The 288,358-nt window shown below is 42.9% G+C and overlaps 12 protein-coding genes across 13 annotated transcripts; 6 read left to right on the forward strand and 6 right to left on the reverse strand.

The window, feature by feature from the left end:
• Positions 1-7,274: 7,274 nt before the first annotated feature.
• kmt2a (lysine (K)-specific methyltransferase 2A) lies at positions 7,275-78,125 on the forward strand (the record flags this gene model as incomplete). Its single annotated transcript, XM_080731936.1, has 35 exons — positions 7,275-7,616; positions 25,917-25,989; positions 26,427-29,896; positions 30,660-30,837; positions 31,896-32,124; positions 32,734-33,401; positions 34,194-34,270; positions 36,958-37,206; positions 37,784-37,930; positions 40,087-40,185; positions 41,802-41,922; positions 42,511-42,624; positions 44,340-44,524; positions 45,609-45,785; positions 51,036-51,146; positions 52,561-52,634; positions 54,378-54,601; positions 55,018-55,112; positions 55,322-55,459; positions 56,007-56,171; positions 56,447-56,558; positions 56,788-56,866; positions 57,782-57,942; positions 58,485-58,631; positions 58,966-61,272; positions 61,761-62,094; positions 63,369-66,011; positions 66,606-66,680; positions 66,783-67,021; positions 67,970-68,044; positions 68,903-69,077; positions 69,624-69,731; positions 70,145-70,225; positions 70,648-70,777; positions 74,613-78,125. 35 exons carry the CDS (start codon positions 7,275-7,277, stop codon positions 74,886-74,888), a joined length of 13,878 nt encoding a protein of 4,625 aa, XP_080588062.1. The 3' UTR covers positions 74,889-78,125.
• A 5,222-nt stretch (positions 78,126-83,347) lies between these two features.
• Positions 83,348-84,001, reverse strand: LOC308290162 (eukaryotic translation initiation factor 4E-like; the record flags this gene model as incomplete). Its single annotated transcript, XM_080731937.1, has 1 exon — positions 83,348-84,001. The coding sequence occupies one exon, from the start codon at positions 83,999-84,001 to the stop codon at positions 83,348-83,350; it is 654 nt and encodes a 217-aa protein (XP_080588063.1).
• Positions 84,002-85,629: 1,628 nt separating this feature from the next.
• LOC308290326 (uncharacterized protein) lies at positions 85,630-89,979 on the forward strand. 2 transcript variants are annotated; one of them, XR_013962280.1, is made up of 6 exons: positions 85,630-85,810; positions 86,787-86,990; positions 87,554-87,596; positions 88,060-88,329; positions 88,859-88,989; positions 89,094-89,979. XR_013962280.1 is itself a non-coding variant. In XM_080732123.1 (6 exons), the coding sequence occupies exons 1-6, from the start codon at positions 85,745-85,747 to the stop codon at positions 89,501-89,503; spliced, it is 1,212 nt and encodes a 403-aa protein (XP_080588249.1). In that variant the 5' UTR covers positions 85,630-85,744; the 3' UTR covers positions 89,504-89,979. The 2 variants fall into 2 exon arrangements, 1 of the variants encoding a protein (XP_080588249.1); XM_080732123.1 differs by having other exon boundaries at positions 87,554-87,684.
• A 1,932-nt stretch (positions 89,980-91,911) lies between these two features.
• LOC308289661 (protein FAM98A) lies at positions 91,912-105,599 on the forward strand. The gene is made up of 8 exons (XM_080731406.1): positions 91,912-92,084; positions 101,314-101,420; positions 101,710-101,832; positions 102,358-102,614; positions 103,187-103,267; positions 103,761-103,883; positions 104,295-104,441; positions 105,151-105,599. Exons 1-8 carry the CDS (start codon positions 91,972-91,974, stop codon positions 105,331-105,333), a joined length of 1,134 nt encoding a protein of 377 aa, XP_080587532.1. The 5' UTR covers positions 91,912-91,971; the 3' UTR covers positions 105,334-105,599.
• A 439-nt stretch (positions 105,600-106,038) lies between these two features.
• chchd2 (coiled-coil-helix-coiled-coil-helix domain containing 2) lies at positions 106,039-114,730 on the forward strand. The gene is made up of 4 exons (XM_080730955.1): positions 106,039-106,184; positions 107,260-107,536; positions 113,275-113,500; positions 114,073-114,730. Exons 1-4 carry the CDS (start codon positions 106,141-106,143, stop codon positions 114,081-114,083), a joined length of 558 nt encoding a protein of 185 aa, XP_080587081.1. The 5' UTR covers positions 106,039-106,140; the 3' UTR covers positions 114,084-114,730.
• Positions 114,731-117,736: 3,006 nt separating this feature from the next.
• phkg1a (phosphorylase kinase, gamma 1a (muscle)) lies at positions 117,737-128,309 on the forward strand (the record flags this gene model as incomplete). Its single annotated transcript, XM_080730905.1, has 9 exons — positions 117,737-117,819; positions 120,424-120,602; positions 121,604-121,658; positions 121,767-121,832; positions 123,085-123,248; positions 126,189-126,279; positions 126,607-126,760; positions 127,436-127,561; positions 128,043-128,309. The coding sequence occupies 9 exons, from the start codon at positions 117,737-117,739 to the stop codon at positions 128,307-128,309; spliced, it is 1,185 nt and encodes a 394-aa protein (XP_080587031.1).
• A 12,152-nt stretch (positions 128,310-140,461) lies between these two features.
• Positions 140,462-145,979, forward strand: psph (phosphoserine phosphatase; the record flags this gene model as incomplete). The annotated part of the gene is made up of 5 exons (XM_080731541.1): positions 140,462-140,601; positions 140,992-141,126; positions 142,773-142,918; positions 143,895-144,043; positions 145,869-145,979. The coding sequence occupies 5 exons, from the start codon at positions 140,462-140,464 to the stop codon at positions 145,977-145,979; spliced, it is 681 nt and encodes a 226-aa protein (XP_080587667.1).
• Positions 145,980-146,557: 578 nt separating this feature from the next.
• Positions 146,558-159,814, reverse strand: LOC308289644 (protein NipSnap homolog 2-like). Its single transcript, XM_080731385.1, has 10 exons — positions 159,708-159,814; positions 156,632-156,771; positions 156,470-156,515; positions 154,655-154,749; positions 154,175-154,245; positions 153,635-153,775; positions 150,589-150,620; positions 149,903-149,997; positions 148,780-148,863; positions 146,558-148,311 (listed from the first exon to the last, which is right to left on the reverse strand). Exons 1-10 carry the CDS (start codon positions 159,800-159,802, stop codon positions 148,247-148,249), a joined length of 864 nt encoding a protein of 287 aa, XP_080587511.1. The 5' UTR covers positions 159,803-159,814; the 3' UTR covers positions 146,558-148,246.
• A 69,455-nt stretch (positions 159,815-229,269) lies between these two features.
• LOC308289676 (gamma-crystallin M2-like) lies at positions 229,270-229,824 on the reverse strand (the record flags this gene model as incomplete). Its single annotated transcript, XM_080731416.1, has 1 exon — positions 229,270-229,824. One exon carries the CDS (start codon positions 229,822-229,824, stop codon positions 229,270-229,272), a length of 555 nt encoding a protein of 184 aa, XP_080587542.1.
• A 3,286-nt stretch (positions 229,825-233,110) lies between these two features.
• Positions 233,111-233,665, reverse strand: LOC308289675 (gamma-crystallin M2-like; the record flags this gene model as incomplete). Its single annotated transcript, XM_080731415.1, has 1 exon — positions 233,111-233,665. The coding sequence occupies one exon, from the start codon at positions 233,663-233,665 to the stop codon at positions 233,111-233,113; it is 555 nt and encodes a 184-aa protein (XP_080587541.1).
• Positions 233,666-239,939: 6,274 nt separating this feature from the next.
• LOC308289677 (gamma-crystallin M2-like) lies at positions 239,940-240,494 on the reverse strand (the record flags this gene model as incomplete). The annotated part of the gene is made up of 1 exon (XM_080731417.1): positions 239,940-240,494. One exon carries the CDS (start codon positions 240,492-240,494, stop codon positions 239,940-239,942), a length of 555 nt encoding a protein of 184 aa, XP_080587543.1.
• Positions 240,495-244,328: 3,834 nt separating this feature from the next.
• LOC308290423 (gamma-crystallin M2-like) lies at positions 244,329-244,883 on the reverse strand (the record flags this gene model as incomplete). The annotated part of the gene is made up of 1 exon (XM_080732251.1): positions 244,329-244,883. One exon carries the CDS (start codon positions 244,881-244,883, stop codon positions 244,329-244,331), a length of 555 nt encoding a protein of 184 aa, XP_080588377.1.
• Between the last annotated feature and the right edge of the window lie 43,475 nt (positions 244,884-288,358).

Raw genomic sequence — 288,358 nt, forward strand, 5'->3', positions numbered from 1 at the left:
TCTGGATGGACAACATCGAGAATGGACCGGCTGCAGCTTCCAAACCCTGCTTCACACAGCAGAAGAAGATCGAGAGTGCTAGAGAACCCTGACTACAGTGCCCAAGCATCCACCATGGCCCAGTGCTCCGGGGACCACCAGTGGTCCCCAGCTAAATGATGGAGAGTTGGTAACCGAATGGACCCTTAGGCGGCTTATATAATTATCTTTAACTCTTGAGAGTGTAAAATGAAACCAAAGGGACCATTACGGGTCCAGTTGGTTTCGTTTTGCCTCAATACAGCATGGAATTGTGGACAAAATCGTATCCAACCCGACAACAAAATCTCGTTTTGGGTCTGAGAGGCTAAATCTCATCAAATGGTGGTCTGTGGCTCAAATGCTGAATAGATAATGGACCCTGATATGAAAAGGGTTGAGAACCACTGCCCTAGACTATGGGACGAGTGAGTGAGTGAGTGAGTGAGTGAGTGAGTGAGTGAGTGAAGTACAACCTCCGAGAGTTGCTCTCTCCGTAGGTAGAACATTTTAAAATAAATGTGTCCTCACTTCCAGTTATTTTGGGAAAACTATTGGGAATGCCAGGGGGACAACCTTTTCCAAATTGGGCCCCTCAGATATAGGCCTACCCACTACTACACCACCACACCCACTCAACCTTATATTGTAGCTCTAATACCAAAATGGGCAATTTCAAATAAGCTCTTGGCCATTAACCTTACAGTGGCACAGATAGGAGTCCATAACTGCTATTTCCAAATCCAATCCATGATGCTGTTTTGCATACTTATACACCCAATATGATTATAAAGCACAAAAAGGTCAAGTTATTTCAAAACAGAGAAACAGTTTATTTCAAATTAAACTGTGACAGTCTGATTGATTTTCTGAGACCCTGATTTTTGGTCGAGGCATTTTGTCTTGGATAGTCAAGAAGCAGTTGCCGTTTAGCTGTGTGTGTGTGTGTGTGTGTGTGTGTGTGTGTGTGTGTGTGTGTGTGTGTGTGTGTGTGTGTGTGTGTGTGTGTGTGTGTGTGTGTGTGTGTGTGTGTGTGTGTGTGTGTGTGTGTGTGTGTGTGTGTGTGTGTGTGTGTGTGTGTGTGTGTGTGTGTGTGTGTGTGTGTGTGTGTGTCTGTGTGTGTGTGTCTGTGTGTCTGTGTCTGTGTGTTCTGTGACTGGCCAAGTGTTTCCATCGCACCTATTTCATAACAGCAACGGGAGTGGAGTATCACATGCCTGTACCTACTAACCCTCAAGCTACTTAAAAAGAGCGAGAAAGGCCCACGAGCACAACACTAGAGGGAGCGCGCTGACCTCATTCTCCCCAGATTCGGCACAAACATGGGGATGAATTCATTCCATATCTATATCAACGTGTACATTTTATGTTTTCATAAAAAGCAAGATCGTGCCTTCTGATTAGATTTGTATTAGCTGCAAATGTTTAGTCAAAGCGGAAACAGAAGGGTCTAATTAAATTATATTATTAGAATGTTATGTTAATGTTATGTTTACTTTACCTTATTTTGTAGAGGAAAATATGAACTGGCTATATGAACTGAGCTATGTCATTCCTATGCCCTAGAACGGTTTGATCAGGGTTTGTTTGTTAATGTTAACATCTCTCATCTAAAATTAGAAATGTGCCTGAAGCTCATTTGTAGAGATATTAAATTATGAATAGACAATGGTTGTGCTTTGTGGATCCATAAAATACAGTTTGATGTTTTATGGCCAGAAGAGATTTGTAATGATGGCAATTACTGAAAATGTACTGGCAACGCAGCTTTAGTGTTCCAAATCCAAAGTCACCTTTTCCACCCTTATGAAGGACATGCAGTGGTGTAAAGTAACCAAGTACTTTTACTTTACTGGAGTATTTCCAATTTTCAGTCATTTTACGAACTACTCCTCTACATCTCAGTGGAAAATGTTATACTCCACTACTATTGGAAACCTTTAGTTACTAGTTAATTTGTAGATTTTAATTTTTACAAAACATAACCACGTCAGCCTTATATACATTTCGGCCATTTGAAAATAGTAGATCTACAACCTCACATTGCGTCACATCGCGACGCATTGTGAGGTTGTAGATCTGCTATTTTCAAAGGATTTCTTCATTGTCTCCACCAGCCGAAGGCATGGGGGAGAGTATGTTTTCGTCTCCGTCCGTCCGTCCGTCCGTCCGTCCGTCCGTCCGTCCGTCCGTGTGTCCGTGCGTCCGTGTGTGCGTCCTTGCAGTTTGTTACCACCTAATCTCAGTCGCCGTTGGCCCGGTCACTGCCAAAATGAGCACACACACTCCCTGGATGCCAATTCAGGGATTTTTCAAATGGGCCTGTTCTAGCACCACCATGAGGCCGATGTTTGCAAAACACTTCTGTACACTACTCTTACAGATTTTGTCCAAAAAGCCTACAAATCGGCATGTGATTGACATGGATCTGTCCGATTTTGCATATTCCATCCTGATTGGCTAAGATTGGCTTCCAAAGTTTGTAGGATTGAGCCGTTTTGAACAAAATGCCTCAAATCCCAAACACAAAGTGCAATTATTTGAAATCACACACACGTTCCCACTAGGCCGAGGAAGAAATGCCACTTCAATTTTTTTAAATCAGCCTCATGGTGGCGCTATAACAGGCCAATTTGTGGTTTTACCTATAACTCCACTGATCAGTTTCAAACTTTGTAAGCGCACTCCCTAGAGGCCAAGGAAAAACCTTTGCCCTGCAATTTTCATATCTGCCTTTTATAGCGCCACCAGGAGTCCGACTTATGTAAAACAAGATTTTTCCTATTATGCCTTGAGATTTTATCCAAAAATCATGCAAATCAGTACACAGTATCTCTATGGTCATGTGATCAAGTCCGATCCGTCTGATATTTCATATTCCATCCTAATTGGCTAATATTGCCTTCCAAAGTTTGCAGGATTGCTCCATTTTTGAACAAAATGCCTCAAATCATCAACGCAGCTTGCGATTAGCATGAAATTTACCACACATATTCCCACTAGGTCAAGGAACAAATGCTACCTTTTTCACATTGGCCTGTTATAGCGCCACCAGCAGGTAGACTTTAGCAAAACACATTTTGGAACACAATGCCTCATATCATCCATGCAGCGTCCGACTGCCATGAAAGGTCTAAGATTGGCGAAGAACACATGCCACCCTTTTTACATTGGCCTATTATAACACCAGAACGCCTGGCCTGGTGGAGACCTCTGCTCTAGTTTCATTTGAAACCTTGTGAAATGGGACAGTAGGCCTACCTTGTGCTTTTGGACATTTTGATTACCGGACTTTACTCGTTACAGAGTGATTTTACATTTCCGTATTGATATGATACTTTTACTTAAATAAAATAAATGCAGTACTTTTTCCACCATTGAGGACTTTTTTTTTAAAGATGTTTTGGGGATTTTATGCCTTTATTGATAGGACTGACAGGAAATGGGGAGAAAGATGGGAAGTGACACTCAGCAAAGGTCATCAGGAACGGGATTCGAACCCGCGACATGCTATCGGGCATCAGAGCCTAACTCCGATGTTGAAAGTAAAGACTGAGACACAGAAACACTGCTACCAGTGCCTGCTACATGCTCACATCATGTTGCATCTTGGCTCATTGTGAGCTCAGCTTGGAGATCTGCTATTCTTGGTGCGCAACACAGCGTGCAACCAAGCAAGTAGGCCTACTAATCTGGTATTAGGTTATTTAAATGCATCCCAGATGTTACTTGCTGGCTAGCTTTTCAGTATTTTCAGATAATTTGTGAGTTAAAATATGTTTCAAAACATTTGGATAAGTTACTAAACTTTTAGGCATGGACATACTTTTCCTCTGAAATATTGCTTCTAGTAGCCTACCACAAGGCAAGACCAATAAGAGTCAGCAACAGGATAGTAGCCTACCATAAGGTAGTAGCCTACCACAAGGCAAGACCAATAAGAGTCAGCAACAGGATAGTAGCCTACCACAAGGTAGTAGCCTACCACAAGGTAGTAGCCTACCACAAGGCAAGACCAATAAGAGTCAGCAACAGGATAGTAGCCTACCACAAAGGTAGTAGCCTACCACAAGGCAAGACCAATAAGAGTCAGCAACAGGATAGTAGCCTACCACAAGGTAGTAGCCTACCACAAGGCAAGACCAATAAGAGTCAGCAACAGCAATCATGTTAAATTCAAATTCAAGTAGCAATGCAGCCTCCTGTGGTGTTTTACACATTATGTTCTTCCACAATAATACACTGAAAGTATTTTACACAGCAATTAAAAACGAGTGCTTTACAGAAAAAGAAAATAATTTAACAACAAAGCAAAAAAGAAAAGCTAAACCACAAAATTAAAATAATAGGGAAAAAAAGGTAGTGCAAAACAGTGAAGACATAATTATGAATAACAACATAGAGTTGGAACGTGTCTAGGCAGGCAATCAAAGAGGTAGGAAGGTGCCAGACCATTGAGTACTTTATAAGCAAGTAGAAGGTCAGAGGGATAGAGGTCAGAGGTGAAGCTGACAAACTGCAGCTTGCCTCCCTTTGCACTGGCTAAAGTTCTCCTCAGAACAGGGATGCAAGGGTTCAAGTGGTTAATGTAAAATAATTATCCTATCACACAAAGATTTGGTGGCCCCCCTGTAGTAACTGTGAGGACCCCCTAGGGGTCCCACACCCCCTGTTGAACCATCAGCTCAGCTGGTCAGAGACAACTGACAGGCTACATGTGTGCAGTGGTGAAAAAACATATTTTACTTAATGAAGTCAAAGTTTCAATACTGCAATACTGCGTTTTCACAAGTTTCACAATGGGTAATGAATGTTTTGTAATAATAATCAAAATCTACAAAGTAACTAATGTATAGTGAATTGTTGTGGAGTAAAGGTATAATATTTGCCTCTGAGATGTAGTGGAGTAGAAGTAAAAGAATACTGAAAATTGGAAATACTCCGGTAAAGTAGGCTACAAATACCTCAAAATGCTACTAAATGTACTTAGTTACTTTACACTACTCCATGTTTGTTTGTTTGTTTGACCCCTGTTCTACAGAATCTGAGTGATTTCATCAGTTGCAGGGGTGTCATTCAATGTGCGTGCAGAGAAAGGACACATCCTGTCCTTGTACTGCCGTTTGATTTCTTCCGGTCACCTTGATGCCCTCGTCTGTGTTTTTCGACATCAACAGCTACAGCAACGTAATGTTGTTCCAAGACGACATGGCTGTTCTGTCCCTTCTAAGATGTTTTTAATCTCACAGTTCACTCAGGATTATGTGCAGATAAAAGAAATGGGATACACAAATGTAAATGTTGCATCAATATATAATATCACACAAAGCTTAAGTTGAGGGACATCTTTCAGCACCACATATATAGAGGACTAAGTATGCAAATCTAAAGCAATACTATGAGGGGCTGTGTAGGACTTAACCCCTTAAACCCCGGCATCTGTATTCTGGGAAAACCTTCACAGGAAATAGCCGATCGACAAGCTCACACCGCTTCGTGAGTTCATCATTCGGCTATTTTCAGCGAAGAAACATAAAGCTTGTATAGAGCCCTGAAGGAATCTGCTCAACAATGTGATTAAATGATGAGAAACTCATACACTACAAAGAGAAAAAGCACTGAAAGTAGTACTTGCACGCTCTGCTGGCACACAAAGTAGGCCATATATGGCCACGAGTGCACATGGCGCAAGTTGGCATTCCGTAAAACAAAGATATTATATTTTTTTCCTGTTTTTGTCTCTGGGGGCACCACCTTTTTTTGGGTAGAAATAGGGAAATTGGTTTGGCTCCTCCCCTTTCTTAGTCCTCTTCCTCCCGGTGCTTCTGTGTTTAATTCCTACTAAACAACAATGCTACATGTTTAGGGCAGTGGTGCTGTCTTGAGAGATATTTCTCCACCACATCTCAGAGGCAAATATTGTATTTTGACTCCACTGCAATTAATTACAAACCTTTATAGTTACTTTGTATATTTTGATTATTATTACAAAACATACACCTATATACATTTCGATCATTTGAAAATAGCTGATCTACAAGCTCACACAATGCCTTGCGGTGCGACACATTGCTTGAAAATATCTACAAGATCTGCTATTTTCAAACGATTTATTTGGAAAAAACTTGTGAAAACGGACATTCTGTATAATAATAAAAGTAGGCCTACTTGCCTACTTTTTAAGTACATTTTGATGCCAATACTTTTACTCAAGTAAACTTTTAATTCCGGAATTTTACTTGTAACAGTGTTTCCGCATTGCATGTATTGATACTTTTTTACTTTAATTACAAAAGTAAAAAAAATATATGAGTAGCCTACTTTTCCCACCACTGACTGCTGCTATTATAGGGAGCTTCTGATAGGACTTCTGCCTGATTGACAACTTCACTTGTGTGGACAGCGACATGGTGCTGAAAGTAATTGGGAATTCAATTCTGAATTGCTGGATAGTCCTGCTGAATGTGGACAGCAACGGGTGCTGAAAACAAGCTTCATCATGATTCATTTGAGTGGGGGGGGGGGGGGGGGGGGGCTAAATCAGTTTAACCGTTTGCCTTTAACCCCCCTTCTGTATGCATCGGCTATTTGAAGATATCCGCTCTACAAGCCCACGTTGATAATAAAGTAGTAATAACAATGATGCCTAGTGTAATATAGTGTTGCTTGGTGACAACAACTGATTTATAAGCTAACAATGTGTCGCATAATGTATAAATTGGAGTAGAAATAATAATAATAATAATAGTGATAATAATCTACATCATAAATAGATTATATATTTAAAAATAAATGAATAAACAAATCAATCAATCAATCAATCAATCCAATCAACAAATACATACTACACAACATAAATAAATTATTCATTAAATGGAGTACGGTATATAAATGAGCCTTTAACAGCCTCTGCCCTTGCCACATTTCAACCGTGCAGCTCTTTCCCGGGCTAAAAGCCCCGGAACGTGTGTAGCGCTGGGGCGCGTACAGGAGCCTGAATGGAAGCGCTCGGCCTCAATGCATTGTCGGGGCCGCTCCGTCTCCGCGGTCCCGGGAACATGCATAACGCCACACGCGCCCAGGCTCCGGCGGAGCTTGTTTATGTGTAGTGCTGGTTTGGGGGTTCCGCCCACACCGAGGAGGGAGGGGAGCGGAGGGGAGGGACGGAGGAGGAACAGAACAGCACGCACAGACAGACGACAGACAGACAGACAGACAGACAGAGAGACAGACAGCCAGCCAGGCAGAGTGTTAAAATGGCGCACAGCTGTCGGTGGCGGTTCCCCGCTCGGCCCGGAGGGAGCAGCAACTCCGGTACCGGGCGGAGAGCGGGCCGGATCAGGGTCACCGCCTCTCTCCGGAGCGGTGGCGGTGCTGCTGGAGGAGCGAGCAGCCACCCCAGTAATAATAATAATAATAATGCTACTACTAACGGCAGCGCGACCACCGGAGGTACCACCACCACCAGCAGCAGCAGCAACGGCAGCGCTCTCGGACCCGGGTTCGACGCTGCACTACAGGTCTCCTCCGCCATCGGTTGCAACCTGCGGAGATTCCGGGACGTTTTGGGGGCATCGAGTGACTCGAGCAGCGGGGAGGTAAGACAAGAAGCTCTCGGTCAGGAGGAGTCGGGACTCGGGACAGCACAGGACCCCGCCGGGGGATGATGTTGACTGTTGAGCAAGGGAAAGGATGATATGAGGAGAGGAGGAGGTGATGATGGTGGCTGGTGATGATGTTGTGCTGCCGGAGGTCCGGAGCATGCAGGATGGAGATGAAGGTGGAGGTGGACTAGATTTAGGAGTCCGAGGACCCCATGCAGGGTCTGCTTGTCTCGGACCCTGCACCGGGGACCACCACAGCAAGCAGAGAGTGCTGGGTAGTGCATGTGAAACTTGTCATTGACGAGATGCTCGGTGGAACTTTTAAGCTTCGTTTTTTTGGTGGCTCGATCTTGTCCTTTCTTGATCCTCCCCAACTCAACAGCCTCCCCAAAAAGTACAGATCTACAAGTTATCTTGTAGAACTGTTATTTTTTGGTGGGTGGGAGGCAAGTACCACCACCATCACTGCTGCTGCTGCTGCTGCTACTACTACTACTACTACTACTACTACTACGGAGTAGTATCTAGGCTATGAGTTGGTGGTTCCTCCGAGACCCCCCTAGCTGGCCTTATTCCTTTCTGTTCCCAATCTGGACCTCAAAGCATTTTTAAAAATCCCGTATTTTGGGGTTTACTAATGTAGTAGACATTAAAAGTTATCCACAAATAGTGTTCAGCTTTTTGAAGGGACTGCTAGTATGTATAGCACCTCTCCTCTATAGTCTAGACTCCAGTCTGGTGATGGTTGTTATACCTACTCTATAGCCTTTCTGTGGCCACTTCGTAATGAAGCTGTCATATCAATCAATTAAGGCTTTAATTACATTCAATAACAACTGTTCAGTTGAAAATAAGACGTCATAACTAACTCACTCACTGTCCAAAACCAAAAGGGTCATAGTACTGTAGTTTATAGATGCAGCATAGGTGTATTTCGTTGCTGTATCTATTTTAATGATTGTAATTATTAAATTACACTATTTTAAATGATTATTATTTTATATTATGTATTCTGGCCAGTTCTGTAAGGGAGAACTGTAATGTTGTGGTTCTTCTGAACGTTGAAGCTAACTGGCGTTAGCCTGGGAGCAGACAGTTGCCTGTTCAGAGTCTAGATTGTGTACTTCTTCCTTTTAACACATAAACACACCCACTGTCCTTTTATATAATGCTATTATTGGATCACAGTTGATTAGATTAGTGATCGATATGATTGATTTGGCGTGTAAATAAATAACGTTAACAGAAAGAGAAGACAGAGGAGCTTTATATGCTTCCCAGTTTGAAAACAAACCATGTCAACTCGAAGGGGACATTCAGACGTCATTGTGTTGTGTTGTGTTCTAGACAGCTAACTGCCACATTAACCTGGGACAACATGAACCCGCGTTGTTGTCAGCTAACGGGCTAATGAATCATTTATTTCATCTTATGTTCTCCCCTCAGACGAGGTGTCTGTCAACCTTTGAGCTATGGCTAACGCCAAGCTACTAGCATGCTATTAGCTGCGATGCTAGCTGTGTGTGTACTGTACTGAGTCTCCAGCAGCCACTAGCCAGGCAGCCACCAGGGCTTTATGTTTTGCCTCAAAGTGGACCGTTCTGCTTCGTATGGTTGCTGTGTTTACACCCGGCCCGAGCCGTGGAGCTTTTTTACCGGGGGAAACCACGAACCATTCCCCCAGTTTTGTTTTAGGCTAAAGGATGCTAGTCAATGCTAACGCACTACGCACCACGCTAGCCACATTTGATGCTAATGCTGATGCATAGGAAAATGGGAGGACATGTTTTCACCCCTCTCCAGTACCCACACACACGCACACACACACACACACACACACACACACACACACACACGGTGCGTAGCTAGGTAGGACCAAAAATAATGGTAGTGGTTGCAAAAAAAACACAATTTATATAATCCCCAGGCCAATATGTGAATATCGGGGATTGAGTTGGGTTGATCTCTTGTGTTCATAAAGCCGTAGATGCCGTTGCCGTATATTATTGCTCAGTCAGTGACTCTCAGTCGATGCTACAATAACAAGCCCTGGCTTATTGCTTCTCATGGACCTTGTGATGTTGGGGGGTGTGTTCCCTGTAGCGAACTACCATCTTCCTCCTTCATGATGAGCAGCATGCTGCCGCACATTGCAGTGGGAGGAGAGGAGAGGATGGTGGATTACTGGATATTTATCACTATAGTAGTTGTTGTACTGCTCCAGTTTTAAATATAGACTATAGTATAGTGGCAATTCACCACTAGTTGTGAATCAGAATACAGAATGTGCTGCTCCAATTTGAAATGTAGGCTATAGTTAAGTATACTGTAATAGTGGGTATTTTATTTGCCACTAGTTTTACTACTCCTAGTGCCTAGAGATAGTGCCAGTCTTCTCCAAAAGATGGTGCCCGTAGATTTCCCTAGTGCCCACCTGTCCTGTATTCGTAGAGCTGTGGCTATTGTATATTTACCTTTATAGTTTTACTACTCCAGTTTGAAGAATAGGATATTTGAGTATACAGCCTGACTGATGCCATATTCCTTGGGTCCGATCCCAATTTCTTTGCAGTCTCCTAGCTCCCTGATTAGTATTACCCATGTTTTGACTGATATTTTGTCTGATATAAATGCAACATTTTCTTATAACGTTTATCTTTGAGAACATTTAACGCAAACATTTATTCGCATGAACTGAACTTTATTCTGTAACAGTTACCACTAGTTGTATTACTCCAATCTGAAATATTCCAAGGTGCTACTGCTGGCTTCAGTAAATAGATTTGTCTCTTAACCAGATGAGCCCTCCCCATCGTCCAATCACATGAGAGGCTACTTGTTCTTCAGTCACTCTTGAAACAGCTTCATACATATCTATGGACATAATCTGTAGTCTACTGAAAAGTGAAAATGTCACACTCCTTTTCTATATTCCAGAAAAAACACGAAAACAATGAACTCCATTAAGTACTAATACATAGCGCAGTTATAGAAAATACTGTGGGCTAACAGTTTCTGTAATGTTGAAGGGACTATAGAATCACCCCCCCCCCCCCCCCCCCTCTCCCCCCCAGGCAAAAAGAGACACAAAGGGTGAACATTTAGCAGTATCTGGGATGCAAAGAGACAGACGGGATCATTAGATAAATCCCTATGGAACTTGAAGCTCCATGGATGTTGCGGACACAGCATGATGATTTCATTGATAAAAGGATGTAGTAGTGCCCGCCTGGCCAGACCGGGGCAGGATTGTTCTGGCTCACTGCAGCCTGCTGAGCCCACAGGGCAGTCCCAATGAACAGAGTGCCAGCTTGGACACTTGGACCCCCCCTCCACACACACACACACACACACACACACACACACACACACACACACACACACACACACACACACACAGACGGGGCCGGCATACTCAAATCCACTTCAACACACAGGGCTCCCGTCTGAGACAGGCGAGCAGAGCAACTTTTCTTCTGACAGCTGCCACTTCGGAATAGATTACTAAGCCCTATTGGTCTGGTCTCTCTCAAAGGGAGGCTTGTAGTCTGTTGTTGTTGTCCAAATGGAGGCATTTGTTAGCTTTTGTGTGGCGTGCGTTGAAAATTCATTTTCCTGCTTCGTCCCACAACCAAATTGGGAGTGCTTGTTTTAGTGCTAAGCAGTGTCAGAGTTGACGTTTGTTTTGGGATAGGTGTGACCATCCAAGTCAACCTCTGTTCACTGAACCACTTAAGGCCTTTTTTGTACTTCTTTGTACAATGGTCGCTCTACAAGCTCACTATGCCTTGCGATGTGACACATTGTGTGCTTGTAGATCTGCTAGTTTCTAAGATTTGTTTTTAAAATGTTTCGCCTACAATGACATGCCCAAAATAGGGACACCAAGTTGGAAAATGTTTAATCAGACTTTGAATCCCCCTATTTCTTGCATCTGTCAAATGTCTGGTGGTGCTGTGCTGTGTGTCCATTCCACTTGCAGACTAAGAAGACCAAAATGTTTAATCACTCGTTACAAAAAGTGCAACTGAGCAGACATTGACAAACCAACCGAACGTCTCCTTCTTGGCCCACTGGTTCTACAGAACTGGTGTGTTTGAGCGGAAGGCGGGCGCTTCAGTCCAGCAGGTGTTTGCCCTATTTAAATGGCAGAAGCCCTCCCAACCACCCCCCAATCCAGAGACAACGTGTGGATTGGAGCAGGAAGCTTTGTGTCTGCTTGCTTTTTTATTCTACAGCCCCTCACAAAGTGCACGGCGGCTGAGAAAGCCCAGGCAGAGGGATATCAAAGGGTGCGGGGCGACCCCCTCCTCCCCACGGGACGACACTGGGAGGGGAATTAGTCACAGGCCCTCCCATCCATGGCTTTATTCTGCTGCAGCAGGCGGCCGAGGGGCTTTCACCTCTACTTTAGGAGTTGCCCCGACTGAGAGAAAGGCAGCAATTGTGTCTTTCTTTTCTTTTCTTCACTGTGTGTGTGTGTGTGTGTGTGTGTGTGTGTGTGTGTGTGTGTGTGTTGTGTGTCTGTGTTTTGGCGGGTATTTGTCCCACAAACTTTATGTGCCATATTGCACTTTGAGGGAGGGGTGTTGTAGCCTATTCTGTCATTGTTTTGATTAGAGCTCCAATTCACACCGCTCCTGCCTGCCTGCCTGCTGGCAACATGTGTTTGTTTGTTTGTTTGTTTTTGCGCCTGCCTGCCTGTGTTCCTGATCCTGACGATCCCAGGCTCTTGACACATGATCTTACACATTTCCCGAAAGGCGTTTGTTTAGTGTCTATTCTTCATCAATAGCAAATTGGACGGGGAGAAACAAATACCAGCCTTTTGTTGTAGCACTGGTGAGCGTTAACTTTACAGAGCCTGCAAAAGCCAAGGAGAGATCAACGTGCACACTCACAATGGTTGTTGTGGTGGTGGGGAGTAAATCCCCTTAGGTAAGGACTTTTAACCACTTAAACTCTAAAACCACTTAAACTAAAAGTCGGAGTCCCGGCTGGGACCCCCAGGGGTCTACACACTAGTCCTCCTCCCTTTTTTCCTCTACTCTAAATATCTTGGCTTAACCCATTTAGACCTGAGGCCGATTCTACAAATGCCTTCTAAATCAGTAGTTCTCACACTTTTTTTCCTTTTTATTGTTATTCATCATTTTTGAGCGTGCTGAGTAGGGATGCACCGATATGGAAATTCGTGGCCGATACCGATATTTAAAATAACAATTTAGCCGATAGCCGATATTGATACAGGTATTAGTTTATTTAGTTTTTAGTGTTATTAAGTCCCCTTTTGGGCCAGGGAAACAAATAAATCAACATTATTAGAAATAACGGTTCGCAATGTATGCTTATCAAGAACGGATAAATATCGGCTACAGCCATCGGTTAATGTCAGCTTTATTAGCCGATACCGATATTGACCGATAACGGCCGATACCGATGTGTGGCCGATATATCAGTGCATCCCTAGTGCTGACCGCTCCTACATCTGGCTTTGTGTGTATGTATGTCCCTTCCGCACAGCTTGGTATTGTACAATGCCAAGCTGTGCGGAAAGGACACTTGCGGAAGACACCCATATTGGCCGAGCTTCGCAGGACGTTTTGAGAATGTATATAAAGGCACTGAGTGTGATTTTTTCAAACACTTTCAAGATTTTGTGTAACTTCAAAAGTAGCAGATGTACAAGCATGCAGTGTGGCACGAAGTCACGCGCTGTGAGCTTTTATATCTATTTTTGAATAGCCAATGCTGAAATCTAAAGTGACGCAGATGCTTTCACAGTTTTAACGTTTTAAAATAGACAATCTACTATCTCACAACGCATCACATTTGTTGTGTCTGTGAGCTTGTAGATCGGCAATTCTTTGCAGAATGTTAGCCCCAGAATAGGGATGCTAAGGTTCATGTGGTTAAAATAAACAATAAATATAATCCTGTAACTCCAGTCTCCCACGCACACTTTCCTCTGCTTTATTTGTCAACATCTTTGGTCAGACAAGGACCTTCATCAGCATCTAAGTGAAATACCAAGAGTATATACTTTACACCCAAACCAAATCAACTCTCTTTTTTTTCTGCTCGAGATTCAAAACACTTGACTTTTAATCCGAGAGGGACGTTGAACTTTCATCACCTCTAGTGCTGCCTGGGCTCCTCCTCGGCAAGCTGTAAATGTCTTGTCATTGACCGCCACCAGAGTAATTCCTGGAATTCTTCTGTGGCCTCTTGGAAGGAATGTGTCATTCAGAAGGGCATATAGTAAGCACATGAGCTCATCGCCAATTGAAATTCCAGGAAGGGATGAGGCACTGTGTCCATATAGTAAATCATGAGAGGAGAGCTTCCTAGAATGCGTCTAGGAAGTGTTTGTCTAGGCAGGGGGGAAGGAAGGACTGGCTGCTTACATGAGTGGATAACTACTCCTTGTTGTTGTTTTGTTATACCCACCGCTTTCTTCTTGAGTGCCTGCCTTGTGCTTTTTAACCACATGTACCCTAGCGTCCCTATTCTGGACCTGTTTTAAGGCCTGTCCATACTGTTTCCGACCACCAAACCTTTTGTCGGAAAAGGTCAGACTTCGTTGTAATGCTTTTCAGAAGTTGCGAGTGACGTCATTTAGTTGTTGAACCGGACCTTTCTGATGAAAAGTTTGGTGGTCGGAGACAGTATGGACAGGCATTCACCGAAATTTAGTGAGCAGATGAACAAGCTCAAGCGGGAAGAGGGAAATGCTGCTTTGCACGTCTTTTCTCGCAGAACGTAGCCACCGGCTAAACACCCTCATTTTCTTCTTACTTTACTGTTCAGTCTCTATATAAGTTCCTCTTTTCACCTGTGTCTCTCTCAAAGAGCCACTGAACAATAGTTCCAAGTTGTCAAGCTCAGTGGCTGGTTCTCTCAAACAGGATCCACCGCAGAGCGTTCCGTAGATATCAAGTAAGACGTTGCAAGTGATTGATTCCACTGTTGATTCCGATGAAGCACTTATTAGTCGGTTTATAACAAGTGAAAGAATATTGTTTGTTTATATTTTATTTGGACCCCCACATTAGCCACTACCGTCCCAGCAGCAGCTGCTCTTCCTTGTGGTCGACACATATCATTTCAAAGATCTAGCACTATTTTCAGTTTGGGCTCGTAGACACAAGTCGTTGTTGCGACGCCTTATATCCGCTTCTTATTGTGAGAAGTCCACATCATCCCGTTATGGAGACTCCATAGTACCTATATGCCCATGTACTGTACAATGTGTATATCAGAATCAACTTTATTGTTGTATATCAGAATCAACTTTATTGCCATGTCACATTGTGTAGAAGAAGTGGGTGAAATTTGTTCATAGTTTTTTGTTTGTTTTCAGGAAAAGAAAAGGGGGACAGGGGGAGAAAAGAGATAAGGTTATAAGGAATACAGGCTATTAAATATATAGGGTTTTAGTATAGAAAGTATTAGAGATGTAAAAGGTGTCCAAAATGAAAATCGATTACCATAATTGTATTATTAACGATTATTCGAATAGTCGATTAAAAAAATATTGTGTAATTACATTTTGATAACCGACTTTGATCTCATAAACGACTATTCGACTATTAGAATATTCGTTTACATTCCTACAAAGTATAAGGCATTTTAAGTTGTTAATTTTAATGTTCATGTGTGGTTCTTAACTCATTCTGTGCCAATCACGCGTATACACGTGATATATTAGCGCATCCCACAGTGCCAATCACGTATATACACGTGATTCAAAAAAAAAAAAAATCTTTTTTTTTGGACCCCATCAAAACTAGTGAACATGATTTCAATCGCGATTTTGCATGTTTAACCCCCATACAACCCCCATACAACTCAGGTAGCAGACCTCCAAGCTCACAACAGTGTAAAACATAATGGCTATTATCTCAAGAATGCCTGAACGGATTTCCAATCGGATTTTTTTGTTTGAAAGCTGTGAACAAACTGCACAAACCCACAACAATGCAATCCAGGATTGCATTGGATTTTTTAGAGCTCATTCTTCTCTGTTTTTTTCCCATGCATGAGGTGTGCAAGGTTTAATCATGGCTAAGTTGACGAAAATAAGGCTTTTAAAATGCTTGGTAGCCAATAGCTAACTTCAAGCTAACTTCATCCTCTTCCTGTACATGCACAAAGGAAAGTGTTTAGGCAAGTCATGGCTGCAGGGCTTCTGCATATACCAGCATATCTCTATGGGATTGTCTGTGGCACACTTGGCCCCCTCTAGTGGTGAAAGGGTGGCATTAAATGAGTTAATAAGTGTCATTCTGCATGAGGAAAAAACATCACGGCACATTTATGAATAGTTCTGTCAGTGCAAAAAAAAAGGGCCAACACATTTTTGGCCGTTGCTGAACTGGCTGTGTGTAGCGCAGGTTTATTTCAGGAAGAGTGGAGGATTACGTCAGAGCTGTCTGAGCGTTGTGTCTCTATTTGTAATTACAGGGAACGCTGAGTCTCTCTAGACATATGGATTCACTGGATGTTTGAAATGAATTAAGTCCTCTTCTACAGTATCAACTATCCCAGGGGCTCAGAGAGTTAATGATCAGTTGCTCCACTTGATGTGGCGGAGAACTCTGAGTGTGTGTGTGTGTGTGTGTGTGTGTGTGTGTGTGTGTGTGTGTGTGTGTGTGTGTGTGTGTGTGTGTGTGTGTGTGTGTGTGTGTGTGTGTGTGTGAAAGCATGTAGGCCTTTTGGTAGGTCTGCGTTAGGGATGGGACGATAAGCGATATTATCGTTTATCGTGATAAAAATCATTGTGATATCGTTCTCCGTCATGCACTGGGGATCAATTCACCTTTTAATGGCCGAGTTGCATATCCAGTACCTTTTCTTCCCACTCTCTATCAAATGTCTGCCAAAAAATAGTCGATCTACAAGCTCACAACGCGTTGCGTTGCGACACGTTGTGAGCTTGTATATCTGCTATTTTTTGGCAAATGTTCCGCCACAGGATAATGGCTTTTGATTATCGCGATAATATCGTAAATCGCGGTTTCTTTTGTCACAATAATCATGATATGAAATGTTCATATCGTCCCATCCCTAGTCTGCGTCTGCATTCAGTGCTTGAGTGTGTGTGGGACGTATAAGGGGGGCAAGTATAGCTAACTGGTGGAGTTGATTTCACTCATTCGTTCTTCCCCCACCGTTTTGGACTTTGAGTGCTGCTGCTTGATGGTTAGCAAGGAAGTCCCCTTTGAGGTCTGCAGCCTGTCTGTCACGTTAGCGTTCTAATGCCACCCACGCACTCTTCACAGTGATGCAGAACGGAACACCTCAAACCAATTCCGCATCCTTTTGATGCTATAGCTTTGGGACAGGCCCCACACACACACGCCACAGCAGAAACTACTGCTGCCGTTTTCCACAATGAATCACATTGGTCTCTCTTTGCTCAGCAGCCCTAGTTATATCTTTTGGGTTTCGGCATGTGTCTCATGCACAGATCAGCTTGGTAAAGCCTCAGTTATACTTAGTTGTGTGCCAGTGCCGTGCTCAGTAAATGGCAGATCTACAAGCTCACAACCGGTCACGAATGTGACGCGCTGTGAGCTTGTAGATCTGCTATTTACTGTAGTATAAAGGTATCGGGCATTAAGAAGTCACAGTACTGTAGCAGGGAAAGGAACTACCATAGAGTTTGCCTAATATGTCGATTCGGCTCATATACTGTAGGTCTACATCTACTTACTGTATTTATATATTTTTCAAAAGTAGCCTGCCAGTCTTCATGCTACAGCTTGCGTGTAGCCCCGACCCCGACAGGGTTACTTGTGACCATGTTCTTTTGAACTTTTTAATAGGTCTTAAGTGGTTAAATCTTTGTTTATTTGATTATTTATGTAATTTATTTGCCTCTATTCTATTCTATTCTCAAATAGAAATTGTAATCAAATCAGCACTTTTCAAATTGATTTGAAAAGTGTGCATATGACAAAATATTCTGTCAAAATATTGTGGTCTCTAGGCATATGCCGCCGACCACGTGACCTAGACTCTAGGACTCTTCAAAATCGAAATCAACATTGTACCCAAATAGTCGTTTAGGAACAACACCCAGGTTCGTACAGCACAAGTGACGCTTATGGGTACAGTTTGATAGCAGCCAGCAGCAAGCTTTTATCTATTATACAGTATGTGGCGAGCACACAACCGCTAACATCCTCCAAGTCTACTACAACTACAGCAGCAGCAGCAGCAGCAGCGTTTGTTTACTTCTTGCAGTTGCTTCCCCCCCAGCAGCCTGGCCTACTATTGAGCTCATGGTGTGCTCGGCAGCCAGTGGGCGGGGAGGGAGGGAGGGGTTGCGTGTGTTTCAGCGCATGGCTACACTAGGAGCAATGGGGGGGGGAGTGAGAGCCTTGTAGTGTGTGGGAGGCCTGTTTAGATGGGGATTTAGCTAGCTTCTGTGCGAGCGTGTTCAAACCCAAGCCCCCTTTCATCCTTAGTGCTCCCAGGGGATGCTAGTAGCTCCAGCTCCCTCTGTTGCTGATGCGAGCATGTGGTCAAGATGCTACTTGCTTTTAGTTGCTTGTCTCCCTCTTGCTCTCTTTCTCTTGCTCCTGTCCTCCTCACCCCTCCTCCTCCTGATCCTGCTGCTCTTTTCCTTCTCGGCTCACAAACTAGCGAGCCCCTCCCCCACATTCTGCTGTATGTTTGCTTGTTTACATCTTTCGCTGTGCCGTTTCAACGCACGGGGAGGGGGGTGTGTTTGTGTGTCACACTGGGGAAAAAAGGGTGTGCGTGTGTAGCTGACGCAGGAAGGGGGAGGTGCGTCTGTGTGCGCGTATGTGCCTGCCTCGGGCGTGTTGGTATGACACACGTGCATGCGTGTGTGCATGTGACGTGTGTGTGTGTGTGTGTGTGTGTGTGTGTGTGTGTGTGTGTTAGTGTCATGATGTCATTGAGCACGGCGAGTCAGAAGTGTCCGTTGGCACTCCACCCCCTCAGCTCTGCAACAACACCTAGCAGCAGCCTGTGAGGAGGGGAGAGGAACAGAGGAGAGGAGAGAATAGAAACCAGGGGAGAGAGAAACGGAGGGGAGGAGAGAAGGGAAGAGGAGAGAAACGAGAGGAGAGGAGAGAAACAGAAGAAGAGGAGAGAGGAGTTTGAGGAGAGGATGCTGTGAATGAGCAGAGAAGGCAAAGAAATGGGAGAGTTAGGCAGAGAGCAGGAGAGGAGGCTGAGGTGAAATACCCAGAGACAGGGAGAGAGGATGAAGCTGAGAATAATTTTGACCGGCAAGATAAAACCACCGCACTCACTCACTGCCTGATATCTTGACATCTCTATATAGGACACATGGTGACAGAAAACAGAAACATGGAAAAATGAATTTAATTTTTGCAATGTTGTTGAAATATAAGGTGTACTTTACACGAGAAACACGACTTACAGACCTTTTTGTTTTTTTGTTGTTTTGTTTTACTGCTTTGAACCTGGCGTCCCTATTTGACAAAATCTTTCAAAAATAGACCTACAAGCTCAGCTTGGAGATCGGCTATTATAGCTATTTCTTTAAACATTATAGATAGGATAGTTGAGACTAGACGGGAAACTCAAAGCAGAGCGACACAGGGAAGGACATGCAACAACACATCATGTCTCCGCCCGGAAATTGAACCTGGGACGTTTTTTACTATGTGGTCTAGGGTCAGGAGGCACTGACTATCCGCCCGGTCACCTTCCGGACAACAGGACAAGCCCCCACATTTAAATTCTTTACACAGCAGCAAAGTTAACCCCAGTTTATCACAGGATGACTTTTCATAATCCCCCTAACACTCTGCAAATGGTGGCAATGTGCCGGGAGGTGGCCATCAGTTTTGTCTTTTGTGTGAGAGAGTGTGTAGTAGTAGTGTACACGTACTCGACTGTACGCCCGCGTGTCTGTCTACGTGTGTGTGTGTGTGCTGTGTGTGTGTGTGTGTGTGTGTGCGTCGCCGCCGCCGCGCATGCGTTCGCACTTGTGTGAAACAGCTCTTGGATAGCAGCTGCTCTGGTACAAACTGGGCCGAAGAAGACATCTCCACTGCAGCGCCACATACTGCTATAAATACACATGATGAAACGACTATAGGCCACCTCCTCTCTCAAGCACACACACATGCACATATAGCACACACACACACACACACACATGTCACACACACACACACACACACAAGCACACACGCACGCGCTATGCTCAACTGACACAAAAGATTGTCAGACTAGGATCTTGGACATGTTAATCGCGGTGTCGTTGGGGTCCCCTCTTGTGCTACAGAGGTACTGGAACACTGGTCTAGCCCCAAGGCTTACTGTCTAGCCCAGGGGTCTTCAACAGGGGGTCCAGGACCACCAGGGGATGTCCTCAGAGTTAACTACATGGGGGCCAACAAATCTTTGTGTGATAGGATACCTTTTTTTTCCCTTTTTTTCTTATTACATTAACCACTTGAACCCTATTCTGAGGGAAACTTAAAACAACAATAGCAGATCTACAAGCTCACACCGGCTATTTTTTGGCAAAGAGGTTTGGTGTAGAGGGTAAAAGAGCAGACCAAGTACAGAGTGAAAGGTCAAGTATTGACGGTTTAAGTGGTTAAATTCAATCCAGCACTGATGATAGTGCTGTCAAACAAGTCTATGCTATCAGTGTAATCTATGAAAAAGTTTAATCTGCAACACAATTGTATACAATATATGCAGTGGGGGGTCCCTGCTTCATCTCTCTCTCAGCTAGGGGGTCCTTGGCATGAAAAACATTGCCCCAAGGCTTACTGTGGCTTGATGCTAAGTGTTTGTCAATGCAAGTGGTTTTCAAACCTTTTTGTGCCTAAAGTTATACACCAATGGGCAAATCACAAGGCACACATGAAATGTGTGGGACCTTGTGCCCTTGATGACATGCCCAAAATAGTGATGCTAGGACAGGTTGAAATTTGTTAAAATGTACAGTATTTTCTCGCGTGTAATATATTGGGGGAATGAGTGCACACAAAGTCAAGTACTGGTGTAGCAAAAAGAAAAAAAGAAACTTTAGCCATAGTTACTGTATATTAGTAATTAGTAATCTCGGCACTCCTGAAAAAGAGGGCACCAGCCCTCAGTGTGTTACCGAGAACTAAATAAAGGTTGAAATGAAATGAAATGAAAATATACAGTATATTACAATATGCGTTTAGCAACCACTGGTCTATCTATGGACATTCGATTGAGCTATGCAGCTTACTGCACTTGTCACATCAGATCAGCATGATGATGGTCCGAGTGACTGAAACGTACCAATAAAATTGTTCTTATGCTATTCAGGTCCTCCAAATGTAAAAGTTTGTATAGCAGACGTGAAGTCCACATCACCAGCTCTGACAGTGTGATAAAACAGGGTTCCGGTCTCCGGAAACTGTTCCAAATGTGATGGAACCGGTCCTGGTTCAGGTTCCTCAACGTTGGATCCAGTTGCTCCGGTTCTGAAATCCCAACCCTAGCTGTAAGGGGGGCGTATAGTCTATACCACTGGTTCTCAAAGTGGGGTCCAGGGACCCCCAGGGGTCCTTGAGGTTGTTCCAAGGGGGTCCCCAGCTAAATGATAGCTAGGAACCAAATGGACTCAAGAGAGAGTAACTCAGAGAGTGTACAAATGGACCCTAGCAGGTCCGTTTGGTTCCATTCAGAGTTAAATTAACATTGATTTTACTATATAAATTGGAGTCCCAGAGATATAAATTAAATTGGGGGGTCCGTAGCCTAATGAATGTCAAACTCGTCCTTGAATTTAAAATGCTTGGGAATCACTGCTAGAGCTGTGAAAATGTTCTCTTATGGGGTCCCTGGCATCTCTTTTCAAATGGGGGGTCCACGGGCTAATAAGTGTCAATCTGGGGGACCTTGACATGAAAAGGTTTGAGAACCACTGGTCTATACAGCTCAGTCCTGCCCCAGCCCATCAGTCTGGGCTCATTCAGTTTGCCGTTGACCATGTGCACACAGTGATTACTGGAGCTAGCAAACAAAACAAGATTAAATGTGATCCCATCAAGGCTGAACTGTCAAAAGGGTTTTTCTCAATTGAAGTGCTGCTGCTCAGTCCTGGACTAGACTTAATCTTTGTTTGGTTAAGCGGCTTCAAGCGAGTGAGAAAGCAAAATGGACAGCGGCAGTCTTAACTTCTTATCCCCGTAGAAGTTCAGACAACGGCAGCCCCATCGTAGTCCCCTGCACCTGCCTCTCCTCCCAGTCAGCAGCACATGGTGGCCTGGAGTGGAGGAGAGCTGCCTGGGCTGTTGTGTCGGATAGGGTAGCCCCGCCATCTCTGCTGCCTTGACTACCCCTGACTTGTGTGGCTGGCAACTAATAGTTGTGTGCTGGTGTCGTGCAACGAAAATAACTGATCTACAAGGATAACTCATGCTTTAGAGCAGGGGTCTTCAACGTTTTCAGGCCAAGGACCCCTTAGCCGAGAGAGAGATGAAGCAGGGACCCCCCACAACCTTTTCATAGATTCCATATACCGTAGTTTCATTGTTTGACAGCACGATCAAAAGTGTATTTTGGATTGATGACAATTTGTGTTTTCAGATATTTAACCACTTATACCACTTAATACGTAATAAACTTGACCTTTCACTCTGTACTTAGTCTGCTCTTTTTCCCCTCTACACCAAACCTCTTTCCCGAAAATAGCCGATCTACAAGCTCACTACGCCTCGCAGTGCGAGGCATTGTGAGCTTGTAGATCTGCTTGTAGATCTTGGCTAAAGTTCTAAGAATATGGACGGTAGGGTTCAAATGGTTAATATAAAAAAGGAGAAAAAAAGTTTCTGTCACACAAAGATTTGGAGGACCCCCTGTAGTAACTCTGAGGACCCTCTAGGGGTCCCGGACCCCCTGTTGAAGACCCCTGCTTTAGAGGGCCGGCCTGGCATGCCATCATGGGCTGGCTGTACTCACCACCTACAGGCTGCAGAATAGCATTGTTCAACTCAGCAGTTTTGCCACAGTAAAACTACCTTATTGTATTTGAAAGTCTAGTCTGCATCTCTTTGATTTACTAGAAATTGTTCATTCATGCACATGTTTTCTTTGTTTTTGTTAAATGGCATCCAGGAAATGTACTTTCCTGAAGGCCTTGCAGACCAGATGCTCCTATAGTGACCCTGGCAAGGACCTGGGTTTGAATCGGCCTGTCTTGTTTGCTCTACTCTGGCTGTCCTTGCTTTCCTGTCCCTCTATGACTGACCTATCTGAAATAAAGCATAGAAATGGCAAAAATAAGTATTTTAAAAGAACAACAAAAAAGGTTCGTACTATCCTGATTATTATGTTAAGTTAAGCAGTGGGTTAGCCATCCTAACTATTAGGAGCAGTTGATAGCCATTAGCCACTAAGCAGCACCCTGTTTTGTGTGGGGAGAAACCCACGTGAACGTGGTGAGAACATGCAAACTCCTCACAGAAAGGCCCCGATTGGGGTTTAGAACCCCAATGCTGTCAGGCAAACAGTGCTAACGGTAACTGGAATGCTCGCCCTAATATTTTTCCGACGACCTCACGCCGGCCACTCGGTGGGACGGTTCTAGTATTCTTGTATTTCTTTTTACTGAATATAGTGTTAGAAATAACTTTAGGGTTAGAGTTCCTTTCCCCTCCATCAAGCGCCCCGGCTGGCCAGGGGGAGGCATTATTGAGACCAGGGTTACTGCATGTTTTTGTGAGGGTATCAACCCTAGGAGACACGGGGAGAACATGCAAACTCCACACAAAAAGGCCCTATCGCCGACCCCACCTAGGGTGTGGGCGCTGATGACGCGGAGGGAGAAACACGCCCCCAGCACCCACAGCGTCCCCCGGCGGGAATCGAACCCAGGACTTTCTAGCTGTGAGGCGAAGCGCTAACCACTGAGCCACCGTGCCCCTAGGTTCAACAGTTTATGCATAGTTTACAGTGGTTACGTTTAAGAATACCAGGGGCAACTGTGTTTTAGGGCGAGCTTTCTGTATTCGTTGCTAACCACTGAGTCATCTGATTATGCACAAATTACCAGATTAGCATATCATCTCCTGGGGCTTTTGTGGCCAATTCCTTGTGTGAGAGGTTCATAATCTAAATCTAAATTGTGCGAGCCGAGAGTTTCATAATCAAAATGACTGTTGTAACGGTCGAAACCTTTTGTAGCGTATTCCCGAAAGCAAGAGCAGCGTAGGGTCTCTACAGTGGATCAGCGAAGCGAATGTGAGTGCATCGTTGTCAAGCAGCCTTGGTCCTCATCTGAGTCATTCGGTTTGCAGGAGATGACTCAAGTTGTAACGATTTGTGTGGTGACTAAAGTTGCAATGATTTATTCAACATACACCCTAGTCAGTCACACAGTGTACACCATCCCATAAGAAATACACAGGAAACCAGTTATGTGGTCAGACAATGCACTCACGGTCACTTAATTTCAACTCATCATAAACGTTCCTTTCCATAATCATCACTACAAGGTACACATGTAACCAGGGCTGGACTGGGACAAAAATCCATCATTTCATTCATTAAATTCAACTTGTTTAATGCATTGAAGAACAGCCCACTTCTGACGTTGAAAAGTGGCTCACCTACTGTAACGTTATTTTCATTGGTCCTCTGCTCATCAGCATCACATTTCATTTCAGCACCAGTTCATTCATTAACAGGGTTAACAGACTCTCTAATGCATAAATTGCACAACGCAGCCTCTCGTCGTCACACAGCCGATGCTGTCCAAGCCAAGGTCATCACAGCTTGCCTGTCAAATCAAGTAGAAGCAAAGTAGCGTGAACCACAATGTAGTGGCTTCAGTGATTGTATCGTCTAATGGTCAAGGCTGCCCGCAGGACTGGCTAGGCCCCTGAAAAGCTTAGGTCATACATGGGCAACTGGCGGCCCTCACCTTCACTTAATGCGGCCCGCAGGTTAATATCAGAATACCGAGATGTTATTCATTTCTACTGTTACAATTCCAAACATACAGTGTAGTTTACAGTTTAGGCATTTAGCAGACGCGTTTAATCCAAACATTGATTACTATAAAAGTAGCTTAAGTAGTCCTTTTTATGCACAATGTATTTAAGTTCATAAAGTTAACATAAGAACATATAATTGCATTGGAAATTAATAAAAATGTTACTTTTCAGGATTCCAATTCAAAAATAGCAAAACTGCGACGTGTTTTGAGCTTGCAGATCGGCTATTTTTTGCTATTTTTGACTGTATATGCATTGTGGCCCGCTGGAGTGAATGTGAAAATATAGTGGCCCTCAGCTCTCCATTATCAAAGTTACCCACCCCTGTTGTCTGTTTAGTCAGTTCACACTCAATGGCAAACTATGGAAGGTTATTGAGCCTCTGCTGCATTGTGGAGCTCTGTGACTGTGAGCTGAATGAAAACAAGTTAATCAAACAGGCCTTGACATTTAACAGTTTTGAGGCACTTGGTTTCTCGCGTTGATCCATTCGCACGATCCCTTTCACAGAGTAATAATCAATCATCCTACGTTAGATCCACCAAAATCCGAGTAATCCACAGAGACATCTGAATAGAAACACAAATTGGTCGTCATCCTGGTGAAAAGGAGACAGTTATTTTCCTCATTGCAGACAGGCAGACCTACATGTACGCACACTGTACCAGGAGCCAATGAAACAATAAAACGGGGGTCTTCAACAGGGGGTCCAGGACCCCTAGGGGGTCCTCAGAGTTATTACAGGGGGTCCAGGACCCCTAGGGGGTCCTCAGTTATTACAGGGGGTCCTCCAAATCTTTGTGAAACTTGAAACTTTTTTTCTCCTTTTTCATATTAACCACTTGAACCCGAGTCAGTGTCCATATTCTGAGAACTTTAGCCAAAAATAGAGGGGGAAAAAAAGAGTGAAAGCTAAAGTTTATTAAGTATTGACGGTTCAAGTGGTTATCTGAAAACACAAATTGACATGAATCCAAAATACACTGACGATTGTGCTGTCAAACAATAAAACTATATGGAATCTATGATAAGGTAGTGGGGGTCCCTGCTTCATCTCTCTCTCAACTAAGCGGTCCTTGGCCTGAAAACGGTGAAGACCCCTGCAATAAAACATAAATGGAGGGCGTGAAAGTGCACTGCCACGCAAATCATCATTAAGTGTTGCCCACTGCACCACCAAATGTCAACAATGTGACACGGTGGTACTTTCAATTTGACCTGTTGACCTTTGCTTTGCTCTTGTACTTTTGTGTTAAAACTAATTTCAGACCCTTTTCTCTTATCTTTCCTATTGCAGGATGAAGTATTTACAGGATTTGGACCCATCACTGAGCACAAAAGAATACAGAGCCCAACAAGGACCTCTGCAGGTTATTATTATTACTCTATTGTACCTTGTTTTAATGTGATTGTTTGTATTGTGGTACATTGTACAACACCCTCTGACATTGTTTTGAAAGGTGCTTTATAAATACTTTAAAAGTAATTTACTTACTTACTACTTACTTGTCAAACTACTGTAATCACAGAAGGAAAACTTTTACCAACTTCCTTCTCTCATGCAGAGATGAGACTCATTGATGTTAGGTTGCAACGTCCACCAAAGCATAGGTTATTCCCACTGCATTCTCTGAAGATTTCTAGAAGCCTTTCCCGTGTAGATAAATGTACGTTTTCACAGTATGCAGCAGGGAGCTTGTTTGAGGCTTCACCTGCTTAGAGATCCTATGAGATCTTATGAGGTATTTGTAATGACATCTCATCTACAAACTGTCTCGCTGACTGTGTTCCATGTGGTTCCTGGCAGGTCCCCACACACAGGAGAAGAAGCCCCGTGGCCGGCCCCCGCGGGCCCTCACTGCCCAGAAAGCCACCGCCGGTCTCCTCCCTCCCTCCTCCCCCGCCTCCCCCTCCCAGGGGAAACCAGAGGTCGCCGAGCGGCCGGCTGAAAAAGTAAAGCGACTGCCTGGGAGACCGCCCGGCTCCGGCGAGAAGAGGAGAGGTCGCCCCCCGGCCTCGAGCAGCCAGAGAGCCTGGCAAGCGGGCAACCATGCGGCGGCGGGGGAGGACGGCAGGCAGGCGGCGGCGCCCGAGTCGGGCATGGACACGGAGGAGGAGAGGGACAGGAAGGGCGCCAAGAGGACGTCGCCGGGCTCCGCTCAGCAGCAGCAGGACACTGAGGCCAAGCCTCCCAAGGGCGGGCGGGGGGATTCCAAAGTTACCAAGCTGAAACGGCTGAGGGAAGTCAAGCTCAGCCCGCTCAAGTCGCGCCTCAAGGCCTTGCCCGGTGTGCCCCGACGCAGACGCGGCCGACCGCCGTCTGCCGAGCGGCTCAAAGCGGAGGCCGCCGCTGCGGCGGCTGCGGCCGCCGCCCAGCTGAACGCCTCTTGTGAGTCTGGGGATGGGAAACACAAGGCCTTCAGGGCCAGAGGAGACAGAGACACAGACCTACACGCTTCCCAGCAACCCAAGCTTAGGGACGCGGACGGCTCTGACCTCCAGGACTCGTCCAGTCCCCCAGCCTCCCCGCCCCCTTCCAAGCTAAACAGGCCTCTGGGTCTACGGCAGAGCCCCCGCCACGTAAAACCCACCAGGATGGTTCCCCCTGCCAAACGCACTGACGCCGCCATCGCCAAGCAGCTGCTGCAGCGCGCAAAGAAGGGAGCCCAGAAGAAGAAGCTCCTGGAGAAGGAGGCGGTGGCCATCGGGGGTCCCGGCGTGGCGGGGGGCATGGAGGCCGGCAGCAGGAGGAGGAGACGGACGCAGCTGAAGAACATCAGGCAGTTCATCATGCCCGTGGTCAGCACCGTCTCCCTGCGCATCATCAAAACCCCCAAGCGCTTCATCGAAGACGAGACCAGCTTCGGGGTCCCGCCACCCCACATGAAGATTGCTCGCATAGAGTCGGCCCCTTCGTCCGTCCCTGCGCCAGCCCAGTCCGCCTCCTCCGCCTCCTCCGCCTCTCCCTCGCCCGCCCTGGCGTCCTCCACAGCCTCCACTACCGGCACAGGAGGGGCCACTGCTCCCGCGGACCCCGCTCCTCCTCCTAAGCCCCTGGCCCCCAGCCCCAGCACACCCTCTGCGGCGGCTGCCAGCCTGCTCAACAACAGCACCAGTAACGCGGCCACCAGCGCCACCAACGGGCGGTTCAGCAGCAGCGCGGCCTCCTGCGGCTCCAGTGCCCTGTCGCAGCACTCCTCGCAGCTCTCGTCCGCCGAGTCCTCCAGATCCAGCAGCCCGAGCCTGGACGATTCCTCGTGCGACTCCCAGGCTTCGGAGGGCACCCAGGCCCTGTCGGAGCCGGAGGACCACTCGCCCTCCTCCCCGGGGGAGAGAGAGGCCAATCTGTTGCACGACTCGCGTCCGCCCTCCCCGCCATCGGAGCCCGAACCGGAGCACGTGGTGTTGGTGGAGAGGGGCAGACGGGGGCGGAGAGGGCAGGGCGTGGGGAGGGGAAGCCTGGGCCAGAGAGGACGAGGCACGCTGACCACGGCGTCCAAGAAACCCATCATCAGCCCGGCCACAGGCGTGCTGATGTCCTCGTCCGCCCTCGGGGGCACTCAGCAGGCGTCCTCCACGGCCTCGTCCTCTTCCTCTCCCCCGCCTCCCCCTCTCCTCACTCCCCCGCAGCCCGCCCAGTCGGCTTCCACCAGCGCAGCTCCGATCAGCGAACACCACTCGCAGTCGCCTTGGATCATGCCTCACCCCATCGCCCCCTTCCTCTCCGGGCCCTCTGTGCTTTCCAGCTTGCAGGACAAACGGAGCCGCTCCATCCTGAGGGAGCCCACCTTCCGCTGGACGTCCCTGTCCCGTGCCGAGCATCAGTGCTTTTCCAACGCTAAATACGCCAAGGAAGGCCTTATTCGCAAGCCTATATTTGACAACTTCCGTCCTCCCCCCCTCACGGCCGAAGACGTGGGGCTGATGCCCCAAGGTGCCGGCGGGGCCGGGGGAGCTGCTCCCGGTGTGTTTCCGGCCCCGGGCAGCGGAGCAGGGACAGGCACCCGCCTGTTCTCCCCTCTGCACCACCACCATCACCAGCACCCCGCCACGTCCCGCTTTGAGTCGCCGTTACAGAAGCGCAGCCCGCTGCTGCGCGCCCCGCGCTTCACGCCCAGCGAGGCCCACTCCCGGATCTTCGAGTCCGTCACGCTGCATTCGTCGTCCGGGAGCAGCCCCGGCTCGCTCTCCCCTCTCCAGTCGTCCTCCGGCTCCGGCAGGGCGTCCTCCCGGTACGGGAAGGGGGGGAGGTCCATGGGCTCCCTGCGCCACCCGCGGTCGCCCTCGCACTCCATGACAAGGCGCAGTAGCCAAATGGGAGGCCCGATGTCCGTGGGGAAAGGCTCCTCTGAACTGTCCGTGCTGACGGGCTCCGTCTCGAGCAGCAACCCCAGCACCTTGCCCGGGGTGTCAGCCAGTCCGCTCGCCACTAGTGCCTTAATCCCTGCGTCTTTCAGCACCTTCTCTACTGGCCCGCCGGACATGGCCTCACACGGGGCTCCTGACAGCAGAAGAGCGGCGGCCAGCAACACGGCCTCCCCTTCCACATCCACGTCCTCCTCCACCTCCCAGCTGTTTCCCCTCTTCCCTTCCAGCACTCAGGAGACGGGGCGGGGCGCCGGGAAGGGAGGGAGGGAGAGAGGTGCGTCTGCGGCCGCCCAGGAATCTGCACCCAAGGAGAAGGAGAGGGACTCGGAGAAAAGCAGAGAGAGGGAGAAAGAGAACAAGAGAGAAGGGAGGAAAGAGTGGGAGAAGAGGGGGAAGGCTTCCACGCCGGACACCTCTCCGAACACGGCCTCCGGCCTCTTTGCCGTGGACGGGAGGGACGCGGACGACCATCCGGTGCCCCTCGCGCCTCCGAAAAAGACTCCTGGGAGAAAGAAGCAGGCGCCGGTCGACTCCCTGTCGGAAGCTCCTCCTCTTCCTCCTCCTCCTCCCACCGACAGGGGTGGGACTCCGCACTCCGCTGCCCCCCTCTCCTTCGCTAAGGGCCGCCTGCAGAAGAAGTGCAGACCCTCGGAGAAGGAGTCGGAGGACGGCGAGAAGGAGAGAGAGAAACCAAGTGCCCCCCAGCAGAGCCAGCAGCAGCCGAGCCTTCCAGGGCAGCCCTGCCGGCAGCAGCCCCCCGCCCCCTCTCTGGGCTCCATGCTGGCCCACGCCGAGAAGCAGCCGGTCACAGACAAGCGCGTCGTGGGCCTGCTGAAGAAGGCCAAAGCCCAGCTGTTCAAGATAGAGAAGAGCAAGTCGCTGAAGTCTCCGGACCAGCCCAAAGTCCAGGTTCACTTCTGTTTTTACAATTATTATTAAAACAATAAAAAAGGTCCCGCACACACTGTCACACACTGACTAGCACTTAGGGCTGTCACAATTATTACATAATCGTCTAATCGCAATTATATGACATAATCGCGATTATTTTTCATAATCGTCATAATTGTTTCCATGCTGAACATTTTTCATATATATTTTTAAAGTAAGTAAGTAAGTAAAAAATAGTGGAAATAGCCTCACAACGCGTCGCGATGCGCTTGTAGATCGGCTATTTCCACTATCATTGTCCTTTTTTAAGTATAAAGTTGACAAATATGCCTGTCGTTTCTTTGTATATTTAGGTTATGTGTCGTATCTGCCATGTGCAACTTCAAAGCCTACAAGCCAAACAGAAATGTAATTGTCAACGACAAAAACACAATTAAATCGCGAATTGCAATTATTTGAGCGACAATTAATCGTCATGTAAAATGTCATATCGTGACAGCCCTACTAGCACTATGTTTCGTTAGATATTAGACCTTCATCCGGACAAACATGATTGTCCTGAATGATGAAGGTCTAAAGACCGGAATGTTGTTTGGTAAAACCTTTTCATTTTTTGCATTCACATGAAAATGTCTGAAAACTATTCTAGTCTAGTCTAATGCACATCTTGACCGTGTGTGTGTGTGTGTGTGTGTGTGTGTGTGTGTGTGTGTGTGTGTGTGTGTGTGTGTGTGTGTGTGTGTGTGTGTGTGTGTGTGTGTGTGTGTGTGTGTGAGAGCAGGGTCAGGAGAGTGACTCGTCTGAGACATCGGTTCGTGGCCCACGCATCAAGCATGTTTGTCGGCGCGCCGCTGTGGCCCTGGGCCGCAACCGGGCAGTGTTCCCCGACGACATGCCCACACTCAGTGCCTTGCCCTGGGAGGAGAGAGAGAAGATCCTGTCTTCCATGGGGAACGATGGTGAGTGGTCCTCCACTTATTGGTCTAAGGAATGACTTGTTGACTGTTATGTTATGTGTTGTCTTCCCCTTATACACGTAAAAGCAAAATGCAGTGCAGTAAGGCTGCAACTATATATATTTTTTCTTATTCTTATTATTCTATCAATTATGTTTTTTTTAATAATCAAGATGCACGAAAAAATTCGACCTAATTATTTTTCGATTAGTCTGATCAACCACTTTGTTCTCCATCATACAACAATCAGTGTTTCCCCTACTAGGTGTACTGCTTCAACCTATGTCATCTTTGCCTAACATCTAAAAATGATATTGTTCCCATAACACTAATATGCTTTATATAGTTAGTTTAGGAACAGAATCTGTGTCTTTGTTTTTGACAGTCTTGGGAAGATTCAAATGGATTCACAAATTAAATTGAATAAAACACTGGCTGGTAATTGAGTGGTCTGAAAGCACATAAGCGTAAACATATTTTGTTTATTTAATTAAAGAGAAGTATGGTCTAGACCTGCTCTGTGAAAAGTTCCTTTAGCTAACTTATATTTTGATTTGGTAATAATAAATGAAATGGACTTGACTTTCACGTGGCTGTGGAGTATTGCCTAGTTGGGAGCAGATTGGTTCTATTTGTTGAAAATGTTGTTGCCTATGATAACGACACAGATTTGTTTTATTCCCCTCCTGAAAAAAAATAAAAAAGTAAAATAAAAGTGATTAAATTGATTAAATTGAGCCACGAGAGGCAACGCCGAGCGAGCTAAAGCGAGCAAGTCTCCGTGCCGAACGTTGTGAAGGTTGCCTGAGCCGAATCTGCGCCGTTCGAGTTGCGTCCTTGTAGCGACAGAATAGTAAATAATGTTTTGGCGAGAGCGTGGCTACTGGCCAGTCACAGCGCATCCTCGCACAAGCATGCTAGCCAATCACAACACATCCTTGCAGAAGTGGTAGGGGTTTTGGGATGACGTGTCTGATCATTACAGGCTGCTGTTGTGTCTGTATTGATGTACATTTTTACAGAGCTGTTCCAAGATCAGTGTTCTTCTGCTTCCTCCGCAGACAAATCATCAGTGGCGGGTTCTGAGGAGGCGGAGCCACAGTCCCCTCCCCTAAAGCCCCGGGAGACACGGCACAAGACCCTCCAGGAAGCCCCTCCCAAGAAGGGCCGCCGGTCGCGGCGCTGCGGCCAGTGCTCGGGCTGCCAGGTTCCAGAGGACTGCGGGGTCTGCACCAACTGTCTGGACAAGCCCAAGTTTGGGGGACGTAACATCAAGAAGCAGTGCTGCAAGTCAGTACTTCCTTCAGAGCCTTATTTGTAGTGCATAGAGTTGCAGAGTTACAAAGCGCTTCACAAAGCATTAAGATAAACTACACAAAAGTGTAGTGCGAGATGTATAATATTTAGAAGAGCATAAAAGGATACGAGTGTGCGAGAACATAAAAAAGCATAAACACATAATCAAGCATCATAAGGAAGGATACAAGTGTGCGAGAAACAAAACAGACTAATCAGGTTGTAAAATAAAGTCTTTAGAAGTGTGTTTTAAGAAGTGATTTAAAGAGAACTTGCTACTTGGCTAATCTCCTCAGGCAGGTCATTCCAAAGTCTAGGGGCCCTGGTGGCAAAGGTCACCTTTTGTCGGGCTCTGCCCCAGGATCTCAGGCCACTTTCCTGCTCATATGGGGTTAAAAGGTCTGTGATGTAGGAAGTGTCTTGGCCGAACCGTGGCTTAAAAGTACATGATCAATGACATCAATTCTAAAACAAATAGGTAACCAATAAATTGAACTTTCTGTCTTTCTCTTTCAAATTTCAGTTTACTTAAAGATATTTTAACAGGTTCAGGATTGGAAAAAGGTTGACCCATGCTGATTTTCGTCAACGTTTGTTTTTCAGGGTCCGCAAGTGTCAGAACCTGCAGTGGATGCCCTCGAAGATGATCCTTCAGAAGCAGGGCAAAGGCAAGAAGGACAAGAAGAAGAACAAGGTGTCAGAGAAGAAGGAGGGCCTTCATCTGGTCAAGACCCCCGGCTCCGATCCCGCCGTCAAACCTGCCCCTGCGGCCCCCGTGAAGGAGGAGGCTCCTCGCAAGAAGAGCGAAACTCCCCCTCCCCCAAAGCTCGGCGACGAGAAGTCGAGATCGTCTCAGCAGTCCTCTCCGGCCCTTACGCCCTCCCCTTCCCCAAAAGATGACCTCACGCAGACCCACGGCGCAGTGCCAGTCCAGCCCCAGTCTCCGGCCTCCACACCGGACCCCAAACAGCCCTCTGCCCCTAGTGGTGTGAGCAGGAAGGGACACAAGCCTACCGCGTCCTCTTCCTCCTCCTCTTCCTCCTCTTCGTCCTCTTCGGGCTCCTCTTCTTCTGCGTCCTCCTCTTCGTCCAACTCCTCCTCAGCCCAGAACTCCCCCGCCCCGGCTACACAGACCCAGCAGCCTCCGCCACAGCATCAGCAGCAGACGCCACCGGCTGGTCCGCCACCTCCCAAAAGAGACGCCATTCCTCCATGTGACCCCAAGAAGAAGCCTCAGCCGCAGCTGTCGCAACAGCAGGGCCAGGTCACAGGTACGTGCATCTGCTCTGATTACAGGTTAATGCCTTAATTATGGGCTGTCCATACTTCGACCGAAACCGAAGGTCCTTTTCGACCATAAAATGATGTCCCTTGCGACTTCTGAAAAGCAATAGACTGAATGAGAGTTAGGAAATTTGCACGTCGGAAAACACAACCGAACATGTCGATGTCGGAGAAAGTATAGACGCTCCTTCGCACCACTGTGTCGCTTGCCAACAAAAAGAGACAATGTCCTGTGACGGAGCAATTCAATTGAGCTTTATTTAACCACATGAACCCTAGCGTCCCTATTCTGAAGCGGGCAACTAAGTATTATAGGGTTTAAGTGGTCACGTTTCTGTCTCTAAATAGTTTACCGTTATCGTCATTGCAAGTAATATCTTTCTTTTTTTTCTTTTTTTTGCAATTTTTTATTTAGGGAAAAGTATGTACATCCTGTCACAAAATTCCATCTATATATACACATGTATAACATTGGTAGAGGATGATTTTGATTCAGAATTAAACTTCCTAAATTACCATCCATTTTCTTTTTTTAAACCAAATACACACAAACATAAAAGGAAAAGAAAAGTAAAAGAAATATGAACTATTTACATTGAGGTCAGGGAAGCAGACATGAAAATGAAATATCAGAAAAACCAAAGAGAGAACCTTGTGGCTTTTTACCAGCTATCATGTCTTTGTGTTAGGGGGAAAGAAATCTCATACAAGAGACCTACGTTTGAGAGTAAATACCTGCACAAGTAATATCTTTCTATGTATACTTTTTGATTTCCCAGCACTTGAATTAAAACAGCAGAAGAAGCTCACTCCACGCTCTCTTCCACCAACTCCTAAACAGAGACCAAAAGACAAGGTAAGAACTAAGAAGTCTCATCATCTCATTATCATTGCTGTACCTTCATTAAAATCCTTCCAGTCTGTTGATATGATTGTAAATAGCCTATCTCCCGTTTCTGTAGCATGAAGCAGAGATTGATGTACAAGTACACTCTCTGAACATGATGCTAGTATGTCACAGGGACTTGCGTCCAAATCCAACCCTTAATACTAAGTGCCAAGCAGAGGGTACCAGGGGGAAACTCTAGACTAGAGCGTCTAGACTCTATATTTTAAAATATATATTTATGAAATGACAAACAAATGACAGCTTCCTTGCGCAGGTGTAGTTCCAGACATAGAGATAGTGGAGATTGCGTGGAATAGTAGGCCGGCCACTCGAGACTACTTTGCCCATAAAGTTGTACAGTATATACTGTATATCATGTTTAGTGTGGGTTATTGACAACTGTAGTGGTCACTCATCAGGCTCTGTAATATGCCCTGGTGGAATGGCCTCCATGTCCAATCTTTACCAATCAATAATAAGTAAGTTACTACTGTATGTGGGCAGTTTGTGAATGAAGTCACTCAATAGTAAGTTACTAAATACTATGTGGGAGTTTATGAATGAAGTCAATAGTAATCACTATGTGAATGAAGTCTATAATAATCACTATGTGAATGAAGTCTATAGTAATCGCAAAGTATGTGGGCAGTTTATGAATGAAGTCACTAAATAGTAAGTTACTATGTGGGCAATTTATGAATGAACTTAAGTCACTCAATAGTAAGTTACTACTGTATGTGGGCAGTTTATGAAAGAAGTCACTCAATAGTAAGTTATATGTGGGCAGTTTATGAAAGAAGTCACTCAATAATAAGTTAATATGTGGGCAATTTATGAATGAAGTCACTCAATAGTAAGTTACTATGTGGGCAGTTTATGAATGAACCATGGCACCAGTAACAATGTGATGTTCAGTGGCAAAGCCGTGTGGATGAGATAAGACTTTTACTGATCCCGCCGGGGAGATTCAGGCGCCAAAGACGTTACAGCAGTTAAAAAAGAGATTACAAGGCAAGGAAAACAAGTACAGCATGATGGAGACACATAAAAGTCTCTGGCAAGCCATAGACTTGGGGGTAAGCTAGGCAAGTGCTACGGTAAGTGCTATGGGTCGAGGTGGAGTCTGAAGAGGTGAGTCTTCAGACCACGGCGGAAGCTAGGGAGTGAGTCTGCCGTTCTAAGTGTAACAGGGAGTTTATTCCACAGTTTAGGGGCCAGGAGGGCGAAGAGTCTAGGTCGGAGTGGATCGTTGCCCTGGGGTTTTTAGTGAGGGTTCTGTCTTGCCTGGTTAATAAACCAGACCGAACACAACACCACCCCCTGGCGGTAGTGGTGTTGTAGTACGGTCTGGCACCGATCCATTGAGATTATTTTTCCTCAACCAGCTTCAAGGGTTGGCCAATCAGGGTTGTATGCTTGGGGCACGTGGTTTCTGTAGGCTTGGGGCACGTGGGTTGGGGCAATGACGTAGAAATGAAATCTCTTCCTGAAATCCAAGACTCTCTTCCCAAAACGAAGTGTGGGATAGAGGCTGGCAACGCCAGGCAAGGTCCTGTCAGCATCCCTGTGTCAGCTGATCTGAGTGAACAGTGGGGTTGTATACTAGGGATCGATCAAGCTTTGGAGGTATGGAGGTGCCATACCTTTAGCTGCTTTGAAGGCCAGCGGGGGCTGTATATTCAACACTATTCATCCTCAGCTGTGCTAGCATAGTGCAAGAGAACACACAGAAGCGTACCATACTGAACTGCTTCTCTCCAAGCAATTAGTCTGCTGAGTGAGATGAGCGACCAACACGTGCCTTGTTATACATCTTCATTGCTAATGGCGCAAAGCACTGTCTAAGAAGCCTATTGGTTGTCCCTGGGGGATGAATCTGTCAATCTCCCTGCTGCTGAAACCTTCCCACAAGTGAAGGGGGATTAGAGTGGTTGTCTGTGTTTATCCTGCCTGGCTGCTTGCAGGCATGTAGATGGTAAATGGTGTGTTTATATGGGGCCTTCTATCCAAAGCGCTTTGCATTCATTCACACATTCACACACGACAGCAGGAGAAAGCCACGCAACAGGCAACAACATCCTGGCTGCTCATCAGAAGCAGTTAATGTTTTGGTGTCTTGCTCAAGGACACTTTGACACTAACCCAGAGGGAGCAGGGGGCTGTGACCATTATGACATTTTACATGATGATTAATTGTTACTCAAATAATTGCGATCTATGATTTAATTGTGTTTTTGTCATTGACAATTACATTTCTGTTTGGCTTGGAGGCTTTGAAGTTGCACATGGCAGATTTGACCGATAACCTAAATATACTAACTATAGTGAAATTAGATGAATATTTGACAATTTTATACTTAAAAAAGAACATTGATAGTGGAAACGCGCTTATAATATTGCACTGGTATAATTGATGGACTACTTTCATCATGTAATTCATTTTCAAATGCGGGGTGGCTCGGAAAACAACGGGAAGTGTTGATCAAATAGAATCTATTTGGTTATTGCTTTGTCTATTTCTCACTTCAATAGTGTACTTGTAGTACTGTTTAGCTGTAAATGAATGGATGTTCACACGGCGTCCACACTATGTGACTCATCGTCTCTTCCTCTCCTTTCCATCTGTCCGCTCTCTTTTCCTCTTTGTGCTGAAGCAGGAGAAGCCGCTGGCCACTAAAAACCCTGGCAGCAGTACTTTAAACTGGCTGAGCACTCCCTCGACTGGGGGCCAGCAGGCCAAGCCCAGAGCGCCCTGCGACGGAGTGCATCGTATCCGAGTGGATTTCAAGAGGGACCATGACGTGGAGAAGGTGTGGGAGGCGGGCGGCCTCAGCCTGCTCACATCAGTGCCTGTCACACCCAGGGTGCTGTGCTTCCTGTGCGCCAGCAGCGGAAACGTGGAGGTGAGAAAGGACAACAACAACAACAACACAGATTCAGTGGAGGAGCGACAAGGCCACAAGTCACTCCTTGTCCTCTCCCATTGCTGTCCTTCTGTTTGTTTAAGAGCTGGAGAGACATTTGGATCACGTCATCTATAGCAATGCTTACTATCACAATATAGAGCTTTAACCTTTTAAATTATGTGTTATTATCTAATTGATTAAATTGACTCGTTCGATTAACTGTTGTAACCCTAGTAGGGATTTCTCTTCTGCGTTGTTGTTTTTTTTTCCACTCACGCCGTTTGTTGCTTTTGTTCCTTCTCTTCCTCCCGTCCTTTCTCTCTAGATTTAGAGAATACTAAGTGAGGAATGCATACTAAGTGAAGCCAGGGTAAACAAACTGCCCATCTGCATTGACACTAAATGCCTTCAAGCCGCGCGCTAAACCCCTCAAGTTCCCATTTAACCAGCCAATTAGTGTTAAGCACTCCGGAGATCTATGGTAATGTAGTTAAGTGTACACTGAGCTCTCGTAAAAAAAACCCCGAAAAAAACAGACCCTAATTGTTTTTTTCTCTCCTTCTGTCTTGTCTAGTTTGTCTTCTGCCAGGTGTGCTGCGAGCCATTCCATCTCTTCTGCTTGGGGGAGACAGAGCGCCCCCTACAGGAGCAGTGGGAGAACTGGTGCTGCCGACGATGCCGCTTCTGCCAGGCATGTGGGCGCCAGCACCAGAAAACCAAAGTAAGCACCATCATCAATGCTCCCTACTTAACCCTTAACCCTTTTAGACCTTTAGAAGAAGCATTATTGAATGCTTTAACTATTGAAAAATAGCAGATATACAAGCTCACAGCACGGCACCGAGTGCCGCGCTGCGAGCTTGTAGATCTGCTGTTTTTGAAAGATCTAGATTTTTTTTTGCAAGTCTTTGAATATATCTATTTAAAAGCGAACATTTGTAACTCAAATATTTGCTTCTGGGGGTCCCTGGAACAACATATTTTGAGATGGGAGTCCGTGGCCAAATACCTGCAATTTTGGGGGTCCTTGACAAGAAAAGGTTTGAGAACCACTAATTTAGAGGAAGGATTTGGAAGTCGGGTCAAAGATCGGGTCAAAGATGTTCAAAGACTTGCACACATGTTCACGTTTTTTTTTTTTTTTTTTTTTTTAAATAGCAGATCTACAAGCTCGCAGCGTGGCACTCGGTGCCGCGCTGTGAGCTTGTATATATGCTATTTTTCAATGGTTAAGGCATAAAATAGTGGTTAAAGTGGTTAAAATCTAACACGACTCGGGCGCGTTCCAGGTATTTGAGTGTCGAAGACCTTAGGCAGAGTCTACAAATGCCTCCTAAATCAGTAGTTCTCAAACGTTCTAAATTGTAATTCAAAACTATTCAATCTTTTTCAAACACTTTTCAATATCTGTCCTAAGGGAATCGGATATTTATCTCAAGCTTTCCTCTTTCCCCATCTGAACGGGGACAGGTTTACATATTTACGTACCGTAAAATGACATAAATGTAAGCTGCTGTAAATTAACAATGTAATTCATGGTTGCCGTGGATTTCTTTACAGGGGTGCCCTGAGCCAAAAAAAAAAAAAGAAGGTTTGAGAAGCACTAACTTAAGTACGTGGAGCCATAAAGACTTGTGTTTGCCAGACCCATGAAATGGGTAGGCCTACATAAGCAAATGTCGGTCTGTCCGGGTTTTCTATATAAAGGGTATATATGATGATGACATGATGATGACATGCCTACAAAAGGCATGATGTCATAAATGATGATGACAGACAGGGGGTCTGGCACAACCAGGTTGACCTGGTCTAGTTTATTTCTCATGTGGCTTTCGTTTGAGGATAATTGTTCACATAAAACCTAAGGACAGATCATTAGTGGCCAAGACCACTGGATTGTCTTCATTGATCATAACTTCTATTGATTTGTTCCCTCTCTCTGGAACACACAGTAGAAGCAGTCCAGTCAAATCTGTAAAACAAACCCTTAATTTCACACATTCAGTGGACAGGAAACGATGATTCATTTCTTAACATAGTTGAGAGAAGTCTAGCATGAACCGCGTTTGAACTGCTTGTTCGTAGCTCCTACTTTTGAGCTTATCTGACACTGTTGTTTGACAAAGTATACAGTACACTGATTAAAGTATTTTGAAGTGGTCAAACTAGCAAATATGCTCAGATGCAGCCTCTATACAATCTTAATAGTCTCTGATATTTCATATGAAAGCAATCGTTAATTGTCTCCACCAGCCGAAGGCTGAGGGAGAGTATGTTTTCCCCTCCGTCCGTCCGTGTGTCCGTCCGTCCGTCCGTCCGTCCGTCCGTCCGTCCGTCCGTGCGTCCGTCCGTGTGTGCGTCCTCGCAGTTTGTGAGCACCTAATCTCAGTCGCCGTTGGCCCGGACGCTGCCAAAGTGAGCACACACACTCCCTGGATGGCAATCTAGAACCTCTGCCCCACATTTTTCAAATCAGCCTCATGGTGGCGCTATAACAGGCCGATTTGTGTGGCCTGGTTGTTACCAGCTAATCTCCGGCGCCGCTGGCCCGATCGCTGCCAAACTGAGCACACACACTCCCTGGATACCAAATCAGAACCTCTGCCCCACATTTTTCAAATCAGCCTCATGGTGGCGCTATAACAGGCCGATTTGTGTGGCCTGGTGGAGACCTGTGCTCGGAAGAGCACTGCTTCTAGTTTATTTTTGCTTTTTGCTTTATTTAATATATAAAAATATGAAATATGGAGACTCAAGGTTTCTGCTCGACAGCAAAGGTAATGACTCCAGCATCCACGTGTCTGCCGCTGCCACTGAACTAACTGGACTTTTTTTAAAGGATCTAACTTAACCTCACACCTTGTCTCTTCCCTGTAGCAGCAGCTGCTAGAGTGTGATAAGTGCCGTAACAGCTATCACCCAGAGTGCCTGGGTCCCAACCATCCCACCAGACCCACCAAGAAGAAGAGAGTCTGGGTATGGATGCCTCCTCCTCCTTCTCCTCCTCCACTCCACAACCTTCTCCCATTCACCACACATACTATATCACAGGACAAAGTAAAGCACTGGTTCTCAAACTTTCATGTCAAGGACCCCCAAAATGATGTGTATTTTCTTGCGGACCCCATTTTTTGCCTGGGGCAAAGACTTGCATTAAGACTTGTATTAGAAAAAAAACAACTAAAAAAACAACAACAAGCAACAACAAAGCAGTCCGATTGAAAAAAGAGTGCTCGTTTTCTTGGAGTTTACCTCCTGCGCTTCCCCGTGGCAGGGCTACTGCCAGGGCCAATCAAATATATTCAAAGATTCGAAAAAAAACGATTTTTTAAAAATAGAATATCTACAAGCTTATAGTGCGGCACGAAGTGACCCACTAGCCTCCCAAGGACCTTAACCGATGCCCTCCAAGGTCCTTAAATGATGTTGAAATCTAGTAGCATCCTCACAAACAACAGGAAATTATCTTAAACGTGGACACACTTAAAACAATGAGGCATTACACACTTCAGGATTCTATTCAGATTCTCTGGGCTGACCTAACGCAGCGCCTCGTGTCGTTTCGTCTCTTGTCATCACGTGCGGACGCCGCAGCAGTAGCTGACTGGCAGATGGTAAACAATGAATGGAGCTGGTTTATTTGCAGTGGTGTTATAAATTATGTCTGAGAAGACACGTTTATAGACAGTGTTCTTCCCACATATCTGTAAGCATGAGCTGTCCCAACTCACCACAGGTTGTTTGAACAGCTCTCCGTGCCAAAAGTCAACTCATTCACCTCACGTCTGTCTTCTTGTAGACTTGAATGAATCATGAATCATATGACTTGTGGAGGGATACTTGTAGCGGCCGTCGGTCCTACCTGCCGGTCTGTGCGACGGCCGCCGGTCCAACCTGCCGGACCTGCCGGTCCGTGCGGCGGCTGCCGGTCCGTGCGGCGGCTGCCGGTCCTACCTGCCGGTCTGTGCGGCGGCCGCCGGTCCTAACTGCCGGTCCGTGCGGCGGCTGCCGGTCAGACCTGCCGGTCCTGTTCTGTGCCTGCCGCGGCAATTCCGCGGCAGGTGCCGCTGCCGGTGATTGTATTAGCTCCTTCTGGACTTGTGTGATATGTCACTGTCAGTCACTCTGTTATAGTGTGATAATACAGTATATTACTAGTCTTTCTCTCTGTGGTGAGCGACTGTGGCTCTCGCTATGCTGTTCACTCTGTCCACTCAGACAGTAGCGATCCAGATAAATATCAAACATGTTTGAACATTCTCTTGGACGGCCCTGACCGTCCTGTAAGATTGAATCTTTGAACCGTAGATTCGCTCCTGATCTAGGCTGGGGTGAGCTTGTAGATCAGCTATTTTCAAACTAAGTCAAACTAAATGTAATACCTCAACTCCTACATTTCAAATGCTTGTCAAGGTGGTTGGGTCCCCAGTTCAAATATGATTCTTTTGGGGGGGTCGTGGCCTCGAAAGTTTGTGAACCTTTGTTTTGGATTGTCACTTTCACACCAGTGTCACTATGTACGTACAGCTGTCTGCAAGTGTCGCAGTTCCTGCCATTTAGTCACTGGCTATGTTTTCTTTCTCACTGTCCAGGTCTGCACCAAGTGTGTGCGCTGTAAGAGTTGCGGAGCCACCAAACCAGGGAAGTCCTGGGACGCCCAGTGGTCACATGACTTCTCCATGTGTCATGACTGTGCCAAACTCTTTGCTAAAGGTGAGCTGAAGGTCAACATCTGGAGTCTGGTGGAGCTGTGATGAAGTCTTGGAATAGATTACTGGATGGCCACACTCACTCGTCTTTCCTGAAAACTGAACAGAATATCAGAGAAAGATATTCTAGGACACATGGATCATTGCAAGTTAATTTAATGAAAGCCATGCTTTCAGTCAGTCGACCTTCATCCGGGGCAAAACAGGAATAACACAATGAAACTAGTCCCTGTAAAAAGCACTACAGTTACAATCATGGATTAGGCCTACACCTGTGTTCATTCACACCGAGCACTATAACTGAGCATTATAATATATAAAAGTATAGTTTTAAGAATAGTTTAGCAGGCATTTACTTTACAGTCCTAGATGCACACAGAAATGGCTAAATAGATGGAACACAAAAGTATGGAAAATCCATATCACAAGTGTGAATAGATTTCTTAACAGCTAAATGTACCTGTTTTAAGTTGGCAGGTTCAGCAACCACTATTTATTTGGTGTGGCAAAAGTACAGAGCAAATAAAATCATTGTAGTAGCACTATTATTGTTGTTTATTGGATCTAAGCGTTGTGGTGTTAAATCTCTCAGGGAACTTCTGCCCACTGTGTGATAAGTGCTATGACGATGACGACTACGACAGCAAGATGATGCAGTGTGGCCGCTGTGACCACTGGGTCCACGCCAGGTGTGAGAACCTCACAGGTCAGTAGCATCCATCCATCCAACCCAGTGGTGGTGCTTAGACACTGAAGGATGTGGGACCTGACAGCGTCTGGGATAATGACTTCCACTGACTGCCAGTACGGTTTAGAATACATTTTACGACTCCTTTTTGTTTACAAAGCCCTTAAAGGTGATACACCATGCATTTAAAAAGTATTTATGTCATATTGTTTATGTCCCAAAAACGTTTTTCAAAAGGTTTGAGGCTAAATTACCACTCCTGAATAGAGAGCCTCTAATTTTTTAATGGCTCTCAGAGCATTTTCAGCTGCAGTACCACAATTTTTTTTTTTTGATTTTCTTTCTTTTTTCTTCAAAAACTGCCGTTTATGACGTCACAAACGGCAGCAAATCTGGACAGCCTGTTTTGAGAACCTGTGGGATGCTTTTAACCTCCACCTTCCCAAAACCAGAGAAAGACACAACGGTCTGAAATGGGACTTTGTGAGGATAGGTGCTAAAAAAAGGTTTTAAAATAGGAAAAGTGAATTTTCATGGTGTATCACCTTTAATGGACTGGCCTTGTAAATTACCCCCCCACCACTAGCTGGCACCTCAGGTCAACCCACTTGGGGATATTAGCCGTCCCGACGTCCGTTCCGCGCCTTCTCTTTCGAAGCCCCTCTGCTGTTAGAGCATTCCATTCTCTGTTAGATCTGCCCCTCCATTGAATCTTTTAAATACAGGCTCAAAACCGTTTTTTACTCGCAAGCATTCAAATCCTCCTGATCATGTTCTCCTCGCTCTTAGCTCATCGTTTCCACTTCAACATGTTCTCAATGATTTTAAATTTCTAGCATGCTTCTGTATGCTTTTTACTACTGTTTGTATTTGTTGTGCTGATGAAATGTCTGTATAAAGGGTATGCACATGAATAAAGTGAATGGCAAATAGAGTAGCAAATCAAGTGGCAAAGTGAGTTTAACGTTGTTTAACGTCATATAATGCATGAATCAGATAGGACTTTTCTTTTTTGCCACTCAGTAGGCGTTCGTTCCCGCAATAACTTCTGAGTATGATGATGATGATGTCACGTGCATGCCCTCTATAGCAACAAAAGTAGTTTTTTAAACCCATTTAGGCCTAGAATTATTGAATGCTTTAACCAGTGAAAAATAGCAGATATACAAGCTCACAGCTCACTGCAAGCTTGTAGATCCGCTATTTTTGAAAAAGTCGTGAAAATGTGTGCAAATCTTTGAATATATGTATTTTCAAAGCGAACGTTTGTAACTCAAATTTTGCTTCTGGGTTGTCCCTGGAACTAGATATTTTGAAATGGGGGTCCATGGCCAAATAAATATCATTTTGGGGGTCCGTTTGAGAACCACTGACATAGTAGTCTCTCAATAACAGACTAACTGAGCTCCAGTTAAGTGAAAAGGACCTTTTCTTTGACGATGGCTGGCCAGATTGCTGACATATAGAAACATAGGTTTTTTCCAAAAATCTTAGAATGATTCAAAAGACACTTATAGAATCGGGTAAAAAATTCTAATTTTCACGATTTTTCAAAAATAGCAGATCTACAAGCTTGCAGCGCGGCACTCGGTGCCGCGCTGTGAGCTTGTATATCTGCTATTTGTTTTATATTTAAAGCATAAAATATTGCGTCATAATGTGTTCAGGCCTAAGATAAAAAATGGTTTATAAATAAACTTGATTTGATGTCTTGATTCCTCGATTCCTTCCAGACGAGATGTACGAGCTGCTGTCCAAGCTGCCAGAGAGCGTGGCCTACACCTGCACCAACTGCACGGAGCAGCAGCCGGCCGAGTGGAGGACGGCCCTGGAGAAGGAGCTGCAGGGCTGCGTCCGCCACATCCTCACCGCCCTGCTCAACTCGCGCACCTCCACACACCTGCTGCGCTACAGACAGGTGAGGGGACCCCTGACTGGTGGGGGTGAATGAACGTCCCCTCCCCAAGATCCTCAACCTAACCTTAGCACTCTGACGTCCCTGTTCTCTAAAGCAGTGTTTCTCAACCTTTTTTCTGCATGGGAACACCTTTCATGTCCCAAGAATCCATGGGCACACCAACATAATACAGGGGTGTAAATATCGTCACTGTCGGGAAGAAAGAAACCTTGTATCTCCCAAGTTTCAAATGTGTATGTTTCTTCGCAAAGTAAAGCCCTGCTTCATCATACAAGGCTGTCACACAACAGTAGTGAAAACAGCAGATCTACAAGCACACAACGCCTCGCACCGCGAGGCGTTGTGTGCTTGTAGATTGAACTTGTAGATCTGAACTTGTAGATTGAACGCTTTCACTAGTTTAAATCATTTTTAAAATGATAAATACAATACTGGCTTTCAAACAGTTTCAAGGGGCACACTTGACCCTTCTCAGGGGCACACCAAAGGTCCCCAGGCACAGTGGTTGAGCAACACTGCTCTAAAGCAGGGGTTCTCAACCTTTTCAGGCTGCGACCCCTCACTATTCGACGTTGTTCACCGAAGTCGAATATTCCCTTTTTTCTTTTAATTTTTTTTCTCTTTAAAAAATATATAATTTATAAAGCTTGGCTAGATAGGAAGTCATAAGAATGAGTTGTCAATGGTTCTCAAACCTTTTTAGGCCGTGACCCCCAAAATAAATATATTTTAACTGGGGACCCCCACCCTGACAAGCACTTGGAATTGTAGTTTTTACATTTAATGTGACTCGGTTCCGCAGATAAATATTGTGAAAATAGCAGATCTACATGCTCACAACGCCTCGCAACGCGAGGCGTTGTGAGCGTTGTTCGCCTCTTGCTTACTTAATATTTGACAGTTTGGCCAGTCCTGTTGAATATTCGACTATTCGAATACTTTGAGGTCGAATAATTCGAATACTAAAAATCACTATTCGTGAATGCCCTAACACACACACACACACACACACATACACACACACACACACACAAACCCTCTCGCCACTTGAGTGTGAACTGACCGCGTGTGTCTGTGTCGGCAGGCGGTGAAGCCTCCGGAACTGAACCCAGAGACGGAGGAGAGCCTGCCGTCCCGTCGCTCTCCAGAAGGACCCGACCCTCCCGTCCTGACCGAGGTCAACCCCCCATCGGCCAGCGACGCCCCGCCCGACCTGGAGTCTGTGGAGAAGAAGATGGATCAGGGCCACTATAAATCAGTGGTGAGTTTTGGGCTGCTTTTCTTTTTTCTGCTGCCTTTGGCTCACCTGAGGAGTCGTATGTAAGCTGAACTACTGTATGTAACTCTCCACTTCTACCTCGGATTTGAACGCGGTTTCTATTTTTCGTTGAGCTAATCAGGCCAAAATTCTTGTCAGATCCTGTGTCTAGGTGAGACATGACCTTTGACACGATCTAAATATGGGCATAGCAGTGGGCATGGTTTTCTGGTGCCACTCAAAAATTTACAAAAGAAAGAAAAATATATATATATATATATATTTATTATTTCATTTAATATTTGATTTATTATCAGTTATTTTGAGGCTAGAATCAAGCCATCGTGGATCCTGGTGACCATAAAACCTTTGATTCTGTGGGGAAAAAAAGTAAACAAATGGTATTTATTAAATGTATATGTATCATATAATTGTCTCCACCAGCCGAAGGCAGGGGGAGAGTATGTTTTCGCCCCTGTCCGTGCGTCCGTGCGTCCTCCAAGTTTGTGTACAGCTAATCTCCGGCGCCGTTGGCCCGGTCGCTGCCAAAATGAGCACACACACTCCCTGGATGCCAATTCAGAACCTCTGCCCCACATTTTTCGAATGGCCCTGTTCTAGCGCCACCATGAGGCCGATGTTTGCAAAACACATTTCTGTACACTACTCCTACAGATTTTGTCCAAAAATCACGCAAATCGGTAGACAGTGTCTCTACAGTCATGTGATCGACACAGATCTGTCTGATTGTCCATATTCCATCCTGATTGGCTGAGATTGGCTTTCAAAGTTTGTAAGATTGGTCCGTTTTGGACAAAATGCCTCAAATCACAAACGCAGAGTGCAATTAACATGAAATCGCGCACACATGTTCCCACTAGGCCGAGGAAGAAATGTCACTTCAAATTTTTGAAATCAGCCTCATGGTGGCACTATAACTATTCGTGTTTTTTTCACCGATCAGTTTCAAACTTTGTAAGCGCACTCCCTATAGGCCAAGGAAAATCCCTTTCCTTGTATTTTTCACATCAGCCTTTTATAGCGCCACCAGGAGGCCGACTTATGTAAGACACATTTTTGGATATTATTCCTTCAGATTTTACCCAAAATTAACACAAATCAGTACACAGTATCTCTACAGTCATATGATCAAGACGGATCTGTCCCGTATTAAATATTCAATCCTGATTGGCTAAGATTGGCCTCCAAACTTTGCAGGATTGATCAGTTTCGAACAAAATGCCTCAAATCAAACACAGTGTGCAATTGTAATGAAATTGTGCACACACAATCGCAAAAGGCCAAGGAAGAAATTACACTACAAAATGTTCAAATCAGCCTCATGGTGGCGCCATGAAAGGTCTAAGATTGGTGAAGAACACATGCCACCATTTTTACATTGGCCTATTATAGCACCACCAGGACGCGTGGCTGGTGGAGACCTGTGCTCGGAAGAGCACTTCTTCTAGTTAAATATGATTCTTTTTTTTCTTTTTTATACTGTGCTGAAATGAACCGAATGCATTTCCCAAACAAACCACGGTGCTGTATGTTCTGAAAAGCTGGTTCAGCACCATGGACAGGGTCAGCAGTCAGTGAACTTCAGCACAGCAATGGAGAAGCCTGCAAACATCATCATTCTGACTGCTTTATTGTCTGCTCCCCACAATCTACATTTTAGGCATTTAGCAGACACTCTTATCCAGAGTGACTTGCCATAAGCAAGGTAAACACATGCAGAGAGATGGTGTAGTGCAGGGTTCCCCAATAGGCGGTAGGTCTGCATGGGGTCAGCAACCTTTTGGACATGTAGAGCCATGTTTTTGAGTGGTGGTCACAACGCTCCTATACGTGGCCGTGTGTGTGGGTCTGTCTGTCTGTCTGTCTGTCTGTCTCCGTGTCCGTAGCCTGCAGTAACCTTTTCTGACCACACATGTTAAGGGAGGGGCGCTGTTGCACACACACACACACACACACACACACACACACACACACACACACACACACACACACACACACACACACACACACACCACCGCTCAGTTCACACAAGTGTGATTTTATTTTCTTGATAGTCAGTGTACCACACTGATATGTGCCACACCACATTGCTTTAATTATACCACCACCACATCAAAAGAAAATATGTCCAACATATTTTGATTGTCCATATGCATAACAACCTTTAGTTCAAATAAATCAAGGGTCTTCAACAGGGGGTCCGGGACCCCTAGGGGGTCCCCAGAGTTACTACTGGGGTCCTCCAAATATTTGTGTGACTTTTTTCCCCTTTTTTATATTAACCAATTGAACCCTAGCTTCCATATTCTGAGGACTTAATCCAAAAATAGCAGATCTACAAGCTCACAACGCCTCGCAGATCGGCTATTTTTGGCAAAGAGCTTTGGTGTAGAGGAGAAAAAGAGCAGACTAAGTACAGTGTGAAAGGTCAAGTTTACTAAGTGTTGACCGTTCAAGTGGTTAAATATCTGAAAACACAAATTGTCATGAATCCAAAATACACAGATGATTGTGCTGTCAAACGATGAAACTACTGTATATGGAATCTATGAAAAGGTTGTGGGGGTCCCTGCTTCATCTCTCGCTCAACTAAGAGGTCCTTGGCCTGAAAACGTTGAAGACCCCTCATTTTCTAATGAGGGAGGGGGCATCGCCGTTAATGGCATCACAATCATTTTAGCCACTTTAACCATATTTTACACTTTGGCTATTCAAAAACGGCAGCATCTGAATCTGGGCAGGAGGCCCGTGGAGATGTTGTCCCCAGGGTCCATTTTCACTTTAATCCGTCCATGGGTTGCGTCACTGCATGCCACGTGGCGAACCGAAAATAGACACTTGTCTGTGGGCACAACTAAGTATATCACTCTTAAGATTTTGCGATAAGAAATTGCACATGAGAGTGTCAAGATATAGCACGTTGTGCTACCAAGATAACAAGCGTTACTTAGATGCATCACATTTGTCTTCAGAAAAGAAGAGGAGTTGTAGTTGTAGATAATGTCTTAATAATCTTCTCCGTCAGGTGGAACCTCACATGTGCAAAACTGTTACTTTTCAGAATCCAAATTCAGAAATATCGCCACGTTTCAAGCTTGTAGATCTGCTACTTTTGATGCTTTTGTGTGACGCTGTAGTATGATCGAGTAGGGAATTCTTTAACGGAAAATATTGGAACACAAAAGGTTAGAATATGGAGATAAGAGGGATCTGCCCCACAGCAACGGTGTCTTTAGATGTAATTCCTTTGTGGCGTCCTTACAGCCTTCCTTCAGTACCATTGCCTCCGTATTGCGTGATCAAGGGTGTAGATTTTCAAACACCTGGGCCTAGACATGCCTGGGGGCAGACTGAGGACTTACCATAAAAGTTCAGCAGAAGTTCACTTTAGCAGAAGGGCAGAAGAGAGGGGCTGAGAAAATCATGGTGCAGACAGAGACACAAGGGCTTTCTGACACCAGAGAGAATGTTGAGCAGTGGAAGCAGTGGTGTAAACTTTACTACCTACATTTACTCAAGTACTGAACTTAAGTCAAATGTTTAGGTATTTTTTACTTTACTGCAGTGTTTCCAATTTTCAGTACTCTGCTACATCTCGGAGGCAAATATTGTACTTTTTTCTCCACTATTATTTGACAGCTTTTGTTAATAGTTACTTTGCAGATTTAGATTATTATCACAAATCATACAGTAACCACTTCAGGCCTATATACATTTCTATCTACAAGCTTACAGAGCATCGCGACGCATAGAGTTTGTAGATCACAAATGCTATTTTCAAAAGATTTGTATACATTTTGAACTTGTGAAATGGGACATAGTGCACAATGAGTACTTTCTACTTTTGGTACTTTTAAGTATATCTTGATACCAAAACCTTTGTACCTTTACTTGTAACAGAGCTTCTATACTGCTGTATTGATACTTTTACTCAAGTAAACTATGTGAGTACTTTTTTACACTACTGGAAAGGGGGAGAGAGAGACCGAGACACAGGGAGAATGTTGTGTAATGTTCACAGAGAGAGTAGTGTGATACTCGCACATCAGCGAGGGGCGGGGGGGGGGGGGGGGGGGGGGGGGGGGGGGGGGGGGGGTGTATGAGAACCAGGGCACTGTGTCAAACTAATTATGTGTGTGTTCTTGTGTTGCTATACTTGTGAGGGCCAAGCGTCCCCACAAATATAGTAGTATTTGGTTTACACGTTAATTTAAACTGCAGTTTTTTTTAATCAAGAGTACATCACATTACATAGCATTGCTTTGTGCCACCACGTTTCAAGCTTGTAGATCTGCTACATTTGCTACTTTTGAATTTGAATCCTGAAATCCACCCGACAGAGACGACTATTATTAGCTCAGTGGTAAAAATGTTAGGACTTGCGCAGGAAACCGGGCTCAAATCCAGGGTCGAAGAGGAAAGCAGCTCTACAAGTTCAGACACTGAGTCTGAGTCTGTAGGGTTGGGGTTAGTCTCGTGTGGCCAGACTGCAACGGAAGTCTTATGATGAGTATGGGATAAAGCGGATGTGACCCTTGGTGCAGTAGTCCTACTGGACTTCTTTCAATATATTTTGGGGCGTTATTTTGTCTTTCTCTGGTGTTGTTGGTGTTACTAATGTTTTCTTAAACTATACACACATACAGTAACAAGAATATGCCGCTCGAATGACTCTGCCTGTGCTAGTGTGCTTCTGTTATGTTTCCAATGGGTCTACAGTTCCGTGCAGCAGTGACTACTTCCGATACTCGCCGTTCGGGAGCTGTCGTTCCAGACTCTATATAGCATTCGGAGATTGTGGAATAGTTGTCTGGCTATGTGAGACTAGGTTGGGGTTGAAAATGACAACAACAAAAAAACATTGCATTCTAAAATGTTTATGTCCTCATAAGTATAGACCTTTTTCCAGAGCGCTGCCGTGTAGATGCCAAAGCTGCGGTGTGGCTATGTGCCGCTTGACACCGCAGTTATGGTCTACAGTCTACAGCAGTGTTTCTCAAAGTGGTTTCTAGGGACTTTTTGGGTTCCTTTATGGGGGTCTAAATTGACCCATACAAGTCTGTAACTCTGACAGTGTACAAATGGAACCAAATGGTCCATTTGGTTCCATTTGTATACTGTTAACGGGAGACCTTGAAATGTAAAAGTTTGAGAAACACTGGTCTATAGTAATAGAAACTAACTGTCTGTCTGTGTGTGTGTGTGTGTGTGTGTGTGCGTGCGTGTGCGCAGCTGGAGTTCAGCGATGACATCGTGCGCATCGTCCAGACGGCCATGAACAGCGACGGAGGACAGCCGGAGAGCCGCAAGGCCAACAGCATGGTCAAGAACTTCTTTATCCGGGTGAGAGAGACTGACCTGCTGGTTCTCATACTGGAACCCTTATATGAGTGGACCCCCAGGGCTCCTTGAAGGGCTTCCATGGCGGTCCCATACGGGTTGGAAAGTGAAGTCTGGATTTTATTGACCATTTCGTTTCTCTCTTGTTAGTTTTGCATGATATGACAATGAATTATTTTTAGAAATGAATTTTAAAGGGTTTTAAACATTAGGAAATAACACCTGGGGCAAACCAATAAATAAATAAAACAATCTAAACCTAAACTTACTTTAAACACCAATTATGCTAACATGAAATAAAAGTAACACGAGAAATCTAATCTAACTACTCTAACTTAACCTGAATTAGTCGGGGGCCTAAGGGAGATGACATGGTAATCTCGCGCTAATTAGTCTAAAAGTGCGAAATTTTGCACAGATGTAGCCCAGGGCTTGCTCTAATGATTTAGCTAGGGCGCCCGAGTCGCCGACCTTCGGGGTCGCCACAGCGGCCAAATCAAGTTGGGCTCCCATCGACTTTCTATACAGGAGGAAAATATCCAGAAAAACACTTTTTTCTGGGTATTTAAGTTGGATTTGAGGGGTCTAACTAGGGGTTTGTAATGATGCTGAATCCATTGCAAGCATTTGTTTTGCACAAAAAACATTCCTTGGGCTACAAATGGCCCAAGAAAACGATGGTTTAGTGATGAAAAGTGATGAGTCATCACTTTTCAGAGTTTTTGGGGTGTTTTCTGGAGCTGTGGCGACCCCGAAAGTCGCCGACTCGGGCGCCCTAGCTAAATCATTAGAGCATGCCTTGGGCTACTTTTAGACTGGTTAGCGCGAGATATCCTTAAGTCCCCCGACTAAATGAAAAGTTGGCATTTACAAAAAGCAGGCGCCACAATACTAGTTTCTCAAAACTGCTTTAGCAATAGCAACCACACAGCCAGCCAAGTGTAAAATGAAACCTAATGGACCCTTACGGGTCCATTTGGTTTAGTTTTACGCTCTCAAGAGTTACATTATTGTTAAACACCTGCATTACTTAATTCACAAGAAGTCTACATAAGTAAATGTAGAAGAATTGTTACAGTATTTTGATCAATGTGTGCCTATTATCTCTCCTACCAACATCAATACTGCATGGAATTTGGGGCAAAGTCTTATCCAACAATAACAAAATATTCTACCTTTTGGGTCTGAGAGGCAAAATCTCATCAATGTTGGTCCTTGGCTCAAATGCAGAATAAATGGACCTTGATGATATGAAAAGGGTTGAAAACCACTGCTGTAGGGCATTCATTTAGAAAAAAACACAAAAAGTTAAGGAAAGATGTTTCTGCCCGACAGTGACGATATACTGGCATTATGTTTGTGTGCTGACGTCCCTGAAGCTCATCTCATCTCATGTGGTTGTTTGTGTTTTTCACAGCAAATGGAGCGGCTCTTCCCATGGTTCAAAGTCAAAGAGTCCAGGTTCTGGGAAGCACAGAAAGTCTCTGCCAAGTAAGCATCAACAGTCACAAAGTTATTACCAAGTGATCGTACATACCAGGTGCACAATGAAGCTGTTATGCAGAGAGTGTACGGGAGCCAACTATTGTGTAACGCTGGGAATCTGTTTTAAAGCAAGCGTCCCGGCCTTTACAAGATCCCTTGATTATTCTAGTGTTTCTGGTGTTCCTCAACATGTGGGCCCCCAAATAATTGGGCAAATCCCTCAACAACTCCATGCAGTAACTTAACCCCTTGTTTGTGCTACGGTCATCCTAAAGTTGTGAACATAATAGTGGTTAATTTTCTTTAAGCTGTGTAACTTTACTGTTTATTAAGGATCCACCATTTCAGTCATTTGGATTCCATATAATTTTTTAAAGATTAGAGCATTTGAAGTGGTCAAACTAGCAATATGTTCATAAGCTTCTTTCATAACATCTTAATAATCTCAGATATTTCATAAATGCAAAGGTTAATGGAGTAGTTTCCTCAAATTAAAGCCTGAATCTGTGATTCTGTGATAGTGTAGCGCTATTCCGAGGTCCTGTTGTTTCGCTGTCCCAGTAGTCCAAGGCTAACCTGCCGACACTGGTGAATGCTAACCTGCCGACGCTGGTGAATGCTAAACTGCCGACGCTGGTGAATGCTAACCTGCCGAATGCTAACGCTAAGCCTAAACCCTAAACAACGGGTCCTCGGAAGTCGGAATATCGAGATTTTGCCGATATCTTCAGCTGGTTGGCAGTACTTGGCCATACACATTTTTTCAGTGGTGAGATTTTGTTTTGCTTTAATCCATGAGCATAGCAGCAGCTATTCTTCCTGAGGCCCACAAACAACTTTTCATTATGACACTCCAGGGACAGTTACATAACAACTTATCTAATATACAGTATGCCAAGACATCATAATGCTTAAGACAAGTTCCTTACTGTGTCTCATAGTTTATTTATATCTCATAGTTCGCTGCGTCCCCGTAATGGGAGAAAGACTTCCACAATGAACAGGTCAGCTCTGTATTTAGAAGACAAGAGCAATGTCCCGGTAACCCTGGTCACCACAGCAGTTAAAAGGCCTCATTAACATCAAAGGCAGCTTGGAGCAAAACCCTATCCCTGAGTAGAGGACCTCAATTAAGCACCAGGGTTTTTTACACTGACGCCCTGGGGATCTGGTCGCAAACTATATGACCACAGCTAAAACAGAAACAGGGGTGCACGGTAGCCTCACAGCTAGAAGGTCCTGGGTTCGATTCCCGCCATGGGACGATGTGGGTGTGTTCTCTTCGCCACGTCATCAGTTGGTGGGGTTGGCGAAAGGGCCTTTCTGTGTGGAGTTTGCATGTTCAAAAACATGCAGTAATCCTGTTCTCTATACTGCCTCCCCCTGGCCAGCCGGGGTGCCTGATGGAGGGGAAAGGAACTGGTTGGAATAACGTGTTCCTTCCATACGCTACGTGGGAAGCTCCCCCATGTCAAGTGATAAGAAGTGGCCTCCTCACTCCTCATGCACTGAAGGAAGCATGAGCTCAGTTTGTGGCCCTCCCCAGGGTGAAGCTGTAGCACCCAGGATTACAGCTTAGGCAATTGGCACTGGGTGAAAAATGGGTTACAAAGGTTTTTTCGTAAATGTAATGCCCTACTTGATCATAGAACAGTGTCACACAAAAGTAGCAGATCCACAAGCTCGAAATGCTTGAATTCAATTTGAAACAACAGAAACATGATTTAAAGTTTGTATGTTTGTCTCCAGCAGTGGTCTGCTCCCCAACGCAGTGCTACCTCCATCGCTGGACCACAACTACGCCCAGTGGCAGGAGAGGGAGGAGCAGTCCCGCTCGGAGCAGCCTCACCTCATGAAGAAGATCATCCCGGCCCCCCGGCCCAAGACCCCCGGAGAACCCGACTCCCCAACGTCGTCCCCAGCACCGCCCGCGCTCCCTCCGTCCCTCCCCCCACCGCCCCCGCTGCTGCCCGGTAACCATCAGCATTACCTTTTGATTGATTGATTGAATACTTTATTAGTCAGAAATGTAAACGGCACGTGGTACAGTGAGACATTAATGCTAAAAGGATGTTTACATGCACATTGGGAGAAAGAAATCACTGGCAAGAGGAGACTAAATGACGTTTTAAAGAGTGAGTGAGATTCCAGGGTTCCATTGCTTGAATGGATGGAGCCTTCTGATTGTTTGAGACGATGTTTCAGACTTAAACTTCTAAATAAAAACCCATTTCACAGCGTCTTCAAGTACTCTGGTGCCAAGCCCTACCTCTTTGAGAAACTTCTTCAGAGAGTCATTGTGTATATTGGCAAGAATGTGAAGCACACAGTGGGCTGCGCCTTTCCCTTGAAAGGAAGTCCTAACTCTTCTTACTGACGTTGTCCTCAGATCGTGAAGACAGTCCAGAGCTTCCCCCACCACCTGGAGTGAGTGACAACAGACAGTGTGTTCTGTGCCTGAAGTACGGAGACGAGAACACAAACGTAAGTCTAAAGGGTTTCCACCGCGCCTCAAGCCAAAATAAATGTGGGCAATAGCTAACTCTTTATATTTTCTAGGCTCATACTGTCGATAAGGCTTAGTACTTACTTTACTGATATTCCCTGTGTGTGTGTGTGTGTGTGTGTGTGTGTGTGTGTGTGTGTGTGTGTGTGTGTGTGTGTGTGTGTGTGTGTGCGTGTGCGCGCTACAGGAGGGCGGCAGGCTTCTCTACATGGGTCAGAACGAGTGGACCCATGTGAACTGTGCCCTGTGGTCAGCGGAGGTGTTTGAGGACGACGACGGCGCTCTGAAGAACGTCCACATGGCCGTTCAGAGGGGGAAACGCCTGGTAAGATAATCGTGTGACTCTTCTTTACACACTAGTCGTGGAATTCTGGATCAATCAGTAATTGATGAGGCGATAGGAGTCGGAAACAATATTCTAGGTGGTGATTGTTATGCTTTTAATGTACATGATTATCATGGGGAGAAGTACGTTAGGCACACACAGTCTGACATAGATCATTGGTAAGGTAGCTCTAACAACTAGACTGCACTCTGTCCAAGTGCCAACTTGCGTCTTGTGCACTCGTAGCCAAAATATGGCCTGCTTGTGCACCAGCAGAGCGCGCAAGTAGGGTGATGAGTGCTGTCTGTATTGGCACCAATTAGGTGGTGACGTCTCCCGAGAACGCTGCTCCCTCATTGGCTAAAGGGCGGTCCTGCTCCCCTCATTGGCTAATTGGTGCCAAAGCTGCTCCCACACACACACACACACACACACACACACACACACACACACACACACACACATAGAACGTTTCCTGTACACCTTTAAAGTGTGTTTATGAAAGCCATAATGTGTTTGTGTCTTTCTCTCGCTCTCTCTCTCTCAGCGCTGTGAGAAGTGCCAAAGGCCCGGGGCCACGGTGGGCTGCGGGCTGACCTCCTGCACCAGCAGCTACCACTTCATGTGTGCCCGCCAGTGCCACTGTGTCTTCCTGGAGGACAAGAAGGTGTACTGTCCCCGGCACAGGGACCTCATCAAGGGAGAGGTCAGAGTCCTCACCTCAACCACAGTTTGCAGTAGAAACCTTTCTTCTTTTAGCGGCGTTACCGCTTAACAAACAACTGTAGAATATAAAGAGCAATTGTTATTCAAGGTCAAGGAACCACTTTCATGTGATGATCCATGTGTAAGCTATGGTCCATAGAAAACAGGCCGTTTTGACCAAACAAGCGATAGCCTGTTGGCTAGTAGTTGGAAAGTATTGACCTGTCCTGAAGTCTTTTCTGTAGAGTCCATGGCTAAGATGTTTTCCGGTGTGTGTTGTAGGTGGTGTCTGGGTTCGAGGTGACGCGCAGGATTCTGGTGGACCTGGAGGGGATCAGTCTGAAGAGGAAGTGGCTGATTGGACTGGAGGCTGAGAACGTCCACATGAAGATAGGTAGGTCTGATGCAGTGCTCATTTCGTCGACTAAAAATATGACAAAAAATGTTCGGCGTCTACCTACTTTCACTGACAAAAACTAAATAAAAACTATGCTAGATGATGACTAAAACTAATACTAAATCCGCCCCTTAGAAATGGAGTGATGTTAGTCTGGCCATGCCAGGCTAATAACGTTTGTCTTTCCTTGGATTTAAACACCCTCACACACACTCTGTTGTTTCAGGCTCCATGTCTATCGACTGCTTGGGCATACTGACAGAGCTGTCCGACTGCAAGCGAAAACTCTTCCCCATTGGTTACCAGTGAGTATCACTTCATGTTATTCTGTTAACCCATTCAGAACGGGTACACATTATTGTGTATTATTATTTTATGCTTTAACTAGTGCCGCGCTGCAAGCTTGTAGATCTGCTATTTTTGAAAAATCGTGAAAATTTGAATTTTGACCCGATTCTATAAGTGTCTTTTGAAGATTTTTTGATAAACCTATGTTTCTATGTCAGCAATCTGGCCAGCCATCGTCAAAGAAAAGGTCCTTTTCACTTAACTGGAGCTCAGTTAGTCTGTTCTTGAGAGACTACTATGTCAGTGGTTCTCAAACCTTTTCATGTGAAGGACCCTCAAAATGATATGTATTTGGCCACGGACCCCCATCTCAAAATATTTAGTTCCAGGGACCCCCCAGAAGCAAAATTTGAGTTACAAACATTCGCTTTGAAAATACATATATTCAAAGATTTGCACACATTTTCACGACTTTTTCAAAAATAGCAGATCTACAAGCTCAGAGTGCCGCGCTGTGAGCTTGTATATCTGCTATTTTTCACTGGTTAAAGCATTCAATAATTCTAGGCCTAGTTAAGCAGATTGCAGGTGTGAATCTCAATGTCTCCAACAACACATTGACCTTCAGGAGATAGAGATAGTGATTCATAAAGATGATAATGAATAAACCGCATGCAGTGGTGTAAAGTAACTAAGTACATTTACTCAAGTACTGTACAGTTTTGAGGTATTTGTACGTTACTGAGTATTTCCAATTTCCAATACTTTTACCTCTACTCCACTACATCTTGAATCAAATATTGTACGTTTACTCCTCTACATTTATTTGAGAACTTTAGTCACTAGTTACTTTGCTTTACTTTTTTCCCACCACTGACTGCATGTGTCTGTCTTGTTTATCTCTCTCTCTCTCCCTCCCTCCCTCTCCCCAGGTGTTCCAGGGTGTACTGGAGTACCCTTGATGCCCGTAAGCGCTGCGTGTACACCTGCAGGATCCTTGTTTGTCGCCCCCCAGTGTTGGAGTCCGACCTGAAGAGCATGATGGCTCCTGAGGAGAATCGCACCATCGCACACAGCCCCCCTCCTGTAACAGGTACAGTACAGCTTTGAGCAGAACAGGCACTTTTGGGGGGGGGGGGGACGGTGGCCCTGGCGCAGTCGGTAGCACTGTCGCCTCACAGCTAGAAGGTCCTGGGTACAATTCCTACCGGGGGACGCTGTGGTTGCTGGTGTTCTTTCCTCCGCGTCATCAGCGCCCACACCCCAGGTGGGGTTGGCAAAAGGGCATTTCTGTGTGGAGTTGGCATGTTCTCCCCGTGTCTCCTAGGGTAGGTACCCTCACAAAAACATGCAGTAATCCTGGTCTCTATAATGCCTCCCCCTGGCCAGCCGGGGCGCCTGATGGAAGGGAAAGGAACTGGTTGGAAGCTCCCCCTGTCAGGTGATGAGAAGCGGCGTGCTCACCAGGTTGGCAGAGGGAGAGCAGCGCCCAGGATTTACAGCTTTGGCAATTGGCACTGGGTGAAAAATGGGTTACAAAATAGTGGGATATTCCGTTCCGTACATACAGTATAATTGGCACAAGAGCGAAACTTGTGATGATGAACTAAATTCCAAACCGTTTTGTTTTTCTAGATAAAGACTTTCCAGATCCGTTCGACTCGCCGAGGCGCTCCGACGCCCTCTCCCCTGCCAACACCCCCAAGCTGAGGGTCTATACCAGGAATCGGCACCCCAGCTACCCCCCTTGTTCACCAGGCCCCAGACCCATGCCTTCTCCAGGTACAAACACATACACGCATGCACACATTTGGGCGGCAGTGGCGCTTTGGAATAAACACATTTTCACATTAACAATCACTTTTGACCACAACAAATATTGTAAAAGCGATAGGCTTATGGGCTCCACTCTATGCTATGAGGGGTGCTGGGTTCTGCTGGGGAAACTGGACAACAGGGGCATTTCTGCCTAATAGACCCCATGGACAGTCATTTGGGATCAATAAAGTAAAATGAGCTTAGATGTTATGTTATGTTAGTGCAGAGTTGTCCTTTAAGTGCATTCACAGTGGAATAGAAAAACCTAAATTGTCTGACCTGATCTTGTCTCTCCCAGGAGGCTCTGCCCAGCCCCAAAGCCATGAAATAGTGACGGTGGGAGACCCCCTGCTGAACCCGGGCATGAGGAGCATCGGCGCGCGGCGCCACAGCACCCCCTCCCTCTCCTCCCCTCCCCACCAGACCAACAGACAGAGAGGCATGACCTCCCCGCCTCACTGCCCTCCGTCGCGACCGCTCACCTCGCCACCACCCCTCATCCCCTCGCCCGCCAGGGACCCGGAGAAAGCTCGGCACCCGAGCCGAGACGCGGGCCAGAGGGAGGGTCGCCAGGCCTCGTCGGACCGGGGGCGGGCAGTGGCGCACAGGGAACAGGGGGGCGCCAGGGACACGGACAAGGGAAGAACGTTCAGCAGGGACCAGTCCTCCAAGGACACGGAGAAGAACAGAACGCCACGAGAGGTTGGTCAGAAGGACTCGGACAAGGGGAGGCAGCCTTCCAAAGAGACAGAAAAGGACAGACCACTGAGTAGAGACCCGGGGCTGAAAGAGACTGAGAGGGGAAGAGCGCCCAGTAGAGAGTCCAACTTTAGGGACTCAGAGAAGGGGAGACAGGCAAGCAGAGACAGGGACAGGGGCAGGCTCTCCTCCAGAGAGCCAAACCCTGAGAAAGGGATCAGAGAGTCTGATAAGCACAGACAGTACAGCAGGGATGCGGACAGAGCGAAGGACGCAGGTCCAGACAAAGGCAGGCCTTCTAGCCGGGAGTCGGAGCGGGTCAGACCGCCCTCTAGAGACTCCGGCATCAGAAGCACAGAGAGGAGCAGAGACTCTGGCTCGGGGAAAGACGGCAGCGCCATCTCTGTCTCCTCCAAGCAGGCCGGAGGAGAGAGCAAGAGCTCCAGACTGGCACCCGCGGGCTCGGGACAGTCCTCCCCTCTCATGGGCACCGCCGTCCTCGCCGGGCACCAGCGAGGCGGCTGCTCCAAAGCGGACAAGCAGGGTGGCAAACAGGGCGGCAGAGATGCGGACGCCTCGGCTGGGCTCACTCTGTTGCCTCGCCACCGATCCAGCTCCACTTCCAACACCACCCACCCTAAGGACAAAGCCAACCCAGGGATGGAGAGCGGAGGCGGGGCTGGGACTTCTACACCTCTCCATAAGGACTCTGTCGTTGGGAAAGCTGGCTCCCCGCAGCCTTCGTTCCAGAGGGCTGGTACGAGGAAGTCACATGACTACTCGTCGGGGCCTGCCCCCGCCGCGGCCATGAAACCACTCTGGTCATCATCTAGGGCGCCGTCTGAAGATGACAACGTCAAGCGAGGCTCCGCCCACAAAGCCACCCCGGCTGTTGCCCCAGCTCCCAAAGACAAGCACTCCAAAGTCAAAACAGCAGGCAGCAGAGACGTGTCCAAAGACAGAGGGAAGACCCTTCACAACAGCAGCAGCAGCAAGCCCGCCCAGCTCAACAACAACACTAAAGCTACCGGTGGGTCCAACGCTTACGCCCACATCTCCTCCTCCACTCACAACAGCAGCAACAGCAAAGCCCCCACGCTGGGGAACAGCACCAAAGTCCACGCAAAGTCTGAGGTGGAGAAGCCAGAGAACCAGGGAGGGGACAAGTCCTCCTCCAAAGCCAGGGAGAGCTTCTCCCCCGGCCCTGACAGGAAGAACAGCTCCAGTCTGGAGAACGTAGCAGCACCAGAACGGGGTGTGAAGACCTCCTCCACTAAACCAACAGCCAACCAGCTCCTGCCGTCCTCCAGGGACAAGAAGAGACAAACCACCAAACCGCCCGCTTTGACTCCCATCAAGACGGAGATCAAGACGGACCCCAACGGGACCAGCACCGTCAGCAGCTCCTCGCCGTGCTCCTCCACCACCACAACCACCACCACCAACGCCACCTCCACAGTCTCTCCTGCGGGCCACCAAGGGACCCGCCGCTCCACACGCTCCACCCTCTTCTCCTCCCCGTCCGCCAGCAGCAGCGACAGCTCCGAGTCCGACACGGCCGCAATCCGGGCCGGCAAGGAGCACTCGCGCTCCGCTGACCATCTCTGCCGCGACCACCACCACCCCTCGGGCGCCGCCGGCCTCCTCCACGCTCACTCCACCGACGAGGACGAGCGCGAGCGGGGCATGATGGGGGACGACAAGCACCACCACCAGGAGGACGACAGCGACGGCTCGGGCTCGGCCAAGCGGCGCTACCCGCGGCGCAGCGCCCGCGCGCGCTCCAACATGTTCTTCGGCCTCACGCCGTTCTACGCCGTGCGCTCGTACGGCGAGGAGGACCTGCCGTTCTACGGGAGCGGGGACGCCGCGGCCGGGGGAGGAGGAGCAGGAGGCGGAGGAGGAGGTAGGGATGGGACCATTATGAAAATCTCATGTCATGGTTATTGTGACCAAAGAATTTGCTATTTATGATAATCAAAATGTCCCCAACATCCATTATCCTGGGGTGGAACATTTGCAAAAAAGAAAAAACGTGACGCGTTTTGAGCTTGTAGATTGGCTATTTGGTAGAGAGTGAAACAAAAACTGTATCAAGTACATTATTTCCAGGTCTGTTTTACCAATTATAGAGGGTTTAAGTGGTACCGGATAATTATGCAGCTCAGCAAATAAAAGGTGAATTGATCCCAGTGCGTGACAGAAGATAATTTCACGATAAATCTGAATCTCCACAATACGATGATTGCGAGTGTTTTTTCATCACGATAAACAATATCAACGATTTATAATCCTGATAAATTTGAATCTCCACAATACGATGATTGTGAGTGTTTTTTTATTTTTTTTATTTATCACGATAAACAATATCAACGATTATCATCCCATCCCTAGGAGGAGGAGGGGTGACCAAGAAGAGAGCGGGCGGCGGCAGCAGGAGGTCTGCCGAGGGCCAGGTGGACGGAGCGGACGACATGAGCACCTCCTCGTCGTCTGGGGACAGCGGCGAGGACGAGGAGGGCGGGGCAACCAAGCACAGGGACAAGGACCCGTACTACTACAACTTCACCCGGACCATCATCAACAACCCCGGCGGGGGGCTGCCCTCCATCGAGGGCATCGACCAGTGTCTGGGGAGGGGCTCCCAGCTGCAGCGCTTCCTCAAAGACGAAGAGGAGCAGCAGCAGCAGCAGCAAGGGACTGACGGAGACGAGCTGCTGACTAGCATGTAAGTCCCAATTTGAAATGTCACTGAAAATGTATTATGCTCATAGTACCGTAATAGTATTTCTAGGGATTCAATTGTCCAAAGTAGTTGTTACTTAATATTTTTATATAATGTTTTATATTTTTTGAAATATTTATCTTTCATTCATTTTGTAATGGAAGTCAATAGCGATCGGATCGGGCTGAAACATATGGAGTTATACATTATAGAAGTATGCACTCCACTGATTTGAACCTCTCACAAGGTTTAGTGCAGGCGTTTCGGGCAGTATTTTGATGGAATCGTGCACTTTATGAAAGAAGCATGAAATTTGGCACACAGTTAGAACATGCCATATGGAACATTTTTGGCTATAGGGGCATCGCAGATTTGTCTTGGGAAACTTGTGGGAGCCAATCAAAGTTGGGCTCTCATAGACTTTACTATAGAGTAAAATAATACAAAAAATAAATATGCTTTAAGTAGCATGTGAGGGGTCAAACTAGGTGTTTTTCGGGATTCTGAATCCAATGCAAACATTTATTTAGCAGGAAAACCATTCCTTGGGCTAGAAACGGACCCCATATAAGTGATAAAAGTATGGTTTAGTGATGAGTCATCACTTTTCAACAGTTTTGTGGTGGCCGTTTCTCGCAAAGGAATGTTTTTCGTGCAAAACAAATGCTTGCATTGAATTCAGAATCCCGAAAAACACCTACTTTGACCCCTCACATGCTACTTAAAGCATATTTATTTTTTGTATTATTTTACTCTATAGTAAAGTCTATGAGAGCCCAACTTTGATTGGCTCCCACAAGTTTCCCAAGACAAATCTGCGATGCCCCTATAGCCAAAAATGTTCCATATGGCATGTTCTAACTGTGTGCCAAATTTCATGCTTCTTTCATAAAGTGCACGATTTTTGCCTGAAACGCTCCCACTAGTTTGGATGTTGTTTTAGACATTGATTTATTGATTGAAGTATTTATTGGAAGTTTGCATAGGAAAATGTTTCATGACAGTACAGTTCACTGGTACAAGGTCAACTAAAAGGATAAGCTCAGGAAAGCCGAGTCTTGTTTACATTGAAATCCTGTAAAAAATAACTCATATAACATTGAATGACAGAACACTATGCAGAAGATATCATGATTAAAACAGAAACAGACACGACTCACTTATTTGTGTCCTATTACTTTCAATTCCTGATGAGTATTGAAACGTTGGATAGCACTAACCATGGAGCTGAGAACCAGCGTTGCTGACTTTGATGTAACATTTTGTTAACATTACAGGAACTTGGGCAAGCAACAGATCGGCCAGTTGGACGGAGTTGACGACGGCTCAGAAAGCGACGCCAGCATCTGCACCACCAGCACAGCCACCACCACCACCACCACGACCACCTCCTCCTCCTCCACCTCCACCTCCTCCCACAAGAACACAGGCAAGCGGAGGGCCAGAGAGAGGCACGCCGCCACGGAGAAACTGGAGTCCCAGCAGCACGACTCTTCTGGGAAGGAGGCTGACAGCGGAGGAGGAGCTTCAGGAGCCGTGGGCTCTGGCGGAACAAGCAGCAGCAGCAACAGAGAGAGCAGGAAGAACCAGAAAGATAACTGCCTCCCTCTATCTGGAGGAGGAGGCAGCAGCAGCGGGGTGAAGTCTCAGGACCCTCTCGCCCAGCTGTCACTGAGCACCGACCTGCTCAAGTCCGACTCGGACAACAACAACAGCGACGACTGTGGCAACATCCTCCCGTCCGACATCATGGAGTTCGTCCTCAACACCCCCTCCATGCAGGCTCTGGGACAGCAGCCCGAGCCGTCCTCCTCGGAGCTCCTGCTGGAAGAGGGCTACGTCGGGGTGGACGTGAACCGGCGCAAAGACATCCTTTTTGAGGACTTCCCCCAGCCACTGGCCAGCACAGAAAGCTCGGGGGTCGGGGAGAGCGGCGTGAGCAGCACCATAGAGCAGCCGTACGGGCTTCCTTTGGAGCTGCCCTCTGACCTCTCCGTGCTGACCACGCGCAGCCCCTCCGTCAGCAGCGGTCAGAGCCAGAGCCAGAACCACACAGCCGGGAGTCTCATCTCTGACACCTCGGAGCGCACAATGCTGGGTTTAACCTCTGATCCCGAAACCATCAGCGGGGAGAAAGCTGGAGACCAGAAGAGGACGGGGCCGGGGGTGTCGCCGTCCGAAAGCCAGCATGAGGGGACAGCTGGTTCAGAAGGTCACATGACTCCTGAACAGTTCATCCCCAGCCCTGCCATCGGACAGGGGGTGGAGCCTGCCAGTAACCAGGATGCAACAAGGAACGCTGGGACACCTGGCCTGCCCAACTCCCCCTCTCTGCCCCATCAGGGCCAGAAGTACCTTCCTGCCTCGGCTTCCGCTTCGGGCAGCCCTGGCCCAGTCCCTGGTCCGGGGCCATCCCAGGCACAGGTTGCCAGCCCTGCAGTTCAAATCAAAACCGGCCCTGAGAAGCTTATCGTGGTCAACCAGCAGTTCCAGCCTCTCTACGTCCTCCAGACCCTCCCCAACGGAGTGACCCAGAAGATCAGTGCCACGGGAGTGATGGACGCCAGTTCTCCAGCGGTGCTGAGCTCCATGACTCTCACCACGGGGATTAATACCGGTCTTTCCACAGCACAGCCCATCTTCCCCGCTGGAGGCAAGGTCCTGGGCACCATGTCCCACCATCCTCAGATCCACACATTCACAGGAACCACCCAGACAGGCTTCCAGACTGGCATCCCCAGCACCTCCTCGGGGCTCCTCATCGGGGTGCCCCACGACCAGTCTCAGATCCTGGTGTCAGAAGCCGGTCGGCCCCATAGCGTGGCCATCGTCTCGAGCCCCTCCACCATGGGCTCTTCACCGGCCGTGCTGGCCTCCGCTCACGGCAAGAAGAGGCCCATTTCTCGCCTCCAGCCGAGGAAGACCAAAAAGCTAGCACGCTCTCGTAGCCAGCCCACTCTGGCCCCTTCCGAGGTGGGACCCCCTCCCAACATGACCCTCATCAACCTGTCGTCCCCTCAGATTACCGCCGGCATCCCTGGTCAGACGGGCGGACTGGTTGAGTTGAGCACCCTCACCACCTCGCAACGCAAGGTCCCAAACATCATCAAGAGACCTAAATCGGGCAGCGTGATGTACTTTGAGCCGGTCCTACAGCCGAGGATGCCCATGGCCGCCGCCAGCCAGCCGGGCATCCTGAGCCACGACTCCTCTGCTCACCTCCTCCCCTGCACGGTCTCTGGCCTCAACCCCAGTCAGTCGGTGTTGAACGTGGTCTCCATGGCCCCCCATGGCGGCGCCGCGGGCCTCCTCGCTCCGGGGACCGTCTCACTGTCCACGCCCGTCCTTGGCTCCGCAGAGATCACCGGGCCGATCGGCAACCTCCTCTTCAAGGCCGGCCCACGCGGCCTGGGCCTGTCCGATCAGCCCGTGGTGCTTCAGTCGGCGGCCGGGGGTCCCATGATGTCCCAGCTCGTCTCCCCTGTCCAGACATCTATCGCCGGCGGCATCTGTGTCCTGCCCTCGCAGCAGACCATCAGCGTGGCCGTCAGCCAGCAGGGCGACGCAGAAGGCGCCGGCGTCCACCTCCAGTCCGTTCACAGAGCCCACTCCCTGGACTCCGGCGTGACGTTGGCTCCCAGCCCGGCCACAACGCTGAGCTCCACCAAGACGCACGTGGTCGGGGTCTTCACCCAGACCCAGAGCTCCAGAACCACCCCTGTGTCCCGGGCCTCGGCGGAACACAAGCAGTCCACAATCTCCTCCTCCTCTGCTGCGGGAAGCGTCTCGGGGACGGAGAAAGGCAAGCAGAAAGCCAAGAGGAACCGGCAGAGTCCAGACAAGACCAACGGCAAGAAGCTGAAGGCCTGGCAGCAGGGAGAGGAGCCTCACAGAGGAAGAAGCTCCTCTTCAAACCCCGGGTGAGCTTCATACACATGCTTAAATTATGAGATGAGATGAGATATACAGCTATAAATAAGATAGTGTCCACCAGTACCTGAGACGAATAACAGTATAAGTCCTTATTTGAATTTTTTTGAATATATATATTTTTGGATTTACCTGACTGTGAACCACAAACTAGTCATTTTTAATTGGTTAAATTGTTAATGCAATCCCCCCTCATTTTGTTTAATTGTCGGTTTTAATGTTATCTGCTCCCTTTGTCTGATGAATATTGCTTGTACGGACTTGGGGTTAGTGGAGCTATTTTGGTGGAGCTATTTTTTTCTTTTTTAAAAAAAAATTAATTAAAAACAAAATGATATTCGTTTTTCAGTTATTTCAAGAAGAAATCGAAGAAAATCTAAGGAATTCCATACATTAGAACACAAATGTTTTAGAAGTAGTGAAAATAACCATAGATCTGCTATTTTCACTAGTTCGGGTCTCGGGCAAACATCTAATTCCTCTTTAGGGTCTCAAACTAAAAGGTTTGGGAAGCACTGCTCTAGATTCTCAGATGGCCTCAAATTAATTCCTGTTTGTTAATGTGTGTGTGTTTTTGTGTGCAGGTCCAGAGAGCTGTGCTCTCCAGAGCCCATGGACACTGGCAGACCACCCACCCACGACAAGGGAGCCAACAAGAGGTGGGCATCTCGTCGAACATCTCTGTGCCAACGTACCGAATGAAGATCAATTCATTTCTAATAATGCTTAGGTCTCACCATCTTGTCTTTCTATTTTTCCAGTGTCTTTGGTACCAAGGCTGCCGAGTCGCCCATTCCAACGGGTAAAGTGGTGTTGGAGAAGGCCATGGACTGCAGTGGGCCAGGGGGGGACCACCCCACCGGGTCGCTCCTTGTAGCCTCTGCCCCAGACCAGGACGGCGGCGGTAGGGACTTGGTCCTGGACGCTAAGCCCAAGAAGGGCCTCATCTTTGAGATCTGCAGCGAGGATGGGTTCCATATCCGCTGTGAGAGCATTGAAGGTGAGGGAAATAATGACCCCCCCCCCCCATTCTGTGCAATGCTTCTCCTTTGCTATGTAATAACAATTGAAAAGTATTGTTCCATGTGTGTTATAACTTGAACATCATACATCACACATCCAGACGTCCGTCCTGCGATGCTCCAAAGGAAGCTTGAGGTTCTGGTGGAGTGACGGCCTACTAGGTGTGGGCGATATGGTGATAATTATCGTTGAGACGATACAATGTGTCCACGATATGCCTTTTCAGAGGTATCGTATATATGGTGATACAATTGAGGGAGCCTTGTGAATACAGAGATTCATTGCAGAATTCAATTTAAACCAATTTAAACCATTTTGGTCAAAATCATCAGTTCTCAAACTTTAAAATGTCAAGGTCTCCACTTAACTCTGACAGTATACAAATGAAACCAAATGGACCCGTAAGGGTCCATTTGGTTTCATTTGTATACTGTCAGAGTTACATACTTGTAAAGTTCAATTTAGACCTCCCAAAAGGAACCCAGAGAGTCTAGTTTTTGTCAAGTAACTTGAAAAAATAACCATAAAAACCAATGTGAAAAAGAATCGTGATAAGATTGTGTATCGTGATATAGCTTGGAAAACTATTGTGATATTGTATTTTTCCATATCGCCCACCCCTACGGCATACTGGAGAACGTTAACTGTTGTGCTTTACTATTAGTCACATTCTTTTTGACTTTGTGTAAAGGGTTATTGATCACAAAAGAGCCATTGATTTTTCTGCTGTTTTTTTTTTTGTTCCAAAAGACAATTTCCTTCTTCTTGGCTTATTATAATATCTATTGCTATAGAAAAAAAAGACGTGTATTTTTTGGGTGTCAACTATTTTAGTGTTTTTGAATCTGTCTTTCTTATTACGGACAGGGACGTATAGGATATTATGTGTGTGAAATGCTCACCCGGTCTTCTTGTTCTTCTACAGAGGCTTGGAAATCTTTGACAGACAAGGTGCAGGAGGCTCGTTCCAACGCTAGGCTCAAAGAGCTCTCCTTTGAAGGTGAGGCACCAGCAGGCACATGAACAAGACTTTCAGAACATTGTAGATGTTACTATCAATCTTGGAAATGGGTCATTTAACCCAAGCAAGTATCTTTTAGGGCAGGGACGCACTATCTGGCAGTATGTGACTCATGTCCGTTCTACTTCCTATCACAGCTGTTGTTTACATATCACCATGGCAGCGTGCAGGCTCCACGGCTGGGGCTTTGCCATGACATCACACAATTTGCGGATTCCCTGTAACTTTTCCGTTTAGATGGAAACCCGAGGAGGAGCGTTTTCAAACTTTAATTCCACCCTGGGAGGAGGTTTCACTTTGTTGGGTTTTCAACCCCCGAAAACGCCGCTCTCGTCTAAACGGACGGCATATGTGACATTTAACACATTGGATGCCATTATTAAATGCATTCAACTTACCGGCGCTCGTGCGTGTGCGTTGTGCTCGCAAACATGATGGGTGCTCATGTGATCTTTAGCGTGGTGCACGTGATTTGAATCAGGAAATCCGCTAAGCATGATGGGAAATGTAGTGTTTTTGCTCACCTGGCGCCAAAACAGCCCCTGTTTTGCACCCGTTTACCTGGTGACCATGGCAACCAGGTTAGACGTTCCCAGACGTCTTAAGGATTTTTTGGCAACCTATGTTTTAATTGAGGCGTTTTCTCGTGAAAACGGCGGCGTGTGCACGGGCCCTTAATTTCGTGTGTGTGTGTGTGTGTGTGTGTGTGTGTGTGTGTGTGTGTGTGTGTGTGTGTGTGTGTGTGTGTGTGTGTGTGTGTGTGTGTGTGTGTGTGTGTGTGTGTGTGTGTGTGTGTGTGTGTGTGTGTGTGTGTGTGTGTGTGTGTTTTCCCTCCAGGTGTGAACGCGCTGAGGATGCTGGGCGTGGTCCACGAGGCGGTGGTGTTCCTGTTGGAGCAGCTGTACGGCTCCAGACACTGTCGGAGCTACCGCTTCTGTTTCCACAAGCCTGAGGAGACGGACGAACTCCCTGTCAACCCCCACGGCTCGGCCCGCGCTGAGATGCACCACAGGTAGGGAGGGAGCCTCACATACAGTATCATCTCCTATTCTATGAAGCAGTGGTTCCCAAATTATTTTGGTCGAGACCCAAAACAAATTACAATTTTCAATTTAGGCGGTGCATCATGGTAATGGGCTTTTTGTGTCTAAAAATAAATATTTAGCCACTTGTACGCATGCCCCCACCCACTGAAATCTAAATCGCTAAAATGGCTAAAACGATAGAAAGCAGTAAATGAAAACATTTTAACATTTCTTTTCTCTAATTAGCCAGTAGCTATGCCCCTCCCCTAAAAGCTTTTGTCCAATGCTAGCTTAGCAACCGGCAGCTTGCCAAGGCTGTTGCCAAGGCAAACCTGGGCAAGCAGGAAGTTATTCTAAGCTAGCATTGGACAAAAGCTTTTTGGGAGGGGCATAGCTACTGGCTAATTACAATCTGTACAAAAAACCTGCCCTTTAAGCCCAGGCAAGACCTAGCTGTTCTTAGCCACTACAGGTGTGTATGCACTTTTTTCTGAGTGTTGCTTCTCTTGGTGTTTTTCTTGGCCCCCCTTCAGGAGGTCTGCGTTTGACATGTTCAACTTCCTGGCTTCCAAACACCGTCAGCCTCCAGAGTACCGTCCTCAGGAGGATGACGAGGAGGAGGGGCAGCTCAGGACCGCCAGGTCAGACAACGTGCTCTTCATTGATTGATTGATTGAGTGATTGATTGATTGAATACGTTATTAGTAGTGGTGTAACTCAAGGTTCATTCAAGGCGATACGATACAACACGATTCGACTCAATGATTTAAAATTGATATAGTAAATATTTAGCAACACCTCTAGTGTTGTGGCTGTCACTCACTTTGGATAAGTAATTATTGGTATGAGGGCGCTGAGGGAGAACTGGGAATTGGCATAATGTATCTCAATTATGAGAAAAAGGTGGCAAAAACAAGTACCGTATACTGCCACTTTACTGTGCAGCTTAATCGTCAAGCCAGGGTGTTGTTTTAACGCTTGGCATAACATTTCTCATGCCAGGGTGTTGTTTGAATTCATGGCATAACATTTCTCATTCATGTTACTATTTCAGGCGAGCCTCCATGGAGCTTCCTTTGGCTGTGAGATTCAAACAGCTGAAAACCACCTCAAAGGAGACTGTAGGAGTCTACAGGTTAGTAAGGATATGTCTAGGATTTACTGCATAGAGGTCGTCTTCGTGACAATTTGCTAGGACCAGTATTGTAGTTTGCATTTAAAAATAGGTCTTGTTTACATGCTCACAATGTGTGTGGTAGATCTCGAGCTTGTAGATCGGCTATTTTCAGATGGACGAAATGTATACAGTATATAGGGCTGAAGTGGTTAATGTATGTTAATCAATCTACAAAGTAACTAGCAACTAAAGTTTTCAAATAAATGTAGTGGAGTAAAAGTACAATATTTCGATCCGAGATGTAGTGGAGTAGAAGTGAAAGTATTGGAAATTGGAAATACTCAAGTAAAGTACAAATACAGTACCTCCAAGTGTTACTTAAGTACAGTTCTTAGTTACTTTACACCACTGCTAATGTCTGTCTGTCTGCCCAACTGCAGATCTCCAATCCACGGCCGAGGCCTGTTCTGCAAGAGAGTCATGGATGCAGGGGAGATGGTGATCGAGTATTCTGGCAACGTCATTCGCTCGGTGCTCACTGACAAGCGGGAGAAGTATTACGATGGCAAGGTGAGCTTCTGCATGCCGGGTGAAATTCAAGATAATTAAAACGTAAAACTTAACCACTTAAACCCCAGCATCGTTATTGTGGGGAAAGCTTTTGCTGAAAATAGCATATCGACAAAGCTCACAACGCGCCATTGTATGAATGATGCTAAAGAAAAGTACCTGCACATTTGGTGTTTGCTCTGTTTTAGATATTTAATTAACAGCTTGATGATTATTTGTTTTCATCAATCTTGACCCCATGGAGAAATGTTATTGTTGAGATATAATGCCAATGTGCCGATGTTTAATTACACTAAAGCCCCGTTTTCATTGAGCAAAACTTCTGGAAGTTTTGTCAAAAATGACGGCAATTTTGAAATTCACGCCATGTGAAAACGGCCACTTATTTTGTGTTCTGGGAGTTTTGAAGTCCTAAATTTGACGGCAAAATACCTAGTAATTTTTGCTGAAAGTACCGGGAGAATAGAAATTTCCCCACAGTGAAAACGTATACCGTTATTTTTGACGTTTTCTTTTACAAGCAGGTGCATGAAAGGAGCCAATAATAACAGTTAAAACATTGTATCTGGCCTATTTTTAGTATGATTGGGACACAATGCGCTCATTATGCTGTGGTGAAAGTTGGAAGCTTTACCAACTCAAAAAGCTCCGTCATTGTTATTAGTTTCTCGTCGTTGTGATGACTGATGAATCATGATTAAAAGTGTTTTACAGAGCAGCGCATCGAGTCTGGTCATCCGTATGGTGACGCGTGAAAAAGAAAAGGAAAAAAAAAACACAGCTAATCTACAAGCCCACAAGTGCAACACGTTGCATAACGCATAAGCGATCCTTTCTGAACCTTATGTGTTGCATGAAGAATAAGTCTTGAAACTTGTTAAATCCATTTGTAGGGTTTAGGGTGAGACTGAGAGAGAAAGAATGAGAGACATATAACGAACCGCAGCACTCGACTCACTCCAGCAAGCAAGCTGCCAGTGTTGCCATGTCTGCTAATTATAAGCGACTCTGGACTTGATTTCCGTAAAGTTACTTGTATATTTGATAGTTGCTGGTTTCGTTTTATTTGTTGTGAGCTTGTAGATCGGTAATTTTCAATTAGCTGATGTGGCGATGCGTATAGTTTTAAAGTGCTTGTGTGGCCTGGATAATATCACTTTTTGGGGATTATTTTCGTACACCTGGTTGCTTATTTCTCTCGCAAAATCTGGCAACACTGGTTTTCATGCCGCTTCAATGGTTTAGCGAAAACGAGCGCTACCAGCATTTTTGCTGCCGATGAGGGCATGTGAAAACACCCAAAAAACGAAACTCCCGGCAAGTTATGCTAATTATAATTATCTATTTTGCCGAAAAAATTCCGGAACTGCAATGAAAACATGCCTTATGTGGCATAGTGTCCTTAACCCCAGACAATGGCCCCTACTGGACCCCATGGCCTTTCCTCTAGCACCACCCTCAGGCTAAACTTTCCACTTTGAATGGGCAGTATTTCCATGAAACTTCCTACATGCTGGACGCCTGATTTGGAATCGCACAAGAGTTCTGGTGCTCACCAGCGTTAGTTTTACTGAGGTTTAGGTGGTCGCTCCTCCGCACGGTCCAAGCGAACAAAAAGCTGCGCTCCCTAGCTCCGGTTCAGCCAATCAGAAGCTTCCATGGTTTGCCCAGAACTCATGTGTGTTTCCAAATAACGTACCCTGGACAATATTACAATCTGAGCACCATGTCCGGCTGTATCTTCTAGTTCTAGCACCACCGTCAGGCCAAAACATGGTTTCACACAGCTTATCTCCAAATAGTAGAATAAACATAGATTAGGTAGCATTGTCTTGGTAGCCAGTGTTACATGGAGTGCAGGCATACACCAATTACATTGCACCACCGATAACACCGTTGTAATTGTTATTTTATTTTAATAAACTTCTTCTACCCACATTGTTATCGATTCTAATGTTGGATGACAGATGGTTAAATTATAAAGTGGAAGTAACTGCTTTGCCTCAGAGCATAATCTGTACCTACAGTCTGTGTATGAGACAGCAGCCCATTTGAACTGAGAAGAAAGAGAGTGCTTCATTTACCTCACAACAATCTGTAGACATGAATGTTACACAATGTGCTCTCAGCCAGTCTTGCTGGCTTATTTCCCATTTTTGTGTCATCATTGTTGCATAATGTAAGCACTCTTGATTGGATACACTGCTGTCTACTTGTATAACACAGGCATGTCGACTCGAGTAGGACACCTACTGGTTGACGACAGTAATTACATTTGTTAAAGCAGGACAAACAGATGCCACCACATCCATAGATGGTTCACAAAGTGATCGGATAAAATACATAATTTGCCAAAAGGAATATTAACAGTGTTCCAGTGTTAATTTTGTCTACAAAAATGATGAATAAAAATGTTCTTCGGCTAACTTTATTCACTGACAAAAACTAAATAAAGACTAAGCTATGATTAGGGGCACGGTGGCGCAGTCAGTAGTGCTGTCGCCTCACAGCTAGAAGGTCCTGGGTTCGATTCCCGCCAGGGGACGCTGTGGGTGCTGGGGGCGTGTTCCCTCCTCCGCGTCATCAGTGCCCACACCCTAGGTGGGGTTGGCAAAAGGGCCTTTCTGTGTGGAGTTTGCATGTTCTCCCCGTGTCTCCTAGGGTAGATACCCTCACAAAAACATGCAGTAATCCTGGTCTCTATAATGCCTCCCCCTGGCCAGCCGGGGCGCCTGATGGAGGGGACTGGAACTGGTTGGAATAACGTGTTCCTTCCACGCGCTACGTCCAACCGGGGAAGCTCCCCCTGTCAGGTGATAAGAAGCGGCCTGCTCACTCCTCATGCACTGAAGGAAGCATGAGCTCAGTTCAGGGCCCTCCCCAGGTTGGCAGAGGGAGAGCAGAGCCCAAGATTACAGCTTAGGCAATTGGCACCGGGTGAAAAAATGGGTTACAAAAATCGTGGGATAAAAATTTAGGAGAAAAAAAAAAGACTAAGCTATGATGACTAAAACTAACACTAAATATATTGACAATTTCATCAACAAATAAAAACTAGATTAAAACGTTAGGGAGCGATTTAGTGTAGAAGAGATCCAGCAGAACTAAAAGACAAGTAATTTTATGTTTGGTTCAGGTGTTGCGCTCTGAAAATAGCAGATATACAAGCTCGCAACGTACCGCAACGTGTCGCAACGGCTATTTTCAGCATGCAACCAAGTGTAAAACTAAAAACAGCCATCAAGGCCTGCCAACATACATTTTTGACGACAAAATCAACAGTTGTCGACTAAAATCTTATGATAGCTTACTTAGTCGACTAAAACACGACTAAAACTAAAACTTTTCTGATGACAAACAAAATGAAATGTTATTCAATGACTATGACTATGACTAGGCCTGTCACAATTATTACATAATCGTCTGATCGCAATTATTTGACAAAATCGCAAATTATTTTGTCATAATCGTCAATCGTTTCCATTTAGAAACATTTTCATATATTTTCAGTCATTTTCCCAAATAGTGGAAGGAGATCTACAGGCTCACAATGGTTGTGAGCTTGTAGATTGGCTATCCATGTTCTTTTTTAAGTATAAAGTTATTTGTATATTTAGGTTATGTGTCATATCAGCCATGTGCAACTTCAAAGCCTAAAAGCCAAAAAGAAATGTATATTTGTCAATGACAAAAACTGAATTGAGTAACAATTAATCGTCAATGCAAAATGTCATCATCGTGACAGACCTAACTAATATGACTAAACTAAATCAAAGTTTGCTGTCAGAATTAACACCGCAGTCGTTCCCGTTCTTTTTGTCTTCTCCCGACGAAGGGGATCGGCTGCTACATGTTCCGCATCGATGACTACGAGGTGGTGGACGCCACGGTGCACGGCAACGCCGCACGCTTCATCAACCACTCGTGCGAGCCCAACTGCCACTCGCGCGTGGTCACCGTGGACGGCAAGAAGCACATCGTCATCCTGGCGTCGCGCCGCATCTACTGCGGCGAGGAGCTCACCTACGACTACAAGTTCCCCACGGAGGACGCCAGCAACAAGCTGCCCTGCAACTGCAGCGCCAAGAAGTGTCGCAAGTTCCTCAACTAAACTTAAAAGACCCCCCGCACCCGAACGACCATATCGATCGACTGATGAATATGTAGGTTTATCTGTTGTTGTTGTTGGGGAGGGGACGTTCTGTCTTAGTTGTTTTTTTGCTCTGTCACAGGGGCTGTGTGACTATTATCTCTTTGCCTCCTGCCTATATAGGGCCACAAGTGCAGTGGGAAACGCTAGCAAGTAGAGCCCGACTGGACGCCTTATTGTTTGGGTCCGATGAAAATTACCGAATTCTGAAAAGTCTTGAAAAAAACAAAAACTGCAAAATAGCCTTAATTAGAAATTTGATTAAAGTGTCTATTTAGAACATTTAACTTATAAGCAAAGAACATACAATTACAAATATAATAAATATGATTGGAGCATTTATTTTTATTTAACCACTTAAGTCCTATGGAACATTTTCTGAAAACTATTGAAAATGTTCACCTACGGATTATTATGATATGCCCACAAAAATAAGGACACCAGGTTGAAAGTGGGTGTTCAGGACACCGAATTCAGATCAAAAACAGTCAGATGAGCAATATATTTATATACTATATCGGCCAGGCGAATATCTGGTCGGGGCTCTATCTTAACTGGCAGTAATGCTGTCTCTGCTGCTACAGCATGCAGATTGAATGCTGCACAGACAGAGGGAACGCAGTGCACACCAGTAGTGGGTTATACTGAATAATATGCAGGTCTTCTCTTTGGAGGGGCCATTTTCAGAAAGAAAGAAATATTGTGCCTCCTTTAGTTTTGTTTACCTTTTTGGGTGAGGAATAGTTTCTGCTTCAGGTGGGGATGAGCTATGGAAGGGTTTGAAAGAACTTTTAAAGCAGAATTTGAATTTTAACTTAAATCTATATTTGGATTATTATTATTATTATTATTAATAGTTCCATGAATTTTTACATTGGCCAACCCTTCATTTTCTTACGATTTGTCATTCCTTTGAATATATTCTGATCCACCATCTGCTGTTCAGAGTTAACAGAAGAGAGAGAAGAAAAAAAAATAACAGAACTTGTAAACAAGTTCCATTTTACACCAAAGTGCAATTTGCTGAAGGGACTTGGAAAGAGTAATTTTAGCAGAACAAGAAAACAAGAAAATGAGACGCCTCACTCATATGATCAGAGAACCGGGATTACGCAAGTACATTCTGTTTTTTTCCACGGTTATTGAGTGTTCTGATAATACAAGATACCCTTCCCCCTGGGCAGGAAGACCCTGTATATAGGAGGTAGTCCCGGTTAGTCCCGGTTCCACGGTGGCAAACACTAGGGGGAGCTATGGCCTCAGAAAGGAAGAGACGGCAAGGTTCAAGTAAAGAAAATGTAGATTTGTTTAAACAATGACATGTTAGTTTGGTTGTTTTTTGTTAACTTTTAGCCTGACAGCGAGGTAGATAAATATTAGACGTTAACGAGTTTCTGGCCTTGAGGATGCAAAGGCAGCTTGAGGTTCTGGTGGACTGACAGCCAAGGGACTGGAGAACTTTAACTGTTGTGCTTTACTATTAGTCACATTGTTTTATCATTGGTTATCTTTGTGTAAAGGGTTATTGATCACAAAAGAGCCATTGATTTCTCTCCTTTTTTTTTTTTGCAGTAGGAAACTACAGTAAATTACAGACAATACTGCAGGTTTGTGCATGCTGTTATCAAACCTATTTTGGGAAATTAGAATAGCTTGGATTTCTTTTTGACGATGTTCCAAAAGACAACAGCAGTGAGAACCAAACATCACAACACCCTTGAATTGACTTTCCAGAAAGTTAATCTTCTTCTTCTTGACTTATTATAATATCCATTGCTATTGTTTTTGTTTTGTTTTTGTTTTTTTTGTGTGGTATCAACTATTTTAAAGTGTTTGTCTTTTATCTGTCTTTCTTACCATGGACAGGGAATTATGCTTGCTTTTAAAAAGAACTGTAAATAATATTGTATATTTTTTTACACAAAAGACTAAAAAAGCACTCACTAGTGAATAGCACTTAATGATGGTATTTATATTTTTAAGAAATTTGTATTTATTTTATTGGCATTTTTGTAGGAAATAGAGAGGTTTACAAACACTAATGCTTGGTCTCTATGTTTCTTTTTTTTATTCTGCTGCCTTTTCAACATTTTTGTTGTTGTTAATTTTGTATTTTTTTATTTTTATTTTCATTGTAGCCTGAATGTTTTCTTTGATTCCAAAGAATAGACGCTGGGTCTGTGTCTTGGTCCCCCACTGAGTTCAGTCCACCAGTAGCTCTGTAATCCAAGGCCACCACAGGTCAGGACTGATGGCTTTTCAATGTTCCAGTTCTAGCTTAGCAGAAGCATGGGAGTTGTAATTCATTATAATTATTATTATGCACTCAAAAAAGAAAAAGAGAGTTTAGCTGAATAATTAGCACACATTTCCTCTCTACCGCCTTAATGTCCAAACACGTCACATCTAAACTGAGAGTCGAGTCTACTTAGAGCTGCACTCGCTGCACGTTTCATGTCCTGCTACCCGGGATTTGAACCCGTTAATATAGAAAGAAAGCCTCTTGTGGGCAGAGGGTGAACTTGGTTTAGAGCAGTGGTTCTCAAACTGTGGGCCGTGAGGATATCCCAAGTGGGCCCCCTAATGACAAACCACAGAAACAGTCCACACTCACAAGGTGTTTTTTATTTATTATTATTTTTACAGCAGCAGCAGTCATGACAAACAGCCTTCATCAAATGACAAAGACACAAAGATTTGAATGATAATATAACTTTTTTTAAGCTATGTTTTGGGGCTTTGATGCCTTTATTGATAGGACAGTAGACTGACAGGAAATGGGGAGAGACATGCAGCAAAGGTCTTCGGGATCGGGACTCAAACCCACAACACGCTGTCAGGCATCAGAGCCTATTTGGTATGTGCCTGGACCGATAGGCCAGCGGGCACCCCAATAATATAACATTTTAAAATTATGAAATGATGTTTCTTTAAAATGTTGAAATTACGATACTGCAACATACTGTAGGTCCATTGAGCCAAGCCGGAGGCCCGGAACACAATCAATATTATTGATGGAGAATAAACATGCTCTGCAAAAGCATGCAGGCTGACCACCAGTAATAAGTAATAGTAATAAGCTGGCGATTTCTTTACAGTAACACTATACTGGCCCCATAAGTCACATCTGCCTATGAAAGATGGCGGTGCATCTTGGGAATGGGTTTATTCTGTCTAAAAATACATATTTAGCCACTTGTGCGCATGCCCACACCCACTGAAATCAAAATCATTAAAATCACTAAAACAATAGAAAGCGAAAGCAGTACATGAAAACATTTTCATACTAATACATACTCTAATTACAATCTAAAATATGAACCCTTGTTGTAAAAAGTTGTCCTTTAATGCAGTGTTAATTTTTACAGATTTAGTCTTAGTCTTTTGAGTAACACACATTTAGTCCTCTGAAATTGTCTAGTCTAGACTTAGTCTAGTCTAGTCTTAATCAACTAAATATCAAAATATTTTAGTCTTTCTTTAGCCTTAGTCAAAATGAACCCTGCTGACGCAGCAGGTAGATCAAATCCTAATATATATATATATATATATATATATATATATATATATATATATATATATATATATATATATATATATATATATATATATATATCCTAATCATATTTGAACTGGGACTGATTGATTTGATAGTGAATAAAAAAGGATGTAAATAATGGTACTGTAGGCTTTACATTTACAGTAGGTTCAGTTCCACAGATAAATAATGTGAAAATAGTCTTTTCACAATGTTTGCCTCTTTCTTGAGAAATATTTGACAATGTGGCTAATTTGGTATTAAAAAAGTCTTAAAAGTCATTAAATTGTAATCTGCCAATACCTCTATACACTTATACTGTATGTTGGTTTGTTTACTGTTCAGTGAGAAAACAATAATCTAATCATCTGGGGACCCACCCAAAATAATTTGCGGATCCCAAACCCCAGTTCTGGAACCACCAATTAGCTCAACGTGGGGCCCTGGGGCAATCAGGGGTCCTTGAAGGAGTTCCATTGTCCCCAGCTAGATTTTATTTATAGTTCGGAACCAAATGCCAAACAGTATTGAGAATCACTGCTCTACCGTCAAAAATAAATAAATAAAACATTGTTTTCACTTTAAAAAATGTTTATAGATTGCAGCCTTAAGGATTGTGCATATATGTCTAGTCACTGACTAGTGGATGGTTCCATGGCCTAAGAGACAGATTAGATAGTTTAGCTCAACTCAGCAGCTTTTCCCACATCAGTTATTTAGTGTTCCGAATGGATTTGTTGTCTCTACTACAGACTTGGTCTATAAATGAAGAGGTGCCTTCATCTTAATGCCACAAAGAGCATTCATCAGTTCTCCATTAAGCTAATCTGTAGACAATGTTTCTTTTTGAATCGAGATTGTTCTGTTAAAGAGACCATTTTTGTAACCAATGCTCACAGACCACCTGCAAATAAGTCTGCTTTTGTTCGTTTTCCTTAAGAGTTTTCGTAGTTATAATTCAGCACGTATCTTATATTTTGCTAGTTAGTATTTTGTCCTGGTGTTAGAAATACACCGCCTGACTCAACAGAAGGCTTGATCAAGCCACGAGGCCAGTTCATTATTTGTCCCAGTTTAATTTTGCTCATATCTGTATTGTACCATTTTTTTGTTGACCTTGATGTCACCTAAAGGCCATTAGTGGTTGCTCCCACCCTGCCCTTTAATGCCACCGTTGTGAAACAAAACATGATCTACACACTTGATTGCACTTCAACCGTGACACAGGCACTGAACAAAGGTCAGCTCAGCTTAATCTTAATTTTAATCATGTGGAAACTTGGAGCACAGTTAGTTACTCATTCAGAAGACATAGTAGTTTGTTTTAGCCAAGCAAGCAAGCAGGTCTCGTCAACGGAGAGACCCTCCTGTTTTAAATCTAGGGTTTGGTTACGATGACCCATGAAGGTGTTGAGGCCCTTTAGTGAAAGAAGTGCACTTGACTTTTGTGTGTTACCGTGAAGGTAGGGAGCATGCTAGCAGCCCTCCTTCCTCCTCGTGCAGTGCTTTGCAGTGCTGGTGGGTTTTTTGTTGATCGAAATGTTTTGGACCTCAGTCCAGTTTAAGTCTGGTCAGGTAGAAGAGCTCCTCCTCCACACTGACCGACAGGCAGGCCAGTCCTGGTTCAGACGATGCTGTATCTACATTATTGGGCTTTGCTGGGTTCTGCTGCTAAGGTCTACAATGAATGTATCATTCTTCTACACAAACACCTGAATTGTGATGTTTGTTGACGATATTTCAATGCTCTGTCAGCGACATTTATTTTAAGAGTTCTTTTTGTAATTGTTTTTATGTATACAACAAATGATGGACAGGGATGACTCATAGATATATTATATGACCTCATAGAGGAACACAAAAGTTGTTTTTTTGCTTTTTTGGTTCGTTTTAATTTCAGCACTGGGAACAGACTCGAGTTGAACATTGACAGCATTTCAGGCTATATGGTGAAACAAACTGGTCACATCTAGTTAACTGAACTGTTCATAGCATGGCTAAGAACAGGTTTACTGATGCCAAGGGCTCTGTCTAGAGACAGTCTCTTCTTCACATTCACTCTTTGCTGTTTCTGTGTGGGAAGTTTCAGTATAGCCGGTGAACAAGAACTTGCATTTCAGTCGTTTTGGATGGTGGATAGACAGTGAATAATAGCCTCTTGTTTGGAGGGATTTTTGGGCTCATTTGAACCACGCCACACCAGTGGCCCTTCTCCGTACTCATCTGTAATTATCCTATATATACATAAACAATATTATACGGAAAACATGCATAGTAGTTTCTTGTACTTAAGTATCTATACAATATACGGAATGGACAGACAAACTTAGTTACAGTAGCAACTCAGCAGATTTATAATGGTTAATAGCAAATCTTTCAATGTACTCTAATGGTTTTGTGTTACAGTACTACTATCAGCTTAGATGAATAAAAAAAAACTAACGTGCATCTTTTTTTGTATATTGATATCCAGTACCAATTTTTCTGTGCCTGCGATGGCTCCTTTGACAAAAATGGGGCGTTGCAGTTGCTTTTTTCTTTCTTTTCTCTTTTTTTTTCTGGAAAGGAACAGTATTTATGTAATTGAAAAGTGTAATTGTATTAATGTGGTTGTGAACTTCTTGAAGTCAGCCAATTTATTTTGTTTTTGTTTCCTGATTGTTGTAGTGAATGTTTATTTTTTTTAATTTTTGTTTTTTCCTTTGTACATTTTTAACAGGGACTTTTAGACTGCTTACTTGATGTGGTATAAATTGAGTCTGGTTTGTGGAGACTGACCAGGAAATATGTGATCCCACCAAAATGTTGTTTTAATTTTGGATGCTCTCATGTCTCCCTGACCACCTCTTTCCTCCGAAGCTTTGGTTGTACTTATCATGTACTGTTTCTTTTGTAGAAAGTGATAATGATGATGACAAGAACATTTAATTTATTTATTACCTTTTACCAACCTTGACTTTTTAGTCAAGGTCTCGGGAGAAGTTGGATGAGTACTTAACATATATTTTTATTTTCTAACTTCTTGTGTATAGAACTCTATATCAGCCTAAGATGGGATGTGGTGTCACACAGGCAGGGGGCGCTATATGATTCTGAATGGAGATATGGGGATGACGATGGATGATATAAAACAGGCTTTTTTTTCTTATGCCTTGAATAAACCTTTGTCTTATCAACTTCCTCCTGCTCTACATAATAACTCATGATCGTGATGGTCGTATTTTTCTCCTGTTTATCAGTGTTTTCTCGATACACACATCAGATAAATGAAGGACACCACAAACAGTAACGAAAAACAAAAACAAACTGCTTAAGGTTGAATGTATAATTAGGAAACAAAGTTGTACATAGATGTAAAAAGAAAAGTTTCTAATCATGTTTATTTTCTATGCACTTTTTTTATTTAAGTGATAGTTTCAATAATAAACATGTCTCCTTTACTCTTTACTCTGACTTGTGTGGTCTCTTTTAGTTGACTTTGACTTCCTCGTTTGACTTTTAACTTTATTATGGCAAGTGTGAACGTTTGACTGTACAACATATAGCCTACATTTAGGTGTAACACCACAGATGGTAACGAGGCCACAAGGGCCTTGTCCAAAGCCTTAGAAATAGGTCACCAGCGCTTTCGCCTATGTTTTTTTCACCTACATGGATATGGTCTTTTCGCGTGGCACTTTCGCCGTGGAGGAGAGTGTTTTCACCTAACCTGTCTGGCCGTTTCGCCGCCTGTGTCAAACAGGTTAACATCTCTGTCCTTAGGTCGAACACCCTTAAATTGCTTTGGTCCGACCACCAAAACCTAACCTTAACCCTAACCCTAACCTCAAACCTAATAATCCTAACCCTAACCTCAGTAACCGTGAGGCGGGTGATTATCTAACCTGGTGATTATCTAACCCATTTAATTATTTGGACGCACCTGATTCCAATAGCTCTAATCTGTATTAATGTGATTTCTATGGGGTGCTTAGGATAGCCATGTGTAATGGTCACTGTTTGACAGGTGAGGTAACACCACTGTCATGCAAACATGGACAATCTAAGGCAGGCGAAATGGCTCTTCAACTGTGGTGAATGGGCCAGACAGGATAGGTGAAAAGACTCTCCTCCACGGCGAAAGTGCCATGCGAAAGGACCAAATGCATGCAGGCGAAAAAAAACATAGGCGAATACCTTAGAAATACACCATTAACTATTAAGACATGTAACAAAACCGGAGACATCTCTGCCATTATGAAAGACAGATGCCTTTCATATTAAGTGAAGGCAGCGAAAGTAATTATTTTAGCCAAAAGATGGCAGTGCACTCTGGGTGTAGCATCAGACGGCTGGTGTAGTTAGGAACTAGAAAGTTGCAATTCTGGGAGATTGCGAGTGTGGTTACCTATATATTGTGATGTCACATAAAGCTCGACCAATCCTGTCTGATTGGACATTATATTGTCCAGTCAGAACAGGGACAGGAGAAGTCCATTGAACTATTTGGACTTGGAACTTTGGGGTTACAGAAAAGGTCTATTGAACTCAATGGACTTTGGGGTTACAGAAAAAAAGGTTACTCTTGGTGAAATAAAAATGGACAAGAACAATAGCGTGGTTACCCTATAGGTAACCACACTAATTATGCCATCAGTGACTCTGATGACATCACTGAAAGTCACGTGAGCGTGTCATCAGATGAGGTGTTGTTTAGCTCAACCCAGAAAAACTGCTCTCAGCAGGCAATGGCCTAGGTCCGTTTTGGGCATTCCTAGGGCCTAGGAAATGCCCAAAACGGTTTAAGGGAATCTCACAGTTCTTTTTTCAACAAAAAAAAAGTAATTAGCTGACCACAACAACAAAAAAGTATGAATGTGATGCAGGTCAGTGACGGGGTTGTTCAGACAGTGTACATCATCTTGGTGGAGGATCCACTCTTGCTGGAGGTGTCCTCGTGCGACTGGTAGCCGAGCAAGGCTTTGCCAGAGAGGCTCAGACGTTCTTTGTAATGTTGCCCTATGGTCATGATGGCCTCCCTGTTGTTGCAGTTGCTGGTCCAGATGGCGATCTTATCGCCTTTGGGTCGAACGTTGATCACGGCGCCGCACACGTCGTCGCTGGCCGCGTCAAACGACTCTCCGACCAAACACAGGAGCGTCTCCAGCCAGTAGCGGTCCAGGTCGTTTGTCCTCTGCTGCTTGCTGAGGGTCATCAGCCATCGACCTCCCAGCTTGTTCCCGTCGTCCTCCCACATGGGTTTGATCCCGTCCTTAAATAAGCAGTAGTCGCAGCCAAAGCCCAGTTTGCTGGGGAGCTGGGTGTAGTTGTATAATGCCCAGAAGTCCTCCACCGTGTCAAACTTGGAGATGAGACGCAAGTTCTCTGTCCAGCTTTTAGCTTTGTCATTTTTGAAGTACCACAGGGCCCATCTGTTCTGCAAAGGGTGTTTGGCATACTGCTCTGGACCTGCAACCACAGGGGCCGCCGCCACCACCACACAGGTTTCCGTTTGGGGTTCTTCAATGTCGGCTGCCTTCGACTCTAATGTCACCATCTTGACAGCCAAAAAGTCTCTGTGATCTCGTTGACCTCTGTATTCTGGAGGAAGACGTCTATCAGTGTCAAGGAAATGAACCTTTATCTGTAGTCACCTCACGTGCTAGAACGTGTGTCTGGGGACGGGAATATATATATATATCTCCACCTGGGAATCTCTGACATCATCGATATGACATCATTAAATCCAAATATGGAGCACATGGTGGATCTGACATTATGAAAAAACTAGAAGCTCGGTGGCCAAGAGTCTAGTTGCGCATGGGGACCGGCCTACTCAGGAATGATGTAGATAGGGAATGAATACCCCGCCCCTTAATGCAAACCCCATTATACCTGTGGACCCGTTTTGACCATCTGTTTGCCTGTGTCCATTTATGCCCATGTATGATATCTGTATCTGTCTGTCTGCGTCCATTTTATGCCCATATATGGAGATCTCTCCATTAAACCTGTTGTCATAGGACCAGTTTTGACCATCTCTTTGCCTGTGTCCATTTATGCCCATATATGGAGATATATGTAATATCTGTCAGTCTGCGTCCATTGTATGTCCATATACGGAGATCTCTGTATCTGTCTGTCTGTGTCCCTTGGATGCCTGTATGCAGATCTCTGTCTGTATCTGTCTGTCTGTGTCCTTTTATGCCCATTATGGAGATCTCTGTATTTGTCTGTGCCTCATGACTGTGTCCCTTTTGTGATAACTGTTGCAGTGGACTTCAGGATAGACAACATTGCTGAGAAAGTAGCGCTTTTTATTCGTTTTTTCATCTCGAGCAAGAATATGCAGTCTGCTTTCTTTGCCAGCCCTGCTGGCCGACAAACTAGAAATTGCCATGGCTGAAAAAGTCTCCTGGGCAGAAGAACCCAACTTGGTGTAGTGTCTGGTTCTGAGACTTATTCACAGTCATGGCAAAGCAGGGCCTAAATGGAAACCAGCGCTGTGGCAGAGCAGAGTGAATGTGAATATGTTGTCGGATGGGAACAGGGTGATAGCCTACGTGGAATGAGAAGTAAGTGTCCCGCATCTGTCAGTCTGTGTCCCTGTTATGCCCATACTGTATAATATGGTGATTGGTGATCTCTGATCCTGCAATTCCTGGTTTCGTTCTGGTTGACGTGATTCATATTTCTGTGCATGATGTTGTTGTGTGTCACGCCTCGTAGGCTTGTGTTCCTTTAGGCGTGTTATCCTGAACAAAGGTGGTGTGTAATTGACCTATAGTGCAAAGTGAAAGTGTGGAAGAATCGTCAATTTGCACAGGAGTGATGTCAGAATGAGTCAGCGGAATCAGCTCTATAGAGATCGCTATATATGGAGATTTGTACCAGTGATTTATGTGCTGTCATGAAACTATACTTTTTTCTATTGCAAACTGCTAATAAACACTTCAATCAATCAATTCTCCATTACTTGCAGAGTATAATGATAAAATTAGGTTATCTGGCGCCAACTGCTGGCGAAACTGAAAACCAGCAGCTCTCCAAAATACACTCTGCCGAAAACATGCATGCGCGTTCACGTGCCGTCAGGAACGAGCTTGTGCACGCACGCACGCACGCACACACACACACGAGTGGGGGAAAACAATCACTTCCGGGTCCTCACCAAGGAAGATTGGTCCTCACTCTCTTCACAACAATCGCATATCAACAACACAGGTCTGCAAGTCTGCAGCTGCAGCTGCTATATTGCCTTTTTCGCCATACAGGAACTTTATCATTTTGACATATCGGCATGCCACGTTGTCAACGCTGCCAGCAGCCAGGAAGCGGAGATAACATTGAAAGTACACTTTTGGAGGTCAGGATTCTTTTTTTCTTTTTTCCATGATATTAACGTTAAATACGATTACATTGTGAATGTGATAGCTAACTACATGCTCCATTATGGCCTTTACATTTGTTCGGCGTTCCACTTCCATTTGTTCGATGCTGGTGAATGCTAACCTGCCAACGCTGGTGGCGAATGCTAACTTGGTGAATGTTAACCACTATGCCTAAACCTAGCCCAAACCTAAACCCTAACCTCAGTAAAACTATGCCTAAACATGTAACCCTAAAACCTAACCCTAACCCTTAGTCGAACTAATGAAATATATATATATATATTAGTGGTGTCCAACGATTAAATATTTTAATCGCGATTAATCGCATGATTTATGTAGTTAATCGCGCGATTAATCGCAAATAAGTCATCAGCTTTTATCAGGTCACAAAGTAACTTAGAGGGATATCTTTCAAGTCTTTCGTGGCCCTATTAACTTGGGAGTGGAAATATTTGCTGGATTTATGCAAAAGTATGTCAATCTTTTATTCGAAATAAATTAAAAACCTGAATAAATCATAATGGTATTGTATTAAACAGACTGCAGCTGATTGGTATAAGGATCTGCTAAATTGACTTAATATGATTACTGTTGTGTCCACCTTTATGCTTTATTTATACTTTGTATTTTTTGTTACATCAACAGGGATGGACCTTGTAGCCAATATAGCCGATATTGTAGCCAATGTTTGTAAATATGCGATTAATTGCGATTAAAATAATTAATCGCGATTAACATAACGGTGAGTTAATTGCGATTAATTTAGTTAACTCGGACAGCACTAATATATATATATATATATATATATATATATATATTTTTTTTTTGTGTAATATTATTTTGTATTCTGTGCCCATCCCTGCCTATGATTTAAGTTTGTGCGACAGGCTATAAGTTATAATGTTAGGCATTCGCGAAGATTTTCTACCTTTCTTTCTTTCTTTCTTTCAGAAACTGCTACCTGGGGGCTACGACCATTTGGTGTGCACCTATGAGGAGACTGGAGAGGGCCAATTTAAGGCCAAAATTAAATTAAGAATTACCTCCGAAGATGAGGTACACAAATGGCTGAAAGATTTTCAAACATCCTCCAAGGTAACTTGGAGGAAGGGTAGAACGTATCCATACAAACCTGGACAATATAACGCCTACAAAGTAAGTTTGTCAAAAGCTATGACCATGCCTGCATGTATTTCTCTGGTGTATATTATGATTTAGGGCAGTGGCCAATCCCAAGTAAATACATTTATCGTGTATTTATATTTTGTGTATTTATCCAAGTGGCTGTGCACTGAAAATATTGACCCTTCATATTGTCTACTTTATGTTTGATGTCATATGTATGGTGGGTGGGATTGGAGAGCAATACTCAGAGAAAAGACAAAAGAACCAGGGCACACTCAAAATAAATGACCGTACTAGAAACCAGATAATATCTGCACTGTAAACAGAAGAGGGAAATGTATTAATGTTATTGTATTCTCATAAGTAGAACCAGGCAGCAGTATAGCTCTGGTCCATAGTGTTAGAAGGAGTTCTCCTTCTAACGCTATGGACCAGTGCTAACTGAAATGAATATTACAGAGCTGTTTTTGTTATGTCTCCCCCAAGGAGCATAATTGCTGCCAGGATTCCATTGGGATCCGCGTACACAATGTCCCTAGTGTGCAGCCAGTTTGGTTAAATGTGCATTAATTGCAAGTTTGTTTGTGTCTTAGGTGGACTTAAGATGTCAGCACAAAACCCAACCCAGCAAAACAGGTGTGAAATCAACCAAGAACACATCATGTTGTGCCACCATGTGCTTGGTCCTGAAACGGAAATTATTCAGTAAAGATAGGAAGTCGAGGTAATTAAGATAAAACCTCCAGTACACTACAGTAAACCTGTAATATTCACAAATTATTCTGGATCCAGGGTTTATTCTAAGGCTCTCGTCTAGAAATGCATTACTGTCTAACTGACTTAAAAAGAAAAAGATTAGTACACTGAATTAGTATGTCAGTAGAGGTAGAGAATTAGTATGTCTGCAAGATGCTTTACAAGTAACTGTAATGTATTTTTCATAACAGCCCTCAGTTTAATCATCATCATTCTCAGCCACCAAACAAGAATCCAGACTGGTCCCTACAACCATGCTTTCCACGCCAGTTCAGACTTGCACTTCATCATTAGGCACTGAAGGGTTTCTATAACTAATGCATTATTACGTTTTCCCATTTAGGTCTTTGGATCCTCATATCAAGGATGGCTACCTATTCAACATCAATCTCAGACATGAGCACAACCACCGGCTATGGGACACTGAAGCTTTGCGGAGGCGAGATGTCTCACCCGAGACTATTGAGAAACTGATGGTGCTCTTTGAGACTGGCCACTCCCCCTCGTCTGCACTGGCTACAATCAAATATGAACTACAGGATCAAGAAGGCGACAATTACATTGCAGCTGCTGCAGACCGCTCCATTTGTCCAGATCCTCATTTTTGTTACAGGTTAGAAACCTGTTGAAATACAGAAAATAGAAATTCCTTTCTTATGACTAGGTTATTATTACTACTACAGGTAAATAATATTGGGTACTTTATGATATATTGAGTATTTATGATCCTGGTTAATGTTGATTGCTTGTTCGGGAGAGTGTTTTTTGCAGGTCTTTCAGTCAGAGTGTATCAAAAAAGCACCTCGGTTAATCACCTTTGGTCCGACCAGTTTAACATTCACTAGATAAACATTCACCAGCCTCGGCAGGTTAGCATTTCACCAGGTTAGCATTCACCAGCGTCGTCACTCGTCAGGTTAACATTTCACCAGGTTAGCATTCACCAGCGTTAGTTTTACTTTACTGAGGGTAGGTTTATGTTAGGTTTAGGTGTATCTCCGTCCCCAGACTTTCGGCACAACCGTGCAGCCTGAACCGAGTTGCTTTTTTGATACACTTGGACTTGAAAGACCTGCAAAAAACACTCTCCCTGGTTTTTTTCGTCTCTCTCTCTATCTCTCTCTCTCTCTCTCTATCTGCAGGCTTTACTACAAGACGTTTCATAAATCTGTCAGATCTAACGCCTCAGGAGGTTTGAGCAGTGCTCAGGAGGGCTATTCTCAGGAGGAGAGCATGGACGAGGTCCCTTCACCCGGCAGCTTGAACACCTCAGGTCAGTGACAAATGATGTGCCAGTATTTTCTATTGACTGTATTACATTTCTTTTTTTAATAATCACCAACATTATTTGATTATATTTAATTGTTTTTCCTTTAGGCACATCATCTGTAGAGGACCTGGAGGCAGGTTTGCAGTTGTTCTGCAGCAGTATCACAGAGAAGCTCCAAGACAACCCCCAAACCTTCACAGCACCAATTCGCGCCTTTCTGGAAACCTATAGCAAAATGAGTGACAGCTCCATCGTATCCGCTCTGCATTGTTTTGGTAAGGTGCCACAGGTCAAAGCCAAATATCTGCAGTCTTCAAAAATGATTGGTGTAGAACCACCAGCAATTGCCAAAAGAAAGGCAGCACTCGGTGGGAGACATGCTTTGTTGATACCTGGGCGACCCCCAAAGTGCTCAAGAAAGGAGCAACAGCATTCAAAGGAGAATTGCAAGAAAAGTGCACCCCATTCCCTGGCTAAATGTGTAGAGGACAACACATGTCTTGGTGGTCATCACTAGTGTAACTGCTCCTCTCCTCTTGAGCTATTTGTGTACATAGTTGCTTGCCTAATAGCGCAGGGATCTCTTTTGGACTGTTCATTTAGTTCACATTAGTGCTGTGCCACATTTTGATGGTAATGGACAAAGAGTGACCCTAAATTCCAATTAATGATAACAGTTACTGGCAAGTATATCTATTAACTCTGTTATAAAATTCGGTCTAGTATCAGTCCATGCCTTCTAGGCTGCCAAGCAGCTTTGTTTCTCCCCTCTACTTGTCATAGTAGACTGTGTTTTCCCCTCTACCTGTGTCTCCCCTGCCCCCTCTTTCCTCGGGCCTGTGGGAGAAGCTGGCCGACAGACTGAATGAAGAGGTCCATAATGTGTGAGGCGGCTCAGGTGGGAGGCCCTGCGCGGGGCCTTGGTGGGCCTGTCGGGGAGGAAAACGTTGATTAATCTTTTTGTTAATAAACATTTTGATTGTGAAAACTGCATTCTGCTATGTTATTATTGTGGTGGTGGTGATGATGATGATGATGATGATGATGGATCTAGTTCTATCTATTTAAACTGTAACTATAGGCCTACCCATGCAGTGTGCATATTATGTGGTAGTGGTGGTAGTCTACATTCATTAACCTCAAAGACGCTATGTATTAGCCTATTAAATCTAGGTCTATACATTGTTATCTACTCATGAAATGTGCATATTTAAGTATGGTGGTGGTGGTGATCAGGCCCGGGGCTGGGACATCTGACGCTCTGGGCAATGTACCTATGATGCGCCCCCCCCCCCCCCCCCCCCCCCCCCCCACGGACCACACGCCTCCCCCCCCCCCACGGACCACACGCCTCCCCAAGTGTTACCGACAAGGGTTTTCAGCTGGTTAATTATCAGTTGCCTTAATGGTCCACGTCACACTGTTAAAAACCAGCATGCACACGCAGGTAGGCACCGAATGAACCCCACCGCTCATAGGATGCAATGGATGGCACTTGCGTTTAAAAATGCATTCCATCAAACTTTCAGATGCCGTTTTTCTCCCAGTGTGGAGGAAGAATGCTTAGGATTTTTACTGTAAATTCTCACACTTGAAATACATAATCCTTAGTTTCTGTTGATTGTAAACAATAATAGCGATTCAAAACAGTTGTCCTTCAAACCCCACCTCTATTCACCGTCATCAGAACAGAGGGAGCGCTCCTCTTGATCACCCACCCGATCCACTGGATCACCAGAGCGTCTACTGCTCGCCCAGCTGCAGTCCATGAAGCCTAATTATGCTCCGTCCTGCGACGGTGTCGCGCGCAGAGCCGCAGACCTCCAAGCTCAGAAGGGTTGCATTGGTGACGCGATGTGAGTTTGTATATCAGCTACTCTTGACGTGGAACACCGTTGCGCAATGAAGTATATATGTCTCGATAAGGGCGCTCCCATGGGAGCACCTCACTAGCACACAAGAGGAGGTTGAATAACCAGTGCTCCCCAAAACAACAGGTTTGGGGATCTGTTGGGAATTGATTACATGATACAGTCAGCTGTGCATTCAGTCTCAATGTTAGTAAACAAATAATTGGTCTATTATCTTGCATTGCGGCAAGGGGAAGAATGCATGCAGCGCTTCTCTCTCCTCTGGCGCCCCCTGGCGCCCCCTTGTGCCATTGCGCCCCTGGGCACTTGCCCACAATGCCCTGCGTAATCGCCGCTTCTGGTGGTGATGATGGTAATGCCGACGATGCAGTGTACATTAACCTCAAAGACAATATAGGCCTATGTAGCCTATGAAATATAGGGATATATATATATATATATATATATACACATATGATGATGGTGACGATAGCAGCTGTCACTATAACCTAAGCACACATTTCCTCATGATGCAATTGAGTCAAGACCAAATTGACTGGAGGACATTGTTGATAACATCTGGAGAATTATCAAAATGTGTAAACTAGAATTATTATTTTGTGTAGGCCTATATCTGGAGAATTATCAAAATGTTTAAACTGGAATTATTATTTTGGGTAAGCCTATATGATAACGTCTGGAGAATTAGGCGAATTCTTTCCATTGATTGATTGATTGATTGATTGAAGACTTTATTAGAAGTTTGCATACAGTTTCATGATCGGTACCGTTCACTGGTACAAGGTCTACTAAAAGGAGATCCATGAAAAGACTAAGCATATTTCCACAGGCGCAGTGCACAGCTACAATTGCACACATTATCAAAATATTTAAACTAGAATTTGTGTATGGGCTTTTGATTTTTCCTTCAACCACCGAAGTTGGCGTAATCGAGCCGCATGGTGGGCATAAGCGAGAGACTTTGCACTGTTTGCAGCGACCAATCAAATGGTTCGGGGCGTGGTTATACTGGCACGCTTCCGGGTGTACATGTTGTAAACAAAACCTGGTTGGCATTTTGGCAATGGCTGGTGCAACCTTAGTGCAACAAACCATAGATCGATAAATACCTTTTATGTCTATTTATGCAACAACAACAATACACCAGACTGCTGAAGAAGAAACGGGCGTCTCTGCTGCCAGAATGAAGAGAAGTTTAAGGACTGTTCGTGCACTGAAGGCTTTAGGGTAGGTGTCGTTACTGTTGCTGTTGATAGTCTGTTCTACAGTTCATTATGGACCATAACAACTCTCTATGGTTCTCAAACTTTCTCATGTCAAGGACCCCCAAATGTACACTTATTAACCCGCGGACCCCCATTTGAAAAGATATGCCAGGGACCCCAATAAGAGATGTTTAACTGTGATTCTGAACCATTTACATTTCAAGGACCCCCATTTAATGGTATTTCTATCTCTGAAACCCCCATTTATATTGTAAAATCATTGTTAATTTAACTCTGAGAGTGTACAAATTGAACCAAATGGTCTGGGTTCATTTGGTTCCATTCGTACACTCTCTGAGTTACATACCCAGTAAATTTGGTTCCTAACAATCATTTAACAGGGGACCCCCTGAAACTCCCTCAAGGACACCTGGGGGTCCCCGGACCCCTCTTAGAGAACCAATTCTCTATTACAGGGGTCTCAAACGTTTTTCATAGATTTCATAGATACCTTTAGTTCATGACATCCCTATCTGGATATATACAGTATAGCATATTTAGCCACTTAAACCAGTCAATAGGCTACTTAGTCAGTAGACTTGACCTTTCATTCTGTACTCTTGGTCTGCTCTTTTCCCCCCTCCCCAGTCCCCACCAAACATCTTTGCTGAAAATAGCTAATCAGATCTGCTATTTTTGAATAAAGTTCCCTCTAGGGGTCCTCCTAGACCCCCGTTGAAGACCCCTGCTCTATGACATGGAACTGAGGATTGGCTCTGTGGGAATCCATGCCTCTGCTTTTCATATCTATCCACTCTCTGGTCATTCCTTTTGTATGGCCGGTGTATATTGCGGTGCTATTATTATGTTTCTAACCCTTGAATTAAATACATGCACTACAAGCTCACAGTAGGTTGCAATGTATAAATTGAACCCTTAGTTGTGGCTGAGACCCTCATTCACACCTTTGTTACATCCCATCTGGACTGAATATGCCTTGGCTGCCCATCACCCCCAACCGTAAACAACTGCACTGTAGTTACATTGCAAAACAGGGGGTTTCCCCCGAAAATATATGTTTTAATTTGTTTAATCCCAGTGGGACAGAATCACCATTGCAGATTCTTTTATAGTGGAAGTGGATGGGATTTTTTTTTCATAGCCTCATTACAGCTATATAAAGTACCAAAAAAAACACATCTACGTGATATTAATAAAAAGGGAAGAAAAAAGTACAGTAATTACATAGCAAAACAGTAGTTTTCCCCCGAAAATATATGTTTTAATTAGTTTAATCCTCTGGATCAGATAGAGGAGATCAATAGAAAGAGAAAGCGCAGTGCATTTTGGGTAGGAAAATGAAAGCCAGCCTATAGTTCTCCTCACATAATAGGCTGGCTTTAGTAATTCTGCCCATTTAAAATATATGTACCCAATCGAAACTCTTAGTAACATTGATAAGGTCCATGTGAACTAGTTTGTTGAAGCAGCTTATTCATTATAATGAGCGAAATCGCTATCACCTCGCGCGGCCGTACTGCACGAATGCCGTGCCGCGCAGAGCGGACCGTTTACTGTCAATATTCCAGGATGACCTCCCACTTGGGTAATGACGCCCCCTGGCGATCATTCAGAGAAACTACTTCAGCTCCCGTACTAACGTAGGTAGGAAGGGCCTGTCACTCAAACCGGAGTGACCCGCCTCCAGGCTATATAAGCCCCCGGAGGCGGAAGTAACATCCTCTTTTCACTCTCTGCGATATCACATTCAGATAAGTTGAAACTCAGCCTTTGTATTATTATTCTTCGCGCATTAGCCTAAAGCGGTGGCATTGGAGTCGCCCACTGGCGAGTGTTGAATTAACCCGTACTTAAGAATACTTATTCTTGTTCCGTCCTAAATCGACGGTTATTTCCTTTTATAACAAAGGATTATTACTGCTTGTTCAGGCCTTCGCCGAAGCAAGCGTGGCATAGCATTAGCCGTTAGCTTGTTAGCTCGTCTGCTATTGTTAACGTTAGCTACACTGCTTTCCGCTTGTTCAGGCCCTGCCCGAACCAAGCGTGGCCTAGCTTTAGCCGTTAGCTTGTTAGCTCGTCAGCTTCCTTTGTTAACGTTAGCTACAATGCTTCGCTATGAACCCTCTTGTTTTCTGCCGAGGGAATGTATGTTTGTTCTGCTGTTAGCTTGTTAAGGCCTCTGCCTGAACCAAGCGTGGCCTAGCATTAGCCGTTAGCTCGTTGCTCGACAGCTTCCTTGTTAACGTTAGCTACATGTTTCGCTATGGTCCCTCTTGCCTTTCTGCCGAGGGAATGTATGTTCTGCCTGAACCAAGTTTGGCCTAGCATTAGCCGTTAGCTCGTTGCTCGACAGCTTCCTTGTTAACGTTAACTACACTGCTTCGCTATGGTACATCGGTTCCACCTGGCTAGGGCAGGCCTCGGAGCCTGCGCTCCACCAGGAGGGCTCAACGCTCTGGATCCTACAGCCCAGGCTGTCCGCCCCAGGCGGCCCGCACCGATAGTCAAGGTGCGGCGCTGCCGTCCGGGGCACCGCTTGTTCAGCAGCGCGCCTTGGTCAAGATGGCGCCAAGCGACGTGAGACACCGCCTGCCGTGCAGCCGACCGCAGCTAGCTCCACTGTCACTGGAGCTGGCGGGTCTGGCGGAGTTACCGCGAGGAAGGTGACTAAGAAGTCTAACAATATCCCTCCGGTGACCATTTCTCCTACGGGCGCGGTGCCTAAAGAGTAGCTTTGTGATGTGACCGTCGGGGACGTCCCCTTCGACGTGAACTTTAACAAAGCAGTCCGATCCTTCAGGCGCGAATCGGACCTGAGCTCCAGTCAGAGCTAGGGTTCGTACTCAGGATACTCTGAGGACGAGAAGGAGGAGGACATGGCGGAGGAGGATGGCTCACGCCCTGTCTTTACAGTGAAAGGTAAGGCCCCTGCGGCGCCAGCACTTCAACTGCCCCTCCACCCGCCAGTCAGGCGGGTGGAGCGGGTGGAGCGATGGCAGAGGACGTTGGTTTTCTGCAACGGAGATGTTGGATTCACTAAAGCGCTACAATCCTCATGGAAGTTACACAAGCACAATCTTTTCTGGGTTCTGTCAGACCCCAGTATAGAGTGGTGGGCACGACGTTTATTTTCTGTACCCCGCGTCGGGGAAATGAAAATGAGAATGTCGATGTATATGCCTCCTGTGTCCCAGATAGATCTGTTGAAAGAACAAAGTCTGTTTCTGTCCAACTCTATTGCACTAGCACAGATGACTCCATCTTGCATGACTCCTGTAAAAGTGTTGAAAGTCCTGTCAGGATTTTTTAATCAATCACGGGTTTTTATCAGCAACCAGTATTGTTAATGTCAAACATTATATGGTTCCTCTTACACGCGAGGGGAATTTCCCTCGCGTGAACAATGCAATGAATTTAACGATGAGTCACTAATTCTGTCGGCCTACTATGAGCCCTCGTCACGGGACAAGCATGAAGGCCATAGCGCAGGTATTAAACATAAAAGTTCCTCCCCCGTCAGGGGAGAATGCTTTAGTTGCGGACATTGTAGAGGGGTTTGTGTTGGGGCAGGGGTCCGTGGTGTCACCCGGTTCCCCTCCCCCCAAACGAGGACGTTTATTTTCCCCGCGTCGGGGAAATAAAAATGTGAATGTCAATGAATATGCCTCTTGTGTCCCAGATAAATCTGTTGAAAGAACAAAGTCTGTTTCTGTCCAACTCTATTGCGCAGACGACTCCATCTTGCATGCCTCCTGTAAAATTGATGTAGTCCTGTCAGGACTCCTTTGTCAATCACAGGTTTTTGTCAGCAACCAGTAATGTTATGTCAAACATTTAGATGGTTCCCCTTACACGCGAGGAGAATATCCCTCGCGTGGTTAATGCAATGAATTAACAATGAGTCACAAAATTCTGCTGGCCTACTAATGAGCCCTCGTCAAGGGTCAAACATAAAGGCCTTAGGACAGGGGCTAAGATAAATGCATGCCTCCTGTAGTATTGATGAAGTCCTGTCAGGACTCGTTAATCAATCACAAGTTTTATCAGCAACCAGTAATGTTAATGTCAAACAATTATGTGGTTCCTCATGCGCGCGAGTGGAATATCCCTCGCGTCGACAATATGACTCCTTTATGCATGCCTCCTGTAAGAATGATGGAGTCCCGTCAGGACTCCTTAATCAATCACAGGTTTTATCAGAAACCAGTAATGTTAACGTCAAACAATTATGTGGTTCCTCATGCGCGCGAGTGGGCTTTCCCTCGCGTGAGCGATGCTATGAATTTAACTTTGAGTCAGAAATTCTGTCGGCCTACTATGAGCCCGGGTCAAGGGACAAGCATAAAGGCCTTAGAGCAGGTATTAAACGTAAAAGTTCCTCTCCTGTCAGGGGAGAATGCTTTAGTTGTGGGCGAGTCTGTTTATCAGTCTAATCGCTTGGTTCTTCCTGTCTCTCTATCGAGCGAAGTGCGAACGCTTCCGGTGACACCGGATACGGATTCGCTCGCTCCCCGCTTCCGGTCCCGCCGCAAAATAGCTCCGCTAGTCAAGCGGTACAACCAGAAGGTGTTTCCGCCATGCGGCCTATTGAACCCTTGCGCTCCGCATCCGGTCGTTCCGGATACGGATACGCAGGTCTCCCGCTTCCGGTCCAGTCGCCAAATAGCTCCGCCGTCATGGAAGCACAGTGGTGGGGTTTCTCTCTCTCAAAGCACGCTAGCACGCTGCGCGTGCCAGTGGAGGTTATGCGTAAAAGTTCCTCTCCTGTCAGGGGAGAATGCTTTAGTTGTGGGCGAGTCTGTTTATCAGTCGAATCGCTTTGCTCCTCCTGTTGCTCTATCGAGCGAAAACCGAACGCTTCCGGTTTCACCGGATACGGATTCGCTAGCTCCCCGCTTCCGGTCCGGCCGCAAAAAGCTCCGCTAGTCAAGCGGTACAATCAGAAGGTGTTCCCGCCTTGCGGCCTATTGAACCCCTGCGCTCCGCATCCGGGTGTTCCGGATACGGATACGCAGGTTCCCCACTTCCGGTCCGGCCGCCAAAAAGCTCCGCCGTCACGGAAGCACAGTGGTGGGGTTTCTCTCGCTCAAAACACGCTAGCACGCTGCGCGCGCCAGTGGAAGTTATGCAACCCGAGCCATTGGGTATTTCGAACGATAACCAGGGGTTACAGGTTACAGTTCGCAGACATACCCCCGCTTTCGAGCAGGGTTATTCATACCAGGGCGCGTGGTTTAAAAGCAAATCTTTTGAGAGAAGAGATCAGCTCCTTGCTAAGCAAGGGTGCTATAGTGGAGCTGGATAGGACCCAATCCCGCATGGGATTTTGGAGCCGTTATTTCCTGGTGCCCAAAAAGGGGGGGGGGGCTACGTCCCATCCTGGACCTAAAGGCACTAAACGTGTACCTGAAGAAATACGTTTTCAGGATGCTAACTGTACCCACCATGTTACGGTCGGTCAGGCAAGGGGATTTCCACTGTTCAGTGGATCTGAAGGATGCGTATCAGCACGTCCAGATTTATCCCCCACACAGGAAATTCCTACGGTTCGCCTTCGAGGGTCGCCTGTACGAGTACACAGTACTCCCTTTCGGTCTGTCACTGAGCCCGAGGGTTTTCGTGAAAGTGACCGAAGCAGCCATCGCCCCGCTGAGACAGCAGGGCGTCAGGTTGGCGACGTACATCGACGTTTGGATGATTTCAGCGAGCTCCGCCCACGAAGTGGCGCGTCACACACAAGTGGTTTTGGCTCACCTGAAGGCCTTAGGTTTCATAGTCAACCACGGCAAGAGCATGCTGACTCCAGCACGTCGTCTTACATTCATTGGGGTCCTTCTGGACTCGTCCGACATGTCGGCCCGTCTCTCAGAGGAGAGGGTGGACAGGTTTCGGGAATGTCTCGACTCCTTTCAAGTGGGCCAGGTGGTCACTTACAGGAGTTGCATGGTACTGACGGGAATGATGGCTTCCGCAGTATATCTGTTGCGTTTGGGCAGGTTTCATATGAGACCTTTTCAACGATGGATGTTATCCCTCGGGATCCCGCCCTCCTTGGAGTACAAGAAGGTTACGGTTTCCCCTTCCTGCGCGATCGCCCTGTCTCCTTGGCTGGTGGAGGGGTTCCTCACCAGCGGAGTCTCGATTGGCGAGGTGGTTTCCCACAAGTCGATCACGACAGACGCCAGTCTCAGTGGATGGGGAGCCACTTTCGAGGGGCGCACAGCGCAGGGGCTTTGGCCTCTGGAGATGAGGGGTCGTCACATCAGCTATTTGGAGTTGATGGCTATACTCCTGGCGCTTAAGCATTTCGAGCCTTGGATTTTGCATTGTCACGTCCTGGTCAGGACAGACAATACGACGGCCATGTTTTATGTCAACAAACAGGGGGGCCTGTCGTCGTTGCCACTGGACCGTCTGGCTCGAGAATTGACGGTTTGGTGCTTGTCGCGCCTCAAGTCGATCAGGGCCTTACACGTCCCAGGTCTCCTCAACAGCGGAGCAGATCTCCTGTCCAGGGGAGGTTCTCGCTACGAGGATTGGTCTCTCCACCCCAGGGTGGCGAGCCAGATTTTCGCAAGTTCGGTCAGCCAGTGGCGGACCTGTTTGCGTCAGCGGAGAATACGAAGTGTCCGTTGTTCTTCGCGGTGAAGGGCAGTCCTCCCTTTGGGGTTGGACGCCTTAGCGCACACGTGGCCGAGAGGTCTACTGTACGCGTTTCCCCCCTTCGACTTAATCCGACCCACTCTGGAGAGAGTCAGGAGGTTCGGTCTGGAGATGCTCCTGGTGGCTCCCTACAAGGGCACGTGGAGATCAGCGATCGCCCCTCTCCTTTGCGAACCGGGTTGGCAGCTGCCTCAGTGCAGGGATCTGTTGAGTCAGGCCAGGGGGGAGATCTTCCACCAAGACCTGCAGGTCCTAGACCTGTGGGTTTGGCACGTGAAAGGTTAAACCTGCTGGCAGCTGGTTTTTCTTCTGAAGTGGTTGCTACCATTCAGAGTGCTAAGGCGCCTTCTACGAGGGCGTCTTATGATGGAAGGTGGAATGCCTTTGAGGACTGGTGTGAGTCGCGTGTTCCACCGGTGGTGGCCCATGTGGCGTCAGCCCAGGAAATTCTGGAATTTATGCAGGACCGCTTGAGAAGTGGTCTTGCATTTTCTACCCTTAGGGGGTATTTGGCGGCTATTAATGCCTGTCACCTGGGGGTGGCGGGCAAGGCACCTTCTAAAGTCCCGGAGGTCATCAAGTTCATGCAAGGAGTTGAACGTTTGAGGCCGGTGACTAGGTCTTTGTTCCCAGTTTGGGATCTGCAGGTGGTTCTAGGGGGCCTATGTCGGGCTCCCTTTGAGCCGCTTGTAGGGATGCCTTTGAAACTTTTGAGTTTCAAGACGGCTCTTTTGCTGGCTTTGGCCACGGCTAAAAGAGTTGGTGACCTGCAAGCTCTCTCGGTGTCTGCGGAGTGCATGCAGTTTATGAACAATGATCTCAAGGTGTTGCTCAAGCCTCATCTTAAGTTTGTTCCTAAGAACATGGTGGTTCCTAAGGAGCCTGTTGTTCTTCTGGCTTTTCATCCTCCTCCGTTTGTCTCGGTGGAGGATGAACGGCTGAATTGCCTTTGTCCTGTCAGGGCATTGAAGGCCTACTGTGACAGGACTGCTGGTTCTAGAGCTTCTTCTCAGCTCTTCGTGGAAATGGGCAATGTTCTTGTCAGAAAGCCGGTGTCTAGACCCACTCTTTCGAGGTGGATTGTGGATGCTATTAGGCTGGCTTACTCTAGTGCGGGTGTGGAAGTGCCGGCGGCACTTAAAGCCCATAGCACTAGAGGTGTGGCTACTTCGTGGGCACTGGCAAAGGGAGTCTCCGTTCAGGAGATTTGTGTTTCGGCGAATTGGTCTTCGCCTTCTACCTTTGCAGCCTACTATCACCTGGATATCGAATCCTCTTCGCTAGCGCATTCGGTTCTGGGTGCAGTTGCCTCCTCTACGTCATAGAGGAGTCGGATCTTCCCCTCCCACAGGTGGGCATGTAGCCACCTGGGGTATTTTGGGGGGGACCCTGTGTTTTCCTTATATAGTGTGTCTTACTTATAAGGCGGACTTGTCCTTTTCATTTAGTTGAATGAGGCGGACTTCGGTCTATCAGGGTCTCTCCTTATTTTCTCATGCCTTCACACCCAGGTCCGGTGGGCCTGGGACCTTCTGGGTGATGGGTCACGCCCGTTTGGGCTGTGCTCACCCGTATGAGGGGTGTGTGGGGGTATGAGAGTAGGTTGTGGCTTAGAGGGGAGTTTAAGAATCCCAAGTGGGAGGTCATCCTGGAATATTGACAGTAAACGGTAGGTTCCGTACGGAACCATTGTTTACTTAGATATGGAAGGATGACCTCCCACGTAATGCCCCTCTGTTTCACTGAATGTGGCAGAGAGTGGTATTAAGAGGATGTTACTTCCGCCTCCGGGGGCTTATATAGCCTGGAGGCGGGTCACTCCGGTTTGAGTGACAGGCCCTTCCTACCTACGTTAGTACGGGAGCTGAAGTAGTTTCTCTGAATGATCGCCAGGGGGCGTCATTACCCAAGTGGGAGGTCATCCTTCCATATCTAAGTAAACAATGGTTCCGTACGGAACCTACCGTTGTTGAAAGCCTGAAGCAACATTCTCTCACTGCACAACTCCACCCCGCGAGGCTAACTCCACCCCCGATAGCAAAAAGTGAATGTTTTTTTCTGGTTGGCCAGTCAGGGAGTCTCAGGGACCAATCAGAAGGCTGACAAACGGTCTATTACAAACCTGTCCATCTCACCTACAAATGTCAAAACGCCCTGGCTCCACAATACCTCTCAGGCCTCCTGCATGATACCCTGCAGTCCACAGACTTGGACCTCCTCTCTCTCCCCAGTGCAAATAAGCGAACCTTTGGCAACAGAGCCTTTGGTGTGGCAGCCCCCATCCTGTGGGACTTTCTACCAATGGAGATTCACCATGCTCCAACACTGGGCTCTTAAGGCAGCCTTGAAAAGACACCTATTCCCTCAGGCTTATGGCACATAGTTTTTTTGTTTGGTTGTTTGGCCATGGTTTTGTAAAGCGTCCTTGGGTTCATGTAAGGCGCTATATAAATGCTATTATTATTATTAGTTTTTTTCTCGTTTTTGAGGTGTGTCATCTGCTATCACTGAACTATTTAATAATAATAATGATGATAATAATAATAATGTACAGTTTTCTTCTTCAGGTCCCGGAATAGTGATTGTGTCAGAGAATGTCGGTGTGATGAACTGCCATGTCCACTGCTCACCTGGCTGCTGACAGAGTTGTGGAACACCTGTCCTGAACTACCAGGTGAGACAAGGGAACACATTTCATTCAGCATTGGTTCATACAGTGGTTTTCAACCTTTTTCATGGCAAGGTCCATTATTTATTTGGCATTTGAGCCACGGAGCACCATTTGATGAGATGGAGATGAAAATAAGGAGACAAGAGGTTTCTGCCCGACAGCAACGATATCTAAAGTTATAATAAGTCATCTAACTGTCGGTGTAAAATGTATACGTTTTTCACCTTGGGTTTTACGGTTGCTATTGCACATTTACAGCACTGTGATTCTTCTCTGGGCTGTGTCTTTTCAGGCAGGAGGGTTGGTGACGTTGTGCTGATGGCAGAGCTGAGGGATTCGTTAGAGAAGCTGTTCTGTCCCACCAGTCTGCTGAGCGCAGACGTCCCGGGGCCTGTCCTTTTCAACCAAGTCTGTGGTGAGATGATAGATTTTAGTAATCTGAAAAGTATTAGTTTTAGCTCCGGAAACAGACTGACATAATCTCTTATAGACGGCTAGACTCCTGCAACCTTTTTTTATTTTCTTTTTTTTTCCCCCAACAGTGACGTTATACAGTAGCAAATATATTAGCGACTTTAAGCTAGATGATTTTCAGGACGGCAACGCCAGGCGGACTACGGTTGCTATGACGTAATCGCCGTAGCGGTCAAAATGGTTAAGCAAAGCCTCGGCTGCGACGGGTTCCCACCCCTTTCACTGAACGCTTTGGTTCCCATGGCGACGCGTACACGCAGCAGACGGAGTAGGCGCTGCGTGGGAAGGGACCTTCTGCCGTAGTAGAGACGGCTGCGGCGACGGCAGGTTTATCTATCGAGCACGGATCATTTCCGGTTACAGTTGTCATCTACCATTGCCGTAGCATTGCTTAAGGTCGCTATTATCTTTTCACTGATACACAATATAACTGAAATATAATTGCATTATTATATATTTATTTTAGAGTTCCTTGTATCTGAGTTGCAAGCAGCACAAATACTCAGATATAAGGAGTTGCAACCCGAGGATCAGAGCGTTAAAGAAGAAGAGGCTGAGAGAGATCAAAGGGTGGAAGATCCCTATGAGGACAGCGATGAGGGTGATGATGATGAAGTCGCATCTTCTTTTGAAAGGAAGGAGGTGACTCACGCAGAAGTAACACTGTTGATTCAAGACCTCCACCTGGACGCTGCTTCTCAGTTCACAGACATCATCCATGAGGTGAGATTTAGTTTAGTTTACTTTGGTTCAGTGGTTCTCTAACTAGAAAATGCAATTCTGGGAAATTGCAAGTGTGGTTGCGTACAGTATTTATAGTCTGGATAGCCAAAATGTCATTTGAAGCTTGCACCACTCCTCCATTGAACTCAATGGACTTTTGGGGGGTTTTGGGGTTTACTCTATAAAGTGTTACTCCATAAAGTTGGAAGAGAACAATATTGTGTTGCCCTATAGGCAACACAATAGTACATTTGATGTATATTGTTTTATGCAAATGTTTTTATTCTGTACCATAGCACTTTGAGGTTTGTTTCAAAAGTAAAGTGCTATTAAAAAAGAAGAAAAGAAAGAAAAGAAAGCGGCAAAGAAAACCTAGCTAACCGAATGCTTTATTAAAAAGGAAAATATACAAGAGTGCCTTGAATGTATCCCCCCTGCCTAGTATAAAGCCCTGTACCTAATACATTTATAAGAGAGCCGTAACTCATGTAAATAATACATTTCCGCAATATAAAGTGGTAAAACTTATAGCATGGAACTGAGAAACTAATGAAGCCACATTTGAAAACAAGGTGGAGTCCAAGCTGAGTCTTCTACCAGGTGGGGACATGGCAGAGCCTCTTCTGAAAAGCACTCTCAGCTCAACACAGTGGGTATGTACTATATGTATGTATGTATGTATGTATGTATGTATGTATGTATGTATGTACTATATGTATGTATGTACTATATGTATGAATGTACTGTATGTATATATGTATGTATGTATGTATGTATGTATGTATGTATGTATGTATGTATGTATGTATGTATGTATGTATGTATGTATGTATGTATGTACTGTATGTATGTTTGTATGTATGTATGTATGTATGTATGTATGTAGTTGTTAGGAAACCCCTGTTGATTTTTACTGCAAATTTAGATTTAGTTTATAGTCTTTTGAATAAAATGTCATTTTGTTTTATTCATACTTTAGGCATCTGAAATGTTTTAGTCGACCATATATATATATATATATATTAGTCATCATAGCTTAGTTTATATTTAGTTTTCTTTTAGTTTTCATTGAAAAGAGGAAAGTCGTCCTTTGGTTCGCTGTGCACATTTCTAAAACTGTCCGTTTTTCTTGTCTGTTCTCTTTAGAGGCAGATTGAGAAGTTAAACCACGCTCTATTAGAGGATTATCGGTGTCGGCGGCAAATGATGATCAAACGTTTTGAAGTTACTCTGCAGTCCTTTGCATGGGGAGAGAAGGAGAAGGAGAAGGTAGGCCTCTCACTGTGCTTATAGCAGGGGTCTTCAATGTATTCCAGCCCAAGGACCCCTTACCTGAGAGAGAGATTAGACAGGGACCCCCACTACATATTTTATAGAATTGTGTTGCAGAAGAAAACTTGTTTGACAGCACTATCATGTTTGATGGACATTAACCACTTAAACTGTCAATACTTAGTAAACTTGACCTTTCACTCTGTATTTGGTCTGCTCTCATGACGGGTTATACTTTTGTGTGTGCTTGGGTACTCCAGAAAAAAAAGCTATGTTGCTGCTGTTAATGATAATGACTTTATTTGTATAGCGCTGTTGGTTGGTATACATGGAATCCTCAAAAAGTACACAAATTGTGAATGGCATAATTGGTGGTCTGTTCAGCAACACGTTGTTGTGTATCCATAGGAACGCAGTGACGCGCTTGCATCAGTGCCTCCCATTGCATCCCTGCCTCTTGGCTCCCAAGTCTCCCTGCCCCTCCTCCTGGCAGCCAGAGAGGACCAGTCTTGTATTATGCCAGTGAAGGCTGGACCAAGCACTGCAGTCCACAAGGTATAAATAGTCCTAAAAGAGGTGGTGCCATAGTTTTGTTCTTTTTCTGGTTTTCATGTGTCTATGAGGTAGGTTGACACTTGACAGTACTTCATTAGACCCCCTGGTGTGGTTATTATGAGCAATTATGTATTCCCTTTGTATTTTGTATTTCTTCCTGGAGGCTGACACCTTGTGGGTCAAAGTGCCGATCCAAAAACAGTGATTAAATGACATCATACAATCATCCCTTCCCCTTTTACCATTCACCCAACACTCTGGGTGTGGCTAACTTCAGCTGGGTCACCACCCACCTGAACAACCAGGCATACTTAATGAACTGGTGGGTGTGGCCACATAAAAAAACTGATTTTAACTCTTTCTGTACACTCTTTTGGAAAAAATCCTCCTAGTATAATCATAATACCTGATAATCATGTTTTAGGGGGAAATAAATCATGTCACTGACTGCATCTTTAAAGCGCACGCGCGCACACACACACACACACACACACACACACACACACACACACACACACACACACACACACACACACACACACACACACAACTTAAAAAGGCTTACAATACAAGCTTGTAGATCGGCCAATTTTGGTTATTTTAAAGCAGCTCAGCACTATGTTTTTCAGTCATGAGATTTTACTTTTGCTTAGTTTAATCCATGCGTTTGTTGTATGAATTTTGTTGACAAATGTGACCCTGTGTGCAGGTGCAGATGGGCAGTGTCCCGGACAGGGGGGGACGTCCTGGGGAGATCGAGCGACCGATGCCGGTCTGGGAAGGTCGCAAAAAAGGAAACCGGTCGGCACGAGGAGGTGGACGGAATCAGCAGCAACAACGAAAGAAGGAGAGAACGAGGAAAGGGAGAAGAGAGTCTAAATCTCCAGAGTGATTTTGTTCATGACTTTTGAGTTAATTTTACACTTTTTCATTTAGAGTACCGTTTGAAAGCCAAATGGCAATTAAAGCATACAGGGTCATCATTTAATTGTGTAGAATTCTAATTATTGGGGTGTATAATCCTTAGTTCAGATAAATTCAGAAGCAAATGTGCACACTCAGATATGTGTAGATATTTTGCTATACATGCCAATTTGTTTTATTTTTTTATTGAATGACATGAACATGTGAAAATAAAGAATACATAAGAATAAATTCAGTTCAATATCACAAGACTTTAATTGTTGTTATTATTATTATTACCCTTATCATTATTATCATTATTATTTTTTTACTGCTATTTTTGAACATTTGTGAAAAAAATGTAATAAATGAAATATTTAGAAATAATATTACATATCAGAAATTTCAAAAGATTTATGCCCAAAAATGGGGACACGATGAAAAAGTGGTTACTAAACTATATTATGTATAGAATTTGCCTTTATATTGTGAATAAGTCCCACTTAGTAATGGCAACTTACATAAAGAACAAATACCGGTATATAACGTTCTATTTTGTATAATCTGGTCAGGTGAAGGAACGAATGTTCTGAATTTTTAGGACTACAAACACGGTGAGGGGGGAACTACAAACCGCCGTACCGGAAGCTGTGCATGATGCACATGACGCAACGCGCAGAACGTTCCGGATTAAGCGAAGGTCGTAATCAAACGCAAGTTGGTGTGAGCCGAGGACAGAAGACAGGACAGTATTTATCATTTCTGTATTTAGTTTTACCATAAAGTATACGAAAAGATGCCAAGAGGAGGAAGATCATCCAGGATCGCCCCTCCGGCGAGGTAACGTTATCAATTAAGATATTGTCCTCTTTCTTTACTTACTGAATATGTGTGTGGTAGCATTGATGCTAGCTAAAACAAGCACGTTACTTTATAAACTCAAATTAAATAATTATTGTTTTGTGGTTTGGAGGTAATTACTTCCTGTAAAATAACACGAAGGAATATAAACTGAATTGCCAATGGGCCTGAAATGTAGTTGAATTATCACTTGAGTCAAGTCAGTGAATGTTTGTTGTTACTTATCTGCTGATGTAACACAGTTCAAGAAGATCTGACATGAGTCCAAGAGAGTGATAATTAACAGCTAGCCGTTTGAAATCTGCCTGAATAGAAAGTAACTAGCTATCAAAGATAAACTGAATAACTAACGAACTGCCCTACAAAGTCTTAAGTGCACTACCGTTTTATTTTAGACATGTCTCAAGCCTTGATTTGACGTTTGATAAACAATTATCATGAACATGATTGATTGAATACTTTATTAGTCGTAAATGTAAACAGCATGTGGTACAGTAAGACATCAAAAGGATAACACAAAGACTTGTTTTCATTGTGGTCCTATGTATTCAATTAATCAACAGCATACAAAATTAACACAATATAAAACATGTCATCAACAAATACTAAAAAACACTGTACAATCAGTGCAATATTACTCATATTATTTACATACCGATGACCCATGAGTTTTTAGGTGATTGTTTGTAGGGTTGACAGACAGGTGCAGTATGAGTTGCACATTGTCTATTCTTGGCTCTAGTGTGATGGACAGTCTCAATCATATTGTCTTAGTTTACTTGCTAAAAGCAGTCGGTTAGCCCTTGTGTAGAATTATGTACTTAATCTAACTAAAACCCTCTCTTACAGTGGTCCCTTGCACAAAAATACTTTCAAATGGGGGTCAGTGGCCTAATAAGTAGGAATTTGGAGGTCCTTGACATGAACATTTTGAGAACCACCACTGTGTGTGCAATGTAGTCTTGTGTAGCTCATACTTACCTTGTTTTCATCACTAAGATAAAGGACATTCATCACTAAGATAAAACCGTTCGATAAATTGTCTTTATTGTAGCCGGCCTCCACCCATGAGGGCAGCGCCCCCTCCACCCATGGCCAGGGCAGCACCCCCTCCCTCCTATGCCCCTGCTCCAGCCCATGCCCCTCCATCAGCCATGGCTGCTCCGGCTGCAGCACCCAGGCAGCCAGGCATGTTTGCCCAGATGGCGGCTACAGCTGGCGGAGTGGCAATAGGCTCTGCCGTGGGGCACACCATCGGCCACGCCATGACTGGAGGCTTCGGCGGGGGAGGAGGAAGTTCTGAGGCTGCCAAGCCTGACGTCACCTACCAGGTAAATGAAGGCACTTGGAATGGCTTTCGTATGCATGCAGACTTGCTCCCAATTTTATGCCGTCATCTGAAGACTCACCTCTTGAGAGATCCCTGTTATGTTGTTGTCCGTGTTCTTTATAAATGTGTTTACTTTCTCTTAAGAATTTGGTAAGATCTAGCTAACCCAGAGTTACCTTGAATCTTTGTTCAAACTTCAACATGACTGTCTCCTTCGGGAAATAGCTGTGACTTGTTGAATTCTTTTGAAATGTTTTACACGTTTTTGAATTCTTTTGAAATGTTTTACACATTTGAAATGTTTAAGTAAAATTTGTATTTAGGCTTAACCAGGTCATGTCCACTGCAACAATTACGCACCAATGACGTCATCTGTTTTTTGGAGCTGTGTGCAGCTCCCTATACGTGGCTGTGTGGGTCTGTGTGTGTGTCTGTGTGTGTGTGTGTGTGTATGTAGCCTGACTTCGGCGCGCAACTAGTGCCGCACCATTTACGCCACTCGCGCAATATATACATCAAAATGTGCGGCTCGGCCGGGAATTGTGTTCTATTACGTTTCGTTCCGATCCGCCTTACCATGCCGACGTAATCGGCAAAAAAACGAGGCTTAATTGTCCCCATTGACTTATAATGGGACAATGCAAGAAATCACTTTCAAGTATTTTTCTCTCGTAAACCATAGGAGCTACAGTTTCAAACCTCGGAGAGGAGATTCATAATGATTTTAAGAATGAATCGAAAAATAATTACATCACTCGGCCTCATGGTGGCGCTATAACGGCCCACTTTACGTTTTGCCCCGTAACTCTTGAACCGTAGATCGGAAAATTAAAATTCTTTTTTCCCTGGATTCCTTGGGTCAAGACGCATCTCCCCATATAGGCCACGCCCATTTGCGCCAGGATAGATTTTCCGCCATCTTGAATTTTCTCCAAAACACACTTTTTGCTCCTTTTCCTACATATTTTCTTCAAATGTCACAAATATCGGTACACATGATCTACACACACACACACACACACACACACACACACACACACACACACACAGCTCCACTTCACACGGGTGTGATTTTTTTAGAACTGTGTCAGATGTGAAAAGATCAAGGCCACACTGTTTGTCCACAAAGTGTGCATGTCTGTCTAGTGATATGATATTGTCGAGAAAGAGTGAATCATGTATAGTGATAAAATATCACGCCTAAATGTACAGCGGGTGAACTCAAATGGTGTGTCTGTTAGCAAATGGAAACATTAACACTACAATGGTGCCATCTTGTGTAGTGTAGTAGTTGGGTGTACAAAATAACAGATATGATACTTGAACATCATCATCAATGAAAAAAGAAAAAAGGTAATCCAGGCACTCGAGGTTTAAAAGGGAGGAATAAGCCTTTATTACGTTGTATTAACTCATTCTGTGCCAATGACTGCTTATGACGGTTTTTGGAGCTGTGTGAAACACAGGCTCCCTATACGTGGCCGTGTGGGTCTGTGTGTGTGTGTGTGTGTGTGTGTGTGTGTGTGTCTGTCTGTGTGTATGTAGCCTGAACTTCCTAAACTTCGGCACGCCACTAGTCCCACAGTTTTGCCACCACACACTCGCGCCATATGTCAAATCGACCGGCTTACTCAGGAATCGTGGGCTATTACTTTTCTAAGAGAAAGGTTCTATAGTTTAATTGATATTAATTTATTAGTGAATTAATTTTCCCCATTGACTTATAATGGGAATTGCAAAAACTCACATTCAATTATTTGTCTCTCGCAAACCATAGGGGCTAGAGTTTCAAGACTTGGAGAGGAGGTTCATAATGCTTTCAAGGATTAAACAAAAAATAATTGTGTCATTTGGCCGCATGGTGGCGCCATAACACCCCACTTTACGTTTTGGCCTGTAACTCTTGAACCGTAGGTCGGAAAATTAAAAATATTTTTTCCCTGGATTCCTTGGGTCATGACGCATCTCCCCATATAGGCCACGCCCATTTGCGCCATGATAGATTTTCCGCCATCTTGAATTTTCTCCAAAACACACTTTTTGCTCCTTTTCCTACATATTTTCTTCAAATGTCACAAAAATCGGTACACATGATCCACACACACACACACACACACACACACACACACACACACACACAGCTCCACTTCACACGGGTGTGATTTTTTTCCAATAGCCCTGTGTGCCAATGACGGCTTATGACGGTTTTTGTGTTTTTTACATAGAAAAAAAAATTTTTTTCATTTTTTTTTTTCTAAAGATGTCAAAATGACCTGAGATCAGAGAGATGCTTTTCTCTGTTTGTGTGTTCGCTCCCTCGTTTAGCTGATTGAGAAAATGTGTGTTCATGTGTGTCCATTCTAGTGGATGGACACTTTTTGGAGCTGTGTGAAGCACAGGCTCCCTATACGTGGCTGTGTGGGTCTGTGTGTGTGTGTGTCTGTGTGTGTGTGTGTCTGTGTGTATGTAGCCTGAACTTCCTAAACTTCGGCACGCCACTAGTCCCACAGTTTTGCCACCACACACTCGCGCCATATGTCAAATCAACCGGCTTACTCGGGAATCGTGGGCTATTACTTTTCTAAGAGAAAGGTTCTATAGTTTAATTGATATTAATTTATTAGTGAATTAATTTTCCCCATTGACTTATAATGGGAATCGCAAAAACTCACATTCAATTATTTGTCTCTCGCAAACCATAGGGGCTAGAGTTTCAAGACTTGGAGAGGAGGTTCATAATGATTTCAAGGATTAAATAAAAAATAATTGTGTCATTTGGCCGCATGGTGGCGCCATAACACCCCACTTTACGTTTTGGCCTGTAACTCTTGAACCGTAGGTCGGAAAATTAAAAATATTTTTTCCCTGGATTCCTTGGGTCATGACGCATCTCCCCATATAGGCCACGCCCATTTGCGCCATGATAGATTTTCCGCCATCTTGAATTTTCTCCAAAACACACTTTTTGCTCCTTTTCCTACATATTTTCTTCAAATGTCACAAAAATCGGTACACATGATCCACACACACACACACACACACACACACACACACACACACACACACACACACACACACACACACACACACACAGCTCCACTTCACACGGGTGTGATTTTTTTCATTCAAACAGCTCTATCTCTGGAACCATTTGTCCGATTGCCAAAATTCTTTTTGCCACTGAATCACAACAACTGTGTCTGTTTCTGTGGGGGAAAAAAAATAAAAAAAAAAATCTTTTTTTTTCATTGCATAATAAAGAAAAACATACAAAATCTCGGCACAGCTACCTTGGAGCCATTTTGGCATCTGGCACAGAATGAGTTAAAAAGGCAACTGCCGACATGTTTTGACCATGAAGCTTCATGGTCGAAACATGTCGGCATTTCTTTTTTATGCCTTGATCCCGTCGATCTAAGACCTTCTACTATTTTAATCTCTGGTGAGCACCTGGTTTTCTCTCTATCAATGGAGAACAAAGTATTTATTTTTTTAGTTTAGTTTTTTTAGTGTGAAGCAGTGATGTCATTACGTGCGCATCCCGCATCAAAAACTCATTCAAGTCGCCCAGGGACTCATTCATGTCATGGTCCTGGGGTCCCGGGGATGCGCCTCCATTGGAGTCCATGTTAAAATAATTTACCGGGTCGCGGTAAAAGAAAAACATTTTAAAATTCCACAGACACCACCATTGTTCATGGGTGAAAGCATCCTACTTTACCCTACATTAAAGCTATACTGTGTAAGATGCTCAACTAGTGGTCAGTAGCCCTATAGCAAACCGCGGTCGCGTTCGCGTCTTTCGCCCGTTTTTCGTATCTTCACACCCCCGCGTCTGCCTCCACAACGCCGAGAGCTATCTTTAGAGGGGTCCCTGGTTCCTGTGCGTTCAGGCATTCCGGAGAAACGGACTACTTCACCCTGCCTGGTAGGCGAGATTACCTTTTGAGTAAAGAGACACACGGGCGACTACAAATATGGCGACCCCACTTCAAGATGCGCTGTGATTGGCCGGTAGTGTACCATGTGTGCATGATCGGCGATGTGATTGGGCAACGTATACACAACGTATACAGATGATGCAGATTACGTCATTTTGGCGCGAAATCCGGTCCACGGCCAGGATCATAGAAAACATATAAAGAGAAGGCTTCAGAAGCTGAAAATAACGGAGTGGGTGTTCTAAAACTTAAGCGATTTAACAGTTAGGACAATTTTAAGATTTGTTTTATAAAAATAGTTACATGGTACAACTTTAACACAAATAAAATCCACATAGAAAGTCTTAAACAGGCAATAGAAACTTCAATGTTTTGATTCCACCGAAGTCCGACGCCATTTTGCGCCCCCGAATTCATTAGGGGCACATGTTTTAGTAGTTTTAGTAGTTCTAGGTTCAAACATTAGCCAAATTGTAAAATAAATATAAGAAATAGGCAAACATTTTGAAAATAGCCGATCTACAAGCTCACAGCCCTCAAAAACAATGTATTGAGGACTCATAAAACTTTTCTGGGACCCATTTGAATGACCACCTGTGGGTCCCAGGACCCATTACATTGAAAACCTAGTAACATCACTGGTGAAGCTTTGCACATGCTCACTGCAGGTTTCTACCTTGTTGTTAAAGTTATACTATGTAACTTTTTTTATAAAACAAATCTTAAAATTGTCCTAACTGTTAAATCGCTAAGGTTTTAGAACCCCCACTCGGTTATTTTCAGCTTCTGAAGCCTTCTCTTTATATGTTTTCTATGAGTTGTGAGGGGGGGAGAATTTCCCGGCAAAATGATGTCATCTCCCACATGATACACTACCGGCCAATCACAGCACCGATCATACACCACCGGCCAATCACAGCGAGTCTTGCTGTCTCTAAAGGAAGTAGCTTCCCTCAGCAACTGTGTTTACATTGGTGAAGGAATCTTGCTTGCTACTCCCTCAATTCTGGTCTAAAAATGATGGGAGACTGCTCTACGGAATCGTATCGGCAAGGCGGAGGTGCTCGCGACGGCCGCGGTGGTCCGCGGACCCCCGTTCCGGCGGTCCGCGGCGACTCCGGACGAAAAAAGCAATACCGCTACTGACCACTAGTTGAGCAGCTTCCACAGTACAGCTTTAACCAACAGGTTTACTCCTATATGAACTAAATGTCATAGACTTCATATCAGTGCTGTTGACATGAACCGTGAGATTGTGGGGTCCGTTGAGGTAAATCTTTTTTCTTGATCCCGTGGGGGGTTTTACTTTTTCAGCCTTAACCCAGCTGATGGCTGCTGAGATGGTCATGATGAATGCTCAGGGGAAGCTGGTAGGGGTTAAGCATCTGGCTCAGGGACACTTCCACATGTTTACCAGGAGGTGAACCAGTCACCGATTCCAAAGCCACCCTCTCTACTATGTGGGCTCTATATGGTGGAGGTGGTAGTGGTTCAGGAGGTAGACTGGCAATTTGGGATATTGGATCGTTTCCCGTTTGATACATGGTTTAATAATCGCAATGAGCAGTGTTGAGTGAATGTAAAGCACTTTGGAGAATGCAGCATATACCATTTATTTAGCTTTTACGCACTTGGCAAGAGCCTACGCAATCACGTTGTGCTCCATCATGATTCTGATTGTTGCATAAAATATAACTCACTGAAAGACATTTGCATATTTATAGATTGATGTGAATTATTATGTACAAGGAAGGCACTGGACAAACTGATAGAAATGATTCTGTCTTTTGCCTGTTAGGAGGCCCAGCCACAGTACCAGCAGCAGCCCATGTACCAGCCCCAGCCCTCGTACCAGCAGCCCCAGTCCATGTACCCCCAGTCCATGTACCAGCAGGAGCCTGCCCCCCAGCAGGAGGCGTGCTCCTATGAGCTGAAGCAGTTCATTGAGTGTGCCCAGACACAGAGTGACTACAAACTGTGTGAGGGCTTCAGCGAGGTGCTCAAACAGTGCAAGTTTTCAAACGGTAAGTCAGGAGGGTGCCCTCTGGTGGTTCACCCAAACAGACTGCATACTATGGGTGTCACGATAACACAATACACAATATTGGGCTCACACTAATGATACAATATTTTTTATAATTTCTATTATAATTATTTTCCAATTATCATCAACATTGGCCATCATCTTCAGTTTAAAGGTGATTTATCTATGTAGCAATTTTACAAAAATAGGTAAAAAATTACTTTACACAAGCTTAAAGGAAGTAAGTTCTCACAATGCCTAAGGTGCATACCACATAGGCTCTAATGCAGCGAGCCGAGGTTCGATTCCTGAACCTTTGCTGCGTGTCACTCCCCATCTCGCTCAATGTTTACTGTCTCTCTCTACTGTGTACTTTTAATAAAGGCTGAAAAGCCCCCAAAAATAACATTAGGTGGCAGTTGAGTATTTAGTGCTGCATTACAAACACTTACCACTACATGGCACTGTTACAACACTGTTAGACCTCTGAAGCTAAAGTGTATTGATTAAATTAGGCAGTGTGGTGTATAGTGTGTGGAATAACTCTTCTGTTTCATTTTAATCCCTCCACAGGACTGTCATGAGGCGGAGAACCAAGACCCGGACAATGCTGAACGTGACGCACACTGAATCTGCAACACACTGAATCTGCAACAAAGAATAATTGAATTCTAATTCTCAAAAAAGTTCAATAAACTTGCTTTATTGGTTGATGTTATTATAGCGTTAATCATCAAACGACAACAGTACAAATTATTTCCCAGAATGCTGCAGAACCTGTAATAATAGTCGTATACATAATGTTTATATTTTAGTTTGTTTAGTTTGGAATGGCTTTGCTTCAGTGTATTTGATCAGCTTGAGTATTTTAGCTTGATGTCCGTTTATCCCTTTCCCCCATATACTTCCAGTACACCACAAGGTGAAGTGCATTGATGGTATCTGAACATGTACACACAACATCCACTGCAGTGGTTCTCAAGCATTTTTGTCTAAGGACCCCCAGTTTGAAATACATTAGAACACAGAACCCCATTTAATACCTATGTCTGACCGCAATCTATATTATAAAATCCCAACTCGGGAGTGTACAAATGGACCCGTCCTGTAATTCCTGAAGTTTGAGAACCACTGATTCTACTGTATCTCTGCTAAAACATGGTTGCAAAGCCATAATTCACTTGTAACAAAGTATATGGTTCAAATAAAGCACTTGGATTGTTCAAACATACTGTGGACTTCTTTCATGTCTGTCACCACTGACTCGGTCACCAGCCACTGTCTGCTGAGGTAGGAAGTAAGTACAATTTTGAGGTACTTGAGTCTTTTGATGCTTTATACTTTGCATACTTTGTGGAGTAAAACTCCACTGCAATTATCTGAAAAGTTTAGTAACAATTTACTCTGCATATTTAGATTATTATTATTAGCCTACAAAACATACACAAACCTCTACATTATTATATTTTGGCTATTAAAAGCATCCAGGCACATTGTGAGCTAGATTTGATGTAAGTTTGACAAATTGTACATTTTGAGGGGGTAATTGCTAAATGGGAAATTCTATCATTGAGTAGGCCTACTTTTGGGACGCTAAGTGCATTACAGGACTTTTAGCACAGTAGGCCTACTTGTGGTATTGCTAAAAAATGTTTTTCTTACAACCATGAATGGACATGATGTCTGCTTTCCTGGAAAGATCAACCCCTAGAAAGAATGTCTATTTTTAGCCCGTTTCTTTCACTAGAATATAACAGCCTGCGACAGACAAGTAGCCTAGTAAATAACACCAGTCCTGTTCTGCCGCTCTATTCTGCGCATTGCAAATTATTGAATGAAAGGAAAGGTTGCACGTGAAATACGAAATCTATCGGGACAAAACGTGCTAGGCTGGGCTGGTAACCCACAGGAACACGAGCTTCAGGGTGTTATTACATGAATATTATGTAGACAGACACGCTGCTGGTCTGATGTTATTTTTGGGCGTCTGACATTATACTCACCCTGCGCAATGGCAGCGGCCACCGGCAAACACTGAGCACTGTGCATGGTGACAAGTGACAACACACACTGACTGTACACTGGATGGTTCCGTTCCAGCGTTGTTGTAGCTGCTTTATGAAGGTTTTTGAATGATGATAATGGAATATATATTTAATAATAGGGACTATTAATCACACATTCATAAGGTGAGTGCTGCCTTTAACGTTGTTAGTGTTGTGTGTTTGCGTTATCGGTTCGTTTTTCATCAACACTGGCATGCAGCTCGCGAAAGGTCGCATAGTGATAGAGGCTGTAGTATCCTGAAAACATTATACAACCGTATGCAATGTAGGCTGCTAATATCAATGATTAATATTAATTAGTCTATCGGGAGAGTCGGGACTGTATTTGGTCTGAACTCTGGAGCAATGAAATGCATTTTACGGAGATGCTATCGAGAATGATGCTGCATGCGTAAAAGCGAATGTAAAGCTAGGGAAGTTCTATGAACGACCAAATATAGCCGTAGCCTGTTGAGCATCTTATTGCAACAATTACATAATGCTATAGGCCTGTTTGTAATAGTACAAATAATAATAATAGCCTATATATAGGCCTCTATATAACAAATTGAACCTTAATTATTGATAATATCCAAGGCATTGCTCATCAGGTGTCTGTCTGTCTGTCTGTCTGTCTGTCTGTCTGTCTGCTTGCTGAATTTAATCATGTAATTATTATTTAGTTAACGAGTCAACTCTCTGGGGACAGTGGGGAGGTGCTTTCAAATGTCACTTGGGCTGCCTGTCATGAACACCCTGTGCCACTAGGCCATGTGCCAGCATCCATCTTTCATGTCTACTCTAGGGGGAGTAGACTAGTAGTTTAATTCAAACCATTATTTAGTGCAGCCCTCTACAATAGGCTACTACCCCCTATAATGGTTTATAGGAGCATTTCACCTGTTTGTTTTCAATCTTATCTTCATATAATGATCCTCACTAGTCACTAATGCTCATAAGATGGCACTATTTGCATCTACACAGAGTGGGACTGTCTTATTAGTGGGCTGTGGACCGTTCAGAGACCTGCCTGCCTAACAATGACATTATTGATGGGGATTTTAAGCTAATAGAAACTGCAGACTTTCTCTTCCTGGAAAAAGAGTAGCCCACGCAGAAATAGAATCTATTTGCATAAATGAAAATAAAATAATTGACATCTATTTTGAAATGACCAAACCTGCCTATCGATGATGTCACACTGGTAGGCAGGTTCCTGATCTGTCCACAGCTCCTCCTCTGCAACACAGTGTGACTAGACAGAAATACAATGATCAACATTAGTGAGAACTGAGGACCATTTCACAAACATTGACTTAAACCAACTTCAATTGTCAAACACCAACAACAACTATTTGGAAGTAAATCCACGAGTCATGAGTCATGATGACACACTGGCAAAGATTTGTGCACAATATCAGGGTTGGGATCCGGAACCGGAGTAACTGGAGGAAACGGATCCATTCCCTCTTAACGGTTGCTTCCTTAATGGTTCCCTTTAATGATTCCTATCAAAATAATATAATTTTGGCCTGTGCATCGTTGCACATGCACAGTTTGGCCACTACCGGGCCAACAGCGCCAGAGATTAGCTGGTAAAAGACGGACAGACAGGGGCGAATACATACTCTCAAACGTACAAACGGACGGACAGGGGCGAAAAACATACTCTCGGCCCTGCCTTTCTGCCTGGCCGAGACAATAAAAGAAAAATCTGAGAAATTCCTTAAATTAGAACACAAATGTTTAAAGGCCTGATCACCTCTAGGACAACCAGATCTTATTTTATTGTTGTTTGGGACACGATCAACACAATCCTGAGTTATTTCTTGTGTTCAATCTGTGTTTTGAGATATTTTAGTATTTCAGCATGACTAGTGATGCATTTTGCATCCTATGATGCATCATGCTGCATCAATAACTCAGGATTGTGTTGATCTTGTCAAAAACAAAAATATAATAAGATCTGGTTGTCCCAGAGGTGAAGCGGGCCTTAGAAGTAGTGAAACAAGTGATCTACAAGCTCACAGTGAGCTTGTAGATATGCTGTTTGGGTCACGGTTAAACATCTCGTTTCTCTTTTGGGTCACAGCTTGGCTAAAGTTTGGGAGCCACTGATGTTCAGTATGTGTTTTGTCTCCAGCCTGCTGACAGTTGTAGAGTAGCTCCGTTGCCGTGGTAACCCTCTCATCATGACCAAAGAGGAGGACATCCCTGACTGGGTGGGAGCCCAGGAGTTCTACGATAAATACGATGCCAAAGATATCCTGGGAAGGTGCGTTCCAAAACACTCACACCACAGGACCACTTTCACGCTATTTTATACACAGAATGTTTGAAAATAGACGATCTACAAGCTCACAAGGCTTCTATTTTTTAAACATTTTGAAAAATCTAGAAAGATTGAGGAAATGTCTGGAATATTTTGTAAAAATTGCACACAGATCTACTCTTATGGGGGTCCTTGACATGATACTGTTTGAGAACCACTGGTCAAACATACTTAAATTACAGACTATGAATATTCAACATGAAAGATTCAATGGGTTTTATTTGTCTTTCACTCAGGTACAAGCAGTGAAATGTTGGTGTGACATGTTCCACAAGACTGTGTGTGCAACAACAACATTGTGATATAATGACAATGGTGACACTAGCAGTTGAGCAATTGAGAATACTGCAGAATATGGGGCGTAATTTAGTATCTGGTTGATAGAATGTGCAGTAATAAGGTAAAGGTAAATGTACACATACATAAATACACTTTAGTATGTGCATTGTTGCAAGTTAACAGTGTGAGCAAAAACTACAAGGCGTAGGGTTGTTTTATGTCCTTGTTCTTGTTCAGTTCTTGGACAGATTCAGGCACAAACAACTCTTGCGCTTGAGCCTTGAGCCCCACAGCTTAGAGACACCTCTGGCACTCGCTTGTCCATTCAAGATAACCATTTAAACATACCTCAAACGGAAGTGTCCTGGCTATTAGTTCCAGACAGGTTGTAAAAGGCTGCTCATTGTAATTCTCCACCATCCGCCTGCAGAGGGCGGTGCGGTTATGTAAATCAAAGCGGCCAGCAGTCAGTGTGAGTAAGCCTGTTTTGGGAGTTTGGGACAAAAGCTTTAGTGTGGAGGGCCCGTCCCTGATTGGCCAGCCTGTTGATGTGTTATGTAATTTCACACACAAGTTCCCACACAGAGGTCAGGAGGTCGCTGGATGAGGCCATTTTGTTCCCCTGCTGTAGTGTTCCTCACCGGGTCCCATGGGGCCCTGCGCAACCCCACTGAAAACCCCCACTGAGGAAGAAAGCACCCTGTCCACTGTTCATTCACATAGTAAATGACAAACACCAGGCACAAACCATATGTAACTCCAAGTAAACCTATTACTGCCCTATTTAAACCTCATCGTTATGACAGTGGCGCGCAAAAGCGAGAGGTTTCACCTATAATGACATGACCAAAATAGGGACGCTACCACTGGTTGAAAGTGGTTAAGTCTATATCTTGTTTTTTTAATAAATAGTAAAAATGAATTAAAACTGCCCAAAGCTGAACCTTTTCTCCGGCAGCATTGAGAGTAATTTACTCTGTTTTGCAATTGTCACACAGAAGTTGTTATCATAATGATAGTCATTAATGTATTAGCACTCAGGGGTTGACACAGGGGTTAAAGTTCTCAGTCCTGGGGACGGATTTCTGAGTTCAGTGCAGATCCGCAAAAAAAATGATTACATAATATTATGGTCTTTCTTTTGTTCTCACTTGCAACCTTTCCTCTTCTCTGCATTCAAGGTGCATAATGGTTACTGAAGGCTACATGTGTATTATGTGTCTTCCTCTGTGTTTTTAACTTTAACACACTGCTGCTATGCACCATGTGGCCATAAAGTCAATACCTACAGGTACTGTAGGTACAGTAATAATATCAAGATATGAGTATTTGAATTGGCCAGACTAGCAATAGAATACAACAGAACCTCAGAAGACTTTTATAAAATGAAGCATAGATTGGCGCACACATTCAGTGAAGGCAGTTCAGAACTGTTTTGCGTGCACCATGTTTCAAGAATCACTTACTTTTCAGTCTTGGGATTCTTTTTTGGCTTTAACCCCTGGGTTGACACCAAGGTCTCAGAGGCACTTGCCTCATGTTCTAATTGGTCATGTTCTACTTGCCCGAAAAGTCAGTCGTCCATTATAACGTCACTGTCGGGAAGAAACCTTGTATCTCTAAGTTTCAAATTTGTATGTTTTTTCACCAAGTAAAACCCTGCTTCATCATACAAGGCTGTCGCACAAAACAAAAGTAGTGAAAACAGCCGCTTGTAGATCTGCTGTTTCCACTAGTTTCAATCATTTTGAAAATGATAAATACAATACGAACGGTTTTGGACATACAGCACCTGACAACGACGATAACATTTGAATTACTGTTGAATATAACACTTATTTTTTGTACTTTCTGGGGCTGTGTGATGAAAATGTCATACCTAAATTTGTATGCCAAATACCTACAGTACATAGCTATGCCTCCACCTGTCCGAAAGTGTTATTTACCTGTCAGGGGTAGGTGGGCAACCCTTAGTGTCAATGCCTCGCACTACTACGATATTAGCCATTCAACAGCAATCATGTATAAACTGGCTCTTGGTATTAACTCTTGGGGCTGTACTGTACACGTTTGAAGCTTCTCATTTTGTCACTGATATAGTGAATCCAGCTGCTATTATGAATAGATATGGGTTTTGGATTGTACAATTCTTGGTGAAACGTGCATCCTTTGTGTCCAGCTGTTCAAACACCAGCTTCTGAGGAAAGCCAACTAAATGTGAAATGAGAGAACTGATGATTGATGATGTTTTGTGTCCTGTGACATCAGGGGAGTGAGCAGCGTGGTGCGTCGCTGCGTAGACAAGCGGAGCTCACAGGAGTATGCGGTGAAAGTCATCGACATCACCCCATCAGACAAGATGAGCAGCCAGGAGATCGAGGAGATCAGGCTTGCTACGGTGAAGGAGATCGACATCCTCAAGAAAGTCTGTGGAATGGACAACATCAGTAAGCACGCACGCACGCACGCACGCACGCACACACACACACACACACACACACACACACACACACACACACACACACACACACACACACACACACACAGAAACCCAGAATTACTACTGTGATGCAGACTTCAGAGAGAGAGACATCACCTGAAAAGTAGAATCATGTAGATCTCTAGATCCACATGGCCATGGTGTGGCTCCAATGTGGATCTAGGACTTCACGTGGCCAGTCTTTGACATCAGTCATCTATGACACTGTTTCCCAAACAGTGGGTCGGGACCCATTAGGAAGCAAGCCCAAAAAACGCATCCCGCAATTACCGATATTTGCAAGCGACTTTACAGAAAAACAAGCACAATGTCGCTTATAATAAGCAGACATGGCAACACTGGCTGTCAGTAGGCCTAGGAAACAAATCCCCCTATTTAGTTGTGTAGTCTTTTTTATTATAATTTTTTGAGCAGTGCTAAATACTCCTACGTCTGGCTTTGTGTGTCCTTATGAGTGTCCTTATGAGTGTCCGTATGAGCGTCTGTATGATCACGGAACTCCATGTATGGAGATAACTGACATACAAGGAGATACAGTATGCACATGTGTCTTGTTTGATACCAATGCGAAGTGAGCACCGCTCACTTCGCACTGGTTTACACTTTTATTTTATACTGGAAGTCAATGGAGGTCAGATCGTGATGAAACTTTGCCCAAATACGGAGATGACTGACTTGATAGTCAGGATGTCATGGTACTGACACCATAGACTGGTAACATGACGTCAGAGATCCACAGGGATGCCATGCTGATGCTGATATTAAACCGTGGAGACTACAGTATTTTCTTTTCACAAAAATATGAAGGTTGATTGATTGACATAATGTCCCAATCACCTGCTGATGGTGTCAGTCAGTCAGTCAATGGTTTTACAGTACAGTACAGTACTGTAGTGTTGTTATTGAGTTGCTTATCATCTAATCACGTGCCTTGCATTGTGTCTCCAGTACAGCTCAAAGACTGCTATGAGTCCAAAGCCTTCTTCTTCCTGATTTTCGACCTGTAAGTTTAAACGTTTGAATTAGATAGAGATTTCTAGAGGATAAAAACAGTCTGGGACACCTTTTCGGAGAGCACTGGAACACTTAACACTTGGTATTCCTCTGGCAGGATGAAGCGGGGAGAGCTTTTCGACTACCTCACTGAGAAAGTTACTCTGAGCGAGAAAGAGACCAGGTCAGTTATTTCTTCATCTTGTTATGACTGTGACAAACGTGAGTTGAGATCATGTACAGGAATATTAACCAACCGTCAGTCTAACTTAAAAAGGTATTTCACGTTAAAACACTTCTGGAATCTACTCTGACTTTTGTGTGCACCCCAGTAAGTTACTTGATTGAGTATTTATTTAGAAATGTGATATTCAGTTGATCAGACACGCACATTCAACTTCCAACTCCATGGACCAACATGGAACTAAGCACTTTAGCGCTTTATTGTGTTCATCCTTGCTGATGCAACTTGACTGTATGTCAGGAAGTGCTATTGTGCTCTGTTTATGTGTTAACCGCATTTAATAGGACAATATCAGTCACCCAAACTAGGGACGTTTAATGGGCTTATACACAGTAGGAGAGAGCATGTCTGATCTAATGAATATCAAAATCGAACCCTAAAACCCAGCAAAATGAAAATAAAAACTAGAAGCAGTGCTCTTCCGAGCACAGGTCTCCACCAGGTCAGGCATGTAATGTGTTTTACATAAGTCGGCCTCCTGATGGCGCTATAAAAGGCTGATGTAAAAAATGCAGGGAAAAGGTTTTACCTTGGCCTCTAAGGAGTGCGCATACAAAGTTTGACACTAATCGGTGGAGTTATAGGTGAAAACATGAATCGGCCTGTTATAGCGCCACCATGAGGCTGATTTGATTTTTCTTAAGTGGCATTTATTCCTCTGCCTATTGGGAATGTGCATGCACAATTTCACCAAAATCGCACACTGCGTTCAGGATTTCAGGCATTTTATTCAAAACTGACCAATCCTGCAAACTTTGAAAGCCAGTTTTAGCCAATCAGGATGGAATATGGAAAATCTGACACATCCATGTCGATCACATGACTGTAGAGATACTGTCTACTGATTTACGTGATTTTTGGACAAAATCTGTAGGAGTACTGGCAAAAGTTAGTTTTGCAAAAGTCGGCCTCCTGGTGGCGCTATAACAGGCCCATGTGAAATATTTGGGGCAGAGGTTCTGAATTGGTGTCGAGGGAGTGTGTGTGCACAGTTTGGCAGCGACCGGGCCAACGGCGCCGGAGATTAGCTGGTAACGGACAAACGGACGGACGGACGGACGGACGGACGCACGCACGGACGGACGGACGGACGGACGGACGGAGGGGAAAACATACTCTCCCTCAGCCTTCGGCTGGTGGAGACAATGAGTAAAAATGAGTAAAAATAAAAGCTCTTATGACCGCGTTGCAGGAACATCATGCGAGCTCTACTGGAGGTGGTGAAGTTCCTCCACGCTCAGAACATCGTCCACAGAGACCTGAAGCCGGAGAACATCCTGCTGGACGACCACATGAACATCAAGCTCACGGACTTCGGCTTCTCCGTGCAGATCGAACCGGGACAGAAGCTCAACGGTCAGTGGTATACTGTAAATATACGCACATTGAAAATCCCTACATTGTTGAGCAGGCTTGCGTTGTGAGCTTTTAGAATGGCTATTTTCACTACTTTTGTGCTACACTCTTGTATGATGTAGTAGAGCATTCATTTACGACCCCCCCCCCCCCCCCCCACAACCCTAACAGTCGAAATAGGCCTGGGCCACAGGGTAGTGGGCCACGCACCTAGGCTGGTAATCCAGCCCTTGCAGTGTTGCAGGTTTGTGTCCCGATCCTGACGACCTTTGCTGCGTGCCTACTGTACACCTATCAATAAAGGCAGAAAAAAACATAAAGCAGTCGTCATTTACTGTAGGATACATTTCTATAGCAACTCAATATGTCGGTAAAGCAGAATGCCGCGCTGGCCTTTTTGAGCGGTGGTCACAACGCTCCTATACGTGGCCGTGTGTGTGGGTCTGTCTGTCTGTCTGTCTCCGTGTCTGTCTGTCTGTCTGTAGCCTGCAGTAACCTTTTCTGACCACACATGTTAAGGGATGGGCGCTGTTGCACACACACACACACACACACACACACACACACACACACACACACACACACACACACACACACACACACAAACACACACACACACACACACACACACACACACACACACACACACACACACACACACACACACACACCACCGCTCAGTTCACACAAGTGTGATTTTTTTGTACAGCATGTCAGTAAGCAGGCCTGTCTGTCGGTCAGTAAGTCAGACCCAGGATCTGGCTTCAAACAAACCAACAAACACCAGTACAGGAGAAGCAAAACATCAGTGGAATCTAGATAAAATTAAAGTATGGGTAATAAATAACAGAAACATAAAACAAAACAAACTAGAAGCAGTGCTCTTCCGAGCACAGGTCTCCACCAGGTCAGGCATGTAATGTGTTTTACATAAGTCGGCCTCCTGATGGCGCTATAAAAGGCTGATGTAAAAAATGCAGGGAAAAGGTTTTACCTTGGCCTCTAAGGAGTGCGCATACAAAGTTTGACACTAATCGGTGGAGTTATAGGTGAAAACATGAATCGGCCTGTTATAGCGCCACCATGAGGCTGATTTGATTTTTCTGAAGTGGCATTTATTCCTCTGCCTATTGGGAATGTGCATGCACAATTTCACCAAAATCGCACACTGCGTTCAGGATTTCAGGCATTTTATTCAAAACTGACCAATCCTGCAAACTTTGAAAGCCAGTTTTAGCCAATCAGGATGGAATATGGAAAATCTGACACATCCATGTCGATCACATGACTGTAGAGATACTGTCTACTGATTTACGTGATTTTTGGACAAAATCTGTAGGAGTACTGGCAAAAGTTAGTTTTGCAAAAGTCGGCCTCCTGGTGGCGCTAGAACAGGCCCATGTGAAATATTTGGGGCAGAGGTTCTGAATTGGTGTCGAGGGAGTGTGTGTGCACAGTTTGGCAGCGACCGGGCCAACGGCGCCGGAGATTAGCTGGTAACGGACAAACGGACGGACGGACGGACGGACGCACGCACGCACGCACGGACGCACGGACGGACGGACGGAGGGGAAAACATACTCTCCCTCAGCCTTCGGCTGGTGGAGACAATGAACAGCATGCAAGCAAAACAGTGCAAGGAGATTAGATAGATATTACACACAAAAACAACACACATGTTGTCGGGGGGATTGAGAGAGTAATCTCTAGCTATCAGGCTGTGTCAACGAGACTGTCTCACCCCAGGGGTAATATCACAAATAATGGACAAAGGTTCCAAAGGACAGCTGCTGCAAAATGTAAATAATAACAGCGCCAAGATATCCTGCTGAAGAGTTCTGTGTTAAACTTTGACACCCATCTGTGGGATACAGGCGGGCCCACAAGAAGATACTCTTTCTATAGCCTAGATTGAACAGTGAACCCACAGTACAAAATACAAAGATTCAATGACTTTATTTGTCACATATTCATAAACTTATAGTATGTGCAGTGAAACCAGACTCTGATACAAGTTATGTCTGACATGTAGGGTACAAAATATACTGTAATACAAGCAGGTAATAAAAGCAAATCTGTTACTTTTGAGGATTTCGTGTGACGCTGTAGTATGATCAAGTAGGGCATTCATTTAAGAAAAAACACAAACAGGTAGAATATGGACATAAGACAGCAACAATATACATTATACTGTGTATTATATGGTAAATGGCAATACAGCCAGCGTTTTATGTAACTGTGGAGTTTGGTTGCTCAACCATCTTCTCTGACAAATGTTAAGATGCAACTGGACACTCTCTGCTGGTGTCCCTCTCCCGGACACTCTGGGGTACGTTGACCTTTTAGACTGGGACACCTCCTCACTTTTTTAGGAGGTATCGTGCCAGAAGAGCACTGGGACCTGCAGCCATGTTTGAGGAGTAGGACTCTGATGTAATGTAGAAAATGTCACGTGACAATCGTCACTTCAATAAAGTTTGTTAGTATGTGCACCATGTTGGAATTTAATACGAAAAAGCAACTTGAATCATTCCCTTAGTGGGGTATATAGTTGACACACAAATTGACCACACTAAATTAAACAGAAGTGATTTTGTTTCCGTTTAATCAAGATCAGGGTCAAAATAGAAACCAAATTGGCAGATATTCATGATACATGGGAGGGTAACATATTGGTTTAAATGGTCAAATGTCTAATGACGTTATGAGTCATGTCTCAGGACAGGAGAGACAAGATAAAATTACACTTCCACAGCTGAAAACTGGGTCGAAAACCAGGTCCAAAGTTGTAAGATGTTGTGGCATCCCCTGCAAGTACATTATGTACTCCATGCTTTTCTAAACTATAACAAATAAATGGAAGTGTGTATGAAACCAGCTCATTAAGGTTTATGTTTATACCCATCTTATTGTGATGTGTTTGGTTCATATTGGATCCAGAGGTGTGTGGGACCCCTGGCTACCTGGCTCCTGAGATCATTGGGTGTTCCATGGACCCCAACCACGAAGGATACGACACAGCTGTGGATATGTGAGTGTTTCTGAACAGACCTCATTCGTCTAAACTCTACTGTATGTTCCTATTGCCTAATGAAGTTAACTTGCATACTGTATGTAGGTTCATACATAACACATTCAAAGCTACAATCCATAGGTTTTATGTCTGTTGTTTACTTCTCTGCATCAATCAATCTACAGCCATCTAATAGCCGCCTTCTTCAAATAACTTTGTTGAATGAAAATGTCAACCTACAATTTTGTCTGTGTACGGACACATTGATGACCCCTGCACAATATTACAACTGTACATATTGAAAATGTCTTCACCCCTGTTTTAAAACGGTGTCCTGTGTCCCAGATGGAGTTCAGGGGTGATCATGTACACGCTGCTGGCAGGCTCTCCTCCGTTCTGGCACAGGAAACAGATGCTGATGCTGAGGATGATCCTGGCGGGAAAATATGACTTCTCCTCTCCGGAGTGGGAGGACCGATCTGATACAGTTAAAGACTTGGTACGTTGTTGTTATGAATACCATTTCCTCTTTTTTTTGTTTTTGTAAATGAACGCCCTACTTGATCATACTACATCGTCACACAAAAGCATCAAAAGTAGCAGATATGCCAGCTCAAAACTTGCCATTTCTCAAGCTTGTGGATCTGCTACTTTTGCTGTTTTACAATTTGAAAAGCAACAGTTTTGGACTTCCACCCGGCAGAGACAATATCTACTACTACTAAAACTGTTACAGCCCCCCTCTCCAATAATTCATGAATACATTCATTTAATTGTAGGCGTTACTTTTCCTGACAGAATGTCGGCGTGACCGACATTCGGACTCCATATATGGATATGACTGACTCACAGCGACACCACCGGGATGACACAAGCACGATAGCCAACGATATAAAAGGCAATGGAATCTTAGTTAGATGACGCGACGACCCCCCGAGTCCATCCTTAAACCTCTCTCCGAGAGCTTACCATATACTAGCCGGGTATCTGGCGACTACAGAGCCCTTCCCAGTGATTCTCTTTCACCCTCTAGCTACTCCGTCACCTTCTGAACCACTTGGGTTGAACATCTCGGTTTAGGTTCTGCTTGAACACCATTGCAGCGGGTCTTGGCTCAGGTTTAGGGAACCAGTGGAGCCTTTGGTCTTTTACACTGTGGTTTGCTGTGGTTCAGATCTCCAGGATGTTGGTGGTGGATCCTAAGCAGAGATACACAGCCATCGATGCTCTCAACCACCCCTTCTTCTCTCAGTACGTGGTGAATGAGAAACGACAGTTCAGCCCCTACAGGAAGTTCAAGGTAAGCTGTGTGACTGTTATTATTAATGCTATAATATACTCGTACGCATAGAATAAGTCAATAATTGAATAAAACCTAGCAAGTCAATGATTATACGTTTTGTTGACAAAATAATGTTTTGTCGACAAAATCACTTGTAGATTTAGTCTACTAAAATCTTTGAATATTTAGTCGACTAAAACGAAAACTTTGCAGATTACTAAAATATGACTAAAACAAAATTAAAACGTATTCACAAGTCAATGATTGAAATATACGTTTTGTCGACAAAATACCGGTAATGTTTTGTCGACAAAATCACTTGTAGATTTAGTCTGCTAAAATCTTTGTATATTTAGTCGACTAAAACGAAAACTTTGCAGATTACTAAAATATGACTAAAACAAATTTAAAATGTATTCACAAGACTATGACTAAACTAAAATAACAAATTGCCATCAAAATTAACACTGTCTGCCACCATTCTCACTTGTGTCACCAGGTCATCTGCATGACAGTACTCGCCGTCATGCGCATCTACTGCAACTACCGGCGGGCCAAGCCCGTCACCAAGGAGGTGATGAAGAGCGACCCGTACGCCGTCAAGCCCATCCGCAAGCTGATCGACGCCTGCGCCTTCAAGATCTACGGCCACTGGGTGAAGAAGGGACAGACCCAGAACAGAGCAGCACTTTTCGAGAACACTCCCAAGGCCATCCTGCTGTCCATAGCTGCCGAGGCAGACGAGGCGGCCCTCCGCACGTGGTAATACTCTCTGTCTCACAAACGAAGTCCAGAATGGTCATTTCCACAGTCTGGATTTTACTGTGTGGGGTAAAGGTTTTGTGGGCAGGCATAACAGCACTTGACTGTATTTCTCTAACCCGAGTAAAGCTTGATTTATTCTCCGTTGTATGACAGTGTTGCTTCCCAAAAGGAAGTTAACTATAAGCTAACCGTGTGTCACATGTGGACATGTGGTTAAGCTTTTACATCACTTCCTTTTGGCAGGCGATGCAATCACACGATGGAGTATAAATTATGTTTAAAAGGAAAGAGCTGACAAAACAGGGAGGGATCGAGAATTGAGATACGTTCTTGCTTTCTTTTCCTTTCTTTTTTTTATTTACCGATTTGGGCAAAGTAAAGTCTTTGCCAGGGTGACTACAGCCCAAGTCCAAGGCTGAGTTAAAGTGACTAAAGCTAAGAGGACAATACTGTAGGAGAATGGAAGAAGATTTTAAATGTTGCATCTGTATGAAATACTCAATTCACTTGAGAAAAGCCAAGAATGTTTGTTGTTGATCGTTGAAGTTGCTGTTTGGAAAAAAACAAACCTATGCATTGATTTAAAGTTAAGAGAGTCCCAAGTTTACTGCATGTCATCTAAAACTTTGTCACTGTCCACGAAGAACAACAAATATAGATTTTGGACATGGGTGATAAACGGTTATCACAAGAACGTTGTGTAACCAAAACATTGTTATTTTGGACACCTGACAACATTGCTGACAAACACAGTGGGTGACATATATAAAAAATATAGAAACCTAACGTCAAGGCATGAGTGCAATGTAGATAGAATGTCAAGGTGTCATTGTTTTGAAACGATTGCATGATGGTACCAAGGGAGGGAAAACAAATATTTTTCATAACTGTTGCAAGCATTTATCTGAACTGTGCTTTATAGTCAAAGCAATACCTATGACACACTGTGGATTAGTTTTATAGCCATGACATCAGGCAGTTAACAAGAAAAAAATCACACCCGTGTGAAGTGGAGCTGTGTGTGTGTGTGTGTGTGTGTGTGTGTGTGTGTGTGTGTGTGTGTGTGTGTGTGTGTGTGTGTGTGTGTGTGTGTGGATCATGTGTACCGATTTTTGTGACATTTGAAGAAAATATGTAGGAAAAGGAGCAAAAAGTGTGTTTTGGAGAAAATTCAAGATGGCGGAAAATCTATCATGGCGCAAATGGGCGTGGCCTATATGGGGAGATGCGTTATGACCCAAGGAATCCAGGGAAAAAATATTTTAAATTTTCCGACCTACGGTTCAAGAGTTACAGGCCAAAACGTAAAGTGGGGTGTTATGGCGCCACCATGCGGCCAAATGACACAATTATTTTTTATTTAATCCTTGAAATCATTATGAACCTCCTCTCCAAGACTTGAAACTCTAGCCCCTATGGTTTGCGAGAGACAAATAATTGAATGTGAGTTTTTGCGATTCCCATTATAAGTCAATGGGGAAAATTAATTCACTAATAAATTAATATCAATTAAACTATTGAACCTTTCTCTTAGCAAGTTACTAGCCCACGATTCCCGAGTAAGCCGGTCGATTTGACATATGGCGCGAGTGTGTGGTGGCAAAACTGTGGGACTAGTAGCGTGCCGAAGTTTAGGAAGTTCAGGCTACATACAGACACACAGACAGACCCACACAGCCACGTATAGGGAGCCTGTGCTTCACACAGCTCCAAAAAGCCATAAACCCTACAATATTAAGATAATTATATGCATTTATATGACTCAGTTAAGCAGAATGTAATATGATGAACATTCATAGTATTGCTCAGAATTGCAATGTACCTACAGTACATACTTGAAACGCTATGGCAGGGCATGACATTAAGGCTTGTCCTGTTGTCCGGCACAACTAATAAATCTTTATGGACAAGTTAATAAAACATGTACTGTACTTGTCCTTTGGTTTAACCTTTTCTGTGACGCTCCAAGCAGCGTTGTGCTGTATGCAGACCATGGACTGCTGATACTATGGAGTGGAGGGCGGAGGGGGCCAAGGGGGGTCTTATTTATTTGTCAAATAAAAAAAAGCAGAAAAAGAAATTACTGTGAAATGGCTCATCTTTATTTTATTTTTTTACTTTTGTGCCTGGACAAGTGAACAGGAACTTTACTTGTCCAATGGACAAGTGCCTCAAAAAGTTAATGTCAAGCAGCCCTGCGCTATGGAGTTAAAGATGTGCGCTGTGTGGTAACTGTATGTTGTGGACTTATAAATAATTATGGACTAAGCGCCATACACCATTGTGTAACAGCTTAAAAGGGAGTGAATGTTTTGAAGCTGCAGTTTGTGATGTCCATGTCCTATTCAAGATGTCACATTTCTACCTTTCTTCTAAGACAAAATCCAGGGGAGCTATTTGTGCTCATGAGATTCTTCAGGCTTGTCAATTGGTCAACATCCTACCTAACTCCAGGGTCTAGAGTAGACTCTAAATGTAATGGAAGAGTATAGTTAGACATCCTTCAACACTGTAGTTATATCCTATTACTCTACTTATGCATCAAATAACCCTTTATTCATTACAATAAGTTCCGGATTGTACCTTTTAAGATGAGTTGTTTTAACATGTTAAAATGTGTGTTTCAACTGCCACAGTACTCGTCTATTGTATTTTATTTATTTATTACAAAATAAAATTGTGTTAAAAGAGTCAAGACTCAAGTCACTTTCTTTATAATTATAAGTATTTTTATTTACATTACATTTTCATGTAAAATTATATTGAACCAGCGCGCATACAAAGAGTTCAAATGGAACCATTTGTTCCATTTGTACACACCTCAGAGTTAAATTATCACTATGGAGTTTTACTGTGTATCCAAAAACCAGTTAGAGCACTATTATTTGCACACGAGAGTGAGGCACAATCTGTGTTTCATCCATAACAAAAAGCGTTCACAATGTAAACAGTCATTAAATACAGAGAGAGTTAGAGAGAGAGAGAGAGAGGGGAGTATCCAGGCAGAAAATGAGGCCTGCTGACATAATGAATGTGTACATAATTAATGTTGACGTAAATAATCAATGATTTACTTTGTCCTTTGGGCCGCTGGTAGCCGTGCCATGCTGCCCCAGTTTCTAGGATATCCCAAGTACTGTTGTCATCTGGTAGTCGTGGCAACGGTCGTACACCAACTGCTCTCATCTTCCTTCAGCCTTCAGTGATGACATGTGCAATGGTGTAAAAACTACTCTTTTTACTTTTTTTTACTTAAGTAAAAGTATAAATAATGCAATGTAGAAATACTCTGTTACAAGTAAAAGTACAGAATTCTGAATTTTCTAAATTAAAGGTACGAAAGTATTGGTATCAAAATGTACTTTAAGTACTATTTATTTTGGGCTGAAGAGGTTCGTTTTGTAATAATATTACAAATCTACAAAGTAACTAGTAAAGTTTTCAAATAATTATAGTGGAGTAATTGTCTCTAAGTACAGAAAATTGGAAATACTCCAGTAACTAAAACCAAAAGCTAAAACAAAACAAAACAAAAGAGTTGCATATAATATCTCCTGGGTTGGAGTTTTTCCACCATCATATCTTTTGTTTGTCATTCATTCTTTTTCGTCCTTTCGTTTTTAGCTTCAATAATGAAAACTGAAAAACCCCAAGCTAAGCCTAAAGCTAAATAAAATTACTAAAACCAATCACTGTCTAAAACGTAAATAAACAAAAACTACAGTTCATTTAGGGATTCCTAAAACTACTACTTTATGCTCTCATAAAACTAGCTAAAAACTAAACTGAAATACCATTTTTTTTTAAATATATATCACCTTTTTAAAAACAGGTTTACAAAAAGCTTCACATACAATACATAGGTATTTCAATTCAATAATACACATTTAAAACATATTAAAAACAACCGAACAATACAAAAAAATCACACCCGTGTGAAGTGGAGCTGTGTGTGTGTGTGTGTGTGTGTGTGTGTGTGTGTGTGTGTGTGTGTGTGTGTGTGGATCATGTGTACCGATTTTTGTGACATTTGAAGAAAATATGTAGGAAAAGGAGCAAAAAGTGTGTTTTGGAGAAAATTCAAGATGGCGGAAAATCTATCATGGCGCAAATGGGCGTGGCCTATATGGGGAGATGCGTCATGACCCAAGGAATCCAGGGAAAAAATATTTTTAATTTTCCGACCTACGGTTCAAGAGTTACAGGCCAAAACGTAAAGTGGGGTGTTATGGCGCCACCATGCGGCCAAATGACACAATTATTTTTTATTTAATCCTTGAAATCATTATGAACCTCCTCTCCAAGTCTTGAAACTCTAGCCCCTATGGTTTGCGAGAGACAAATAATTGAATTTGAGTTTTTGCGATTCCCATTATAAGTCAATGGGGAAAATTAATTCACTAATAAATTAATATCAATTAAACTATTGAACCTTTCTCTTAGCAAGTTACTAGCCCACGATTCCCGAGTAAGCCGGTCGATTTGACATATGGCGCGAGTGTGTGGTGGCAAAACTGTGGGACTAGTAGCGTGCCGAAGTTTAGGAAGTTCAGGCTACATACAGACACACACACACACACAGACCCACACGGCCACGTATAGGGAGCCTGTGCTTCACACAGCTCCAAAAATGATAAAAGATGAAGGAGAAAAAGAAACCAGCTATACATTCATTCTAGTTACATCATCTCCTCCTCCAATGGGATGACACATCTAGATGTCCATCATCTAATCCACCAATGGGATGACATGTCTGTCCTGCACGCATCATCTAATCCACCAATGGGATGCTGCGTTCTGTTGATGGGATAGGATCAAAAGCAAAAAGAACATACCTCAATCATTGTTGTTCAACAAACTCCATAAACTAACTAACTAAATTGTTCAGTGAAAGGAAACGCTGCATTGGTGCATCGCTATGTCAGAGTATGGTCTATGTGGGTACTAAAAAGTACAGAATGGAACATTCTTCTAGAGTGAGTTTTTTTTTTTTTTCTTTCTTTTTTTTTCAGATTGTGGCCTAAAGGTTCCCGGTTCGATCCCCAGCAAAACCCCTTGAGCAAGGCACTGAACCCCCAAATTGCTCAAGTGGAGCAGCTCAGTGGCCAACACTTATAAGACAGTGGTTGTACTGGGCAGATCCCAGGTTGTAATGTATATGTCTGTGTTTCTGTGAATGTGAAGCAGGGCGTGGCTGAAAAAGAGCGCTCGTGCTCAGCCAACCTCTCCATGGTAAATAAAGGTAAAAATTGTAATAATAAAAATGTGCACCTAGTAGATAAGCAAATAATAAATGTTGCATCAAAACAGAAGAGAACATACATGCTCAATAACAGAATACAATGTTAGAAACAAGCACACAGTGAAAAAAAAATGTTAAACATGGCAGCAAAGATATTGAAGATTACAGTTCCTGATTAAACGCATAATATTTCGGTGTATCAAGGAAGCCCTAGACTAGACGTCACAGTTGTACTCATTTCCACAAAGGATGGATCAGGCACAGAGCAGCACAGATCCAGTCACAAGCAGAATTGAGAGGTTTTGCTGTAGCATGGTGTCTGACAGTAACTACCACACACAAGGTAGCACAGAATTCGGCCATGCACTGTCTGACATTAACAAATTAAGCCCTAATTCAAAGATCTAATCATGTGGATCTCGGATCCACATGGGAAAAGTCCCCAAAAGCATTAATGATGTCATCCGTTTTAACATAGAACACCCTGTGACAAACGTCAAAAGGTGGAGCCCCCACTTTATATACAGGAACAGTAAAATGTCCAGCTCATTTGGACAATGTTTTCGAAATGTTGTATACATTATTTTCAACCACATTCAGTACAGACAGTTGCACATAACTGTGCCAGGTATTCTGTTTTGTAACCTTTATAGGTATGCTGAGCACAATCACACAGACATAGGCTACACATGAAAACCTAGGACCTGCCCAGTACACCCACATTATTAAACCGTTCGGGAACTGAGCAGTTGAGGGTTAGGGTTAGATTCATACTCCACTTTTAGAGACACAAATTTATTTTAGTTCGGCTCTGTCCAAACTACAATATGACGTCATTCAGAGGTTCGTGGGGCGGCCGGGTACCGTCATTAATTCGGCTGTTCGGTGCCACTGAGAATTTGTGACTCCCCAAACCGAACCGAAATAAATTTGTCTCTAAAAGTGGAGTATGAATCGGCCCTTAAGTGCCTTGCTTCAGAGGTGTTGGCGGAGGGTTACGTTCAATCACTTTTTCAGAATCCTCACCCAGATCTTTCCTGCCGGTCCGGGGGGTCATTGCAAAGAGTGACAATCACCTCCCACGATACATCTAGGGCACATTGATCAGATCCACGCTGGAGGAAGAATACTTACACTCAGTGACAGTAAACGTTTTGGTTTTAATAAACATTTATGATAATGTGCATGTTAGTGCAATCAATCAATCAATCAATCAAAGTAGGCTAGTTGTAATGTACTGTGTGATGTTACTCTACATTCATACCTGCTGGTTTATGAGCAGAAACCCCTTGGAGTCATCACTAAACACAGCGTTCTTCACTGTAAGAACATCCTCTCTGCAGCCGTCAGCCTCTCCTCTTGGAGACCATCTCACTGAAATAAAAAACAAAAAGAAACAATCATTCATACAGTAATTTCTTTGGCAGACTTGAGGGGTTGGCCAATTCATACATATATAGAAGCTTGGTGGAAGTTTACTGCCAGTCATAGAATAATGATATTGTTGTGGTTATACAAAGTATTTCTCTCATATGCATCAGGTAAAACAGCTGACATCACTCATCCATGTGTGTGTGTTGTCTGATTGTGCAAACAACCGCTGATTGACAGATTTAAGCAATACACAGGAGTCAGCTCACCATGGGGAAAGACTTTAATTGCATTCTGAACTGAGAGAGAGAGAGATAAAGAGAGAGAGAGAGAGAGAGAGAGAGAGAGAGAGAGAGAGAGAGAGAGAGAGAGAGAGGTTAACAATATTGCTAGAGACCAAATAGAAATCAATGCAATCGATCAATCAATCAATATATTGCCATATGTGGTTATCACTGGTAGGCTACCAGGACTGTATGAGGCATTTCTGATAAGAGTTCACCTGATTCTCTCGTCTGGATGTCAGCCCACAAAGGGAATACGCATAAGGAACTTACATGTTTTAACCTAGGCCTACAATTGGACCCTCTCCAAAGAAGAGCACCTGTTTCAGTTTCTGATAATTACAGACCCACAGCACTTCCTCATCTCTTAATTCAAGAGAAACATTTTTAAATCAAAAGGTTTGGTCTATAATAGGACCTCACCTACCCTACCTACCTTCTTAGCGCATCCCTGGCAGCCGCTGGAAGGGAGGGTGATGATGGTGATGGAGATTCATTGTTCCCTCTGGTCCCAGGTTGCATCTGTGATCTTCCTCCTTAAGAAAGACACGGTGCGGACGGTGCAGCAGCAGCTTCTATCAGCTACAAACAGCCCGGTCCTCAGTGCATTGAAATGCATTATTTTATCGCTCATCATCATCATCATCGCAGGGAATATTGCCATGATATAAATGATGACGTTTTGGACTGTCACGGCTCTTCTGCTGGGCTGCGTCCCTGCGTCTTGGAACGCTCCCCCGCGCAGAGGGGCGGGCCCAGCGCACCTTGCCGCGAGGCCTATTGGACGACGGCGGTGGGTGCCCTGCGCTCTGATTGGCTCTGCCCCGCTGGCGACGTTCCAAAGCTGCGCTGCGTTCTCGCCAATGATGCCGTCAAGCCTCAATGTTGCACATTTTTATTTCTTCATAGTTCATATTATGTGCTCATTTATATCAATAATAATATTTGTAACTTTCATACCATGTTGATTCCAGACCCTAGATAAGTGTCGTGTTTTATTTGTATTCATTTTGTTGTTTTAAGAAAAATAGGCATATTGGCATTGGCATTACAAATAAACTGTCTGGGCTAAAAATATTGACATAGGCCTACAAATAAACGGGCTAAACAATGTTGGTGATGCATTTAAAGACATTTATACTAGCTTAATTAATGATTATTAATAAGCAATTGGCACGGCCTGACTGCCTGGGCAATAGGTTATTATATGCATTATTTATGACAAAAAAATCTTCAATTTTCCAGTAATTTTACATCTTTAGTTATATGGTTTCCTGTTCTTTATCATGCCGTCTGAAAATGATATAGCACCGTCATTGACTAGACTAGTAAAGGTGAAGGTGTTCTGTTCTTTATCATAAATAAAGTGAAGGCATTCTGGAACGTGGCCAGTGACATGGGCATGATGGGGGGCGGGTCCTCTCGCCGGCTTGACGCTGATTGGCTGGCTGGGCTGCTCGTCACCTCCTCTCCTCCTCGCTGTTCAGAGAGAACCTCAGCAGCACATCCAGAGGAGCTGGTTTAATATCTAATGCTGAGACGCTGCTTATCGAACACATATCAGTAAGTTACCAAATGTTTAACTTACATTTATACACATTCTCATACGTGTCGGTTCAGTTGTGCAGCGCCTGACCGAAGACAGGTATAACAGCCAGGAAACAACACATGTAACATCTCTCTACTCTAGTCTGAAGCATCAGTTTAATAGTTGTTGTTTGTTTAAATGGTATTACATAATATGAAGTAGTGTTGCTATTGGTGTGGTTAGAAACCATATAGCTCGATCGGTAAGACTACTGGCTCGCTGTGAACCAGAACAAACATCATGGCATCGACTTTAGTCTTTTCTTTTGGCTTTGCTTGTTCCTGTGTCCTGTTGAATGTCCGAGCCTGCTGTGCAGTGCAGTCAGTGCATGGGGTGACGCAACGCATGCAGATTCTGTCCATTCAGTGACCATCAGGATCCAGTGTTCTGTTCAGTATCCTCCTGTATGATCCAAATCAGTCCTGTAACGTAAAAGATCTAAATAGGATTACATTACTAGGATTGTACTTGGCTGTCATGTTGTTGTTGGTCATCCTTGATTGGAAAGCTTTGGATCAACTTTTTAATTTGTGCTATAGAAATGAAGATGACTTTACTTTACTATGTATGCAGCATTAGGGCTCTCAACTTTTCTGAGCACGTTTTGAATGTTTTAATGTCAGTTTAATGTGGTGAAAATTAACACATTCACAGACTCACTTTAGACTCGGTCTGACTCACTTTATTGACATTCTACTGTGTACAGAATATCTGTATTAGTGTGGTTGCACTTGCTATAGACAACACACTATTGTTCTCTTCCAGCTCTATAGAGTATTTAGCCAATGAGGATGCAGCATAGAGGTGACATCACCAAGCTAAAAGTTACTCTATAAATTAACCCCTTTGACTTAATTGGGAAAATGCAAAAATGTCAACCACACTCACAATTTCCCCACTTCCCCAGAATTGCATCTTTCTAGTTTAAAAAAAATATATATAGGCTATATTATTTTCCTCACACTTTTGTGAACTCCCTGCAGTATCAGCAAGTGCCTCTAGGGGGTTCAAGAACCCTTGTCCTAATGGCATCTAATGTTCTGTCATGTAAAATATTATATCCTATTATTTTACAGGATGTTATAATCTAATATAACATCTGTTGATCTGTACAAGAAAAATTGAAAAAAGGGTGGGGGAAAAAATCACACTTGGCGAATATTGCACCATTTATACTAAACACTTGGACGCAGTCTAAAAAGAAAAGTCAATTGTGCAAATACATTTCCATTTGATCCAATTGCATTGCAAGTGTAAACGTGGTCTACTCTGCAACTGGGCCTACAGACAGGGCTGAGTAGAATAAACAAAGGAGATCTGCACACCGTGTGGAGCTCTCTTAAGTGCACATTGCACACTGCACAGTTATTGGCACGTGATGCAACTAGGTTCTGGAAGAAGATGAGGTTTGGCCTCTCAGACAGAACATAGAATATTTTGTTGTCGTTGGATAAGATTTTGTCCACAATTCCATGTATTTGATGTGCTGCCATCAACAGGCAAACATTGATCAAATCAAATAACAGTTCTTCTACAGAGTCTGTTTTCTAATTGTGTGTAGACTTCTTGTAAATTAAGTAATGCAGATGTTTGACAATAATGTAACTCTTGAGATGGTTTAATTTTACTCTCTCAAGAGTTAAAGATCTATAAGGGTCCATTTGGTTACCAATTCTACATTATTTAGCTGGGGGACCACCTGGAACCCCCTCAAGGACCACTGGCGGTCCCCGGACCACTGGTTGAGAACAAATGCTATAGGTCAGAGTGACAGTGTACAAATGAATCCTCCAATTGTACACTTTCACAGTTATGGTGGATCTTGAAGTTGGAACCACTGGTATTGTCATTGTATAGCAAACGTGAAGTCCACATACGTAGCAGCTCTGACCGGTCCCAGCCAAGTGTGATGGAACTGATTCCTGGTTCCTATGGTTCCTGATCCCTCCCAACCCTAGATGCAACCAAGGTCCAGGGCTGAAGGAACCCGGCTGCATGTCAGAAACACTTTTCATGAGTTTATAGCATCGTTTTCCCCAGTGGTTCTCAACCTTTTCAGGCCCTGACCCCAAAAATATTCGTAATTGAACTGCCCGCCCCAAAGCCTGACAAGCACTTGGAATGTAGGAGTTTTGAGGCATTACCTTTAGTTTGACTCGGTTCCACAGATAAATATTGTGAAAATAGCAGATCTGCAAGCTCACAATATCTTTAAATAATTTGAAAATGGCAGATCTACAAGCTCACACCGCTTTGCAATGCGGGGCGTTGTGAGCTTGTAGATCTGCTATTTTCTTATATTATTTGACAGTTTGATCAAAGTTTGACCAGTTTTAGTATAGTTTGTTGATTACTTAGTGAACCCTTCAGCCTACCACCACAGTATCTACTCTGTCTTTTACCTCGGTCCAGGTCCAAAGAGAGGCTTTCGCAGAGGCTACTGTATTTACTGTACATGTACTTCCACTGATGATTAGAAACAGGCCCAGCTGGATTCTTTGCTGCAGGCTTACAGAAGGAGATAATAATTATCGCTTAGATATCAGATCATATCACACAATTCAAAAGGCCACACAGCAGTGCACTTGGCATCAAAGATCGCACTGCAAACAGAGCAAAGTAAAAGAAAGAATATAGAAATGGATAAGATACAGGAGAAACCATTAAGCACTGGTGCATGAGGGCATCCAAAGGAGCATTCACTTGCCCCACATGTTACTGCCACAAAATGACTGTGCTCCAACAAAATGAGAATTAAATGACAGACTGCATGTTGCCACATAACCTGTGCTCGTGACCTAGACGTGTGTCAGCTGAGGTTTAATGAACGGGATTAGATTTGGTCATCACACACACTCAACGGTCAGTGGCACACTGCTTGGCTGCTTTGTTTGAACCAGCTAAAATAGCAATAAGCTCACGTGCAGGGGTCATCAATATGTCCGTACACGGATAAATGTGTCAGTGGCGTAAGACCTTTTTGATTTTGTTTTTACATAACATTATATTGTTCTCATTGTGATAATAAGAACCAATTGCTGAATGTCAGTCTTTAGGTTTTCTTTAGAATACAGTAGGTATGACACCGATTTGCTACAGTATGGCATATTAGGAGTCCACCAGTACAGTGGTTCTGAAACCTTTTATTGTCCAGGAATCGGATCCACATAACCATAACTCTGTGTGTACAAATGGAATGAAACGGGTCCATTCGGTTAATTCTGTACACACTCTGAGTTACAGAACTGTAATGGACCACCTTCAAAGAACCCCTCGACCTGCTTTGAGAACCACTGAGCTAGTATAGAATAGATATATGGGTCTGGCTCTGTTTCTGCCTGGTAACATTATTGTCCGCTCATTTGCATGCCTATGGCAAAAATAACAATTTGACAACAGCAAGGTGATAAACACTTCTCCCATGTTGCAATGCAAGCAACAACTTGTGAGGTTGTAGATTAGCACATTTAATCTAGATATGGTGTAGAGGGGGTGGGGGGTACAGATTTCTGGGGGACCTGGGTCAATGATCAGGTCAGGGTTTGAGTGGTTAAAAGCTTTGCAGGCATCACTGTAATATCGATAAAGTAATTCCGAATTCCGAACAATAATATCATTGTGTCTCATTCTGTCTCTACCATCTCTCTTCTTTCTTTTTCCACAGTAATATGACATCTTTATCACAGACAAAGGAAATATTCCGTAGAGCGGAAGCGGTTTGCTTCGATGTGGACAGCACGGTCATCAAAGAAGAGGGAATCGATGAACTCGCCAAATTCTGTGGTGTGGGAGACGCAGTCACTGAGATGTATGTATACAGTGTTATTTACGTGTAACAGTGTAACAGTTAATAAAACTATAAACTATAAAAAGAATATCTTGTAGATCGGCTATTTTAGGCAAAGGGGTTTGGTGTAGAGAGGAAAAAGAGCAGACCAAGTACAGAGTGAAAGGTCAAGTTTATTAAGTATTGACGGTTCAAGTGGTTAAATATCTGAAAACACAAATTGACATGAATCCAAAATACACTGATGATTGTGCTGTCAAACGATGGAACTATATGGAATCTATGCTTGTGGGGGTCCCTGCTTCATCTCTCTCTCAACTAAGGGGTCCTTGGCCTGAAAACGTTGAAGACCCCTCCCTGTGTTAAACAACTGAATGTAAATGTGTTTTCCTTCTCATTGCTTCATGCCAGGACTCGCAAGGCCATGGGCGGCTCGGTGACGTTCAAGACGGCTCTGACAGAGCGTCTGTCCATCATCCGATGCTCCAGAGAACAGGTGAACAAGCTGATCACTGACCACCCGCCACAGCTGACTCCAGGTATTAAGTAAGTGTGTGCAGAACCGTTTCTTTAACACATTGAGACAACAAAGCTGATTCTAAGGGCGGATTCACACTGCAGTCCGTTTGATTTGAACTGTTACCGAAAACAGTTGCCTGGTCCCCGCTGACCAGCATTCACATTGGCCAAAATTGCCTGGACTCCCATGGAGTACACTTCATTCAACTTTAATTGTATTTGTGTGCCTCCCAGTGGCACTGTTGACCATGGGGCTTTGGGAGATATAAAACGTCATGTCACAGAAGAGTATCTTGTCAGACTTTAGAGTGAATATTAAAGTTTTACTACCTTGAGTTGTAACAATAACAGAACAACAATACCCAACCAAAGCAGTGTGTGCTGACTGTCTTTGAAACATCATAATGTAACACCGTCTGTAATCATCGTATAACAGTAACGTCACTGGTGCATCTTTGGTATCTTAATACTGACATCGTGGACCAATCCTTGTTATTTTCATCCTAGCTGAACCGTCACCACTTCCTTGTTTATGGAACGATAGCTTCACATTGCAGCGCACCGTTCTCGAGGACGTATCATGCGGACTCTAGACTACCTCCGGAGGTGGTCTCGGGGCCGGTGTTTCTGAGGACAGTACTCAGGCTTCACACTATCAAAACATCTGCCAAGTAGCCTCGAGTACACACCCGAGACGGCAGTGTGAATCTGCCCTAAAAATGCCTTCTAAACAGTTTTCTGAAAGGCTTATGTTGCTATAGCAGTGGTTCTCAAACCTTTTCATGTCAAGAACCCCCAAAATGATATGTATTTGTGTAGAGATTTACATTTCTGTTAGGCTTTATGAACAAAATATTGCACGTGACATATTGTGGTGGCTGAATTTATAGATTGCCAAATATATGTACTGTGTAGGCTACTTGTCGGCCTTCCATTCAATCTCATTCACAGCCACTTTTCACAAATGTATCTAATTCTAACTCGACTACAGCTGTCGACACGCAGCAAAGGTTCTGGACTCAAACCCGCGACACGCTGTCAGGCTACACTTGGTGCCTGCACAGCTGCGCCAGCGGCCCAGGCTCCGACATCATTATTCAAGATAAATAATTTACTGTTGCCAAAATTGGCCATATTTAATCATTTTATACTCAAAATAAAATAAAAAAGTACAGTGGAAATAGCCACTTACAAAAACACCCAACACCAAACCAACCAAAAAATGTATGACGTTTTTTTCAACATGGAAACGATTATGAGTACCATACAAAAATAAGTTTAAGTGGGTGCATCATTTTGATGGTCTCTGATAAAAGGCTAAAGCCCCTATCAGAGTCCAAGGTGAAGAGCCTATCACCGCAAATTTTAGGTGTAAAGCTATCCACCTAAAGTGAGAAAATAAGTGGAGGCCATCACAGTCAGTCATTGTGAAGTCCTATTCACCGTGACTGACTGGTCTAGATCGACCAATCAGTGAACGGGGTGAAGAGCCTATCTGTCTGAAAGTAAAAACAGAGAGATGAGTCAGGACTTGCGGTGGAAAGCTCTTCACCGCGAGTAATGACGTAACGTTGTAGTTTTATGACTCAAAAAGACTACACCGCGGTGGATAGCTCTTCACCGCGGTACCGACTCTGATAGGGGCTTAACACGGCACGTCTCCTTCTGTCCAGGGAGCTGGTGGATGACCTGCACCAGCGCAAGGTGAAGGTGTTCCTCATCTCGGGCGGCTTCCGCTGCATCGTGGAGCACGTGGCGTCTCAGCTCAACATTCCTCTGCACCACGTGTACGCCAACCGCCTCAAGTTCTACTTCAATGGTGAGTGTGTGTTTGTTCTTAGTACCGAACAACACCGTCGTATGACACTAATTGACATCCCAACGCCCTGATGTCGGCTTAGTATGACAGATTTTAAACTTTAAACGCCTTAAAGAACTGAGACTCTGATTAAAATGTTACATTAGGACTGATGGTCAAAGTTAGAAACAACAATGCTGTCCAAAGCTAATCTTTCCCATCTCCCAGGGGTCATCCATGTCTGTACACGGACAAATGTGTCCGTGGCAAATTCTAGAGTTTGTTTTTACGCACTTTTATTATGTTCTTATTTTGATCATAAGGCCCAATTTCTGAATGTAAGTTTCCAGGTTTTTTCCCCCCTCCAGAATATGTATGACACTGATTTACTATGACACTACAGTATGTTACATTAGCAGTCCACTAGGACAGTGCTTCTCAAACGTTTTATTTTCAAGGACCCCCCATAAATCTTGAGTGTACAAATGGGTCCATTTGATTCCATTTGTACACTCTTGAGTTACAGACCTGTAATGGTCATTTAGGGGCGGGAGCGTGTCGATATTGCGACATAACACTTGTTCGACGTTCCATTCTTTCGACGCGGGTGAATTCTAACCTGGTGAGTAGCTAACCTGCCGATGCTGGTGAGTTGTTAACCGGGTGAATTTTAACCTCAGTAACCCGAAGCTGGTGAGTAGCTAACCTGCTGACACTGGTACCCTCCTGTTGTCGAAGTAATGAAACGCCAAAAAGGCAAGATTTACCCATTTAGGGCTGGCTCTTTGTGTTTGTCTACTCATTGGCTACTCAGTGTTTGTCCATGGCAAAAATTGAAATTTACAAAAAAAGTGTCCACCACAAGCCAGCATGGCGATGACCCCTGAGCAGTATTCATAATGCACTTTCTATTCGAACGCTCTTTTCGGCTACTACTATTTTAGTTCCTCATCCAAATAAAATGTGCGTCTCAGTGTCTTCTTGTTGACTTGTTCAGGCGAGTACGCTGGTTTCGACGAGACTCAGCCCACAGCGGAGAGCGGCGGCAAAGGCAAGGTGATCAGCATGCTGAAGGAGCAGTACGGCTTCAAGACAGTCGTCATGATCGGAGACGGGGCCACAGACCTGGAAGCCTGTCCTCCCGCTGTAAGGAGTCTCTAATGTTCTCTGCATGAAGTCTTCTTTTGCTAAGCAATTCCACTTAGAGACTTTTGTTTTATTTGTTCAAAGAATAACAGAGAACTGAAAAATACCTAAAAACCATGCATGTTGTTGCGACCGTCAGGGAGCAGTTTACTATGAAAACCTCCACCGGCCGTCCGTCCGTCCGTCCGTCCGTCCGTCCGTCACACCTTTGTGACCATCAACAAACGTCACACCTTTGTTGATGTTTAAATCGAAGAGTCTTGGTCAAATACTTCTGTTGGTTTCTGCACTGATCATTTATACAATTCAGCTGTGTTTGCTCGTGTCATCATGATGAGGTCATAAATCAGCCATGCCCAAATTTAGATTTTACGGGTTTACATGCTTACTCAGTTATTCGTTATGTGAAAGTCCTATGACGTCTATGATATCTGACATCATCATACATACATTCCCTTTTATGCCCATGAATGGAGATCCCCTCTGTAGAACCAGCCACTGACATCACTGTAATGTCAGGGGAACCAAATCCCTTTTATGCCCATATATGGAGATCCCTGTGATGCCAGGGGAACCAAATCCCTTTTATGCCCATATATGGAGATATGGAGATCCCCGTGTTGCCAGGGTAACCAAATCCATTTTATGCCCATATATGGAGATCCCTGTGATGCCAGGGGAACCAAATCCCTTTTACGCCCATATATGGAGATCCCTTATGTCATCAATATTAAGCCCATATCTGTGAATATCTTTGGGTACCAGATGTCTCCATATATGGTTAAATGGTCCGATATACATCACTGGCCAGAAGACCAAGAAATGGTGCAACCTCGCCCTTTGCTTTTCTCCCTATAGGCATCTTACTGGTAGGTAGTTTAATGAGGAATGCAGTATGGTGGTAGGTAGGTAGTTATGGCCTTTGATGTAAGATTTTCACTTTCTAGGATAACTATATTTGCTATTCCCAGATGATGCCCTTTTAGGGTACCCCTCATGCCCATATATGGAGATCCCCAGGCTTTACTAATTAACATAAGTTTTATGCCCATATATGGAGATCATTGTCCCAATGTCATCAGATATATGGGCATAAATGGACACAGGCAAACTAGATGGGCTGTATGGATATCCAGATGTGTGATGTAAGTGTTTTATTCCAAATGTGGCACCCCACAGACATATTTCCAGAAACAAAATCCCTTTCATGCCCATATATGGAGATTTCTGATGTCATCAATCCCAGGCCCTGTAAAAAACATGGTTGCTATGGTATGAGCAACTTATGTCTCCATATATGGAGATTCAACTTCAATGAGTAACCATGGCAAACTGTCAACTGCCCGTATGTCTTGATAATTGGTAAAACAAACTTCTGGCCTATTTGTGGAGATAAGCGACCAACGGTCGCTTATCTCCCGATTAGGGAGTCTTACTGGTGATACTATGTGTAGGCCTGTCACAATTATTACATAATTGTCTAATCATAATTATTTGAGGTAATCACAATTATTTTGCATGATCGTCATAAATATGTCCATCGGAAATAGCAGATCTATTAGCTATTTCAGCTATTTTCAAGAAATCTTTTAAGTATAACATTATTAAATAGGTCAGTAATCTGCCCTGTGCAGTTTGTGATTATGTAGTTTAAATGGCAAACAGAAATTAAGCTTGTATTCATACATGTTCCAGTCTTCAATGCCAAAAAAACACAATGAAATCGTTAATCGCAATTATTTGTGTGACACTTAGTCTTCTGTTTAAATGTGTAATGGTGCCAGCTCTAACTGTGTGATCATATTGTATCGACCCACCGTTTCAGAGTGCTTTCATTGGATTCGGTGGCAACGTCACCAGGTCCCAGGTGAAGGAGAGGAGCTCATGGTACGTCACTAGTTTTGGAGAGCTGCTAAAGGAGCTGGAGAAGATCTAACATGACGTGACGATGTTTACAGCACCTCCTGGTGGACTGGAGGGAGGCGTGCCTTCCATGCATTTATCAGCTACTGTTCTTAGACCAATCCGGTCAGTAGGTTTTTATAATGAAAAGAGTTTACACTACAATAGTGAGTCGATTTTCTTTTTTTACGTCTTTTGACCAATTTTTACCTTGGCTTTGTCGCCCACTTGATTTTTATACTGTAGATTACTAAAAAAAGAAGAAAGTATAACACACATTGTCTTTATGGAGGCATATATCGGTGTCTTTGCACTTTTCATGGCGTTGCTTTTAGTGAACTCGGTACAATCCTGTATGCGCAAAGAAGACACGTTGTATTGAAATGTATAGAAATGTTTTAATTTTGCCATGGTGGCATATGGACAACTAATAATAACTATAAAATTGTGTCTTTTGTAATGATTTCAATCATTTTTGGCACATTAAACGGAAAGACACACTTGTTGTTTTGGAGTTTGTTTATTTGAGTTGTTGTTGGCATACCAACCCCCTTGCGTTGACTTTTTCCCTTGTGAACTGACAAAAACAAGAGATAAGCATACTTTGTTTGGAAACACTAATCTCAAACCCTGTCTTCTGAGACATAGATGCACATAGGGCCGTCACTATAATGACATTTTACTTGATGATTAATTGTAGATCTGCTATTTCCACTATTTAAAAAAATTACATTTCTGAAAACTATGTGAATGCGTTGTGCGCCTACAGATTGGCTGTTTACGACACCCACACGCAACCAAGTCTAATTTGGCTCATTTGGCTCCCTGTACTGAAACGATTATGAGTGATGCAAAAAACAATTGCGATTATGTAAAATAAGCGATCAGGCGATTATGTAATAATTGTGACGGGCTCTAGATGCATGTTGGTTCACCAGAGATGGTAGAGAGACCAGACCAGTGTTATCAAACTTTACAATGGTTGATGTTTTTAATGCCCTGCTGTATACTAAAACATGTTTGAACAGATAAAACATGTTTTTTTTAAAAGGGCTGAGCATTTAATCTTTTCAAGAAAGAAAAACGTCACCAGCCAGAGTACAAGATAAAAACATGAAGTGCTTTGCATATCAAGACGTGGGGGAAAACCTTACTGTAAACGAAACACCCACAAGACGCAATGGGGAAATACATAAAATACACCTCAATGATATTCTGAGTTTTTGATTTGCATCATCCGTCACATCTGTTTAATATGTTCCATTTAGAGAATATAGTGTCCAGTGAAGAACAATAGAATAATAAGAATATAATGTCCCGTAAATAAGTAAATTTTCCAACGGCTTTCTCTTGAGCAGTTGACTCGGCAAAGGCTTTGATGACATCGTATTTTAAAGTGCACTTTGCATTATTCCTACCATAAATTATGTAATAAACATGAAATATTTACATTAAAATAAATAAATAGCCTTGTTTTTGTATATTTGAGTTACAAGTAGTAACTTGTCTATCCATAAATGCCCCTATACAGTGTATATTAATTAAATTGACCCCTTATTGCATTTGCACACAGGTATTATATCCTACATAAGCTCTCCCTTCGAATAGCTTCATTTATACTTGGTAGCGTGCTGGTATCGCACACCGAAAATGCACTGAACTATAAGCTCAAATCATATTGCTCTGCAATGCGTTGTGGGCTTACAGATTGGCTCTTCACGGTGCGCGACAACCACGCACAACTAACCTAACTCGGGCTGGATCAGTCATTTGGCTCTCTGTACTGACCAAAGTGTCATCAGACCTTCACCCAATATCTGTCAAGCGTTGTTTATACTCCTAGTACGGGGGTTATGCACTTTGTAGATCTGTTCTTTTTTGCCAAGCGACACCCTCGCACCTTGTAGTATAAACTAGGCTTCCTTACGGGGGGGTTTGAATAGTGGTCTCAGATCGATCCCCCTTCCACAGAACAATAAAACACTTGTGCGCTTCGCAACGGCAACGAGTTTCCCCGTCATCATGCCACGGAATGAGTTTTCTTTTAAACAACAGAAACAAATGGACTGCGTGTTTCATTGCCTCCTGTGTCTCGCTGATGATTCTAGACACCCTATTACCGTTTTTGTTTTCTTTTTCTTCCAAAATGAGACAAAAAGCTGAAAAGAGTCAAAGGACAGAAGAACAAAGAGAGAGAGAGCGAGAGGAAGAGGGAGGGCTGGAAACCGACAGGATAATGTTGAGGCCCACGGCAGTGACGTTCTGAATGGATGTAACAATTCAAAGGGGCTTGGATTGGCTTTACTGTAGCGGGGAGGCCTTGGTGGGGATCATGATCCTGCAATCCATGTGTTGAATGAGAGGAACTGGAGGAAAGATTCAACAACAAGGAGTTAGGGGGGTCGAATTAGCGTGTCCACACGGTTCAAAGTCTGTTGGATTATGAACGGTGATAATCATGATAAAGGTAAAAGCTCAAATACTCTGTTAAAGGACCATCAATACATGTCACTGGCTATCCATAGCTTCAACCATACTTCATACATAAAGAGATGCTAAAGGTGTGATATGTTTTCGTTCAAATAAGTATTAAATAGTGCTATATTCCTATCGCAAATATTGCTATTCCCTCCAAACTAAAGCGAACCACTATGCTTTGAAAATAAAAAATAAAGGTCTACAGTAATTTAAAGTACACGTCAGTCATATTCAATGGTCTAAACATGTCAGGTGTATGGTCCTAACATACCTTTAATTTATGTTCGACTGTACAATCAGTCACAGATTTTTCTAATACAGTAGCTGTCTATGACCTGGACATTTTTATGACTCACCTGTGTAATACACTGCCTCATCCCAGCCCTCCTGCTGCCACGCAGCATTCCTGGTGTTTTCTCTGGACTGGAGATCTTTGTAAGCTGAAATGAAAGACAGATCACACTGTATGACACTGACAAGATGTGTTATAGCAGGGGTCTTCAACAGGGGGTCCTCAGAGTTACCACAGGGGGCCGCCAAATCTTTGTGTGATATGATCATGTGTTTTACATTAACCATTTGAACCCTATAGCATCCCTATTCTGAGTGGAACATTAGCTAAAAATAGCAGATCTACAAGATCGGCTATTTTTGGCAAAGAGGTTTGTAGAGGGAAAAGAAGAGCAGACTAAGTATTTGACGGTTCAAGTGGTGAAATGTCTGGAAAAACATGATTACAGGTTTTTGCAGATTTTTAATCTGCAACTTAATTTTATACAATTTGTAGTGGGGGTCCCTGCTTCATCTCTCTTTCAGCTAAGGGGTCCTTGGCCTGAAAACGTTGAAGACCCCTGTGTTATAGTATCACAGTATTGACACTACAAAGATGTGTATAGATTTATGAATGAACACTATCACAGTATGACACTATAAAGATGTGTATAGATTTATGAATCAACAACTGATCACAGTTTGCCACTGCAAAAATGTTTATAGATTAAAGGAAATGGGGGTTCATCAATCTCAGTGTGACCGCATGGATTATACTGCTAATAACACTGTGGAATATCGTCTCTGTCGGGTGGAAACCTCCAAACAAACAACAAAACTGTTACTTTGGAGGATTCAAATTCAAAAACGTCAAAAGTTGTTGCTTTGTGGTTCTGCGACTCTTGATACTTTTTGTGACACTGTAGTAGGATCGAGTGGGAGGGTGTCGACATTGCGACCATTTTGTTCGACGCGGGTGAACGTTAACCTGGTGAAATGCTAACCTGCCGACGCTGGTGAATGTTAACCACTATGCCTATGCCTAACCCTAACCTCAGTAAAACTATGCCTCAACCTAGCCCTTAGTCGAAATACGTAGAAATAGCGAGATTTCCCCTGATCGAGTAGGGCGTTACGAAAAAACACCAAACGTTAAAAGTATGGAGATAAGAGGTTTCTGCCCAACAGCAACGAGGTCTGTGTTCTTACCCCAGAGGTGGTGGACCATGTAGAGGTTCCCGATCTGGGAGAAGAAGCCTCCCACAGCCTCACTGTTGTGCTGTCGGTAGCCGATGGCTCTGGCCCTGCGGAGCACAACATCCACTGTCACCACACTGGACAACCCAACTAAAGCCCCCTTTGATTTGATTTGTTTTATTTGATTGCTTTCAGCCAACAACGGAAGGTTAAAAAAAGACAAACGAGGATAAAAACACAGAAAAGACGTTTAATAACACACTGTTAGTCACTGGCCAAACACCACTGTTATTATCCCGATACAATATTTACAAAAGAGCTGGAGAGACAGGGAGACTGCTGTCACTGGACTTTCTGATTATAATGTTACTGTAGGGATTCATAATCATATTACACGCACGCACGCGCGCACGCACACACACACACGCACACGCACGCACACAATGCATATACACAATAGCAAATAGCAAATAGTACAAAATGGTTAAGTGGATCTCTAGTACGTCCTTTAACAACATTTATGGTTTGGAATATGTAATGTGAATAATACTGAAGGTACACGGTACAGTAGATTGTCTGTCTAGGTACAGTGGTAACCTATGACACTACAATATGAAAATAGATCCTCTCTGTGGAATATGTCTTATTAATGATGTCTGCACAGTAAGTACAGATGTGTGATGTGTTCAAAACCTTACCAGTAATTACCCCACTCGATCATGGTTCCAGGCTGCAAAAAGTAAAGCACAACAAAAGAGGTATTACATTATGATATAAAGCAGTGGCTCGTTAACATTTTCATGTCAAGGACCCCCAAATGAATACATATTTGGCAGCGGAGAACCTCCATCTGAAAATATTTCTTTCCAAGATTTTTGAGAGATTTTTTGAGAATAGCCTATCTACAGTATACTGTAAGCTCACACATTGCGACAGGACACGTACTGTATGTATGTTTGTAGATTGGCTATTTTCGGCTACGGTTTAAGTGGTTACATTATCTTTTCATGAAATATAAACTAATTTAGCTGGGGACCCCCGGGGGTCCCCAGACAGCACTTTGAGCACCACTGACAAAGTATATGAATCCATGAAACCATGTCCATGAATTGAAGGACTTCCAACGTAAACAAGGCCGTAAAAGGACTTATTTGGGGTGCTCCTTTTAGGCAGGGTGTTTAACTGTTCTTGTACTGTTCTCCATTTTTGTCTGTAATCAAAAATCAGATCTCCAATCAATGCGGGTCATTCTTTCTTTCTCTTTCCAGAGTTAACTACATTTTTATAAAAACAACCATATAGATATGAATGCACTAGTATATCATTTTCTGGTTGTCAAGCTCCAGAATTGATTGAATGATTTAATACTTTATTAGACAAATGTAAACAGCATGTGGTACAGTAAGACATTAAAGCTAAAAATTATAAAAAAAAATAAAAAAAGTCTTGGGGACTTGTTTTCATTGTGGTCCTATGAGTATGAGGGTATTGGTAAGGTGGGTCGTGGGCTTAAAGCAGAGAAGTCATATCAATAGCACATCGAGAATACAGTAGTTTAAGATATACCTGCTCTCTCAGGTTAGTCTGTGTGTGTTAACTACTGGTAAAGCACATTGAGTTTACTGTGTGTTAAATGCGTAAAACAAATAAACGTAACATGACTGGACTTCCAGTGTAAAGGCATGAGGACAAGGCTTTGATAATGTGCTGCATAACTTGACCCGATAAGCCTGTAACAATCATGCTCTAATGCTTAGAACAACACAGAGCTGCACTGGGGATGAATTCATTCTACCATTATCCACCAAAATGTGGAATGCCCTACCAACAGTTAGGCCTGTCACAATTATTACATAATCGTCTAATCGCAATTATTTTGTCATAATCGTTTTCATGTTGAAAAATCTTGTCTATTTCCACTATCAATGTTCTTTTTTAAGTATAAAGTTGTCAAATATGTTAGTAATATATGTGTGTGTGTGTGTGTGTGTGTGTGTGTGTGTGTGTGTGTGTGTGTGTGTGTGTGTGTGTATGTATGTATGTTTGTATGTATATATATATATATATATATATATATATATATATATATATATATATATATATATACAGTATATATAGGTTATGTGTCATATCTGCCATGTGCAACTTCCAAGACTAAAAGCCAAAGAGAAATGTAATTGTCAACGACAAAAACACAATGTCATATCGTGACAGCCCTACCAACAGTCATCAAAAAGTGTGACTCCCTACCCTTCTTCAAAACCGCCATAGAAGAGCACTTCTAACTTGCCAAAAGAAATGACCTCGGCCTCCAACGTTCTTCTGTAAATATAGGCTACTTTTACTGCTCCTAGTATTGATGATTTCTTGAATAGCGTATGTATTTATTTATGTCTTGATGAATTGTGTCATCCTTTTAATATTATTGTATAACTGTACCTCTGCACTTTTTGCAAACTGTTAACAAAGCATCATCACATCTCACAATGGGAGAGCTGATCTAGAGAAAGATCAGACACCAGAATATTAACCCTTGCATCCCTATTCTGGGATCTTAAACATTATTTTGTAAAAAAAAATAGCCAAATCTACAAGCTAATACATAACTCTAAAAACTGTCTAAAATGTAGGATGGCAGATAATAGCGGACATAGTGAAACTTAAGATGTGGATAGTCATTCTTATGCATAATTAGCCTCAGTTCTAGTCAAATTAAACTGTTCCTCCTCAATTTTTGCTGCAACACCATGGAAGGACCCCTGGGTGTCCCAGACCCCCACATTGGGATACCACTGTCCTAGAGAGCTAACCTTGTGTTTTGGATTATACTGGATATAAAGGATCTTCTAAGACAGAGGTGTGATTTAATGCCAGAACTTGATATAACCAACCCGTCCCAGGCCAGGTCAACAATCTGAAGCGTTTACCATTCCTTTGTAGCCAGCCGGATCCGGCTGCATGTTTATTTCAGTCTGTGGATGGTCTATAGATAGACAGGAAAGGAAGGGGACACCACTTTTTACTGTGGCTAAGTCCTTTCTCCGTAATAAGGATATTTGTTGTGCTGAAAATGGCACTAGCACAGCTGGATGGAAGGCTATTCGGGGAAAGATCTTTCCAAAAATGTGCTTGTTTTGTTTTTAACGTGTAGCAGGAGATTATGATGTTATTGTCCAAAACTGAGTTGTAATTGGATCTAGGTGTGTGTTGGAGCATGGGGGTTGGACAGGGATTTCATGTTGAACTCAGTTATAGAACTGTCCTGGGGCAGCACGTGTAATGCTTGTTACTTAAGGCTTGTTTTTCTTGACCACAATATAAAAAATCTAATTTAGGTGGCATGTCATTTAGACAGATGCTAGGTTCATTGTTTACCTGGTATCCAATAGTTTCAATGTACAGATTATTACTTTTTATAATAGACTGATGGTAGGTTCTTGGTTTTACCTGTGATCCTAGTTTACTGAGGCACTTCACTGTCTCTCTGTGTTCTATGTATGTGTTTACCTTGTTTATTGTAAGTCACTAAATGGCTGTATTGTAAATTGCACAGCAAAGGTTGTGATTTTTAAAAGTGGTCTTCACACTGGGTCACAAAATATAAAAAGATGTTTCGAGCCTACTTTTTATTCTTCTTTTTATATATTTTTGTATTATTTTTTGCTTTTGCATCTGCCCTGCACCTGGCACTTTATATCCTGGATGTGCATGTGCTTCTTTCATGTGTTTATCACATGAGCTCACCCTCAGCTGGTAGGTGCGGAGCTCGTAGATGTTGGGTCCCTCCCTGGGAACGGGCTCGTTCCAGAAGCTGAACTCCAGCAGGAGCTGGTTCTTACGAGACAACAGCATCTTCCCACGCTCCTTCCTGTACGCTGTGAACTCCTGTACACACACAAGCCATGAAGATAAATAAATGTTCTATACTGTAGATTCACGTTCACGTTCAGTGAGATACTATGATCTCAAGTTTGAGGGAGGTAACATTAATGTTTATTCTTCTGAAGTTTGACACGACAATAAAGTCAGTACAGCTACTGGATCAAGGAGGTGGTTGTAATGAAAAGAGAGGCCACCACACATTTTCATTAAATGTATTTTCAAAATACAAAATATGTATTTGTATCTCAAATACATTTCTCAGACCAGTATTTATATTTTGTATTGTTTAAGTTTTTGACCCAGTATTTGTATTTTGTATCAAAATACTTTTTGATGTATTACATTTTTCGCCCATCTCTGTATGTATGCCAGTTACCACCCAGGTCATCAAGTTGTCTTTACCTGGTTCTGCCTGAGCTTCTGCTGAACTTCAGTGAGAGCTGGGTAGCCACCCCTGTACCGCCACAAATGGACTGGAAAAACAATAGATCATAACAGTATAGATGCAGCTTAGAAGCAAACTGTACACATCATAGAAACCATTGTCTTCAAATTGACCTGAAACGCCTTGTTTGGTTGCATTTGCCAGTTTGACCGGTTACAATTATGTGACTCACCGATTGCTCACCTATTCACAGGCTCATTTAATGACTGTAGACCTGCACAACTGTGTGTACAGTATATATCATGTAACCTGATTGATTGATTGATTGATTGATTGACACATATGGCTTGTTTACATTGGGGTCCTTTTGTACTAAATTCATAGATTGAATGACAGACAAATATACACAGAACTATGCAAAACCATCTTCTAACAGTCAGAAATCAGAAATAAAAATAAAAGATATTTGCAGTGTGTGTGTGTTTTAGGGGTCCTACCAGCCTGGTCTTGCTCTCCATACCAGGTGTTCCAGGTTCCCACCAGCTCACAGGGGTAGAACTTATCAGCATGGATGGATGGTAAAACCTCCTCACTGTGGCGAGGATCAAAAACACGCTTTTAACCCATTTAAGCCTGAACACATTATGACGCAATATGTTATGCTTTAAATATAAAAAAATAGCAGATATACAAGCTCACAGCGTGGCACCGAGTGCCGCGCTGCGAGCTTGTAGATCTGCTATTTTTGAAAAATCGTGAAAAAATTGAATTTTGACCCGATTCTATAAGTGTCTTTTGAATCTATGTCAGCAATCTGGCCAGCCATCGTCAAAGAAAAGGTCCTGGAGCTCAGTTAGTCTGTTCTTGAGAGACTACTATGTCAGTGGTTCTCAAACCTTTTCATGTGAAGGGCCCCCAAAATGATATTTATTTGGCCACGGACCCCCATCTCAAAATATCTAGTTCCAGGGACCACCCAGAAGCAAAATTTGAGCTACAAACGTTCGCTTTGAAAATACATATATTCAAAGATTTGCACACATTTTCACAACTTTTTCAAAAATAGCAGATCTACAAGCTCGCAGCACCGCGCTGTGAGCTTGTATATCTGCTATTTTTCACTGGTTAAAGCATTCAATAATTCTAGGCCTAAGCCAGTCCCAGCATCAACATGTCATACTCATACAGTATATAATTCCGGCTTCCTATGCCCTGAAAATGGGCCAATTGTGTTCGTACACTAAAGACGCTTGGCCAAGGCAGCAAATGTACATTTAAATAATATATAACATCACATCAACGCAACATAGCAATGAAAAGGTATGGTTCCAGTTTCTAAGTTTGGCGTTGCTGCTAAATATAGGCAGAATGCCAGCAAGTCCAGCATGAGGGGGTTGGTATTCTACGGTGTTCTGACACCATGCTGTTATGTTAGTCATCTGACAGGAATAGACCTGTAGAGATCAGTGTGGCCAATGCCAAGTCTGCATATTTTTTTACCACAACTTTTGGCTTGTGCATATCTAGAGTTGCAGGATCGGTGAGAATCGGTCTGGTGTCTCTACTTATTAAGCCCCTGGTTCAAGTACTGTATGTGCGTTACGTTATAATAAATATCCAAAACATAATTTATTATAGACCTACATCATATTGTAATTATAATGATAATATGCATCTAATATCGTCGCTGTCGGGCAGAAACTCCAGTATTTTTTTTATCGTAAATCAGTGCTACTGAAAACCCTTTACGTCTGTGTGTTGGTTAAAAAAACGCACCTGTGCAAAGTAAGTGGCGCTCACTTCAAATGGTATCAAACACGACACACGTGCATATCTCCTTGTATGGGCCGTCCTGTAAATGTTTTGGTTCCAGTTCCAAACCAACTTTTAGGGTTCCGAAACCAATTCATTTTCAGTGGAAACACTCTGAACTGGTTTATGCAGGAAAGAAATAACCGAACCGGTTCAACCCGGGAGGAAAAGGGAACATTGTGAGCTTGGAGGTCCTTTCAGCTGTTCTTATCAATGATGAACAAAACCCTCCTAGTTAGCTGGTTTATGCCCGACAGCAGAGATTTATTTATTAGGAATATAAGGCCATATTATTGGGCTTGGTTTTGTCTTGTTTTTAGAGGTGATATTTGATATTTCTCTTGCAAGATTTGCCTTGTTTCTCTAGTAACGATTGGCAACACAGGTAGACATGATCTTCTCGAAACAGTTTGTTAGACATCTCAACATCTGTGCCTGCTGCACTATTAGCTTATAGCACAGAGAGATTGGTTAATATAACAAATAACACTTACACTTACTTAAGTTTGTTGTACGCATCCAAGCACTCTGGTTTCACATTATGGACTGCAATGGAAATAAAGTTTGATTAAAAAATACATAACATTTATTTAAGACAGATAGGAGTTTTGATGATTTTGAGGAGGTACAGTAGGTATGAACTGAATGCGTGTGGAGCTTACACTGGAGCTTATACAGGTTGGTCTCCTCGTTCTTGGTCAGCAAGGTAGCGTGTGCGTCTTTCCTGGGATCAACCTTCCTCACAAACAGTGACTTGAACCAGTTGTCCTCTCTGTGTCTGACGCTCGACACCGCCAGACCCCTGTAAGTAACACCAATAATACGCAGATTAAAGCTAAATGAAATCTCACCACTGAATATTCATATATTATGCCTTTTAACTCATTTACTGCCATATCCCGAGTTTCCCCGAGTTATTCCCATTGTTCCAGGCCGCCACGCCCGAGTTTCCCAGAGTTATTAGATTAATTCGATTTAATTCAAAACAATCAAAAATCGGATCGCTGATCGGCTTTTCTTAGGGTCCGAACGGGACCGTACCGGAAACAACACGTTCCCCTGTGCCACGTTCCCCTCCTTGTTACGCAACACTACAGCTGGCGCAGCAACACAAGCATGGATTAAACTGTTTTTTTTTTCTTTTTTTTTTGTGTGGAAGATGCTTCTGAACATGCTAGACCACTTCAAAAGCTCTAATCTTCTTAATCTAAAACTAGAAAGTAATTCTGGGAAATTGCAAGTGTGGTTGCACTGACACGAGTTGCGAGAAATCCACTGGGAACAAAGCCACACAAGAAAGAGGGAAGTAATCAACTACGCTATACTAAGAGGAGGCTCAACAACCACCGGGTGCATTGGAGTGCCAAGGCCACCAGAATTCAGGTCCAAGCACATCATACTCTCCATTTGTAACACACTTGTAATCCATGGGTGTATAAATGTAATCCATGGGTGCACACTTTGTACACTTGTAATCCATGGGTGTACAAGTGTAATCCATGGGTTAGAAAGTTCCCTTCTTGATTCTGTCTATTTATATTACATAATATGATGAAAAAGGTTAACAACAGAAAAAGGTTAACAACTAATTATATATTGTGATGTCAAGCGAAGATTACAGATTACAACCCGGATAACATCAGTCAAAAGGTTTACAAAACACAGGTTTCACTAATAATAACCAAACATAGGCAATCTACAAGCTCTCAATGCATTGCAGATGCATTGAGAGCGTGTAGATAGGCTGTTTTCGCTAAGTATCATGCTTCCATAGAAGACCTACAAATGACTTGTGGCAACTGAGAACTTGAATCCAAGATAACAACATTCACCTCAGAGGCAAATACTGTGCTTTTACTCCCTAAAATTGTTTGAAAACTTGAGTTAATACTACTTAATTTGTAGATTTTGTATTATTATTACAAAACATATTTACCACTTTAAAGTGTTTAAGTATTTAATCTATATATATATATATATATATATATATATATATACTTTGTCTATTACAAGCTCACAATGAGTTGTGATTGAATGCATTGTGAGCTTTCCGGCAAAGAGGCTTGATGTAGAGGGGAAAAAAGGTCAAATTTACTAATTATTGAGGGTTTGGGTGGTTAAATGTCTGAAAATACACGCTAAAACAAAGCCAACTTATTAACAGAAAAGATCATGTGTAAACGAACAAACGAACAAAAACACAACACTTGTGATAGTGCTGTCAAACTAATACAAAATGTAAACAAGTTTAATCTGCACACAGTTATATACAATATGTAGTGGTCGGGGAGGTCCCTACTTCATCTCTCGAAAGGGTCTTGCTCCTCGTTACATCTCTGACTGAGCTCTTGTCCCCCTGTTGCCCGAGGTCATCAGGTCCTAAAGGTTCCTAAACCGCACCTTATAACTAAGGGTGATCATTGGGCCTTTTCAGTCCAAGCTCCTAGGCTCTGTAAACAACCTTTTTCTTTGTTTTGTTACCTTTTGATCATGGTTATTCAGTGTTTCATTTGCATTTAATAGCTCATTTTATTTTCCACGTTTACACAAGAAGTGCTATATACTGTAAATAAAGTCATTTAATATTATTCATTATTCTCTCTCTCTCTCTCTTCTTCTCTCTCTCTCTCTCTCTGCTAAGGTGTACTTGACCTTAAAAGACCCCTTGCTCCAGAGACTATACTGAAACAGTGGGGGTAGCTGTTACGTTCATCTTGCAAAGCCTACATACAGTTACATGCACCAATCTTATAATCTATCTAACCTCCTTCAAAATTGGTATGAAAAGTCACCTTCAGACAGCTGCTACCCGTGACTTGTAAATAGACTAAGCCCCCATGCCCCCCCCCCTTTTTTTATTATTCTTTTTTCTGCCTTTGTATTTGATGTTATGCTTTTGAAACTGATATTATCCTAGATAAAGTACTATGTTCTATCCGTCTGTCTTTCAATGTTATATGAGATACTTAAAGTGTGGTTCCTGTGGAAATAAGCCTCGGCTTTCTAGGATCTCCTTTTAGTTGACCTTGTACCAGTGATTTGTACTGTCATGAAACTGTACTTTTTTCTATTGCAAACTTCTAATAAATTCTTCAATCAATCAAACAAAACAGGCTACAGAATTACAAAATAAGAAAGATGGTAAGATAGTCACATTTCACTCCAAAGACAACAGAGAACTAAAGACAATATTTTTAAGCTAATAGCATAGATATACAATGGTGCATCCACATAGTAGGGTAATAATAGGTAAATAAACAGAAGCATCAAACATGACCAGTCCCAGTAACATGTTGACCTCTCCTCTCTAGATCAAAACAAGTTAAATATGGGTTTCTTTCCACAACATAAAATACAAGCCCCGAGAAAATAACAAATTATGACCTTGAGCATGAAGAATGGTATATAAAAAAACAATGAACAATTTCAGCTACATCAGATGTGGTTATGTTATTATTGTCCTATAAGCAAAACGTATGACCTTCAACACCGTGGAACCGCTTAAATCGAACCATTTAATCAATATAGGGCCACAAAGAAATGTATTATTTTTGGAAAGCGTTTAACTTTGTGGGACAGGAGGACACAGTCACAGTGGCTATCTGCGGCTAAAGCCCAGTCCCTCATCCACTTCCTCTGCAGAGCAACACAGCTATCAAGCTAGCAAGCAAATAACCATGAAACATCTACTCCTGAAACGTTTCTCAGACTTGAAGAACAATGAACTATGTGTCAGACCTGTTCAGAACGACGACGTGTCCTGACCAGCACTGGGCCCTGGTTCTGACCAGAGCTGGTCCATTGATCATCCTCTGAAGGACTCTGGTCGCCATCTTCACCGTCTTTAAAACATGACCCAGGATAGAACTGCTGCTGCTGCTGCTGCTGTTGTTGTTGTTGCATCTGGCCACCAGGTGGCGGTAGAATACCATCATCATGGACACTGACGTCTGACGAGCCACCCGATATTGTAACGCTTTCCCAAACTGTGGGTCGTGACCCCTTTGTGAAAATGTTTTGTGCCAGGGGTCCCCAGTCCCCACACGAGAAGATTTGTGTTAAACAATTAAACATCTTCAGAATATTTCACATAGATTTTTTTTGTAAAATAGCAGACGTATTCAAGCTCGCAGGATGTTCCCCAAAACACAATCAGGTAGGCTGACAACTTGCAGCTGTGACAAGACGCACACATTGTAATGGAGTCTGATGGCGCAGTGATAAATAAATTAACTATAACTACGGGGTTATATCTCAGCAGGCCTTCCTTGTATAGCCTGCCTACTACAGAGTAATTAGAGTATTATTTAGCCTATGTTTCCCTCGTCTCCTGTCTAAAGTTTGTTTTGAAGCCTACTGACTGCGTAATGTAGGCTGCATCAACAACAGTTCAACTTCAACCACTGAACCACAGGTAGGCCTAAAAAGTAATGGTATCATGTTTTCATTTGACTCACATACAGTAGGCCTACATTTACAAGGAACACCAACACAACAGCAGGCCTCGACGTGTTAACTCGACATTTAATAAGTAATTAACTGACAAGCATTGTTAATTGCTAACTCTGGAACTGTCTGAACGGATTGTGTGTCTTTGTAATGTCAACAGTCATCATTGGTCATACATACAGTAGGCCTATGCCAGTCTTGTTTCAAGGCTGGTGTCTTTAGTGAACTATGGAAGTTAATGCAACATTATATCAAAAATGATTAGAAAACATGAGTGTTGTAACATAAAGCAGTGGTTCCCATACTGGGGTTAGGTTTGGGGGTCCCCAGATGTGCAACATTGTTTTCTCCCTCAACAGTAAACAAACCATTAAAGTTACATTTGAATTACTTTTAAGACCTTTTATTACAAAATTGGCCAAAATGTCAAATATTACATACTGTAAGATAATAGCTGATCTACAAGCCCACAACTGTGAGTTTGTAGTTCGGCTATTTTCTCCGTGTTTTATCTGTGGAAGTGGAACAGAGTCGAACTAAATGCAATGCCTAAACAGTTCCAAGTGCTTGTCAGGGTGGGGCGTCCCCAGTTCAAATAATATGATTAGCCTATTTTTGGAGGTCAGCCTGAAAAGTTTAGGAACCCCAACCCTTTGACCTAAATTACAGATTCATGGGTTGCATTTTTAGTCCTAAACCGGCCATATTGAGGACCAACACAGGTGTTCAATTTGTCTGATTGGCATAGAACCAATGTTCTACATTAATCAAAACACCTGTGTTGGTCCTCAAAATGGCTGGTGTAGGACTACAAATGCAACCCATGAATCGGTGAACAAACTTAAAGGACGACTTCACCACTTTTCATATCTTCATATAATTGGTCCTCACTAATGTTCATGATAAAATAGCAAATTTCTTTCCTACTCTGTCTGTGTCTCATTGGAGGGCTCTGGGCAGTTCAGAAATCTATCTACCTCTCTCTCTCTCTCTCTCTCTCTCTCTCTCTCTCTCTCTCTCTCTCTCTCTCTGAAGTGGCTAACTGAGCTGGGAAAGGTGGTATCATATGAGCGTCTATCCTAAGGGATGCAAAACAGACCAGAGGATTTTCACTTTCAGTTGTAGTGGGGAAATATCTAACCTATTTCAGGGAGGGGGGTTGAGGTGTTGGCCTGGCTCTGGGGCCCCTCTGTGCAGACAGAGGGGCCCCAGGCCGGTCCAGGGTATTCCAGCCCCCTCTGTGCAGTAATGCCCGAGGAGACAGGCATGTAGGTGTGGCACATAATGTATATTTATCCTGTTATGTAAGAATGTTGTGGACTGATTAGTGGCTTTATCATGATAGAGGTGCAATGCAAAAGTGTGTTTAAGGTATGTGTTATGTTTTGTCTATGTTTGCTTCTTGTTGTGTTGGCAGGTTTAGGTTTGGTCTTGTCTAACTGTTAGTATGCGTTTTGTTTGTTCTGTTCTGGTTGAGTCTTTTGTATTTTCTTTTTTTATGGGGACATGATCCATCTATACTGATATGATCTGGCTACCACTCTGTCAGCCCCTGCTGTATTGTAAAAAAAAAAATAATAATAAAATAAAATGATAAATAAATAAAAAGTGACATCATCAATGGGAAATCCAAGCTAATAGAAACTGTAGGCTTTCTATATATATTTTTATATAGACGTGTTTTTTTTCCCTTTCTTTCTTTGCCATTTATGCCTTTATTTGAAAGGATAGTAGACTGACAGGAAATGGGGAGAGAGATGGTTAGTGACATGCGTCAAGGGTCGCCCGGACCCGGACCCTTTTTTTGTATTTGTTGCATTCCTAAGACAAAAATGTGATTATAGTAAATTTACCCCTATTGATTCCAGATGGGGACCCAAATGCATGGCACTGGATGGGGACCCAAATGCATGGCACTGGATGGGGACCCAAATGCATGGCACTGGATGGGGAAACTGTCAGGGTAAGTTTACTCTAATCAAATTTTTGTCTTGTGACAAAAAACTAAAAATATTATTGGAAGTCTCCACGGCATGAGTAATCAATAGAAAAAAAGTCATTTTGGGGGTGAACTACTCCTTTAGGGAAGTGGCATATAGAAAACAAAATTAAGTATATGCAAGAATTAAGAAAAAACATATTTAGACTTATGTATGATTTAAAAGATGGAAAATGCAGCTAACAGAGAGCATATTTTCCCAGCGTTCTTGACTTTAGAAGAATGCTTACCACCCCTGGAATTCTGAGGGATTTGCGCTCAATCCAAAACCATTAATCATAGCAAGGCGAGTGTTTCAAAGGGAGATGTTTTGGCTTGGAATATTAATAGGCAAAATATGACCCATGTCTGGGAATTCAAAAGAAGATTGCATTATTTGCAGTTCTGGCCTTTCAGACCTTTCATGCTGCTTTGTGGCCTACTGTATGCCTGTTACTAGAGATGAAATATATTAACTTAGTTTTACTTCTTAGTTGAATGGTGCCATAACATTTGTAACTTTCCTGTACTCATTTCCTGTTTGGTCGATACCGCTTGTTCTTAATGTGGGCCAGGGGTCCTTGTGAGATGTCCACGGGGACCCCAGTACCCCAGCTAAGTGATTGATGGTTAGGAGCCAAAATGGATCCTTACTAGGGATGTCACTAACGGTTAATTCAGTAACCGGTTAGCTGTCAGCATTAACCGGTTAATTAACGGTTTTTAATTATTATTATTTTTATTTATATTTTTAATTTTTTCAACCCAAAATTGTATATGTAATTACACAGAATTAACTTTGGTAGACAAATGGTAGACATTTAGTTATGCTCCTTTGAAAGACAAACAAAAAAGCCGCATTTAACAATAAAAATAAATTGTTCTAGGCTTAATCATCAATAAACAACAAGCATCGTAATCTGCCCGTTTCAACAAGTGGTCGGTGGCGGTGGCGGTGCCTATACTGCCTTTCTAACAAACGAGCTCTAGCCTAGGCTGAGCATTTATATTGAGAACCATCAACATGACGACGAGTTCTGTTGTGTATGAGTCTCTTGACTCGCTGCAGAGAAAACTCTCCCGAGATGAAAATGGCAGATCTACAAGCTCACAACGTGTCGCGTTCCTCGACTCGTGGCTTGTGATTGAGCATCGCTGTTGCCTCATGCCGCTGCTGTATTTGAGAAAGATACTGTCGTCTACACTCCTTTCCTTTTGAAATGCTCCCAGACCGAAATACCTCTGTTGGCTACGTGTTCTGTTTTGTGTACTCCGACGCTCGTTGTCTCATCCTCCCCGGTCCACAGACCCCACTGCGTAACACCAAAACAGCTGTCTCTCATTCACTGTTCCATTGGACATGACGACATAAGACTACTCTCTTGCGCCTCCCAGAGTCTCTTTAACAAAAGCACATCCCCCTGCCAACCAACACTATCCAGGTCCAGGAAAATGCGATCATATTATTATGAAAATTAACCGTGAAACCGTTAAGCATGACCGGTTATTTCTTAACGGTCGGCTAACCGGTTAACCGGTTAACCGCTGACATCCCTAATCCTTACGGGTCTATAACTCTGACAGTGTACAAATGGAGTCTGATAGTTGGTTACATTTTTTACACTCCAAGTTAAAACTTGGGGGTCCATGGCCCAGGGGCGTTTTTTTTATGGGTGGGCCTGGGTGGGCCAAGGCCCACCCATGTAGAAAGCTAGCCCACCCATCGACTTTTTTTATTTTTTTATTTTGTGTGATCGTCTTGACTTGCTTAATATGAATAAATGAACAGTAGGCTACTTTACAACTATCGCTCAGATGACGCATCTACACTAATAGCAGTTTGCTACTGTGTGTTTGGAGGGGAGTGTTAGTTTATATTTGTAAATGTGTTGTTGGGATGAAGTGCAGCTGGGAACTCGATGCATTGTATTAGCCTATTAATTATTGTTCATTGCTGCTGCCACCCACACCCGTTTTAACCCCCAAAAAAAGCTAAGTAATAATTTAAAGGAAGGAAAAAAAGAAAAAACTGAAATGTTTCATGCCCGCGCCCTTTGGGCACGGGCAAAATAGTCATCCCAAGCTGGGCCCACCCTGAAGTTGCCAGGCCCACCCTATTTCTCTGTTCTGGCCTCGCCCCTGCCATGGCCTAATGCATATGGGGGTCCTTGTCTTGTACTTGGCAATTATTTACCTTGTCTGATGACATCCAACACTGAGAAAAATGTCTCTTCCCATTTACAAAAAAAAAGCTATGCAACCAATTGCATCACTAAATTATGTAAATTATACTAGAATATGTCTTGTATCAAATACTTAATTTGTTTAAGTAGTCAACTTATCTTCTCCAGTAAATTATACGGCAGTAAATCTAAGGCCGTAAACTTTATTAGAATTGTCAAGTAAATTCTACAATGTTTTTCACACTAAAATATACAAGAAATTTTAAGTAAAGTCTGCATTCATAAATTCTACAATAATTCTCCAGTAAAATCTACAAGTATAATAAAATGAATTAATTTAATAAATATTAATATACATTTTAGAGAATAACTTATTTTTTACATTTTAATTATATGCCATTTCTGAAGATACTGTAAATGCTTATATTGTCCTATGAACACCACCAGCATGAGTCAGGTTTAATAACATTTATTCACCATTAACCATCAGGACAGCTTCGGTGGCAGATGCAGTTTACGAGAGGATGTCATTAAAATATTAAAAGAAGATGAAATTGAGCTTAAATTATGCCATCTTTTATTGAAATTGGAAAGCATTGATAACGTGCCAAGCAAGTGCATTAGTGAACTTTCGGAGCTCCAGTTTATATCTTCTTCCGTGTCAGGTCCAGAGAGTATAAACTTATGGTTGAGGAAACATGTCATTTCTGATTTAGTCAACGAGTTGAATGAGTCAAACCCCATTAGTAGAGCTTTAAGAGCTGATGGTCGTCTTGCAACGTCTTACAAAAGACAGGAGTTTAAGGAAAATTTTAATAGTTCAGCCTGTTGAATACAACCTAGACATGAACGGTAGTCGAACCTTTCAGTATGTTCCCATTCTTGATTCATTGTCACAGGTATTAAGCCAGAAAGACATACAGGAGCAAGCGTGTGTAATATGAATGCTTTAATGAAGCAGAGTTCTGCACTGTATTGTGCTTCTTCAATGTCATCTGTAATATTTGACTGATACTTGAGCACAATTTCATCACGGAAGTCAATTGAAGAATGTGCTGTGTGATTTCTAGATCTATGTGATGCAAAGGTTCCTTTAACATTTGTCTCATAATGACAGTCTTTGAAGACACAGCGCACAGTTTCCTTTTTCTCAAGATGAACTCCAAGATGTTGGAAATAATCCTTCTCGTTGGAAGGAGTAGAACTGCAAAGTTCACACTTGAAACAAAAGCCTTCGGTAGTTGACTTGTTTACTTGTTGACGACTATGGGTGGGGTAGTGGTGTCCTGTCTCTGGGGACCACAGGGAGACCGACTGGGTTGGGTGGTGGTGTCCTGTCTCTGGAGACCACAGGGTGACCGACTGGGTGGGGTAGTGTCCTGTCTCTGGGGACCACAGGGAGACCGACTGGGTGGAGTGGTGGCGTCAGCAATCTGGGTGAATAGAGTAAAATCATACATACTTCATTAAACCTCATGACATTTGTGCAAAGAGTTGAACACAATAATTGGTTCTCAAAGAGGATTCCAACTGAGGACTCTGTGGGTTCCTTTAGGGGGTCTAAATTATTCCATGCAAGTCTGTAACTCTGACAGTGTTCAAATGGAACCAAATGAACCCTAAAAGGTCCCTTTGGTTCCCTTTGGAGTCAGCAGTCAGCGTTAAGAGGAGAGCTTGACTTTTTCTACAAGCTGGCTTGTAGATCAGCCATTTCCACTATCAATGTTCTTTTTGAAGTTGTCAGTAATTTCTTTTTATATTTAGGTTATGTGCAACTTCAAAGCCTAAAAGCCAAACAGATGTAATTCCGTGACAGCCCTATTAAAGTCAAACGGTTGTGTTAGTGTGTGCTAGACTTCTGTTCTACCTGGTCTCTGGTGACCACAGAGAGCGACTGGCTTGCGTGCTGTCCTGTCTCTGCCGGGACCACAGGGAGACCGATAGGGTGGGGGTGGTTGTCAGCGATCTGGTAGAACAGAGTAAAATCATACATACTTCGTTAAACCTCATGACATTTGGGCAAAGAGTTTTGAACACAGTCAGTGGTTCTCAAAGAGGATTCCCACTGAGGACTCTGTGGGTTCCTTTAAAGGTCTAAATTGTTCCATACAAGTCTGTAACTCTGACAGTGTTCAAATGGAACCAAATGAACCCTAAAAGGTCCCTTTGGTTATGTGCAACTTCAAAGCCTAAAAGCCAAACAGATGTAATTCCGTGACAGCCCTACATTAAAGTCAAACGGTTGTGTTAGTGTGTGCTAGACTTCTGTTCTACCTGGTCTCTGGTGACCACAGAGAGCGACTGGCTTGCGTGCTGTCCTGTCTCTGCCGGGACCACAGGGAGACCGATAGGGTGGGGGTGGTTGTCAGCGATCTGGTAGAACAGAGTAAAATCATACATACTTCGTTAAACCTCATGACATTTGGGCAAAGAGTTTTGAACACAGTCAGTGGTTCTCAAAGAGGATTCCCACTGAGGACTCTGTGGGTTCCTTTAAAGGTCTAAATTGTTCCATACAAGTCTGTAACTCTGACAGTGTTCAAATGGAACCAAATGAACCCTAAAAGGTCCCTTTGGTTATGTGCAACTTCAAAGCCTAAAAGCCAAACAGATGTAATTCCGTGACAGCCCTACATTAAAGTCAAACGGTTGTGTTAGTGTGTGCTAGACTTCTGTTCTACCTGTCTCTGGTGACCACAGAGAGCGACTGGCTTGGGTGCTGTCCTGTCTCTGCCGGGACCACAGGGAGACCGATAGGGTGGGCGTCAGCGATCTGGGTGAATAGAGTAAAATCATACATACTTTGTTAAACCTCATGACTGGCCATTCTGGGCAAAGACTTGAACACAAGGGTGAGAAAAGGGTGCACTAAACTAGGCAGGCTTCAAATGAAAAGGTTTGAGCACCACTAACATAGTAGTCTCTCAAGAACAGACTAACTGAGCTCCATTTAAGTGAAAAGGACCTTTTCTTTGACGATGGCTGGCCAGATTGCTGACATAGAAACATAGGTTTTTCAAAAAACCTTAGAAGGATTCAAAAGACACTTATGGAATCGGGTCAAAATTCAATCTTTTACAATTTTTCAAAAATAGCAGATCTACAAGCTCGCAGCGTGGCACTCGGTGCCGCACTGTGAGCTTGTATATCTGGCGGCACCGAGTGTCGGGTCAAAATTAAAATTTTGACCCGATTCTATAAGTGCCTTTTGAATCCTTCTAAGGTTTTTGGAATATCAGCAATCTGGCCAGCCATCGTCAAAGAAAAGGTCCTTTTCACTTAACTGGAGCTCAGTTCGTCTGTTCTTGAGAGACTACTATGTCAGTGGTTCTCAAACCTTTTCATGTTAAGGACCCCCAAAATTATATTTATTTGGCCACAGACCCCCATTTCAAAATATCTAGTTCCAGGGGACCACCCAGAAGCAAAATTTTAGTTACAAACGTTCGCTTTGAAAATACATATATTCAAAGATTTGCACACATTTTCACGACTTTTTCAAAAATAGCAGATCTACAAGCTCGCAGCGCGGCACTCGCCGCTGTGAGCTTGTATATCTGCTATTTTTCACTGGTTAAAGCATTCAATAATTCTAGGCCTAAATGGGTTAAAGCATAAAATAATGATACACAATAATGTGTACCCGTTCTGAATGGGTTAAATGCTTTTACAATTATCAGAAATATGAACATAAACACATGTTTTAAAATGACATCATACATTACATAGTTAGTTATCAATGGATGAGAATAGAGAATACAATCAATTAGAAATACATACAGACTCCTCAACCCCCTAAGGACACCAGCATATTCAAGGCTTTCCAACGTTGTCCTTCACACTCAACTAAAATTCTGGGGTGAAAGTGGTCGCAATACAAGCACTACAGACGCTCACTTTTACCCCTGCTTAAATGTATTGTTCTAATAATGTGGGTCACACTGTGTTACAGTGGTTGTGTGATTATTATGGGATGCTGACATTACGTGCAAAGCGCGGGTTAGACAAGGAAGTATTGTTACAGGTGAAACATGTGCGCGTCCAGTCTTTTCCAGTACACACAACAGTATATCTAACGAAGAAATCGTTTTTAAGACACGAAAAACACACCCACGCTGCGTGACATTATAAGTCACAGTTACATAACACCCACAGCAAAACAATGGCATTTAGACGACACTCGCGATGCTCTGTTTTAATTAAACAGTCGGATTCCCCTGGTCCGCACCAGTTCTAAGTCAGCTGCTAGGCACCAGCCGAGGCAGCCCGCCGGGGCGGCCGTCCCCCCGAGGGGAGCGGCGAGTACCGTAGCTGAGGAGATCCGCGAGTAGGGCCCAGCGCGCGTCCAGAGTCGCCGCCGGCCCGTGGCGCCCGCCCCCACCGACCGACGGCCTTCCCCGGGCGGGTTGTGTCGGCGGCGGCGGCGGCGGCGGCGGCGGCTCGCTTTGATTTTTCTTCTAAATAGCTAGAACATGCCACCGCTGTTTTAAGAAAAAACAATCCTAAAAACACTTGCGGAACTGAACCTCAATCAAATGCAAAGCTTAAAGCTAATTTAATTCTTACCTTGAAGTTATAAAACGCAGCTTTATCCGAGGCTCTGTGGCGACGCCGGCGACCTGCTTCTTCTCGCTTCTTCTTTCTTCTCACTCAGTTCAAACTTTTTGAAAGGGGCGTGTACTTCTTGCTAGTTGCAGATCACATAAATTCTACAGATGTTCATTGGCTGTAGAAATTAGTACGTTTTGATTGTTGAGTTTGGCTGTAAATATTACGTGATTGTATTAGTTGAATTTGTGTACTGAACAAGATTGGTTGGTTTTAAGTAAATAAAGCTATTTGAGGAATAAATGCACTTTTTCTTGTATTTTCAACAAGTGATATTTCACATAATACGGGACATATTTATGTAAACGAACAAACTTGATTTGTTATTGTAACTTTTAAAAGATTTAATTATGTTACATCTACTGGACATCAGGATCATTTCTTTCAGTGAACCAGCCGATGTGTCTGGAGTTGTTATTTTTTTGCTTTTTACCACTTTTTCCTCCCCAATTTAGTTGTGATGCCAATTAATTCCTCCCCTCACATGTCTCTGTGTCACTGCTGTTGTATAAATCCTACTGGCTCTGCTGCCAGTTAGGAGCCCCCACTCTGAGAACTTAGCACCTCCGTCCTACTCCTCCCGCCCAACACTCCCCGCTGACAGGGGATGCGTATCGGGAAATCTCGCTCTTTCGACAACGCAACATTTTGACAACGAAGCGTCGGCAGGATAGCGCCTCACCCCACGGGGGTGAGGGTTTGGGTTAGGTTTGGTTGTTGAAAAGATGACATGTAGAGACAGCGACACGCTCCCGCGTACGTGCAGTGACAAATATAATCACACTCCCCGCCCGTCTTCCCTCCCCCAAATTCTGTTCGTAAAGACCAGTGGTTCTCAACGATTTCAACTCACGACCCCCAAAATAATCATATTTGAACTGGGGACCCCACAAAATAATCATATTTGAACTGAAATAATGAACTGCTCTTGGAATTGTAGGAGTTGAGGCATTACTGATCTGCGTTGCGAGGCGTTGTGACTTGTGAGCTTGTAGATCAACCATTTTCAATTACTTTTACTACTTTTTTGATGCAGTTATGGTCTTTTTTTCTTCCTTTTTTCTATTAAAAAGGTCTTAAAAAGTCCTTAAGTTGTCACTTCACTGTCATCTGGGGAGATTGAGAACCACTGGTATAGACGCTAGACTAAACTGGATGCACCTGGGTGGTGGGCAGCTACATTACCACTGTGCCACCCAAGCACCTTCTGTGCCCTGGTTTCACATTCTGTGTCCCTATTTGGGCCATGCCATTATACATAGGTGATCAGAGCAGAGTTTCTGGTCGACAGTACAAAGGCAGTGCCAACTTGCCCACCCCCATACATACTGTACATACAGACAGCACCGAAGGCAGTACCTGCACCCTCTGCTGGCGCACAAGTAGGCCGTATATGGCCACGAATGCACAAGGCGCAAGTTGGCACCTCGACAGAGTGCAGTCTAGTTGATTCTGATACTTAATTAACAAATTCAGCTGAGGACCTGCTGGAACTCACTCATGGACCCCTGGGGGTCCCCGCACCCCACTTGAGAACCACTGGGCTACACAGTAAAATATTTAGTGTTCATTTAACTTGGAGCGTAGAAATGGAACCAACAAGAAATAGTAATGGTCAATTTGGTTCCATTTATACACACTGATTTAAATTAATACCAGTGCCTAAAGGCTACAGGGATCTGTATATTTGTTGTAGGTGTAAAAACCTTCCGAAATAATATTCAGATTTTAGACGTTTAATACAATAAATTCCCCTAGATCAAGTTTCTGAGAGCAACAGCTGTGAAAACAACTCATATAAACTCCAGTGCTCCACCATTCTAGAATGCCACCTATCATGTAGATTAGAACTGTAAAAAATGGTACTTTGTTCCATGTTTATGAAAAAACCCACATATCCCAGGTTCCCCGCCCCCCGCCCCAAGTCCTGTCGGTTCTGGGGTGGATCTGTGACAAATTGGAGAACTTAAAGGAGCTATAGTCAACTTTTTCTTGAAAAATGGATGCTAAAATAAAAATAATGTTTCGAAAATATTTTATAAATTGAGTGTTTCTATTGAGTGTTTCTATTCAAAAATGACCACAAAAGGCGTAAAATAATGATAAAATAATTATTTTGGCCATTGTCAGACCGACACTTTGTTTACATTCTAGTCTATAGACTAGGATGTAAACAAAGTGTCGGCCCTACAATGAAAAAGTTGACTATAGCTCCTTTAAGTCCATATACGTATGTGACCGGTCTTTTTTCTGTTTTTTTTCTCCTTTTTGCTCCATATTTTGTGTTGTCTTTGGCACTGATGTGCATGTGCTTTCTGTTGAACAGCTGCCCAAGAAACAGACTTTGTGAGAAAATGTTTGGGACTTTATCAGTCAGAGATCTTTTTTATTTTGGTTTCCTTATGGTGTGGATGCAATGCTAACTGTAGATGTTGTGTCGCACACACGTGAAGTGAGTAGATGAACCACTTAAACCCGATATACGTGACCCCAAAAAAAATCAGATGTTTGCCTGGGACCCAAACTAGTGAAAACAACAGATCTACAAGCACACACCGGGACACAAATCTGTCTGCGACCCACAAATTGGTCCCGACCCAGTGTTTGGGAAACGGTGTACTAAGTTGTCGAGGGTCCCCCTGAGGTCTTTACTTCCCTCTACACAAGTGCAGTCGACCTTTATATCAGTGCTTCTCAACTTTTTCATGACCCCCAAATTGATGTGGGACCCCCAAATTGATGTGTATTTGGCCACAGACCCCCATCTGAAAAGGTTTTGTGCCGGGGACCCCCAGAAGAGAAAATATTGAAATTATTCAAAATATTCAAAAATGGCAGATGTACAAGCTCGCAGCGAGGCACAAAATGATTTAAATGATTGAAATGAAATGGTCAATGTGCATACAGTTCCACATAGGCTCTGATGCCTGACAGCGGGGCGCAGGTTTGCCCCCCCCCCCCCCCCAACAAAAAAAAAGTTTAAGAACCACTGCTCTACACCAAATCTCTTAGCTAAAATGATCCACAAGCTCACACTTTTGCGACAGTTTTGTGAGATATTTTCACCTTTTTCACAGAATGCCTATTATGACATGCCCAGAACGGAGACGCTATAGCATTCATGTGGTTAATCTGCCTTAAAATTATTTTCAAATGCAACACGTATCCCATATTTTATTTTATGCAGATCCGGATGACAGTACATTCATCTCATTTCAGATCTAATAACAACTTGGGGAGGATACTCATGAAGAGATAATTGTACATGGGAGATGTGTGGCTAATGAATCAAGTCTTAAATAATTGAGAAGCAAGCTGCATTTTTGAAGTGCACACAGGTATGCCATCATTCAGCCTCTTGCAACATAACTGTGGATAGTACCAGATGTGTTTTTTTAACGTGATAAAAGACAACTGAACAGACTGATGATGTGATCTCACATTAGAACAAAGCCGTATCCAGATCGTCTCTGACAAACAGTCCCATGTGAGGTGTCTCAGACTCTGTAATGTTCTGCCGGATCATTTTTTATCCGGAATTACGGAAACACATTTTGGCTGGAGTTAGACAATGTTAATAATGCATTTTAGGCACATCTGGGTCAGAGTGGAAGTTTCAAACTTAACTGGTAAATGATGCGGCTCTATTGTGCCTTTTTCCAAAGTGCTTTACAATGTGCATCACATTCACCCTTTCACACACTCTGATGGCGGAGGAAATGCAAGGCACCAACCTACTCATCAGGAGCAGTTAGTTACTGTAGGTGTCCAGTGTCTTACTCGAGGACACAACATACTGTAGTCTGTAGTTTAGGGCTTATTAATGCTCAATGTTTATTATTTTTATTCTTATTATTATTATAATGCTGGAATCAAGGAATTCTGTGCGACACTTGTACAATGAAGTATAAAATAGAGCTTGTGATTAATCAGAATAATCGATGTAAAAAAAAAAAAAATAATAAAAAAAATATATATATATATATTATATATATATATATATATATATATATATATATATATATATATATATATATATATATAAATTATTGCTAAGAACGTATTCGATAGTTGGAGCCCTATTCTAAATTGCACATACTGTACGTATGTCGAGAGTTCCCCCGTCCTTGAAACGATCAGATTCCTCACTCCTAAATGATTGGGAAAATAGTCTAGTATCAAGTATATATCAAACTTTATGAGACCATAGTCCAACCAGCAGTTACAGTTACAACTGTAAGCTGCCAACCCCAACTCCTATGTAATCTTTACTGGGTCTGTTTTTTTATCTACAGATTTCCCTGATTCAGTCACTGAGCTTAATATACAGTAGAACAAGAATCTGGCAAATGGAGGAATCCTGAGTAACGCTGTGACTGTGGAATTTCATGCTGTCCACGTTCTGTGTCCTCCGGCTGCCCAGGCATTGCACGCTTTCTCCTTCATTCCCCGCCATCGGGTCAGAGGTGTGAATGAAAAATTAAGTGGCCAGCATTCCTTGCCAAAAATAAGATTTTGTAAGGACAGCAACCGATTTCTTTTCCTTCTCCCTCCCACCCCCCGCCAGCCAGATCTGCTTTTTTGCACCTCGAATGTTTGCCTGGGAACAATTTAAGCCTTTACATCACGTCTCATGTCAGATTCGGGCAAGTAAGGTATCCACAGATAATACCGGTTTGCGTTTCTCCCGGCCAAGCATCACAAGCCACCAAGGAGGCAGCAGGTCTCGGTGGTTGTAATTCCTTAATGAAATGGAAGACAAACGGCCTGGCTAAATCTGGCTCTTGTCTCTACTATTCCAGAGCGGCCACTTTCACAGTGACCACCGCGCCGTTGACATTTGACAGATGAACGGTGCATATTTTATGTCTTAAGTCTTGATTAAGAGCCCAACGTCATTTTAAAGCGAGTTGTGTTCACATATTTTGTCTCTGTGAGAAAACCACAAGTTAATTTCGTTCAATTATTAATCAGTTAAACTCTATTATCGTCTCTATCGGGCGGAAACCTCATATGTCCAGACCGTGTCACCATTCCGGATTCAAATTCAAAAATGGCAAAAGTATGGGGCGCCCGCTGGTATACCACTTAGGCATTGCCACATAGGCATGGATGCCGGGCGGCTTCGCCGGTTCGATTCCCTATCCGGATGACCTTTGCCGCATGTCACTCTCCGTCTCTCCCCCCATTTCCTGTCAGTCTACTGTCCTATCAATAAAGGCATAAAAGCCCCAAAACAAATCTAAAATGACTTTTTTTCTATTGATTACTCACGCCATGGAGACTTGAGTTCAATAAACAAAGAATGTTGTCGCATTCCTAAGACAATAATTTGATTACAATAAATTTACCCCCATTGATTCCGGATGGGGACCCAAATGCATCTGGGGGCAAATTTACAATAATCAAATTGTTGTCTTAGGAGTGTGACAAAAAACAAAAAAATAAATATATTTTATATATATATATATATATATATATATATAGGTATTTGTACTTGATACTTGAGTATTTCCAATTATCAATACTTTTACTTCTACACTTTTACTCTACTACAATTATTTGACAACTTTAGTTACTTGTTACTTTGCATATATAAATTATAGTATTATAAACATAGACCACAGTAACCCTATTTTATACCTAGGTTATTTGAAAATAGACGATCTACAAGCTCACAACGCGTCGCATCGCGACACCTTGTGAGCTTGAATCGCTGAATGTTCGCCTCTCCCAAAATAGGGATGCTACAGACAGTAGGGTTTGTGTCATTAATCAAAACGTATTTCATGTTTTGCAAATGAATAGCTATATTTTAAGTATAGGCACCGGACGGGACGGTATTATGATATATGTTCCGTCTTTCAATGTCACATACCACGCCAGAAAAGCAATACTAAAGTTTTATATGTCCTCTTTTTCCTGAAAGAATTACTGTATAATGTAATAGCATATTTGAATCGATAGCAGATACATCACAAGGAGCTGACCCTAAACAATGTGGTGCGGTTATGATGCACTAAATTACAATAACAGGCAAGGGGGAGCTTTGTGCTGACTGATGGCAGTCCGCTCTAGTTTGACCTTGTTTTCAGTGTTCTCTTGGGCAACAGTAGGCCATCTTCCCTCACTTCATAAACATGCCTTCACAGAGCAGATCAGAACCCTGTATTTCAAGGGAATTGCTTCAGTATTTCTTGTCTGGGAGAATCCAAAAGCCATGCTCCCTCCTGTGGAGGCTTTAACCGTCATTCTGTTGGACCATGCTCTCCGTGCACGCTACCTCACTTTTCCGGTATACCGGGAGTTGCGTAACGGTACTATATGGCAGTGGTTCTCAACCTTTTCAGGCCGTGACCACCCAAAATAATCATATTTTAACTGGGGACCCCCCCACCTTGACGATGACGAGCACTAAGAGTTGAGGCATTATATTTTGTATAACATGGTTCTATTGTGAAAATAGTACATCTACATTCTCACAACGCCTCGTTTTGAGCATGTAGATCGTCTATTTTCAAAATGTTTCAAAAATATTTTCAAAGCGCTCAAAGTGTATTGTACGCCCACACTTCGGGACTCTGAAGCGTGGCCTGCTGTACATCTGACCTAAATCTTGCCACAAAGCGCTCAAAGTTTGTCAGGGTCACATTGGCCATGCTTCGCGGGACGCTTATTGAAATTAACTCATTAATAGCAAAATAGCTCTCTTCACACTAGGTGTGATTCTTTCTTCTTTAGATCTTTTTCCTTTCACATCAAGACATTGAACATTAGACTCATTAAACCAATAACCAACCTATCTCTCACTCCCTAGCCAGAGAATGAATGTAGAATGGACAGGATTTAATTTGTATATAGATGTGAGGGGACTTAATTTAACTGACTAAACCTTTATTTGAAATATTGAATTTTAAAAGAAAAAAAAAAACTTCTCTCATGCACTTGTGCCAGTGATCACCCTCCCCTGTGCCAAAGTTGGCACCAGTGAGTGCCTAAGGTTGCCTACCCCTGGTTTATGCTGTAGGTGGGGAAATAGCGGGGGAGAGAATTACACTTATTATCTCAGTAGTCATTCCTATACATTGTCTGAACTTGTAGCTGGTGACATAGTAGTGAAATTAGTCCTAATTTTGCTGGGGACATACTGTAGGGCCCCGCTTTAAGAACCACTGGTGTGGCCTGTATCCTCAGTAACTTGTGTAGCCATTAGAGGTAATATTAGACCATAAAATGATCAGATATGGTACATCGGATTTCACCTGTCAAGAAAATGAGTTCTACTCTATGTCTCCGGATGGATTTAGTAAAGTGCGTGGGTGGATATGATGTCATTCCTATGTGACGTGCCAGTCATATTTCTGTTATTTCCATCATGCGTCATCTCAAAGTCAACTCTTGGTCATCTCTTTGGTCATTATAAGCGCTGCTCCCTCCCCTGGACACATATCTGTGTCCTTAGCTTCAGAGCAACCAAAAACAAACACAACGCTGATGTCATTGTTGATCAGAGGAAATGGACTCAATTAGCTAATACATTTCTTAATGGAGTAACCAGGGGTTTAATAAAACGTAGGCTAAATCGTTTATTAATGTGCCTAAATGAGCAATAATCCTTGATTAATGCGCTTAAATGAGCAATGTTTATCCAAAACTCCACACAGTCAAAGTCAGAAATTGACAGGGCATGAAGAATAAACTTTGCTGTAATGTGAAAGGGATTTCACTTTCTAATGTGTGTGCTCTTAACCACATGAACCCGAGCGTGCCCATTCTGGGCATGCCATTATGGGGCCTATATTGCCCATTAAGTAGGCGAACTTTCAGCGACAATAGGCAAACATTTGGGGAAAATTGCAGATCTACAGTACAAGCTCTGTCACAACACATTGGCGTTGTTTTTTGAGCCAGGTAAATAGGCTGTTTACGGCAAAGATAAGTAGCGTAGTGGGGAAAAAAGCGGGTGCCAAGTGCAGACCCCTGACCCAGGACCATTAAAGTGTATAGAGTTTTACTGTACAGTAAGTGTGTCTAATCTCCCAACCACTGACGATCAGTGCCAAACCTTATGGGCTTGGATTGTGATAAAATCTTGCCTAAATGTGTAGTCATGTCATCGATATCACTGCTGTTGGGCAGAAACCTAACAAAATGAACGCCCTACTTGATCATACTTCAGTGTCACACATCAGAAGTAGCAGATCTGTAAGCACAAATGCGGTGCGAAGTGATCCATTTTGCGCTTGCAGATCAAGAGGATTTTGAATTTGAAACATTAAATTAACTCTGATTGATTGAATCATTTATTAGAAGGTTTCATTACAGTACAATGTACAAGGTCAACATCCTGGAACCACTTGTATCACATATAACATTGAAAGACAGACAGATAGAACACAGTACTTTGCATAGGATATCAATAACAAAAGGAGGAAAAAAAGCTGTCATAAAGAAGATAAAAAAAGAAAAGGAAAATAAAATAAAATAAAAAATAAATATTTACAGTGTGGGCTTAGTCTTTACTGTTTCGAGTAGCAGCCGTCTGTAGGTGACTTTTCAGACCAGTTTAAGGAAGTTAGGGATTTCCACTCCTTTCCACATGTTAGTGGTACAGTATAGCAGGAGAACAAATTTGAGCCTTTTTTAGAGTAAAAACTGGCTTGGACGTGATTTGTGGAGCTGCCTCTGTGTTGTAATTGTGAACATCCTTGACGTTTAGGAAGTAAAATGGTAAATAAAATGGTAAATGGTGCATTTATGTAGCGCTTTTATCCAAGGCGCTTTACATAGATTGTGCATTACATTACATTCACCCATTCTCACACACATTCATGCACCAGTGGCGGAGGAAACCTTGCAAGGCATCACCGGGAGCAATCGGGTTCACTCAGGAGGAGCCCGGATTCGAACTGGGAACCCTTCGGGAACGCTTCGTGCTCTAATAACGGTTTCTCTACCCCTGAGCTATACCGCCCCCAGTATTTTGTCAGGTACATAGGTACCTTGGTAGTGTAGTGTATCTTGTACACCAGGCCCATTGCAAGATGCTGTACTCTGTCAGCTAGACAGCTACCCCACGCTTATATAGTGATAAGCGATGAGGTGGGCCCGAGAAGGAAGGCAAAGCAGGACCCTAATCAGTTTGTTTTGGGTTGTTTGGAGCTTTGACTTTAAGGCAATTGGGGCATCGCGATACCATACGAGGACTCCATAGTCAAGGAGGGCAGGGGCGCTGGAAGTGGGGTGCTGAGGGAGCTGCAGCTCCCCTGGTGGTGGGGAGGGGAAAAAAAAGAAAAAAAAAACGAAAAAAAAAAAAACGTTTTTTTTTGTTTTTTTTTAATAAGCCTATATATATATACACACACAGAGCTATATTAAAACAATAATGTATTTGACTTTGGGGAATAAAATATGTTGAAAAAAGGTATTTGATTATCACATGGTGACCTAATCAAATAGTCAAATTTAAATCCCACTTTGATGGCACACCAAAGTCTATTTATTTGAGAACTAGAAACTGTCTATAGGCTCATTGTTGCAAACTAACACCGTTGTATATGGGGAATAAAAAACAGTAGAAAACTGTTACAAAAATAATACCCGATTTTGTAGTGTGTGCGTGAGTGACTGTGTGTGTGTGCATGCGTGCTGTGTGTTGCACTGTGTGCTAAAATAACTAGTAACTATATAGCTCCTTGTTACACCGTTGTGCGGGGAATAAGCACCCGAAACCGTAATAAAAATAACCCAAAACCGGATAAAAAAACGTGACTTTTCGCACGCATGAACTCCTCCAGGCTCAGCTCCCCTTGGGATTTGGGAGTTCCAGCGCCCCTGAAGGAGGGGCAAAATAAGTGCACCTCCTAGAGTCTTCTGTGTTTTGCTATTGACCAGCGGGGCGACCCTCTGTAAGAAACAAATTCTTTGTTTGACAGTAGTGCAAAGCTAAACTGTTAAGTGTTAACATCAGCTGAGTTTCATCACTTTTCATAAGACAACAACAATAAAAAGAAAAGAAACACATGACATTAATGGTTAAGTTCTGGCTGTAGAATTGAGGAGTTGCCTTGAATTAACTTTGTATAAATGTATCATTCATGAGCGGATCACGTTTCTCGTACCATATGTAACCGTCAGGGACAATAACAAGCGGCTCATACGGTAGGCTGATTACAATGACTCATTTGAAACACGTGTCTAATGCCGTTCAATTTTAAACATCTGCTGTGAATGAAAAATAAAGCATGAAAAAAATATGTTATTCTGGACGTTTAATTAAAAAAAACAAATCAACAACAAAAAAGCAATGTAAAAAGCAAGCCCCGCACAGTCCATTATATTGACGACAAACGATTCTACACATCTGCATGCATTTCATGTGACGTTTACCATAATCATGTGCAATATGCTAAAAGTTGGGTAATCTTGAATTCATGTGTGTGCGTGTGTGCTTGTGTGTGTGTGTAATGGCTGCAAGCAATTAACAGTCTGTTAATTATTTATTATTCTAATCTGCAATTAATTGAACCCATGAAATTGTAAGTTGAGCCCAACCCAAACATATTGAAATGGCTTAATTTGTTTAGCTAACTGTCAAAGTCACTTTTCATTTCATAATATGGACACAGATTCATTATTTTTGGTGGTTATACATTTGAAAAGTTATAAACTTGCACACAAGTTATCTCAAAATCTAGCAGGAGGATTGCCATGAAACCTTCTGAGTACGTTCATTTTCCCTGCAGGACAAACCCTATCCATTTGAGTGACCCCATGACCTTTGCTCTAATGGCCACTTGCTGGAAAAAAAGAAGAAAAAAAATATATAACACGGTTCTATTTTGAAATTGTGAAAATAGCTGATCTGCTATTTTCACAATTTCTGCCTCTAATATTTGACAAATTGGCCAATGTTTAATTTGTCATTTTAGAGGTATTAAAAAGTCCATAAATTGTCACTTTATAAATGTGCAGATACCCTCTATACACTAAACGTTATGTTGGTTTGTTTACTGTTGAGTGAGAAAACAATGTTGCACATCTGGGGACCCCCCAAAATAATTTGGGGGGTCGCGACCCACAGGTTGAGAACCACTGGTTTAGAACAGTGTACATCTGCTATTTTTGAACATTTTTGAAAAGATCTTAAAAGCGTTTGAAAATATTTGAATAATTTTGAATTCTGGGGATTCCTGGCATAAAAAGGTTTGAGAACTACTGATTTAGAGCTTGTAGATCGGCTAATAGAAGACATTTGGTGTAGAGCGAAAAAAGAGTGGACCAAGTACAGAGTTGACGGTCATGTTTACCAAGTATTGAGGGTTTAAGTGGTTCAACACTGATGATAGTGCGTTCAAACGTCTATGAAGCTATAATTTAATAATTTGGTCCCCACTCCTTCGGGTGTTTGTTGTCACTGTGTGTTTGCACATAATGTGAAATATGTCTTCTGCATTTACCCAACCTATAACTACTAGGAGCAGTGAGCAGCCTTTCTACGGCGCTCAGGGTTTAATTAGAGGTTAAGAGTCTTGCTCAGGGACACACATTGACACATTGCTGGCCTGGTCGTGGAATTGAACCTGGGACAACCAGGGCCCTGGCTCCCCAGGCAGCCTCACTAACCACTCAGCTATGACCATCTATGAAATCTAACCTGCAACACAATTTTATACAATATACAGGGGTCCCCTGCTTCATATCTCACTTAACTACGGGGGTCCCTGACCTGAAATCTTTTGAAGACCCTGCTCTAGACTCTACTACCTCAGACGGCGGAGTAAATTCCAAGTCTCACAGAAGGTGGCCTGACAGACAGTCCAGCATTGAACAAAGGAACAATGCAGTAATAACAAAGTGAACAAAATTGATAGTTCTTTGATCGGTGTCCTCCTTTAACAGATAATAGTGATGAAGATGAAATTACATCATGACTATTATATTATCACAGATAGTCTGGCAAGTGATGAAGATGAAATTACATCATGGTTATTATCATAACGGCCATTATTGGCAAGCAAACACAAGTCGGGTCACTCGCTTGCTTTTGTGAATTGTTCTTTTGTTTTCTGCTTTTGACTATTTAATAGTTGCCTGATTTGCTCTGGAGAGTCCCTGATAAAGCCTGTTGCTCGCTACCATTATAAACTATTATAGTGACACATTTGGTCACATTTGCAGGACAGAACAAGGCAGATTAATTGATTGACAAGAACAACAACAACAACAACCGGAAGGCATGCTATTGTCCATGTCTAACAAAAACACTTTTAGTATTGCCCGTTTTGCCTCTGACTTTCCTTGCCTCTGTACATTATTTAATGTCCCTGAGGGGACAATAGATACCATGATTACCAGTAAGACTCCCTAATCGGGAAATAAGCACCCGTCAGGTCAGCAGTGTCCAAAAATGTGTTTAAAAAATGGGCCTGGTCATGTTGATGACATGAGTCTAGACATACTGTGTACCGCTTTCCGTGATTTTAGGGCAAAATCTGTAGGAGCAGTGTCCAAAAATGTGTTTGAAAAAATCGGCCTGATGGTGGCGCTAAATGGAACAGATCCATGTTGATGACATGACTCTAGACATACTGTGTACCGCTTTGCGTGATTTTAGGGCAAAATTTGTAGGAGCAGTGTCCAAAAGTGTTTTGCAAGAATCGGCCTCATGGTGGCGTTAGAAGAGGGCCATGTGAGATGGAGGTTGTGGTCTGGCAGCCAAGGAGTGTGTGTGCAAAGTTTGGCATGGATAGGGGCAACGGTGGCGGAGATATGAGTAGGGCAAAAGTGTGACGTGACGTGGCGTGACTGACAGACTGACTGACTGACAGCCGGTGGAGGTTTTGATAGAACAGCTATTTCAGTGTAAATGTTAAGCCTGATACTTACCAAAAATAGCAGATCTACAAGCTCACAATAATGTATAAATGACGCATTAGTCCTGTGTGTGTATATACAGTACATTTCTGTCCTGCACTGATATAACATGAACAGGGTGCAGGACGTTTGCCGCTGTATATAAAATTCATATTGTTGCTGTTGGAAGGAAACATTACATGTCCACCGTTCCTTTTAAATTATTGTGAAATAAAATACATTTTAAATGGAAAAAAAATAGCTGATCGACTTTCTAACAACCGTCGCATCAGCTTGTACATCTGCTGTAGACCGATTTCTCAGCGTGGCAACCATAGTTGCGGTGTCAAGCTGCACTGCTTCGCACAGCAACACCGCAACTACACAGCATCGCTCTGGAAAGAGTTCTTTAAACCAGTCTTTGACCAAAAAACTTGTTTTAAATAAAACGTTGATTCTTTATTGAGCAAGTGAAGACCGTGTCTTTTACTCCTAATTTTTGCATCTGCTCCACCAAAGCACCCGTTGCTGAGTTGATAACCAGGTGTGTAGACAGACTTGGTTTACCTATGATGGGGAATGTAGCATTCAGTTGTGAATTTTGCGTTAACTTTTTTCTCTTCCAGAAGCATGTTGGCCTCCAGTACCAGAGAATGAGCCCTCATTTAAACTCACAAAGAGAGAAGTTAGCAAGAGATCTACAGTCCAAAGCATCTACAGAGTGGTACTTCAGTTACAGGTAGGCCTTATAATACTTACCTCCGGAGGCAGTTTTTTGACCAGTCATCATGACACAGTTTAAATGCCCTGGGAATGATGCCCACAGCATCAACCTAACTTCTTGTGTGGTACTTTTTCTTAGACACTTTCAGCAGCAGTTCTTGTCCAGCCTAGATGAACCCTAACCATCTGGATAGCTACGACATGACCTTTTTACAACTTTCCACCCAGGATAGTCTATCTAATAGCTGTTCTAGTGCAATGGTTCGCAAAATGTTTCTACTCAAGACAACAAAAGATACATTTGGTGTCTCCGGGGGGGCTCAGGGGGCCGCCATTTTTTTTATATGATCCACTTGAATCCTTGCATCTCTATTCTCTGCACTGCGACGTGTTGTGAGTTTGTAGATCTAGTCTATCTAGTCTATATATCTAGTCTATTTCCAGCGAAGAGATGTGGTTAAAATGTATGTAGGCTACTGTAAATACTCATGAACACAAAACATACATTTACATCTGTCTCTCTGCTAAGGGGTCCTTGGTCTGAAAAAACATCAAAGACATTATTAATTATGGTAATTACTTAACACCTATTCAATTATTATATTATTCCTGTTTCAAAAATAATGAAATGTAATGAATAAGCGAATATTCGGTGAATATGAAATACATGTTGTCCCCCCTACCATCTCCCTTTACATACAATATACATTTCTATTAAAACACTTATTTTAATCAAAAATGTACAGGGGATTCTTGGGAGGTCCACTCGAGCAACCTGAACGTTCCAAGTGCACAGGACTTTGTTAAAAGGCTTAAGTTCACTTAGTTCTTGCTCTCTCCTAAAGTTGTTGAAAGCTTTCCTCACTTCTCTGGCTGCTCAGGGCTATGCAGCCAGATGCCAGCATCATCACACACCTGGCCATGAGCTATAAATCTTGGGGGAGACGGTGCTGGCTTTCTTTCTTCTGCAGACACACGACAGGTGTTCGTTCTCAACAGTTGATCGCACTGCTCTCACTTTCAGAACTCAAAAGGACGGCGGTTTCGAATTCATAATGAAACGTTTGCATTCATAAATGTATGCCGAGCGGCTTTTCTCATGTTCCAGCCAGAGCTGGAAGACGTACATTCTTTACTTAACTATTATACTTAAATATACATGTTTCTCTACAAGCCCACAACACGTCGCATCACAACGCTTTTTGAGCATGTAGATCGTATTTCTTTCTGTATTTTTTAACTTTGACCAATTTAGAAAGTCTTTGACAATTTTGGCCTACATTAAAATGACACAATATAGGGATGCACGCCAGGTTGAAAGTGGTCAAGTGTTGTGGGTTTCATAAATATTTAACCAATGAAAAGCATTAACAAGAGCTTGTGACTAAATCATAACTACATTGGATCCATTTTTACATTTACTGAAAAGTGACGGTTTTGCACATAAATGGTTTCCACACAACAGTGACCACCATACGCACTATAATGCTGTTGGAGCAATGCCGGTGGTTCTCAAAGTGGGTCCGGGGATGCCCATGGGTCCTTGGGGCTAGGTTTTTTTTTCAGCTGGGGGGGGGGGGACCAAAGACATTTTGGGGGTCTTTGGCATGGAAAACGTTTGAGAACCACAGAGCTATACTGTTGGAAACGGACATCTGTGTTAATGCACTGCATCTGGAAATACTGTATTCACGTTAATCCACTTTGAAAAGGTGAGTGGAAATCTGCAGGGAAGGGGGATAACTTCATATATCGAATAGAAACCGATTAGCAGCGTATCTTGAGAGCTTCAGATGTAAAGGAAAACAATCATCGCGCCGGAGAATTTGGGGGGAATAAATTAGGACGTCACATAGTCACTTAGTTTTTGCAACGGCCATTTAAGGTTGCCGTGTGAGATCACCCACAAAGGAATGTTGTTTTCAAAGGATGCATCAGAATTCCGTCAGGGGGGAAGCTGGCTTCGACGCAAGAGTGCAAAGCACCAATGGATCAGAACCAAAGATGTGTTCAAAGTCCACTCATTGTAGATGGTAACAACAGATGGCTTCACTTTAGCAAAGGGGGAAATCCTTGAAAGCTTGTTTTCTTATTGCTTTTGCTTGTTTGATAATATTCTCATGGCCTGCCATTGTTTATTATGTACAAAACCAAAATGCTCTTCCAGCCCAGGTTATGGGAAGTCTCTCTTTATGCCAAGTGTGCGCTTACGTCGTAAGGTGGCCCCGCACACGCCCGAAACATCCGCATTACAAGCTCATAACTTAGGAGCTTATTACTTGGTTATTTCCGCTTGCGCACCGCCATCATACGGCAAAGTATAAATCTGCCATTCTCCTAATGGATGGCTGTGTCACTGGATGTGGCATAGTGCGCTGCCGCCATATGTGAGCAATTTGCTGCTTATGTTTAAAGTCAACAATGTCAGGGAGGAAAAATGCGGCAAAAAGTCAATGAAGCTGACTTTTTGTATATTCCACACCGGCGTTGGCTATTATTTATGTCAAATCACGGCCCCGTGTTTAGACGTGTTTCACACCAGTGACAGGGAAACAAAGACTCGTTCTCACAGGGGGAAGTAATGAAAATCGATGTTAAGTTGATTATGAGGTCGCCATGTTTGTTATCAAGGTCAAGTAAAGAGAGAGGGATTTGTAGCATGTTATGTGTGGGAGAAGAAAACGGAACGACGGAACACTGATTATAAATGCAAAAAACAAATGATTGAGGGGAGGGGATACTTCTGCTGTTTCATTGCTCATTAAAGCTCATGGGATGTGCATAGAGAAACGCACCGAGTGACTACATTGTTTGGAAATGTTTTTTAGCGCCGTGCATGCTTACATTTCTACCTCATTGTTACCACTGACTAATGGACAAAACGTGACGCGAAGACACGTCCAAAAAAGCCCCATCTCCTGTTGCAAGCAGACGTTTTTCACTATAGCCGTTCGAGTAGGCCTAAATGAAGCATGCATCAATGACCAGCGCTGCACTATTGCCCCGCAGTGAAAAAGAAAATATATGGCACCCGATCGCTCCTTTCCTGCTTGTTTTCATTCCGGCTGATTTGAATCGACGTTCATCATCGCTTGTGATTTAGAGCGCACCGAGCTTTTCATCTGCTGTTGCACGAGAATAGGCCATACGAGGAGAGAGAGGTTATCACTTCTCACACACTCTCCTGATGCTTTCAACATCCAGGTCTTGTTTTTCTCCTGTAATAACCAAACATCCACCTGGCTGGTATCATCGGTCCTGATGCACTTTAGGTTTGTTTCTGTGACCCACAATGTTAATGTCTTTTAGATCATCGGCTCTCAAAACTCGTTGGTGCCAGGGAACCGCAAATCGAATTATATTTGGCCGCGGATGGACCCCATTCTGAAAATGGTTTGTGCCAGGGACACCCAGGATGAGAAGATTTGTTTCGAACACATTTTTCAAAAATGTTCAAAAATAGCACGTATGCCTACAAGCTCACTGAGCTTGTATAGCTACCATTTTTAAATAGCCATGGTAACACACTGAGAACCACTGATTCAGACAGGGTTTTATTTAAACAGACGCTAGGTTCATTGTTAACCTGGAATATCCTGGTATATAGTTTCAACGTACAGATTAATTGTTATTTCGATAGCATAATTATCATTTATTTTAGGCTGATGCTATAGGTTATTAGTTCACTGGATCCCACAATAGTTTCTTGAACGCACTGCACTGTATCTCTCTCTGCATTCTATGCATGTGTTTACCTTGCTTATCGTAAGTCACGCTGGACAAGTCAACGTGTCAGTCAAGGTGTCAGGTGTTAGATGGGTTGTGAGCTTATAGATGCACTATTTTCGGAAGACGGTGAATTAGCTTATTCTCATTTTTCTAAATCCGCTATAAGCCAGGTTTTATTATATCGTCTCTGTCAAGTGGAAACCTCATTTGTCCAAGTTACTTTTCAAGATTCAAATTCAAGAATAGTTAAAAGTAAGCTCGAAACATGCCGCGTTTCGAGCTTGCGGATCCGCTACTTTTGATGCTTTTGTGTGCCACTGCCCACTGCAGTGCAAACACGGCGTTAATTTACACAAAAAGTTAGAATATGGAGATGTTTCTGCCCCTACAGCAAACGATATGCGCTACAAAAATGATTTCTGAGAAACAAAACGGGGAGACTTGTAATGACATTTAGCAAGGGGGTGAGGCAATGATAGCTGTACCATATTTGGTCTGTACTATAAATCAGCTGGACTAATACTTGGAAAAGTCCTCCTGTCGGGAGTGAGATTTCCTCCCTCTGTCCCGAGATGCTTGACACTGAATTGTGGGAAATGGTCAGTGTTGGAAGAAGTGCTCACCTTTTTTATAAGAGTAAAATGTTGATACTTACAAGTAAAAAAACACAGTCTAGAGATACTCAATTACAAGTAAAAGTCCTGTATTTAAAATCGACTTGAGTAAAAGCACAAAAGTATTGGCCTCATTATGTAGCATGGCCCATTTCACAAGTTCGATATGTATACATATTGAATATGTCATGCGACGTGTTGTGATCTGCTATTTTCAAATAGCCAAAGGCTAAAGTGGTTAACGCATGTTTTGCAATAATATTCAAAATCTACAAAGTAACTAGTAACTATGGTTTGCAACTAATTGTAGTGGAGTAAAAGTACAATATTTTCCTTTGAGATGTACAGGAGTATTGAAAAAGTACCTTATATTTGTACTGAAGTACGTTACTTGAGTACACTTGACTTTGACCTCTTTATTGATAAACATATGTAAAATACACGTATTATAGATATTGAATTTGTCACAATTTTTGAAAGGATAAAAATGCAAGAAGGCCAGTTGCTTTTGTGATCCTTTCACATGTACTGTGTGTGTGTGTGTGTGTGTGTGTGTGTGTGTGTGTGTGTGTGTGTGTGTGTGTGTGTGTGTGTGTGTGTGTGTGTGTGTGTGTGTGTGTGTGTGTGTGTGTGTGTGTGTGTGTGTGTGTGTGTGTGTGTGTGTGTGTGTGTGTGTGTGTGTGTATTTGTGTGTGTATTTGCACTCAAGTCAAGAAAGCGTCCATGTGCATGTCAGTTGCGCTGTGAGCTTGTAGATCTGCTATTGTTGGTGAATGTTCCCACCAATGTTCCTCGTGACATGATGGCCTATACTGTATCTTAGGGGGAAAGATTTACATATTTAAGTACCGTAATATGCCATAAAAGGTGCCAAGTAACAGTGCAATTCCTGGTTTGCCATGGCTGAAAACGGTATAGGGGTGACCTGAGCCAAAGAGAACCACTACTAGAGTTATTCCTCAGGCAGCAATGGAACTCAAGCAGTTGGAAATGTGTTGCATGTTTGTAAGTCATTTAGTTGTTTCTATACTTGTAAGTTGCTGTTGAAGAGCATCAGTACATGTGTTGTTTTGCTATACTGGTGGGCTAGCTGTTCAAAGCGCGGTCTTGTCTAACTTGTCTGACTTCTGGCTCTGAATCTCTTTCCTAAGCCGGTCGTACATTTAAATAGGAAAGAAGAAAAAATGTAAGAAATGGTGAGCGTAAGGGCTCTGTTATGCAAATGTAACGCAAGAAAGATCCATTAATCCTCGCTCTCGAATTCCTCGCCTCAAACATTGTTGTTGAACGTCTTCCTAACCGGTGCGCTCGCCAAGAGAGGAGGAGAGGGGGGGGTCGAGACTGATGCTTGAAAACCAGCGTCAACAAACTCACGTCAGCCAGGTTATGTTGTATGGAACCGCCAGACAGCTCATAATCCATACACGCAATTCAACATTCCGATGTCCCTTGATCATTGCAGTCCATTGTTGAATTGATGTAGTGCATGAGATGTGTCAATGTTGTAGGCCTACTCTTGTGGGAGCTTAATCATCAGAGCTTTGCAGACAATCATTGCACACAAAATGCCATCATAAAAGCAGCGCTGCAAGGCTGGTTTGTCAACACATTACTCTCTCTCTCCTCTTCTGGAAATCCTGTTGCTGATTTTGTCCCGTGTATTAGACGGTCGGCCTCTGCCAGCTGAATTTTGATGTATCCAATGCAATCTGAACATCTGAGAAGAGAGAGAGGCGAACGCATTCAAATGTAATCATTTGGAAGACTTTGTGCCAACATGGCCTCGAAATGAAAGAGAAGTTGATTCATTCTCTTGAGTTATGATGTTACCCAGTCCCAGCTGTGTATCATTTTCTTGTTAACAATGACATCGTGTTTGCCTGATAACTCAGTTTGACGTGCTAGTGTTCGTTTGGCCATAAACATGAATTGGTTTTTATTTTCCTGAAAGGGGGGGGTCAGGGTGTCATTATGATTAGATCAGCGTTTCCCAAATATAGGTTTGCGGCCCATTCTGGTTCACAGACCCGCTTTTATGGGTCACGTGTAAATAACCTTTTTTTCTTTTCAGAAACAAGATGAAAAATCTGACATTTTATTAAAAAAACATTTTTTCTGAAATGCTGAAACGGTTTTGGGAAAAAAGCCTGGGAATTGATGAAACCGCGCCATTTGTTCCACATATACTATTCTCCGTGTTGTCCAGCAAACATTCCGCCTTCACTGAACCGAAGTGTTGCCGTCGGCCTTTTGCAAACGTTTCATTTGTTTTATCGAGCGTTTCTCGTGTGGACATAATCCACATTAGTGTTTGTGTCTTGGTTGAGTTGTAGTCAAAAGCGTGGTGTAGTCGGTATGGCATGCCCCGAACAGCGCAGTGAACTGAAGATTGATCGCTGCCTCATACTTTCTACATTGCACACACACCACCAGGTCCCGTGCTCTGCCAACCCACAAGACATCAATACACAGGCATTTTCTACTCTCTGACACCTTGTTCTCATTCTGGGATATATGAGCTTCAGCTGTCAACCGAAATAATACTAAGAGAAGCAGTGCCTTTTTACATCGGCGTTTCTCAAACATTGCCATGTCAAAGATTATTGGGGCTGTCAGGATTACAACATTTTAAGTTGACGTTTAATTATCGTACAAATAATTGCGGTTAACGATTCTGTTTTTTGCCTTTTAGGCTTCGTAATCAAAAAAATTATCGTAATCAAACACATCACAAGACGTATAAAACCCGAACGATTACTTCTACACCCAATTCATTATTATAAAAAATTCAGTGTACCACAGATTATTTTCTCACACTAACGTGCAGGGTTAAACGGCATGGCAGAACGGCTGATGATTTGTGTAATTGAAACGCACACGTTCCATTTATCACAGGAGCCCAGCCCTCCTCTAACGTCTCCGCCCGTAATATCACAGCTGAAGCAACAAGCCAGGGCCACTCAAGAACATCGTTTGATCTGATCATTTATCCTTCAGCACAAATACAATGACATCTTTGCTGTATGCGTAAAGTGCTCTGCATCATTTCTCTAAAGTCATTTTCCTGGGCACTTCTGCTTTATTAACCTCTTGAAATGCATGCTTCCCCTATTCTGGCTGGGAGTAACATTCACCCAATAAATAATCTGCAAGCTCACAACTCGCTGCCAACTTGACACGTTGTGTGGTTGTAGGGATGGGACGATATGAAAATTTCACGATTATTGTGACAAAAGAAATCGCGATTTACGATATTATCGCGTTAATCAAAATCCAGTACAAGCTCACAACGATGCGTTGTGTGCTTGTAGATCGGCTATTTTTTGGCAAAGACATTTGATAGAGTGAAAAAAAGACTGTATCAACTACGTATATTATAAGTACCTTTTACCAATTATAGAGGGTTTAAATGGTACCGGATATGCAGCTCGGCCAATAAAAGGTGAATTGATCCCTGCATGATGGAGGACGATATCACGATAAATTAAATCTCCACTATACGATTATCGTGAGTGTTTTTCATCACGATAAACGATAATATCGCTTAGCGTCCCATCCCTATGTGGTTGTTGATCTGTTTTGTTTTGTTTTTCTGGCGAGGAGATTATTATGCTTTTTTTAAATGTATTTTGGGGCTTTTTATGCCTTTAAGCTAATTGACCTTGACAGAAAATGGGGAGAGAGAACGCACTGTCAGACTACATTGATATATTATATTAACATACTCTACCACATGTTATTCATCCAAAAAAAGGTTACATATAGTGCCGCAACAAACCAGGGTTTGATTGGTTAAGAAAAACTAAGAGAGGAAGGGACATTGTGAGCTTGTAGATCGGCAATATATATTTCAAACATATTATACAGTACATAACACTGTAGATAAACATAGATGGTGTTTCCCAAAAGGAGATGCGTGTATTTAATTCAGTCTGAGTGACCAGTATAAAACACATCCCCACCGACAAATTGAATGACCAGAGGCGGGATATCAATGTCAAGTGAATCCTTGCTGTCGGGCCGAAACCTCTTATCTCCAATTTTTTTTAGATTTCCTAAATTAACACCCTACTTGGTCATATACTACAGTGGTTCTCAACCTGTGGGTCGGGATTATTTTGGGGGGTCCCCAGATGATCAACTTAATGTGAAACATTGTTTTCTCACTCAACAGTGAACAAACCGACATAAGTGTATAGAGTATCTGTACTAAAGTGACAATTTAAGGACTTTTTAATACATCTAAAATGACAAATTATACATTGGCCAAATTGTCAAATATTAGAGGCAGAAATTATGAAAATAAATGTAAATAAATGTAATTCCTCAACTCTTACTGCGTCCCCAGTTCAAATATGATTATTTTGGTGGTTGCGGCCTGAAAAGGTTGAGAACCACTGATATACTACAGCGTCACAAGTAGTAGATCTGCTACTTTTGTTGTTTTTTAATTTGAATCCTGAAAAGGTAGCAGTTTTCCACCCGACAGAGACGATACGCAACCCCGTTTTGAGCCGTAGACCCATTATCACAGCAGACATTTTGATGGGGAAAACACAGCTGAAGGTAATAACAATAACACCGCTTGTGGGGTGCGTTTTCATTCAGGCGTTGCCGCGTGCCAGCGCGGACAGCTGCTGTGCATTTAACCACATGCTGGCACACAGAAAACCACCTAAATGAAACACATCCACAAAGGAGCTTTTTTTTCCCTGCCCAGGAGGCAGTCCAGGGTTTCTTAGGTGTGACGCAAGTCCAGGGGTGTCGCAGAACACTAATATTTTGAAATTAGAAAAGTTTTGGAATTTATCAAGGGGTCCTGGAAGGTCCTGGAAAAAATAGCTATGCATTGTCTTTGGTTATTGATTTTGTTAACACCTCTGAAATGACAAATTAAACATGGGCCAAATTGTCAAATATTAGAGACAGAAATTGTGAAAATAGCCGATCTACATGCTCACAACGCGAGGCGTTGTGCGCATGTAGATCGGCTATTTTCACAATAGAACAGTGTTATACAAAATTCCTCAACTCTTAGTGCTCGTCAGGGTGGGGGGGGGGGTCCCCAGTTAAAACATGATTATTTCGGGGTTCACGGCCTGAAAAGGTTGAGAACCACTGGCATACACTACCTGTCTTTGGTCATTGCACATAGGAGTAAGCGACTTGTTATTGAGCTGAATTATTGTAATATAGTACTGGAAATTGGGTTAAATATTCTGGAAAAGTTTTGGAAATTTTGGAAATGAATTAGTAAAAATGTGTGGGAACCCTGTTAAACACTGTAATATTTGGAATTTCAGTTTAACCGCTTAGACCCTTTATACTTGCACTAAGCTTGGTGCTTTCTTTTTTAGATCTACAACGTAGGCCTATCTCTTCGCTGTGATATGTACCGTATATATGTGAGCTTGTACTGTAGATCGGATATTTTTTGGCGAATATTGCCCCTCCCACAATAGGGATGCTGCGGGGTTCAAGTAGGCTAGTTAAAGTATGAATTAAGTAATGTTCTATCTGTGGATATTCTCTCAAGCTTTCCTTGTGACAGATTTGCATATTTACAGACCTAATATGACATAAATGTAAGGTGTTGTAAATGAACAATGTAATTCAGGGGTAATTCAGTTATTTATGAGGGTACTTGGAGCCAAAACGTTTAGATAACCACTGAGGTAGACTCACTGAACCTCTAACTCATACATGAGCAACTGGCAGCCCAGGGGCTTTAATATCGGAATACTGATATATTATCCATTTCAGCTGTTATAATTCCAAACATGCAAAACATGACAAACATGACCCGCTTTAATGACTTCAGTCTATATTAGTATCTAGTACTAGTCTTTTTTATGTCCGATGTATTTGTTTTTCATAAAGTTCATAAAGAACATATGAAATACATTTGAAATTAAATAACATTTCTACTTTTCAGGATTCCAATTATAAAAAAGCTAAAAAATAAACAGGTGACGCGTTTTGAGCTTGTAGATCAGCTATTTTTACCTGTATATGCATTGTGGCCTTCTGGAGTGATTGTGCAACTATAGTGGTCCTCTCCATCATCAAAGTTGCCCCCAGCCGCCCCTAGGTGGCAGCTTACTGCTCCTAATGGTTAGGATGGCTCAGATGAAGAGATGGAATTTCCCCCATGATGATCGATACAGGACTAGTTCAGTCAGGACAACTCTCACACTGATATAATAGGTTTATTGATGGCTAAGACCTGGCAATAGTTCCAGCTATAGGGCTGTTTCATTAACCGAGAAGATAAGAAACCGATATAAAGAACCAATAACCAACAACAAGAAGAGTGTACAAATGGAAAAGATAATCATATAGGTTAATCAAATAATTGAGAAGCAGGGTTTTGTTTTTCTTATATACTGTATTAATGAACCTACAAGACAAAACAAATGGATAGATTATTTATAATCGACTAATAGATTATTTATAAATAAATAATTAGTGTGATTAACCACTTAACTCTGTATTACTGTTATACTGTACTTAATTGTACAATTGTGGCGTACAAAGATAGCCGATCTAAGCTCACCAAGTGTCGCATTGTGACGCGTTGTGAGCGTACAGATATGCTATTTTCCGTTTTTTTATTACAATCGTTCATTAATCATAATTGAGCCAGCGTTTGAAATAATTGTGATTATTGATTTGAAGTCATATCGCCAGCCCTATAGATCTGCCCATAATGTATGTCTTACTCTTGTAGTGCGTGCGTGCGTGCGTGCGTGCGTGCGTGCGTGCGTGCGTGCGTGCGTGCGTGCGTGAATAGGCATTTGACTGGAGTGACATAATCCTCCAGAGAAATCCTACATGAAAGCAGAGGTCATCAGAGGTCAGCTTGGTGGAGCAGGGGTGAATAAAGCAGAAACATTCTCTTTACAAACAGACCAGCAGCAGGGAGCAGTTTCAGGGCATGGTCACACATGCAGGCAGCACACGTCAGAAAGGCTCTACCGCAGAAAGCTCTACCGCAGCATGTCAAAAGGCCCGCAACACCCCATTTCTGAACGTTTTCTAACCCGGGTACCATCAGACTGTTGAAAGGCAGTGGTTCTCAACCTGTGGGCCGGAACCACCAGGGGGTTCCCCACATTTTTTTGGGTCGGTGGGGGGGTTGCATATGACAGTGAAGAGACTATTTAAAAATCTTTAATACAAATGAAAATAATGAAGAAGAAAGAAAAGAAAAAGACCATTACTGCATCAAAAGTAATATAATAATATATAATAAAAACTGGTCAAACATTGTCAAATAATGAAAATAGCAGAAAGTATTCACAAGTTCACAGTCATCTACAAGCTCACTACATCTACAAACTCACAATTCCTTTGTGTTGCGAGGCGCTGGAGTTCTGTGTCTTGCTCAAGGACACTTCGACACTACGACATGAGCAGGGCCGCTCGACCTCCTCCTGAGCCATGCACTCCCATCCTAAAATGGTCCACCTCACGTGGAAATAATGGGCTATGTTTGCTTTGTGCCCTGAAGTCTATAAATATCTGTTTGATTACCGCGGAGCAAGTTTTGTTTACATGCAATATTAAGAAAGCATCAGTTTCGAGTCGTGTTCCGAAGTCTTAAATGAAGCATCGCCGGGAAATTTCAACAACGAATATACAACAAGCGCTCTGTGTGCAAAAGGTTTATCAACACTACAGTTATTCCGACAGGAATAATGAGCTCTAAAACATCACTTTTGTTTAACGTCCAACACTCACTTCCAGCTTTTTGGCCACGGCACGTGGAAATATTACGCCACACGACTTCCTTCAATCCTAGGCATTCATTTGAGTGTGTGTGTGTGTTCTACACCATCTCTGTTGCCACTGTAGCCTATGCACTGTAAAATCCTTGGTGTTCATTAACCTAAGAAGAGTGTAATGTGTACACGTACAAATAATCAAACTCATGAACAAATGGTACCAAATAACCCTGACGCGAGTGTACAGATGGAGCCAAATGGAACCCTTATGGGTCTGTGGCGCCAAGAGAAATGGAAATTGGACCCTTTACGGGTCTGTTACTCCCAAGACTGTACAAATAGGGGGGGTCCATTTGGTTCCTTTTGTACTCTCCACGAGTTAAATTATCACTCACGGTTTTTCCGGTGAGGTGTCTCAGGTTTTGCGTTGGGTTCAGAGCCCAGGGCCTCTGGCCCCTGTGAGAGGCTCATAGCCAGCATGAAACGTTCCTGCAAGCTTTCCATGGGATGATGTATGCGCACAGACAGAAAACAGGTGGCAACGTGGTACAGCTTGTTTCCCCTTCCTTTACCATGTTCCCTGTGTTGAAAGAACGTTGACAGATTAAGGTCCCGGGCCGCATGGTTTCTGTCATGTGGATGTGGACAACCTGTTTACTAGAATCAAACACTTTCCCCCTCGACGGTGATGCCGGTCCTGTAATGTTTGGTGTGGGATGTTTTTACTGGCGTGGTGGGGTTTTTAGGGCCTGAAATCTCCCAAGTTCTCTGAGGTCACCGCTAATCGCTACTAGCATAAATGTTTTAATGTCCCGCTTAAATTAGAAGATGATGACGGAGAGCGATTTTGTTCCCACATCTGTACAGTGTAAAGTATTGACCATGCTATCATCATGCTATGCTTGATGAGTATGTCACCCATGAAGCTACTGCTGGGTGTAACTTGAATAATTGTAAATCTGTGAATGATTCAGCGTTATTTGTTTTGTAGCATACAAACTCATTTATAACTTAAAGGGGAGAACCACCTGTGATGACATCATCACAGTGTACTTTGCAAGCCAAACCCCAAAATCAATCCTCCAGTTCTAGGCAACACAGAAGGGGGGGGGGGGACTTTTTTCTTATTTCCACATAACAACTCAAAGGTATATTAATGACACTAGCCCTTACCCGTTCACAGATATGAGCTCTGAAATGATGTGCAGTGTGTGGGTTATGGGATGTGCACTGTGCACACAGTATATGAGGGATGGAAAGTAACTTTAACTGGTGCTTGCATGATAATATGTAGGATCATCAATGTAAGAAATACCCGTTTCGTTTAATGGCTATAGAGATACTGTGTACCCCCCGCCCACACACACACACACACACACACACACACACACACACACACACACACACACACACAGCTGGTTAAACATGTTGCCTCATGCTAGATGCAGAATAGATATGCCTCATGCTAGATGCAGAATAGATAGTAGATACACCATAAAAATGCTAATATACAGCATATGATTTGTGAAAGTGACAAACGGGCTTCACAGTTATGTTAGGTGTGTTCATATGCTAATGGTGATGCGATTTCAGATCAATTGCTCCAGCCACTGAGGAGAAACGCTGTGACAGACACTCACTCACTCACTCACTCACTCACTCAGACAGACATTCGGAAAATTATATGTTTGATAGTTCAATGTTGAAAATGGGTGGTTCTCCCCTTTAAGAGGTAGACCCCACTGAAAGACACTAAACTACCACAATGAAGGTTTAACCACGTATGCCCTGTTTACAATGTTGTACGAATAACTGTGAAAATTACTGATCTGCACACATCTAAAATCACAATGTTGCATCGCAATGTCTTTGTGGACCTTTCCTGACGAACTCTGAAACTTTCCACCTATGATGACGTGGCCAAAATAGGGATGCCAGGGTCAAAGTCTTTAAGAATTAAGATTATTTTCACAGGTTCACATCACCGGTTAACAGGCATAGGAGTAGGGAATTTCTCCTACTCCATTTTTGTGTTTAGAAAAATATAGCTGTTTTTGTTGCATTTACAGTATGTTCTTTTAGTGTTTAGTTACCTCCTCAGAATAGCAGGTATGCTGTAATGAATGCATAAAGGTATCCCTTGTGAGCCTCATGGTGACCAGGTGAAAAATGGTGCGTTCAGTCAGGAAACACGTTGCAGTCACTGCCTGGCAGCCGACCGTCATGTTTGGTCTGCCTCGGCTCTACCGTTCTATTCTGGGGAAGTTTACATTATTGCTCATTTGCTTGTTTGCAGCATTAATTTGTCTCATGCTGCCACTGCCGACGCCCTTCTAGGTCGGAAATACTGCTCACCCTCCACCAGCCCCAGCTACTGTACCACCTGTTGTTTTGGATCAGATTTGATGTAATACCTGTATATGGGGGAAGTAGGGGAGAGGTAGTGCGCTCCTTCAGAGTGTACCTAAAAGCAGTACTATGGTAGTAAAAGTTCATCCACCAAACCAAATTAAATGTTTTGCTCGTGTTATATCGACTTGATGCCGATTCTACAAATGCCTTCTAAAATAGTACTTTTCATACTTTATCGTGCCAAGCACCATCAACATTATATTTAGGCTATTTGGTGTTAGATTTTTCCCCCCCTTTTGTGCTTGGGACCCCCCCAGAAGAGAAGATTTGTGTAAAGGGGAGCACACACTGGACGCGGGCGGCTGCGCAGCGTCGCGTTGCGGTATCGACGCCCATGAAGTGCCCCGCAGTAACCCCAACTGGATGCGGCGCCCAGCCACACAGCACATCCATTTCCCTCAGTGGGGAGAACCATGGGAGAACATGTTCACCGCGTGGCAACGCTGGAAAAATAGAACAGAGGCGTATCGGCGCGGCAGACGAGGTGGCAGACCTGCGGCTACGCGCGTCTGACGCCGCCGGTGTGGGTTAGTTAATTGAAAATAATGGGGCCATATTTTTTGACGCGCCGCTTCCTCGCCGCCTCTGCGTCCGGTGTGTGTTCCCCTAGAAAAGAAAAATCAAAAAAAACATTATTAAAATGTTTTTTGGAATCACTGTTCTAAACCAATGTTCCAAGAGTTTTCTGAAAAGCCTTTTCTATATATAAAGCTAAAATCTAAAAAGTGACACAATAAAAAATGCTTTCCCTGTTTTAACAGGTTAATTGAAATTGCTATAATTATGATGTGAGGTTCATGTTCTTGAAAACCCTTAGCCTGGCCTCTCTACACTTAAAAACACCTCCAGTATCCACGGTCAGGTCAGGTCAGCCTCTTCTTGGCTGTGCGAGAACGAGACAAAGATGTGTGACCATCGTGTTTGTTACACCGTTTTTTGAAACGGCTTGTTCCTCCCTCAGGGAGAGCTAACATTCACATCAATCCTGGAGCATTCCAGGCAGCAAACAATAGTGTCTATGGCTGCGTTGCATCCGGCTTCTTCTGCGTGTGACAAGCCTGTTTTCCACTAGACGTTTTCGTTTTTTTAATAATGCATCCCATCAGAGCACATAAAATGATGACCGCCCTTCACGATGTCAGTTTAAAAAAAAAAAGAAGCTTGGTCAATGACCCCGTATTTAGTAAACTCCTGTCTCAAATGAAATACGATAGATAATGGCCATCGCCGCGCGGTTCACCCTTGGAAATTCAACATCTCGGAACATCTTGGAAACTGATCTGGGGGGGGGTGTCGTACTCGGAAAGGGATAACGGCAGCAGAACGCAAGTGGAATTTCATCTATGTTATAGTGATTTTTTTCTGTTGGTTTTGCTCCACAAAAGTCATAATAACGTCCTTCAGCGCAGCGTCTTCCTCTCGATAGATTTTCCAGATAGTGAAATACGGTACCTTTCCCTGGACCGTTGTTTAAGGTTCTCTGCGTCCCCAGAGCGAGTCTTCTCTTTCACTCATGCATTTTGTAATCTGGGAGATATCGCTTTTTACTCTGTGGGAATGTTTTGCTTCTTGGATAGTACAAGGATGAAGCATGCTGTCATGTTGCCAGCCTGTTGACAGACAGGACACACTCCACTGCTGTTGGATGCGGGGCAGACAACGCTGCTGCCTTCAGCTTCCATGGGAAGCCTTAAACACTTAAAGCCCTATATAGGGATGGGACGATACGCGATATTATCGTTTATCGTGATAAAAAACACTCACGATAATCGTATCGTGGAGATTTAATTTATCGTGATATTGTCCTCCGTCATGCACTGGGATCAGTTCACCTTTTATTTGCCGAGCTGCATATCCGGTACCAGTTAAACCCTCTATAATTGGTAAAGGTACTTATAATATACATACTTGATACAGTCTTTTTTTTCACTCTCTATCAAATGTCTTTGCCAAAAAAAACAGACTGTGAGCTTGTAGATCTGCAATTTTTTGGCAAATGTTTTGCCCCCGGATAATGGATTTTGATTATCGCGATAAGATGGTAAATCGTGATTTATTTTGTCACAATAATCGTGATATGACATTTTCATATCATCCCATCCCTATATCGTTGCTGTCGGGCAGACACCTCCCATCTCCATATTCTGACTTTTTGTGTTTTATAAGGTGCCATGATGTGACATAGCTCTGTTTACACAATGCTGTACCTCTCCAACTGTTTATACATTCCCCATTTCAACTGTTTCTATTATATTTTGACTCTTGTAAAAGTATGTTTTCTCATGCCAATAAGGCTCATTTGAATTGAATTGAATTGATCATACTACAGCGTCACGCAAAAGCATCAAAATGATCAGATCTTTGAGATTGTAGATCTGCTACTTTTGCTACTTCCGAATTTGAATCCTGAAAAGTAACAGTTTTGGACATATGAGGTTTCCACCCGACAGAGACGTTATACTTATTTGACCAGGGTTCCCAGGGATCTGTACCAGGGGTCTTCAAGTTTTTTTTCAGGCCAAGGACCCTCTGGCTGAGAGAGGGATATGAAGCAAGGACATATTGTATAAAATTGTTGCAGATTAAACCTTTTCATACTGTAGATTTCATAGATGGCTCCATAGACATGTTTGACGGCACTATCATCAGTGCTGTGTTAAGTTATGCTTTGTTTTGTTTGGCACGTCATCTTTTCTATTAATATGTGCATGTTCATGTGCATTTTCTTTTAAACCCTCAATACTTGGTAATCTTGATCATTGGCTCTGTACTCTGTCTGGCTATTTTTTTTATTTTTTATTTTTTTGAAGAATGTTCACCTCAGAATAGTAACGCTAGGGTTCATGTGGCTGTGGTTGTGCCTTGTGAAACATGTGTCCAATATTCTGACGTGAGTACATCTTAATGATTTCACTGATCACATGACCCCACAAGCAATCCTCCAGTTCTAGGCAACACACAGGGGGGGACCTTTTATTTCCACACTCTCTCACACAACTCTAAGGTATATTAATTACATAGTTCAAAGTTGAAAATGAGTGGTATTCCCCTTTAAGGGTGCCAGGAGAATTTATAGATTTTGATTAAAGTGGTGGTTGTGCATTCTTTGCATTCTGTTCACACAGCTACTCTTGTACTCTTGAACACAGTACACAAGCTGTGTACTGCAGTTCCAACTGTGTATATGACTGCATCGTGAATAGGCCAACATTTCAATACAAATGTTGTAAATCCATTTTATTGTAGTGTTGGATAGTGGTCTCTGGCTGCTCAAATACTCGAGTCATTCCAGAAATAATATTGAATTGGAAAACGGTGTACGAAATAAATAGTTATTATTATTTATTTTTTATTTTTTACCTATTCCCATGTTACATGAACCAGACCTGTTATTAAATATTATTTGTTAGCGATACTAAACAGATAACAACATGAACAGAGTGCCGCAGCTGCAACATTTATGGATGAAAACTTGAGGCAAAACGGTTGCCAAGTGCCAACATTAAAAGGGAATGCAATTAACATTTTATTATTATTGTCATATTAACTGGGATAGGAGAATAATATTGTTTTTAAAAATAGTTGCAAGGAAATACACCTTGACAAAGGCATCAAATGCATTTAATGCTATAAATTCAAAACGTAAATTAAGATTTCAAAACATGAACTCTTGCATACCTCTCCTAATATAGGAAGCCAAACTGGTTAATATTAGTAGTTATATTTTGTAGTAAAGATATACAGTAGCTCAAGGCATATAGTTCCTTTTATAGCCATATTTTGGCCAGTATAATGTCTTATTTCCGTAAAATGGATGGTTTATAACACGTTGTCATGCACATTTGCAGTTGTGAAAGCAGCTCAGGAACAGTGTTGCCAAGTGTGATTATTTTAAGCAACCGTGGGCTTGTGTCAAGGAAAGGACCCCCAGATGTATTTGGCCATGGACCTACATCTGAAAATATATTTTCCCAGGGACCCCCCCCCCCCCCATAAAAGATTTGTGTAAAAAATATTCAAAATATATATTTCTTTCTTTTCCTTGATTTTGTACTATTTATTTATTGGGAGATATACAAGCTCACAGTCGGCTATATATATATATATATATATATATATATATATATATATATATATATATAAACCTGCCGCAAAAAGTTCGGAAATCTAACTTTGGTCGATTATATCTCCCCTTTAATAAACCCAAATGGTATTGTATTTTTATATCATTTTTATCGTTGATTTGTCCCCTTTACACCGAGGTACAGCTTGTGAGGATCCGCTATTCGTGGAGTGAGCAGCACTACTAAACACGTGGGGCGCACGCCTGTGATTGGCACGCACCTGCCAGCATTTGAAGTCAAAACGAGAGTGAATTCCAACAGAAAAATATTGCAGTGGATTTTGGCAAAAAAAATTGGGGTGCAAGCCACATGTTTAGCTGTGCTGCTCATTCCACGAATGCCCAATCACTACATGCTATATACCTCATTGTACAGGTAACTAATCAATGATAAAAATGATATAAAAATACAATACCATTTGGGTTTATTAAAGGGGAGATATAATCGACCAAAGTTAGAACTTTTTGTGGCAGGTTTATATATATGCCAAGTTTGGTGCAGATCGGAGCAACGATGTGCCTCACAGGTCAAGATGTTACGTTTGTGACAGTGGTCCATGGTCCCCCCACCCTCTAAGCAATTTGAATATAGGACGCTGTCTTTGCTACTGTATGTGGGAGGGGCGCCAGGTAGTTAAGTAGTAGTAAAACAACTTTGCTTTATTTTATGTACCTCACAAGCAAATGTTAGGTTGTTGTCCCGAAAGTGACGATTTTGAGTGTAAAGACAAAGAACAGCATTCCTTCCCTGATGAACCATGGTTGGAAGGTTAACTTCCCGAAAAAAGAAAAAAGCCAGTGATTTATTTTTGTTTTATTATTTGCCTTGGTTCCTGAAGTTAGAATAATCTTGGACTCTAGATGAAAAGAATGCTTTTTAAATGACCACATCCTTTCATTGTTATCTTTGAAAGCGGACGCATACACATCCACACACACACATGCACGCACATCCACACACACACACACACACACACACACACACACACACACACACACACACACACACACACACACACACGCACGCGCGCTTAAATTATTTGATTTTGCCGAGCTTGAGTTTCATTTTGAAATCAAAAGTCTAGTGGTTGCTAGGAAAGCATGACATTGAAAACAATCCACCGTCTGGTCCTAGCGGTATGACTGCATCATGTACTATGTCAGCACTGCATCACACTGCTGGCGTGTTCATGTTTGTCCTAGGCAAACCTTGGCAAAGTTTTGGCAATCTATTTTCTCTTAACATTACTCTGTTGAATTTTATAGCCCTCTAATGGGTGTTCTGTCTGACATGGCCTTCCAGAAAAAAAAAGGGAAAAAAGAAAGCTTACAAGATTAAAAGACTGTTCTCGGGTTTTGTTTTTTGTAGTTTTCTCATGGTGTTTCTGAGTCATGAGCCAAATGGTCATGAATTAAGTGTCATGACATTAATCAAAAGCTCAAAAAAATAAATAAAAAACAACTCTAGAATTCTCTGGTTTTCTATTGTGGGTTTTTAGTACAAATATTTAACAACGGCTTACTTATGCAGAGCTTAGACTATCAGATTTTTTGTTTTGGTGGCAACTGGTGGAAAAGAACCTATATAGTTTGAGTCTGGTAAATTGGTAAAACATAAAAAGGGCATGTAGTTTGACAAACTGGTTAAAAGGGAATAACAGAAATCTGTTCAAAATGACATGCAGTATCTCAATAACAGAAATCTGTTCAAAATGACATGCAGTATCTCGAGACTGGGGGACATCATATGCAGCACCTGGAGGGAACTTCCCTGAAAAGGGCCTATAGTTTGAGGATGGTGCAAACTGGTGAAAAAAGGACCTAAGGTTTTAGGATGGTATAGACTGGTGAAAACTGTTGCATCAATATAGTTTTTCCTTACCCCCCCCCCCCCCCCTGACCTTTCTATTGTAAATACCATTTATTTTGAGTGACAGACAATATTTGCCTTTGAGATGTAGTGGAGCAGACGTAAAAGTAAACAAAAATTGGGAATACTCCAGTAAAGTAAAATAAATCCTCAAAATCTTTACTTAAAGGAGTAGTTCAACACTTTTCAACCTGTCTTAATATAATAGGTCCTCACTAATGTTCATGATAAAATATCACCATTTTTTTCTACTCAGTCCAAGTCTCCTAGGAGAGCTGTGGGAAGTTCAGAATCCATCGTCTTGTGACATCATCATTTTCCCCCCAAAAAAATGTAATCAATATTTTTGAAAAAAATATTTAGATTTTTATTATCACGAGAACAATGGCTTCCACTTTAAAATTGCAACTTTTCAGGAATAGAAAGCCTGCAGTTTCTATAAGCTGGATTGGCAATCGATGATGTCACAAGACGATGGGTTTCTGACCTGCCCACAGCCCTCCTCTGAGAAAAGAAAAAGAAAAAAAAAAAAGCTATTTTTTGAGTGTGGACCAATTATATGAACATAGGTTGAAAAGTGGTGGAGTTCCCCTTTAAGTACAGTACTGCTAAAAACAATATCAAATATTACAGCCTCCTTCCCCTTTATTTGGAGAACCATGTAGGCTAGGGCAGTGTGCACAGACACCATAAAATGGCAATATATTTAAAAAAAAAAGCAATAAAAGTCTTCTCATTAGGAGCACATTTTTAGTGCATTACTGTTAGCTGTAACCGTGCCACAGCTGTGTGTCAAACTAACTAAGCCATCAATTGCGCTGCCGATAAACATTAATGTTCAACTTTGTTTGTCACATCACAATCTCGCAGGTGTCCAATAATAACACATACATAATAAGAAAAATATCAAACATGAATACGGAACAGTGTCAAATGTACTGTGTGTGTGTGTGTGTGTGTGTGTGTGTGTGTGTGTGTGTCTCTGTTTTCAGAAAAATAAAGGCACAGTACCTCAGACTCTTGTGCAAGTGAAGACGTTGCGTAGCGGCAGATGTGGTTCACAGTCTTATCTACAGCATACGTACAGTACACACAATACTGTATACTCTCAATGTATACAGTGTAATGGAGACGTATACGGATGTGATTGACATGACAATATCATTCAGCGCCTGTTGAGGCTGCCTGTGGAAACGGTTCCTTAACGTTGAGTCTGTTCATTTGGCATTTGATGCTACAGCAGGGTTTCTCAAAGAGGGTGCCGTGACCCCCCTCCATTGTGACTTGGTGTGAGCTTGTAGATTGGCTATTTTCGGCGAACGTTCCCCCCCAGAATAGGGATGCTGGGGTTTGAGTGGTTAAACGTCAAGTATATAGTTGTTTTCAGTCTGTTCTAATATTCTCTCTAGTTTTCCACCATGACATATTGTGTCTTGGGGGGAAACATTTGCATATTTACTAATGTACAGTGTAATTCAGGTGTGCCGTGTATGAAAGAGTTGGATTATTTTTACAAGGGTGCCCTGAGTAAAGAATTCTTTTGAGAACCACAGTGCTACAGTATCTCCTGCTACAGATGTTTATTGCGACCGTAGGTCGCATTTACTACCAAAACCTCCACCGGCTGTCTGTCAGTGAGTCAGTGAGTCACACTTTTGCCCTGCTCATATCTCCACAACCGTTGCCCCCATCCATGCCAAATTTTGCACACACACTCCTTGACTGCCAAACTACAACCTCCAAGGACCCCCGGAGCCCCAGGGACCCCCAGGTCCCTGGGGGACCCCCAGATGTAAAAAAATGACCAAATGTGCTCACACGTCACACGTCACACTTTTTCCCTGCTTATATCTCCGCACCCGTTGACCCGATCCATGCCAGATTTTACACACACACTCCTTGCCTGCCAAACTACAACCTCCAAGGACCCCCGGAGCCCCAGGGACCTGTGACCCCCAGATGTAAAAAATGACCAAATGTGCAAAAATGACCAAATGACCACCCCAACGGGGCTGCTCACGGGGAATTCCCGGGGACCACCGACTCCTGGTGCTCCAGAACGGATGCAAAAGTGGTGGCGCCCCCAGTGGAGGACCCCCTGCCACTGCAGCGCACATAAAATGCCGTAACTCGGGCTAGGAGCGTCCGGGAGAGCCGGGGCCGGTACCTATTCGTCCGCCAAGGCAACGCGGAGACCCCACACCTCATTTCTCACACGGCCCTATTCTAGCGCCACCTTCAGGGCGATTTTTAAAACACATTTTTGGACACTGCTCCTACAGTTTTTGCCCTAAAATCACGAATATCACGACACAGCATGTCTACACTCATGTCATCAACATGGATCAGGAAGATTTTGGAAAAACACATTTTTGCCCTATTTGTGGAGATAAGCCACCTACGGTCGCTTATCTCCCGATTAGGGAGTCTTACTGGTACTGTATATGCAGTAGGTCTAGATGTCACTCAATGGTTTGTAGTCCTTAGGGTGGTTGTTTAGTTGGAGTTCACCATGTGAAAGGAAGCTGACTGTGATATGGGACACACATCATTGTGCCAAATGTGACGTCTCTATCATGCACCAGCTCAGAGGAAATTGCATTTACTGTAGGACAGGGGTCTTCAACATTTTCAGGCCAAAGACCCCCTTAGTTGAGAGAGAGATGAAGCAGGGACTCACACAACCTTTTCATAGATTCCATATAGTTTCATTGTTTGACAGCACAATCGTCAGTGTATTTTGGATTTGTGTCAATTTGTGTTGTCAGATATTTAACCACTTGAACCGTCAATACTTAATAAACTTGACCTTTCACTCTGTCTGCTCTTTTTCCCCTCTACACCAAACCTCTTTGCCGAAAATAGCCGATCTACAAGCTCACAACGCCTCGCTTGCATATCTGCTATTTTTGTCTAAAGTTCTCACAATATGGACATTATAACCAGTAAGACTCCCTAATCGGGAGATAAGCGACCGTCAGGTCACATGTATACACAAAGAGGGCTGTAGAAAAAAGTCGGCCAGAAGGTGGGGCAAAATGGGAGAGATCCATGTTGATGACATGAGTGTAGAGCAAGTGTGTACCGATTAGCGTGTTTTTAGGGCAAAATGTGTAGGAGCAGTGTCCCAAAATGTGTGTGGAAAAAACGGCCTGATGGGGGCGCTATATGGGACAGATCCATGTTGAAGAGATGAGTGTAGACATACTGTGTAGCGATTTGCGTGATTTTAGGGCAAAAATTGTAGGAGCAGTGTCCAAATAAGAAATCAGCCTGAAGGTGGCGCTAATTGGGAGAGATCCATGTTGAAGAGATGAGTGTAGACATACTGTGTACCAATTTGCGTGATTTTAGGGCAAAAATTGTAGGAGCAGTGTCCAAAACTGTGTTTTGCAAGAATCGGCCTCAAGGTGGCGCTAGAAGAAGGCCTTGTGAGAATTGATGGGTGGAGGTTGTAGTTTGGCAGGCAAGGAGTGTGTCTGCAAAATTTGGCATGGATGGGGGCGACGGTTGTGGAGATATGAGCAGGGCAAAAGTGTGACGTGTGACGTGTGACTGACGGACAGACGGACAGCCGGTGGAGGTTTTGGTAGTAAATGCGACCTGACGGTCGCAATAAAAAGTTTCTATCACACAAAGATTTTGAGGACCCCCTGTAGTAACTCTGGGGACCCCTTAGGGGTCCCGGCCCCCCTTTTGAAGACCCCTGCTGTAGGAGAAGGAGAATGAAGGTTATAAAAACCAGCTCATGGTTGTTTTTGCTGTATTGTTTTGTCAAATGAAGGTTTATGGTCCAAGCGACAGACCACGTCTCTTGCTGTTTTCATGACCATTACTTTTGTAACTGATTTAGAACTAAATATTAGTTTCCTCATAAACCTTTGTCAGTAAGCACATCGTTTCTGTCATTATGTTCAAAACAGTTTTTCTGGAAATTGGGGGGGGAAATAACCTGTGTGGGATGGAATAACCCAGTGGATCCAATTTATTACGTCACAATCTCTTCACACATTTCACTTTCAAAGCTTTCAACACAGCAAAAATAGCTGAGCTACAAGCTGTTATTACTTGTAAATCAGCTATTCTTTATAAGCCAGTAGTATGACTAAATAGGGCATTAAAGGAGTAGTTCACCCCCGAGATGACTTTTTTTCTATCGCCATGGAGACTCTAGTTTGTCGCATTCCTAAGACAAAATATTTGATTATAGTAAATGTATTGATTCCAGATGGGGACCCAAATGCATTTGGGTCCCCATCCAGATTATGTTCAAAACAGTTTTTCATACATACTGTATAACATATAACAGTTAGTCATACATATCCCAGCACAGCTGGCGGCTAGTCATTGGATTTTTATTCATTTTCATGTTTTCATTTCATTTGAAAGCTGGGGATCATAGCTACAAAATGATATATTGGTTGTGGAGATTGACCCAACAGTTTTGAAGATATGGCTTATAGAATGATGCCATGCTAAAATACTACTTCTGAGATATTTACCTTTTAAATATAATTCTAACCTGCAATGACGTGACTCCGCCACATGGGGAAGTAGAGAGGCACAATTCAATTCAAAAAGCTTTATTGGCATGAGAACACAAACGTTTACATACACTCTAACTTAGAGAACTTGGCTATTTCTACTTTACTTTAGTAAATCCAATTTCCAATACTTTTACTTCTACTCCACTACATCTCGGTTCCAAATATTGTACTTTTACTCCCCTACAATTTTTGAAAACTTTAGTTACTAATTACTTTGCAGATATAAATTATAATATTATAAAACATGCACGGACCACTTTAGCCCTATTTTATACCTTGGTAATTTGAAAATAGCAGATCTACAAGCTCACAACGCGTCGCATCGAGCATGTAGATCGGCTATTTTTTCCACCACTGGTATATCAATAAACGAGGCGTTCTATCCTCGGTATTAAAACTACTATTCTATCTCTCTCATAATGCCCAAATGTAATCCTTTGTTCTGCTGTCATAACCCCACGTTTGCCAATAGTCTTCAGGTGTTAATGGTCAGTTACGAAATAATTCACACACAGTTATTGTGTGTGAATTATTTCGTAACCGTAGCCCTTTGTAGCCAAATGCGGTAATATCGGAACTCCATTACTTAGCGATGCAAACCACAGTATTTATCCCGTTCATTCAATGCCACGTGTGTTCCAAATGAACAATTATTAACCACGTAATGTTGTTATACATCTAACATCTAACAATAGATAACTGTAGCTATGCTAATTGCTACCGGAAGTGACACAACATTCTATAGGGCACCCAGTCCCACGTTGCTCTGTGGGAATGCGCTTCTATATACGTGTGCAACACCAGAACTCGTGCCCTATCGAAATTGGTCATCTAACTAAGCTAACTAAGTGCTTCATGTTACATGAGTGTTTGTGTAACTTCAGTCCGAAGGATAATCTGACCTGATAATAAAACACAATCTACAGGCTTAACCGCCTCGCGTTGTGAGCTTGTAGAAGAGCAACAATAGAGTTGGGTCACATTTTATTTGTTTATACGATGCCTGCGTTAGCCTGCAGCTAGCGCTAGCTAACGCTAGCTAGCGTTAGCCGTTAGCCACTCATAGCCAGTCATCCAGAATAGTCTACTCTAAAGTCAACTTTCCGACGGCGAGTGAACGATTGCATTCCATCCATGTTTTCTTGGCTGTCAATTTATTGTCCAAAAAAACAAACGCTCTGAACGTTAAAACTAGATAGTTTACGACGACATGTTCTATTCAATGCTAAGCTAACTCAGTGACAAAGGGAGCTTCACGGAAGACAAACGCATACGTCACAGACGCCTCCAGGCAGGAACGGATCATTTTCACCCGCGTAGAAGAAGAAACAGCGGAAGTGAACGGCGGAAGAATAATAAATAAAATAATACACTAAATCATTATAACAACATTACGTGGTTAATAATTGTTCATTTGGAACACACGTGGCATTAAATGAATGGGATAAATACTGTGGTTTGCATCGCTAAGTAATGGAGTCCCGATATTACCGCATTTGGCTACAAACGGCTAACAAAGGCTGGCTAGTTAGCATTTTAGCTAATATCAACTGGGAGGACTAACAGAATTATGTACCTACCGATCTCTCACATTAATTAAAAAAAGTCTTATTTACATGCAGAGTTAAGCTCTGGCGTTTAAGTGAAATGTAGCCTAGATATTATGAGATGCTGTTGTGGCATTATCTTTTTAGAGAGAGAAAAAAAAAACGTCATATTGGCTGTAGGGAATAATGACACTTCCCGAAATGACTGGCTCCCAGCCAAATTGGGACACTATTATTGAACACTAGTCTCCATGGTGTGACCGGTCAATTTCATTTTGGGGGTGAACTACTCCTTTAATTTACAAAAACAATACAGAGATACAAGACTTCTGGCCAACAGAAGTGATATTCGCGCTTAGAAATCTGGCTAAAATCTGTTTCGTACATTTTCTTTGGAGAACTAGGCTGCTTTCTAATTAAAATCTCACCTGAACATTGCCAGATTTACACCTCGCCCTGCGGACAGAGTCGTGACCTGAAAATAGCTGATCTGCAAGCTCCCAAGACGCTGTGGATGGACGCTTTTTGAGCTTGTAGATCGGCTATTTTTGGCATGACTCTAAATCGGGTCATAAATCAGTTCATGTCTTGGAGCAAAAACCGGAACGCACTCTATCAATATGACAGTCCTATATTTTTGTATCCGGACTGGCCCAGCTACATTTGTTAGTATTGGGTTCCAGTAACATTTCATGTTAAGACGGTGCTTAAACACTCAGACATTTAAATTAGTATGAGTCTTTACTTTGGCATATAATGGGTGACTCTGGAGTTAAAATGCAAATGCTGATAATACAACATTAATATCAAAATCACGGTTGATGTATCTTCATGAGTTTTCTCTTGCCATGTGGCTTCACTGTAATAAAATCCACACTCAGCTGACCTACAATTAACTGAATATAGGTCAAAGTAATGGTGACATTTATTATATTACCAGGAAGACTCTCTAATCTGGAGATAAGCAACCGTCAGGTCGCATACACAAACTTTAGAAGGCAATGGTAGGCAATCATGCAGGAGGGAATATGGGAAATGGGACAGATCCATGTTAACCAATGCTGTAAGTAATCAGCCTCATCTGAGATGAGGCATTATCTCACAGTATTATTATCTCACAGTATTGCAGCAGACGTTTGACAAAAAGCAAGATGGATGTATAAAAAAACATTAAATAAAAAATCAACTCTCCCCCAGAGGTACCCACCCATTATTCCATGGCCATGCCCTTGACAAGATGGATAGATAGATAGACCGCTATTGATCCCATGGGGGAAATTCAGTTGTCAAAGAAGGTTACAGCAGTCTGGAGCCCTGCAGTGCTGCTGGCTCCGCTCTTGACGCCGCAGTGCATCTGCGTGGTTAGGTAGTGTCCCTCCTTCCCCTCCTATAGCTGTACTATGGGATTGCTCCCACAGTGTCCGTTCGCTGTCAGTTGCTCGCCATCAGTGCCATGGGTGCCTGCCTGGCGCAGTGCCCAGGCAGCCAGCCTCATCGTTGACCTTGTCCGTGACCCACGGGAGGACTGCCGTAGAGCTCCATGTTTCTAATGTGGTCCTTCATTTAAAGAAAAAAGAACGCACATCCTCCATTCCTTGGTGCTGAGCCAAACCTTAAGAACAGAATCATAAGAACACTACTGTGATCCCTCCAATGTGACACCAAGACCCATTCATAGCATTCTTGTGTACACACACTATCCAGGGCCTTTTTCAGCTGTATCGTGTCCGTGAGCGTCCAGCTGTACGAGGCAGGGACAGTCCCGGGTGTTGTCACAAACAGCTGGGAGAGCTAATCTCTCAAGACACAAACAAGATTATTATTATAATTTTTTTTAACCGAATGGTTTCCCAGATTGTGGGAGAGCAAAGCTACCCAGCCCCCACAGTTCCCACCCAGATGCGGCCTGCCACACTGGGAGGCCCCCACCGAGCTCCGTAGTCCCTGCTGTGCATCACCTGCCACCCACATCGTGTGGTCCCACACTGAGCCTGTGGGGTCACATGTTGACGGCCGTACAACAAAAGGCTGACAACCCACTCACCACTGACACAGCCAGAGTTCAGCGTAGCCCTACAACCCACTCACCACTGACACAGCCACAGCCACAGTTCATTGTAGCCCTATAACCCACTCACCACTGACAGCCACAGTTCAGTGTAGCCCTACAAGCCTGTGTGAAGAAGACGATGGTACCAAATACAGTATATTTCAGTCAGGGTTGGGGAGGATAATTGTATTGTAAAATACAACACGATGAATCATTGGATTGAACAATGGAGTAAAGACAACTCCAAACTCCCTCCCACTCCCACCCACGCTCCCCACCAACATCCAATTGGCAAAGTGTACTAACTAAGCGATGCACAACATTTTACCATAATAAAAATGGAATTGTTAAAGTAAGTTAAAGCTGCACTATGTAACTTTACTTTTCTACCCCAGATTTCAAACCGATTTCCTGCTGAAAGTTTTGTGCTGAAAGTTTTGCCATTGAGCTCATAGACTCTGCTTCCTTGCTCAGGGGAGAAATTGAATCTTGACCATCAGGTAAAAAATGTTTTGTGTCAAAGGTGAGAGCGTGAGACATATGACCTTTGACACCATCTAAATGTGTCAATATAAGAGCAGGGAGACAAAATACAACCACCCCTATTGTATACGTATTAGATTGGAAAAAAATACATTTAATCCATATTTATTTTAAAGTAAAATAGAAAGGGGGGAAAAGAGAAATAAAGAGAGGACTGAGACCATGTAGCCTGCAGGCTGATCGATGTCAACCACCAAACTAGCATCCAATTCCTCAACAAAGTCTAATGCATTCTGAAAAGGGTTGCCAAGTGTTATTGAACTTGGGTAGGGAGCCTCGTAAAGTGTGCTTAATTTCCTCCAGCTGCATATAGTGTAAGGCATCCCCAACCCAACGAGAAACGAGCGGGACCCTTCCAGTACGTAAAAATCAATCGTCTCGCCAGTAGGGTTAAAAACTTTAATGTTGTTGACGATTCACTATAATGGGTGCTGAGGTGCAAAATTCCCTGAGATCGTTCAAAAGTCGTTCAGTTAAAATACATCTAGCTTAATTGCAATTGATAGGCGCGAGTTCTTGGGTGGTAAAACGTTATTGCGTTATTCATGCTAGTACTGTATGTTTTGGACCCTTGTCTGAACGAGGATTACCATATCGTCGCTGTAGGGCAAAAACTTGTATCTCAAATATGTCATTGTTTTATGTTGTTCATAAATGAATGCTATTGGTAATTTTATACTGGTAACAGGAAGAGTGGGCACCAAGGAAGAGTGGGCACTAGAACTGAACAAACTATACAGGATTAGAACATGCTTGAACATTCTACAGTTAAGGCCTAATATTCTCTTTGATTGCTACAGTACAAAACCTGTATAGTCAGTCATTTGGAGCATAAACAAAAGGTTTGTATATCTAGATAGTCTATTTTCACTCGTTTAAAGCTTCTGCCTATAGTCTGTCTGTGGGGTTTCTAAATATTTAACCAATGAACTTTATAAACAAGAGATTAAATAATAACTACATTGGATCCAATGGACCACACACATTGGTTCTTTTTAACTTTCTCCAGTAATAGTTTTGGACATACAAGGTTTCCAGCGACATTGGGACTGAACATGAACGTGTATTTCCATTTTGGGCCTGTTTGGGGCGTCTCTCTGTGAGGGTTGGGAGTGGGATTGGTGCCCATAAAGCATAACACTTGAATACCTTTTCCAAACAGAGGTCAAGGGTCGTACAGAACACACCTCGGTTCCAAAATGGTGTCATGGGAAAATGATGGGGAATTTTATGCCGTGTTATTGAAAACCAATACCAACATATCAGATATAAATCATGATTCCATCACTGGCTGGCCAGTGAGGTGTTGGACTGAAAATCGACCCTTCTTCTAACGGCAATAAATCAAAACTTTTCACACTTGGATTATATTGTAAATGTCTATTGGCTCAATGGTGTATTCTTACAAATTCCTGGGAGACATTGTTGACATCATCACACTGATAATCTTACATGGTCTTCGTAAAAGTTAATTATTTTTGCTCACTTCTTATTGATATTAATGTGACGATAATGTTTAACAGCGGCACTTATTTAATTTTCAGAATGCAGTTTGGCAGCGACACTTCGGCAGTTAGAAACACACACCCTTATCTGCAATCCAGTCAGTTCATTTTCAACTTCGTAAAATGGCTTGACAGCTTTTTTTAAAATGTTATCCACCCGTACTCCTGTACTATGTTATCAGAGTATAACATAGTTGTGAGACTGTAGATCAGCTATTTGAACTATTTTAAAATGTTTTTCAAAATAGTAAAAAAAATTTTTTTTAAAAGGTTTAGGCATACAAGGTAAGCTCATAGACGTATTACAAATGTTGTGGAATAAAAAGTGATACTTTTATTCCACACATTTTTTTAAAACAGAACAAACAGCAGCCACACACTCAAAACACTGTGCAGATATCAGAGTTTAATGCAAGCTTTCGGTCGTGTGACCTTCTTCAGGCATGGTATGTGTGCCTGAAGAATGTCAGTATGCATGGTTTAAATTATAATTAATTATGGTATGGCCTTAAGAAGGTCGCACGACCGAAAGCTTGCATTAAACTGTGATATCTGCTCAGTGTTCCGTTTTGTGCTGTTTTTGTTCAGCTCCAGGGCCTCATCTACTGTAGGTTTTTTGGTTTGGCGGATGATGATGATGATGGGCCTGCCGGGCGGAGGTTTATTTCACTGTTCCATTCCACACATTTCCACACAAGCTCTTTTTATTTTAGATTTTAGTGTTGGCTATATCCAAACTAGCAGATGTACACGCTCACATTTTGTGATGCGCTGCAAGCTTGTAGATCGATCTGCTATTGTGTGTGTTAGGGCATTCACCAATATTTGAATATTCGAATTGCAAAGTCACTATTCGACGTTATTCACCGAAGTCGAATATTCGCCTTTTTAATTTTTTATTATTGTTTTCTCTTTAAAAAATATATAGTTTATAAAGCTTGGCTAGATAGGAAGTCATAAGAATGAGTTGTCAATGCCCCTGGTGGATGAATTTGTTAATGCTCTATACCAGGGCTTCTCAAACCTTTTTAGGTCGTCACCCCCAAAATAAACATATTTGAACTGGGGACCCCCACCCTGACAAGCACTTGGAATTGTAGGTATTACATTTAATGTGACTCTGTTCCACAGATAAATATTGTGAAAATAGCAGATCTACATGCTCACAACGCCTCACGTTACAAGGCGTTGTGAGCATGTAGATCGGCTATTTTCACAATGTTCGCCTCTTGCTTACTTAATATTTGACAGTTTGGCCAGTCCTGTCGAATATTCGACTATTCGAATACTTTGAGGTCGAATAATAAGAATACTAAAAATCACTATTCATGAATGCCCTAGTACACACTCACATTTTGTGATGCGCTGCAAAGCTTGTAGATCGATCTGCTATTGTGTGTGTGTGTGTGTGTGTGTGTGTGTGTGCGCGCGCGCTCACGCGTGCTATATAGCCTTTGTGCTAATCAGCTACTATCTCACTGTCCCCAATGGAAGAGCTGGAACGGCATCTGACCTGGAGTGTGATTCATCTCCAGACACAGTACAATACCAGTTTGTTCCTCTCTGTACAACTAGTTAACATCCATCTCCGTGTGTTCTCATGACCTGAAGGGGACAACGGACACAGGGACACAAACATGACAAATGAGAAGCTAAATACCACTGGTACACACTCTTATGTCTGGCTCATACATTCCCACCCCAAAACCACATATTATTAGACCGTCGATTAATCAAATCTAAACACCCCCCGGGTGTATTTTTAGACCGGTCGAAATGTTAGCCACGCCAACTTGTACACATATTTGGTTGTTTGCCCTTTTAACAAACTATAACGTTGGGATGGACGTAATAACTTTGTATCGTCTGTGTACTGTTTGCAAGCTTGCAAAAAAAAAAAAAAGTACAAGCAGTTCTTTTAGATTGTTAGATTAGATTAGGCTGTATTGTCCCGGAGGGAGCTTTGTTTTCCTAGTCCTTTCAACACAGCAGCAGCAGCACACAGACATAAACACAACCACATAAACACACACAGCAGCATGGAGATGCAGACGATATGTAGAATCTGCATAAATACATCCATAAACGTCCTGAAGCAGTCGTTTTCCAACGTTTTCATGTCAAGGACCCCCAAATTGTCCTGAATTTGCCAGCGGACACCCATCTGAAAAGGTTTTGCCAGCTAGGGACCCCCAGAACAGAAGATTGATGTTAAAACAAATTCTAAATTATATTCAACAAAAATTAAATTAAAAAAATATGTGCCATGGCAGAGTTCTGTGAAAATAAGCCATCTACACCAGTAAGAGAAGTGAACTCGCCCTAAAGGGCGAGAAGCGACCTATAGGTCACGCACATGGGCGCGTGCACGTATCCGCCTGGGTGACAGCTGGTGCTTTGGCATGGGATCAACTTTGACCAAAATAATGCACAGACCTCGTTGGCTGTTTAAGACAAAATGTGGAAATATTTTCCCCAAATATGGAGATGACTGACATATCTGACATCATAGATGTTAGATGTCATTTGATGTCATAGACCTCCTCCGGCACATGGGCGCGTGGTTGCAGGTTTTCATAGTAAATTTCCCAAATATGGAGATGACTGACATCTGACATCATAGATGTCTGACGTCATAGACCACGGGAGACTGACACGATATGTCCATATATGGGCATTGCCAGATATGGGATCTTTATATATGGGCATAAAAGGGACAAGGACGGAATTAATTTGCAACATCATTGTGATGTCAGAACAGGTCAGCTATATCCTTCTGCTGAGCTGGGATGAGGTGTCACGCACTGCACGCGCGCACGCACGCTCAGGATCTGCAGGTTTTTACGGTCGCAATTAAGGTCACAGCAGGCCGCGCCGCGTTGTGAGTTGGTTGATCGGCTAATTTCAGCGAAGAGAAATTTCAGAGATTTGGTGTAGAGGGAAAAAAAGGAGGGACGAAGGACAGACCCTGGGGGGGAATAATTCCGGTCAACGTAGTATATAGGGTTTAAGTGGTTGTAAAGTCCTGTATCTCTTCCAGATGGCTGTAACGTGAAGTGACGAGTGAGGGGGTGATGATGGGTGTCATTTACTAGACGTGTGACGGCTCTGTCGTTCATGTCTGAGGGTTTGGGGTGTGGGAAGACCAGCGATTTTTAGAGGCAGCTTGTGTGTGATGCTGGTCAGTCTGTTTTTATTGGGAGAAGGTCAAGATGTTATAGAAACATGTGGAACAGGATGGGTTGAATTATGCACTCTGCAAGTACCTGGATGTCTCTCGAGTGGGTCTGTATTTCATTCAATCGTTCTCATGTGTAAAACTGTCTTGACTTCGCGTTATACCATAATAGTTTCTCTAAAGTGGTTAGGAGACAGAATTTAGTTTTAGACTCTGTTCTCTATAAGAGGCTCTGTTGTGATATGTTGTGAATTTAGTGCTCAGACACGGCGTGGTTTGTCTGCTTGGATGAGGGAGAGAGAGAGCGGATCTGTTGCCCTCAGGATAATCCTTAAGAAAACAAGTCCATTCATCAAACTGTTAATACTCTAGTCTACACTGTTCTCTAAGAATCTAATGTGAGAATCTTTCAGTGGTGTGTGTGTGTGTGTGTGTGTGTGTGTGTGTGTGTGTGTGTGTGCGTGCATGCGTACATACGTACGTACGTATGCGTGTATGTGTGTGAGTTTATAGTATGAACACACAACTCAGAAGAAAGTGAAGTGGGTTCCAAAATAAATAGTTCTCCTTTATTCCACAGAGGGCGTCTTAATGGTGGATTCAATACAGGAATGAATTAAATTAAGGCGTTGGACGCCGTCCAATGGATTATGTCCATACAGCTGACAGATTCCTGGTAATTACATCACTGTTTTTATATTCATTCATTGTTAAGTGCAAAACTGTGCATGTGTCGGTGGAGTTTGGAGAAAGGAGTGTACTCTGGTTACAAACTGGACGATGTGTATTAAAAGGACTTCAGACTACTTAAGACTTAATCGTGTTGTATTTTCTTCAAAATTATATTGTATTTACCCCTATTGATTTCAAATGCATTGGGTCCCCATCCGGAATCAATGAGGGTACATACAGTATATTATTAACAACAAAATTATTAACAAATATTATTTAACTCAAATCTCCATGGCATGAGTAATCAATAAAACAAAAGTCATTCTGGGGGTGAACTACTCCTTTAAGAAAGCAGAGATTTACGATTATACTCCCTTCTGGCTCTTTCGTCGTATTTTGTACATAACACAGTATTTGTCACTACATTATGTCACTTGCTATCACTTTGTAGCCATTTTAGATGATCGTGGACTGAAAAGTGTCAGGAGAGAATTTACGTTCCTGTGTACGTTTTTAAAATCTATTTTCACTGACACCTTTGAAGTGCATCAATAACATGTACTGTAGCTGTAAACCGAGGAGGGATTACCAGCATGCCTCTGTGGGCAAGCCCATGTTATTGTTGTTCATTGTGCTTACTGTTGAGTTATCTTATTGTTGAGTTATACATTGTGGCTGAATGTATTTGGCACCTAACCATGACATGGGAGGGGTGATTTCTGTGATTTTCGCTGGAGTCCACTTGTTTTGTGTGCGACCACCAAATAAAACACAGAATAAATAATTTACCATCACCAGACACTGCTGTGACTGCTTGAATCCAACAATGCATTACATTGGTGTCAGAAGTGTGATGACATCACGCAAAGAGTTCCAGAAGCCACTGTCAAGCTGCCAGTGGGAGCACTATACCGCCATACTTTATTTCTATATTTGGGCGGGACAAAACAAAATCCTGAACACAGCAAATGGACAGGACAATGAACCCTCAGATGGTCAGATGGCGCCTATGCGTAGCAAAGGTTCCAGTGGGCGGCGAAGCAGCGTTGGTCCATTCACTGCTAACCCGAATTAGCATTTCAGCTACTGACCAAGTCTTCTTGGCGGCCAGCGAATAAAGGAGTATTCCTCAACCCTGGAGGTCAGGTCACTCACTGGCTTTCAACAGATTGTATTCCTCCTCAGAGGGAGATAATGACCGTGCTTCCACTGCCGCTGCCAGTCACCAGGCTCCGCCATTAAGCTTTACCGGCGACGTGCCGCTGGAAACGGTTGACGTGTCAACCCCGCTCCGAGGCTGCCAGCGAGCCCAGCCACTGGACATCAACGCCGCCTGCAATGGACTCTCCAGTGTGCCTTCGGTGGACCCTTAACGACACTACAGGAGAGGCAGTGTTGGCAGGGCCGTGGCGACGTACCGCCAACAAGGCTCCGAGCACTCGTGTCAGAGCGAGACAGAGCAGAAGATTGATGAAGAGAAGAAGAGAACCAGTGGATATGGAGAGACGGGACGACCTGATCGGACGGCCATCACGCCAGGGCATCAGAGCCTCTCGGGACGCTTGGGAAGAATGAATGAATGAAGAGAGGGAGGCTATGGCCTCAGCACCCCAGGACATTGTGTTGGGTGGGTTACTTGGGGACAGTAGAATCCCTGAGTTGGGGGCCGTGTGCAATGTTTTTTTCCGCACCGCTAACTGACTGAGGAGAGATTAATTCCAGGCATGCCTCTGGGACGCGAACACATTCATTTTTGTTCATTCCCCTAATGTGGGAATGTGCTGGGGGGAGATTAATGTCATTGATTTATATTTGTTTAATAATTTATGCCTGTATTTGGGGAGAAAAGTGTGAGTGGTAAGGGGTAGTCTGAGGATGCAGCCCCTCCCCATCTGTGTTAAAGTTTTGACTTTTGAGCAAGTTGGAGATTTGTGCGCGCGTTAGACAATTAAAATAATATTTAATAAAATGTTCATATCATCAGCATGTGTCATTCCTATTGAACCCGAGGTTCATTATAATAGTAAATCCTTACATATGATATTCCCTCCCTCTAAAAACACATGGCAGATAGCACTCTACCAGACATGCTGAAGGGTTGTAAGCCTAAAAGAATCGGGTTTGCCAAAGCCCATCAAATCCCTCAATTTCATGCCAGCAGTTTGATCTAAGATGTCTGCGCACAAAGGGTACATTAAATAGAGATTGTAGCACCAAAATGATTTTTATATATTATTTTTTCCTGGCTGGGTCTATGGAACAAGTATACTTTTTTTTATCTCTAGCAAAGTTTGTCCCGCCTTTACTACATATATTTTGTCGTCTTAATATTTCACTGAGGAGGTTGCGTGCACATCTTGTACCTCTAATTAGGCAAAGGCGTAATTTCAGATAGAAATGATAAAAAAATGGTTACCATTAAGCCCAAATGCCCAATGTCGCTTGGTGACACGTTGAGAGCCTGTAAATCAACTATTTTAGCTATTTGTTTGGGGGGTGAAAAGATAATTTTTTTAAAAACATTTGCCTATAATGGGATGCCACGTTGAAAGTGGTTAATACATTAATGGTTGCATACAATAAAATGCTTATAGAGTTTACAGTTTACAGTTTAGGCATTTAGCAGACGCTTTTAATCCAAAGCGACTTACAATAAGCAGATACAACATCGCAATAATAAACAAGATAATAGGTCAGTACATTAACAGCAATATAACAATGTAAATGGATATCTATCTAGAGAAAAACACAATATAATCAAGTTCTAAAGAAACCTAACAAACAAATGTTAACTAGCTTCATGTATGGTCATTGATTTTACTGTAGTGCTAAGGGTTTAGGTGGAGTCTGAAAAGGTGAGTCTTCAGTCCACGGCGAAAGGATATTTATGACAATTATGACAATTATAACACGTGTTATTATACGGGCATCGATTGTGATGAAATCAGATTAATCTGCAAAACCATCAGCACAAAATAACTGAATTTGAGGATACATTTGAACACTAGGGGGTGGTAATTGCCCTCCCCCGATGACCCAAATGCTGCCCCTGTATTTAGGCCAGGTGCTGGACATCAATGCAAGAATCAAGGAGACGGTAAAGCATCTGCACACTGGTTTAAAGCTCCCAAAACCTATTCTATTTAACGTTTTGACCTTATACTGTATGTCTTCATCAGTCATCTTAATCTTGACAGACGATGTAGGCTATCTACTGTCCTGTACTCTTATTTGCTCTAGCAGTATGACACACAGGACAGATACAGACAGGTGTGATAAAAGCGATACAACTATGATGAATTAAACCAAAGGTCAGGATAAATGTTAAGATTAATAAAGCTAAATAATAATAAGAAAATAGTTAGATTTAAAGTCTGATCCAGTCATCTGCACTTGGACTGACGAGTTTGCATAAACTATTAATGAACATAAATACTAGAAAGATGAAATTGGAAATTGCATGTCTGGTTGCCTTGAGGCGAGTCACACTTCTACTGTATACATCACTGTATCTGTCAGTCCTTGTCCTACTCGAGTGGTGCTAACCATTCCGTCCATGGAGAAGCCCATATTTTGGAATGCCTATATATGGACATTCTGTGTCAGTCTTGTGTGGTCCATGACATATATGATGTCAGTCATCTCCATATTTGGGAAAAGTTAACATTTTAATTAAAGTCAATGGAGAAAATGTATTCATGGATACATTTATATAAATTAAACTATATAACGTACTCTTAGAAAAATGCAAGGAATCGATTCCAGATGAAGCCGGTCGATTTGACATAATTATGGCCCAAGTGCGTGCCACCAAAACTGTTGGAGGAGTAGTGCAGCAAAATAAAGATTATCCAGGAGGGGAAAGAAAGAAAGAAAGAAAAATGGTTGGATGGATGGATGGATGGATGGAATAAAGTCAGACAAGTACTATATCTGGTTGCCCTGCAGGGGCAACCACACTAATTAGTAGTTTATATTGATTGTTATCCGTTAATCTGATAGATAGATCTTGTTCCATAGAGCCCCCTTGTGGCCGAGAACAGCTTGGAATGCATGTTCTGTCAGTGCACATGTGTGCATTAATCTTACACCTCTGTGTGACTACTACTGTGTAAAATAGATGGGTAGTCGGTTAAATCATCAGAAAATGCGTGCTGATGTACCCTTTGACGTTTGAGAGGTCCAGTAAATAAACAATAACGCACCCCCCACCCTTCTTTTTATTGACCCAAATGTGGAGCCCTTACAATGGGTCCCCTATGATCACATTAGTGTGAAATTTGTGCAGTTAATGCCCACCACGTTTTATCTATTTACTTTTGTTGCTGTAGGTACAGCGGTGCAGTTAATAAGAGCCAGCGAGCAGCACAGTCCCGTGTTCTGGAGGGTTTTTTAACCCTGACCATGAGCCATGTGCTAGTCTCCTGTCAACTAACAAGACTGTGTGTGTGTGTGGAACCGCCACTCCTCCCCAGAGCTCTACGCTGTTGGCTCATATCACACCGTGGAGGCTGACTGATTAGTCCAGACGAAAAGCAGCCATCCAGCACCACGGATAACAGTCTTGAGTAAGAGAGAAGGCATGACATGCACCGCACACTGCAAGCCAGAGGAGTCATGTTAACAGGCCAGACAGAGTGGACCTCAGCGATGGATGGAAGGACAGCTCGTACAAGAGGGTTCACTGTCAGAGGTGACCCGCGTGCAAATGTCTGTCAGCTCTGTTAACCTAAAAGCCCCCCACGTGGCGATGGAGCTGCTCTGTCTTCAACAGAGCTCTGCCCCCCCCCCCCCCCCCCCCTAGCCTAGTTCCAGACCCTGAATCGCTAGCCACACCCCTTTAATTTTTTTGTTTCGGCGATTCAGGTCTAGAATCGCTCTCAATGAGGAGGCCTGCCTCGGTTGAAAATCCAAACGGGCGAATCAGCGTCGTGAATCAGCGTCTTGTGATCAGCGTGGGTGGGGGTTTCCCAGAACTCATGTGTGTTTCCAAGTACACCAGCGCCGCCGCCGTACCGTACCGCACATCGTGTCGCGGTAAAATGCGGTAAATTGCGGTAAAATGTGATCGTATCGATCTCGCTATGAAACACCAGTAGCAGGCATGTTATGTTGTGTTTGATTACTAGTTCGTAGTGCTCCTATTCTGACTGTTTCTTTGGTTAGCAAGTAGCACTAGCAAGCAACAGGTTAGCCACTAGCCAGCCAGGCACACATAACAACACTATGTCATGTGTTGGTCGGTGAACCAATCGCTGAACAGTGCCTCATTTTGGCAACGCCCATCCCTGCAAAAGCCGTGGGCGGAACTGACTTCAGACTGAATAATGAAGTGAAACGAAATGTCAATTCAGGCTGAGTGTCAGGCTACCCCCCCCCCTCCCCCCCCCCCCCACTAAAATTAGATTTATGGAGCGTTGGTCATGCCCCATGTTACTGTGTGATAATGGCACACGATGGCTGGTTTATGTAAAGCCTGCATACGGTACATATGCTGCATTCATGACCTGTGTGTGAATTTGTATACTGTACATAACATCTACAGTTATGGTTGAGAATTAGAGCCACTGTTATAGATGCTGTTCGTTGCAAGCCAATTTGACCCTGTATCGTTGTTGCGACCATCAGGTCGCAGTCACTATGAAAGCCTCTGTCTGTGAGTCCGTCACGCTGCTCAGAGTCAGCCGTGTCGGTTTGACGCTGCTCAGTCAGCTGTGTCTGTTTGGGGGGAACCTCTGTCAGCTGCACTGCTCGTCACTAATTGCTGCCACCTCGCCACACACACACACACACACACACGCACCAACCAACCACGCGTCCATTTGGTTCATCTGTACCCTGGTTGAGTATTAACGAGCGGGGATCACATTCTTGCACGCATCGCCACTGCGGTAAAGTCTAACGCCTAGTCTCGAGAACTCCATGTGTAGTGATCCGCCATTAGCGAGAGGTGGATCATGTTACCGCTGTGATAATGAGAGGCGGATCATGTTACCGCTGTGTATCAGCTCAAAAAACGCCATGGTCGGTGGCCAAAGAAACGACCACAAGTTTGTGCCGTATTTAGAAGCTCTGACCTGACGGTCGGCACTCGCCATTATGGCGTGTTACTTGTTGTTGGTAGGAACAAACACAGAAGCACACCGGAGGAAGTGAACTAAAAAAGGGGAGGAGCCAAACAGAGTTCCTGTTTCTACACTAAAAAGGAGGTGGTGCCCCCAGAGGTGAAAACAAAGGGAAATATACAGTATAATAATGTATATATTTCCGAATGGGTTCCCAGATTGGCCCCTCTGTGACATCAAAACTTTAGAAACAAACAAACAAATAAACACTTGATCTTGGTGGGCAATTTAACATGTTCACACAATCAATACTCGTCAGGGCTCATAACGTTTTGTTTTCGTATTGTTCTTTCTCCTATTGTTGTGTATTGTCAGCAACATTTTATCATAATCTTGCCTTTGTGGACGAGTCTCGTAAAAAAAAGATATCTTTATTCTCATTGTGTTAAATAAAGCTTAAAGTTGTGCTATGTAACTTTTTTTATAAAACAAATCTTAAAATTCTCCTAACTATTAAAACACAAAAGTTTTAGAAGATCCGCGCCGTGAATTTCAGCCTGTAAAGCCTTCTCTATATATGTAAACTGAGATCCTTGCCGGGGACCGGATCTCGCGCCAAAATTGCGTCATCACACTACCGGCCAATCACAGCGAGGGTTATACAACTGCCGGCCAATCACATCGCATCTTGAAGTGGGGTCGCCATTTTGTTGTCGCCGGTTTGTACCATCCAGTCTCTAGGTAATTTCGCCTACCAGGCAGGGTGAAGGAGTGTATCTCTGGAATTACTGAACGCACAGGAACAAGGGACCCCTCCAAAGATAGATCTCAGCGAGGTGGAGGCAGACGCGGGGGTCTGAAGGTACGAAAAACGCGGTTCGCTATAGGGCTAATGACCACTAGGTGAGCAACTTACACAGTATGGCTTTAAATATTTTTGTTTTGAAATGTGTGTACTGTAGCGTTAAAGGTCTTTTGGGGCTTTTTAAAGACATGATGTCATAGTATCCTGTAGGAAATATGAATGTTTAACAGCTGTACCACACTGGCGTTTTGGATGGATGGAGTGTTTGAAGAAATCATTTGCTGTTTCACAAGATTCTCTCTTTCGCCAAACATGACCTCCTTATAAAGGCTGAGAAGAATGTTCTCTATTATTGTCAGGAATTCTTCATTCTTTCCTCAAAAAAACATGTCTGGTGAAATGGCTTACGTTTGGAGTAATCATTGGTTTCTGCTTTTCCAATCCAATAGCTTTCCAATTGATTTCCTCTATTACATACTGTGAGGGCCTCGTAAAACTTTATAGAGACTTTAAGGTGTACTTTATTTCATCCTCGATGTGCCTGTCAGATAGGATTTTGGTGTTCCAGCAACAATCCACTGACTAGCCATTCAATAACCAAACTAATCCCGATAAATGGCAGAGATGCAAATCATTATCTTCTCATTTCCAAATATAGGGCTCTCTCTGAATGATATAAATTTCACTTGGGATTGGCAGAGAGGTTTTTAGTTACCTAATATTACACTGTGTACAGAATGTCAATATACACATAGATACAAAAGATTATGGGGCGAGACAGTGAGAGAGAGTGGTAACTTTGAACCTGGTAGAGTTATGGCATCAGATAATTAGTCCCATCAGACTTCTTCATCCTAGTGATGACGATACTTTCCAGAGAGACTTTAAACAAGTTGCATGTGTGTTAAAAGACAAAATACACCTTTGCTATGTCCTATGTCTCTCTTCTGTCGGGTCTGTAACAGTAACTCTGAAAGTGCTTAATCTATAGGTTTTTTCCCCCTCTGTATAGATCAAAATCCTACTGTATGTGAACATACTTGGCCGGTAAACGGATCCTGATTCTGACACTGTTTGTACTGTACAGTGAGCAGGTATTATCACCGGGCAAAAGAGGAAGTGGGGCATTTTTATATTTTTTTCTTCCTTTATTGGATAGTACAGTGGAAGATTGACAGGAAACGGGCTAAGAGATATGGGGAGGTGACACGCAGCAAAGGTTGTAAGGCTCGGGAATCAAACCCACAACTTGCTGGTAGGCTACATAAGAGCCTACTGTTTGTTTATGTGGTATGTGTCTTCACCACTAGGCCATCAGCGCACAAGAAGTATATTAAGTCTGTAAACGTAAAGAAGATGCAAACCGCTCCGCTCATGATTGAGAGCACAAGGGTCTTGTTAACACCTACCTCATGTACATGTACCTCACATAATCCAGCGAAGATGTGACGAATGCTCTCTGATTGACGTCTTGTGTTAAGATGTTCTTTTTAAACTGTAAGCGCAAACAAGTTGTTGCTGCAAAACATTCTGTTCTTGATTGAGAACAGAAAGATCTCATTAACACCTACCTCATCATGCATTGTGCCTCACGTAAATCAATTAAAATGTGATGACTGCTGTCTGATTGCCTACCAAGGATGGAGTTTCCTGTCAAAAGCCTTTTTCTCAAGCCTTTTTTTTATGTCTCTCCCCAAGTCGGTCTGTTGTAATCAGTTTGCTCTGCCTAATGCATTAATTGAGTCAAGACCTTGGTAAATATTGCTCCAGCTCTTGTCTTGGCTCTAATTCGGAGCAATGAGGATTTAATGCAGTGGTTCCCAATCTTTTCAAGACGATATCCAAAAGAGAGATTAGACGTTTGTCCGGAACCCAAACTAGTGAAATAGCAGATCTACAAGCACACAATGTGTATACAAGCTTGCAGATAGGCTATTTTCAACCTACTGTTTGGGAAACAGTGCTTTGATGGACCAGTCTTTCTGTAGCACTGAGAACAAAGAAATGATCTTTATATAGATACAAATGTCGATACTGTACAAAACAGACTTGAGATCTCACAGTGTTGTATATTAATCTTTAATCTGGCTACCAATATCCCCTCAGGAACTTGATAAAGGATTTGATCTTATAATTATGTTGTTGGTGATATTGTGTATGGACTGTGCTATGGTCTCCTACAGGAAATGTACTGATTGTACTTTTCGCTCTGTATCCCACTTGGAGGATGAACCATGATCGCATGACCTTTTCTCCAGCAGCCATACAGTATAATCTACAGGAAAAGGCAGACTGCATGATGAACTGCTTTGGGAACTTGGCTTTATCGCTCTTTTAAACAAATGCTGTAGTTGACGTCACACTGGTTCTCAACTAATGGTTTTGGTCCCATTTGCATACTCTCAGAGTTAAATGAACATGAAGATTTTACAGCGTCGATTGGGGAGACAACAAATGGTATCAAATGGGGGTCTGTGGCCTAAATGCATTACAAAATAAATATTCATTGTGTATTTCCCCAGGCCACCCATACTGTATTCTGGCATTTGATTGATTGATTGAATATTTTATTAGACAAAAGTGGAGAACATAACATAAAGTATAGTCAATACATTAAAGAATGTAGTACAGTACAAGTACGGTTAAACACCCTGCCTAAAAGGAACATCGCAAATAAGTATTTTTACTGTCTTTTTTACGTCGCAAGTCCTAGGTATTTAACTCATGGTTAACATTAATATTAATTAATAATTAATACCTTAACTTAAAGGAGCTATAGTCAACTTTTTCATTGTAGGGCCGACACTTTGTTTACATCCTAGTCTATAGACTAGAATGTAAACAAAGTGTCGGTCTGACAATGGCCAAAATGATTCTTTTATCATTATTTTACGCTTTTTGTGGTCATTTTTGAATAGAAACACATATATGAAGCTTATTTTTTTATAAAATATTTTCGAAACATTATTTTTATTTTAGCATCCGTTTTTCAAGAAAAAGTTGACTATAGCTCCTTTAATTAATAACTTAATTAATAACTTTTACTGTTGTTTTTAGGCATCCAATTTATGATACCTGCTTCAATATGCAGAATCATGACCTTTATATCGTCCGATTTTTAACCCAGTTTCTGGGTTGTCCTTTTGGGATTTGAAAGTTATGTGTCTCACACATCAAAACAAACTCTAGCCACCGGTAATGCTGTCCAAATTTCTTCTGGGCGTGTTGGGAGTTGTTGACCCTTATTTGCTTCCCATTTTTAATAGCTCCCTATCTTCTGGATCTGCTCCTGATTATTTTACGATTACTTGTGTTCAGGCCTCTTCTCAGAAAAAGCCGGTCTTTGACCAATCCCATTTGTAACAATTACGGGACGATTTCTGAAACAATCATTAAATAGGACAGTCTCATTAAAATGTCTTGGCAGCCACAGAAGACGATCATTTGAAAGGTCTCAGTTGGGGTTTCGACATCCCCACAGTACCGTAGATTGCACTTATTAGGGTCGCAAAATGTTGTTTTAATGAATGTTGACTCTGGTGGTTACTTCCATTCTTGGACTTGAGTGCAGCATTGATTTGACACCATTGATCATAATGTACTTATCAGTAGATTACAGCAGTGGGTTTGCCTTGCAGTGGCTTACATCATATTTTTGACTAATTGTAGTTTTTTTGTGTCAATGGCTGACTGTGATTCTTTACACCCCTATAACTTGGGGAGTGCCCCAGTGTTCAATTTGGGGTATTTTCTTTGTATATGTTTCTCCTTCCTTGGCATCATTATACGACGTAGACATGACACTGCCTTTCATTGTTATACAGAGAGTACAAACAATTCTATCATCTGGTGAATCCCAACAGCCTGATAAAACTGGTCCTGTTTAGCTAAACTGTCTAGCTGGCAGATATTAAAGACTGGAAGTCAAGTCAGTTGAACTCTGACATAACTGAAATAATTCTCATAATTGGCCTAGATCACTTACATTCTCATGTTCGGTTTATCTATCCAACAATGTCAAGTCCGTTGCCAAGAACCTAGCTATCTCATTTGATCCCAGCCTAAACTGTGAAAACCAATTTGGCAATCTTGCTTAGACACTTTTGTTTTTTTATCACCTCAGGAATGTACCCAGGATCAGATAGATATGGAGTTGTAAAGACAATGAAATCATCATACTTTTCACGCCTAGACTAATATTGCAATGGTGATGTCAACACATTCCCTGCCATAAATCTAAACTACATACGACTTACTGTATGTAGCAGACTGCTGGACTTTTCTTACCTTTTAATATGGGCGCGTGCATGTCCATTGTGTACGATTGTGCACGGATCATGCACCACTCGTGTGCGTGCCGTTCACAGCTTCCAAAGATAAATAAATCAGATTGCAAATCCGTGCCTGTGTTCTCGAGTTAGCTGCAGCTGTGTTTACACAGTAAACAAACGCAAATAGGAACAGGAAGTCGATAATCGGTGATGTCCCGGCGGAAACGGAAAGGTGTCCGTTTCCGCTGGAAACCGGAAGCACTTCTTTAGGGCACTTAGGAACCAAAAATCAAATAACATTTTTATCAAATTAAATAAATGTAAATCTCTGGAAACTCAGGCTATGGCAGGGAATGTGTCTCAATAGTCTCCAAAATGTACTGAACTTAATCTTACTTTTTAATCACTTCAAAATTAATTTATCACTTCAAGCTTAATTTAATTGAAAGGCTTCCCTTCGGTTTAATTTTTATTCCTTTTTATGTTTTTATTTCTCACTGTGCTTTATGTAATCTTGTTTTTATAACAAGTTTTAATTAACCTTTTAAACCCTACTTTGTTGACAGGTGTTCCCCCAGGGGTCTGTACTTGGTCCTCTCCCCTTTCCCGCTACACTAAATATCTTCGGTCAAAATAGCAGATGTACAAGCTTGCAACGTGCTGTGATCTTGTAGATGGGCTATTTTAACAGAATGTTTGCCTATGACATGCCCAGAATAGGGGCGCAAGGGGTCATGTAGTTTGTGTGATAAATGTTGTCACAGAAATAAATGCATCATAATCCGTTCTTTTTGTTTCCACATTAAAACAACTTTATTAGGATGAGTTCATCTCCTGATATTTAAACTAGTAGTAGGAATCCATGATGCGCTTCATGCTCATGAACCTCATGCCCTGGTTCATGCCCATGTTCATGAAGCTCCTGTACTCGCCGGGCCTCATGTACATCATCTTGCCTCTGTATTGGGGCTGCTCGTACATCAGCCAGTGGCCGTCCATCACGTTGCAGGACATGCAGTTGCTCATCTGGTAACGGTCCATGATGTTATCGCAGTCGTCCATGATCTCGTTCATCGTTCCACTGAAGTTCTCCCTCTCGTAGATCTTCATCCTGTAGTTGCCCCTGTGCATGGGGATCATGCGGCAGGACCTGATGCTGTCCCTCATGCCCATCATGCTCATGTAGTCGGAGTACTCGCCCCTCCTCATGAAGTACTGGTTGCCCATGTAGTTGGTGCGGTCGTACACCATGAAGCAGCCCCTCTCCACCCTGCAGGACTGGCACCTGTTCATGTAGGAGGACATGTCAGAGCAGTCGCTCATGCACTCGTAGGAGCGGCCCTGGAAGTTCTTGTCCTCGTAGAAGATGATCTTGCTCATCATGTTCATGCCGGTAGTCATCTTTGTTTGGGAGTTGTTCAGCTGCTGTTGCTGCTGCTGCTACTATTGCTGCTGCTGTGGCTGTGGTGAACTGACTTCCTACCTGGCTGAAGCCTTCCTTTTGTACAGTACCTGACCAGCAGAGGCTGCTTTGTGTCCCAGGCAGCTCCCCTGACACAGCAACATTCCATAGAAGAGCATAGAGCTGAGCTGAGGTTGTTCAGTGTTTCCACCTCAAAGAACCTTGGAAAGGCAGTTTTTTTTTTCTGACGACACAAAGCCTGTACCATCACAACAATACAGACAAACAGAGGCTGAAAGGGTTAACAATGACTAGGGGGTCAACAATGACCTGGCTGAAAGACAGTTATTTGTCTCCCTAGGTGATCTTGTATCGGATCCAGTTGAGACAGAGTATGGTTGGGTAGTATTGGAGTAGGTTAGCAGGAGTGGGCCATTTTGAACAAAATGCTTTAGAACTTTGTTGGTCCACAATAACCTTGGCAGATACCTGTGCCCCAAGGAGCACAGCACCATAATGTCAACTATCACTGCTACACAGATGAAACACAGTTGCACATATCCGTCTCACCAGATACCCCAATGTCAGAGTACTCTCACTTCTTGTCTCAATGACATTCATCTTTGGATGTGCCCTTTTAAAAATGAATGAAGGGAAAAGTGAGATTCTCCTCACTGGCCTCAAATCTGAGAGATACAAATTACATTCAATGCTTGGATCTCTGGCTAGATAGGTCAATGGATCTCTGGCTAGATAGGTCAAAACAGAGCTCACAGACCTGGGTGTGATCTTAGACTTTAAGCTCATAACGTGTCACATTGTAGATCGTCTTTTTTGAATTGCCAAAGTGGACGACTTTTTCATTTATTTGTAATAATTATTTGGGAAATAGAAAAAAATCAATACAATAAAAAGATATTAAAAATAAATGAAAAACGTTATCGGGTTAGGGGTTAGGGTTAGGGTTAGGGAAAAAACAAGGCCAGCTCACGTATTAGGAGGGTATTATGAATCACCAGAAAATATAATGGGTGTTTCTAATGAATCTATCATGGTTAAAATGGAGTTTGAAGTTACAATGGGTGTGTATGGGGAGGGGCCCTGGACGGGGAATGCCTGATAACATTTACATTAAATATCTAAATACTGAAAGAAGCAAATTGAAAACTGTTCAGGGTGTTCACAAAAGGCTGATTAGATGATAAAATGACATTTTTTTTATTTGAAAGTGAAATATCCCTTTAAGACAAGTGGTTAATATATGTATTTTATTGATAATAAAATCTGCTAAGTAACTAAAGCTGTCAAATGTTGTAATTGTAGGGGCGTAGAAGTAACTAAATGGAAAGTAAAGTAAAAGTACCTCAACATTGTACTGTGCATTGTAAGCACTTTCCATTATTTAGTAAATGCCCTTAGTTACTTTTCAACAGTTTGACAGGCTAAGCATGAAACTGCCCTAGGTGAACCAATTGCTACCGTGCAGAGAGACATGGGTTGATATTAATGGTCTTAACTCAAAATGCATGCATCAATTCAATTCAAATGAGCTTTATTGGCGTAAGAAATCATCCGTTTACATTGCAAAAGCAAGTGTCAAAATATAATAAAAGCAGTTGAAAATGGGAAATGTATACAGTTGGAGGGGGTACAGCATAGTGTAAACAGAGCTATGTCACATTGCATTGTTATATATACAGTATGTTATATATATACAGGTTATAACTCATTTTGAAACGAATAGCAGCAATCTTTTGCAGTTGCTTTGGGACAAATCAAAGCTATTTTTTCTCAAAACAATTTAAATAGGTAGTATTAAAAAAAGCCTCAGATTTAAATTGTGTTTAAAGGTACTGTAGGTTTCTAAAAAATAACAGCGTAATTCAGGGGTGCCGATGAAAAGGTTAGTTACAGGGGTGCCCCGGGTCAAAAAAGTTTGAGATCATCTGGTCTAGATGTCTACTCAGTAGCTACAGACACTCAATGGTTTGTAGTCCTTCGGGTGGTTGAATCCAATTGGCTAACCTTCTTTTATCGCAACAGTGCACATGTTTTTTTTTACGTTGGCCATGTTTTTTCAAACACACTTTGGGTGTATGTAATCTGTGGGAAGTATGTGTCTCTGATGTCTTGGTATACAGTAGTAGTCCGGTGGTTAGAAAGGGTTCTGTTTACACCACATTTTGTGTGCATAGTCTATCTTCCCTTGGAAGTGGGGTCTGTCAGTTTTAGCTGCATGCCTTTCTCTATTGCAAGGCTGTGTTAACTGAGTCTTTACCTAGTCAATGCTTTCCTAAGTTTTGGGTCGTTCACCATGCTCAGGTATTCTTCCACTGTATGTTCTCTTTTAGTATAGCCTGGCATTAGCCAGACTGATAACATGGCTTCACTCACAAGTTCCTCCACGGTATCAGTCTGGACTTCGGCCCATAGGGCTAATGCCAGGCTATCTTTTTAGTGCTAGATAGTATTTGGTTTTGTCTCTTTCCAGTTTTTCTTTCTCTTCTCTTATAATCTGGTTAAGTCCAATGGGTTTTCCATCTTATAGTGCTTGCGTTTGTAGTCCCTGGTCCATCTGACTAAGGGGGCATCCCTGTAGGTTTTCTCTATGGTTGAGGGCTATGTTACGTTATACAACACACAGCTTAGATATTTGGATTAAATCGGAGAGTGGACCCGTGCAAACGTGCTGATGCAAAAAACATATCTGTAGTGTAAACCTTGTGGCCGCAGTTATTTTAAGAAACACAAGAGTCGTTCCTCCTGTGTCCTCTCTCCCTTCTAGCAAACACCATTAGTGTGTATTGGAAAAGCTGAAAAGACTGTGTACTCGCTAAAGCGAGCCCACAATTAGATAAAATAATAACATAGGTTAAACATGTTTGCCAATTCCTCTGTTTCATCTACACAACATAAACAAATTGAAGTATTCTAATCAGGCTATAGGTTTCATCACTCTTCCTGCCCAGTCCTAGCCAGGTCTTAGAATCTAACCTGTGACCTTTTGTTTACCAGGCGTCCTCTCTACGCATTCAGCTACAACAGCCCAGTTTGCTGAAAAGCATAAAGTTCTCCATTCTGTCCACCATGCCCATTTCACTAGGACATGCGTCATAACATCTAAAATAAATAATACTATTAATAACTTTATTAGTATTGCACCTTTCATAGCAAGTACTTATTAAAACAATCTTAAACAAATATTAATGAGAGACTACACAATAAACTTTTGTTTTCCACATTAAAACAACTTTATTAAGATGAAGTCATCTCCTGATATTTAAACTAGTAGTAGGAATCCATGATGCGCCTCATGCTCATGAACCTCATGCCCTGGTTCATGCCCATGTTCATGAAGCTCCTGTACTCGCCGGGCCTCATGTACATCATCCTGCCTCTGTATTGGGGCTGCTCGTACATCAGCCAGTGGCCGTCCATCACGTTGCAGGACATGCAGTTGCTCATCTGGTAACGGTCCATGATGTTATCGCAGTCGTCCATGATCTCGTTCATCGTTCCACTGAAGTTCTCCCTCTCGTAGATCTTCATCCTGTAGTTGCCCCTGTGCATGGGGATCATGCGGCAGGACCTGATGCAGTCCCTCATGCCCATCATGCTCATGTAGTCGGAGTACTCGCCCCTCCTCATGAAGTACTGGTTGCCCATGTAGTTGGTGCGGTCGTACACCATGAAGCAGCCCCTCTCCACCCTGCAGGACTGGCACCTGCTCATGTAGGAGGACATGTCAGAGCAGTCGCTCATGCACTCGTAGGAGCGGCCCTGGAAGTTCCTGTCCTCGTAGAAGATGATCTTGCCCATCATGTTCATGTCGGAAGACATCTTTGTGTAGGAGTTGTTCAGCTGCTGGTGCTGCTGCTGCTGTTGCTGTGGGTGAACTGAACTCTTACCTGGCTGAAGCCTTCCTTTTATACAGTACATGACAATCAGAGGCTGCTTTGTGTCCCAGGCAGCTCCCCCGACGCAGCAACATTCCATAGAAGAGCATAGAGCGCTGAGGAAAACCCTTGGAAAGGTTGTTTCTCTGACGGCACAAAGCCATTACGACTATACACACGAGAGACTGAAAGGGTTAACAATGACTAGAGGGTCAACAATGACTGGTAACGTCAAAGGATCTATGTACATGTACCGTGGCCTACACAATAGCTGTGGTATTGTAGAAACTCATATTGTATTGTATTCCATAGGACCACAAAAGAAAGTCCTCTGGACCTTTTTGTGTTATACTTTAGCCCAAATGTATGTTTACATGTTTGTCTAATAAAGTATTCAATCAATTGATCAATTGTACTGTTAGATTGCACTTATTGGGGTTACAAAATTATGTTTTATGAATGTTGACTCACTTCCATACTTTGACTTGAATGTTGCATTGATTTGACACCTTTGATCATAATGTACTTATAATAAGTAGATTACACCATGCAGTGGGTTTGGCTGGCAGTGGCTTAAATATTTGACCAACTGTATTGTGTGTGTGTGTGTGTGTGTGTGTGTGTGTGTGTGTGTGTGTGTGTGTGTGTGTGTGTGTGTGTGTGTGTGTGTGTGTGTGTGTGTGTGTGTGTGTGTGTGTGTGTGTGTGTGTGTGTGTGTGTGTGTGTGTGTGTGTGTGTGTGTGTGTGTCAACGGGTGACTGTGATTCTTTATACCTCTATAACTTGGGGAGTGCCCCGGGGTTCAATTTGGGGTATTTTCTTAGTATGTACTGCACAGATCCATCAGGAAAAAAAAGGGAAAAAATATATATATAATTATGTGTAAAAGTTCATTTTATTCTGTAATATAATAAAAGAAAAACGATTCTAGATTCATTGTGCATAAAGCTCATGAAAATCAAAAATCCATATCTAAAAATATTAGAATATTACTTCAAAAGAAGGATTTATAATACAGAAATGTCAAACTTCTGAACGGTTATGTTAATTTATGCACTCTGTACTTTGTGGACCAACAGCAGCAATGCAATGCTGGTTTTGCTCCACACTGTTTTATCAAGTTCAGAGTCAACACAGCCATCTACCCAGGGATTTTAAAGCACTTTGTCCTTCCATAGGTTGACAAGCTTCATGGAGATGATGATTTCCTTTAGCCAGAAGCACTTGGCACCTGCCCACAGAGCCAAAACTACTAGTTACTGGTGTACTGACCATGGTATTACTGGGCTTAACTGACCAGCCAACTGGACTGACCTGAACCCCACAGAGAATCTGTGTTGTGTTGTCAAGAGGAAGATGAGAGACACCAGACCCAACCACACAGATGAGCTTAACCTTAAGGCCTCTATCAAATTAAAGGATTATTATAGGACTTTCACATAACGGATAACTGAAACTGGGGTCTCACAGCATATCTCCATATACAGTATATGGATCTCCATATATGGGTACCAGGGGTCTCCATATATGGGTAACTGGTCCGATATATATCACTGGCCAGATGGCCAAGACATGGTGCGACCTCGCCTTTTAGGGTGAGGGCGCTTGTCGCCCTTAGGCGTCGTACTACTAAATCCTTCTTTTGAAGTAATATTCTAATATTTTGAGATATGGATTTTTGATTTTCATGAGCTGTATGCCATAAAAATCTAAATGAAAACAAAAAAGGTTTTGAATATTTCACTGCATGCACAATGAATCTAGAATATATTAATGTTTTTTTTTTATTATATTACAGAAGAAAATGAACTTTTACACAATATTCTAATTCTTTTAAATGGATCTGTACCGTATATGCTTTCCTGTGTGGTGGTGTTGATGGTCATCACTTTGGTTTTTGTGGTTTTGAGGATGAGGCCTTTCTTTAGAGCATACTTGGTGAGTCGATACGTTTTTTTTGGCAGATGTTTTATATTTGTGAACAGGACAGCGAGGTCATCAGCAAGAGAGGGTCCACTGGATGACTCGATGTTCTTCAACAGTTGTTTACTCCGGATCGTAAAGGGAAAGACTCAGAGGTGGTATTTCCAAGTATAACACTGCATTCAAATGGTCATAAAACCTCCCTATTATTGAGACTGTTTGTTTGTTTTTAGTTTTTTTAAGATTTGTTTTGGGGCTTTTATGCCTTTATTGATAGGACAGTAGACTGAAAGGAAATGGGGAGAGTGACACGAAGCAAAGGTGGTCTGCATCGGGATTCGAACCTGAGACACGCTGCCAGGCATCAGAGCCTAAGTGGCATGCGCCTGGGTCAACAGGCACCCCTATTGAGACAATCTAATGAGTGATTCCACAAGACTGCAGGATCTTCCACAGGGTTTTGTGTCGGACACTGTCGAAAGCCTCCTTGAAGTCAATGAATTTGACAAACAAGGGCAGTAGGCTTTATATATCAATTTCTTTTTTAATCAACCTTATTTTTATTGAACGCTTCCCTTCAATTTAATTTTGAACTGTTGCTGTTGCTGATTTCTTCAGTTTTATGTAAGGCACTTTGTATTACTGTGGCGGAGAGAGTCGCAGCCCCAGCCTGAAGCCTCAAAAGTCTAGTATCTGCTCTCGTTCCATAGGGATATCCCTTTGGAGTAATGGTTAAGATATTGGACTTTCACGCGGGAGACCCGGGTTCAAAGCCGGGTGGGGAGGTTCGGATCACCTACATTACATAGAGGTGTTGGCCGCTATGCAACTCACACCTACGTCGCACAGCCAATCTGACTGATATGCCCATATATGGAGATCTCTGTATCTGCTGTCCTTGTCCCTTTTATGCCCATAAATGAATATCCTTGATGTCATCAGTATATGCCCAATTGCCCATATATGATCAAATTCCCCCTTTTGTGCATATATATAGAGCTACTGATTTGTTTGCTGATACCATGACGACCAATTGAGGTTACACAACACTCCATATTTGAGCATAGCTGCTTCGGGAACTCCTTATAACACGGTCTTCTACCACTTTTTTGTGATCACATGTTCAGATACTGGATTCTGATTGGCTTAAAACAGTGGTAAATCAGTCAACAACCTTGAGTTGGCTCATGGACCCCGCCCACTGTTGTGTTGCAGTTGTAACATTGCAAGTTACAACTGTGTTTGCTTTCATTTATATGGTAGAAAAGCAATTTACCATTCGCCACCACTCCCTCTCATGGTAAATGGCTTACATAGTGACAGTCCGAGGTCCGACCGTGACATGAGAGCATTGTCAGGTGCACAGGGATGGTCTTCCCTTAAGCCAATTTTAATATAGGATTATTAAGGGAAAAAGCACAGAGTGTGTAGGACTCATTGTTTTTGTTGGTTTTCTTAGGCGCCTATTGTTTTTTAGCTGTGCTATAACCTCCCAGCAAAAGTACATTCGACTATGATAAATAATATTAACTAAAGAAATATAACTCTCGGTCACACACCGTTGTACTAGAAGTATAGCTCTTGGTCACACACTGTAGTACTGGAGGTATATAGCTGTCTCATCACACATGTAGTATGTGACACTGCTACTGACATAAGCTTGATAGCTTCACCCAGTCTGTGAGTTACAATACAAACTGTTGCAGAAAATATAATTATCTATCTGCTAATTTGCTAACTTTCCCTTGCTATGAAGTAAGGAACTCACCATCATGGCACTTCATCTTTAACAGCTCTATTGCGCATATTGCTTTATTCATATTGCATATATGTCTTGGCCCTATATTGCTGCTTGCAGCTATATTTATTATTAGTGTGGTTTCAACCCACTATTGTATTCCGTCAGAGAATTCATTGCCAGCAAAGTGAACCAGCTTTTGGTAACATTTTGTTTGGTTGTAAAGCCTGATATCTTGGACAATATATTGTCCAGTCAGACAGGATTGGGTCATGCTTCACTTGACTTGTCATGACAATTATAAATGGTAAGACGGAATTTAGTTCCCAGTGGATTCCTTCTGACTCACGTCAGTGCAACCACACTTGCAATTTCCCAGAATTGCACCCTAGCTATTAGCGCGGCTGCCCGATAGGTGAACACACTGTAGTCTCGGGAAACTTTATTTTCACCACTAGATTAACTTTTTGCCAGACCCATGAAATGGGTAGGCCTACATAAGCAAATGTCGGTCTGTTTGTCCGGGTTTTCTATATAAAGGGTATATATGATGATGACATGATGATGACATGCCTACAAAAGGCATGATGTCATAAATGATGATGACAGACAGGGGGTCTGGCACAACCAGGTTGACCTGGTCTAGTTTGTGAATCAGATGCCATTGGAAATTGATGGAAATCAGATGCAATTGGAAATTGAAGGGAAAACATTTGAGTATTGGTTGAGCTGACAGTGACATGACAGTTAACTTTCTGCAGAATATAGTCACGGCAACCACCGTTGCAATTTCCAATTGCATCTATTTTTATTCACTGTGGTAGAGACTAGAGAGATGTGCAGGCATCAAATTATTCTGGTAGCCTTTATAGATATTGTTTATGTGTTGCAGTATCAGTGCAAAGTCACACAAGCTTCACTTTTTTACCATTTTATGGGAGAAAGGGGGGCATACATTTCTTTTCTTTCTTTTCTTTTTTTCAAATTTTTTAAGCACTCAAATTATGCATATTCTGAATATGAATCTTATTAATTGCATGCATTTTCAAATGTGTATGCAGAGAACATAACTAGTTATTTTGATTATTTATTATTTATTATTATTATTATTATTATTATAGCAGTTTTAATTGACTACTTAACTCTTTGAGTGCCTATCCCGAACTAGTTCGGGATATTCGGGATCAAAAACAAATTTTTATTTGCTATTTTACTTACCCCGAGCTGCTTGGAGCAACGTGGGTGGTCCCGGCTCGCCCAGCGCTCACCAACGAGAGACGCTAGATGCTCCGACGATTTATTCCATTGAAAATGGTTTAAAATAAAGTTTAGACCCCCCCCAATGTTCACCCAATGTTCATTGTAGGCGGCGCGACGTATTCCAGGGTGCCTATCCCGAACTAGTCCGGGATATTTAATGAAATGGAATAAAATGATAAGAGGCCTTCTGAAGCCTGGCCTGATTTTTCTAGCTACTAGCCGAAAGCTATAGCAACGGCCCGGCCGGCCGTTATTTGCGAACGAAATCGCCAATCTCCACCTAATCCAATGAAAGACCACATCTTTGAAGGCTTATATCTCTGGATTGTGTCTTTAGGGAAGCGGCGCGAGGTTTATTTACGGCGAAATCGCCCAAAAATGATCTTTTAGATGACAAAATGGGAATAGCCATTCTGTTAGCATTATCATCCGGGACATTTCCATGACGTGCATGAACGTGAGCACGTGAGGTCCTGGAAGGTGAGGTCCTGGAAGCTAAAGCGCTCGCCTATGAGAGATACCCTGGCATTCTATGGCCCCTAGAGGGCGCTGGCACCAAATGAGTTAAAGGACAACTTTAGTTTTTTACAACAAGGGTTCATATTTTAGATTGTAATTAAAGAATATAAAAGATGAGTGTTAAAATTATTTCATTTACTTCTTTCTATTGTTTTAGAGATTCTTATTTCAGTGGGTGGGGGCATGCGTACAAGTGGCTAAATATGTCATTTTATACAGAATAAGCCCATTCCCAAGATACAACGCAACCTTTCATGGTTGGATGTGACTTATGGGAGCTAGAAGTGTTACTGTAAATATAAGAAACTGCTGGCTTATTGTGTCTAAAAATACATATTTGGCCACATGTACGCATGCCCCACATTTTAAGATGGTAAACACGATAAAACAATAGAACGAAGCAAATTAAATCACTTTAACACTCACTTTTTCTTTTCTCTAATTACAATCTAAAATATGAACCCTTGTTGTAAAAAAACAAAGTTGTCCTTTAAACCCTATATAGACCGGTGTTCCCCCAGGGGTCTGTCCTCTCCCCTTTCCCTCTACACCAAATCTCTCAAGTCAAAATTGCCGATGTACAAGCTTGCAACGCTTTCTGAGCATGTAGATCGGCTATTTTAACAGAATGTTTGCCTATGACATGCCCATAATAGGGGCGCTGTGGTTTTTTGAAGTGTCATAAATGTTTTCACAGAAATAAAGCATCATAATCCGTTCTTTTTGTTTCCACATTAAAACAACTTTATTAGGATGAGTTCATCTCCTGATATTTAAACTAGTAGTAGGAATCCATGATGCGCTTCATGCTCATGAACCTCATGCCCTGGTTCATGCCCATGTTCATGAAGCTCCTGTACTCGCCGGGCCTCATGTACATCATTCTGCCTCTGTATTGGGGCTGCTCGTACATCAGCCAGTGGCCGTCCATCACGTTGCAGGACATGCAGTTGCTCATCTGGTAACGGTCCATGATGTTATCGCAGTCGTCCATGATCTCGTTCATCGTTCCACTGAAGTTCTCCCTCTCGTAGATCTTCATCCTGTAGTTGCCCCTGTGCATGGGGATCATGCGGCAGGACCTGATGCTGTCCCTCATGCCCATCATGCTCATGTAGTCGGAGTACTCGCCCCTCCTCATGAAGTACTGGTTGCCCATGTAGTTGGTGCGGTCGTACACCATGAAGCAGCCCCTCTCCACCCTGCAGGACTGGCACCTGTTCATGTAGGAGGACATGTCAGAGCAGTCGCTCATGCACTCGTAGGAGCGGCCCTGGAAGTTCCTGTCCTCGTAGAAGACGATCTTGCCCATCATGTTCATGTCGGAAGACATCTTTGTGTGTTGTTCAGCTGCTGGTGCTGCTGCTGCTACTCTTGCTGCTGCTGTGGCTGTGGGTGAACTGACTTCCTAACTGGCTGAAGCCTTCCTTTTATACAGCACCTGACCAGCAGAGGCTGCTTTGTGTCACAGGCAGCTCCCCTGACACAGCAACATTCCATAGAAGAGCATAGAGCACCTTGGAAAGGCTTGTTTCTCTGACGGCACAAAGCCTGTACCATTACGTCAATGCACACAACAAGAGACTGAAAGGGTTAACAATGACTAACATCAAAGGATCTGTGTACAATACCATGGCCTACACAATGGCTGTGGTATTATTGTAGACATTCATACAATGCTTTCACCACTGTTGAAATGTTTTACTTTAGTTTCCGTCAGTAAAGCCCTAGTTTATACTTTATCTGGCAACTGTCTTTGATTGATTGAATAATGTCTTAATCAAAAATGTAAACTGCACAGTAGTACTTGCTTTTTAGCATGTTGTAAATCTCCTCATTAAAATGTTGTAAATCCTGTAGATTTCTCGCTTCATAACTCTACATTAGACTCTACACTAGAAGAAGTCCTTTGCTTTTATATGACATTCTCGGCAATTTTTGCTGCATAAAATGCTTCCATAGAAGACATGCTGGCTTCTTTGGAATCCATGACTGATATCAGTCGTGGGGACTGAGAACTTTAATCCATTTAAGTGGGAGGAAGGGGCTTTGCCGGAAAATCACTTTGCAAGGCCTACACAGAGTGTCCTGGGCGTCACAAGGGCATCACAAGAGAAAAGCCATCAGTATAGCTTCTGAGGCTGCAGAGAGAGCCTTTAAAGGACAACTTTGAACAAGGGTTCATATTTTAGATTGTAATTAAAGAATATAAAAGATGAGTGTTAAAATTATTTCATTTACTTCTTTCTATTGTTTTAGAGATTCTTATTTCAGTGGTTGGGGGCATGCGTACAAGTGGCTAAATATGTAATTTTACACAGAATAAGCCCATTCCCAAGATACAACACAACCTTTTATGGTTGGATGTGACTTATGGCGGTTAGAAGTGTTACTGTAAATAGCAATAAAGAAACTGCTGGCTTATTGTGTCTAAAAAGACATATTTTGCCACTTGTACGCATGCCCCCATGCGTACGCATGCCCCACACTTTAGCACGGTAAACGCGATAAAAGAATAGAACGAAGCAAATGAAAACATTTTAACACTCACTTTTTCTTTTCTCTAATTACAATCTAAAATATGAAACCTTGTTGTAAAAAAACAAAGTTGTCCTTAAAGATGGCTGTGGATCAGGAGGTACAAGCAGTGGGCAAATGCTTCTTGGACACAGGCCAGGAAGTGATCACTCCCGGTCATGTTCTGTCATATCTGACAAATAAATGCTCAAAGAATAGCCATTAATCCTTAACTCTTTTATCACCTCAGTAATATTCAGGATCAGATAGATATGGAGTTTTAAGGACAGTGGGCCTGATTTCACTAAACTATTTACATTTTATACGTATATGAATTTATGCAAATTCCCACGTTACAAATATGATTCATCAATCTTTTTTTTTTTTGTCTGTTAATTTTGACAAACGTCCACTCTTTCGCATGTACGTCCGGAGGCAGACTTTCATGGGACCAAAGCTTGCTTACCTTGTGCCATTAGATAGCCCTATTCTTCATGCAAAATCAATTACAATAGTGACAAACCTAAAAATAAAATATCTATTTGCCCAACATTCCGTTAGACTGCATAATGGCCCAAGTCACTTTTTGGTCAATTCTACTCTCTTAACACTGCTGCTTCATTGTGCCTTATTATATTACCACATTACAAAATCACTTTCGCATGCTGGAGCATTTTTTTTTTGTGCCAAAAATCTTCAAATGGCAACACGCCTCTTCTTTCCCATTGAAATGCATTGACAGAATCCACTGCATAGGCAGAATCAAAGTTTGTTGTGACCGCACCCTTAGGCCGAAATTATCTTTAAATGTAACAAGCATTCTGATAGGTTGAGAACATAGGTAACTAGAAGCAGTGCTCTTCCGAGCACAGGTCTCCGCCAGGTTATTGTGGCCTCCTGGTAGTGGTATAATAGGCCAATATGAAAAGGGTGCCATGTCTTCTTCGGCCTTTAATGGCAATTGGACGCAGCATTCATGGTTTGAGGCATTTTGTTCCAAAAATGTGTTTAGCAAAAGTCGACCAGCTGGTGGTGCTATAACAGGCCAATTTGAAAATGGGGACATTTCTTCCTCAGCCTAGTAGTGGAAATGGGTTGCAAAAATGTACAGACGACACAAACTGCGTTCATGATTCGAGGCATTTAGTTGAAAACTGACCAATTATGCAAAATTAGAAGCCAAAATGAGACAATCGGGATGAAATATCTGGTGGCGCTATAAAAGGCAGATGTGAAAAAGGTTTTTTCTTGGCCTCTAGAGAGTGTGCGTGCAAAGTGTCAGATCGGTGCAGTTTTAGGTAAAAACACAAATCGGCCTGTCATAGTGCCACTATGAGGCTGATTTAAAAACGTTCAAGTGACATTTCTTACTTGGCCTAGTGGGAATGTGCATGCAACATTTCACACACATTTCAAGCTGTGTTCATGATTTGAGGCATTTTCTTCAAAATGGACACATCCTGCAAACTTTGGATGCCAATCTTAGCCATAACGATTTGTGTGATTTTTGGACAAAATCTGTAGAGTACAAATCGGCCTCATGGTGGCGCTAGAACAGGCCCATGTGAATAATGTGGGGCAGAGGTTCTGAATTGGCATCCAGGGAGTGTGTGCACATACACACACACAGACACGGACGGACGGACGGACGGACGGACGGACGGATGGATGGGGTGCGAAACATAGTCTCGGCCTGGCGGAGACAATAAGTCAGGGTGAATCAGCCTTGTAAGGAGAGTAGAGTAAGCCAGAAAAATGTGAAGGGAGGTAAACATTACTAAATCCAAAGCTCTGCCGACGTCTGCAACGCTGACGTAATCTGTATTTTCTTTGACGAGAGACAAAGTTGAACTTCTTCACCACGGTGAAGTTGGGTTTTATGGTGTGAAATGGGGTGTAGAAAAATGCAAATGAACTTCTCCGGCCAGCTGTCTGGATTCATCATGTCATTATGTCATGTGACATCCACACGTTTCAGGGATTTACACACCCTTTCGTGTATGAATAAGCTTTTGCTTAGATAAATCACACACGTCCTTAGTCACTTTATTTACATGTTATTTACAACCAGTTTAGTGAATCAGGCCTAATGAAATCATCATACTTTTCACACCTTGACTATTATTGCAATAGGGTTGTCTTAACACTCAATAGTCTCCAAATTGTAGTGAACTTACTCTGCATCACCCTGCCTAAGGAGTAGGCTTTATTCATGTTTCACATATTTAAAGGCTTCCCTTCAATTAAATTTTGAAATGTTATTTAATTGCCTTAATGTTGTTGATTTTATTAGATTGTTTTCTTCTGTAAGGCACTTTGTTTTATAACCACTTGAATCAACCCTATACTTTGTTGACCGGTATTCAACCAGGAGTCTGTACTTGGTCCCCTCCCTTTTCCTTCTACACTAAATCTTCTTTCAAAATAGCTGACGTACAAGCTTGCGACACGTTATGAGCTTGTACTGTACAGTAGATCGGCTATTTTCACATATAATAATGTTTGCCTATGACATGCCCAGAATAGGGACACTAAGGGTCATGTGTTTTTTAAGTGTGATAAATGTTGTCACAGAAATAAATGCATCATAATCCTTCTTTTTGTTTCCACATTAAAACAACTTTATTAGGATCATCTCCTGATATTTAAACTAGTAGCAGGAATCCATGATACGCCTCATGCTCATGAACCTCATGCTGCTGTCGGAACCCATGTTCATGAAGCTCCTGTACTCGCCGGGCCTCATGTACATCATCCTGCCTCTGTATTGGGGCTGCTCGTACATCAGCCAGTGGCCGTCCATCACGTTGCAGGACATGCAGTTGCTCATCTGGTAACGGTCCATGATGTTATCGCAGTCGTCCATCATCTCGTTCATCATTCCACCGAAGTTCTCCCTCTCGTAGATCTTCATCCTGTAGTTGCCCCTGTGCATGGGGATCATGCGGCAGGACCTGATGCAGTCCCTCATGCCCATCATGCTCATGTAGTCGGAGTACTCGCCCCTCCTCATGAAGTACTGGTTGCCCATGTAGTTGGTGCGGTCGTACACCATGAAGCAGCCCCTCTCCACCCTGCAGGACTGGCACCTGTTCATGTAGGAGGACATGTCAGAGCAGTCACTCATGCACTCGTAGGAGCGGCCCTGGAAGTTCTTGTCCTCGTAGAAGATGATCTTGCTCATCATGTTCATGCCGGAAGTCATCTTTGTGTGGGAGTTGTTCAGCTGCTGGTGCTGCTGCTGCTACTATTGCTGTGGCTGTGGTGAACTGCACTCCTACCTGGCTGAAGCCCTCATTTTATACAGCACCTGACCAGCAGAGGCTGCTTTGTATCCCGGGCAGCACCCCTGACACAGCAATATTCCATAGAAAAGCATAGAGCATAGCTGAGGTTGTTCAGTGTTTCCACCTCAAAAAACATGGAAAGGCTGTTTCTCTTACGGCACAAAGCCTGTACCATTACGACAATACAGACAACAAGAGGCTGAAAGGGTTAACAATGACTGGTAATGTCAAAGGCTCTACCGTGGGCCTACTACACAATGGCTTTGGCATTGTAGACACTCTATTTTCTCAGGCTTATGGCATAGTTTTGTGTTTGCTTGTTTGTCTATGGTTTTGTAAAGTGTCCTTGAGTTCATGAAAGGCCCTTTATAAATTCAAGCTATTATATTATTATTATTATTATTACTCTGTATGTAAAGAAAATTCTAATACTTAATCACAGGTCAACTGTCTTTGATTGATTGAATACTTTACTAGTCAAAAAATATAAACCGCATGGAAGTACTCCATTGCTAAAAATAACTTTTCAGTTTCTGTTTTCAGAACTATAGATTAGTCATTAGCATATTGAAAATCTTCTCATTCTAATTGTCTGATTTCTTGTTTTTTAACTCCACATTTTCTAGTAAGCATAATATTCTTTAAAAGAAAATCCTTTGGTCAAAGCCTGTGTAAATGATACTGCCCGTGTGATTATACTTGAATTTTGAAAAATCACAGAGTGTGAAGTGAGCGGTGCTATTTATGAGTTTAGTTTCATCAAGTGTTAGCCAATGGAACCCTGGGCGTACAACAAACCTTGAGCCATTTGTGCCAAGATGTAGTCCATATCTAGGCCAGATGTAGGCCACGCTTCAATTTACTTTAGGGCCCGAACATTTTTGGGGAACCGGACAAAGCCAGATGTTGGAGCTTAGCTCATTCCAAGAACACTGCTCAAAAATGTAGATGTTTTTTCCCATTAACCCTGCTATGTGGCAATATGCAGATTCATTTGTATAGAATCATCAAGACTGGGGGGTAGCTTAAAACTACAGATATTTTCCTTTTGTCTACAGTAGTTATTCTTTCATAAATCAAAAGTCAAACCCAAAGGACACGTTTAAACTCAAAGCAGACATTACTTTGTCATATCTGACAAACAAATGCTCAAGGAATAGCTATTAATCCTTCACCAACAGCTTAAAGTAAGCGACAGTTATTATGTGTAAAGGAAAATGCAAGGATTTAAGATGATTGATTGAAAGCGGAGACAACAGCCCAGCTCGCAAACAGTGTTGAACTGCTCATGGCTGTTTAACTCAGTGAATGGAATACGTGACACAGCTGTTAGGGAGCTAGAATACATTTAATACAGATAAATACTCTTGAAAGGATAAAAGCTATCATTGAGCTCCAGCAATAAATCAAAGTTTAAAAAGTAAACCTAATTTACAAGTGTAAAACAAAGTCCCTGAATCAATGAAATGAATCAAAGCGTTTTACTTTTTTCTCTCTTCCAGTTTAAGTAGTATGACCATTGTTACTTTGAGAATGAAATGCAGAATAATCATCTTAGGCTCAGTTCAGCTGTCGGTACAATGGCCCATGAACAACATTAACTATATACACAAAGTAATTACCAATTGTTTTATGCCAAATAGTGTTCCAAAATAATTTACACAATTTGAAAGTAACAACCCGGAATATCTTTTCTCTTTGTTAGTCAATTCATGTTAGGATGTCTCTGGGCCTAGTGGGAGTCAACCGAAAGCAAAGCTAAAGCGGCATTGCAGTTGAGAGGTTTTGTGCCCGACAGCAACGTCATATAAACGGTGAAGGCAGAGCTATATAGCTTTCCTGGCTGTTCCTCTGCATACATGTACACTCCATACTCAGTCATGTTAACACCATGAGTCCAGACGTTTGGGGCTGGAGCTGTTCTCCAGCCAGGCCACCCAGCAGACTCATTAGCTGATAAGATAAAGAGAACAGGAGTATAGCAGTCGACCTTATAGCCTGCCAACTGGCTTTGCTATGAGTCGAGAAATTTATGCTAAATACCCGTGGACCCTCTGATAATAGATGATTGCAGACCTGGTGTTCATTGACGCTGAATTGCTCTTAACCTCCCTCGACTTAAAGGGTGATTTATACTTGGTCGTGTGCCGATGTCGCGCACCAAAAATAGCTGATCCACGTGCCCAAAATGTGCCGCGCTGCAACTCATTTTGGGCTTGTAGATCTGCAATTTTCGGCGCGCGCCCAAGTATACACCAGGCGTTAGTCCAGAACAGCCCTCGGTGATGTCAACGAGGAACACTAGCCAGTTATCAAACATCGCAGACTGAAGTACAATCCAGCTGGAAACGACTTGTTGCTCAACGATGACAAGAATAATCATATCTTCAGTCGAAAACCAATCCATCTGCATTTCTGGATAGAGTTTTGAGAATGACTTAAGATTGCGTGACGCCACTATATTTAGCACAAGTTCCTCACCCTTTGTGTTTGAGTACACCTCTCTACTCTGATTTATGTCTTTTACAAAGACAATTTGCAATTCGTTCTGTACCGAATGATTTAATCATACTTTATTAAGTCAGTCGACATGCAAATTATCCTTCAAATGACAACCTCATTGTCACTGTTCATATACATGCACATTTTCTTTTTTACATGTCATGTCCTGTATAGACATCCTGACCCATCTTTTTTTTCTTTTTTTTTTTTACACGTGCAAAAAACCCACCACCTACATAACAACAAAATAAACTACTACACAAAGACCAAATAAATACTACACAATCCATGTTCACATTGAATGATTTAAACAAGGCGAGGCTGTTGATTGTAAATTATGTTTTCTGGAATTGTATTATTATTAGGGTTCATGTTTATTTCGATCCCTGTTTAGTTGGCAAGTGACCAGTTGCAGTTTCTTGCATAGAGTTGAAAGGATGTAGATTCTCTTTCTGTAGTAGATCTTAATAATGTATTGAGTGGGCGATCACACCAAGAAGTATCGTTACACAGGCACCTTCTTCAATAATGCCTTGTAGGCAGATAGAATTGGGCAAAACGGCTATGAAAACGGGTCAAAATTGCTCAGAGTAGTGCTTTTAATAAATTGTTTTGTTAAACAAACAAATGTGATCAAGGTAGGAAGGCAGTGATAACATAGTACTAAAGCAAGCTTGCCTTTTGCCTTGCCTTGACATCTTCATTTGATTGGCTGACTGGCACTAACAGCTCATCCGCACTGCCCACGACACGAGCAATGAAATATCATTAAAATGCATTTGTTTCAGTGATACCGTCCTGACATACCGCGAGCGACAACGTGTCGTGGATCTGCGGCGTTGCATATAGGCACTTTTCTACGTGCCGCATAGAAGAAAGATCAAGACTTTAAAATCTGGCAGCAGGCATGTGAGCGTCAGACGAGCACAACACCGCAACAGTTTTAAGAGAGAGAGTGCACAAAGGTCACTCTGCCTGTCAGATTGCCCACGCCTTCCTACTTGAATGCTTGTTGAAAATGAATACTAGGCACATCAGTCGCTTACTCACTTCCCGTGTGAAAAGGTCTGAGAACATTTGATATTTTACACATGCCAGACCACAGGATAACAACAGATTATTCAGGCATCACATTTCTCATTGTCAAGAGAGAATTTGGATTATGCCGATCCCAACTTCTCTGAAGATGTGTCCACGTCAGACTAACCTCAAAGGTTTATTGCTTTTGATGAGAGATGGAAGGCATAAACCAGTAAGACTCCCTAATCGCCCACAAATAGGGCAAAAATTAGTTTTTCCAAAATGTTCCTGATCCATGTTGATGACATGAGTGTAGACATACTGTGTAGTGATTTTCGTGATTTTAGGGCAAAATCTGTAGGAGCAGTGTCCAAAAGTGTGTTTTTAAAAATCGGCGTGAAGGTGGCGCTATATGGGACAGATTCATGTTGATGGGATGAGTGTAGACATACTGTGTAGCGATTTGCGTGATTTTAGGGCAAAAACTGTAGGAGCAGTGTCCAAAAATGTGTTTTAGAAATCGGCCCGAAGGTGGCGCTAGAAGAGGGCCATGTGAGAAATGAGGGGTGGGGTCTCCGCGTTGCCTTGGCGGACGAATAGGTACCGGCCCCGGCTCTCCCGGACGCTCCTAGCCCGAGTTACGGCATTTTATGTGAGCTGCAGTAGAGGGGGTCCTCCACTGGGGGCGCCACCACTTTTGCATCCGTTCTGGAGCACCAGGAGTGGGTGGTCCCCAGGAATTCCCCGTGAGCAGCCCCGTTGGGGTGGTCATTTGGTCATTTTTGCACATTTGGTCATTTTTTACACCTGGGGGTCCCCCAGGTGGATGGGGGCAACAGTTGTGGAGATATGAGCAGGGCAAAAGTGTGACGTGTGACGTATGACTCACGGACGGACATTTTTTACACCTGGGGTCCCCCAGGGACCTGGGGGTCCCTGGAGCTCTCAGTTTGGCAGGTAAGGAGTGTGTGTGTAAAATTTGGCATGGATGGGGGCAACGGTTGTGGAGATATGAGCAGGGCAAAAGTGTGACTCACTCACTGACTGACGGACGGACAGCCTGTGGAGGTTTTGGTAGTAAATGCGACCTACGGTCGCAACAAACCAAAAAAAACACACAAGTGGATTCACCTTTGTGTACAGTGAAGTGTCTGAAGTAACCTGTGTGTCCCGACTCCCGTGGCTGGAGCAGCCAAATCCATTCCCGACTAATACCTCTACAAGGAGTCACAATGAAGTGATGGGCCTCACTGGTGCTTTTTAACAAGGAAGGCTGCTGCCCAGAAACCTGTTGCTGCTGGGATTCCTGAGAGAGCCTGAAACGGCTTTAACAAATTACCTTTTAATAAAAAGAAGGTTGGCAAAGCTGAAAATAAATAGAAAAACAAATGGTGCTCTTCTCTTTTGGCTCAGAACAAACGGACTGGAAGTCCACACAAACCCTTGAGCAGGAGTGGAAAAGATTTTTGATTACAGATCTGTCCCTATTTACTGCCAAGAAAGTCACCTGCCCCCTACAACTCAGGCTGTAACTCCTTGTACATGTTGGCACCATGCAAGGCCCTGCGGTGCCAACAAGCATTCTCTTCGCGGGGCAAAACGTGGAGCTGAAGAGAGAACAGCAAACACTTGTCACGGACCAGCTGCACCTTGGCACCAAGAGAGATACTAAAAGAACGTTTTCATACAACAATCGGTATAAAGGTAGTGAACATTGGGGTCATTCTACCGTGAATTACAGCAATCCTGTTCCACAAGCCGATTTAACTGAGCATATCGACTTACATGTTGTTAAATCTCCCTCTGGAGTTTTGATGTCATTTTGTACTTTTCTATGAGCAGAAACATTCCAGTAATCATTTCTAATCGCAGGGAAATAATGCACGTTAGTACTAAGTACTAGTTTCGTCCACTTGGCGAATTGTAAAGAATCTACCTGACGATTATATGTTGAGGTGGGTGAATAAACGTCCGATCTGCGCACATCAAAGAGAACGGACAGGCACTTATGAGTTGGAGGAGAAGTAGTGCACAGCGATTAACAGATCACATGAGCAGAAGAACGCGAAACCGGTCCATCTCTTTTAATGCGGCTATCAATGATATAAAATGCTTTTAATATTTCCCATCTGCTGTGTCAGTCAGCATCACGCTCGGGGAACATGACAGTCAGACAGCCAGGGATCAGAAGAAGACTGTGAAAACAGAGCTCCTGGCATATCCCGGGCATCGGTTTGAGTTCACATTTTCCCCTCGTCATCTCCTCCCTCCCTTCGTCTCTCCCAAACGGGCCCAGCTGCTGCCGCGGGGATCGGCGCTCCGGGAGAACTGGAGGGGTCTGCAATGCATGCATGCACGTTCTTCTCAAGCTGGCTGGCTGGCTGGCTGGCAGCACTTAGATCATTAGCTCTCACACAAAACAATAATTCCAAGCCCCCCCCTTCCTTCCCCGAGCGTGTTGTGTGGACATAGAACAGACATTACGCACTGGGATTTTCCTCATTAAACATCCACGCTCGCATGCCAACAACCACATCTAGCAATTAACAATCTACCTAATCCTGAACATGGTCCGTTTATAATGTTATAGCTGTGTGACTGTGTGGAGGTCGGCGTCATACACTACTATACGCTATAATGTGACTGACTGTCTTTCTGTCTTTCAGATGGCAGAATATCATCTGTCATCATGAAATGTCCGGTCTTAAACCAATGTTTTCTCTTCTGTCCGCCTGCCAACCCGGCTTGACAAAACGCATGTTTGGCAGGTACAGTACAGTGCTAAGAAACAAACTTTGAAATGAAAAAAAATAAAAGAAAAAGAAAAGAACTGATGAAAAATCTAATCGTGTGGATCTCAGTTAGGATCCACATGGGAACGGCCATCTATGAAATCAGTCATATGACTTATACATGGCGTACAGCAGTGGTTCTCAACCTGTGGGTTTTGGGAGGTCCCCAGATGATTAACTTAATGTGAAACATTGTTTTCTCACTCAACAGTAAACAAACCAACATAAAGTTTAATTGTATAGAGGGTATCTGCACATTTCTAAAGTGACATTTTAAATACCTCTAAAATGACAAATTAAACATTAGCCAAATTGTCAAGTATTAGAGGCAGAAATTGTGAAAATAGACGATCTACGTTGCGAGGTGTTGTGAGCATGTAGATCTGCTATTTTCACTATAGAATACATTACATTTTGGTTATACAAAATGTAATGCCTCAACTATTCATGCTCTTCAGAGGGGGGTCTCCAGTTAAAATATGATTATTTTTGAGGTCACGGCCTGAAAAGGTTGAGAACCACTGGCTCCAGTGGCAGGTCAATGGAAAAAGTACTAATATTTTTTTACTTAAGTAAAAGTATCAATACTGTAATATAAATATACTCTGTTAGGCTGCCCTCAGACCAAAATACCTACGAGAGTGGAATCCGCGTTCCGCCAATGCATTTCAATGAGAAGGCGGCGGTTTCATGTCAGTGGAGGATATCTGCGCTCCGCGCAGACCTTGCGTTTATGCTGGAGCAAAGAAATTCTCCACGCAGATTCTGGTTTACCCCCTCTGCTCAATCGGGTGAGTCGAAGGCGTAACATTCCGAGAATCAGGAAGGGACTGGGAGATGTTTTGTTTTGATCAAGAGTCTCATGCACCCAAACTCTTCTCTTTTTAGCTTGTTGCATCTCCCTTTCCAATAAAGCAAGGGCGAGTACCCTTCGCCTGTCCATTATAGAGTTGACACGTAAAATATGATGAGGATCGCTACGCTAGTTTAACAGGCTACAGGGAGGGAGGGCGGTGCGGTAAGTGAGTGACAGGGGCGTCACTGGCTTTGGGACGGAATATGCTCTCTGCGTTTTTTGCCAGCTGCGCACCAGAAGAGTTTATCCACTGCCGACCATATTTTGGTCTGAGGGCCTTACAAAGTAGAAGTCCTGAATTCTAAATTGAATTGAGTAAAAGTACAAAAGTATTGTTATCAAAATGTTCTTAAAGTACCAAAGTAGAACGTACTCATTATGCAGAATGTTCCATTTCACAAGTTTTCTAATGTATAAAATCCTTTGAAAATAGAAGATCTACAAGCTCACAATGCGTTGTGAGCATTGTGATTGTAGATCGGCTAAGTGGCCAAAATGAAATGTACAATTATGCATGCATGCACACACAGACACAGCCTTGAAATGAATGGACACCGCAGCTCAGTTCACACTGGTGTGATTTTTTGAATACTAATTAAAACATATTAAGTAAAAGTATTGAAAATTGCAAATATTCAAGTAAAGTACAAACACCATAACATTGTACTTAAGTACATTTACTTAGTTACTTTACACCTCTGATTACAAAATATATAGTTAAAACATTTTAAAAGTGTGAAACATACAGTGTGAAACAGAGTCGCTGGTTCGATTCCCGAGTCCGACTACAGTATGTTTCACTATTATCCAATGATTTCCATACAAAGATTGCCACTGATTGGTCCAACGCTTTGCAAGGTTAGCTCAGGACACACACACACACACACACACACACACACACACACACACCTCTTATTGATGGCTAGCCTCCTGTTGAACGGCCACGCGGTAAATATCTGCATATGTGCTACATTTCAACAGCTGGCAGAAACCAGGAACAATATGTTTTGAGGCTGTAAGTTCCTTAAAGAGCTGCCAGATTTGCACAATGATGAAAAGTTGTTATATTGTTATATTTCTTTCAGCTACCTGAACGCTTGCAGCTACAGTAGAGGTGCCTATTGGTTTCAATGCATAATACTAACAACTAGAAGCAGTGCTCTTCCGAGCACAGGTCTCCACCAGGCCGTGCGTCTTGGTAGTGCTACTGTATAATAGGAAGGAATATGAAAATATCAGACGGATCGGACTTGATCACATGACTATAGAGATACTGTGTACCGATTTGCATAATTTCTGGATAAAATCTCAAGGAATAATAGGAAAAATTGTGTTTTACATAAGTCGGCCTCCTTTAGGGCAGAGGTTCTAGATTGGCATCCAGGGAATGTGTGTGCTCACTTTGGCAGCTACCGGGCCAACGGCGACTGAGATTAGGTGCACACAAACTGCGAGGACGCACAGACGGACGGACGAAGGGGAAAACATACTCTCCCCCATGCCTTCGGCTGGTGGAGACAATAAAAATAATCCACATGGGGTGAAAACCTTGCCCACTCCAACATCGCTTGTTCAAGTTGTTCTATGTCTCTCCATTTGTCCATCTCTGATGATTTATTGTTTTGTTTTCCAAGAATAATGTTTTGGCATTTCTGCTTTATTTCAGATAGTGACGGTGTGAGAGCGATGGGATGACATGCAGCAAAGAGCCTCAGGTTGGATTCGAACCCGGGCCTGGGCTACAGGAAGGGCTGGAGCCTTATTTATGGAGGTATGTGATGTGCTCTCACAAGGTGAGCCACCTGGGTGACCCCCCAGTGATGTTGTTAAAGGTAGGGTAAGTGATTTCATTTAATTAAAATTATAACAAAATGGGTTTATGTTCTGACAACACTAGTTACTATAGAGTGTTTGGTCCATATTTGGACTTCAGTCCTATCCCCTGTGAGGAGAAAAAAGTTTTCCTCCAATCAGGATAGAGTGGGGCCTTCCTCCAATCATGGTCGAGTGGGGGCGGGCCTTACGCGCACCAAGGCACTTGATTATGATTGGAGGAAGGTCACCTACTTAGGGTTGCCACCCGTACCGTATAATACGGAATCGTTCCGTATTGGACAATTAAAAGATGCGTTCCGTATTGAACCAATACGGAACGCGGTTTGTTCCGTATTTAACCAAATGCCCCATAAAGGCCTGTCACACAAACCTCAACACAGCATTTAACAATAATGAATGAAATAAAACACAGGAAAAGACAGCAAAAGGAGAGAGAGGCTCGCAGTCGCTGCGCTCTGCACTCTGCCTCGTCCTCTCCTCTCCTCTCTGCCCGGGCTGCCTGGCCCCTGTCTGCATAATGCGCTGCATGTCGCTGTCAATCACCGTTACCTAGTTACAGTCAGTGATCACTGAACTTCCTCCTTCCACCAGGCAGATGCACACCGCACGCTTTAAAAGCAGAAAAGAATTAGTGCTCCATGGTTAATCGTTTTCAAACCGAAATCGCGATGTGAAATCCCGCGATTAGCGAATCGCAAAGGCCACGGTTTCTCTGCGAAGTAGTCTTCCCAAGCAACATGGAGACGTTTTAATTTTTAAAATCCCTTCATAATTGACTAAAGCAATGATCAAATCAAACTGTGATGACTTTCTTTGCTTCCACGCATCTCCACAGCACACTGCTGAAAGACAAAGTGAATGTGATTTTTTGGCACAGTGGTCACTGTGCAGGAGCATGGGAACAGCATGGGAACTAGGGATGCTGCAGGTGTTACAGCACCCCTATGGGGAAGTTCTCATTTTTTATTTAAATAAGAAAAGAACAAATCAAACATAGCAAAAATACAATATAGGTTATATCATGTTGTGTGTTATAGTTATAACTATTCTATGCATTTCATGGGTTTGGGACTGCATTTCTTCGCCGGCCGGCGGCTGTGCCACACGCACGGAACGCACAGAACGCACGCACCGCGTGCCCGGAAGAGGTGTTCCTTATTTCAATTTCTGAAAGGTGGCAACCCTACACCTACTGTACATGAAAACTGAAACCGAAACTTGAAGGACATCACTCACCCTACCTTTAAGAGACCTTGACCTGGTTGGTGAACCTTTTCGTTTGGCCTTTTTCTTTCCAAAAGTGAAGCATCTCTTCGGGAGAGAGATGCCCAGCTTATTTTATTTTTTATATATTTTCTATATTTGTGTCTTTGCTATTTGACCTTTTCAACCCAAACTGTAGTCATCGCTTCAGGGATGCCATGAAAATCCAGCAGAATCTGTCAGCACCACTGCCTTAAACATGTATTGTTGTTGTTGATAGGATTTAAACACAGAAGCACCCGGGAGGAAATGGACTAAAGAGGGGCAGGGGGTATTTTCATTTTTTTTACCGAATGGGTTCCCAGATTGACAGATGAGGAGTGATTACAATACTCTGAACGTAAGCTATTTTACAGATGCTGACCCACACATATATTATTTTACTGCGTGGCTCCTCAGAGGCGAGCTATCTAGAAGAGGGTCTGTCTGTCCTATGTGTCTGTGTGTCTGGAGATAACCGCTGGACCGCTCAGCGCCAAAATGCATTGTGCACACTCACTGCCAGTAGTCAACAGAAGTAACTCCACAATCTTTCCCCTCGCATAATGTTTCATACTTTCTGTCTCAAATGTTTACGTCATTGATGACTGATGTTGTCAAAGGCCGGTCACAAGGAAGTCCGAGATCCAAGTCCGATCTCCAGGTTGGAGCCATGTCGTTCTCATTTGGTCCCGAGATCCACATGATTTGATATTTATTTCTCCCAAGGTCTGTGAGGAAAAATCCTCGCATTAAATTCAAAATGTCAAGCTTTTCCTTAGAGTTGAACAACGAATGATGTAGTAGAATTAATCTGGCAGTGATGCATTCAAAGTGAGTAATGTTTGGTAAAATGCACTGTAGGAGTACATTCATCAAATGCCATTGTATCTACAGGTGAAAAGAAGACCGTAATTTAGGGCAGAATTATTCTCAATCAGTGTCTGAAAATGTGTATTATTATATTCCCATGCTGCTGTTCTAATGCAGCACTAAAATATCAATATTTACAGCCTGGGTATGACCATGAAAACAACAGTTATTCCACAAAATGCGGAGCACTTGTGTTGACGTTTCAATTAAAACCCAATTAGTGGGATTTATAATGCTCTCTCGAGCTTTGTACGGGGATTACTGAATGACTGTGGTTTCAGCTGGTCATGTTTAAGCCCCCATTTATTCTTCATCGTCTGACGACGTCGCAGACCCCGATATGTAACGGTCCGGGGAAGCCCGTTAGGGCAGAGGATAAATTGCAGTTTGAGTTTCATGCAGTACCTGGTCCTACCCGTCCACAATCTAAATGTCTCAATATAAGAGCAGGGAGACCAAATACGTCCACCGCAGTTGTGTTGGTTATATTGTATTAATTAACATACTCTACAAAATAAAAATGTATTGACAGAAGCATGAGGTCAGTCCATACTCTCCCCAGGTTGGCAGAGAGAGTGTAGCGCCCAGGATTACATGAATTAAAAAAAGGATCTCAATGGAAACAAGCCTCGTCTTACCTGAGCTTATCCTTCTAGTTGACCTTGTATCAGTGAACTAACTGTACTGTCATGAAACTTTACCAAACTTCTAATAAATACTTCAATCAATCAATCAATCAAACAATCAATCAATCAATCAATCAGACAGACAGACAGACAATTGACACCGGGTGAAAAAAAAGAAAGAAAACAAAAATTTCAAATTATTGTAGTGGAGTAAAAGTACAATATTTATCTCTGAGATGTAATGGAGTAAAAGTTAACCCTGCAAGACCCGAATTAATTTCTACTGGCCAAAAAAAATTAAAATAATTCAGATGGTGTTGTAGGAGTCCTAATCACAGGAAAATTTCATTTAAAAAAATTAATAATGTTTTTGTAAGGTTTTATAGCCATAAATCATACATCATAAATCATGCTCTAATTTGCATTTGCATATGCACGTATTCTAGACATTCTAATGATCACGAAAAAAAATATTACAGGCATTTTACTTATGTTTTAGTGAGGAATAGCTTCAGTTAAAAAGTGAGATGTTGTTCGTCCAGACGCAAATATCGTGGCCAATGGCATTGTAATACTAAACAATAGGATTTAATGGTGATGTTAATGTGAAAAAAGAACAGGAAAACTAATTATAACATTTTTAAAAAAATGATTTAAAAAATGTTGCCAAAAAGCAACGCTGGGCCTTGCAGGGTTAAAGTACTGAAAATTGGAAATACTCCAGTAATGTAAAAGTAGGCTTACCTCAAAATTGTACTTAAGCACAGCACTTGAGTACATGTACTTAGTTACTTTACACCACTGCTCCTCAGCAATGTGTAAATCAGGCACAGTGCCGCGCAGCGACGTGTCGGACCAGGGTCATAATTAATAACAGAATGGAGAATTGAGTGTTGGCCTCTGCATGTTTTGCAATGCTGAGCCGTTGCACATTGGAAGCGGGACAAGAAGGGCTTGAGAGCTGGAGTGAAATTTGTGGCGCCTTCGTGGCTTAAGGCCGACGATCAAACATTAAGCTCTTTCCCCGACTTGACCATTCTCCATGACTGGAGAACTTGAAAGCACGCGGCGGTCGGAATGATAAGCCGTATAATCCGGTGGTTCCCAAATTTTTTGGGATGCTCGAGACCAAAAAGAGAAATTTGACATCTCCCCGGGAGAACGAATGAAAATTGCAGATCTACAAGCTGACAACATGTGGCAACGCAACGTGTTGTGGGCTTGTAGACTACTTCTTTAATGGAATGTGTTAACCAGAGCTATCTTATATACTGTAGGAATAATTTAGACATGATGATGAGACATGGATCTGCTCTCTTTTAGCAAAATGCACTGGGAACTCTTTTATTTTTTGGCTTCAAAATAAGGGTAAAGTTACTGTCCATCACCGCAGAGTCCTAGGGATTGGAATCCACATGTGGTGCATCCGGCTATTGGCCGAGCATCTATAGGAACAGACACAGTTGGCCGCGTTGGACGGAGGGAAGCCGGGGGGAGGGCGATCGTAAGGACTCCTATGGGCTGGGGCTGGCACCTGTCAGCGGGGAGTCTTGAACGGGAGGAGTACAGTAGGAGCTCTATGACATCCTCCCGGTGGGGGCTCCTCACTTGCCGGTTAAGCTAGTAAGATGCATCAGCAGTGACAACACAGAAATGTGTGGGGAGGGTTAATTGGGATAAAAATTAAAATGGGGTGGAAGTATAATTGACCAAAAAAAATACCCTGTAAATAAAATATAAGGACTAATATATTTCCCTCATGTGACCACAACGGTTTCTGTCATTGTTATCCAGTTATTATTATTATTATTATTATTATTATTATTAATCCACCAGTAGTCGCTGCTCCTACACTTGTAAAGAGTCCAGTTTAGGTGGTCCAGGCATCCATTACGGATGCCTCCCGAGCGTCTCGCAAGGAATGTCCTATGCACGTCCCACTGGTAGGAGACCCCGTGGCAGACCAATGACCAGATTGAGAAAGTACGTCTCAACACTGGATGAGGAGCGCCTTGGGATCCCAGGGAGGAAGTGGACGATGTTGCTCAGGAGAGGGAACACTGGAAATCTCTGTTGGTACTGTTACCCCTGCGATCCGATCCCGGATAAGCAGTTGAAGATGGTATGGATGGATAGTCTACATGTTGTCCATTTTGTCCATCACACTCATCACATTCTAGATGTCAATACGTTCTGCCATCGGTTGGAAATACATTATTCCATTCCAAATGCAGACTTGTATATTAATATAAATACTGATGTAATCTCAAACAGTGTTTAAAACTGTATGCCTCAAATACAAGTTAAGATGCACACAATTCACAATATCATCTCTCGTGGAACTCTCATTATGTCCTAAACTGTAACTTTTCAAATTCAAATTCAAAAGCAGCTAAAAAATCTGATTGACAAGCTCAAAACAAGCTTGTAGATCTGCCATTGTTTTATATTTTTGTAACACTACTAGTATGATTTAGTAGGGCGTTAATTTACTCTGATTTCAGAGGTTTCTGCCCGGTTTAACACCTTTATCTATCATCATATTGAAAGCAGGTGGGTTACATTATTACGTCCACCAACCGAGTTGGACGTGTGTTATGTTTCTCTCTGTCTCGCAGTCTGTCTGTGTGATAATACACAATCAAGCATCTATACTGGAGCAATTGGTGGCAAACCTAAACCAGAATGTTTAGCTACATATTCTCACAAACACCTCTCACAAACATAGCCACCACGTCGAACAAACGTGAAAATTTACAACTGTCCACATTTTAAACATGCCACTCTTTGAACCGCATTTATTTCAATTTAACAACATCTCGCCTCACGCAGAGCAGCCAGTCCTGACATAGTATTCTGAACATTCTGGCCAGTGCTGAAACGTCAAAATGATCATCAGGGTATCAAGTTACAGAGGGAGGGAGGGGGAGGGAGGGGGAGAGGAGCTGAGCAGAGTAGAGTATCGAATTACAACAGAGGGGTGTGTGTGTGTGTGTGTGTGTGTATGTGTGTGTGTGTGTGTGTGCGTGTGTGCGTGTGTGCGTGCGTGCGTGCGTGCGTGCACGCAAGCGTTTTTTTTCCCCAAATTTTTTTTTTTCAAATTTTTTTTTTTTTCCAAAAGTTTTTTTTTTTCAAAATTTTTTTTTTTCGAAATAATTTTTTTTTATACACTTGAGTAAAGCTGTAGCACACTGAATTTGATTGTAGCTGGAAATTTAGTTTCTGTGCGGTTAAAATGGGCAGATGATCAAAATAGTTCTGCTTGCTAAACTAAAGGCAGCCTGATACCTTTCTGCGTTGGCTAAAGTCAGTGGAATGATTGAACAGAGTTTAAGGGTGTGCTCTTTCACATTTTCAAAGTGCTCTGTTCGGCTTGGCCACCTCTCATATGTTTTAATGTAAAAACGCCTATTTTCATGGCGTTTTTCTGCAATAGCTGTGTGTGTGTGTGTGTGTGTGGGTGTGGGTGTGGGTGTGTGTGTGTGTGTGTGTGTTTGGAGCTAACCTCTGGACCAATCGGTGCCAAACACCGATTTTTCATGCACGCTGCCATGTAGGCTACATGAGTATCTCCACTACTATACCCTCCGCACAGGAAGTTCCTGCGCTTCGGGTTCGAATACGAATACCTGGTACTTCCCGAGGGGGATGTCCCTCAGTCCGAGAGTGTTTGTCAAGTGTACACAGGAAGCGTTGGCCCCGCTTAGCAATGTACATAGATGATCGGTTGCTCTTAGCTGACTCGAGAGTTGATGAAGAACAGCACTCTCAGATGCACTCTCATCTTACAACTTGGGCTTCAGGATCCACCACAAGAAAAGTGTGTTGATACCCGCACAGACGGCAGAGTTCATAGGCATTGCCTCTCTCGCTCACATCCCAGTTTTTCTTGTCCTGCCTGTCAGGTTTTGAGAGAGACTGCTTGGTTCCATTTGGGACATGCATGCGGTTGTCAGTTCTCATGGCGTCTACCATATCGTTAATACGATTGGGCAGGTTACAGATGAGGCCCTTTCAGCAATGGATGGCATTGCTAAGGGTCCCCAACCCAACCACCGTCGACATTGTCTCGTGTGGTGTCATCAGCTTGTATTGGAGGGACTCGGCTTTCCTGTCTGAAGGCATGATTATGGGGACAATTGGGGTCGTTCCACAAACTATCTGTAGCTTATAATGGCAGTATTTCTAGCACTGCAGAATTTCCGAATGCATACACCATTTAGTTTATTTGTAATTCTTATCACTTTGGTGCTGGTGATTTTCCTTTGGGGCTGGGCGGCTAAAATCTGTCTTCAGGCAAAAACCCTGGTTTCTGTTACTGAAGAAAATGTATGAGCCATTTACCTATTGGAATGTTCAGCTGGTGATACAGCTGAACTCTCAAGAGCAGGACGCAGAAGCAACGCAGGTCCTTTAACGATTTATAAATGACGTCTGGAAGATGAAGACCTGCAGATGCTGTGATGACGCTTCTGTAGAACAATGCTGGCCTTTTGAGTTGTTATGGTGTGAGGGTGTACTACAATAATTTCATTTGCGAATATTTTGGAAGGATGTTGAGGAAGGCGCATTCCAAGTATTTGGATAAATGGTTGATGCTGTCCAGGACAATTGTAAAAAGGTCCCTAACTCTTAACAAATCCTATTTGTTTTCTTGTTTTAGGTAGGATCGTGTCTGGACGAAACAGGTGTGTGGATATAATGGGGATACTGTTGATGAGGATGGGCCGCGGGGGAGCCCTTAGGGGCTTAGCTGAAGACAGAAGGTATTTTACCTAACACATCAAATTTGGTCACATCTGGGGCACTCATTATCTAATTGAATTGTACAATATTATACAGCTACTGCAAACATCACATTTAAAGCTGCGCTATGTAACTTTCCTTCAGGCCCGTCGTACAGATTTTTGGGAGGGGGGTCAAGATCAAAGACCTGGGCCTCCCCTCCACGTGGACCCCCCTGGGTTTTTCACAGGAAATTATTCATTTTTAAAGAAAAGAAAACTGTTAAAAACAGTTCTACACGGCGGCACAACCGTTAGGGCTTAATATAATAGGGTTTATATATAGCATGATGTCTTAATCTTACCTTGGTATAAAGTTCTTTCACAGTCACTCAAATCTGTCCTACACAAACTAGACTGCTCCTGAGTCCCGTTCAACGGGGGCCCCTTTGCACCCCCCCCATCGGCGGCCCCGTTTCCTTTTCTACTCTAATATTCTTTATGCAACTGAGAATTCTCAAATCTATGCCACTTACTACAGTATACTATTTGAAACTTTCATTGTTTTGACATTTTTTACATTTGATTGAGGGTTATGAAATGTTTATTATTTAGCATTAATCATTCATCAACCTAATCAAGTTTTTCACATTTTGTTTCACAAATGTCAGTATTGCCAGGATACACCAACTTCTTCACAATTATTGTTATTCACTTTCTAATCCTACCAATTTGACTGCCTCACTTCTACAAACTGTTAACTCCCCAAATAGCTATAGGCCTATATCCTACAGTACACGCTTTAACTCAGGGATGCCCACTCTTTTTTTTTTTTTTACTTGAGAACTACTTTAAAAATGACCAGCTCAACGAGATCTAGCCACCCAAAAAACGAATTATTATTCTATTGCTTCAAATACTTGAAAATACACACGCACTAGGTGGAAAAGAGAGAGAGAAGCACTTGGTCTACCTGCACAGCCTTTGTGATCGTGATCTACCTTTTGGGTACCCCTTCTTTATTTAACTCGTGTCATCTTTGCCTACATCGCAAAATGATATTGATCCCATAACACTACAAGCAGTGGTATTTCCTGTATATAATATTGATTTCAGGAATAGTTACAGAATGGCCATCTTTGTTTATGACAGTCTTGGGAAGATTTAAATTCCTTTGAGTATCACTGGCTGGTAGTTCAAAGGTTTGAACGCAGGATGTCTTATTCCAACATTAGAGTAAACAAACTATCTTTTTATCTGTGTCCACTGTCCACGCACCACATTTCCCCCCACATCTTTGTATGTTTTTAAGCAGTATTCAGCTATGACGTCGTGTTTTGCAGCTCAAAACATGTTGAGCAGGGTGTCATCAATTTGCTACGCATACAGTCTGGTGTCTGGTGATATTTTTTTGTCTGACTTTCAGACGTTTTGGGTCAACGTCTGTCCACTGATAATTTACTGGCTGTTATTGGACTTTTACTGCAATAGTTGTCTCTTCTGCTCCGCTGTGTGTGGGGGGTGGGTTTGCAGTTAACCCAAAAAGACCTGAGGCTGATTATAAATACAAATGCCTTCTAAATCGGTTGTAGTTATTAATATTGTAGTATTATCTTGTTTATTATTGTGATGTTTTATCTGCTTATTGTAAGTCGCTTTGGATTAAAAGCGTCTGCTAAATGCCTAAACTGTAAACTGTACTATTTTGCGATATGGATTTTTGATATTCATGTGCTGTATGCCATAAGAATTAAAACATTTACATGCGCAATGTACTGTATCTAGAATATAGGTCCCTATGAACGTTTCAAGAAAATTTACTTTTTTTTTTTTTTTTATGTTTTTTATCCCACGATTTTTGCAACCCATTTTTCTCACCCGGTGACTACCTAACCTGTAGTCCTGGTTTCCGCTCTCCCCCTGCCGCGCCAGGGGACATTGGGGAGCACCCGGCTGGCTAGGGGTAGTATAGAAACCAGGACTACTGCATGTTTTTGTGTGAGGGCCTATGCCCAAGGAGACACGGGGAGAACATGCAAACTCACCACAGAGAGGCCCCATCGGCAACCCCACCTAGTGCTGATGACGCGGGTGGAGGAACACGCCCCCAGCGCCCACAGCTTCCCCCGGCGCCGAATCGAACCCAGGACCTTCCAACTGTGAGGCGCAGTGCTAACCACTGCACCACCGTGAGAAAAAGGTGAACATTTACACAATATTCGATTTTTTCTTTTTTCAGATGGATCTCTATAGCTAAAATCTGAAATGACACCGATGCTTTCTCGGTTTTAACCATCGAGGTATAATATGGGCAGACTGCCCTGCCCCCAGCTATTAATTTCAATGCAAGTTGCTCAGTGGTGTTTGAAGCACCCGGAAGACTGCCGGAAGTACCTCGATTGGCCTAGATATGTAGGCCAATTTTGCGGAAATCTTGAGCTCCGAGCAGGCGCACTAGGGTACACACTACACAGTAGCATTATCATATGCACGCGCAGTAACGTTTCAACTGCTATCCCAGGTTTGACCACCAGGCGGAAGGCTGCTTCGAGGCTCTACCATAGTTCTGGGGGCTCGGTTTTAACGGCTTAACCAATCAGAAGCATCTGTCCTGACGGCTGCAGGTGCTTCATTGGCTTCGTGGCCAATCAAAACAGTCATCACTACAGCAACAGCTGTTAACGGGCAACCTAATTAACTCACTGCAACCCAATATCCCCACGGGTTGTGTGTCTGTCAGTGTGTATGTACTGTATGTATGTGTGTAGGGGGGGGGGAAGAAATGTACAACAGTACTGAATCAATGACATCATGTGGGGTTTGTATTTGGGGGATTTCTTTTTTTTTTAAGATTTCTGCAAGGAAAACTTGTTCTTGGACTGTTGGGAATGTTTGGATTGTAAAACAACATTGTGGGAATTGATCTCTGGGCAAAAAGAACCACCAGTTGAAAACTAGCTCAGAAACGCGGTTTTCATTCCACATTACTCCTTGGTTAAGTGGCCCCAGGGGTTCCAGGGGGTCCCCCCAGGGGTAGCAGGGGGTCCCCAGGAAAATTATTTAGCATACTGTAGCGTCACAATCATGTTAACCACCTTATCCATGTATATATTGGCTTTTCAAAAATTGTAGATTTACAAGTTCACAGCGAGCTTGTACATCTGATATTTTTGGACCATTTAGAAAAAATATTGAACGTTTTTTGAAAGTTTTGACAAATCTTCGCTTCTGGGCACAAAACATTTCGAAAATATCCTATCAACCCGAAAATGTACAGCGAAGAGAATGTGGAAGTTCTTCTTGGTAATATATTGAATCCAGATATGTACAATTTCCAGAGCCCGTTTTCGAGATCCATACATTATGTACGTTTTTCACCATTCTAATACCTATGCCAGGGTTCTTCAACGTTTTCAGGCCAAGGACCCCTTTGTTGAGAGAGAGATGAAGCAGGGACCCCCACAACCTTTTCATAGAATCTACAGTATATTAGTTTCATTGTTTGACAGCACGATCATCAGTGTATTTTGGATTCATGTCAATTTGTGTTTTCAGATATTTAACCACTTGAACCATCAATACTTAATAAACTTGACCTTTCATTCTGTACTTAGTCTGCTCTTTTTCCCCTCTACACCAAACCTCTTTGCCGAAAATAGCCGATCTACAAGCTCACAACGCCTCGCAACGCAAGGCGTTGTGAGCTTGTAGATCTGCTATTTTTGGCTAAAATTCTCAGAATAATGGACACCAGGGTTCAAATGGTTAATATAGAAAAGGAGTAAAAAAGCTTCTATCACAAAAGGATTTGGAGGACCCCCTGTTGTAACTCTGAGGACCCCCTAGGAGTCCCGGACCCCCTGTTGAAGACTCCTGACCTATGCAAAAGTTGCACAACTTTTCGAGCAATGTTCTGGCCCTCAAAAAATGTGATTTTAATTTGTGCAATAGTACAATAACTCCTTGTATTTCAGTAGGGCTTTCGGTCCAGTGCTCGGCACCCTAACTAATGTCAGAATTCAAAACTATAATAAAGCTTGGTTCACAGAATGGCTGCATACCAACCAGAGCGAGGCCTGCCAACGGCACCTGTCTTGTTCTCAGCCAACTGCAGATTCTAAGGCTATTGGTATGTGATAAACAAATTATCGCCCCCGCAATTTTGCCGGTGCCTTCGTTATCCTACACCGGGCATCATTAGCCCCCGCCTGCCTGCCTGCCGGTCAGGCTGACACGCCAGCCCTCCACTGGCTGACCTCGGGCAGGGGCGAATACCGAGGTGATAATCTATATAGCTTATGTTAAGATTGAGGCCCTGCGTTTTATGACTGGGTGAGATGTATTGGTTTAAGCTTAAATTGCTGTAAAGCCATATGGCAGTGTCAGTGAATGTTAAGAAAAAGGAGTAAAATAATGTTGCACTCGATTTGGCTCCATTTACGCAGTGATCTTTTGATTGACGTTTCGGCCTGTTGGACTTCCTCGGAATGAACACATTTGTTGATTCTTTTCCTCCTTTTTCCTCCTGTGTCATTTTAGTGTTGGCTCTTCACAATTAAGAGATCTACAAGGTTGACCTTGAATAATTTACATTGTTTTGACACAAATCTTCTCTTCTGGGGGTCCTTGGCACAAAACATTTTCAGATGGCGGGGCGGTCCGCAGCCAAATACTGTATATATCAATTTGCGGCTCCTTGGTACAAAAGAACTACTGGTTCAGAAGTCATTTGTATAATCAGCCTCAGGTCTTAATGGGTTAAGATGCTCAGGAAGGTCAGGAATATAGACTGATTTCCTGAGCGCCGCCCTGAGGAGAGTGCCGCCATGACTGTGGTTTCAACCCTACATACTACCAGGGATAGGCGATTTTAAGGGGTGTCCTTGGGTGCACTTGCACCCCCTGGCCACCAGGCGGCCATTTTTTATTTATTTATTTTTTTACTTTTTTTACTTTTTTTTGTAATGTAACTTTATTTTATAATTATTAAATAAAACAGTGATCGTGGTTTGTAAAATGTGCGCAAAAAGAGAGGAGGGGCAAGTATTTCTGTTGTTAACTTGGCAGACTTGGCAGGCACTATGGGTGGTCTGTGAGATTAACACCATATAGGCATTTTACAGATTGAGAAAGAAAATTAAATTAAACTGCAGCAAATAATTGATCAATATGCAAGTGCCAAAACGGGGGGTGCAGTTAATTTTGTAATAAGGATGATTGCTTGATTGCTTGATGATTAACTTGATGTTTGGATTTATATGTCCTGTGCTGCCTCTGCCTGCAAAATATAAGTAAATGAATTTGCTCATGGTGTCTAGAAAAAGAAGCACCTGTTTTGCACTTTTTTTTGTTTATATTGTGGTACATTTGGGTAAAAAATAAACTGCAGAAACCCGTTAAAACAACAGGACAAAAAAAAAAGATTTTTTTCCGCACGCGCGCGTGCATGAGGTAATAGAAGTACTCGGTCTGTCTTGCACCCCCTGATAGAAGAGGCTAGAATCGCCTATGAAACCAATACAAAACACGCATGGCTTCCCGATGGCTGCATGCTACCATTAGGAGTGAGTAGCTAACTAAATGTTTCCAAAACCTATTGTGCTTTTCTTTTGGTTGATATTTTTTATCCACTTCTGACGAACATCTTTGTAACTCCTCGTCCAGCATATCAACAGACTAGAGTTGCACCGCAGCCATGACCGTTTTCCTGAACACTCAGGAAAACGGTCTATAGTGCGAGTGAATGTGAGTGTCAGTGTTGTAGGCTCAGTCATTGAGACCTCTGCCGGTGGTATAAGTCACATGTCTACATAGCAGGGGCCCACAGCACCCCAGGGGTCACCAGCAGGGGGTGCCAGCGAGGAGCAATTGGAAAGGAGAGAGAAAAGAAAAAGACAACACATTTTAATTCAAATGTATTTCATAACATTATTGTGCCACTTGTGAAACAGCTATTTTTGCTCTTTTTGAATATGGATATTGAGGGTTACTTGGCGTGGAAATGTTTGGTAAACATGGGTGGGCTTTTATATATATATATATATATATATATATATATATATATATATATATATATACATACATACTGTACATACATACTTATTATTCCACTGATTCAGAATTGAGTGTAGTCATTAAAGAGCCATCCAGTTCCATTTGTACACTCTCAGAGGTACAGACCTGTAAGGGTCCAATTGGAACCCCCTATATAGTCTAGTAAATCTAGGGAAAAAATACACTCGGGTTGGACAAAATTGTATTATTTAGTTTTTCAACTGATTCTGACAGGAAATTAGGTCTACTAGCCAGGATAAAAAATCTACCATGATCTGCTCACTGCAAATACCCACAGTGGCCAAATCAAGTTGGGCTCCCATCGACTTTCTATACAGGAGGAAAATACCCAGAAAAAAAATCAGCTTTAAGTAGGATGTGAGGGGTCTAACTAGGGGTTTGTCATGATGCTGAATCCATTGCAAGCATTTGTTTTGGGCTAAAAATGGCCCCAGAAAATGATGGTTTAGTGATGAAAAGTGATGAGTCATCAATCATCTTTTGTTGGCGTTTTCTGGGGCCACTAAATGTTTTTTGTGCAAAACAAATGCTTGCAATGGATTCAGCATCATGACAAACCCCTAGTTAGACCCCTCACATCCTACTTAAAGCAGATTTTTTTTTCTGGGTATTTTCCTCCTGTATAGAAAGTCGATGCTTTTTACCATAGTGACATTTATGTTTTTATGTTGTGAATGTATGTTTTTAACCACTGCACAAACAAAGTTCCGAAAGGAAAATAAAGTTCTTTGAATTGAATTGAATTGATGGGAGCCCAACTTGATTTGGCCATTGTGGGTATTTGCAGTGAGCAGATCATGGTAGATTTTTTATCCTGGCTAGTAGACCTAATTTCCTAACAGAATCAGTTGAAAAACTAAATAATACAATTTTGTCCAACCTCTGCCTTAATTTTATCGGACTAATAGGGATCATTAAAAGGAACCGTTAAAGGAGTAGTTCACCCCCAAAATGACTTTTTTTCTATTGATTAGTCACGCCATGGAGAGTAGAGTTCAATAATATTTTTTGGTTTTTGTCACATTCCTAAGACAAAAATGTGATAACAATAAATGTACCCCCATTGATTCCGGATGGTGACCCGTTTCGAAACGGGTCACCATCCGGAATCAATGGGGGTAAATTTACTCAAATCAAATTTTTGTCTTAGGAATGCGACAAAAAACAAAAAATATTATTGAACTCTACTCTCCATGGCGTGACTAATCAATAGAAAAAACGTCATTTTGGGGGTGAACTACTCCTTTAACCCTTTAAGTGCCTATCCCGAACATGTTCGGGATATTCGGGATCAAAAACAATTTTTTATTTGCTATTTTACTTACCCCGAGCTGCTTGGAGCAACGTGGGTGGTCCCGGCTCGCCCAACGCTCACCAACGAGAGACGCTAGATGCTCCGACGATTTATTCCATTGAAAATGGTTTAAAATAAAGTTTAGACCCCCCCCAATGTTCACCCAATGTTCATTGTAGGCGGCGCGACGTATTCCAGGGTGCCTATCCCGAACATGTCCGGGATATTTAATAAAAAGAATTATTTTATCAGAGGCCTCAATGAAGCCCCGGTCTAGACGTCCATCCTTGGCCGGGACTTAGACTCGGCCATCCACGGGCCGTATTCGCGCTAACGGCCAAATCGCGCCGCCCACTCCAATAATAAATCACATCTTTAGACAGGATTTTCTCCGGATTGTGTCCCCAGACCCAAAGAGAAAGTTTTTTGCGGCTGAAATAGCTTTAGATCGGGCTTCTAAAGGGGTTAGCATTTTGGCTACGTGTCAGCTAGCTTCCTCCTCTCGACACCCATAGCATTGACTGGAGTGAAAACACAAGGCAGTTGGGGGAGGGTCGACGAAAGCTATAAAGAAGGTCTATGGAGATTTTTCTGGCACTCTAGCACCCCTTGTGGCCGGATGGCACTGTATGAGTTAAGGAATCGGTCCAAGTGATTTTCCCGACAAAAGTCAGAATTTCAAACCCGGCCACGGAGTGCTTTTCCCGAATAAAAGTCGGGAAGGGATATCGCTTTTATATTAAATAACAGTAGCGTGCGGTCATTGAGACCCGCGTGTGAAAGAAAACTCAATCTCCCATGATCCTTTTGGTGATGACATCATCAGGAAGTGAATATTCTCTGTTTGGCTTCTATGCATTGCTCTGCTTCCATGGGTCTTCAAAATAAGGGGTTTTCAATGGAAAAACCTCATCAGAAGATATCTAAATAATTAATTGTATATAAAGCATAGAAATTGTTAAGAGAGAATCGTTAGAAGGAATCGGAATCATTAAAATCCTAAAGGATCCCAACCCTAGGAGTGAAGCTGAGGACATTTTGGAAACATCACAAAGCAGGACAGGGACCCACTGAGAGGGACCATGGGCTCATTGATTTGGGGCTTGTGGAATTCGTTTTGAAGTTCTGCTCACTTCCTGGAGGATAGAATGTGAATTTAAAAGGGATTGCTGTAGGCCTACAGTACACTACAGTACGTCTTCAAAGAGGACCATGACACCGTGCTGTAGCACAGGGAGGAACAGTGTTTTATCTGATGTGATCTCAGTCTAGACAAACATCCGACCTGGCAGAGTGTGACTTTTAGCAGCTGCCCAGGGAATGTTCTGGCCCAGCCCAGGGAACACACACACACTGTGTGTGGACTGGACACCAGGCAGGCAGGCCTGTGTTTTCTTGACCCATGCGGTTCGTCTAAATTCTGTGGTTTTCAACCTTTTTCATATCAAGGTCCACTATCATTTGAGCCACAGACCACCATTTGATGAGATTTAGCCTCTCAGAGCCCAAATATTTTGCTGTCATTGGATAGGATTTTGTCCACAATTCAATGCTGTATTGATGTGGTACCATAGAAGAGAGAACAGGCCAACGTTGATCAAAATAACAATTCTTAAACATTCTCTAATTCTGTAGACTTTTTGTAGATTACGTAATGCAGATGTGTAACCTTAACTTAACTCTTGAGAGCGTAAAATGAACCCATAAGGGTCCATTTGGTTTCATTTTACACCCTCAAGAGTCAAAGATCTATAAGGGTCCATTTGGTTACCAACTCTGCATCATTTAGCTGGTGACCACCTGGAACCCCCTCAAGGACCATTGGTGGTCCCTGGACCACTGGTTGAAACCCACTGGTCTAAATGGTCAAAACGGTAGATCAGTGAGGATGGTTCCTAGGGGTCCCCAGCGAAATTAGTTAAGAATATTAATCACTTTAACCACTTTATCCCCATATTTACATTGGCTGTTTATAGCTGATCTATAAGCTCAGGACGTGTCGCAATGTGGGGTGTCATGAGTGTGTAGTTTTGGGGGGGGGGGGGGGGGGGGGGGGGGGGAAACTGATGGGGGTCAGTGGCTAATTACATAAAAATGTTCTCTCCATCTTGACCTTCACACATAATAGACAATCATCCATTCAGGTTAAACACCTAAGCCATATGTTATATTTTGTTATATGGTGTAGAAAATAGTGAAAATAGATAATATACTATTTTTAATTTTTTCTAAATGTTTTTCACCTATGCCATGGCCAAAATGTGGATGCCAGGTTGATGGTGATTAAAAAGACAACATTAACAGTTTTACTGCCAGATGTTGTTATTTATTTATTGGGTTTTGTGCCAGCAAAAGCACCTTACCTTTGCGATGTTATAGACAAAGATGTATTCATTTTTTTTTATCATTATTATTTTCTTTTCTCTTAAATAGGTGTACTTTGTTTATACTAGCAGTAGAGGGCAGCCTCATGCAAGAATTAATGTGAAATGGCCGCGGTAGGCTGCCGTCCGTCAAGGCAGCTCAATCGCTACAGAGCAATAGACCCAGAGAAAATGGAAGGAAGTGTTTTGTTACTCCATTGATGCTAACGTCCAGTGGGTTTTTGAGAGCACTTTTACGGGAGCTGTCTCTACGGTACACCCGCGCGACCCCTCATCAGTTTACAGACATCAAACCAAGGTACAAAAGAACGAGCCAAAGAACGTACTATTGGCATCGCACCGCCGGGAAAAATTGGGCGAACGGGAACGTCCGGAGCAGTATAAGAGTTAATTCAGCCCACCTCTCCCGCACTCTCCCATAATATAAAGATGCAGATTAGGTTAGGTCACTTCCTCTTTCCTCTCTGGCTGCTGTGCTTTGTTGTTAGAAGACACAACTGAACGCCCAGCTTTCTCAAAAGATTGTCTTGGATTCTCTACAGTCAGTGTTACAGGTTTTATGTATGAATATCAACTTTACTTTGATGCTGAGCTACCCATGAAATCCCCCACCCACGAGTTCAAAACCTTTAATCCCCATCTGATCTGATCGATTTTGGGGATTTCAAAACCAAAAATCAGGATTGGGATCCCTCTGATATCCGATCAGATCAGGAAATCCAATCCAAGCTGTAATCTGGATCAAATCTTTAAAATGGGTAGTTGAAATTAAAAACATAGGATTGGCATCAGATTGATTTAAAAAAATAAAATAAAATCAGGATTACCTTGATCCCACTGGAGGGCTGGATTTGCAGTGGATTACAAAAGCAAAAGACACATTTATTTGAAACATATGTTTCAATATATATATGATGGTAAAGGTTGTAAATTGAAGGATAATGATCTTTGATGACTCCACTGGCTTTGCTAACACAACGTCCATCATTATGTCCTGGAAGGAGGGGGGCTCACTGTTACTCTCAGCTGTCCACACAACCCTCTGCATTGCTATGCAGTTGAGGTCGTTGCAGTTCCCATACCAGGTGGTGATGCAGCCGGTCAGGATGCTCTCAAGATGCTCTAAGGTCTTTGTTCCTGTCAAAGGGGTTCTCCAGGATAGCGTTCCTTTTGATCCTCATTCTACCCTCTGTAACCATATCCAGATTGTCCCTAAAAAAAACTAAACAAGATTGTCCAGTTCAACTACGGAGCTAGCCTTTCTCACCAGCTTGATTGCATTTAAGTTAGTTGGCAAACAGATCGTGGCTCTGACTACTACAGCTCCGCAGCAGCCTGTTGCACACGTTGAAGGCGAAGGTCACGTTAGGCTGATAATTACCAGTGTTGGCTGTTTTTTTTTGTTTTTTTTTACCTTTACATAATTCCCTCACATCCTGGGTGATAAAAGACAAAGAAAAACACTCACAAGTGCACACTCTCTCTCTCTCTCTCTCTCTCTCTCTCTCTCTCTCTCTCTCTCTCGTCCACTCTCTCTCTCTCACACACTCGCATACACACACACACACACTCACAGAAATGTCAAACAGGAGGGCGATACACAGCATTACAGAGAGATTGGCACATATGAGAAGTTCCGTGCGGTAATGAGAACCAGGTCAAAATACAAGCTGTTCAAAGGCTTCAAAGTTATCCTACCTCATATCAACAACAACAACAATGCACACGCTTTTGAAGATCAAGCGTCCAACAGAGATGCCTGACACATCACAACAGCTGTCCATTAGCGTCTGTGTGTAGGGGTTACTGGGCCTCTTAACAATGCCATACAGCAGGTGTCTTGTAGTACAGTGGTTCTCAACCTTTTCAGGCCGCGAACCCCAAAATAATCATATTTGAACTGGGGACACCCCCACCCTGACGAGGTTTGCGAGGCGTTGTGAGCATGTAGATTGTCTATTTTCACAATTTCTGCCTCTAATATTTGACAATTTGTCATTTTAGAGGTATTAAAACGTCCTTGAATTGTCCTTTAGAAATGTGTAGATACCCTTAAACTTTATGTTGGGTTGTTTACTTTTGAGTGAGAAAACAATGTTGCACATTAAGTTAACCATCCGGGTGACCCCCCAAAATGATTTGGGGACCCCCCTGGGGGTCCCGACCCACAGGTTGAGAACCACTGTTATAGTATATCGTTGCTATCGGGCAGAAACCTCATACAACCCTATATATTTCAACTACAGTTCACACAAAAGTAGCTAAAAATACAAGCAATTGTAAGCTTATAGATCTGATATTTTTCACTCTGTAACCTTTTTTATGTTAATAGAATATAACTTATACAATTGTGGTGGTTGAGACACCTAGCCACAGGAGCTGACACATTTTGACCTGATGTTCAAGATGAAATGTATCCCCTGAGTGAGCAGGCAGGCTCTATTAGCTCAATGCCAATGCTAGAAATTTCAGCACTTGTGCCGTGTTCAAATCCGGGGTAGAAGAGGAAAGTTGCAGTACATAGCGCAGTTTTATGTGTGTGTGAGTTTTATAAATATTTAACCAGTGAGAAATATAACAAGAGCTTGTGACTAAATAACTATTCATTGGGTCTCTTAGAGCATAGGTTATTTTATTTTAATTTCCCGGAAAGTAAAACCTTTGGACATACAGTAGTACTATGGGTTTACACCCAACAGAGACGATATTACATTCACTGACAATTAGGTTTCAGTTAATTGTGTTAAAATGGCATATCAGGTTGAATGTACAGTTATCTGTACATTCAGCATTGCCCTCGCTGCCGGGAACGTACAGATGATGAAATAAGCGAAAGGGAAAACAACCGTGTTTTTACTGCTGCATGGGCCATGGCAATCTCCCTAAATGTGGAGATGATGGTGTCCTGCATCTGAGCACAGACATCTGTAATTAACGATAACAGGATGCTGATGATAAACAGTCCATACACAGCCAAGACGGCGTGTCCACCACTGTGGTCAAAATGCATTTACGTCCATGTGCATTAGCAGAACTTCCCATTCTAAATCTTTTGAGTACGAGAGTGATTCTTTAAACTCGTCCTTCTTTCCTTCTGTTTTAACGTTCATTTGGCTTCCAGCTAATCCCTTAGCTTACATTATTGCTGCCTGTAGGAAACCAAAGACAGGGTCATGAACTGCTCTCACATGTTTGATAATTACACGCTAGGCCTACATAGTTCTTGATTCGCACTCCTCAGTGTGATGAAATCCATGTACTTACTGTAGTTGTAAGTGAAATCATACCGTGTTTGCTGCTTCCAGAAAGTTTTCATTTTCCAATGAAGGCATAGTTTTACCCTCTTGAACCTTCCCCTCTTTTAGTCCCTCTACACATGGGTCTTCAACAGGGGGTCAGGGACTCCTGTAGGGAGTCGTTACGTGCGCCAGCAGAGCGTGCAAGTACTGCGTTCAGCTGCATATGTAGGTAGGTAGGTAGGTAGGTAGGTAGCTGTGTGTGTTTGAGCACGTCTGTTAATGATGGCAACAATGAATTTGTATGAAGGGCTTCCAACGTAAACAAGGTTGTAAAAGTTCTTATTGGGATGTTCCTTTTTTGGATCTCTGCCGAATGTTGGCTTATTTAACCGGGAGAAATCACATTGAGCATGGGTCTTCAACAGGGGGTCCGGGACACTTAGGGGGTCTTCAGAGTTACTATAGGGGGTCCTCCTAATCTTTATGTGATAGAAACATTTTTCTCCTTTTTTTATATTAACCACTTGAACTCTAGTGTCCTTATTCTGGGAACTTTAGCCAAAAATAGCAGATCTACAAGCTCACAACGCCTCGTGCTGCGAGGCGTTGTGAGCTTGTAGATCGGCTATTTTTGGCAAAGAGGTTTAGTGTAGAGGAGAAAAAGAGCACACTTAAGTACAGAGTGAAAGGTCAAGTTTATTAAGTATTGACGGTTCAATTGTTAAATATCTGAAAACACAAATTAACATGAATCCAAAATACACTGATGATTGTGCTGTCAAACAATGCAACTATGGAATCTACAAAAAGGTTGTGGGGGTCCCTGCTTCATCTATTTCTCAACTAAGGGGTCCTTGGCCAGAAAACGTTGAAGACCCCTGACATTGAGGTTCGAGACCTCATTTTCAAGTGATACCTGTCCAAGATGAGGCCAAAGCAGTACAACACAATTACAACAAGGGACAAGATGAAAATGTACAACAAATTACACAACCCCCATGAAATAGAAAAAGAAAAGACAAAGCAAGAGAAAGTAGACTCTCATAATAATCCACCAAAAATAATATGCATTTTACACAAAAAGAACAACAGTGACAATCTGTATGAGGTGCATTTGATTTAGTCTACCTTGCACATGGCACTTGCACTTGTTAGCCTATTATTATTTTATATTGTACTGTATATAACATTCCCAAAATAGGGACAATAGGGTTCATGTGGTTAATGGTAAGAAATGCTGACATTTCTGTGAACCTCTCTCTGGCTCTTACAGAACATGTGTGTTCTACTCTCTTTCCCTTCCTGAGATGATGAGGAGAATTTGATTAAGACGTTTACATGCGTGACAAAAAAAAAGAGAAATTGCCATTTGTTATTCTTCTTTCCACGCAACCATGTTCATTCCAATTATTGATTGAATACATCAGCAGCACGCTTCCTTCAAGGTTGCGACTGAAATCAATTCTCATTTGTGAAACAGGGTTGATAAGCTCCATCCATGGTATTTCATGTTTCCGCCATCGTCTCCACATATTAACCTTCTGGTGTTAAGGCTGAATAATACATAAAGCTGTCCTATGAAACTTTCCTCTTCTACCCTGGATTTGAACCCGATTTCCTGCAATGGCTGATATTTTTACCATTGATCGAATAGAGCCTGCTTGCATGCTCAGGGGATAAATTGAATTTTGACCGTCATTTTTTTTCACCTGCCTCACCTAGAGGCATGACCTTTGACACGATCTAAATAGAAGAGCACCCCAAATGTATAGTATAGTTCTATTGTATTAACTGTATTGACTGCTAACATATTTTTTTTACTTACTGTGGGTCGTTCCCTGTCACGCTTTCTCAAAAGATGCGCACGGGTGTCCTGTAATTGGAAAATAATCCCTGCCCACTCTTGACGATCCAGAAGCGACCTCGCCCTAAAGGGCAAGGTTGCGCACATGGGTGTGTGCACATGGGCGCTTTGTCATGTTTGTATACCCTTCTGTTGAGCTGGTTGAGTCATCACTGTGATGGCAGAACAGGTCAGCTATATCCATATATGGAGTCTGTGAGGTCAGATGTAGAGGTATGGTCACTTATCTTCCGATTAGGGAGTCTTACTGGTCTTCATACTGTATGGCAGGGGTGCCCAAAAGGTAGATCGTGATCTACCAGTAGATCACCAAGGGTGTGCAGGTAGACCACATGACATGCCTCTAAAAATATGTAATTAAAATATAAAAAGAATATGACATCAAGAAGGGCCGGTCAGCTCCCTTCATGGCTTCAAGTAGGCAAACCTCCAATGCAATGCTTTGTTCAAGAGTCAGTAGCATTACAAAGAACCCCAAAACCTACCACTTCCATACAGAATGGGATGAAGACATTTCCCCCAGTATTTTCTATTTATTTCCCCCTTACAGTGAGTGTGTTTGTCTAAAAATGTAACGCCAGTGCTGCTATTCCAAAGCCCCCCTCAGGCCCTCAGCTAAAACATTTTGGATGGGTAGATCATGTTGAGCTAGTCATTTTAAACGTAGATCTCACGTCAAAAAAGTGTGGGCACCCCTGCTGTATGGAGATCCAGGTGATGATAGTCAGCAGTCTTGATTTGCAAATGAATTCTGTCTTGGCCATATATAGAGCGTCCATATGGGCATTGCCAAATATGGGCTTAATGATGGGAATTCCCAGATATGGGATTATTATTGATGACATCAGGGATCTCCATATATGGGCGTAAACGGGACAAGGACGGAATTAATTTGTGAGTGTGACTCATGTTGCGCAACCACACTGGTTAAACTGACACAATATGTCCATATATGGGCATTCCCAGATATGGGCTTAATATTGTTGGGCATAAAAGGGATTCTATTGTATGGGAATTCCCAGATATGGGCTTCTTAATATTGATGGGCATAAAAGGGATTCTATTAGTGTGGTTGCCCTAACTTAGAGGTCTTCTCCATGTATGGATATCCAGGGTTTGATGAGGTCAGTGCCACGATCTTCATATACGGATGATAGTCGATGATAGTCAGCAGTCTTGACAGTCAACAATGTGATGTCTGAACGGGTCAGCTATAGTCATTGTGGCGTTACGGACGGACTGGCTGACTGAGTCACTGACGGACAGGATCTGCCGGTTTTCATAGTAAACTGCGACCTACGGCCGCAATAAGAGGTTTCTGCCCGACAACGTTATTCAGTAATAAGTCAAACAGGCTCTGGTAAAGCTGAATCACTGCCCAAAACGTGGAGTTCATACTTCATACATGTCAAAGATGACTGACGTCACATGAAGTCTGAGATCCATATTGGCGCCAGGCTGTTCCCATGTGGATATCCAGATCCAGATGATTAGAGTTTTTATTAGAACATTGTCATTCTTTTCTATTACACTTTGGAGTGTGCGTGTGCACGCGCCTGCGTGCGTAGCCGCTGATGTTAAACAATATGGGATACGTTCATCCATCACTCATCCCCCTCATAATATCAAATTATTGGCATGCAACCATGGAAGAGAGAAGCTTTTATTAGGTTATAGTTTGAAATGACTAGTTATTGCAGCAGTAACTTTTAATCTGCACTGGGCCCTTCTGACAGTTTAAATGGTGCTCTCCTCCAGCAGAGTGATGCTCGGGCCTTGGGTCAGTATTTATAGGCTATGTTTTGGATTGGATGCTTGGAGCCGAGGCAGAAACCCAGACAGGCTTCCTTCCCCACAATCTCCAGCACCACTCGCTGGTTGTCAGCTCTCATCGGGTTCCGTAAGATGAACGGCATAATCACGTTTGTTTTCTTCGTCATTGTTTGAAATCAAAGCCAGTTTGAAGTGAGCGGTGCATTTGAGCAGTTCCATCATTCCGATCGGGCCATTATTTGCTGAATGTTCTCCACAGAATAGGGGACGCTAGGGTTCGAGTAATAAGTGGTGGCCAACCACTTTCACACTGCCATTACATGGGTGAACATTTTCAAACAATTATTATTTTTTTATTTTGTACACTTTCAAAAACAGAGAAAATAGCTTCTCTACAAGGCAAGCTAACAAACGCCTGTTGTGAGTTTGTAGATCTATTTTCACCAAATGTTCATCCCACAGTAGGAATGCTATAGAGATGAAGCAGGGACCTCCACTGCATATTGTGTAAAATTGTGTTGCAGATTAAATCTTTTTCATAGATTTCAGATTGTTTGACAGCACTATCATCATCGTATTGGATTTATATTGATGTGTATTTTCAGACATTTAACCACATATACCTTCAGTAAACTTGACCTTTGCAGAAAATAGCCGATCTACAAGCTCATGTGAGCTTGTAGATCTGCCATTTTTGGCAAAAGGTCCCCCAGGATAAGGATGAGAGGGTTCAAGGGGTTAATAAAAATAAATGTAAAAGTATCCTATCACACAATGGTTTGGTGGCCCCTCTGAGGACCCCCTAGGGGTCCCGGACCCCCTGTTGAACACGTGGTTAAGTATCCTGAGGACAAGGTTATTTATTTGGGAGTGTCTGTAAGCAGTTAGAAACTCTGACCCCAGTGATGACTCGGGGTCCGTGCCTTTTTCGATAAAGTGTCATGTGTGATCGTTTTTGCTAATCATGCATCTGAAGCTTATGTAAACGGAGCACACACGAGAGTTCTCCCGCTTATTCAAGTGCTCAAATGAAGAAACCTAAGAACCCGTAAACACAACCAGATGACAACCACGAACCCTGCAAAGTCCGTTCGTTCTGCATCCACACTAATTAGTCAAGGTTTGATTAGCATTTCATCATAGCCATCGAGGACCTCCAACACGGCAGGGCGTAATTCACTGTAACACTGAAATGAATATCGTGCTGGGAAACAAGAAAAAAAAAAGAAAAAGAAAACGACAGTCAGACCCAGGCAAAGTTTTGACGGACGTTGATGCAAAGCTGCTTACATCAAAAGAATTAAGGCTACACGGCTCACTTAAGGCTCCTAAGCTGGTCATATCAACAAAAAGCCGATGTTGACTTGACGTCGATGACAAGATGTTTGCCCGTTTTATATTTGAATATTTAGAAAGCGTTTTCTCCCTCTCAAAACAATGATTTATCTTCCACCATCTATAAATGTTACTGTCAATGTCGATATCTCTGACACAAGGTTTTATGACCATCATTTACTTGATGTTGATGCTGGAATCTGGCCGGCGTTATTCCATGTTCTGTTATCTCTAATTACATGGCATTAAAATGGAATTATCTTTTTCTGGAGGAGGAGAAAAAGGGCTCTTGTGTGCTATAGCAGGGGCTCTGAAATGTTTCCATGCTGAGGACCCCCAAATAGCCATAGTCTCTGTAGCAAAATGGCCTGGCTGGATGAAAATAGCCAATCTACTGCCCTACAAAGCCAAAGTGCAGTACAAAGAATTCAACTGATAAAAGGGTTATCAGCATATAAGTGATGTTAAAGTATTTCAGTTGGTCAGACAAATGTGTTATCGGCATACAAGTGATATTATACTAATTGAAAATCTGTCCTTGAGGTATGTGTTTATCCCTCAAAATCACAAAGGCCAATTTTGTTCTACGTTTTTGGACAAACTGACTCATATTATGAGTCAGTGTGTCCAAAATTGTACAGTAGAACATCTCAGAGTTATGGGGGTCCTTGAAATAAAAGTTTAAAAAAAAAGCTTGGAACCCACTGTGCTATGGTATGGTGATAGCCAATGAACAAGTCAACCTAATGGAAAATAAATAAGTGACCCCTGCACTGGACAGTTGAGCTCAGAGTCTCACGGACAGCATTATTCTATTCGATTTTTTCTTTAAACACCATGAAATTGTCCACTTACTTGACTTGGCGTGAAAGTAATGACAGTCCCTGGTGAGATCTGTCAGTTGGGGCCTGGGAATTTGATGTCAGTCTTGTCTTTATTAAGCTATCAAACAAATGGCTTTGTTCCCGTATAGTTTGGATTAGAGAGAGTGTTGTTACGCTCGTTTGCCAAGTACAACAACGACTTGATTAGTTTGCCGTGTTACAGATCGTGGGTATTATTATTAGTATTGTCCTTCCAGGCACAAGGAAAAGAATACAAAATACTAGGGCTTTTTACTAGTGTTTTTTTTTTTCTTTTTTTCTTCTCGTAAATTAAAGCCCTACTTGATCAAACGAAAGTCTCACACTAAAAGCATCATAGTAGCAGATCTACAAGCCCGAAAATCGCAGTGAAGTGCCACGTTTTGAGCTTGTAGACACACATACAGCTACTTTTGTTATTTTTTAGTTTGAATCCTGAAAAGGTTCTGAGGTTTCCACCCGACAGCGACTTGAGCTCAACATCAGCATAGTGTGAGAGATTTGTTGTCAATGTTTGGGAAAAGTCTGATTTTGGTTTTCCTCTGCGTTGCGAAACAATCAAATCAGTGCCAGAAAAAGAAGGAAAAAAAAGATTTGATTGATAATGGTTATTCGTGCCTTTTGCAATTGCTAAAACTGTACCTTATGATCGTGTTCCTGTGTCATGTTTTGTGAGAGAACACTGGTCAAGCATAACTAGAGGAGTATAGTTGATTCATACCTGTCAATATCTGATCTACAAGCTCACAAGAAAGCGGCTATTTGCAACGCGCCGTTCCGCCATACGACAGGAGTTTAAACGGGGCCTAAAAAGTCTACCTAAAGTGCACAGCAATTTGGGAAACTGACAAGACTGCACCAATTTCTTGAGGCAATGACTGACATCAAAGATTAATGTCCCCCATTAAAAATGATGGGTTGCAATAATATTTATTTTATTGCCAAGTTTCTAAGGGGGGAAATTTTTTTCAGCTTTTGTCATTACTGTAAGTGAAACGACTTGGCGCGCAGCGTGCTGTAGCTCAGGGACTCACATCTCTGTCACTGTTGTCAGATTGGAGCCCCACCCCATCAGACCAGAATATTTACGCTCAAACCAAGACCACAACATGGGAGATGGATGCTGTAGATAGATAGATGGATTGATAGAGAGACAGACAGATAGACAGAGGGAGAGAGAGAGAGAGAGGATGGTGTGACATCTGAGTACAGTACTGTATATTGACGGCGCTTATGTTGCTGTTGGGCAGAAACCTCTTATCTCCATATTGAAGCCCTGCTTCACCATACTACAGTGTCGCACAAAGGAGTTAAAATATCCGATCTGCATCATGTTTTGAGCTTGTAGATGGGCTATTTTTGAATCCTGAAAAGTAACAGTTTTTGGAGATTATGGGGTTTCTACCCAACAGCAGCAATGTTGTCGATGTCTGGTAGAAAACATGTCACCCTACACATTCTCCATATTTCATCTTTCTATGTTGTTTATTTCATACTTTTAATCGTGCCGCGCAACAGTAGGGAAAATAGCCTATCTACAAGTTCACAACAATTTCCGTCAGACCGTCACAAATGTAATAAAAAAAAGGTTCACCAACATGCTGGCAGTTAGCTCGGGGGGTAGAGTGGCTGCTTGGGAATCGGAAGGTCTCCCCCTGCTTTAGCGTTGAACTGTCCTTTAGCAAGACACTGAACCCCTAACTGCTCCCAGTGAGCAGGTTGGTGCCTTGCATGGTTTCCTTACTGTCTGTGTGTGAATGCTTGGATGAAGGCACTTTTTAAAATGCACCATTTCAGTGACGTCATTACGTGCGCATCCCGCGTCTCTGACGCATTCACGTTGCCTAGAGACGCATTCACGTCAGTGTTCTGGGGTCCCACGGACGCATCGCCTCCATTGGAGTCCACGTGAAAATAATTTACCACGTCGCGAAAAAAAATATATTTTAAAAGTCCACAGACGCCACCATTGTTCATGGGTGAAGGCATGCTACTGTACCCTACGTTAACACAAATGAAATCCGCGTAGAAAGTCTTAAAACAGACGATAGAACTAACGACAGTGTGTGTTTGGAATCCACCGACGCTATTGTGTGCTCCGTGGATGGTCACAGAATTCAATGGGTGCCTTAGTTTTAGCGTAGCACCGGGCCGCTCTCTGACCATAGTGGTACAGCGTGTTAGGTGATACACCAAGAAGGGTTCCCCCACCGAACGTGGGTTTGGCTTGTCGAGCCTGTTATCGGGTAAGCGTCACGTCATGGGCTGCTATAGCGGCCGGGGGCCGGGAGGTACAATGTGTCATCGATAGTTGTGTGCTTTGGAAGTGCATGCATGCCGCGGAACAACGGTGGAACGCGTGAAACACTAAAAAGTTTGGTTACCTTTTGGAAAAGACAAGGGGAGAGCTAAATACAATGGGCTATATGCAGCACGGTTGTTACATCATGCTCGGGAGGGAACACTGTCTTCGACAATGCAGACGGAGCCAGGCACTTGTCCATAATGCATCACATAAGACCCAAGTGCAATCAATAACTTTGCACGTCTGCGACTAGCTCTGGTCCATAGCGTAGCGTTAGTGGAGTAGAACTCCACTAACGCTATGGACCAGAGATAATCTGAGACGAGTTGAAACAACTCCAACGCGGGCTGTTGAAGCAGCGCGACACCCGTTCTCTTCCACCCACAGTATGTGGTGCTTGAAAATATGAATGATTCCATCGATAATAATCCGTTTGGGACACTCAAAATCACTGCCATAGAGTTATAATGTATCGCTCCGTGCGAATGAATCCGTAGCGTTGCCAGCGCGACTTCTGAGTCTACCGAAAATAGCAGATGTACAAGATCACAACGCGGTGCGAGCAGACACGGTTTGAGCTTGTTGATTGGGTATGTTTTTGTTGCGTGACACCGTCGTACTATGCATTATAAATTACACTGTTAAAGAGACGGTACACATTTAGTTTCTTCAAATATTTTCCAAAAATAAAAAGGTTGACTTGCCTTCTGTCTGTTAAAGTACTGTATTTGAAGGCCCTGGTCAAATGTATTTAATGGAAAAAATAGATAATGCATTTACTGTAAAAAAAAAAAAAAAAAAAGGAGAGACATGGAAATGTTAGCCTATAGTTTATAGTATAGTTTTACAGTAGGGTATTATTATTAATTCATGAATAGTACTGCATTTATAGATATATATATATATATATATTAGTGTCTCATCATGTCTTTCCACAAAATAACAGAAAAAAGCTCAATAGTGGGCTCGATAAAAGCCCGGCTCGATAAGCAACATCGATAAGGTGCTCATTATCAATAAAAATTAACGAGCTCCATCCCTAGTGCTTCTTCATCTCAAGGTACTATTATAGTTTAATTGTTTCATTCGTTTTTGTATGTATTTTGTAAGATAAACAATGTAAATAACCATATAATAACCAATTCAAGTTAAATGCTGCACTTTGTCAAAAATGACATGACGCGTTGAATTTTTGTGGGACCCATAAAATATCCCTGGGACTCATCCGAAAGACCCTCCTTGGGTCCCGGGACTCATTACATTAAAAACCTATTAACATCACTGCCATTTACCATTTATGCCTAAATATGGACACTGTCAAGTCAAAAGAATGTGTATGCCTGTGGGTTTTCATAAATACTGAAAAGTTCAAAGGTCATGATGACATACTGTAGGATCTGACACGAATTTGGTTGTCAAGATTTAATTAATGAAGATGGTATTAATGAAGATGGTAATGCACGATAAAAATATCTTGAAAAGGAGGTTCCTTTCCAACATGTCTCCTTTCCGACACTAACCCTATTCCTAACCCTAACCCTAAACCTAACCTCTATGGAAGTGTTGCCACTCCGACAATAAGAAGTCACTGTCGGAGTGGCGACATGTCGGGATGGAGAGCGCCCCCCTAAAAGGAATAGTCTGAACACTGGTAATGCTGAAAAGGCTTGGCTGTGTTTTTGTTGCATCGTCAACGTTCGGCCTATTGAGACCTTCATCAAGACATATACAAGATTAAATGTATCCCCTGAGCAAGCAGGCAGGCTCTATTAGCTCAATGATAAAAATGTTAGCACTTGTGCAGGAAGCCGGGTTCAAATCCGGGGGAAGAAAAGGAAAGTTATTCGATAAAGCAGCTATAAATTGTGACTAATCATAACTACTTTGTATCCATTGGAAGACACGTTATTATTTTTTTCCCCTCCATTTCCTGAAAAGTAACGGTTTCCTACAGTACTTACTGTACGTGGTTTTCCACTCGACGACCAAGTGTTTGCGGGGTCATACTTGACGGGCCATTTGACGTTGATTGATTGGGTCTTTAAATGTTTCCCAAGGTGGAAGTGACAGTTCCTCTCCATTGTTCCCAGCGGTCAGATTGTGTCAGATCCAGCGGGCGTGAACCTCGCCGTCTAGTGCAGTGTGAGAACACGCCAGCTTATCTGAGGATACGGTCAGTTTGTCACATTCTTTCCTTTCGTGGGGATTCTTGAGAAAAAATGGAAAGAAAAAAATGAAAGCCATTTATTTGGCAGTCACACTTGAGAGCCCTCGCTAAAATAAAGTACTCACCACCAGAGGTGGTAGTTTCATTTACTCAGTTACATTTACTCAAAGCTGTATTACTTAAGTATTTTATAGATATTTGTGGGCCTTTCTGCCATGACAGTAAACAGAGAGAGAGAGAGAGAGAGAGAGAGAAGCAGCAAAGGTTGTTTTGCCAATGGGTGTCCAATGATGTTTGATTTTGTCCAATCTGTATGGTATAGTATGTTAAATAGTAAATAGCATTTATATAGCGCCTTTATCCAAGGCGCTTTACATAGATTGTGCATTACATTCACACACATACATGGCTGAGGAAACCATGCAAGGCACCAACCTGTTCATTGAGAGCAATTAGGGGTTCAGCATCTTGCTCTAGGACGCTGCAACACTAACTATGGGGGAGCCCGGGGGATCGAACTGGGAAACTTCTGGTTACCAAGCAGTCACTCTACCCCTGAGCCACTGCCACCCCAAGACAGTAACTTATACAATTGGAGTGGTTGTATTTGGTCTCCTTGCTCTTCCATTTAGACATTAGATCCTGTGTCTAGGTTGGACATGACCTTTGACACAATCCTGGTTCTGGTTTGACTCGAAATTTGTCCTGAAGGTCAAAATTATATTTCTCCCCAGAGCAGGCAGGCAGGCTCTATTACTGTAGCATGAAAGTTGGTGCCGCTTTAAGTAACTATTTGAATAAATTGTACTGATTCACTCTTGTCAGGCACATTTTGGACAAGCACTTATATTTAAGTAAGTCAAGTACATTCTGATCTTTTAAACACGTTAGATCGTATGATCGTATAATTACTTTATTAATTCTTTTACCGCTTTGGACGTTCCCGTTCGCCCCATTTTTCCCGGCGGAGCGTAGCCAATAGTACGTTCTTTGGCTCGTTCTTTTGTACCTTGTTTTGATGTCTGTAAACTGATGAGGGGTCGCGCGGGTGTGTACAGTATTTAAGCATCTCCTGTAATCCTGCTTTGAAATCTCCACCTCACGTAAACATCAATAATGTCCAAATTCACTTCTTGGCTGCTAGCTGTCGTTCTATTGCTCTGATGCGCGACTCTGCGCCCTGAATGTATGGAAGCTGCAGCGGCCCATTTCACATTAATTCTTGCATGAGGCTGCCCTCTACTGCTAGTATAGCCAAAGTACACCTATTTAAGGAGAAAAGAAAATAATAATGATAAAAAAAATAATAATACATCTTTGTCTATAACATCGCAAAGGTAAGGTGCTTTTGCTGGCACAAAACCCAATAAATAAATAACAACATCTGGCAGTAATCTATCTATAAATGCGACAAATCTCTGTCTGTTTGTTTGTAATCCGCGTATCTCGAGAACCGTTCGTCCCACCGGCTTCAGATTCGGCACGCGCGTTCCCCGCCGCAGCGCGGAGTGCAGTGCCGGGCCTCGACCCGACCCGACTCGCGGTTTTCCGAAACCGGCGCGAAACGTTCGGAATCTCCTTATGCGGAGCTGATTGTTGACATCAGGCTGTTCCGGAGGAAATCGGTGCAAGCGCTGAGTCATTGTGACATCACTTCATAAAAGGGTCTGACATCACGTACGCCACATGAGTCAACACAAAATCTCTGTGAAGTCATTGTGACATCACTTCATAAAAGGCTCTGACATCACGTACGCCACATGAGTCAACACAAAATCTCTGTGAATGTGTATGTATGTATGTAATCCGCCTATCTCGAGAACCCTTCTTCCCACCGGCACGCGCGTTCTCCAGATATGGGCATAAAGTCTGACATGACATCAGAGTTTTCTGCAACCGGTACTGTGTGTGCAGAGATCTTCATATATGGGCATAAGTGGACAAAGACAAACAGATGGTCAAAACGGGTCCTATGACAACAGAACCCTTCTTCCCACCGGCACGCGCGTTCTCCAGATATGGGCATAAAGTCTGACATGACATCAGAGTTTTCTGCAACCGGTACTGTGTGTGCAGAGATCTTCATATATGGGCATAAGTGGACAAAGACAAACAGATGGTCAAAACGGGTCCTATGACAACAGGTATATTGGGGTTTGCATTAAAGGGTGGGGCATTCATGGGGTTTGCATTAAAGGGTGGGGCATTCATTCCCTATTTCAAATTCGGCACGTGCGTTCCCCACCGCAGCAGGTAGTGCAGTGCTCGGCCTCGACCCGACCCGACCCGATACACGATTTTCTGGAACCAGCACGAAAGGTTCGGATTCTGATGTCTGACATCAGGATTTTCCGGAACTGGCACTGTGTCTGCATAGATCTCCATTTATGGGCATAAAATGGATGCAGACAGACAAATACAGATATCTCCATATATGAGCATAAATGGACACAGGCAAACAGATGGTCAAAGATCTCCATATATGGGCATAAAGTGGACGCAGACAGACAGATACAGATATCTCCATATATGGGCATAAATGGACAAAGGCAAACAGATGGTCAAAACGGGTCCTATGACAACAGGTATAATGGGGTTTGCATTAAGTTTGTCTCCTCCTCCATCTGTTTGTCTGTGTCCCTTTATTCCCATTATGGAGATCTCTGTATCTGTCTGTGCCTCCGACTGTGTTGCAGACACAGTGCCGGTTCCCCCTTTAATGCAAACCCCATTATACCTGTTGTCATAGGACCCGTTTTGACCATCTGTTTGAAAAAGCGACAGAAATCTCATATATGGGCATAAAATGGACGCAGATAAACAGATATCTCCATATATGGCATATATGGGCATACAATGGATGCAGAATCACAAAGATCTCCATATACGGGCATAAAAGGGACACAGACAGACAGATACAGAGATCTCCATATATGGGCATAAAATGGACGCAGATAGACAGATATCTCCATATATGGGCATATATGGAGATATCAGGATTTTCCGGAACTGGCACTGTGTCTGCATAGATCTCCATTTATGGGCATAAAATGGATGCAGACAGACAAATACAGATATCTCCATATATGAGCATAAATGGACACAGGCAAACAGATGGTCAAAGATCTCCATATATGGGCATAAAGTGGACGCAGACAGACAGATACAGATATCTCCATATATGGGCATAAATGGACAAAGGCAAACAGATGGTCAAAACGGGTCCTATGACAACAGGTATAATGGGGTTTGCATTAAGTTTGTCTCCTCCTCCATCTGTTTGTCTGTGTCCCTTTATTCCCATTATGGAGATCTCTGTATCTGTCTGTGCCTCCGACTGTGTTGCAGACACAGTGCCGGTTCCCCCTTTAATGCAAACCCCATTATACCTGTTGTCATAGGACCCGTTTTGACCATCTGTTTGAAAAAGCGACAGAAATCTCATATATGGGCATAAAATGGACGCAGATAAACAGATATCTCCATATATGGCATATATGGGCATACAATGGATGCAGAATCACAAAGATCTCCATATACGGGCATAAAAGGGACACAGACAGACAGATACAGAGATCTCCATATATGGGCATAAAATGGACGCAGATAGACAGATATCTCCA

This window comes from Nannobrachium achirus (assembly GCF_963921795.1).
Source record: "Nannobrachium achirus genome assembly, chromosome: 8".
Taxonomy (NCBI): domain Eukaryota; kingdom Metazoa; phylum Chordata; class Actinopteri; order Myctophiformes; family Myctophidae; genus Nannobrachium; species Nannobrachium achirus.

Excerpts from the sequence above, each read along its gene's own strand:
- LOC308289644 (XM_080731385.1), bottom strand. The coding sequence starts at position 159,802 with ATGGCGACCAGAGTCCTTCAGAGGATGATCAATGGACCAGCTCTGGTC. Across the intron at positions 150,621-153,634 it reads TCCGCACCTACCAGCTGAGG|CCTGGAACCATGATCGAGTG; the intron begins GTGAGCTCATGT and ends TACTTTTTGCAG. Across the intron at positions 148,864-149,902 it reads CATGGTCCACCACCTCTGGG|CTTACAAAGATCTCCAGTCC; the intron begins GTAAGAACACAG and ends CTTTCATTTCAG.
- chchd2 (XM_080730955.1), top strand. The coding sequence starts at position 106,141 with ATGCCAAGAGGAGGAAGATCATCCAGGATCGCCCCTCCGGCGAG. Across the intron at positions 106,185-107,259 it reads AGGATCGCCCCTCCGGCGAG|CCGGCCTCCACCCATGAGGG; the intron begins GTAACGTTATCA and ends TCTTTATTGTAG. Across the intron at positions 107,537-113,274 it reads AGCCTGACGTCACCTACCAG|GAGGCCCAGCCACAGTACCA; the intron begins GTAAATGAAGGC and ends TTTGCCTGTTAG.
- LOC308290326 (XM_080732123.1), top strand. The coding sequence starts at position 85,745 with ATGCCACGTTGTCAACGCTGCCAGCAGCCAGGAAGCGGAGATAACATT. Across the intron at positions 86,991-87,553 it reads GACAATATAACGCCTACAAA|GTGGACTTAAGATGTCAGCA; the intron begins GTAAGTTTGTCA and ends TTTGTGTCTTAG. Across the intron at positions 88,990-89,093 it reads CGGCAGCTTGAACACCTCAG|GCACATCATCTGTAGAGGAC; the intron begins GTCAGTGACAAA and ends TTTTTCCTTTAG.
- LOC308289661 (XM_080731406.1), top strand. The coding sequence starts at position 91,972 with ATGTCTATTTATGCAACAACAACAATACACCAGACTGCTGAAGAAGAA. Across the intron at positions 103,268-103,760 it reads CTCTCAGCTCAACACAGTGG|AGGCAGATTGAGAAGTTAAA; the intron begins GTATGTACTATA and ends TGTTCTCTTTAG. Across the intron at positions 103,884-104,294 it reads GAGAGAAGGAGAAGGAGAAG|GAACGCAGTGACGCGCTTGC; the intron begins GTAGGCCTCTCA and ends GTGTATCCATAG.